This window comes from Scomber japonicus, chromosome 5 (genome assembly GCF_027409825.1).
Source record: "Scomber japonicus isolate fScoJap1 chromosome 5, fScoJap1.pri, whole genome shotgun sequence".
Taxonomy (NCBI): Eukaryota; Metazoa; Chordata; class Actinopteri; order Scombriformes; family Scombridae; genus Scomber; species Scomber japonicus.
Genome location: NC_070582.1, coordinates 18,707,134 through 18,949,606, shown reverse-complemented (window position 1 = coordinate 18,949,606; position 242,473 = coordinate 18,707,134). Strand labels below are relative to the sequence as shown.

At 41.6% G+C, this 242,473-nt stretch overlaps 11 protein-coding genes across 12 annotated transcripts; 7 read left to right on the top strand and 4 right to left on the bottom strand.

Annotated features, from left to right (window-relative positions):
* Positions 1-710: 710 nt before the first annotated feature.
* Positions 711-28,939, top strand: iqsec3b (IQ motif and Sec7 domain ArfGEF 3b). The gene is made up of 15 exons (XM_053319126.1): positions 711-1,222; positions 5,660-5,734; positions 9,472-9,583; positions 10,593-10,994; positions 11,530-12,257; positions 12,947-13,108; positions 15,197-15,319; positions 21,972-22,138; positions 24,279-24,418; positions 24,586-24,717; positions 24,877-24,976; positions 26,278-26,436; positions 26,533-26,625; positions 27,428-27,474; positions 28,520-28,939. The coding sequence occupies exons 1-15, from the start codon at positions 711-713 to the stop codon at positions 28,937-28,939; spliced, it is 3,372 nt and encodes a 1,123-aa protein (XP_053175101.1).
* A 2,982-nt stretch (positions 28,940-31,921) lies between these two features.
* ptprq (protein tyrosine phosphatase receptor type Q) lies at positions 31,922-126,149 on the bottom strand. The gene is made up of 65 exons (XM_053319920.1): positions 126,071-126,149; positions 125,497-125,558; positions 125,229-125,354; positions 124,949-125,093; positions 124,226-124,510; positions 123,851-124,068; positions 123,038-123,212; positions 122,461-122,832; positions 122,039-122,350; positions 121,078-121,368; positions 120,652-120,951; positions 119,700-119,830; positions 119,271-119,400; positions 119,029-119,182; positions 118,791-118,897; positions 118,095-118,192; positions 117,441-117,609; positions 117,024-117,284; positions 116,731-116,891; positions 114,517-114,628; positions 113,901-114,009; positions 113,278-113,392; positions 111,403-111,472; positions 111,065-111,264; positions 110,660-110,888; positions 110,407-110,535; positions 110,162-110,308; positions 109,694-109,857; positions 108,586-109,105; positions 108,276-108,437; positions 107,950-108,129; positions 107,713-107,820; positions 107,056-107,337; positions 106,677-106,958; positions 106,148-106,268; positions 105,947-106,049; positions 105,624-105,773; positions 104,894-105,065; positions 103,150-103,470; positions 102,784-103,059; positions 102,498-102,649; positions 102,077-102,218; positions 43,083-43,358; positions 42,570-42,941; positions 41,578-41,687; positions 41,181-41,367; positions 40,844-41,082; positions 40,568-40,637; positions 40,022-40,180; positions 39,685-39,793; positions 39,505-39,648; positions 39,298-39,371; positions 39,096-39,195; positions 38,731-38,859; positions 37,439-37,483; positions 36,726-36,752; positions 36,450-36,531; positions 36,272-36,362; positions 35,568-35,644; positions 35,141-35,275; positions 34,795-34,920; positions 34,246-34,391; positions 33,861-33,996; positions 32,485-32,608; positions 31,922-32,359 (listed from the first exon to the last, which is right to left on the bottom strand). The coding sequence occupies exons 1-65, from the start codon at positions 126,147-126,149 to the stop codon at positions 32,322-32,324; spliced, it is 10,818 nt and encodes a 3,605-aa protein (XP_053175895.1). The 3' UTR covers positions 31,922-32,321.
* A 1,046-nt stretch (positions 126,150-127,195) lies between these two features.
* otogl (otogelin-like) lies at positions 127,196-152,208 on the bottom strand. The gene is made up of 57 exons (XM_053319118.1): positions 152,136-152,208; positions 151,758-151,800; positions 151,355-151,400; positions 151,018-151,096; positions 150,814-150,906; positions 149,365-149,519; positions 148,770-148,891; positions 148,272-148,477; positions 147,669-147,793; positions 147,272-147,378; positions 147,004-147,110; positions 146,658-146,783; positions 146,460-146,568; positions 146,329-146,375; positions 146,101-146,246; positions 145,880-146,006; positions 145,528-145,705; positions 145,332-145,456; positions 144,811-145,020; positions 144,253-144,421; positions 144,033-144,107; positions 143,749-143,792; positions 143,209-143,374; positions 141,918-142,025; positions 141,628-141,766; positions 140,785-140,919; positions 140,499-140,645; positions 140,273-140,392; positions 139,944-140,060; positions 137,391-137,547; positions 137,138-137,164; positions 136,813-136,992; positions 136,454-136,732; positions 136,248-136,365; positions 136,079-136,158; positions 135,057-135,916; positions 134,468-134,645; positions 134,221-134,363; positions 134,110-134,133; positions 133,878-133,970; positions 133,596-133,785; positions 133,086-133,303; positions 132,740-132,881; positions 132,475-132,660; positions 132,121-132,333; positions 131,746-131,850; positions 131,524-131,631; positions 131,303-131,404; positions 131,111-131,215; positions 130,891-130,931; positions 130,721-130,784; positions 130,365-130,543; positions 130,155-130,259; positions 129,958-130,077; positions 129,222-129,267; positions 127,518-127,597; positions 127,196-127,396 (listed from the first exon to the last, which is right to left on the bottom strand). The coding sequence occupies exons 1-57, from the start codon at positions 152,206-152,208 to the stop codon at positions 127,196-127,198; spliced, it is 7,788 nt and encodes a 2,595-aa protein (XP_053175093.1).
* Positions 152,209-154,551: 2,343 nt separating this feature from the next.
* Positions 154,552-158,387, bottom strand: syt1b (synaptotagmin Ib). Its single transcript, XM_053319135.1, has 8 exons — positions 158,240-158,387; positions 157,060-157,244; positions 156,490-156,603; positions 156,175-156,342; positions 155,920-156,087; positions 155,449-155,566; positions 154,859-154,992; positions 154,552-154,755 (listed from the first exon to the last, which is right to left on the bottom strand). The coding sequence occupies exons 1-8, from the start codon at positions 158,385-158,387 to the stop codon at positions 154,552-154,554; spliced, it is 1,239 nt and encodes a 412-aa protein (XP_053175110.1).
* Positions 158,388-162,863: 4,476 nt separating this feature from the next.
* On the top strand, positions 162,864-165,272 carry bbs10 (Bardet-Biedl syndrome 10). Its single transcript, XM_053319429.1, has 3 exons — positions 162,864-163,175; positions 163,268-164,230; positions 164,435-165,272. Exons 1-3 carry the CDS (start codon positions 162,979-162,981, stop codon positions 165,147-165,149), a joined length of 1,875 nt encoding a protein of 624 aa, XP_053175404.1. The 5' UTR covers positions 162,864-162,978; the 3' UTR covers positions 165,150-165,272.
* Positions 165,273-166,318: 1,046 nt separating this feature from the next.
* On the bottom strand, positions 166,319-173,981 carry cd9a (CD9 molecule a). Of its 2 annotated transcripts, none has more exons than XM_053318881.1 (8): positions 173,760-173,981; positions 169,587-169,689; positions 169,252-169,349; positions 168,703-168,777; positions 168,363-168,464; positions 167,842-167,931; positions 167,393-167,476; positions 166,319-167,259 (listed from the first exon to the last, which is right to left on the bottom strand). In XM_053318881.1, exons 1-8 carry the CDS (start codon positions 173,826-173,828, stop codon positions 167,194-167,196), a joined length of 687 nt encoding a protein of 228 aa, XP_053174856.1. In that variant the 5' UTR covers positions 173,829-173,981; the 3' UTR covers positions 166,319-167,193. The 2 variants fall into 2 exon arrangements, with proteins under 2 accessions (XP_053174856.1, XP_053174857.1); XM_053318882.1 differs by lacking the exon at positions 173,760-173,981 and adding an exon at positions 172,079-172,189.
* Positions 173,982-175,919: 1,938 nt separating this feature from the next.
* On the top strand, positions 175,920-199,051 carry vwf (von Willebrand factor). Its single transcript, XM_053319919.1, has 53 exons — positions 175,920-175,925; positions 176,067-176,118; positions 176,283-176,426; positions 178,240-178,342; positions 178,439-178,647; positions 178,914-179,035; positions 180,383-180,599; positions 180,973-181,095; positions 181,217-181,328; positions 182,365-182,411; positions 182,512-182,648; positions 182,816-182,954; positions 183,195-183,295; positions 183,422-183,617; positions 183,704-183,919; positions 184,256-184,502; positions 184,604-184,698; positions 184,947-185,098; positions 185,203-185,306; positions 185,386-185,524; positions 185,636-185,770; positions 186,091-186,237; positions 186,332-186,472; positions 186,914-187,012; positions 187,113-187,269; positions 187,781-187,948; positions 188,041-188,176; positions 188,272-188,581; positions 188,784-189,948; positions 190,038-190,142; positions 191,001-191,144; positions 191,232-191,375; positions 191,483-191,647; positions 191,802-191,848; positions 191,957-192,134; positions 192,332-192,573; positions 192,679-192,868; positions 192,967-193,308; positions 193,395-193,633; positions 193,793-193,895; positions 194,018-194,089; positions 195,187-195,291; positions 195,415-195,620; positions 195,719-195,868; positions 195,960-196,079; positions 196,442-196,622; positions 197,001-197,041; positions 197,142-197,258; positions 197,580-197,678; positions 198,083-198,211; positions 198,327-198,366; positions 198,462-198,559; positions 198,737-199,051. Exons 1-53 carry the CDS (start codon positions 175,920-175,922, stop codon positions 198,920-198,922), a joined length of 8,562 nt encoding a protein of 2,853 aa, XP_053175894.1. The 3' UTR covers positions 198,923-199,051.
* Positions 199,052-203,273: 4,222 nt separating this feature from the next.
* Positions 203,274-218,831, top strand: LOC128359539 (anoctamin-1). Its single transcript, XM_053320031.1, has 27 exons — positions 203,274-203,429; positions 203,634-203,936; positions 205,313-205,408; positions 205,552-205,724; positions 206,237-206,291; positions 206,397-206,448; positions 206,597-206,652; positions 206,804-206,851; positions 207,365-207,429; positions 207,999-208,133; positions 208,238-208,398; positions 209,164-209,246; positions 210,131-210,142; positions 210,788-210,862; positions 210,959-211,015; positions 211,584-211,655; positions 212,307-212,508; positions 213,829-213,940; positions 214,039-214,096; positions 214,191-214,291; positions 214,392-214,549; positions 214,650-214,802; positions 215,052-215,104; positions 215,844-216,022; positions 216,311-216,416; positions 216,967-217,552; positions 217,663-218,831. The coding sequence occupies exons 1-27, from the start codon at positions 203,283-203,285 to the stop codon at positions 218,346-218,348; spliced, it is 3,984 nt and encodes a 1,327-aa protein (XP_053176006.1). The 5' UTR covers positions 203,274-203,282; the 3' UTR covers positions 218,349-218,831.
* A 771-nt stretch (positions 218,832-219,602) lies between these two features.
* Positions 219,603-224,708, top strand: cers3b (ceramide synthase 3b). Its single transcript, XM_053319917.1, has 14 exons — positions 219,603-219,657; positions 219,792-219,835; positions 220,066-220,129; positions 220,501-220,546; positions 221,311-221,487; positions 221,711-221,828; positions 222,137-222,255; positions 222,341-222,398; positions 222,765-222,815; positions 222,900-222,992; positions 223,203-223,331; positions 223,732-223,838; positions 223,927-224,080; positions 224,231-224,708. The coding sequence occupies exons 1-14, from the start codon at positions 219,603-219,605 to the stop codon at positions 224,348-224,350; spliced, it is 1,335 nt and encodes a 444-aa protein (XP_053175892.1). The 3' UTR covers positions 224,351-224,708.
* Positions 224,709-225,342: 634 nt separating this feature from the next.
* Positions 225,343-229,067, top strand: cfap161 (cilia and flagella associated protein 161). The gene is made up of 8 exons (XM_053319916.1): positions 225,343-225,414; positions 226,105-226,194; positions 226,306-226,523; positions 226,628-226,709; positions 227,851-227,886; positions 228,076-228,198; positions 228,399-228,472; positions 228,881-229,067. Exons 1-8 carry the CDS (start codon positions 225,343-225,345, stop codon positions 229,065-229,067), a joined length of 882 nt encoding a protein of 293 aa, XP_053175891.1.
* Positions 229,068-231,452: 2,385 nt separating this feature from the next.
* Positions 231,453-239,429, top strand: LOC128358659 (high affinity choline transporter 1-like). The gene is made up of 8 exons (XM_053319005.1): positions 231,453-231,644; positions 231,749-231,862; positions 233,788-233,943; positions 234,086-234,234; positions 234,376-234,522; positions 235,510-235,663; positions 238,109-238,326; positions 238,411-239,429. Exons 1-8 carry the CDS (start codon positions 231,461-231,463, stop codon positions 238,912-238,914), a joined length of 1,626 nt encoding a protein of 541 aa, XP_053174980.1. The 5' UTR covers positions 231,453-231,460; the 3' UTR covers positions 238,915-239,429.
* The last annotated feature ends 3,044 nt before the right edge of the window (positions 239,430-242,473 follow it).

Below are 242,473 nucleotides of genomic sequence, written 5' to 3'. Positions count from 1 at the left end.
TATAATGACATTTAGATTAGCACTCCCAGAGGCATAAAAACATTTAGGACAATTAAAAACAATTTAAGACGTAAAAATAATCTATAGTGGCAATAAAGTGTAAAAGACGATATAAAAAGGTGCAAAAACAGCAAACAGCAGCAATAGACTAGTTGTAGGCCATAGATAAACAAATGTAGCCTAATAAATAGATAAATAAATAAACAAATCTATTATCGTAAAGGTAGCTTATATTCTGGCGACCTGTTGAAAATTATATCGGAAAATGGTATAAACGAATGCTAGAAAAATGTATTTTTAGATTTGATGTGCAGTAAACCACACACCAGCTCAGATGTTGAATCTCTTTATACCTATAGAGCGCGTTCTTGCTCTGGAGTTTTCTCGTTCCTGTGCGTAATGACGCATCCGTCCTCCAGCGCCTCTCCTCCCCCCCTCCTCCCTCCTGTCACATCTGGATCTGGCTCCTCTCATCAGCACCACTCAGCGCAGTGAGAGAGAGAGCGCGGGAGGGAGGGAAACGACCGGAGAAGCGGAGGATAGCTCGGTCGGTGCTCATTCACAACCGAGCAAAATCAAGAAGAGGAGAGTGGAAGGACATCTTACCTTCTCATTTGCGCTCAAGGATATTTTTGTGCCACAGTCCTCCATCCGTCATTTCAGCTTCTTTTTTTATTATCCCTCTCATCCCTCTTCTTGTGTTGGATATGATGAGCTCCAGCCTGCTGGAAAACCCGGTGCAGGCGATTCTGTACCTGCGGGAACTCACCACCATCGTCCAGAACCAGCAGAGTCTCATCCAGACTCAGCGCTGCCGGATAGAGGAGCTGGACCGGCGGGTGGACGAGCTCATCGGCGAGAACAGGCACCTGCGGGACGTCAGGGTACAACAGCAGCATCCTTACCATCACCACCACCATCATCATCATCACCCCGACCCCAGCTGTCTTCATCATCACCACCACCCTCAGGACCCTAGTGCGGGGTCCCTGCCAGAACATGCGCCTCCAGCAGCACCGGTTGAGGCGGCTCCGGCGGTCCAGCCATCGCCTCCACAACCTATGGACCCTGGAGACATGCAGCTGGTCCCGGCCGACCCTTCCATGGTTTCCCCGGTTGAAAGTGACCCAGAAAACGGTGGAAGTTGCGCCAGCTGCCGCTCTTTGGTTCCGATGACCTCGACAACCCTTTGTCGATCCTTGGCCCTGACTAAGAAATCCGAGTGAGTATGTTATATGTATGTGTTTGTCGTAATAGAGTCTAATAGTAAGTCTGTTGTGCATGCAAACATAAGGTTTCATGTATTTTTCAAAATGTATTAAAATGGGAAAATTCTTATTGAAATTTCTGCAATATCGACCCACAGCTTAAATGTATTTCTTACCTTGGTTATAGTTGCCTTTTTAAATTCTTCATAGTATTTTTGTCTAAAACTGAATAATTATGGAACGTACACGCGCATGTGCGTGCCCTGCAGATTGAGAAGCGTTTAATTAATGAAGACGGCGCTTGCAGAATTCAAATTGTCTGCTGTGTGTGTCTGCTCAGGACTGAGCCAGAAGAAGAAGAGGTAGATTATTTAAATGAGAAACTGGATCACGATCACTGGATCATTACATAACAAACAGCTGTAGGCCTCTCTCTCTCTCTCTCTCTCTCTCCCCCTCTCTCTCTCTCTCTGTGTGTGTGTGTGTGTGTGTGTGTGTGTGTGTGTGTGCTGAGAACACACACTCAGGCAGCGGTCAATGCTTCACGTGTGATGATGAGACACCGCGGGTCGCTGTCCATGGTGCTGGGTTTCTCTATTAATTACTGCACGGGATCTGGGAATTCTCACAGGACCTCTGAGGCCTCTGATGTTGCTGTGTTAGATGAGACACACGTGCACACAGTCATACACACACACACACACACACACACACTACCACCACCACCACCACCACCACCACCCCCTGCTTGGCACCAGAGCCTCATAGTACATCAGCACATCACCTAATGAGAGAAAACCCATCCTTCTCTCTTTTTCTCCTTCTGCATGTGTATGTGTGTGTTCTGTTCATAAGTTGTATCCCAGCAGGAGTCCTGATTGGTCTCTCTGGGACTCCACCCCCACTGAGCAAAGCAACACAGAACAGAGCAGGAGTTGAGAAGAGCAGAGGAGTGCAAAAAGGGATACAGAGAAAAGGAATAGTTTGAGTAGCAAATGTTTCACCTGTCAGGCCTTACACTTCCAGCATCCACCAGTTGATTAGACAGTTCTTGTGGGGCTCCTGGTTTATATTAGCTTTCCTGTCTCTGTGGCTGCTGATGTGCGTCCTTGAATGCAACACCACACTCTCACTTTCTCATTGATTTTAAGTCTTTCTGGATGAGGCCAGCATGTGCTTAACACATCATTTCTACTGTTGCTCCTGGCAGACCAAGCAGATGAGGGGGAGGCGAGGCTTTCACTTGCATTTTTAGAGGATTCACCTCGCTGTGATTGCCTGCTGCATCCTGTCTGCAGCTGACTGGAGATCAGAGCTGCCCTGTGCTATTCCTGTTTTCAGTGACTTGTGTGTGTTACAGTGTTTCTGAGCTACAAACATGTGTGCTTTGGTGCATACTGTATGTCTGCGTGCATCCTGTTTAGTGTAGGCGCACGTGTTGGCAAGGGGCACACACTTGCTTTCTTTCACACGTTTTACTGCATGCATGAATCTGAATGTTTATCTAACCCTATAGAGCCCAATTTCCTTTACATTACAGTTAAACGGCATATGTTGCGCAGTGTTGCCTCTGTGTGTTTGTGTGCTTTACATTGTTGTATACATTGACAATGCACGTGGATGTGCCTATGGAGGTAGAGAAAAGATCCTCTCCTCTCCTCCACTCATTCTCTGTCTCTCTCTCCAGCTGAGCCTCCGATCTGCCCCACTTAGCCCATGGAGCGAACGGTAATCAGCCATTCTCAGGAGAGAGAAAGGCAGAGAGAGAGACAGAAAAAGAGAAAGATGCATTCTCAGTCGTTGCCTTTGATGGAGCCCTTGGAGGTGTCTAGAGGAAGGAGCTTGAGGCTGACAGTGGAATGGACCAGAAGAAGAAAAAAAAACGGGGGGGAGGTTCAGTGCACAGGTTCATGTCTCCTTGGTTTATCTATCTTGCTGGTGGACAAACAGATAGGTTGAGGGACAACTGAGGGACAGATTGTGGCGTCCTGTGGCACAGTGGAAGGCGCACACAATGTACTGGCATCATTTTTTGAAACCATATTACAAATGTAGCCAGTCTTGTTGCATGTTAAGCGTCCTCCTTTTCCCCCGATTTCTTTTACACTCTCTACTGGATACTAGCCGATGAAAAGCACTGTATTTAAAGTACTCTTACAAAGCAGGAAAAAAGGAGAGGGATAGTGAGAGGGAGGACGGGGCCCAGCAAGAGAGAACACAGGCCGACAGCAGGAGGCATGTACTCTTAAAATATTCACCTGTTCTCTTTGTAACCGTTGTCGGATGTGGATGGCCATTATGTGTGTGTGTCTTGTGCAGACAGATGGATAGAGTGCGTGTGCGTGTGCCTGTGTGCCTGTGTGTGTGTGTGTGTGTGTGTGTGTGTGTGTGTGTGTGTGTGTGTGTGTGTGTGTGTGTGTGTGTGTGTGTGTGGCTGTGTGGCTGTATGTTTGTGCACTAAGGGACCCAAGCAGCCTGGCCTCTTCCTCACTGCATGACCAAACCAAACTGAGCAGAGTCAAGCTGTTTTATATTAGTCTGACAAAATAATTCATCTCTCATATTGATGGTGAACAGGAACAAGTTTTGCTGTTCTACAGATTTCACATTTTGGCCTTAAGCTATGATCTCCTCCCCCCCTATCCCCTGTTTGAACTTCTCTTGTTGCTCTTGTCTCACCTAATCTTTTTAAAAGAAAAGAATCAATTTCCTTTTTTTCTTCATCTTCATTTGTTTTGCACAGATTTTTAACATATATTGTTTGTCTAATTTTGAAGGTGTTGTTTTTATTCAATAATTGATGTCGAATTTGTCTCAGATATTTAAGATTTGCTCCATTTTTGATTGGTTGTTACAGCATGCCACTTTAGTATAAAGATGTCTAAAGACAAATCAGATGCCAAAAAGGCCATAACCAAAACATTATTCTACTGATAAACTCAGTGCTGACAGTTTGCAGTAAATAAACCTTTCATTTGTCCACATGATTTCATTTTCCTGTGCATTACATAACACTTATTTTGCCTTGTTAAGCACCATCATACAGTAATACTGTACATTGATTAGCATGTTTGAAAAGATTCAGTTGCATGCATGAGAGATGAGTCTGACTGACTGGTGTTAATGAACTTGACTAATTACAGGTGCTGGACTTCACTTTATTTTTATCAGGTTTTATGATCCTGTGTGAGACAAAAATAGCAGCACCATAAAAAATATCATTTTGGAAAATGAATATTGAGATGTGACATAATCGTTTATAGAGATTTTTTAAAGCCCCCAGGAGTTGTTAACAGAAAGAAAAGAAATTGCTTTCTTGTCTTCTAAGAGAATTACTGCATAAACATCATTTCTGAAGAAAATGTGAAGGATTTTAAAACTACCGTCCCTCCATTACGGCAGCATGGGTACTGTGCTTAGGATCTCATCTCAGACTCCAAGGGGCTTTCAAAGTTTCAACACCATGGTTGTAAACAACTGCAGAGATGCTGCTAAATGGAAAACGTATTATTCATGTATACAGTATGTTTGCTTGCTGATCTGTGTGTGGGGTGTCAGTGGTTGGGTGAGTGTTACAACAGATGGAGGAGTATTATTAATAGAAACCGAGTGTGAGCAGTGTTGATTGGAGGTATTAATAATAATTTAAAAAACAGTGTCCCTTTAAGTCTGTTGAAGTTGCTGTGAAAAGGAGGCTTTTTATAGCTCGGACTGTCACTCTGAGGCTTGCAATAACTCTGACTGCCTGTCAGTGTGGGTCTGTGTCACTTGCAATATGCTGAACACAGGTCAGAAGACTTACTGTAGCGTAACCAAGAAATTCATTCATCTGAATGCTTTGGACTTATGTAAGAAACCTATGCTGGCCTCCACACCTCTGAAACAATGTATCTCTAAAACGTTATTTAAAGTCATGATCATGCTCATTTTTATGGCTGGTAGTGGAAGTAATCCAGCAACCAGAAAGTCAAAGGGTTGATCTATGCACCAGCTTACACATGACGTGTCTTGGTAACATTAAAATGCAAGAGAAATTAAAAAAGCAAACTTAAAGAGAGAAAGTGTTACCATTTGTCCAGATTTGGGTTTTTGGGAATTCTTCTAAATCACCACTGCTCTGATGGATTGGAGAGGGGCACGCACAAACATAAATACACTCACACATTGTAAGCGTTCTCAGCCTTGGATTGACCTACATAGGGTATGTACCCCGGGATCAGTGCCAAATTGTAAACAGAAACCATGGAAATAATCCAGAAGAGTCTAATGAGAGCCTCTTCAGGATCTTTTGGGATGTTGGGCTAAGAATGAGCTGAAGGAGGCAACAAAGCAAATAGCTAACAACAACCAATAATTACTGAATGTTACGCTGTCCTACCAATTCTGTCGACCTCTCCTATTTCATTTCTCTCCCCTTGCTTACCTCTCCTCCTCTCTTGTCTGTCCTGCAGGAGTGAGACCGTTCTGCATCAGTTTTGTTGCCCCGCCCCTGAGCATCCAGAGGTCGACACCACTGGCTCATCTGGGTAAGAGTGACTTAACCACCAATCACAGACGCTTTCATTTTTTCCTGTTTTTCCTCCTTAGTTCTTACAGTGTGCTCCTTCAACCACTGAAGAGTTTCTGTGTCTGTAAATATATCTATCTAACTATCTGTACACGTGTGTGTCATCCAACTGAGTCATGTCCACACTCAGGCATCAAGGCTTAACAAGCTTTTTGATCATGCTTGTTAGTGTGTGCACAGTAATGTATGTGAGTGCGAATTGGTGTATTTATATACACGTTGAGCCTGCGGTCACTGAAGCTACAGTGCATCCACTGCGTGTGAGAGTTAAATGCTCTGTAACAAACCTCTAGTTTACAGCCTCAAGGGTAACGTAGGTATAGAAAATGACAGAAAGAAGAGGCAGTGGGGGAAGGGGGGAGAGTAGGAGAGGGGAGGGGGTTTGAGCTGATATTGCCACTATAAAAGCGCCCATGGCAACCCAGGAATGACGCAACGGCTACCACTACCATAGTAACCGCAGAATAAAAGTGTTGACTTTGAGAATCTGCTGTAGCCACTTTTGCCGTCTGTTTCTGCATGGGCTGGTTGTCTGTTTTGTTGTATGAATTTGTTCATGTTTTTTTTTTTTTTTTTTTTTTTGCACGTGTGGGTGGAGGCATGTGAATGCATGACGTTTCACTTGGGGATGGTTGAATGAGCTGTTTTCAACTCTGAAAAGCTGATTTGGTCATGTTTCTCAATGATTACAGTTTGCCCTCCCTCCTCCAGAATTGATCCCATCTTTTAATCCTCTGTACTCAGTTTCCAAATCTAGTCTTTCCCAGTCACCTTCACTTTTCCTGTCTCTTCATCTGCTGTGATATTCTACACCCTTGAGTTGTTTATTTCTGTATGCACCTCTACTCATTATTTATACGTCTCCTGGAAGCCCATGTCTTTGTTAATCATCTTACCACTATTATTACTATCTTATCCCTCCCTATCAAGCCCTCTCTCATTCTGTTTTTTATTAATATCACCATCTGTCTAGCTGGAATTGCTCTCTTCTCTCTGATCTGATGACTTAACTCCTACACCCACATACAGTCCTGATTGGATGGGCTAATGACACAGCGGCATTGGACAGCCAGCTGAGATGATGAGATGTAGAGGAGCCATGTAACGCTGTAGCTCATCATTATCATCACATGAAGTTGTGTGTGCCTGGTGGCTGCAAACCCACACCACCTTTACACACTGTCATCCTATGAATCCATCCGAGCACACAAACCTCCCTCGAGACGTTATGAGATCTGCCTGTAGCCTAACATGCCGTGCCTTTTCTCTCCTCTTCTCAGCCTCTCTCTGTGTGTGGTTGTACAGTACTGTAAGCCTCTTTGGGACCTTGAGTGATGTGATTCGACAGATGTTCATTTCTCTTCCACTATGACATCACACAGGCAGGTAGAGACTGTGAGTGTGTGCCCGGTGTGTTCATTGCCGTGTATGTGAGTGTGTGTGTGTCAGATAGAGAGCAGTGTATAGCGCCCATATCATTATGGAGGCTTTTGCTGTCCAGATGCATTAATAGCTCAAGTCTTGCTTTTAAATCCTCTAATGTATTCTAATGTACTCTAATGTATTCTGATGCAGCGCTGGGGCATGGCAGTGTTTTAATAGAGTTTTCGAAAGAGACAGCCTCCAGCATGCACACACCAACACACTCTCTGTATCTTCCTGTTTTCTCTCTCTGTGTTTCCATCTCTGTCATTCCTCTGGCTCCACTCTCTTCCCTTTTTTGCTCCGGCCCACTCTCTCTCTCTCTCTCTGTGTCTCTCTCCCTCTCTCTCTCTCTGTCTCTCTCGCTCAGGCGATTTATCTCATTTAAAAATATGACCAGCTCCTCTGCCCTTTATCTGACTTTTGACTGGGGACACCAAATAGTTGCTTTCAATGCAATCGAAGAAAACAACGAAGAACTTTGGATATTAACTCATTATTTAACCATGAGCAGGATTTTTATTCTCCCCAGACTTGTTTAGTACTGGTCCACCTCATGTGAAAATGATTAGAGTAAGCATTATTGGGTTGGAGGACACAGCATCATGCACATTCTAACATAACTGCACCCGATAATAGAACCTCTTAGGGTTTCATCTCTATGCTACATTAGTCTATCTTAGTCAGACTTTGGCCATAAGATATTCTTCAAAATGAATAAAACTGAAGTTGTCGACAACAGAACTTGGAGAGAAAGAACACTTTTTGCTGTGTCATGGTAGTAATTTGCTCTGGTAAGGCTTGTATAGCTTTCATCAGAATTTTGATAATGCCATCATTTAAAAGAACATTGTTCCATCTGTGGACAGGATCTGGGATTAAAGAAGGAGGATAGGACACTTTATTAGAGGAAGTGAGTGCTGTTAGTCCACACACACACACACGCACACGCACACAAGCACACACACACACACACACACACACACGCACACACACACACACACGCACACAAGCACGCACACACACGAAAACAGGAAAAGAGTCCTGAGACAGATTGATTCTGACTTTAAATATATTTTTGTTTTGTCACTGCTTACCGCTTCTGCAGGTATTAAAGAAGTGTTTGTAAAATATCCGCAGAGTCTGATTTGGTTATTCCTCTAATTTTGTTTCAAGTCATGTTTGATATATAAGATATTGTCTGTTATTGTCTTGCAATACTTCCAGTGTTTTTGAGCTCTTCCTCCTTGTACTGTAATCATACAGCAGCAGAAAAACTGCATAAAATAGTATTTTTTTATTTCTATGCAGCAGACGCAGTGCGCTAGGCCTTTCATTACAGCTGCCACCAACATCCTAATGATGTAATTGCCATGGTAACACATCAGCTTTTATCTAGTGGAACTTTGTTTCAAGTTCTGAGTCCAAAATGACCCTCCAATTAAATTTATTGTCAAAATCCTGGAGTATCAGACAGTGTTATTCTGCTTTGATTGGTCTCGGAGCAGATCAATGTCTAATTATGCAGATAGAAACCTGAGTGATGACTACTTTTGTATGTATATTGCTTGTTGTGTTCTTGTTGTGACAGGGGTTAGCAGGGTCTGACAAAGATCTCGTTGTCATCAAAATATCAATAATATAATAATAATATAGTAAAACATAGTGTCCATTGCATGATCATTATTTTATGCTATAAATTGCCTTTGATAGGCGTGTAAATTACACTGGCTGTGAGCTCCAAAACCTCTGTTTACTGCTCATTGCAGATGTCGGCTGAAACAATTAGTAAAACTGACTGAGTGGCAGAAAATGAATCAACCACATTTACAACTGATCAATTAAACCCACAATGTGAGTTACTGCTGCTTTTCCTCTTTTACCAAATTGATTAATTGTAAAACAGTTTAATGAAAATATTGTTACTTGCAGCCCTGCTACAGCTTAAACCTTTTGGGTTTTACTATATAGGCAATAGTCAAATGATGAAAGGATATGGCAAAAATCTGTAATGTAAACAGTCTTTTTATGCTGGTGACAATTTTAGAGTTTCTCTCCTGCAACCTGCAGTGGAGCCACAAATCTGATGAAACAGAGCTGGACACATAAAGCGTGCCCTGAGCCACCACAGTCACACATCACTCTCCACCTGCTGCTTCCCTCATGAACCTCTTCACACTCCACATAGTTGATGACCTGCCACTGCGATAACGGCAGAGTTTTGGAGGTCAGGAAGGAGGACTGATAGCTTTTCTGCTCTTATTTCCGTGGCAGGGGACAGATGCTGAGCCTAGAGGATGGAACTTCCTCTGGTGGAGAAGTTGAGGGAACCAAGAGGGAGGGACCCAGCGAGTATGAGATCACCCTGGAGAATAAAAACAAACAGGTAAGTCTTTCTCAAAATGTGAGGTGTAACTGCACTTTCAGGTGTGTGTGTGTGTTTCTGTGTTTGTGTGTGTTTGGGACAGAGCGAATGATGACTCCTCCACCTCCTTCAGTGTGAGTTGGTGTGTGCATGTCAAGAGGGTGAAAGGATGATCATTTGACATTATATCTTGTGTGACAAAAAGATTCCCATTTAGATCTATTTCCGTCTCTGTTGACATGAAAAGGAGCACCAGTGTTTCCACTGCCACAGCGAGAGGAACTAGGGAGAATGCTAGGTTGTCATGGCAACAGTAAATAACTGCTTCTGGCGGCTGGAGATGTCTTTATTTCTCATAGCAAACTGCTGAAGGGTCTTCTGTTGCTACTGCTATTGCCTCTGCAATGTGAGCTTGTGTGTCTATACGAGTGTGTGCTTCTGTTGTATGTGTGTGTGTATGTGTGTGTTTGTGTGCAATTTCTGTTGACGTGCTTTCCTGTGTGTGCAGAGTGCAGACACACACCCAGACGCATGTGAGGCTGTCCTCCTTTTTTTCTCCCTCTCTGTCTCTTTTTCCTTGCTTCCCTTTCCTTCATCTCTCCCTCATGCAATGAAAATATACTAGGGACAAATTCTGGAGGAAGCTGAGATTTTGGGCTCTGCCAACAAGCAGCACAAGTATAGGCTTGTGCAGGTTTTTACTTTTCTGTTCATTTTTTGCAGCAGCACCTTTGTCACAGTCGATCCATCCTCCTTCCCATGGCCCTTCAGCCACTATCTGTTGAATGATGATAGATGATGTTTACTTTGGCTGTATTTCATGACCCAGTCATTGCTCAAAGTATTTTGATCTTTTGTAGACATGGGCACAAAATGGCAACATGATATTTGTCTGCTGTTAATAAATATTTTTCAGTGGTGCCTGTGTGCTTTGCAATATCACTCTTGAAGTGTCTTCAGTGAGACTCGGAGCCTTGTAAACATGTTTGATATTTAAACTCACTCCCCCTCACTCTCTTCATATCCCCAGATAGAGGAGCTGGAGCAGAAGTATGGAGGCCATCTAATAGCGAGGCGGGCCGCCCGTCGTATCCAGACAGCTTTCCGTCAGTACCAACTTAGCAAGAACTTCCAAAAGATCCGTAACTCGCTGTCGGAGAGCAAGTTGCCCCGCCGGATCTCACTGCGCCATCCCAGCCCTTCAGGCCAAAACAGGAACGCTACCCAGAGACATAGTTACAGTCTACATCCGGGAGGAGGACAGATACCTTTGCGCTCCAAAACACCACCTCCGCCTCCGTGTCGCTCCACCTCTCTGCCTCCTTCTCCTGCATCTGCCCCAGCAGCTGCTTCTTCCGCTGGCCCAGGCCCAGCTCCAGCTACGACTCCTGGACAGACACTCACACAGCTGGAGGACTGCTTCTCTGAACAAGTTAGTGCTGTACTCATACCTGGTTTTATTCAATGTTACAGTTCCCACGCACTTTATTCTGAGTAGGGATCCAAAATGGTCCAGGAAAAAAATTCTATAAATGTAGTTTTATGTCTATTATTTCAATGTGAAATCTAACGAACGCTGGATACATTTTCCAATCGAAGCCCAGTATTCATAGTAATGTTTTGACAAACCATTAAGATGTAAATATGCCACTGACAAGTGACACCATTTTCCAACTCTAACCTCCCTGCCTTTGAATCCTACCCTCACCTGTGCAAAGAGCAAATAATCAGCTGTAACAAGGCCTTATATCTACATTGTATCTGCTTCAACTAAATTATACGGGGCTGTCTCAACTGGCTTGTTAGGCAGTTTCATTTAATGTCATGGTCCACCATCTGTTTACCTAAATTTATCCTGGTTTATAAATAGCTACTCATTAGCAACTGCTGGTATCACACACTTTACTTTTCTACACACGAATCATGTCCATTGACCTAAAGAAAAGCATTGTTTTTCATATTTGCAGCTGCACTCCTTGGCCCAGTCAATTGATGATGCCCTTCGTGGTTGGAGCTTGTCGGAAGGTGGAGAGGGGAAGGGCCTACTGATGGACCCTGGGGCCCTTCGTGCAGCTGCTGAGAGTGCTTGTCTGCCCCGCAGTGCCAGTTCGCTGCTCATGGCCTTCAGGGATGTCACTGTTCACATTGACAGCAATAGCTCCTACACCATCTCTTCTGCTACCACCACGACAACCACCTCTCTGGGTAACACAGGTGGAGGAGAGCCCGGTAATAGGAAGACCTCTGTTAGTGGGACAGCTGGAGGAGGAGATGGCCAGTTGGCAGAGGGTGCAGAGCCAGATTTTCCCGCACCTCCTCCCAGTGAGGAGCTGGAAAAGATTGATCCAGGATCCAGGAGGGGATCGGCAGTGCCAGGTCCGGGAGGAGGAGGGACAGAGGGGGAGAGCAGCTCAGACAGACTGGAGTCCACCTCCACTTCTACCTCTACGTCTACTTCCATCTCCGCAGCCCAGTCTAACCAGCAGCCTGCCCAGATCTACACCCAGTACCAGCAGTACCACTATACTCATCCTCAACAGATCCCAGGAGGACCGAGCCCTGAGGCCCTGCAGGCCCTGGTCGTTTCTCTGCCTAGAGATCGCTGCCAGGACCCAGCTTCCTGCCGCTCGCCAACCCTGTCCACAGACACACACCGCAAACGCCTGTACCGTATAGGACTCAACCTCTTCAATGTGTGAGTGACCAGACAACACTCACACATGCTTCTGCACATAGAAAAATGTAAATTATTTCTGCAGCTTCTGGCTCTGTGTTCAAAGTACACTTATTACTGTTCATGTCTAACAAATCCCCTATAGCCCGGCAAACTGCTCTAAGGATCTGCTCATTAGTGTTGGTGATTGTTGAGTGGAGCAGCCTGTTCAGTGGCATCTTGAGATGTGATGTCAATGAAAAAAAAGAGGTGAAGATAGAGAGGGGGGTACGAGACAAAGAGAGGAAAAGAGGGAAAATGTGGTTGAAGAGGAGAAGCAGTCAAGGAGGCCATGGACAATGTGAAAGCCTCTCAGTTCCTATAAATAGAGTCCACGGTTGGCCTGCACTTATTATTAGTTAATGCAAATTAAAGTAAATTAACTCATATGCATCAGTGACAGTGGGTCTAATCCAGAGGTCCAGAGCTAACAGCTTTTGCCTTTGAATGCACTTGTCCTTTCCTTCTCTCTCTTTACACTGTTCTTCCTCTTACACACACACACATGTTCTCTCATATACACACATTAAGCATCCTTCCTTTTAAATACAGTGTTTAGAATTTTCTTTCTCACTCTGGCCCACACACCTCTCCGCTTGAACGCACATAAACATCATAAACATGCCGTTAACTCTAACACTATCCTTTCTGCTGTTGGCTACTGCGAGCAGGAACCCAGAAAGAGGCATCCACTTCCTGATCACACGTGGTTTCGTCCCAGACACGGCCATTGGAGTGGCTCACTTCCTGCTGCAGAGGAAGGGCCTGAGCAGACAGATGATTGGAGAGTTCTTGGGAAACAGCAAGCTGCAATTCAACAGAGACGTTCTTGAGTAAGTCCTCCTTTTTTTGAATATGGTGACATTTATACATTACACACACAGTACATAGGCGGCATGGCATTCTTCGTTCAAACTCACTGGCTGGCTGTGGCTCTTCTGTGTGGAGTTTCCATGTTCTGTCCATGTTCTGAGAAGATGGAATTTGCTCAGTTCTCATGGAGATGGCTTTCAGTTTAGATTTTTAAATAACCTTGTATCACTTGCTAATAATACATCATTTATAAAGGTTTCATAAATTTGAACTAGTTTTTTAATTTAAATAATTTTAATTAATATTAATAAATCATTCAGAAATGTTTTATAGACTAGCAATTAAAGGATTATTGCAGCAATTTATTACCTGTATTTCACTCACTTCCATAAAGTTAAGGGACTCACGAAAGTCAAATGTCAAAGGAAAATGGCTAAGGTCAAAGCAGCAACAACCAAGATGTCCTGATTAGTCTACAAAAAATGCTGGAGCCTACACTTCCCATAATGCAACTCGAGTGTTTCTATGGTGAGCCTTTTTACCTAATAAACACTCACAAATCCACAGTTTGAAACACAGGCTTACTTTCATAAAGTAGTCTCCAAGCACAAGCTGACATTACTAATGTCTTCTTAAGACACCACTATGGCATTGTCAACGTGTCTTACTCACTTCTGAAAGCTGCAGAAGACATTTTCACAGGAAGTATAGCATTGCTGCAGTTCCCATTTAATGAAAACAGCTATTGGCTTGCCAGGTTACAAAACATCATGCCACTCTATTTGCATTTTTAGTTTGCTGTTTAGTTAATCAAGATGACCCTCCAATAGACTATTACCCTGTAGATAAAAGCTGGAGAGCATCTGGACTAAAATCCCTTTATTAGGAGTTGCAAAGTGAAAAGTGGTAAAAAACAATTTCTAATTGACTTATGAATATTCACAACAGCAGACTTGATGGGTTACTAGAAAGTGAGAGACTTATGAATCTTTATTTGCTACTTAACTAAATGATGCCTTGGATTTGACAAAATCTCACCTCAAGGTCCATTTAGTAGTCTTCGGAAGATTTTTGTCAGCCACTCTAAAGTCAAGAATGAATCTGAACTTCCTGGATGTTTTGTTGCTACTACAAAAAGGGGAGGAGATTAAATGAGAGATTTTTTTTTAGAACCGAATGAATTCAGGTATTTTTAAAATGCTAAAAGCAGAATTAGCTATAGGAGCCCAGCCCCACATATACAGTACACATGATAACACAGACAAACTTGACATACAGGACTTGCAGAAATGCAACACATCCATGAAAACACACATTTCCTTAATGCTTTCACGCTCACCCTTTTTGCATCCAACCAGTGTAGACAGAGATCCAGGATAGAGGGGCTTTTTACTGAGGTTGTTGCAGAGACTGTAGAAATAGGTCACTGCACTGAACACACACATACACACACAAACACAAGCACACACCCTCACTTACTCTCACACTGACACACAGGCACATGCATGGACACAAATACCAATGTAGATTTACACACATGGTTGCAAAATGTTCATACACAAACTTGTTTATGTACTTTCATTGCCACAGCCTGTCCTCAGCCTTTCAAGGACCTCTCTCTTGCCCTCTTGCTCTTTGCATTTCATTATTTCGCCCTCTCATCCTTCTCATCCTTTTCCTCTTTTATCTCGCACTGTCGTCAGATCCTTTCTTCTCCATTTATGTTTATACAAAGTGCGTGTGTGTGTATGTACGTGTGTGTGTGTGTGTGTGTGTGTGTGTGTGTGTGTGTGTGTGTGTGTGTGTGTGTGTGTGTGTGTGTGTATATGTGTGCAAACATGTTGTCTCTGTGTGCATCTTCCAGGTCAGTGGTTCTGTAATGGAAGTATGACTGTAAGAGGCGAATTTGCCATCAGGATTTGGGTACTCATAGTTTGTTGTACATGCACACGCACGGACACAGCATACTCACTCACTCACTCACTCAGTCACTTAGTCACTCACTCACTTACTCACTCACTCACTCACTCACTCACTCAAGGTTAAAAACCTTTATCTCACTCTCTTTTTCTCATTTGTTTTCTTTCTTTCTGTCTGTCTCTTCACAGTTGTGTTGTGGATGAGATGGATTTTTCAGGCATGGAGCTCGACGAAGCCCTGAGAAAGTTCCAGGCTCATGTTCGTGTTCAGGGAGAAGCACAGAAAGTGGAGAGACTCATCGAAGCCTTTAGGTGAGACTGTCAACTTGCTCACAACTGGCCTCACTGACTAACAGGCTCTGGCTCGGCTCTTTAATATGACTCCCCACAACAATAGTCCATCACATGAGTGAGCAGGGCTTTTAAGGGCACTCAGGCACAGGGAACTTTTTTAAATTAAAGACCTTTTGCCTATGGCTACCTATGCAAAGTGAAACAATGACACGTAACCAAGCTCACATGTTTTGCAATAAATTAAATATATATATAAAAAAAAAAAAACCCTCCTCTGATCTCATCTTGCAGCCTTGGGGTAGCAGACGTATCCAGAATGGCATACTAATGGGCAAACTGTATAAGCAAAGTGTTTAAGTGGTTCTGCTAGCTCACTGCAGCAAGCTCTGATGAGACCAAAGCTCCGTATCATTAACAAATTACACTGATTGCCTCTAACCTTTGACTAAACTCAGCAGTGTTTGATTGTCAGCCAATCATAACAGGGATCTGAGCTGCAGGCAATCAGTCTGTGTCTCATAAGACAAAAATAGATGCTCTATTTCACAACTTTCTTCTCTGGATGACACTTTCTAGTCAAATCTTGAGGGTTTGTTGCAGTTGCAGTTGTGTGATATCCACATGTTTTTCCACTGCTCAACAATTAATCTTTCTCTTAACCTTTGGGGAGTCAATCAGTCTGGTTTTTATTCCCACTTACTCACTGCTTGGGACAGACTATTACCCATTTTCACATGCACATTAAGACATTAGACACACAAATTAATATGTACAAGTGCACATTTAGTCTGAGTTTGCTTTCTGCTAATGTCAGTGCTGACTCCCACCCTCCAGTCACTAAAATGTATGAAAATATCTGCTGGAGAAGGCTCATTTAAATATCAAGAAGACCTTAGGAGACCTACTCTAGTTTGTGCACTCCCTTTGTGCTTTTGACTGGCGGGTTTGGCCTCTAACAAACTCCTTGACAGAAACATGTTTTTGTGATATTTTACCTTCTGAAAACCCATTGATGTTACAGCAGACAGAGGTGACCAGACAAATCGATTTTGTATCCCCTGGCTACCACTGTCCTTGAAATGTTCTGAAATTATCCATAGATTGCCCGTAGGACTAAAACTGCAATAAAAATGTCCTTTGTTGTTTTATATTTCAGCATAATTGTTTGCATTGTCGAGAAACTTTCATCTCCCGTTGTGATGTACTTGTGATTTGCAGCTCTTGCCCTCAGGTTTACCAACAGGATATGACTAGAGCCACTGCCCCCTTGAACTCATTAACCAAGATGTCCTTTTTATTCATTCATTCATTCATTACACAATATTGCTAGTATTAGTTAATATTAGGGGGGTGTAATCACCAAGAAAATGTGCTGCATGCTTATTTTCGACCATCAGCTTTCGTCATCCAAAATAGGTAGCATTGTATTTGTTTGGAGCTGTTTTCTCATTGTCAACAAATCCCAGGAAAAATCCAAAAGCAACAATGTGCTAGCCTGACACTTTGTACTTTCACACTTTACTCCTACATTTGTGGCTGTCACCTCCAGGCTCAGTCATTCTGAAGTCATACTGAAGACGTAAATCTTTAAAAATTGTTAAAATATTCATAGTTTCATTTATTAAAAAGGGTCTGAATCAAGAATCTGAGAATTGTCACCTTACATTGTGGAAGGGCTTGAGTGTGCCCGTGATCGTAGGAGCTGAGTTGTTGGGGCAATAGCCCCTGGCATATTCTCTCAAGGCAAATGTGTCCCAGGTGAGGGTCCAGACTAAGAATGATTCATTTACTTCAATGAAGTGGTATTTCAGGTATGCAGCAACCTCACCCAGAAGAGGGAGACCATGGCACCCTCCTGAAGCTAGGCCTGGGAGGGGATATTGGCATCTGATAGCTTGCCCTTGACCCATGGTGACCAGTTAGGCACAGCCCAAAGAGATTACATCAATCAATCAATCAATCAATCAATCAATCAATCAATAATACTTAATTTACATAGCACTTTTCATACAATAAAATGTAGCACAAAGTGATTCACACAATAACAGCAAACAAAAGAAAGCAGAAGCAAAACCAAAAGCCACACACACACACACACTCCCACACACACACCTACACACACACACACACACACACACACCCTTTCTCTCACACATAACACATGCATAAACACTAGAAAGAAGGCAACTGAAGCACTATCTTACTCACCACCACACCAGAGACTGGATAAAACCAAATAAATAAAAGGAGCTAAAAATAAATACATCAATAAATAAAATACAAAGTTAATTTTAAATAATAATAATAATAATAATTATAATATTAATAATAATAATTAAAAGATGACAGCTTAATAAAAATACATTCAAATGCATTAAAACAAAAATTATACAACAAATAGGCTAAATAAACTAAAAAGACTAAACTAAACTATGAAGACTAAACGATTAAAATAGATAGATAAAAGGATGGAACATAATAAAACCTATAAGTAAAATCTAATCAAAAGCCATGCAAAGATAAAGACTGGGGTTGATTACATGGCCAAATGGGCAGCGAGTGGGAACCAGGACCCGGGTGTGTTGATTGTGGCCATTGTGAACTACTGTAGGTCTAGGGATATAGAACATCACCTCCTTAGTGGGGAAGGAAGTGGAGATTGTGTGGGAGGGAGAGCGGTATCGACTAGACATGGTTTGACTAACATCTACACACTGTTGGCTCTGAACCAAACGTGGGCAACGATGCAGAAACTGGAGGTGACAAACACCATATTTGAGCATAAGCTTGTTCATAAGTGTACCTGGTACCAGAACATTGTAGGCCAATCAGGTAGTGGGGGAGACTGGCGGACAGACCTAGTAGGCCCAAACGAGTAGTGGGGGTGGACTGGGAATATCTGGCGGGTGCCCCCTGTTAGCAGGGTCTTTACCTTACACCTCCAGAAAAATTTCTCTTGCATCTTGGCGGGGGCTGGTGACATGGAATCTGAGCGGGCCATGTTCAGGATCTCAATTGTGGAGGCAGATCAGAGCGGTGACTGGAAGGTCATTGGTGCCTATAGGGGTAACCCATCAATGTGCTGGTGAATGACGGCAGTGAAGGAGGCTGTCATGCTGAAGAAGGAGGCCTTTTATGCTTGGCCAACCCAGGGGTTTCCAGGAGCAGCAGATGAGTACTGAAGGGCCAAAAGGGCATCAACTTTGGGGGTTACTGAAGCAAAATCTCAGTTGTGGGAGTTTGGGGAGGCCATGGAGAAGGACTTTTGGTTGGCCTCAAAGAAGTTCTCGCAAACCAGGAAGGGGAAGCAGGGCTTAACCCAGGTTGTTCAGTCAGGGAGAACTGCTGAACTTGACTGGGGACATTGTTGTGACATACCATCAATGGAGGAGGCAGAGCTGGATGATTCAGGGGACATTGGGCTGACATGGTTGACACACCTCTTCAGTGTCACATGGAGGTCGGGGTTAGTGCTTGTGGACTGGCAGAACAGGGTGGTGTTTCCCATTTTTTTTAAAAAAGGGGACCAGAACGTGTGTTTGAATGATCACAATGTTAAGCCTTCTAAGGAAAGGTTATGTGGCATGGGAATGCCTTGGGTTCTCCCAGGAGGAGCTGGACAGTGTTGCTGGGTTGAAGGATGTCTTGGTTTCCTTGATGCCACCGTGGCCTGGTCCTGCATAAAGGGTGATAAATGGATGGATGGAATGATAGTAAAAGAGGCCAGTAAATTCCTAAGCTGGCTGGGCACTGTCATTTTTAGCAAACATTACACAAACATGAGCAAAATTGTGCATTTATTGGGAACTATTTCAGTTGTGCATGAATACATATTTGGTGATCTAGTATGTACTTATGCTCTATGTGTGGTTGATGTACAAAAACCTGGAAAAATATGTCAAACAGTACTACTGTGCAGTTTACTGATGGATTTTTAAAAACAGTTGTAGACTACAATTGAGGTGTGTGGTACAGGAGAATAAGACATATCAAGATTTTGATACTCAATACCTGTTAGCAGGATCAGTTCATTGTTAGTTTTGGTGTTTTTGTGGGAAGTCTGTTCCTACTCCAAGTAAAAAGTGGTACAGGAGGAGGGGGATAAGGAGCAGTCATGACACTTCCCCCCACTGCTTCTGATTTGAGGGCCAATGAGAACACCCTCCGTGGTCATCAGTTAATCACATCACACTCAATCATACGTGCTGAGCCCCAGGGCGCAGATTACAAATTCATCTGTGATCTGAGACCACACTCTCTGATGCCAGAACTGTGAGTATAGGTCAGAAATGAACAGGCTTTATCGAGACAGCCAGACATCCAATGCCATGTCTGTTACATAATAGTTGTTATGTCATCTGTTTGAAGCGTGTTGTACTCTTGTCGTGAGTAGTTCTTTTATACAAAGTGGTATTTGTGCCAGCTGGCATGCAACTTTCATATGCAGATATAAAGATACATGCTCGGGAGCCAGTGTTTATATGAACTGGTTACATAAGATGGAGATCCATGCTTGAAAGTGTGAATGAAGCACAAACACACACACACACACATACACACACACACACACACACACACACACACACACACACAAACATTTACTCACTCAACTGTTTGTTCACTGAGTGCATAAACATGCACACATATGCACTTGCACGTTCATACACATTTCCATTTGCATACATACTCACACACATACAGTGCAGCAGATCTTGCCTTGCATTCAGTCTTTGATGAATTTGCTGCAGAATTACATCAAGTTGGCAAATCTGGAGGCTCGTGTGTGCCTCTGTGTGTGTCTCTATGTACGTAAATTTTTATTTGTGCCTCTACGATTATTTCTACCGCGCAGGATCTATTCCCCCACAAACAAAGGCATTGAACTGGGCTACAGTCGACTGATGCCCTGTGAGTTCTCTGGCCTTAGATCTTCTGTGGGGTATGGGTCTGGTTGTGCAGGTCTCGGAAGTGGCCTCTTGCTTGCATATGTTCTGACAAATACACAGTCTTTTGGAGCAGAGCAGCCCTCTCCATGTCTGCATCCTGCCTGGCTGCAGAGATAAAAGCCTCCTGCCACTGAAATGGCCCACTGTGTAAGTGTAAGTGACAGTAAGAAAGATAGGGAGGGAGCTATGGGGGAGGGATGGAAGCAAGAGTTTGTGCAGTCTGTGGGCAGCGATGGAGCAGAGCAAGTCCAAATGCACCATCTCCGGTTCCAAAGAAGTCTGGGCAGTGTTACCTTACCTACAGCAGAATCATTTCCCACTGTTAAATGTCTCATTTGTCCTGTCAGTCTTATTTATGGCAGAGTGACTGCTCCTCACAAGAAGAAGAAGTTGCAATCAGTCAGTGTTGGAGTCAATCAGTCAGATAATAAAATAGTGCAGCTTGTTTGATATGTGCCTTAAAACCAGTGAATTTGCCTGCAGTGTGTGACATGAATAAAATGTTCATGTTGCCTTCATATCTTTAACATTTTTTACTCCCTTATTCAAATTTAGTTACTGTGCCCACTTGCTACCTCAAAATCCCAAGATTTCCTCCCAGCTCGCTGAAACTCAACAGTTAGTACTGTGAAGAAATGTGTGAGTGTGATGTAAAAAAAAGCCAGGGAGTGCATCATTTAGGTTTGATACATGGGTTGTATTAGCCTCAGGATATAAGTTGTTGAGAGGTGTTTCTAATATTAATCAATCCTCATGGATATAAAATCAGTGGACAAAATATTAAAAATCAAATTTCAGCATAAATTCAACAGCACCTTAAGCTAGAGCAAAAACTTGAACTAACATGTTTCCAAAACAGTTTTAATAAAAATGTAACATTAAAACCTTTTAAAAGTGAGAATTTACTGACGGGTTGTTGAATTAGACTGCAGTAGTTTAACTATGTGTCCCTAATAATGTGTGTTGCTGAAATGTTGATGCAGACACGGAATAAGGCTGCTGCACCAACAGTGATTAAAGGATAAGACTTGCAATCTTATGTGCAGAGCCGAACAAACAATGAACTTGTGCTACCTTGTAAATTTCAGTACAAAGTAAAGAGCTTGTGTTATCTAACACAACAAACTAGTGAGGCTCTGTAAATGGAACCACGTTCCTGTATATGCACAGACCTCCTGTGACTGAAAATGTGGTCCCTATTATTAGTCATTGGAGCTGTTTCTAAATAATCTACAATAACCATTGCATTTGGGATGATGGAACATGTCACCTAGTGCAGCGGTGTGGCTCACTTACTGGTATAGTTTTTGGACAACAACGAGCTCTACGGCACAGATGAATACAATATCAGGCTTTGGATACACACAGTATACTTGTAAGTGAGATGAATTCATTGTTGGTTTGGCTCTGCACAAGATTTATTGACAATAAGAATACTATCGAAAATCAGCAGCTTTATCCTACATACTCAAGATCTGGATTGATTTTTCTCATGATACTTTGGTAGCGGAATAAAGGTTACATGTAGTGCATTAGGCAAAAGGCATCTGATTTGTGCATAAAGGGTTTCCCCCTTTTTAGTTTATTCAACAAACTGGCTTCTGTATTGTATTCCTTTGTAACCCATGTTTGTTATACTAGGTAAAACATTTCTGTAGCAACTATGTCGTGTTTGTAAAAGTGGTACAAAATCAAAAGAACACTGTCCTGTTTGCCCCTCACAGCCAGCGGTACTGTATGTGTAACCCCGATGTGGTGCAGCAGTTTCACAACCCAGACACCATCTTCATCCTGGCCTTTGCTGTAGTCCTTCTCAACACTGACATGTACTCGCCCAACATCAAACCCCAGCGCAAAATGGGCCTCGATGACTTCATACGCAACCTAAGAGGTTAGTGTTTGCATATAATGTGCATGTACTGTATGAGCAAAAGAGAGAGATAGTGTTTACATAGATGCTCCATGTATGTGTAAAGTGTCCCTGTAGACAGAGCTGGTATAAAGAGCTGCAGACATGTTTCAACATTTATGGTAAGTGGAAAGTTTGAACATTGGTTATTTATGGAAGTCACGTGTGCACACACATGCACATTTCAAACCTTTTACTGCAAATCATGAAGAGATCCACTGGTGAGATTCGACAGAAAGAATAAGATGGATGAAAAGGACAGCAGATGGGAGAATAGTCAAAGTTTTACAACAGGCACTCTTCTTATCAACCTCACTTCAATCTCGCTATCAGTCTTTTGAGTGACAGGCTCTTCAACTCAAGTAAATTACTCAAAGAGGCAGCGGGCACCTGCCTTTGCTCACTGCCATTAAAAAAAAACAAAAAAACAAAAAAACATTAGCAGTGCAAAAGGAGATTCCTGATATCCTTGACTCAGAGATCTGGTCCAGAGACTGTGGCTCACTTAGCGTTAGATTTAACGATATGAGCTCAGGTTTCTGGAAGCATCTCATCACCTGTGATATGCTCCCCGAGGCTCTCAACACTGTCTCCATTCAACAGTTCAACAGATACATACAGTAGCCTACATTTACTGGCTTAAAGCACAGAGCAGTTTGTACTTTCAGTTAACGGTAAGAATCCAAACTAAAATACACTTTAAAAATCTTCTCAACTGAGTTTTAATTACTGAGCCAAACAGGTTTTATCCTGAGGCTGAGCAGCAGTGACAGACTGCAGTCTGATGTCTGTGAGCTGCTCCGTGGTGATAATGGAGCAACTGCCAGGACACAATGGCAGCACACATACTGCGATAAAAGCCCATTTTCTGATTCACCGCTGCAAACCTGACAATAAAATTAATTTAGCTGTAATATTTCAGACAAAATAACTATGTGAGCTAAGACAGTTGATATCAAATTCAATTGTTATTAAATGTATCTGTTCCGTCCGCAGTAGTTTCCATTGTAGCCGGTGCTAATCTTCTTGGGATCTGCGCAGTAAAATAATTTAATTGTTATTCAACATCTTTGAATATTAAACACAGACGTCAGCTGGATTTGTTTGAGATTTTGGCTTGAGTGTCTAAAATCACTGGACCAGCACACTATAGATTCTGTTTGAGGGTAGATTTTTCTTCTCTGTACTGCCCTAGGCCATTTTGATTTTTCTTCTTTGGTGATGTCCTTCTTTGACTGTTAGTTAACTGGCCAGGAACCAACAATACCACTGCAGTGGTGAAACATTTAAGAAACCTCTTATACTGCAAAAGAACTTGTCTTTTTTCCCAAGCTCTACAAGTAACCTCATATCTTGTCACAAAAGGCTCCCTATTAACTATTGTTACTTTATGATTACTTTGTGTATGATGTCTGTCTTACTGTTTGCTAAATCCCTCCCTCAAACTGCAATTGTATGATCATTGCAACAATGACACAACAGAAAGATGAAGAGTTTGGATAGTGCTGTCTTTTTGAAATAAAAAAAACACAAGATTAAAGATAAGATTATATCTAATATAAGATTGTTAGCATGTCCGGCTAACCACTCAGAGGAATAGCTCTACACTGTATTGCAATGTTGCAGTGGTATTAAGCTGCAATGCAAGGTTGCGTTAATCTGTGATGCAAGATTAAGCTGATTTATTTCCATGCCCTCTACATGGATCATCAGCTGATGAACATGCTAATGTATTGCCTGAGCTGTGTAGCTTTAGCCTCAGTCATTTAGAACAATAGATTTAGCCATGATATGCATTTTTAAAACCTTGTCTACAGGATTCTTGTTTTAAAACAAGTCAGCTGGAAACATTAAAGCAGCCGGAGACATTTCCAACCAACACATGGAGCCTGCTTTTGTGTACCTCTGTCTGAAATCAATGAGTCATTATTTAAACAATGACATTATTTTCAGGGGTAATTCTCTGTTATTATTGTAAACTGCATATTTGCTTGAAAGGCATAGCAACCATCCATAGCAACAGTAACAGCTGCACATTTAGTGTTAGAGCTGCCTGTAGAGCTAGCAATAGATTACTTCTCAACCCTGATGGTGACTATTCCTATATTATATGGTCCCTCAGGTGTGGACGATGGAGCAGACATACCCAGAGAGATGGTGGCAGGCATTTATGAAAGAATCCAACAGAGAGAGCTTCGCTCCAATGAAGACCATGTCACCTATGTGAGCCGTGTGGAACAGTCCATCCTGGGTCTGAAAACTGTGAGTATTATGTGTTTGTGTGCAAGTCTTTCCTCTTTCATTTTCATTTGAGGGAGCTGTCTGTACTTGTTTATTCTGTCTCTTTTCTCTTGTGTCATCTATTATTTCGCTGCAGCCTGTCCTCTGTGCTATCTGTCATCTCCATCTCTTTAACCTTGCCTCCACAGATCCTTGCTGTGCCCCACAGACGTCTGGTGTGCTGCTGTCGTCTGTTTGAGGTGCCTGATGCCAACAAGCCTCATAAACAGAAACTGTCCCAGCTCCAGAGAGAGGTCTTCCTCTTCAATGACCTGCTGCTGGTGAGGATTCACCTCTAAAAAACACTATTCACTTACTCACTAGAATACTAAACCACATTTTAAAGCCAATGCACAATTGAGACATCACAGCCATATATTCTTATTCAGTTTATTTAGTGTGTTGGAACTTCACAGTCTTTGTGTTTTGTGCATCTCTAGATCCTGAAGCTGTGTCCCAAGAAGAAAAGCTCAGCTTCTTACACCTTCTGTAAAGCTATGGGTCTTCTAGGAATGCAGTTTCACCTCTTCAGCAATGAATGTAAGATGCTGTTTTACTCTGCAGCACATTATTCTCAGTCCAAGTCAACCCTGCAGTAAAAATGCTGGTGTAACTGTCAGAGACAGCATTGTTGTCTGGCAAGTCTGGGTCAGGGCCCATTCTAAAATGCTAAGGGGTTGAGAGGGAGACAAAAATAATTCACTGTTACAGCAACCATCTCCCAAAAAACTGCAGGAAAATATTACCTGTTAAAGGGAGATTTTGGGAGAACCTGCAAAACACACCACATTATTGTCATAAAATGTAAGCATGAACATAAGGAATGTTATGGGTATTGTATGATGCCAATTACAACCCAAATAACTAAAAATAATAAAAGCTGGTTTCATTCATGTCCTGTTGATGAATTTATTTGCAGCTCTGTTATGATTTTGCCACTTTGAGACATATAATGTTGATTTTGTCCCATTTGAGCTTCTGGTAGTTTCAGGATTTGTGTCAGTTTTCAATTTACAATTTTTCTTTCACAATTACTAACCATTGGTCCTGTGTGTAGGAATCTACCACATATCTCTCTAGAAATTACAGGGATAAAGTACCACTCAACTCAAAAGGACCTTATAGTATTTTGTTTTGACATTTCACATACTGTTTCCCAAGACACAGTTATTGTCTGACTTTTCTATAAGGCAAGTGCTCATTTATTGCTGCCCCATCCACTTTTATGGGTCATAAAAAAGGGTTCGATAGCACTTTTTGGTCTGCAGTGCCAGTTCAGGCAAAACTATTCATCATTTGAGTTCTTAGACAGGTTAGACTGTTGAAACCATTCAAAACTCTATGTTTCAATGAAGTTATATTTTCACCAAGTCCCCATAACATAGATATTGAGGGGCTGAAATTGTTCACAACTGTAGGTGTGATTTATGGATTTATAAATTAATTTAGCCAGATCTGTTGTCTCAGAACTGACCCAACTGAACCCAATGTACTGTTTTGTTTATTTTAGGTTTTGTCAATTAAATTATAATTAAACCTGAATAATCTATAAAGTAATTCTTTAATTTAGCTTGAGTCACCAAAGAGAAAAAAAAGTTCTCTCCACTGATCACGAGTACATATGATTTTCTTACTATTTATTCCTTCACTGTTGCCAGAAACATTTTTGCCCAATAGCCTCAAAGTATAAGTCTGTGCAAGTATTCTTAGCAGCGTCTTGTAAAAGAGAAACTGAAGTAAAACTGGCAACGGTGAAGTATTTTGAAAGATCCACATCCTGCATCCCTTTTTAGAATCAAAGTTGGTGAAAGCTCGTTCTCTTTGTCTGCGTCTCTCATCAGATTATGCCCATGGCATCACCATGCTGAGCCCGTTTACCTCAGAGAAGAAGCAGCTGGTAAGTTTCTGCTCCCCCAGCGGAGAGGAGCTCAGGAAGTTTGCAGAGGAACTCCGAGAGGCCATCACAGAGGTCAACGAGATGGAGCAGATACACATCCAGTGTAAGAAAAACAAAATGCACACCTCAATACATGCAAATGAAACGCACACACACACACACCTACGTCTGGCTGAACCCTCTGTTTCTTGTGTTTTAGGGGAATTGGAGAGGCAGCAAGGTATTCAGCCACATGGCGTACACACCAATGGTGGGCAAGTGGACACACACACAGGACACGGCTCTCCCTCAGGTGCTGGTTTTGCCCAGGTGGCATAAAATTGTTAAAAAACTATATATTTGCCATGACAATGAATATATTACTAAAGGGAATCTAAAAAATGGAACAAGTTCATTGAAGAGGTGCATGAATAAAACCCACCACACTGAACAATTCACAAAGAAGTGGATTTTGGTCAGGCTTTTGTCACTATTTTGGTATGAAAAGAAGACATTGTTCCATTCTATAACTCCCCAAATAATTTTCACATTTCTCTTTTTGTATGAGTTAAACCAACAAAATGATGTGTAATCTCTGGAGTTGCTGATATATATGCATCTCTGGCCCTGTATATTAAAAGAATAATAGTTTGACATTTAGGTAAATATGCTTATTCTCTTCTTTAGATGAGAACATTGATACCACTTTCATATCTTTATGGCAAATATGAAGGTATCGACCAGGCAGTTAGTGTCGCTTATAACACAAAGTGGATATTGGTGGAAACAGCTGGTTCTGTCCCAAGGTGACAGACTCTGCCTACCAACATCTCTAAAGCTCAGTAATTTACAGATTATATCTAATTTGTTTAATCTGTACAAAAACTTGTGCCAAGTTAAGATAACTGGCTGCTAGCTGTAGCTTCATATGTACTGTACAAACATAAGAGTGGTATCAATCCTTCTACCCAACTCTCTAACTCTCAAAATGAAAGAAAGTAAGTATATTTTCCAAAATGACAGTCCAATGTATGTAACAATGTTTTTGATCTTTGTCATTGTGTATAGCTGAAATCTGCCTGTTGACTTACATATCAAGCTTTTTCTCCCCACAGGCCAACAGGATGTGTATGATAAAACCGGCAACAACAATACAGTAGAGGTGAGTGCCAAAATCAATCTTGTCTCCCTCAGGTAAGTGCCTCTGTCTTAATCTCTGTGGGTGTGGTTTTGTGTGTAAGTGTGCGTGTTGTTAGACAGGGACTTTGCCTCATCCTGAAAAGAAAGTCTGCTTTATGCTTTGCTTTAAAAGAGCTCCGCCTGAGGCGCATCTCCACTATGCAGCCAAGGATACAAAGGCCGCTGAGGATTCTGCTGTAGTGGTGCTACAAACAGTCTCTTTCTGTGCCTCATGAGTGGATCAGCAGCCACTCTACTCGCTATACAACACCCCTTCTTTCATCAGCTGCTGCTTGCCAGCCTTATTGTATAAGCCTTTGCAAGCCACCATAAGCCTGGCTGGCTCCTAGAATACCATCTACAAAGCCAGATAAGCTTGATACCGTTAACAGTCTGTTGGGTGTGTGTGGGCGTGTGTGTTTCTGTAAAACCAGCCCTTCCTTTAACTAAGCATAGTGATAGAAATTGTTTCTTCTCTCCAGTTTCTCTCTGTTTAATTCCTCTGCCCATTTCTCTCCTCTCTGTCTTACCTCTCAGTCAGTCCTTTAGAACTGTAAATACTTGTGTTAGGGAGACACCACGCCCTCGGTGTCAACTCTCTCCTCTCCTGACACTCCCCTTATCTTTTAGCTTCTCATTCCGCCACTCATTAACCATGTTCGCGCACACACACACACACGCACACGCATACACACACACACACACACGCACGCACGTACACACACACACACACACACACACACACACACACACACACATTCAATCCCAAACTCTCTCGCCATGATCTAAAATTTCTTCTTACCCTGCAACCCTTTTCTCTTTCTGGGCTGGTGAGTGTAAAGATGGTGTAAATCATGTAAAAACATGATTGAGAGAAAAAGAGAGTGTGTATATTTTGCATGCGCTCGCTCTGCATATTACCTACCTGCATGCCTGCATGCCCATGTGCGTAACACACCAGAGGGCTGCGTAGAGGCTGCGTTCAGGCTGGTAACTCCTCATGCGTTCTCTGACTGTTCCTAAACTAGGTGTCAATTCACAACAGGCTGCAGACCTATCAACTGAGCCAGCCCAGCATTGAGTCCACGCCTCTGGCCCTGGCTGCACCCCCTGCTCTGCTCAGCCCCGTCCAGCCCGGAGAACTCCGCCCAGAAACACTCATCCAGTGCCAGCAGATTGTCAAAGTGATCGTCGTGGACCAGAGCGGACGAGGGCGGATGGAGGCCTTCCTAAGCCAAGGCCCAGCCACCCACCAGCTCATCCAGTCGGCCATGTCAACACCTGTGCGTGTCAGAGAGGGAGACGGCCCTCAGCCCCCGCTGCCGCCTCCCCCTCCCCCTTACAATCATCCCCACCAGTTCTGTCCCCCTGACTCACCCATGCCCCTCCACCACACCATGCCTCTCACCCGCAGGCGCAATTCCAGTGGCTCCCGCAGCATTGTCTGAATCATTGACTACTCTGTGGACCCTGGGGGCCAGAGATGACCCTCACACCCAGACACACACACTTGCTGAAGCACTAGTCGACTCACTTTGAAGGGTAAGATAAAAGAATAGTGAAATAAAATGGGGATATACTGTGTGAAGGGACAAAGAAAAAGGAAACTAACAAGAATCTAGTCATAGTTGTTACTGAGTGATGGTGTTTTTAAACATGAAGTAGTTTTGATGCCATTTCTGAAAGACAACTTTTCTTATTTTGTCTCCAATGGTACGTCACCCGGTAGCTGACTGTGTTGTCTATCTAGATTTCACATTCTTTAAGAGATCTTGTGACTTTGCATTTTTAAATGTCATCTGCTCACAAATGTGTTTTTGTAAGTGAATCCAGCGGGTGATGTCAGAAAAGCAAACTCTGGCAGCCCTGCAAGGACATTGGCTTTAAATATGAAGGACATAACTCTGTTTTGTTTTCTTTCAGGATATTGAGGTTATGTTCACACCTCTTTGTTTGGTCCAGGTTTTTGTAACACACCATGATACCACACTCAGAAAGGAACAACTTCAGCACAGTTAAACAAGCTTCTCCACACTGCCATCATTTTTTCTCATCGCTGCATAAATGTGAAGAAACAAGATTATTAGTTTGTTTCTTTCATTTTTCTGAGAAACAGAAAATCAGTATGATTGAGGAAGGAGGTGCAGAAAAAAGCTCCAACATCTCTACCCTGTCATGTACAGTATAATGTAGTAAGCAAGGATGATGCTTGCTAAACTAACCTGAAACCATTTCCTAACGACAATCATATTTTCTGTGCTTCATTTGCTGTTCTTATATGTTTTGCTGAACTTGTGTGAGTCTCACAGTAGTGTGTGACTGCCCTGATTCTGTGGCATTTTGCTCTCACAGAGCTCAGGAAAGGATCTGCTGCACTGTAACATGTAATATCTGCACATGTGAGTTGTACTGAGAGCAGTGTGCTTGTATACTGTGTGTTCACAAAGGTAGCAGTGGTTAGGGCTAGAGTAATTCATCCAAAACAAGCGAATGAACCCTTTCTCCCCGCTGTACATTAACTCCTAATGGATTATCTAGTGTGAATATTGTTGTTACCTTTGGATTTAGGCAATATATCTGCCCGGAAAAAGTCTAGCTTTAGTTTAAAAATGAATAAAAATGGCTCCACCCAGGGTAGACTTCACCTCACAAAAACATTATTCCTCTCTCACATATATTTTCCCTTGCACACTGAATATATTATATAAGCAGAAATGCGTTCCTTTACTGAATGTTAAATCAGGGGGAAACTGGAAATGTCCATGAAATAATAATTAATTTCATCACCATGTTGTATGTCCCGTGTCGGTGGTTCGAGCTCAAGCCAGTTTGTACAGCAGAACACAAATTCAACTGAGAAGCACCGCACACGTCTTGTACCTTTTGCACCACAGAATATATTGGATATATTGTAAATAGATAATATAGATTTATTCTGAAAAAAAGTAATTGGTTTGCCCAGTGTGTGTATCTACGTATGTATTTGTACAGAGAAGATCTAGTTTAAAAGAGAAAAAAGGATATAGTTATTATAGTTATTATTACTCACATTTAATATCAGGGGGTGTCCTAAATCCTACTGCTACGAGAGACAGGGAAAAGGCAGCTTTTATAGAAGATTCTCAAATTACCATGGTAACACACACTGATATTATTACAGATCTACATTAATCATTAAATTACCATGTCATGTTATTACAGGATTATTAAGAGATGGCTGTGTCACCTGTTAGGGTGTGTAAAGGGCTATGCTGTATTGGTGAATACATACAGTAAATCACAGGTCATGTACGCACATGTACACACACATACACGGACGCATGCAAGCAGGCATGCAAGCACGCACGCACACACAGTATATATACATATATATATGTATATAAGTGAATACATGCTCACGAATACATGCACAACCACACACAGTGATGCACACAAACATGCACATAGCTGCCAAAGTGACAATGAACCCAGTTTAGATTAACCTTAGGAACTGCTCGATTACTCATGTCAGTAACCCCGCTTTGTTTACTGTAAACTCTGACTGACTTGTACTTAAACAGCATGATATTTATTTTTTGCTTTTTTAATTTGCAGTACAAGGGAGGACTTTGATTATATGTTCGTATCATTATTGTCAGGGCATGTTGGGTTGATTGATGTCATTTTCTTCCCCTTTCTACTTCCTCTCTCCTTTCTGCCCATCCCAACCTTTCCCCCGCCTTCCTTTGCCCCTCTTCTCTGTGGTTGTCATGGAGACGCACCAATCTGCATCCTCACTGTGGAGCACTGTCATTAATCTTTGCACCCTCACAATATTTCTATGAGGAGGTTTATAAAGAGCAACATGTTTACTAATGGAATATTTCTAATTTTTTCTGTTTGAAGAGAATGAAAGAATAAAAGTAGTTTTTACTCTCGGACTCTCGTTTTGTCTGTCTGCACTGTCTCCAAACTACCTGCTTCTGTAGCAATGTGCTTTTCTAATGAATGAATTTGCAGCAGGTGTGCAAGTAGCAAGGTGGAATGAAGAAGCTTATGGGAAATCAGTCTACACGGGTGTTCCTGTACCCTCCCAGCACACCAGCTCTGAACTCATTCATTAGAGGTTGAGGTCAGTCTCAAAGCAATATTGAATGTGACGTGTAAAATCTGTGTGTTGCAGTGAGAATGCATGTGTGTGTGTTTATGCATGATTTGGAGTTTTGTGGGGGCAACATCATAATTTATAATTTCATATTGCAATGTCACTGTGCCTATATTTGATATAAGAGATTCCAAGTGTGCTATTGTTAAGTATCAAAGCGAGATAAAAATACAAGTTGATTTAATTTTTTGAAAATCACTCTTGAGAAAGAATAAACAAAACCAAAAAGTCACCTCGACCCAGGCAGGATTACAAAGAGATGGGAAAAAACACCACTTTGGCTGAATAAATTATCTTACAAAAACATAGAGGATATCAATATAATAAAGTAATTACAGTACACAGTGAAATCAGTTTGTGCAGACTGCAGAGTACCTGTAGGCTTACAGATGTGATAGAGCTTTTATCACCGTCATTTCTGAAATGCTGCTTCTGTCTCCTTCCATCTCTTTGAAAACAAGTGGACAAGAGGTTCACTAAAGGGAGGATTGCTCTGTGAAGTGGGTTGAAGTGGAGCAACATAGTCTAGTCGACTGACAAACCATTCAGTTCAGACTGTGCTGGTAACCTCCTGTTTCTCCTCCTTCCTTCTTGAACCTTGGACAGCGGAGGTGCTCATGTCCAGGGTCTGTGTTCAGGCCGCCTCCAAACGACGCCAAAAGGCAAAGTTGTCCCTCAGTCAGTCTTTACATAGTGGTCTCTTCCCATTCGAGTTCAACATCACCTGGAGACAAATGTGTGTAGTGAGCTCTTGTGCTGTGGGAAGTGGTTTTTCTGAGTGTGTGTGTGTGTGTGTGTGTGTGTGTGTGTGTGTGTGTGTGTGTGTGTGTGTGTGTGTGTATGGTTTACCTTCCATGGCGTCCAGGGAGTCCATCTTCTCCAGAGCAGAATAGCTGACAAACCAGATGGACTGACTGTTGCCTTTGTTGTTTAGAAGCTCCAGAGTACTTTGGTGCAGGAAGATGTACTGAGCCTGACACACAAACAGATTGAACCTTTTTGATGATTGTAGAGTTATTTTAAACACTCACATGACCGTCGTAAAACCTTTGGTGTGGTATTATTAAACCTTAAAATATGGGTTTTTTTTGCTTAGGGTGTTTAGGTTGCCAAGTGGTCATAGACACTGACCATGTACTGTCAATATCCCTGGTTCGAGTCCAACCAGAGACCTTTATAGCATGTCATCCCCAATATCTCTCTTTCCCCTCGTTTCCTGTCAGCTTTATACTTTCTGCTAAAAGCAAAATACCTTAAATAGTAATAAGAGTTCACAGTTGTATCCAATATTAATTTGTTTCAAATCAATTATGCATTCTGTTGATTTGGGGATACAAGTTTTTAAGTCCAACAAGGCAATCGACACATGCAGATCCCAGTTTAATGCAGTTATTTAATGCGGTTATTAATACTTTTTTTGGAAGTAATATATAAGTGAACACACCCAAATTACTCTGTATAATTATTCCTCATTGGCATCTTATTGTCAAACTGCATGAGAGCATAACATTAGCACATACAGCGGGAAACTTGAGCTAGCAGCATACCTCTGTGAGATCTGACAATAAATGTAATATTTGCCTTTGTTTTCACTTTCACATGATTGATTTAGATAATATGGTTAACCTATGGGCTTGTTTGCTCCAGTATCTCAGTGATGATGTTTGTGAGTAACATTTTTATAAAACAACTGATCTGATTGATGGCCTTGAAGCTATGTGGCTCACTGAGTGCAGCTGTCTCAAAGAATCAAGTCTTCGTAGGTTGCAAGCAGCTCTTTCATGCTCAAACCCCACAGCCAAAATGTGGAACCTCCAAAAAATGTGCGGAACATCCAGGAATGATTAAACAATAAAACCAGACAGGGAGTCCATGTAGGCACTGAGACACACACCAGTGATCCATAAGTAAATGACTAAAAGGGGTAATTTAAGGATAGGTTTATGCTTTTTCAAGAGGGGGAATCCTGCTCACTCCTTTAATCCTCTGCCAGATCATTCCCTTTGTCAAAATGAGAATTTTCCAAACATTTCCTCATGGGAATGGGATCATAGCAGGGCAAAGTAAAAAGTGGGACAACTACAGTGCCACTGGTGAGTCTTTGATGATTATTAAGTGTACTGGAACAACTTAAGAGGAAGCACTGTAGGATTGTTTATTCTCTCTTGGGTGTGAATTTCAACCACAGAAATAAAAATGTAGCATTATATTTCATGCATACTAACCAGATTCTGTACCATACACATCCTCTCGCTGCGCAGTTCAGCCACCAGGCCGTAAATATCCACAAAGTCGTGATCTCTGACATGCTGAATGAGGTGGTCGAGGGCAATAAACACACCTGTTCTGCCCACACCAGCACTGAGGAAACAATGAGAGAACGACACACTATTATACCATCTGCTCCTCCATTACAACCAACAGAAAAGAACTGACATGTGTATGTCTCACTTGAAGGTTAGACACAGAATTAGCTATTTGTGATGGACCTAGCTGATATGAAACATCTAATGAGCAAAAACAGAATATAGTAGTTTCATTAATAATAACGATATAACATGACTATAATTCATGCAGTGTAAATATGCTAACACAGAGGAGCTCCAGTACCTGCAGTGGACCACTATAGTGGTGTTGTCATGCCTGTGAGCTCGGACAGCTTTGACAAACTTGATGAAAGTGCTACAGGATTCTGGGACTCCATGTTCAGGCCATGATGTGTAGTTGAAGTGGCGAACCAAAATGTAGTGCCCGTGCTGCAGAGAGGAATTCATAGAGCACACAGTTGTGACTGCAATTGTAATTACATACTAATTACATTACATAAAAAAACATTACTGTAAAAGACTGCAGGAATTTTACTCAAATATTGCAATAGATTTCTCTGTGTGCTAGAGGAGGGAAGGATTTTTCTGCACAACAATTCAACAGTTTTTTGCTGAGAGTTAGATGTGAAGATTGATATCACTGTCAGAGAATGGTATCAATCTTGGCATAAAAGCAAAAAAGTATATTTTCCATCTGGGAAATGGGCCACCAACATCTGGTGGCCCATTACCTTGCAAAACAAAGTCACATTTCATTTCTTTATATTAATCAGTGAAAAAAGGGCAAATTAGTGAATAGTAAAGTTACACCCTGAGTTACAAGGTTAGTTACCTTTTCTACTTTGAGGGTTCTGACAGTCCAGTCAGGAAGGATTTCCTCTGACACTTTTGAGATTAAAATGTCACTAAACACTGACATTGGCTTGTTGTCCTCTGGCCAGTACTTGTGACACCGAATCTGAAATGCAACACACACACACACAAACAACCACACACACACACACACACACACACACACACACACACACACACACACACACACACACACACAAGTTTTGAGGTGGATATAATCCTTCTGGTGACACAGTTGTAATGGAGCCCAAAACTGAGCCCAGCCTATCCTCTGAATACCAACACTAATGGTGTTTTATAACAGTGTCAAATCTCTCATGACGCACTCTGCCTTTCTCGTAACACTGGGTGAGCATGGCGATGGTGCGGGTTCCCGTTTCCCAGATCATCCTCCAGAAGTCAGCCACTGTGCCAGGCAGAGGACCCTGGGTGGCTATGAATTCATTGGGACACAGGTAGCCCTTGGGAGACAGAAAGAGAGAAGGAGAGGCTTGCATGTGTTAATGAAATGATATGTCGACAAAATAAACTACTGCAAAAATGAAATAAATTATTACTGAGGCACAACCTTTAACTTCTACAATAAATGTAAGCGCAGAAGAGGATTTTCCCTCAAAATTGGAGGAAAAGCTTGCTTAATCTTAATCTATCTATCTGACAGAATCAGAGAGTAACTGAGAAATATCCAGAATAAACTCCTCTAATGTGCAACAAATGTGTGTCAGCTTTTAGCAGCTGATAGCTGATACTCACTGAGACGAAGCTGGCGTTGATGTAGTCAGAGCCCGCAGTGCCTGGTTCTGACAGCAGCTTCACTCGGTTATTATTATCTAGACACAGTATGGAGAAGAGAAGAGTGAGGTAGAAAACTGTGAAATGCAGCCGTGCAAGCGGTGGCGAAATCCATATGCAGCTTATATTAGAGCTACAACAAAGAGATATTTCTGCTATGTCATCATATATCATAATGGTGGAAGCAATTTTTTCAACATATTTTTGCTGATATTCTATATTTTGTTTTCACTTCTCCACCCTGTCTATGGCTCTCAGCCCCAAGGCTGCTTGTTGCTACTCAAGATGTAAATCTCTAAAAACAGCTCACAAATATAAAAAAAATATATATATATATATTTTTTTAAAGCCTCTGTAACTTCCCAAAACAGATGGGCTCTGTAGTTCTTAGCAAACATGAGCAAATACTGCATTTGTTGGGGAGTATTTGCAGCTTTGGAATAATACAGACTTTATGCTCTGTTGGGCGCAGGACAGTGTACGTGATATTGATTAAACTACAGTGTCTGTGTTCATGGTGGTGAAAAAACATGTCACCCAGTGTAACAATGTGACTCACTGATGTTTTTTTAAGTACTTTTTTTGGAAGGGAGCTCTATGAGAAAGCAGAAAAACTTTATCACACTTTGGCTGACTTAACTGAGTTTATCCCAAGAATTACTTACAAGGTTTTATATTAGGGAAGCGGTTCTTGGATTTGTTCCAGGGCAGGTCAGCATCTGTTGTGGCCAGATCCTGCAGCAGCTTTGGGAGCTCCTGTGGAGATACAGTACGATGCAACACATCTATATTCACATACAGTAAACACACAAATGTGTGTCTCAAGATTTTAGGGCCACTTACAGCAAATTCTTCCTGGAACTTGGAGTTGTCATTGGCACACAGATCCTCTACATGCTGTAGAAAAGACTTCTTGTTGACGGGCCTGACAGAGAGGCCAAGAGAGAAAAAGTCAGAATGTGAGGAACACCCAGAAATGTACAAAAACACTACATCAATTTGCTATTTTCTGTAAATGTATTCTTGGCTACAACACGTCATTCTGAGCAGCACAGAACATGCAGATCTATGTTGCAGCAACTGTGTGCATATTCACATTATTTATGCAGGATGACTTACTTGAGTGATTTCCTGTAGCTGAGCAGCCTGGACAAAAATAGACGCAAAAATCAAACAAAATAAACAAATTAACTCCATAATCACAACTCCCACTGTGGTATTTTTATTCATGAGAGCAGAAATGATGCTCGTTACTGAGAGTACAGTATGTTTAAGCAACAGAGGTTCAGCCATGTTATTTTTTAAAATCAATTCCACTTTGATTTAACTGTGACAGGCTGACTTTGATGTTTCATTCTAAAGGAATACGTGAACAGCTGTAAACTTGAATGAAGCACATGGGGATCCAATTGAACAAATAAGCAAATAAACATGGCGGTCCCTCCTGTGGCTCGGCGTTTCTTTGCATTACTGATCCTAAGCTATCGATAAAGCCTACCATTTCTGCCCTCTAAAACCTCTAAGCCTTCCAAGCAATTTTGAGATAGCGAGTTGGGTAAACAAATTAAGTCTCAAGCAGAAGAGTGTCAGCACAGCTTGCAATAGCTGCCTGCCAGTGATGCAGGGAAAACAGCACACTGAAGGCAAAACACTGCCGTCATTGATTCAATTGACTGTCGACCTCCACCAGATGTTTAATAAACAACACAAATGGATGATTGAAGCTTATGAGATTAATATGATGAGGTTGTCACACACGCAGTGATGCGACCAAATGATACACACAGGAAAACCTGGCACACACACACACACACACCAAAAGCACAACTTACTGGATGACATATATCTCTTTCCGTCTAAAGAAGAAGGAAGAATACCTGGTGGGAGAAAAGTGCTCAGTGAGAGAAAAGCAAAACACATGCAGGCCGGGTGAGTCAATGCGTGTGCCTGCGTGAAAGGAAAGCTATTTGTGCCATTTGGTGACAAGTGACAAACATAAGTGTTATTTTATCTCAGCTCACTGTCCAAGTCGTGAAGAGATCCTGCTCACAACAGAGCAGCATACCTCTGAGAAACTGCGGCAATTTGAACTTAAAAGACAGTGAGAGCTGCTTAATGCTAAGCACGACATTCAACTGTCAAAAACTTCAGATCCTTGCTCTTAAAATAATATGACAGCTGAAATAAGTGGACAGCATTATCCCAGGAACTGTCTCCTTTTTCAGGAACAGGTAGCTGAACTATGGAAAGTCACTGCATATGAAGAAACATATTTAATAAAGCAGGCAAATATTTGCCTCAGCAGAGCTGTGGTGCTACTTTTACACACACAGTAAAGGGTAAGGGACATCTGCTCTTCTCACATGTTCTCCCATTTATGTTTATAAGGTTCTTTTCATTTGCTTCCTATTTTTATGTGTGTATGAAGACAGTCACGGTTTACACCTACATGGAACCCTCTATTTTTGGTTTCTTTTATTATTTCGTTGTTGTGTGGGTGATGGCATTCCTTGATGTTGAGGAGGTGCTTCGAAAGCTTTATGTGCTCATTGGTTGTTATAATGCTGATGTCTATTTATATTGGCAAATAAAAATTGCTGTATTCTACTCACATTCAAAACCTTTACCTGTGGTTTCCGGCTTCATCAGCCATCCGTGATCTCAAAATCACAAAATGTAACTTTATTTCTAACCTAATGCAAATTTGCAGCTTGAGAGGGGAAAACAGCTTGCAGCACTTATTATCTGTGCACTTGTTTATGCCAAAAACAGAGGGGACTAGACCCATGAATTTGTTGCAGAGGATGGTTGTAGAGAAGCAGACGGCACAACTTCTACAGAGAACTGAAGGGAAACTATAAAGCCGCAATGATGCTCTGTTGTTTTGTATTGCTGCTGCTTCTCTTTTCTGAACAAACTTTACAACAGTAGATGATTTTGTGCTGACAGGAGAGCAAATCAAGTTGGCTGCAGCAAATTATTTTTTGTCTTGTTGACTAAAACCTTGTCTGGAGCAACTAAATCAACTATGAAGTCATGAAGTGTGCACTCAGCTTCAGCTGATGAAAACGTATGTGTTGTATTGGGATAAATTGGATTAAAACAAAACATTCTGGAGACTGACCGGTTGAGTTTCTCTTGTTTCAGCTCCAGATCTGCCACAGCAATCAGCTGATCCAGTTTACACTTGGTCTCAATGATCTCTGCCTCTCTGGGTGAGTAAGTCCCGCCCTCCTTTTTGCGTTGATGGATCCTAACATTTGATGACAAAAACGTCAAACACGTCAATCTGATAAATGCAGTTTTATAATGAATAAGCACAGAAAATTAAGAGACTTATTACAAATAATGTAATACATCAATATTTGATGTATTTATAAAATAACTTTCAGATGACATTTTTTTCCCTGCATGAGCACTTGGTCTTCATTGTAAACTAGGATCAATGCAGTGTTTTGGTAAATGAATGAATGCCTGTTGCCGTCTTACTTGACTGATCCACAGATGATAATGATGAGTAACACAGCCAAAAAGAAAGAGAGGAGAACACCCAGAATGATCTGCTCTTCTCTGGTCAACAGACCATCCACTACAGAGAGAAGGAGAGGAGACAAAATGAACAGTATTACACAAGTAGAGATTATGTTTTCAACTTTTTGATGTAAGGTTATACAGTATTGAGTATAAATACCTTTGGTTTTGACATGCTCCGAGTACTCAGAGTCTGTGTATTGGCCTTTGATGTTAGTGGCTCTGAACTTAAACCTGATACAAATAGAACATCACTCCAGTTTCAGTTTTATATTTTTACAACCCATAAACGGTACATTCAATATTTTTGGGGGATATGAATAGTTGTGTGGTTGAAGTGAGTGTGAGTGTGTGAGTGCATACTCACACGTAGACAGTGTTAGGCTTCAGAGGTCCATTGCAGAAAGTGTTAGTGTTGTTCTCCCCCATACAGGCATCACTCTCTCCGATCAAGTATGTTCCTGACGTAGTGTGATTGTGCCTCACCAGGTGCCGGCTGTCTCCAGACACACTGCGACCCTCTCTGACGTGTGTATCCTTGCTTGACGCCCCGTTCCCCAAACATGGCGGGTTGGGGAACCCCTTGTCAGTCAGGTAAGGTGCAGGATGATGAAAAAATGCATTCTTCCAGTTGGTCAGGTTCACGATGTCCTTCGCTGTGACAGGATGCAAGTTAGAGAGGGAAGGAATTTTGGGGGGATTGAGTCAAATTTCTGCTGACATTAAGCCCTTCGCTTTTTGCTTACATTTTGTTTTTTGTGAGCTTAGGACAGAGTGACCTACTGTAAAACTAATTCTACTTGAGATTTAAAGCACAAATAGGACAAACAGCCAAGTGTGTTCAACTAAAAGTGACGTCTATCAGTGTTTTTTAAGAGTCATACCCCCTGACTCGGCCACGATGACCTGAATTCTTCTGATTGGTCCATTGTCGTCACTATAGAAACAGGCAGGCATGCGGATGGTGATACTCCTGTGGGTAACCATGGCAACCCCTCCATGGCCCAGCACTGCCTGGGGTCTTTGGGTTGGCTTGGCTGGGGCTGGAACACATGCACGTATGAACAAAGAGTTACACACACACGTAAACCCCCCCCCCACACACACACACACACTCACACACACACACAGAGGTTGTTGTGTGAATACAGTATGGGTAAAGACTTTTTTTTTTACTGTTGCATTCATAAAACATGACAAACAGGCCGCTGCTCAGTCACAGTCTCAGAAAACTGCATCTCTAAAACATCCACACATCTCACAATATTGCTGAGTTACATTAGTTGTGTCAGAATAACTCAAGCATGTATACTGTTGTACTGAGAAATAATACTGTGCTGTGGCAAATCTCAGTCTTGCATCTATGCTGCACTGCTGAAACATAATAAACACTGCACACACATACACATACAAAAAGAAAACACTTGAACCTTTGATCCCTGTTGTTATCTGGACGTGAGCGCTGGGTGGGCTCCTACCAGCACCGTTCTTGGCTGAAATCTAGAAAAAGATAAATAGAAAGAAGGAAAACAGCAAAGATAAAGAGAGTCAAGATATGAGTTTAAGTAAAGGAAACAACTATATAAACAAGAGCAAGCTCAGATATGTTCTTGAGTGCAGGAATGGTTACTTGGGGAACTGTTCTACTGTTGTGTCACAGATGTGTCACCTGTATGTGAGATATACAGTTTGTTTATGCTCCTCACCTGTATACTATAGCTGTGACCTCCCTTTAGGCCTTCTATGACAGCAGTCAGCATATTATGGTCTCTTTGGGTGATATTAAGGCTGATGTTCTTGACAAGCTGCTCCTTTTCATAGATATACACAAAGTAGGCAGTGATGTTTCCGTTTGGCTCCTCTGGGGGCGTGAAGGTCACCTTTACACGGTTCACCTCCTCTGGGATAACTGATAAGATCACATTCTTGGGTGGATCTTTGGGCTCTAGGGATAGAGTATAGAGAATAATATAGAAAAATAATAACACTTATTTTATGTAGCTTTATTTACAGATAGGCATCAGCTGTTGTAGGTGCTCATACCTTCCTCCAGTGTTTGAAAGTCAATGGACTTGATGGCCTTCCCATCCCTGGCAGCGTGCTCCACTGGACCGGTGAAGGCAGTGACAGTCACAACGTAACGGGTGAAAGCAGTCAGGTTTGTCACCACGACAGTTGTCAACTCTCCTGGAGCCCGGATAGTTGAGTAGTTCAAACCAGGACCATCCACCTGACATAACCAGCACAGTCGATGGAAATATTTAATATTCGTGGGGATATGAGCACAGTTGGAGTCATTTGGTGCATTTAGGTACATCAAATGTTATCCAGCTTTTGAGATATTACTGTTATTCTAAAAGCAACATACTGGTCTGCTCTGAGAATAATTTTAAGTGTGTTTATATTTGTCTGTGTGTCTAATATAACACAATGTGGTGACCTGCACAAGATACGAAGTTGGTCCAGAGAGAACAGCTGGAGCGTCCCACACAATATGGAAGCTGTTGGATGTGGGGGTCACTTTTAGGTTACGGGGAGGGACATCAGGGTCTGAGGGATAAATATAAAATAAGATATTTACACATCTTAACACACTAAGTAACAGCATCTTGTCAAGTAAAAATATTGCCATGTTATTGCACCGATATTGACATGCCATTGGTTGGAACTGACTGGCACAACCCCTGTTGACTCCTGGCTGCTGTGCTGTTGTCCTGTGTGGTTATGCAGCCTCTTACATGGCTCTTGCATCTGCTCAGGGTTCAGTCTACATTGAGGTATATGCCCTAAATTAGTTGTGTCTTTCATGGTTTTGGATATTTTTTAAAATTCTTGTAATTCTTGTAATTATACTAATAACATTCCTACTCCTAGTAGAACAAGAACAGGAAAAAGGGTTTGAAAATGGAAAAGGCTGTATTACAGGAAGTGGAGGGCAGCATTACAGTGCTACTGTAGGAAAATGTGAAGTAGTGCAAGATAAAAAAAAAACAAGACATAGTGATCTGTAGTGATCTTGATGGTGATTGCTGCAATAAGATATTGTGAGTGTAAACATGCTATCAACACCTTAAAACACTATATCACTACCTGTTTAAGCACTACAACCTGCTGTAATACAGGATAAAGACCCTCCATGATAACATGACTGACATACTATGACCTACTATGCCCGTGAAAGCAATGCTGCTCAATCATGCCCGTATTTGTTTAGGTCTTGTAATGGAGTTACCAGTGGCCCAACTTATTAGTGAAACATTGATCTACATGGGTTTAAAAACACTACATTAAATAAACTGCATTTTTTTTTAATGGCATACCTGGAAAAAAATCACTGACTTATTTGTCAAATATAATTAGTGGTATCCTGACTATCTGCCAACCCACCCATGCAAACACATAAATGTCATACAATCTTTGTGATGTTCTTACTCCCAGCAAGGGTGCGTGCATAATTCCAGTGTGTATATTCTCCAACTCCGGCGTTTGTCACAGCAGCCACTTTGAAGCGGTAGTATCTGTATTTAGCCAGGGATTGGAGTGTAATGCTCTGGTTCCCTTCAGAGCCATCTGAAGCAGTCACTGAGACGGTGACATCAGAGTCCACACAATTCGGGTTTGGTTCGTCCTCTAGGGCCGGTTGTGCAGTAGTTAAGATGTCAGGTTCACAAATAGTTGAAAGCAGCTGTGCAATAATGTGGTACTCTTTCAGCAGGCCTGGAACAAAGAGCGGTGAAGCCCACTGAAGTGTCACATTGTTAGGGGTGACCTGAGAGACCGTGAGGAAGCGAGGGGCAGCTGGGACTGTTAAGAGAGACACAGAGGATTGTATTTGTTCTGTGTTACAATGAACAATTCTTCAAAAACACTACAAAAAGCTTCTATTACAGTATATAATAATCTGTGCCTAGTTGCAAAATTACACATTGCAAAAAGACTGAGTACCTGATTCAGAAAGAGTGGAAGCAGTACAGTTAATTCTGTCTCCAGGTCCTGCAGAGTTGACCGCAGCCACAGTGAGTGCATACTCCAGGTCTGGTGAAAGCCCAGTCACTGTGTACTCTGGTGTGTGGGCCTTGTGTGTGAAGGACTGCAAGTCTACCTCCACTAGAATCTCATAAAACAGGATCTGCCCATTAGGGTTGGCTGGAAGTTCCCAAGATAGCAGAATTGAATCCCAGCCCACTCCTGAGCAAGACAGGTTCCCCACAGCATCAGACACTGCAGGCAGAGAGAGAGAGAGAGAGAGAGGAGTGAGACAGTGATGCTGACGCACCAGAATTAGCTTTAGTTAGTATTCTTCACTGTCCATTGTAGGAGAGAACTATGTTAAATTTCAGTTTTTAGCTATGGTTATTTCCTTACACAGGCTGAAAAAAGGTAACTACACATGTGTTTGCACAGGATTCTGACTTACTGAAAATTACTTATTTTCTTTTTTTAAATTTGCAGTCTGCTGACAGACTTTACAGATTTGTGACTAGAAATCCTGGTAGATATTTTATATGAAAACAAAACAAATTAAAACTGCAAGCAGTGATGAACGGGCCCTCGCGCCCCCACGCATGTCGGGCTGCGGCTCGGTCGAAGAATGTAGAATCACCAAGGTCTTATGGTTCAGCTGTGTCAATTTCAGGTGTAAATACTTATGATTATGGGAGTAATTAGTGAAAGAATGAAGCAAGTCACTTCCTGTTGCCAGTAGGTGGCGCTATGACTGTCACTAAATATGAGACTGTACATGTGTTCAGACCAGGACGCTGAATAAGCATATTAAATTTGGTAAAGCTCAGACCATGTGGAGTCAAGTTATGAGGGTTTGAAATTTCATGGCGAGACATCGAAATTCGCCGCATCACCACGGCAAGCAGGAATGACGGGCGAAAAAGCTTTTGATAACTTTTCATCTCCAATGTCTCAAGATGACTCTGTGTGAATTTGAAGTGGATGGGATGAAATCTCTAGGACTAGTTCGTTCAAATATGATGCCACAATCGGCATGAAAATCAATACTTTGATTCAAAATGGCCGACTTCCTGTTGGAGTGACGTCATGGTCACCTGACGTTTTTTGTGCGTCTTGACATGATGAACATGTGTACCAAGTTTCGTTTCTCTATGTCAATCTGTGGCGAGGGGATGGATGTTTTGCATTTCTCAAGGGGGCGCTACAGAGCCATTTTGCCACGCCCATTTATGGAAACCATAAAATATCAAATTTTTCGCCAAGGCTGGCTTGCTTTGGTGAATTTGAAAAAGCTCAGACCATGTGGAGTCAGGTTATGAGGGTTTGAAATTTCATGGCGAGGCATCGAAATTCGCCGCGTCACCACGGCAACCAGAAATGACGGGCGAAAAAGCTTTTGATAACTTTTCATCTCCAATGTCTCAAGATGATTCTGTGTGAATTTGAAGAGGATGGGATGAAATCCCTAGGACTAGTTCATTCAAATATGAGGCCTGAAAATGACCAAAAAACTCAGCAAAATATAGCATTTATCCCAAGATGGCCGACTTCCTGTTGGACTTAGGGTATGGGTCCAAATGGCGTTTTTGTGCGTCTGGAGATGATACATAAACCTACCGAATTTCATTCTTCTATGTCAATCGGGAAGGCTGAGGTTCAATTATGAAATATTCAAGGGGGCGCTATTGAGGCGTTTAGCCACGCCCATCCCATTGAAGTATATAGGATGTTAAATTAACCCACTCCAGACGTGTGTGTTGAGTTTCGTTACCGTGGAGGCATCCTTTGCCCCTGAAAACTGTAATCGTATTTTCATGGCGTTGAATGCGTTGTCATGGCAACGGTATTTGATGATGGGTCATGAGTTGCAGAATGTAGCATCACCAAGGTCTTATGTCTCAGCTGAGTCAATTTCAGGTGGAAATACTTAAGATTATGGGAATAATTCATGAACAAATGACGCAAGTGACTTCCTGTTGCCAGTAGGTGGCGCTATGGCTGTCACTAAATATGAGACTGTACATGTGTTCAGACCAGGAAGCTGAACAAGCATATTAAATTTGGAAAAGCTCAGACCATGTGGAGTCAAGTTATGAGGGTTTGAAATTTCATGGCGAAGCATCGAAATTCGCCGCGTCACCACGGCAACCAGGAATGACGGGCCAAAAAGCTTTTGATAACTTTTCATCTCCAATGTCTCAAGATGACTCTGTGTGAATTTGAAGTGGATGGGATGAAATCTCTACGACTAGTGCGCTCAAATATGAGGCCAAATTTGGCATTAAAATCAATATTTTGATTCAAAATGGCAGACTTCCTGTTGGTGTTAGGGTATGTGTGCAAGAGACTTTTTTGTGCGTCTTCACATGTTGAACATGTGTACCAAGTTTCGTTTCTCTATGTCAATCTGTCACGAGGGGCTCGCTTTTATTGATTTTGTAGGGGGCGCTAGAGAGCCATTTTGCCACGTCCATTTGTGCAAACCATAAAATATCAAAATTTTCGCCAGGTCTGGCTTGCATGCACACTTTGGTGAGTTTCGGGGCACGTTCAGGGGGGCAAAAAGGCCGTCGTCGTGCAAGAAGAAGAAGAAGAATTAAAACTGCAAGCAGTGATGAACGGGCCCTCGCGCCCCCATGCACCGCCTTGTACGCGCATGCCGGTGCGTGCTGCAGTCACACGGCAGACACAGCGGGTACGTAAACATCTTGGCACCCGGGCTTGTAATGAATGTTGTGTGATGGGGCTAAGTCACATTGCATGTGTCCACTAGGTGGCGCTAGAGATCACCCACCAATTAGATGTCATGTTGCAGTGTGTGATGTGGAGAACACATCCTGTAAATTTCATGTAAATCGGATAATGTTTGTCATGTGAGGCTGACTTCCTGTGTCCAGTAGGTGGCGCTGTGTATATGAAGCAGTATTGATGCATAGATGTGTTCAGGGCGGGACCCTCTACATGTGTGATCAATTTGGTGTAGACGGGACAATGTCTGTAGGAGTTATAAGGACTTCCTGCTTCATGGCGAAGCATCGAAATTGTCTGCACAGCCACGCCCAACAGGAAGAAGTCATAAAAAAGCTTTTGATAACTTGTCATCTCCAATGTCTCAAGCTGACTCTGTGTGAATTTGAAGTGGATGGGATTAAATCTCTAGGAGTAGTTCGTTCAAATATGAGGCGTGGAAATGACCAAAACATTCACCAAAATTGAGCATTTTTCCCAAGATGGCCGACTTCCTGTTTGACTTAGGGTATGGGTCCAAATGGCGTTTTTGTGCGCCTGGAGATGATACATAAACCTACCGAATTTCATTCTTCTATGTCAATCGGGAAGTCTGAGGTTCAATTATGAAATATTCAAGGGGGCGCTATTGAGCCATTTAGTCACGGCCATCCCATTGAAGTATATAGGATGTGAAATGAACCCACTCCAGACGTGTGTGTTGAGTTTCGTTACCGTGGAGGCATCCTTTGCCTCTGAAAACTGTAATCGTATTTCATGGCGTTGAATGCGTTGTCATGGCAACAGTATTTGATGATGGGTCACGAGTTGCAGAATGTAGCATCACCAAGGTCTTATGTCTCAGCTGAGTCAATTTCAGGTGTAAATACTTAAGATTATGGGAGTAATTAGTGAAAGAATGAAGCAAGTGACTTCCTGTTGCCAGTAGGGGGCGCTATGACTGTCACTAAATACGAAACTGTACATGTGTTCAGACGGAGACACTGTACAAGCATATTAAATTTGGAAAAGCTCAGACCATGTGGAGTCAAGTTATGAGGGTTTGAATTTTCATGGCGAAGGATCGAAATTCGCCACGTCACCACGGCAACCAGGAAAGACGAGGGAAAAAGCTTTTGATAACTTTTCATCTCCAATGTCTCAAGATGATCCTGTGTGAATTTGAAGTGGATGGGATGAAGATTATGGGAGTAATTAGTGAAAGAATGAAGCAAGTGACTTCCTGTTGCCAGTAGGGGGCGCTATGACTGTCACTAAATACGAGACTGTACATGTGTTCAGACCGGGACACTGAACAAGCATATGAAATTTGGAAAAGCTCAGACAATGTGGAGTCAAGTTATGAGGGTTTGAAATTTCATGGCGAAGCATCGAAATTCGCCGCATCACCACGGCAACCAGGAATGACGGGGGGAAAAACCTTTTGATAACTTTTCATCTCCAATGTCTCAAGATGATTCTGTGTGAATTTGAAGTGGATGGGAAGAAAACTCTAGGAGTAGTGCATTCAAATATGATGCCACAATTTGCATTAAAATCAATATTTTGATTTAAAATGGCCGACTTCCTGTTGGTGTTAGGGTATGTGTCCAAGAGACTTTTTGGTGCGTCTTGACATGTTGAACATGTGTACCAAGTTTCGTTTCTCTATGTCAATCTGTCACGAGGGGCTCGCTTTTTTTGATTTTGTAGGGGGCGCTAGAGAGCCATTTTGTCACGCCCATTTGTGAAAACAATAAAATATCGAAATTTTCGCCGGGTCTGGCTTGCGTGCAAACTTTGGTGAGTATCGGGGCACGTTCAGGGGGGCAAAAAGGCCGTCGTCGTGCAAGAAAAAGAAAAATAATAATAATAATAATCTTGACAGATACAATAGGGCTTCGCGCTGGTCAGCGCTCGGGCCCTAATTAAAACTGCAAGCAGTGATGAACGGGCCCTCGCGCCCCCACGCACCGCCTCGTACGCGCATGGCGGTGCGTGCTGCAGGCACACGGCAAACACAGCGGGCACGTAGACATCTTGGCACCCGGGCTCGTAATGAACGTTGTGTGATGGGGCTAAGTCACATTGCATGTGTCCACTAGGTGGCGCTAGAGATGACCCACCAATGACATGTCATGTTGCAGTGTGTGATGTGGAGAACACATCCTGTAAATGTCATGTAAATCGGATAATGTTTGTCATATGAGGCTGACTTCCTGTGTCCAGTAGGTGGCGCTGTGTATATGAAGCTGTATTGATGCATAGATGTGTTCAGGGCGGGACCCTCTACATGTGTGATCAATTTGGTGTAGGTGGGACAATGTCTGTAGGAGTTATAAGGACTTCCTGCTTTATGGCGAAGCATCGAAATTGTTTGCACAGCCACGCCCAACAGGAAGAAGTCATAAAAAAGCTTTTGATAACTTGTCATCTCCAATGTCTCAAGCTGACTCTGTGTGAATTTGAAGTGGATGGGATGAAATCTCTAGGACTAGTTTGTTCAAATATGAGGCGTGGAAATGACCAAAACACTCACCAAAATATAGCATTTTTCCCAAGATGGCCGACTTCCTGTTGGACTTAGGGTATGGGTCCAAATGGCGTTTTTGTGCGTCTGGAGATGATACATAAACCTAGCGAGTTTCATTCTTCTATGTCAATCGGGAAGTCTGAGGTTCAATTTTGAAATATTCAAGGGGGCGCTATTGAGCCATTTAGTCACGGCCATCCCATTGAAGTATATAGGATGTTAAATGACCACACTCCAGACGTGTGTGTTGAGTTTCGTTACCGTGGAGGCATCCTTTGCCCCTGAAAAGTGTAATCGTATTTCATGGCGTTGAATGCGTTGTCATGGCAACAGTATTTGATGATGGGTCACGAGTTGCAGAATGTAGCATCACCAAGGTCTTATGTCTCAGCTGAGTCGATTTCAGGTGGAAATACTTAAGATTATGGGAGTAATTAGTGAAAGAATGAAGCAAGTGACTTCCTGTTGCCAGTAGGGGGCGCTATGACTGTCACAAAATATGAGACTGCACATGTGTTCAGACTGGGACACTGAACAAGCATCTGAAATTTGGAAAAGCTCAGACCATGTGGAGTCAAGTTATGAGGGTTTGAATTTTCATGGCGAAGGATCGAAATTCGTCGCGTCACCACGGCAACCAGGAATGACGAGGGAAAAAGCTTTTGATAACTTGTCATCTCCAATGTCTCAAGATGATCCTGTGTGAATTTGAAGTGGATGGGATGAAGATTATGGGAGTAATTAGTGAAAGAATGAAGCAAGTGACTTCCTGTTGCCAGTAGGTGGCGCTATGACTGTCACTAAATATGAGACTGTATATGTGTTCAGACCACGACCCTGAATAAGCATGTGAAATTTGGTAAAGCTCAGACCATGTGAAGTCAAGTTATGAGGGTTTGAATTTTCATGGCGAAGGATCGAAATTCGTCGCGTCACCACGGCAACCAGGAATGACGAGGGAAAAAGCTTTTGATAACTTGTCATCTCCAATGTCTCAAGATGATCCTGTGTGAATTTGAAGTGGATGGGATGAAGATTATGGGAGTAATTAGTGAAAGAATGAAGCAAGTGACTTCCTGTTGCCAGTAGGTGGCGCTATGACTGTCACTAAATATGAGACTGTATATGTGTTCAGACCACGACCCTGAATAAGCATGTGAAATTTGGTAAAGCTCAGACCATGTGAAGTCAAGTTATGAGGGTTTGAATTTTCATGGCGAAGGATCGAAATTCGCCGCGTCACCACGGCAACCAGGAATGACGGGGGAAAAAGCTTTTGATAACTTGTCATCTCCAATGTCTCAAGATGACTCTGTGTGAATTTGAAGTGGATGGGAAGAAAACTGTAGGAGTAGTGCGTTCAAATATGATGCCACAATTTGCATTAAAATCAATATTTTGATTCAAAATGGCCGACTTCCTGTTGGTGTTAGGGTATGTGTCCAAGAGACTTTTTGGTGCGTCTTGACATGTTGAACATGTGTACCAAGTTTCGTTTCTCTATGTAAATCTGTCACGAGGGGCTCGCTTTTATTGATTTTGTAGGGGGCGCTAGAGAGCCATTTTGGCACGCCCATTTGTGCAAACCATAAAATATCGAAATTTTCGCCGGGTCTGGCTTGCGTGCAAACTTTGGTGAGTTTCAGGGCACGTTCAGGGGGGCAAAAAGGCCGTCGTCGGGAGAGAAAAAAAATAATAATAATAATAATAATCATGGCAAAAACAATAGGGCTTCGCGCTGGTCAGCGCTCGGGCCCTAATTAAAACTGCAAGCAGTGATGAACGGGCCCTCGCGCCCCCATGCACCGCCTTGTACGCGCATGTCGGTGCATGCTGCAGTCACACGGCAGACACAGCGGGCACGTAGACGTCTTGGCACCGGGGCTTGTAATGAACACTGTGTGATGGGGCTAAGTCACATTGCATGTGTCCACTAGGTGGGGCTAGAGATCACCCACTAATTACATGTCATGTTGCAGTGTGTGATGTGGAGAACACATCCTGTAAATTTCATGTAAATTGGATAATGTTTGTCATGTGAGGCTGACTTCCTGTGTCCAGTAGGTGGCGCTGTGTATTTGACACAGTATTGATGCGTAGATGTGTTCAGGGCGGGACCCTCTACATGCATGATGAATTTGGTGTAGATCAGACAATGCCTGTAGGAGTTATAAGGACTTCCTGCCTAATGGCGAAGCATCGAAATTGTCTGCACAGCCACGCCCAACAGGAAGAAGTCATAAAAAATGTTTTGATAACTTGTCATCTCCAATGTCTCAAGCTGACTCTGTGTGAATGTGAAGTGGATGGGATGAAATCTCTAGGAGTAGTTCGTTCAAATATGAGGCGTGGAAATGACCAAAACACTCACCAAAATTGAGCATTTTTCCCAAGATGGCCGACTTCCTGTTGGACTTAGGGTATGGGTCCAAATGGCGTTTTTGTGCGTCTGGAGATGATACATAAACCTACCGAATTTCATTCTTCTATGTCAATCGGGAAGTCTGAGGTTCAATTTTGAAATATTCAAGGGGGCGCTATTGAGCCATTTAGTCACGGCCATCCCATTGAAGTATATAGGATGTTAAATGACCCCACTCCAGACGTGTGTGTTGAGTTTCGTTACCATGGAGGCATCCTTTGCCCCTGAAAAGTGTAATCGTATTTCATGGCGTTGAATGCGTTGTCATGGCAACAGTATTTGATGATGGGTCACGAGTTGCAGAATATAGCATCACCAAGGTCTTATGTCTCAGCTGAGTCAATTTCAGGTGTAAATACTTAAGATTATGGGAGTAATTAGTGAAAGACTGAAGCAAGTGACTTCCTGTTGCCAGTAGGTGGCGCTATGACTGTCACTAAATATGAGACTGTACATATGTTCAGACGGGGACACTGTACAAGCATATTAAATTTGGAAAAGCTCAGACCATGTGGAGTCAAGTTATGAGGGTTTGAATTTTCATGGCGAAGGATGGAAATTCGCCACGTCAGCACGGCAACCAGGAATGACGAGGGAAAAAGCTTTTGATAACTTTTCATCTCCAATGTCTCAAGATGATCCTGTGTGAATTTGAAGTGGATGGGATGAAGATTATGGGAGTAATTAGTGAAAGAATGAAGCAAGTGACTTCCTGTCGCCAGTAGGTGGCGCTATGACTGTCACTAAATATGAGACTGTACATGTGTTCAGACGGGGACACTGTACAAGCATCTGAAATTTGGAAAAGCTCAGACAATGTGGAGTCAAGTTATGAGGGTTTGAAATTTCATGGCGAAGCATCGAAATTCGCCGCGTCACCACGGCAACCAGGAATGACGTGGGAAAAAGCTTTTGATAACTTTTCATCTCCAATGTCTCAAGATGACTCTGTGTGAATTTGAAGTGGATGGGATGAAATCTCTAGGAGTAGTGCGTTCAAATATGATGCCACAGTTTGCATTAAAATCAATATTTTGATTCAAAATGGCCGACTTCCTGTTGGTGTTAGGGTATGTGTCCAAGAGACTTTTTGGTGCGTCTTGACATGATGAACATGTGTACCAAGTTACGTTTCTCTATGTCAATCTGTCACGAGGGGCTCGCTTTTATTGATTTTGTAGGGGGCGCTAGAGAGCCATTTTGACACGCCCATTTGTGCAGACCATAAAATATCGAAATTTTCGCCGGGTCTGGCTTGCGTGCAAACTTTGGTGACTTTTAAGGCACGTTCAGGGGGGCAAAAAGGCCGTCGTTGTGAGAGAAGAAAAATAATAATAATTAAAACTGCAAGCAGTGATGAACGGGCCCTCGCGCCCCCACGCATGTCGGGCTGCGGCTCGGTCGCAGAATGTAGCATCACCAAGGTCTTATGTGTCAGCTGAGTCAATTTCAGGTGGAAATACTTAAGGTTATGGGAATAATTCATGAGCAAATGACGCAAGTGACTTCCTGTTGCCAGTAGGTGGCGCTATGACTGTCACTAAATATGAGACTGTACATGTGTTCAGACCAGGACACTGAACAAGCATATTAAATTTGGAAAAGCTCAGACCATGTGGAGTCAAGTTATGAGGGTTTGAAATTTCATGGCGAAGCATCGAAATTCGCCATGTCACCACGGCAACCAGGAATGGCGGGGGAAAAAGCTTTTGATAACTTTTCATCTCCAATGTCTCAAGATGATTCTGTGTGAATTTGAAGAGGATGGGATGAAATCTCTAGGACTAGTTCGCTCAAATATGATGCCACAATCGGCATGAAAATCAATACTTTGATTCAAAATGGCCGACTTCCTGTTGGAGTGACGTCATGGGCACCTGACGTTTTTTGTGCGTCTTGACATGATGAACATGTGTACCAAGTTTCGTTTCTCTATGTCAATCTGTGGCGAGGGGATGGATGTTTTTCATTTCTCAAGGGGGCGCTACAGAGCCATTTTGCCACGCCCATTTACAAAAACCATAAAATATCAAATTTTTCGCCAAGGCTGGCTTGCTTTGGTGAATTTGAAAAAGCTCAGACCATGTGGAGTCAAGTTATGAGGGTTTGAAATTTCATGGCGAGGCATCGAAATTCGCCGCGTCACCACGGCAACCAGGAATGACGGGCGAAAAAGCTTTTGATAACTTTTCATCTCCAATGTCTCAAGATGACTCTGTGTGAATTTGAAGAGGATGGGATGAAATCCCTAGGACTAGTTCGTTCAAATATGATACCTGGAAATGACCAAAAAATGCACCAAAATTGAGCATTTTTCCTAAGATGGCCGACTTCCTGTTGGACTTACGGTATGGGTCCAAATGGCGTTTTTGTGCGTCTGGAGATGATACATAAACCTACCGAATTTCATTCTTCTATGTCAATCGGGAAGGCTGAGGTTCAATTTTGAAATATTCAAGGGGGCGCTGTTGAGCCATTTAGCCACGCCCATCCCATTGAAGTATATAGGATGCGAAATGACCCCACTCCAGACGTGTGTGTTGAGTTTTGTTACCGTGGAGGCATCCTTTGCCCCTGAAAACTGTAATCGTATTTTCATGGCGTTGAATGTGTTGTCATGGCAACAGTATTTGATGATGGGTCATGAGTTGCAGAATGTAGCATCACCAAGGTCTTATGTCTCAGCTGAGTCAATTTCAGGTGGAAATACTAAAGATTATGGGAGTAATTAATGAACAAATGACGCAAGTCACTTCCTGTCGCCACTAGGTGGCGCTATGACTGTCACTAAATATGAGACTGTACATGTGTTCAGACCAGGACACTGAACAAGCATATTAAATTTGGTAAAGCTCAGACCATGTGGAGTCAAGTTATGAGGGTTTGAAATTTCATGGCGAAGCATCGAAATTCGCCGCGTCACCATGGCAACCAGGAATGATGGGTGAAAAAGCTTTTGATAACTTTTCATCTCCAATGTGTCAAGATGATCCTGTGTGAATTTGAAGTGGATGGGATGAAATCTGTAGGACTAGTTCGCTCAAATATGATGCCACAATTTGCATTAAAATCAATATTTTGATTCAAAATGGCCGACTTCCTGTTGGTGTTAGGGTATGGGTCCAAGAGACTTTTTGGTGTGTCTTGACATGATGAACATGTGTACCGAATTTCGTTTCTCTATGTCAATCTGTGGCGAGGGGCTCGATTTTCTTGATTTTGCAGGGGGTGCTAGAGAGCCATTTTGCCACGGCCATTTATGCAAACCATAAAATATCAAATTTTTCACCGGGTCTGGCTTGCGTGGAAACTTTGGTGACTTTTAAGGCACGTTCAGGGGGGCAAAAAGGCCGTTACTTTGTCAGAAGAAAAATAAAGGGGAATAATCATGGCAAAAACAATAGGGCTTCGCGCTGGTCAGCGCTCGGGCCCTAATAATTAAAACTGCAAGCAGTGATGAACGGGCCCTCGCGCCCCCACGCACCGCCTCGTACGCGCATGGCGGTGCGTGCTGCAGGCACACGGCAGACACAGCGGGCACGTAGACATCTTGGCACCCGGGCTCGTAATGAACGTTGTGTGATGGGGCTAAGTCACATTGCATGTGTCCACTAGGTGGCGCTAGAGATCACCCACCAATTACATGTCATGTTGCAGTGTGTGATGTGGAGAACACATCCTGTAAATTTCATGTAAATAGGATAATGTTTGTCATGTGAGGCTGACTTCCTGTGTCCAGTAGGTGGCGCTGTGTATATGAAGCTGTATTGATGCATAGATGTGTTCAGGGCGGGACCCTCTACATGTGTGATCAATTTGGTGTAGGTGGGACAATGTCTGTAGGAGTTATAAGGACTTCCTGCTTTATGGCGAAGCATCGAAATTGTTTGCACAGCCACGCCCAACAGGAAGAAGTCATAAAAAAGCTTTTGATAACTTGTCATCTCCAATGTCTCAAGATGACTCTGTGCGAATGTGAAGTGGATGGGATGAAATCTCTAGGACTAGTGCGTTCAAATATGAGGCCTGGAAATGACCAAAACACTCACCAAAATTGAGCATTTTTCCCAAGATGGCCGACTTCCTGTTGGTCTTAGGGTATGGGTCCAAATGGCGTTTTTGTGCGTCTGGAGATGATACATAAACCTACCGAATTTCATTCTTCTATGTCAATCGGGAAGGCTGAGGTTCAATTTTGAAATATTCAAGGGGGCGCTATTGAGCCATTTAGTCACGCCCATCCCAATGAAGTACATAGGATGTTAAATGACCGCACTCCAGACGTGTGTGTTGAGTTTCGTTACCGTGGAGGCATCCTTTGCCTCTGAAAACTGTAATCGTATTTTCATGGCGTTGAATGCGTTGTCATGGCAACAGTATTTGATGATGGGTCATGAGTTGCAGAATGTAGTATCACCAAGGTCTTATGTCTCAGCTGAGTAAATTTCAGGTGGAAATACTTAAGATTATGGGAGTAATTAATGAACAAATGAAGCAAGTCACTTCCTGTCGCCACTAGGTGGCGCTATGTCTGTCACTAAATATGAGACTGTACATGTGTTCAGACCAGGACGCTGAACAAGCATATTAAATTTGTAAAAGCTCAGACCATGTGGAGTCAAGTTATGAGAGTTTGAAATTTCATGGCGAAGCATCGAAATTCGCCGCGTCACCACGGCAACCAGGAATGACGTGGGAAAAAGCTTTTGATAACTTTTCATCTCCAATGTCTCAAGATGACTCTGTGTGAATTTGAAGTGGATGGGATGAAAACTCTAGGACTAGTTTGCTCAAATATGATGCCACAATTAGCATTAAAATCAATATTTTGATTCAAAATGGCCGACTTCCTGTTAGTTTTAGGGTATGTGTCCAAGAGACTTTTTGGTGCGTCTTGGCATGATGAACATGTGTACCAAGTTTCATTTCTCTATGTCAATCTGTGGCGAGGGGCTCGATTTTCTTGATTTTGCAGGGGGCGCTAGAGAGCCATTTTAGCACGCCCGTTTATGCAAACCATAAAATATCAAAATTTTCGCCAGGTCTGGCTTGTGTGGAAACTTTGGTGACTTTTCGAGCACGTTCAGGGGGTCAAAAAGGCCGTTGTTGTGAGAGAAGAAAAAAAAGAATTAAAACTGCAAGCAGTGATGAACGGGCCCTCGCGCCCCCACGCATGTCGGGCTGCGGCTCGGTCGCAGAATGTAGCATCACCAAGGTCTTATGTCTCAGCTGAGTTAATTTCAGGTGTAAATACTTAAGATTATGGGAGTAATTAGTCAACGAATGAAGCAAGTGACTTACTGTTGCCAGTAGGTGGCGCTATGACTGTCACTAAATATGAGACTGTACATGTGTTCAGACCAGGACGCTGAACAAGCATATTAAATTTGGGAAAGCTCAGACCATGTGGAGTCAAGTTATGAGGGTTTGAAATTTCATGGCGAAGCATCGAAATTCGCCGCTTCACCACTGCAACCAGGAATGACGAGGGAAAAAGATTTTGATAAGTTGTCATCTCCAATGTCTCAAGATGATTCTGTGTGAATTTGAAGTGGATGGGATGGAATCTGTAGGACTAGTTCGTTCAAATATGAGGCCTGGAAATGACCAAAAAAATCACCAAAATATAGCATTTTTCCCAAGATGGCCGACTTCCTGTTGGACTTAGGGTATGGGTCCAAATGGCGTTTTTGTGCGTCTGGAGATGATACATAAACCTACCGAGTTTCATTCTTCTATGTCTATCGGGAAGGCTGAGGTGCAATTTTGAAATATTCAAGGGGGCGCTATTGAGCCGTGTAGCCACGCCCATCCCATTGAAGTATATAGGATGTTAAATGAACCCACTCCAGACGTGTGTGTTGAGTTTCGTTACCGTGGAGGCATCCTTTGCCTCTGAAAACTGTAATCGTATTTTCATGGCGTTGAATGTGTTGTCATGGCAACGGTATTTGATGATGCGTCACGAGTTGCAGAATGTAGCATCACCAAGGTCTTATGTCTCAGCTGAGTCAATTTCAGGTGGAAATACTTAAGATTATGGGAGTAATTAATGAACAAATGACGCAAGTGACTTCCTGTTGCCAGTAGGTGGCGCTATGACTGTCACTAAATATGAGACTGTACATGTGTTCAGACCAGGACGCTGAACAAGCATATTAAATTTGGAAAAGCTCAGACCATGTGGAGTCAAGTTATGAGGGTTTGAAATTTCATGGCGAAGCATCGAAATTCGCCGCGTCACCACGGCAACCAGGAATGACGTGGGAAAAAGCTTTTGATAACTTTTCATCTCCAATGTCTCAAGATGACTCTGTGTGAATTTGAAGTGGATGGGATGAAATCTCTAGGAGTAGTGCGTTCAAATATGATGCCACAATTTGCATTAAAATCAATATTTTGATTCAAAATGGCCGACTTCCTGTTGGTGTTAGGGTATGTGTCCAAGAGACTTTTTGGTGCGTCTTGACATGTTGAACATGTGTACCAAGTTTCGTTTCTCTATGTCAATCTGTCACGAGGGGCTCGCTTTTATTGATTTTGTAGGGGGCGCTAGAGAGCCATTTTGGCACGCCCATTTGTGCAAACCATAAAATATCGAAATTTTCGCCGGGTCTGGCTTGCGTGCAGACTTTGGTGAGTTTCGGGGCACGTTCAGGGGGGCAAAAAGGCCGTCGTCGGGAGAGAAAAAAAAAAAAAAAAATAATAATTAAAACTGCAAGCAGTGATGAACGGGCCCTCGCGCCCCCATGCACCGCCCCGTACTCGCATGTCGGTGCATGCTGCAGTCACATGGCAGACACAGCGGGCACGTAGACGTCTTGGCACCGGGGCTTGTAATGAACACTGTGTGATGTGGCTAAGTCACATTGCATGTGTCCACTAGGTGGCGCTAGAGATCACCCACCAATTATATGTCATGTTGCAGTGTGTGATGTGGAGAACACATCCTGTAAATTTCATGTAAATCGGATAATGTTTGTCATATGAGACTGACTTCCTGTGTCCAGTAGGTGGCGCTGTGTATTTGACGCAGTATTGATGCATAGATGTGTTCAGGGCGGGACCCTCTACATGCATGATGAATTTGGTGTAGACAGGACAATGTCTGTAGGAGTTATAAGGACTTCCTGCCTCATGGCGAAGCATCGAAATGGTTTGCACAGCCACGCCCAACAGGAAGAAGTCATAAAAAAGCTTTTGATAACTTTTCATCTCCAATGTCTCAAGCTGACTCTGTGTGAATTTGAAGTGGATGGGATGAAATCTCTAGGAGTAGTTCGTTCAAATATGAGGCCTAGAAATGACCAAAAAACTCAGCAAAATATAGCATTTTTCCCAAGATGGCCGACTTCCTGTTGGACTTAGGGTATGGGTCCAAATGGCGTTTTTGTGCGTCTGGAGATGATACATAAACCTACCGAATTTCATTCTTCTATGTCAATCGGGAAGGCTGAGGTTCAATTTTGAAATATTCAAGGGGGCGCTATTGAGCCGTTTAGTCACACCCATCCCATTGAAGTATATAGGATGTTTAATGACCCCACTCCAGATGTGTGTGTTGAGTTTCGTTACCGTGGAGGCATCTTTTGCCCCTGAAAACTGTAATCGTATTTTCATGGCGTTGAATGTGTTGTCATGGCAACGGTATTTGATGATGGGTCATGAGTTGCAGAATGTAGCATCACCAAGGTCTTATGTCTCAGCTGAGTTAATTTCAGGTATAAATACTTAAGATTATGGGAGTAATTACTGAACGAATGAAGCAAGTCACTTCCTGTCGCCACTAGGTGGCGCTATGACTGTCACTAAATATGAGACTGTACATGTGTTCAGACCGGGACGCTGAACAAGCATATTAAATTTGGAAAAGCTCAGACCATGTGGAGTCAAGTTATGAGGGTTTGAAATTTCATGGCGAAGCATCGAAATTCGCCGCGTCACCACGGCAACCAGGAATGACGTGCCAAAAAGCTTTTGATAACTTTTCATCTCCAATGTCTCAAGATGACTCTGTGTGAATTTGAAGTGGATGGGATGAAATCTCTAGGACTAGTTCGCTCAAATATGATGCCAAATTTGGCATTCAAATCAATAATTTGATTCAAAATGGCCGACTTCCTGTTGGTGTTAGGGTATGTGTCCAAGAGACTTTTTCGTGCGTCTTCGCATGATGAACATGTGTACCGAATTTCGTTTCTCTATGTCAATCTGTCTCGAGGGGCTCGATTTTCTTGATTTTGCAGGGGGCGCTAGAGAGCCATTTTAGCACGCCCGTTTATGCAAACCATAAAATATCAAAATTTTCGCCACGTCTGGCTTGCGTGCAAACTTTGGTGACTTTTCTGGCACGTTCAGGGGGGCAAAAAGGCCGTTGTTGTGAGAGAAGAAAAAAAAGAATAATCATGGCAAAAACAATAGGGCTTCGCGCTGGTCAGCGCTCGGGCCCTAATTAAAACTGCAAGCAGTGATGAACGGGCCCTCGCGCCCCCATGCACCGTGCCGTACGCGCATGTCGGTGCATGCTGCAGTCACACGGCAGACACAGCGGGCACGTAGACGTCTTGGCACCCGGGCTTGTAATGAATGTTGTGTGATGGGGCTAAGTCACATTGCATGTGTCCACTAGGTGGCGCTAGAGATCACCCACCAATTATATGTCATGTTGCAGTGTGTGATGTGGAGAACACATCCTGTAAATTTCATGTAAATCGGATAATGTTTGTCATGTGAGGCTGACTTCCTGTGTCCAGTAGGTGGCGCTGTGTATTTGACACAGTATTGATGCATAGATGTGTTCAGGGCGGGACCCTCTACATTTGTGATCAATTTGGTGTAGACGGGACAATGTCTGTAGGAGTTATAAGGACTTCCTGCTTCATGGAGAAGCAGCGAAATTGTCTGCACAGCCACGCCCAACAGGAAGAAGTCATAAAAAAGCTTTTGATAACTTGTCATCTCCAATGTCTCAAGCTGACTCTGTGTGAATTTGAAGTGGATGGGATGAAATCTCTAGGAGTAGTTCGTTCAAATATGAGGCGTGGAAATGACCAAAACACTCACCAAAATTGAGCATTTTTCCCAAGATGGCCGACTTCCTGTTGGACTTAGGGTATGGGTCCAAATGGCGTTTTTGTGCGTCTGGAGATGATACATAAACCTACCGAATTTCATTCTTCTATGTCAATCGGGAAGTCTGAGGTTCAATTTTGAAATATTCAAGGGGGCGCTATTGAGCCATTTAGTCACGGCCATCCCATTGAAGTATATAGGATGTTAAATGACCCCACTCCAGACGTGTGTGTTGAGTTTCGTTACCATGGAGGCATCCTTTGCCCCTGAAAAGTGTAATCGTATTTCATGGCGTTGAATGCGTTGTCATGGCAACAGTATTTGATGATGGGTCACGAGTTGCAGAATGTAGCATCACCAAGGTCTTATGTCTCAGCTGAGTCAATTTCAGGTGTAAATACTTAAGATTATGGGAGTAATTAGTGAAAGAATGAAGGAAGTGACTTCCTGTTGCCAGTAGGGGGCGCTATGACTGTCACTAAATATGAGACTGTACATTTGTTCAGACTGGGACACTGAACAAGCATATTAAATTTGGAAAAGCTCAGACCATGTGGAGTCAAGTTATGAGGGTTTGAATTTTCATGGCGAAGGATCGAAATTCGCCACGTCACCACGGCAACCAGGAATGACGAGGGAAAAAGCTTTTGATAACTTTCCATCTCCAATGTCTCAAGATGACTCTGTGTGAATTTGAAGTGGATGGGATGAAATCTCTAGGAGTAGTGCGTTCAAATATGATGCCACAATTTGCATTAAAATCAATATTTGATTCAAAATGGCCGACTTCCTGTTGGTGTTAGGGTATGTGTCCAAGAGACTTTTTGGTGCGTCTTGACAAGTTGAACATGTGTACCAAGTTTCGTTTCTCTATGTCAATCTGTCACGAGGGGCTCGCTTTTATTGATTTTGTAGGGGGCGCTAGAGAGCCATTTTGTCACGCCCATTTCTGCAAACCATAAAATATCAAAATTTTCGCCGGGTCTGGCTTGCGTGCAAACTTTGGTGACTTTTCGCGCACGTTCAGGGGGGCAAAAAGGGCGTTGTTTTGGGAGAAGAAGAAGAATAATAATCATGGCAAAAACAATAGGGCTTCGCGCTGGTCAGCGCTCGGGCCCTAATTAAAACTGCAAGCAGTGATGAACGGGCCCTCGCGCCCCCATGCACCGCCCCGTACTCGCATGTCGGTGCATGCTGCAGTCACATGGCAGACACAGCGGGCACGTAGACGTCTTGGCACCGGGGCTTGTAATGAACACTCTGTGATGGGGCTAAGTCACATTGCATGTGTCCACTAGGTGGCGCTAGAGATCACCCACCAATTATATGTCATGTTGCAGTGTGTGATGTGGAGAACACATCCTGTAAATTTCATGTAAATCGAATAATGTTTGTCATATGAGACTGACTTCCTGTGTCCAGTAGGTGGCGCTGTGTATTTGACGCAGTATTGATGCATAGATGTGTTCAGGGCGGGACCCTGTACATGCGTGATGAATTTGGTGTAGACAGGACAATGTCTGTAGGAGTTATAAGGACTTCCTGCCTCATGGCGAAGCATCGAAATGGTTTGCACAGCCACGCCCAACAGGAAGAAGTCATAAAAAAGCTTTTGATAACTTTTCATCTCCAATGTCTCAAGATGACTCTGTGTGAATTTGAAGTGGATGGGATGAAATCTCTAGGAGTAGTTCGTTCAAATATGAGGCCTAGAAATGACCAAAAAACTCAGCAAAATATAGCATTTTTCCCAAGATGGCCGACTTCCTGTTGGACTTAGGGTATGGGTCCAAATGGCGTTTTTGTGCGTCTGGAGATGATACATAAACCTACCGAATTTCATTCTTCTATGTCAATCGGGAAGGCTGAGGTTCAATTTTGAAATATTCAAGGGGGCGCTATTGAGCCGTTTAGTCACACCCATCCCATTGAAGTATATAGGATGTTTAATGACCCCACTCCAGATGTGTGTGTTGAGTTTCGTTACCGTGGAGGCATCTTTTGCCCCTGAAAACTGTAATCGTATTTTCATGGCGTTGAATGTGTTGTCATGGCAACGGTATTTGATGATGGGTCATGAGTTGCAGAATGTAGCATCACCAAGGTCTTATGTCTCAGCTGAGTGAATTTCAGGTATAAATACTTAAGATTATGGGAGTAATCAGTGACAGACTGAAGCAAGTGACTTCCTGTTGCCAGTAGGTGGCGCTATGACTGTCACTAAATATGAGACTGTACATGTGTTCAGACCAGGACACTGAACAAACATATTAAATTTGGAAAAGCTCAGACCATGTGGAGTCAAGTTATGAGGGTTTGAAATTTCATGGCGAAGCATCGAAATTCGCCGCGTCACCACGGCAACCAGGAATGACGGGGCGAAAAGCTTTTGATAACTTTTCGTCTCCAATGTCTCAAGATGACTCTGTGTGAATTTGAAGTGGATGGGATGAAATCCCTAGGACTAGTTAGTTCAAATATGAGACCTGGAAATGACCAAAAAATGCACCAAAATGGAGCATTTTTCCCAAGATGGCCGACTTCCTGTTGGACTTAGGGTATGGGTCCAAATGGCGTTTTTGTGCGTCTGGAGATGATACATAAACCTACTGAATTTCATTCTTCTATGTCAATCGGGAAGGCTGAGGTTCAATTTTGAAATATTCAAGGGGGCGCTATTGAGCCATTTAGTCACGCCCATCCCATTGAAGTATATAGGATGTTAAAGGACCCCACTCCAGACGTGTGTGTTGAGTTTCGATACCGTGGAGGCATCTTTTGCCTCTGAAAACTGTAATCGTATTTTCATGGCGTTGAATGCGTTGTCATGGCAACAGTATTTGATGATGGGTCACGAGTTGCAGAATGTGGCATCACCAAGGTCTTATGTCTCAGCTGAGTCAATTTCAGGTCGAAATACTTAACTTTATGGGAGTAATTAATGTACAAATGACGCAAGTGACTTCCTGTTGCCAGTAGGTGGCGCTATGACTGTCACTAAATATGAGACTGTACATGTGTTCAGACCAGGACACTGAACAAGTATCTGAAATTTGGAAAAGCTGAGACCATGTGGAGTCAAGTTATGAGGGTTTGAAATTTCATGGCGAAGCATCGAAATTCGCCGCGTCACCACGGCAACCAGGAATGACGTGGGAAAAAGCTTTTGATAACTTTTCATCTCCAATGTCTCAAGATGACTCTGTTTGAATTTGAAGTGGATGGGATGAAATCTCTAGGAGTAGTGCGTTCAAATATGATGCCACAATTTGCATTAAAATCAATATTTTGATTCAAAATGGCCGACTTCCTGTTGGTGTTAGGGTATGTGTCCAAGAGACTTTTTGGTGCGTCTTGGCATGATGAACATGTGTACCAAGTTTCGTTTCTCTATGTCAATCTGTCACGAGGGGCTCGCTTTTATTGATTTTGTAGGGGGCGCTAGAGAGCCATTTTGCCTCGCCCATTTATGCAAACCATAAAATATCAAAATTTTCGCCAAGTCTGGCTTGCGTGCAAGCTTTGGTGACTTTTAAGGCACGTTCAGGGGGGCAAAAAGCCCGTTGTTGGGAGAGAAGAAAAAAAAGAATTAAAACTGCAAGCAGTGATGAACGGGCCCTCGCGCCCCCACGCACCGCGCCGTACGCGCATGCCGGTGCGTGCTGCAGTCACACGGTAGACACAGCGGGCACGTAGACGTCTTGGCACCCGGGCTCGTAATGAACGTAGTGTGATGGGGCTAAGTCACATTGCATGTGTCCACTAGGTGGCGCTAGAGATCACCCACCCATTACATGTCATGTTGCAGTGTGTGATGTGGAGAACACATCCTGTAAATTTCATGTAAATCGGATAATGTTTGTCATATGAGGCTGACTTCCTGTGTCCAGTAGGTGGCGCTGTGTATTTGACACAGTATTGATGCATAGATGTGTTCAGGGCGGGACCCTCTACATGCGTGATGAATTTGGTGTAGACAGGACAATGTCTGTAGGAGTTATAAGGACTTCCTGCCTCATGGCGAAGCATCGAAATTGTACGCACAGCCACGCCCAACAGGAAGAAGTCATAAAAAAGATTTTGATAACTGGCGCTATGTCTTAGCTGAGTCAATTTCAGGTGTAAATACTTAAGATTATGAGAGTAATTAGTGAAAGAATGAAGCAAGTGACTTCCTGTTACCAGTAGGTGGCGCTATGACTGTCACTAAATATGAGACTGTACATGTGTTCAGACCAGGACACTGAACAAGCATATTAAATTTGGAAAAGCTCAGAGCATGTGTAGTCAAGTTATGAGGGTTTGAAATTTCATGGCGAAGCATCGAAATTCGCTGCTTCACCACGGCAACCAGGAATGGCGGGGGAAAAAGCTTTTGATAACTTTTCATCTCCAATGTCTCAAGATGATTCTGTGTGAATTTGAAGTGGATGGGATGAAATCCCTAGGACTAGTTCGTTCAAATATGAGGCCTTGAAATCATCAAAAAACTCAACACAATTGAGCATTTTTCCAAGATGGCCGACTTCCTGTTGGACTTATGGTATAGGTCCAAATGGGGTTTTTGTGCGTCTGGAGATGATACATAAACCTACCGAATTTCATTCTTCTATGTCAATCGGGAAGGCTGAGGTTCAATTTTGAAATATTCAAGGGGGCGCTATTGAGCCGTTTAGTCACGCCCATCCCATTGAAGTATATAGGATGTTTAATGACCCCACTCCAGACGTGTGTGTTGAGTTTTGTTACCGTGGAGGCATCCTTTGCCCCTGAAAACTGTAATCGTATTTTCATGGCGTTGAATGCGTTGTCATGGCAACGGTATTTGATGATGGGTCACGAGTTACAGACTGTAGCATCACCAAGGTCTTATGTCTCAGCTGAGACAATTTCAGGTGGAAATACTTAAGATTATGGGAATAATTCATGAACAAATGAAGCAAGTGACTTCCTGTTGCCAGTAGGTGGCGCTATGGCTGTCACTAAATATGAGACTGTACATGTGTTCAGACCAGGACACTGAACAAACATATTAAATTTGGAAAAGCTCAGACCATGTGGAGTCAAGTTATGAGGGTTTGAAATTTCATGGCGAAGCATCGAAATTCGCCGCGTCACCACGGCAACCAGGAATGACGGGGCGAAAAGCTTTTGATAACTTTTCGTCTCCAATGTCTCAAGATGACTCTGTGTGAATTTGAAGTGGATGGGATGAAATCCCTAGGACTAGTTAGTTCAAATATGAGACCTGGAAATGACCAAAAAATGCACCAAAATGGAGCATTTTTCCCAAGATGGCCGACTTCCTGTTGGACTTAGGGTATGGGTCCAAATGGCGTTTTTGTGCGTCTGGAGATGATACATAAACCTACTGAATTTCATTCTTCTATGTCAATCGGGAAGGCTGAGGTTCAATTTTGAAATATTCAAGGGGGCGCTATTGAGCCATTTAGTCACGCCCATCCCATTGAAGTATATAGGATGTTAAAGGACCCCACTCCAGACGTGTGTGTTGAGTTTCGATACCGTGGAGGCATCTTTTGCCTCTGAAAACTGTAATCGTATTTTCATGGCGTTGAATGCGTTGTCATGGCAACAGTATTTGATGATGGGTCACGAGTTGCAGAATGTGGCATCACCAAGGTCTTATGTCTCAGCTGAGTCAATTTCAGGTCGAAATACTTAACTTTATGGGAGTAATTAATGTACAAATGACGCAAGTGACTTCCTGTTGCCAGTAGGTGGCGCTATGACTGTCACTAAATATGAGACTGTACATGTGTTCAGACCAGGACACTGAACAAGTATCTGAAATTTGGAAAAGCTGAGACCATGTGGAGTCAAGTTATGAGGGTTTGAAATTTCATGGCGAAGCATCGAAATTCGCCGCGTCACCACGGCAACCAGGAATGACGTGGGAAAAAGCTTTTGATAACTTTTCATCTCCAATGTCTCAAGATGACTCTGTTTGAATTTGAAGTGGATGGGATGAAATCTCTAGGAGTAGTGCGTTCAAATATGATGCCACAATTTGCATTAAAATCAATATTTTGATTCAAAATGGCCGACTTCCTGTTGGTGTTAGGGTATGTGTCCAAGAGACTTTTTGGTGCGTCTTGGCATGATGAACATGTGTACCAAGTTTCGTTTCTCTATGTCAATCTGTCACGAGGGGCTCGCTTTTATTGATTTTGTAGGGGGCGCTAGAGAGCCATTTTGCCTCGCCCATTTATGCAAACCATAAAATATCAAAATTTTCGCCAAGTCTGGCTTGCGTGCAAGCTTTGGTGACTTTTAAGGCACGTTCAGGGGGGCAAAAAGCCCGTTGTTGGGAGAGAAGAAAAAAAAGAATTAAAACTGCAAGCAGTGATGAACGGGCCCTCGCGCCCCCACGCACCGCGCCGTACGCGCATGCCGGTGCGTGCTGCAGTCACACGGTAGACACAGCGGGCACGTAGACGTCTTGGCACCCGGGCTCGTAATGAACGTAGTGTGATGGGGCTAAGTCACATTGCATGTGTCCACTAGGTGGCGCTAGAGATCACCCACCCATTACATGTCATGTTGCAGTGTGTGATGTGGAGAACACATCCTGTAAATTTCATGTAAATCGGATAATGTTTGTCATATGAGGCTGACTTCCTGTGTCCAGTAGGTGGCGCTGTGTATTTGACACAGTATTGATGCATAGATGTGTTCAGGGCGGGACCCTCTACATGCGTGATGAATTTGGTGTAGACAGGACAATGTCTGTAGGAGTTATAAGGACTTCCTGCCTCATGGCGAAGCATCGAAATTGTACGCACAGCCACGCCCAACAGGAAGAAGTCATAAAAAAGATTTTGATAACTGGCGCTATGTCTTAGCTGAGTCAATTTCAGGTGTAAATACTTAAGATTATGAGAGTAATTAGTGAAAGAATGAAGCAAGTGACTTCCTGTTACCAGTAGGTGGCGCTATGACTGTCACTAAATATGAGACTGTACATGTGTTCAGACCAGGACACTGAACAAGCATATTAAATTTGGAAAAGCTCAGAGCATGTGTAGTCAAGTTATGAGGGTTTGAAATTTCATGGCGAAGCATCGAAATTCGCTGCTTCACCACGGCAACCAGGAATGGCGGGGGAAAAAGCTTTTGATAACTTTTCATCTCCAATGTCTCAAGATGATTCTGTGTGAATTTGAAGTGGATGGGATGAAATCCCTAGGACTAGTTCGTTCAAATATGAGGCCTTGAAATCATCAAAAAACTCAACACAATTGAGCATTTTTCCAAGATGGCCGACTTCCTGTTGGACTTATGGTATAGGTCCAAATGGGGTTTTTGTGCGTCTGGAGATGATACATAAACCTACCGAATTTCATTCTTCTATGTCAATCGGGAAGGCTGAGGTTCAATTTTGAAATATTCAAGGGGGCGCTATTGAGCCGTTTAGTCACGCCCATCCCATTGAAGTATATAGGATGTTTAATGACCCCACTCCAGACGTGTGTGTTGAGTTTTGTTACCGTGGAGGCATCCTTTGCCCCTGAAAACTGTAATCGTATTTTCATGGCGTTGAATGCGTTGTCATGGCAACGGTATTTGATGATGGGTCACGAGTTACAGACTGTAGCATCACCAAGGTCTTATGTCTCAGCTGAGACAATTTCAGGTGGAAATACTTAAGATTATGGGAATAATTCATGAACAAATGAAGCAAGTGACTTCCTGTTGCCAGTAGGTGGCGCTATGGCTGTCACTAAATATGAGACTGTACATGTGTTCAGACCAGGACACTGAACAAGCATATTAAATTTGTAAAAGCTCAGACCATGTGGAGTCAAGTTATGAGGGTTTGAAATTTCATGGCGAAGCATCGAAATTCGCCGCATCACCACGGCAACCAGGAATGACGGACGAAAAAGCTTTTGATAACTTTTCATCTCCAATGTCTCAAGATGAGTCTGTGTGAATTTGAAGTGGATGAGATGAAATCTCTAGGACTAGTTCGTTAAAGTACAAGGAGTGGAAAACGCCAAAATCGCACATATTTTTCAAAATGGCCGACTTCCTGTTGGAGTGACGTCATGGGCCCCACTGACTTTTTTGTGCGTCTGGACATGATACATATATATACCAAATTTCGTTCATGTACGTCAATCTCTCACATTTTTATATTCAATAGGGGGCGCTAGAGAGCCATTTTGGCACGCCCATTTCTGCAAACCATAAAATATCAAAATTTTCGCCGGGTCTGGCTTGCGTGCAAACTTTGGTGACTTTTAAGGCACGTTCAGGGGGTCAAAAAGGGCGTTGTTTTGGGAGAAGAAAAATAATAATCCGGACAGATACAATAGGGCTTCGCGCTGGTCAGCGCTCGGGCCCTAATAATTAAAACTGCAAGCAGTGATGAACGGGCCCTCGCGCCCCCACGCACCGCCTTGTACGCGCATGTCGGTGCGTGCTGCAGTCACATGGCAGACACAGCGGGCACGTAGACGTCTTGGCACCGGGGCTTGTAATGAATGTTGTGTGATGGGGCTAAGTCACATTGCATGTGTCCACTAGGTGGCGCTAGAGATCACCCACCAATTACATGTCATGTTGCAGTGTGTGATGTGGAGAACACATCCTGTAAATTTCATATAAATCGGATAATGTTTGTCATATGAGGCTGACTTCCTGTGGCCAGTAGGTGGCGCTGTGTATATGAAGCAGTATTGATGCATAGATGTGTTCAGGGCGGGACCCTCTACATGCGTGAGCAATTTGGTGTAGGTGGGACAATGTCTGTAGGAGTTATAAGGACTTCCTGCTTCATGGCGAAGCATCGAAATTGTTTGCACAGCCACGCCCAACAGGAAGAAGTCATAAAAAAGCTTTTGATAACTTGTCATCTCCAATGTCTCAAGCTGACTCTCTGTGAATTTGAAGTGGATGGGATGAAATCTCTAGGACTAGTGCGTTCAAATATGAGGCCTGGAAATGACCACAAAACTCACCAAAATTGAGCATTTTTCCCAAGATGGCCGACTTCCTGTTGGATTTAGGGTATGGGTCCAAATGGCGTTTTTGTGCGTCTGGAGATGATACATAAACCTACCGAATTTCATTCTTCTATGTCAATCGGGAAGTCTGAGGTTCAATTATGAAATATTCAAGGGGGCGCTATTGAGCCATTTAGTCACGGCCATCCCATTGAAGTATATAGGATGTGAAATGACCCCACTCCAGACGTGTGTGTTGAGTTTCCTTACCGTGGAGGCATCCTTTGCCTCTGAAAACTGTAATCGTATTTCATGGCGTTGAATGCGTTGTCATGGCAACAGTATGTGATGATGGGTCACGAGTTGCAGAATGTAGCATCACCAAGGTCTTATGTCTCAGCTGAGTCAATTTCAGGTGTAAATACTTAAGATTATGGGAGTAATTAGTGAAAGAATGAAGCAAGTGACTTCCTGTTGCCAGTAGGGGGCGCTATGACTGTCACTAAATATGAGACTGTACATGTGTTCAGACTGGGACACTGTACAAGCATATTAAATTTGGAAAAGCTCAGACCATGTGGAGTCAAGTTATGAGGGTTTGAATTTTCATGGCGAAGGATCGAAATTCGCCACGTCACCACGGCAACCAGGAAAGACGAGGGAAAAAGCTTTTGATAACTTTTCATCTCCAATGTCTCAAGATGATCCTGTGTGAATTTGAAGTGGATGGGATGAAGATTATGGGAGTAATTAGTGAAAGAATGAAGCAAGTGACTTCCTGTTGCCAGTAGGGGGCGCTATGACTGTCACTAAATACGAGACTGTACATGTGTTCAGACTGGGACACTGTACAAGCATATTAAATTTGGAAAAGCTCAGACCATGTGGAGTCAAGTTATGAGGGTTTGAAATTTCATGGCGAAGCATCGAAATTCGCCGCATCACCACGGCAACCAGGAATGACGGGGGGAAAAACCTTTTGATAACTTTTCATCTCCAATGTCTCAAGATGACTCTGTGTGAATTTGAAGTGGATGGGAAGAAAACTCTAGGAGTAGTGCATTCAAATATGATGCCACAATTTGCATTAAAATCAATATTTTGATTCAAAATGGCCGACTTCCTGTTGGTGTTAGGGTATGTGTCCAAGAGACTTTTTGGTGCGTCTTGACATGATGAACATGTGTACCAAGTTTCGTTTCTCTATGTCAATCTGTCACGAGGGGCTCGCTTTTATTGATTTTGTAGGGGGCGCTAGAGAGCCATTTTGTCACGCCCATTTGTGCAAACCATGAAATATCGAAATTTTCGCCGGGTCTGGCTTGCGTGCACACTTTGGTGAGTTTCGGGACACGTTCAGGGGGGCAAAAAGGCCGTCGTCGTGCAAGAAAAAGAAAAATTAAAACTGCAAGCAGTGATGAACGGGCCCTCGCGCCCCCACGCACCGCGTCCCCACGCACCGCGCCGTACGCGCATGCCGGTGCGTGCTGCAGTCACACGGCAGACACAGCGGGAAGGTAGGCGTCTTGGCACCCGGGCTCGTAATGAGCGTAGTGTCATGGGGCTAAGTCACATTGCATGTGTCCACTAGGTGGCGCTAGAGATGACCCACCAATGACATGTCATGTTGCAGTGTGTGATGTGGAGAACACATCCTGTAAATTTCATGTAAATTGGATAATGTTTGTCATATGAGGCTGACTTCCTGTGTCCAGTAGGTGGCGCTGTGTATTTGAAGCAGTATTGATGCATAGATGTGTTCAGGGCGGGACCCTCTACATGCGTGATGAATTTGATGTAGACGGGACAATGTCTGTAGGAGATATAAGGACTTCCTGCTTCATGGCGAAGTATCGAAATTGTTTGCACAGCCACGCCCAACAGGAAGAAGTCATAAAAAAAAGCTTTTGATAACTTTTCATCTCCAATGTCTCAAGATGATTCTGTGTGAATTTGAAGTGGATGGGATGAAATCTCTAGGACTAGTTCGTTCAAATATGAGTCCTGGAAATGACCAAAAACAAATGACGCAAGTGACTTCCTGTTGCCAGTAGGTGGCGCTATGACTGTCACTAAATATGAGACTGTACATATGTTGAGACCAGGACACTGAACAAGCATATTAAATTTGGAAAAGCTAAGACCATGTGGAGTCAAGTTATGAGGGTTTGAAATTTCATGGCGAAGCATCGAAATTCGCCATGTAACCACAGCAACCAGGAATGGCGGGGGAAAAAGCTTTTGATAACTTTTCATCTCCAATGTCTCAAGATGATTGTGTGTGAATTTGAAGAGGATGGGATGAAATCCCTAGGACTAGTTCGTTCAAGTATGATGCGTGGAAATGACCAAAAAACTCAGCAAAATATAGCATTTTTCCCAAGATGGCCGACTTCCTGTTGGACTTAGGGTATGGGTCCAAATGGCGTTTTTGTGCGTCTGGAGATGATACATAAACCTACCAAGTTTCATTCTTCTATGTCAATCGGGAAGGCTGAGGTTCAATTTTGAAATATTCAAGGGGGCGCTATTGAGGCGTTTAGCCACGCCCATCCCATTGAAGTATATAGGATGTTAAATGACCCCACTCCAGACGTGTGTGTTGAGTTTCGTTACCGTGGAGGCATCCTTTGCCCCTGAAAACTGTAATCGTATTTTCATGGCGTTGAATGCGTTGTCATGGCAACGGTATTTGATGATGGGTCATGAGTTGCAGAATGTAGCATCACCAAGGTCTTATGTCTCAGCTGAGTCAATTTCAGGTGGAAATACTTAAGATTATGGGAATAATTCATGAACAAATGACGCAAGTGACTTCCTGTTGCCAGTAGGTGGCGCTATGGCTGTCACTAAATATGAGACTGTACATGTGTTCAGACTGGGACACTGAACAAGCATATTAAATTTGGAAAAGCTCAGACCATGTGGAGTCAAGTTATGAGAGTTTGAAATTTCATGGCGAAGCATCGAAATTCGCCGCGTCACCACGGCAACCAGGAATGACGGGCCAAAAAGCTTTTGATAACTTTTCATCTCCAATGTCTCAAGATGATTGTGTGTGAATTTGAAGTGGATGGGATGAAATCCCTAGGACTAGTTCGTTCAAGTATGATGCGTGGAAATGACCAAAAAACTCAGCAAAATATAGCATTTTTCCCAAGATGGCCGACTTCCTGTTGGACTTAGGGTATGGGTCCAAATGGCGTTTTTGTGCGTCTGGAGATGATACATAAACCTACCAAGTTTCATTCTTCTATGTCAATCGGGAAGGCTGAGGTTCAATTTTGAAATATTCAAGGGGGCGCTATTGAGGCGTTTAGCCACGCCCATCCCATTGAAGTATATAGGATGTTAAATGACCCCACTCCAGACGTGTGTGTTGAGTTTCGTTACCGTGGAGGCATCCTTTGCCCCTGAAAACTGTAATCGTATTTTCATGGCGTTGAATGCGTTGTCATGGCAACGGTATTTGATGATGGGTCATGAGTTGCAGAATGTAGCATCACCAAGGTCTTATGTCTCAGCTGAGTCAATTTCAGGTGGAAATACTTAAGATTATGGGAATAATTCATGAACAAATGACGCAAGTGACTTCCTGTTGCCAGTAGGTGGCGCTATGGCTGTCACTAAATATGAGACTGTACATGTGTTCAGACTGGGACACTGAACAAGCATATTAAATTTGGAAAAGCTCAGACCATGTGGAGTCAAGTTATGAGAGTTTGAAATTTCATGGCGAAGCATCGAAATTCGCCGCGTCACCACGGCAACCAGGAATGACGGGCCAAAAAGCTTTTGATAACTTTTCATCTCCAATGTCTCAAGATGATTGTGTGTGAATTTGAAGTGGATGGGAAGAAAACTCTAGGACAAGTTCGCTCAAATATGATGCCAAATTTGGCATTAAAATCAATAATTTGATTCAAAATGGCCGACTTCCTGTTGGAGTTAGGGTATGTGTCCAAGAGACTTTTTGGTGCGTCTTGGCATGATGAGCATGTGTACCGAATTTCATTTCTCTATGTCAATCTGTCTCGAGGGGCTCGATTTTATAGATTTTGCAGGGGGCGCTAGAGAGCCATTTTGCCACGCCCATTTCTTCAAACCTTAAAATATCAAAATTTTCGCCAAGTCTGGCTTGCGTGCAAACTTTGGTGACTTTTAAGGCACGTTCAGGGGGGCAAAAAGCCCGTTGTAGTGGGAGAAAAAGGAAGAAGAATAATCCGGACAGATACAATAGGGCTTCGCGCTGGTCAGCGCTCGGGCCCTAATAATAATAATAATCTTGACAGATACAATAGGGCTTCGCGCTGGTCAGCGCTCGGGCCCTAATAATCATGGCAAAAACAATAGGGCTTCGCGCTGGTCAGCGCTCGGGCCCTAATTAAAACTGCAAGCAGTGATGAACGGGCCCTCGCGCCCCCATGCACCGCCTTGTACGCGCATGTCGGTGCATGCTGCAGTCACACGGCAGACACAGCGGGCACGTAGACGTCTTGGCACCGGGGCTTGTAATGAACACTGTGTGATGGGGCTAAGTCACATTGCATGTGTCCACTAGGTGGGGCTAGAGATCACCCACTAATTACATGTCATGTTGCAGTGTGTGATGTGGAGAACACATCCTGTAAATTTCATGTAAATAGGATAATGTTTGTCATGTGAGGCTGACTTCCTGTGTCCAGTAGGTGGCGCTGTGTATTTGACACAGTATTGATGCATAGATGTGTTCAGGGCGGGACCCTCTACATGCGTGATCAATTTGGTGTAGACGGGACAATGTCTGTAGGAGTTATAAGGACTTCCTGCCTAATGGCGAAGCATCGAAATTGTCTGCACAGCCACGCCCAACAGAAAGAACTCATAAAAAAGCTTTTGATAACTTGTCATCTCCAATGTCTCAAGCTGACTCTGTGTGAATTTGAAGAGGATGGGATGAAATCTCTAGGAGTAGTTCGTTCAAATATGAGGCGTGGAAATGACCAAAACACTCACCAAAATTGAGCATTTTTCCCAAGATGGCCGACTTCCTGTTGGACTTAGGGTATGGGTCCAAATGGCGTTTTTGTGCGTCTGGAGATGATACATAAACCTACCGAATTTCATTCTTCTATGTCAATCGGGAAGTCTGAGGTTCAATTTTGAAATATTCAAGGGGGCGCTATTGAGCCATTTAGTCACGGCCATCCCATTGAAGTATATAGGATGTTAAATGACCCCACTCCAGACGTGTGTGTTGAGTTTCGTTACCATGGAGGCATCCTTTGCCCCTGAAAAGTGTAATCGTATTTCATGGCGTTGAACGCGTTGTCATGGCAACAGTATTTGATGATGGGTCACGAGTTGCAGAATGTAGCATCACCAAGGTCTTATGTCTCAGCTGAGTCAATTTCAGGTGTAAATACTTAAGATTATGGGAGTAATTAGTGAAAGAATGAAGCAAGTGACTTCCTGTTGCCAGTAGGGGGCGCTATGACTGTAACAAAATATGAGACTGTACATATGTTCAGACGGGGACACTGTACAAGCATATTAAATTTGGAAAAGCTCAGACCATGTGGAGTCAAGTTATGAGGGTTTGAATTTTCATGGCGAAGGATCGAAATTCGCCACGTCACCACGGCAACCAGGAATGACGAGGGAAAAAGCTTTTGATAACTTTTCATCTCCAATGTCTCAAGATGATCCTGTGTGAATTTGAAGTGGATGGGATGAAGATTATGGGAGTAATTAGTGAAAGAATGAAGCAAGTGACTTCCTGTCGCCAGTAGGTGGCGCTATGACTGTCACTAAATATGAGACTGTACATATGTTCAGACGGGGACACTGAACAGGCATCTGAAATTTGGAAAAGCTCAGACAATGTGGAGTCAAGTTATGAGTGTTTGAAATTTCATGGCGAAGCATCGAAATTCGCCGCGTCACCACGGCAACCAGGAATGACGTGGGAAAAAGCTTTTGATAACTTTTCATCTCCAATGTCTCAAGATGATTGTGTGTGAATTTGAAGTGGATGGGATGAAATCTCTAGGAGTAGTGCATTCAAATATGATGCCACAATTTGCATTAAAATCAATATTTGATTCAAAATGGCCGACTTCCTGTTGGTGTTAGGGTATGTGTCCAAGAGACTTTTTGGTGCGTGTTGACATGTTGAACATGTGTACCAAGTTTCGTTTCTCTATGTCAATCTGTCACGAGGGGCTCGCTTTTATTGATTTTGTAGGTGGCGCTAGAGAGCCATTTTGCCACGCCCATTTCTGCAAACCATAAAATATCAAAATTTTCGCCGGGTCTGGCTTGCGTGCAAACTTTGGTGACTTTTAAAGCACGTTCAGGGGGGCAAAAAGGCCGTCATCGGGAGAGAAAAAAAATAATAATAATAATCATGGCAAAAACAATAGGGCTTCGCGCTGGTCAGCGCTCGGGCCCTAATTAAAACTGCAAGCAGTGATGAACGGGCCCTCGCGCCCCCATGCACCGCGCCGTACGCGCATGTCGGTGCATGCTGCAGTTACATGGCAGACACAGCGGGCACGTAGACTTCTTGGCACCTGGGCTTGTAATGAATATTGTGTGATGGGGCTAAGTCACATTGCATGTGTCCACTAGGTGGCGCTAGAGATCACCCACCAATTACATGTCATGTTGCAGTGTGTGATGTGGAGAACACATCCTGTAAATTTCATGTAAATCGGATAATGTTTGTCATATGAGGCTGACTTCCTGTGTCCAGTAGGTGGCGCTGTGTATTTGACACAGTATTGATGCATAGATGTGTTCAGGGCGGGACCCTCTACATGTGTGATCAATTTGGTGTAGACGGGACAATGTCTGTAGGAGTTATAAGGACTTCCTGCTTCATGGCGAAGCATCGAAATTGTTTGCACAGCCACGGCCAACAGGAAGAAGTCATAAAAAAGCTTTTGATAACTTGTCATCTCCAATGTCTCAAGCTGACTCTGTGTGAATTTGAAGTGGATGGGATGAAATCTCTAGGAGTAGTTCGTTCAAATATGAGGCGTGGAAATGACCAAAACACTCACCAAAATTGAGCATTTTTCCCAAGATGGCCGACTTCCTGTTGGTCTTAGGGTATGGGTCCAAATGGCATTTTTGTGCGTCTGGAGATGATACATACACCTACCGAATTGCATTCTTCTATGTCAATCGGGAAGGCTGAGGTTCAATTTTGAAATATTCAAGGGGGCGCTATTGAGCCGTTTAGTCACGCCCATCCCATTGAAGTATATAGGATGTTAAATGACCCCACTCCAGACGTGTGTGTTGACTTTTGTTACCGTGGAGGCATCCTTTGCCCCTGAAAAGTGTAATCGTATTTTCATGGCGTTGAATGCGTTGTCATGGCAACGGTATTTGATGATGGGTCACGAGTTACAGACTGTAGCATCACCAAGGTCTTATGTCTCAGCTGAGACAATTTCAGGTGGAAATACTTAAGATTATGGGAGTAATTAATGAACAAATGACGCAAGTGACTTCCTGTTGCCAGTAGGTGGCGCTATGGCTGTCACTAAATATGAGACTGTACATGTGTTCAGAGCAGGACGCTGAACAAGCATATTAAATTTGGTAAAGCTCATACTATGTGGAGTCAAGTTATGAGGGTTTGAAATTTCATGGCGAAGCATCGAAATTCGCCGCGTCACCACGGCAACCAGGAATGACGGACGAAAAAGCTTTTGATAACTTTTCATCTCCAATGTCTCAAGATGAGTCTGTGTGAATTTGAAGTGGATGAGATGAAATCTCTAGGACTAGTTCGTTAAAGTACGAGGAGTGGAAAACGCCAAAATCGCACATATTTTTCAAAATGGCTGACTTCCTGTTGGAGTGACGTCATGGGCCCCAATGACTTTTTTGTGCGTCTGGACATGATACATATATATACCAAATTTCGTTCATGTACGTCAATCTCTCACATTTTTATATTCAATAGGGGGCGCTAGAGAGCCATTTTGGCACGCCCATTTCTGCAAACCATAAAATATCAAAATTTTCGCCGGGTCTGGCTTGCGTGCAAACTTTGGTGACTTTTAAGGCACGTTCAGGGGGGCAAAAAGGCCATTGTTGTGGGAGAAGAAGAAGAATTAAAACTGCAAGCAGTGATGAACGGGCCCTCGCGCCCCCATGCACCGCCCCGTACTCGCATGTCGGTGCGTGCTGCAGTCACACGGCAGACACAGCGGGCACGTAGACGTCTTGGCACCCGGGCTTGTAATGAATGTTGTATGATGGGGCTACGTCACATTGCATGTGTCCACTAGGTGGCGCTAGAGATCACCCACCAATTATATGTCATGTTGCAGTGTATGATGTGGAGAACACATCCTGTAAATTTCATGTAAATCGGATAATGTTTGTCATATGAGGCTGACTTCCTGTGTCCAGTAGGTGGCGCTGTGTATATGAAGCAGTATTGATGCATAGATGTGTTCAGGGCGGGACCCTCTAAATGCGTGATGAATTTGGTGTAGACGGGACAATGTCTGTAGGAGATATAAGGACTTCCTGCTTCATGGCGAAGTATCGAAATTGTTTGCACAGCCACGCCCAACAGGAAGAAGTCATAAAAAAGCTTTTGATAACTTTTCATCTCCAATGTCTCAAGATGATTCTGTGTGAATTTGAAGAGGATGGGATGAAATCCCTAGGACTAGTTCATTCAAATATGAGGCCTGGAAATGACCAAAAAATGCACCAAAATTGAGCATTTTTCCCAAGATGGCCGACTTCCTGTTGGACTTAGGGTATGGGTCCAAATGGCGTTTTTGTGCACCTGGAGATGATACATAAACCTACCGAATTTCATTCTTCTATGTCAATCGGGAAGGCTGAGGTTCAATTTTGAAATATTCAAGGGGGCGCTATTGAGGCGTTTAGCCACGCCCATCCCATTGAAGTATATAGGATGTTAAATGACCCCACTCCAGACATGTGTGTTGAGTTTCGTTACCGTGGAGGCATCCTTTGCCCCTGAAAAGTGTAATCGTATTTCATGGCGTTGAATGCGTTGTCATGGCAACAGTATTTGATGATGGGTCACAAGTTGCAGAATGTAGCATCACCAAGGTCTTATGTCTCAGCTGAGTCAATTTCAGGTGTAAATACTTAATATTATGGGAGTAATTAGTGAAAGAATGAAGCAAGTGACTTCCTGTTGCCAGTAGGGGGCGCTATGACTGTCACTAAATATGAGACTGTACATGTGTGCAGACGGGGACACTGTACAAGCATATTAAATTTGGAAAAGCTCAGACCATGTGGAGTCAAGTTATGAGGGTTTGAATTTTCATGGCGAAGGATCGAAATTCGCCACTTCACCACGGCAACCAGGAATGACGAGGGAAAAAGCTTTTGATAACTTTTCATCTCCAATGTGTCAAGATGATCCTGTGTGAATTTGAAGTGGATGGGATGAAGATTATGGGAGTAATCTGTGAACGACTGAAGCAAGTGACTTCCTGTTGCCAGTAGGTGGCGCTATGACTGTCAGTAAATATGAGACTGCACATGTGTTCAGACCAGGACGCTGAACAAGCATCTGAACTTTGGAAAAGCTCAGACCATGTGGAGTCAAGTTATGAGGGTTTGAAATTTCATGGCGAAGGATCGAAATTCGCCGTGTCACCACGGCAACCATGAATGACGGGCGAAAAAGCTTTTGATAACTTTTCATCTCCAATGTCTCAAGATGACTCTGTGTGAATTTGAAGTGGATGGGATGAAAACTCTAGGACAAGTTCGCTCAAATATGATGCCACAATCGGCATTAAAATCAATAATTTGATTCAAAATGGCCGACTTCCTGTTGGAGTGACGTCATGGTACCCATAGACTTTTTTGTGCGTCTTGACATGATGAACATGTGTACCAAGTTTCGTTTCTCTATGTCAATCTGTCGCGAGGGGCTCGATGTTCTTGATTTTGTAGGGGGCGCTAGAGAGCCATTTTGGCACGCCCATTTATGCAAACCATAAAATATCAAAATTTTCGCCGGGTCTGGCTTGCGTGCAAACTTTGGTGACTTTTAAGGCACGTTCAGGGGGGCAAAAAGGCCGTCAACGGGAGAGAAAAAAAATAATTAAAACTGCAAGCAGTGATGAACGGGCCCTCGCGCCCCCATGCACCGCCTTGTACGCGCATGCCGGTGCATGCTGCAGTCACATGCAGACACAGCGGGTACGTAGACGTCTTGGCACCCGGGCTTGTAATGAATGTTGTGTGATGGGGCTAAGTCACATTGCATGTGTCCACTAGGTGGCGCTAGAGATCACCCACCAATTACATGTCATGTTGCAGTGTGTGATGTGGAGAACACATCCTGTAAATTTCATGTAAATCGGATAATGTTTGTCATGTGAGGCTGACTTCCTGTGTCCAGTAGGTGGCGCTGTGTATTTGACACAGTATTGATGCATAGATGTGTTTAGGGCGGGACCCTCTACATGTGTGATCAATTTGGTGTAGACGGGACAATGTCTGTAGGAGTTATAAGGACTTCCTGCTTCATGGCGAAGCATCGAAATTGTCTGCACAGCCACGCCCAACAGGAAGAAGTCATAAAAAAGCTTTTGATAACTTGTCATCTCCAATGTCTCAAGCTGACTCTGTGTGAATTTGAAGTGGATGGGATTAAATCTCTAGGAGTAGTTCGTTCAAATATGAGGCCTGGAAATGACCAAAACATTCACCAAAATTGAGCATTTTTCCCAAGATGGCCGACTTCCTGTTGGACTTAGGGTATGGGTCCAAATGGCGTTTTTGTGCGCCTGGAGATGATACATAAACCTACCGAATTTCATTCTTCTATGTCAATCGGGAAGGCTGAGGTTCAATTTTGAAATATTCAAGGGGGCGCTATTGAGCCGTTTAGTCACGCCCATCCCATTGAAGTATATAGGATGTTAAATGACCGCACTCCAGACGTGTGTGTTGAGTTTCGTTACCGTGGAGGCATCCTTTGCCTCTGAAAACTGTAATCGTATTTTCATGGCGTTGAATGCGTTGTCATGGCAACAGTATTTGATGATGGGTCATGAGTTGCAGAATGTAGTATCACCAAGGTCTTATGTCTCAGCTGAGTAAATTTCAGGTGGAAATACTTAAGATTATGGGAGTAATTAATGAACAAATGAAGCAAGTCACTTCCTGTCGCCACTAGGTGGCGCTATGTCTGTCACTAAATATGAGACTGTACATGTGTTCAGACCAGGACGCTGAACAAGCATATTAAATTTGTAAAAGCTCAGACCATGTGGAGTCAAGTTATGAGAGTTTGAAATTTCATGGCGAAGCATCGAAATTCGCCGCGTCACCACGGCAACCAGGAATGACGTGGGAAAAAGCTTTTGATAACTTTTCATCTCCAATGTCTCAAGATGACTCTGTGTGAATTTGAAGTGGATGGGATGAAATCTCTAGGAGTAGTGCGTTCAAATATGATGCCACAATTTGCATTAAAATCAATATTTGATTCAAAATGGCCGACTTCCTGTTGGTGTTAGGGTATGTGTCCAAGAGACTTTTTGGTGCGTCTTGACATGATGAACATGTGTACCAAGTTTCGTTTCTCTATGTCAATCTGTCACGAGGGGCTCGCTTTTATTGATTTTGTAGGGGGCGCTAGAGAGCCATTTTGACACGCCCATTTGTGCAGACCATAAAATATCGAAATTTTCGCCGGGTCTGGCTTGCGTGCAAACTTTGGTGACTTTTACGGCACGTTCAGGGGGGCAAAAAGGCCGTCGTTGTGAGAGAAGAAAAATAATAATAATAATAATAATCTGGACGATTACAATAGGGCTTCGCGCTGGTCAGCGCTCGGGCCCTAATAATTAAAACTGCAAGCAGTGATGAACGGGCCCTCGCGCCCCCACGCACCGCCTCGTACGCGCATGGCGGTGCGTGCTGCAGGCACACGGCAAACACAGCGGGCACGTAGACATCTTGGCACCCGGGCTCGTAATGAACGTTGTGTGATGGGGCTAAGTCACATTGCATGTGTCCACTAGGTGGCGCTAGAGATGACCCACCAATGACATGTCATGTTGCAGTGTGTGATGTGGAGAACACATCCTGTAAATGTCATGTAAATCGGATAATGTTTGTCATATGAGGCTGACTTCCTGTGTCCAGTAGGTGGCGCTGTGTATATGAAGCTGTATTGATGCATAGATGTGTTCAGGGCGGGACCCTCTACATGTGTGATCAATTTGGTGTAGGTGGGACAATGTCTGTAGGAGTTATAAGGACTTCCTGCTTTATGGCGAAGCATCGAAATTGTTTGCACAGCCACGCCCAACAGGAAGAAGTCATAAAAAAGCTTTTGATAACTTGTCATCTCCAATGTCTCAAGCTGACTCTGTGTGAATTTGAAGTGGATGGGATGAAATCTCTAGGACTAGTTTGTTCAAATATGAGGCGTGGAAATGACCAAAACACTCACCAAAATATAGCATTTTTCCCAAGATGGCCGACTTCCTGTTGGACTTAGGGTATGGGTCCAAATGGCGTTTTTGTGCGTCTGGAGATGATACATAAACCTAGCGAGTGTCATTCTTCTATGTCAATCGGGAAGTCTGAGGTTCAATTTTGAAATATTCAAGGGGGCGCTATTGAGCCATTTAGTCACGGCCATCCCATTGAAGTATATAGGATGTTAAATGACCACACTCCAGACGTGTGTGTTGAGTTTCGTTACCGTGGAGGCATCCTTTGCCCCTGAAAAGTGTAATCGTATTTCATGGCGTTGAATGCGTTGTCATGGCAACAGTATTTGATGATGGGTCACGAGTTGCAGAATGTAGCATCACCAAGGTCTTATGTCTCAGCTGAGTCGATTTCAGGTGGAAATACTTAAGATTATGGGAGTAATTAGTGAAAGAATGAAGCAAGTGACTTCCTGTTGCCAGTAGGGGGCGCTATGACTGTCACAAAATATGAGACTGCACATGTGTTCAGACTGGGACACTGAACAAGCATCTGAAATTTGGAAAAGCTCAGACCATGTGGAGTCAAGTTATGAGGGTTTGAATTTTCATGGCGAAGGATCGAAATTCGTCGCGTCACCACGGCAACCAGGAATGACGAGGGAAAAAGCTTTTGATAACTTGTCATCTCCAATGTCTCAAGATGATCCTGTGTGAATTTGAAGTGGATGGGATGAAGATTATGGGAGTAATTAGTGAAAGAATGAAGCAAGTGACTTCCTGTTGCCAGTAGGTGGCGCTATGACTGTCACTAAATATGAGACTGTACATATGTTCAGACCAGGACCCTGAACAAGCATGTGAAATTTGGTAAAGCTCAGACCATGTGAAGTCAAGTTATGAGGGTTTGAATTTTCATGGCGAAGGATCGAAATTCGCCGCGTCACCACGGCAACCAGGAATGACGGGGGAAAAAGCTTTTGATAACTTGTCATCTCCAATGTCTCAAGATGACTCTGTGTGAATTTGAAGTGGATGGGAAGAAAACTGTAGGAGTAGTGCGTTCAAATATGATGCCACAATTTGCATTAAAATCAATATTTTGATTCAAAATGGCCGACTTCCTGTTGGTGTTAGGGTATGTGTCCAAGAGACTTTTTGGTGCGTCTTGACATGTTGAACATGTGTACCAAGTTTCGTTTCTCTATGTAAATCTGTCACGAGGGGCTCGCTTTTATTGATTTTGTAGGGGGCGCTAGAGAGCCATTTTGGCACGCCCATTTGTGCAAACCATAAAATATCGAAATTTTCGCCGGGTCTGGCTTGCGTGCAAACTTTGGTGAGTTTCAGGGCACGTTCAGGGGGGCAAAAAGGCCGTCGTCGGGAGAGAAAAAAAATAATAATAATAATTAAAACTGCAAGCAGTGATGAACGGGCCCTCGCGCCCCATGCACCGTGCCGTACGCGCATGTCGGTGCGTGCTGCAGTCACACGGCAGACACAGTGGGCACGTAGACGTCTTGGCACCGGGGCTTGTAATGAACACTGTGTGATGGGGCTAAGTCACATTGCATGTGTCCACTAGGTGGCGCTAGAGATCACCCACCAATTACATGTCATGTTGCAGTGTGTGCTGTGGAGAACACATCCTGTAAATTTCATGTAAATCGGATAATGTTTGTCATATGAGGCTGACTTCCTGTGTCCAGTAGGTGGCGCTGTGTATTTGACGCAGTATTGATGCATAGATGTGTTCAGGGCGGGACCCTCTACATGCGTGATCAATTTGGTGTAGACAGGACCATGTCTGTAGGAGTTATAAAGAGTTCCTGCTTCATGGCGAAGCATCGAAATTGTTTGCACAGCCACGCCCAACAGGAAGAAGTCATAAAAAAGCTTTTGATAACTTTTCATCTCCAATGTCTCAAGATGATTGTGTGTGAATTTGAAGTGGATGGGATGGAATCCCTAGGACTAGTGCGTTCAAATATGAGGCCTGGAAATGACCAAAAAATGCACCAAAATTGAGCATTTTTCCCAAGATGGCCGACTTCCTGTTGGACTTAGGGTATGGGTCCAAATGGCGTTTTTGTGCGTCTGGAGATGATACATAAACCTACCGAGTTTCATTCTTCTACGTCAATCGGGAAGGCTGAGGTTCAATTTTGAAATATTCAAGGGGGCGCTATTGAGCCATTTAGTCACGGCCATCCCATTGAAGTATATAGGATGTTAAATGACCACACTCCAGACGTGTGTGTTGAGTTTCGTTACCGTGGAGGCATCCTTTGCCCCTGAAAAGTGTAATCGTATTTCATGGCGTTGAATGCGTTGTCATGGCAACAGTATTTGATGATGGGTCACGAGTTGCAGAATGTAGCATCACCAAGGTCTTATGTCTCAGCTGAGTCGATTTCAGGTGGAAATACTTAAGATTATGGGAGTAATTAGTGAAAGAATGAAGCAAGTGACTTCCTGTTGCCAGTAGGGGGCGCTATGACTGTCACAAAATATGAGACTGCACATGTGTTCAGACTGGGACACTGAACAAGCATCTGAAATTCGGAGAAGCTCAGACCATGTGGAGTCAAGTTATGAGGGTTTGAATTTTCATGGCGAAGGATCGAAATTCGTCGCGTCACCACGGCAACCAGGAATGACGAGGGAAAAAGCTTTTGATAACTTTTCATCTCCAATGTCTCAAGATGATCCTGTGTGAATTTGAAGTGGATGGGATGAAGATTATGGGAGTAATTAGTGAAAGAATGAAGCAAGTGACTTCCTGTTGCCAGTAGGTGGCGCTATGACTGTCACTAAATATGAGACTGTACATGTGTTTAGACCAGGACGCTGAACAAGCATGTGAAATTTGGTAAAGCTCAGACCATGTGAAGTCAAGTTATGAGGGTTTGAATTTTCATGGCGAAGGATCGAAATTCGCCGCATCACCACGGCAACCAGGAATGACGGGGGAAAAAGCTTTTGATAACTTGTCATCTCCAATGTCTCAAGATGACTCTGTGTGAATTTGAAGTGGATGGGATGAAATCTCTAGGAGTAGTGCGTTCAAATATGATGCCACAATTTGCATTAAAATCAATATTTTGATTCAAAATGGCCGACTTCCTGTTGGTGTTAGGGTATGTGTCCAAGAGACTTTTTGGTGCGTCTTGACATGTTGAACATGTGTACCAAGTTTCGTTTCTCTATGTCAATCTGTCACGAGGGGCTCGCTTTTATTGATTTTGTAGGGGGCGCTAGAGAGCCATTTTGCCACGCCCATTTGTGCAAACCATAAAATATCGAAATTTTCGCCGGGTCTGGCTTGCGTGCAGACTTTGGTGAGATTCGGGGCACGTTCAGGGGGGCAAAAAGGCCGTCGTCGGGAGAGAAAAAAAATAATAATAATAATAATCATGGCAAAAACAATAGGGCTTCGCGCTGGTCAGCGCTCGGGCCCTAATAATCATGGCAAAAACAATAGGGCTTCGCGCTGGTCAGCGCTCGGGCCCTAATAATCATGGCAAAAACAATAGGGCTTCGCGCTGGTCAGCGCTCGGGCCCTAATAATCATGGCAAAAACAATAGGGCTTCGCGCTGGTCAGCGCTCGGGCCCTAATAATCATGGCAAAAACAATAGGGCTTCGCGCTGGTCAGCGCTCGGGCCCTAATTAAAACTGCAAGCAGTGATGAACGGGCCCTCGCGCCCCCACGCACCGCGCCGTACGCGCATGCCGGTGCGTGCTGCAGTCACACGGCAGACACAGCGGGCACGTAGGAGTCTTGGCACCCGGGCTCGTAATGAACACTGTGTGATGGGGCTAAGTCACATTGCATGTGTCCACTAGGTGGCGCTAGAGATCACCCACCAATTACATGTCATGTTGCAGTGTGTGATGTAGAGAACACATCCTCTAAATTTCATGTAAATCGGATAATGTTTGTTATATGAGGCTGACTTCCTGTGTCCAGTAGGTGGCGCTGTGTATATGAAGCAGTATTGATGCATAGATGTGTTCAGGGCGGGACCCTCTACATGCGTGAGCAATTTGGTGTAGGTGGGACAATGTCTGTAGGAGTTATAAGGACTTCCTGCTTCATGGCGAAGCATCGAAATTGTTTGCACAGCCACGCCCAACAGGAAGAAGTCATAAAAAAGCTTTTGATAACTTGTCATCTCCAATGTCTCAAGATGACTCTGTGTGAATTTGAAGTGGATGGGATGAAATCTCTAGGACTAGTGCGTTCAAATATGAGGCCTGGAAATGACCACAAAACTCACCAAAATTGAGCATTTTTCCCAAGATGGCCGACTTCCTGTTGGACTTAGGGTATGGGTCCAAATGGCGTTTTTGTGCGTCTGGAGATGATACATAAACCTACCGAGTTTCATTCTTCTACGTCAATCGGGAAGGCTGAGGTTCAATTTTGAAATATTCAAGGGGGCGCTATTGAGCCGTTTAGTCACGCCCATCCCATTGAAGTATATAGGATGTTAAATGACCCCACTCCAGACGTGTGTGTTGAGTTTCGTTACCGTGGAGGCATCCTTTGCCCCTGAAAACTGTAATCGTATTTTCATGGCGTTGAATGTGTTGTCATGGCAATGGTATTTGATGATGGGTCATGAGTTGCAGAATGTAGCATCACCAAGGTCTCATGTCTCAGCTGAGTCAATTTCAGGTGGAAATACTTAAGATTATGGGAGTAATTAATGAACAAATGACGCAAGTGACTTCCTGTTGCCAGTAGGGGGCGCTATGACTGGTACTAAATATGAGACTGTACATGTGTTCAGATCAGGACGCTGAACAAGTATATTAAATTTGGAAAAGCTGAGACCATGTGGAGTCAAGTTATGAGGGTTTGAAATTTCATGGCGAAGCATCGAAATTCGCCGCGTCACCACGGCAACCAGGAATGACCGGCGAAAAAGCTTTTGATAACTTTTCATCTCCAATGTCTCAAGATGACTCTGTGTGAATTTGAAGTGGATGAGATGAAATCTCTAGGACTAGTTCGTTAAAGTACGAGGAGTGGAATACGCCAAAATCGCACATATTTTTCAAAATGGCCGACTTCCTGTTGGAGTGACGTCATGGGCCCCAGTGACTTTTTTGTGCGTCTGGACATGATACATATATATACCAAATTTCGTTCATGTACGTCAATCTCTCACATTTTTATATTCAATAGGGGGCGCTAGAGAGCCATTTTGTCACGCCCATTTCTGCAAACCATAAAATATCAAAATTTTCGCCGGGTCTGGCTTGCGTGCAAACTTTGGTGACTTTTCGCGCACGTTCAGGGGGGCAAAAAGGGCGTTGTTTTGGGAGAAGAAGAAGAATAATTAAAACTGCAAGCAGTGATGAACGGGCCCTCGCGCCCCCATGCACCGCCCCGTACGTGCATGTCGGTGCATGCTGCAGTCACATGGCAGACACAGCGGGCACGTAGACTTCTTGGCACCTGGGCTTTTAATGAACATTGTGTGATGGGGCTAAGTCACATTGCATGTGTCTACTAGGTGGCACTAGAGATCACCCACCAATTATATGTCATGTTGCAGTGTGTGATGTGGAGAACACATCCTGTAAATTTCATATAAATCGGATAATGTTTGTCATATGAGGCTGACTTCCTGTGTCCAGTAGGTGGCGCTGTGTATTTAACACAGTATTGATGCATAGATGTGTTCAGGGCGCGACCCTCTACATGCATGGTGAATTTGGTGTAGACAGGACAATGTCTGTAGGAGTTATAAGGACTTCCTGCTTTATGGCGAAGCATCGAAATTGTCCGCACAGCCACGCCCAACAGGAAGAAGTCATAAAAAAGATTTTGATAACTGGTGTTATGTCTTAGCTGAGTCAATTTCAGGTGGAAATACTTAAGATTATGGGAGTAATTAGTGAAAGAATGAAGCAAGTGACTTCCTGTTGCCAGTAGGTGGCGCTATGACTGTCACTAAATATGAGACTGTACATGTGTTCAGACCAGGACGCTGAACAAGCATATTAAATTTGGAAAAGCTGAGACCATGTGGAGTCAAGTTATGAGGGTTTGAAATTTCATGGCGAGACATCGAAATTCGCCACGTCACCATGGCAACCAGGAATGACGGGGGAAAAAGCTTTTGATAACTTTTCATCTCCAATGTCTCAAGATGACTCTGTGTGAATTTGAAGTGGATAGGATGAAATGTCTAGGACTAGTTCGCTCAAATATGAGGCCTGGAAATGACCAAAAAACTCAACAATATTGAGGATTTTTCCCAAGATGGCCGACTTCCTGTTGGACTTAGGGTATGGGTCCAAATGGCATTGTTGTGCGTCTGGAGATGATACATAAAGCTACCGAATTTCATTCTTCTATGTCAATCGGGAAGGCTGAGGTTCAATTTTGAAATATTCAAGGGGGCGCTATTGAGCCATTTAGTCACGCCCATCCCATTGAAGTATATAGGATGTTAAATGACCCCACTCCAGATGTGTGTGTTGAGTTTCATTACCGTGGAGGCATCCTTTGCCCCTGAAAACTGTAATCGTATTTTCATGGCGTTGAATGTGTTGTCATGGCAACAGTATTTGATGATGGGTCATGAGTTGCAGAATGTAGCATCACCAAGGTCTTATGTCTCAGCTGAGTTAATTTCAGGTGTAAATACTTAAGATTATGGGAGTAATTAGTGAAAGAATGAAGCAAGTGACTTCCTGTTGCCAGTAGGGGGCGCTATGACTGTCACTAAATATGAGACTGTACATGTGTGCAGACCGGGACACTGTACAAGCATATTAAATTTGGAAAAGCTCAGACCATGTGGAGTCAAGTTATCAGGGTTTGAATTTTCATGGCGAAGGATCGAAATTCGCCACGTCACCACGGCAACCAGGAATGACGGGGGAAAAACCTTTTGATAACTTTTCATCTCCAATGTCTCAAGATGACTCTGTGTGAATTTGAAGTGGATGGGAAGAAATCTCTAGGACTAGTTCGCTCAAATATGATGCCAGATTCAGCATTAAAATCAATATTTTGATTCAAAATGGCCGACTTCCTGTTGGTGTTAGGGTATGTGTCCAAGAGACTTTTTAGTGCGTCTTGACATGATGAACATGTGTACCAAGTTTCGTTTCTCTATGTCAATCTGTCACGAGGGGCTCGCTTTTATTGATTTTGTAGGGGGCGCTAGAGAGCCATTTTTCCACGCCCATTTCTGCAAACCATAAAATATCAAAATTTTCGCCGGGTCTGGCTTGCGTGCAAACTTTGGTGACTTTTAAGGCACGTTCAGGGGGGCAAAAAGGGCGTCGTTGTGCAAGAAGAAAAAGATGAAGAAGAATAATAATCCGGACAGATACAATAGGGCTTCGCGCTGGTCAGCGCTCGGGCCCTAATTAAAACTGCAAGCAGTGATGAACGGGCCCTCGCGTCCCCACGCATGTCGGGCTGCGGCTCGGTCGCAGAATGTAGCATCACCAAGGTCTTATGTCTCAGCTGAGTTAATTTCAGGTGTAAATACTTAAGATTATGGGAGTAATTAGTCAACGAATGAAGCAAGTGACTTCCTGTTGCCAGTAGGTGGCGCTATGACTGTCAGTAAATATGAGACTGTACATGTGTTCAGACCAGGACGCTGAACGAGCATATTAAATTTGGAAAAGCTCAGAGCATGTGGAGTGAAGTTATAAGGGTTTGAAATTTCATGGCGAGACATCGAAATTCGCCACTTCACCACTGCAACCAGGAATGACGGACGAAAAAGCTTTTGATAACTTTTCATCTCCGATGTCTCAAGATGACTCTGTGTGAATATGAAGTGGATGGGATGAAATCTCTAGGACTAGTTGGTTCAAATATGATGCGTGGAAATGACCAAAAAATGCACCAAAATATAGCATTTTTCCCAAGATGGCCGACTTCCTGTTGGACTTAGGGTATGGGTCCAAATGGCGTTTTTGTGCGTCTGGAGATGATACATAAACCTACCGAATTTCATTCTTCTATGTCAATCGGGAAGGCTGAGGTTCAATTTTGAAATATTCAAGGGGGCGCTATTGAGCCATTTTGTCACGCCCATCCCATTGAAGTATATAGGATGTTAAATTAACCCACTCCAGACGTGTGTGTTGAGTTTCGTTACCGTGGAGGCATCTTTTGTTTCAGAAAACTGTAATCGTATTTTCATGGCGTTGAATGCGTTGTCATGGCAACAGTATTTGATGATGGGTCACGAGTTGCAGAATGTGGCATCACCAAGGTCTTATGTCTCAGCTGAGTCAATTTCAGGTGTAAATACTTAAGATTATGGGAGTAATTAGTGAAAGAATGAAGCAAGTGACTTCCTGTTGCCAGTAGGGGGCGCTATGACTGTCACAAAATATGAGACTGCACATGTGTTCAGACTGGGACACTGAACGAGCAAAGTAAATTTGGAAAAGCTCAGACCATGTGGAGTCAAGTTATGAGGGTTTGAAATTTAATGGCGAAGGATCGAAATTCGCCGCGTCACCACGGCAACCAGGAATGACGGGGGAAAAAGCTTTTGATAACTTTTCATCTCCAATGTCTCAAGATGACTCTGTGTGAATTTGAAGTGGATGGGATGAAAACTCTAGGACTAGTTCGCACAAATATGATGGCACAATCTGCATTAAAATCAATAATTTGATTCAAAATGGCCGACTTCCTGTTGGTGTTAAGTTATGGGTCCAAGAGACTTTTTGGTGCGTCTTGACATGATGAACATGTGTACCGAATTTCGTTTCTCTATGTCAATCTGTGGCGAGGGGCTCGATTTTCTTGATTTTGCAGGGGGCGCTAGAGAGCCATTTTGCCACGCCCATTTATGCAAACCATAAAATATCAAATTTTTCGCCGGGTCTGGCTTGCGTGGAAACTTTGGTGACTTTTCAGGCACGTTCAGGGGGGCAAAAAGGCCGTTACTTTGTCAGAAGAAAAATAAAGGGGAATAATAATCATGGCAAAAACAATAGGGCTTCGCGCTGGTCAGCGCTCGGGCCCTAATTAAAACTGCAAGCAGTGATGAACGGGCCCTCGCGCCCCCATGCACCGCCCCGTACTCGCATGTCGGTGCGTGCTGCAGTCACACGGCAGACACAGTGGGCACGTAGACGTCTTGGCACCTGGGCTTGTAATGAATGTTGTGTGATGGGGCTAAGTCACATTGCATGTGTCCACTAGGTGGCGCTAGAGATCACCCACCAATTATATGTCATATTGCAGTGTATGATGTGGAGAACACATCCTGTAAATTTCATATAAATCGGATAATGTTTGTCATATGAGGCTTACTTCCTGTGTCCAGTAGGTGGCGCTGTGTATTTGACACAGTATTGATGCATAGATGTGTTCAGGGCGGGACCCTCTCCATGCATGATGAATTTGGTGTAGACAGGACAATGTCTGTAGGAGTTATAAGGACTTCCTGCCTAATGGCGAAGCATCGAAATTGTCCGCACAGCCACGCCCAACAGGAAGAAGTCATAAAAAAGCTTTTGATTACTGGCGTTATGTCTTAGCTGAGTCAATTTCAGGTGTAAATACTTAAGATTATGAGAGTAATTAGTGAAAGAATGAAGCAAGTGACTTCCTGTTGCCAGTAGGTGGCACTATGACTGTCACTAAATATGAGACTGTACATGTGTTCAGTCCAGGACGCTGAACAAGCATATTAAATTTGGAAAAGCTCAGACCATGTGGAGTCAAGTTATGAGGGTTTGAAATTTCATGGCGAGACATCGAAATTCGCCATGTCACCATGGCAACCAGGAATGACAGACGAAAAAGCTTTTGATAACTTTTCATCTCCAATGTCTCAAGATGATTTTGTGTGAATTTGAAGTGGATGGGATGAAATCTCTAGGACTAGTTTGTTCAAGTATGATGCGTGGAAATGACCAAAACACTCACCAAAATTGAGCATTTTTCCCAAGATGGCCGACTTCCTGTTGGACTTAGGGTATGGGTCTAAATTGCGTTTTTGTGCGTCTGGAGATGATACATAAACCTGCCGAATTTCATTCTTCTATGTCAATCGGGAAGGCTGAGGTTCAATCTTGAAATATTCAAGGGGGCGCTATTGAGCCGTTTAGTCACGGCCATCCCATTGAAGTATATAGGATGTTAAATGAACCCACTCCAGATGTGTGTGTTGAGTTTCGTTACCGTAAAGGCATCCTTTGCCTCTGAAAACTGTAATCGTATTTTCATGGCGTTGAATGCGTTGTCATGGCAACAGTATTTGATGATGGGTCATGAGTTGCAGAATGTAGCATCACCAAGGTCTTATGTCTCAGCTGAGTCAATTTCAGGTGGAAATACTTAAGATTTAATGATCAAATGACGCAAGTGACTTCCTGTTGCCAGTAGGGGGCGCTATGACTGTCACTAAATATGAGACAGTACATGTGTTCAGACCAGGACACTGAATAAGCATATGAAATTTGGAAAAGCTGAGACCATGTGGAGTCAAGTTATGAGGGTTTGAAATTTCATGGCGAAGCATCGAAATTCGCCGCGTCACCACGGCAACCAGGAATGATGTGGGAAAAAGCTTTTGATAACTTTTCATCTCCAATGTCTCAAGATGACTCTGTGTGAATTTGAAGTGGATGGGAAGAAAACTCTAGGAGTAGTTTGTTCAAATATGATGCCACAATTTGCATTAAAATCAATATTTTCATTCAAAATGGCCGACTTCCTGTTGGTGTTCGGGTATGTGTCCAAGAGACTTTTTGGTGCGTCTTGACATGTTGAACATGTGTACCAAGTTTCGTTGCTCTATGTCAATCTGTGGCGAGGGGCTCGATTTTCTTGATTTTGCAGGTGGCGCTAGAGAGCCATTTAAGCACGCCCGTTTATGCAAACCATAAAATATCAAATTTTTCGCCGGGTCTGGCTTGTGTGGAAACTTTGGTGACTTTTGGGGCACGTTCAGGGGGGCAAAAAGAGCGTTGTTTTGGGAGAAAAATAAAAAACGGAATAATAATAATAATCCGGGCAATTACAATAGGGCTTCGCGCTGGTCAGCGCTCGGGCCCTAATAATCATGGCAAAAACAATAGGGCTTCGCGCTGGTCAGCGCTCGGGCCCTAATAATCTGGACGATTACAATAGGGCTTCGCGCTGGTCAGCGCTCGGGCCCTAATTAAAACTGCAAGCAGTGATGAACGGGCCCTCGCGCCCCCATGCACCGCCCCGTACTCGCATGTCGGTGCGTGCTGCAGTCACATGGCAGACACAGCGGGCACGTAGACGTCTTGGCACCGGGGCTTGTAATGAACACTGTGTGATGGGGCTAAGTCACATTGCATGTGTCCACTAGGTGGCGCTAGAGATCACCCACCAATTACATGTCATGTTGCAGTGTATGATGTAGAGAACACATCCTCTAAATTTCATGTAAATCGGATAATGTTTGTCATATGAGGCTGACTTCCTGTGTCCAGTAGGTGGCGCTGTGTATATGAAGCAGTATTGATGCATAGATGTGTTCAGGGCGGGACCCTCTACATGCGTGAGCAATTTGGTGTAGGTGGGACAATGTCTGTAGGAGTTATAAGGACTTCCTGCTTCATGGCGAAGCATCGAAATTGTTTGCACAGCCACACCCAACAGGAAGAAGTCATAAAAAAGCTTTTGATAACTTTTCATCTCCAATGTCTCAAGATGACTCTGTGTGAATTTGAAGTGGATGGGATGAAATCCCTAGGACTAGTTCGTTCAAGTATGATGCGTGGAAATGACCAAAACACTCACCAAAATTGAGCATTTTTCCCAAGATGGCCGACTTCCTGTTGGACTTAGGGTATGTGTCCAAATGGCGTTTTTGTGTGTCTGGAGATGATACATAAACCTACCGAATTTCATTCTTCTATGTCAATCGGGAAGGCTGAGGTTCAATTTTGAAATATTAAAGGGGGCGCTATTGAGCCGTTTAGTCACGGCCATCCCATTGAAGTACATAGGATGTAAAATGACCCCACTCCAGATGTGTGTGTTGAGTTTCGTTACCGTGGAGGCATCATTTGCCCCTGAAAACTGTAATCGTATTTCATGGCGTTGAATGCGTTGTCATGGCAACAGTATTTGATGATAGGTCACGAGTTGCAGAATGTAGCATCACCAAGGTCTTATGCCTCAGCTGAGTCAATTTCAGGTGTAAATACTTAAGATTATGGGAGTAATTAGTGAACTAATGAAGCAAGTCACTTCCTGTCGCCACTAGGTGGCGCTATGACTGTCAGTAAATATGAGACTGTACATGTGTTCAGACCAGGACACTGAACAAGCATATTAAATTTGGTAAAGCTCAGACTATGTGGAGTCAAGTTATGAGGGTTTGAAATTTCATGGCGAAGCATCGAAATTCGCCGCGTCACCACGGCAACTAGGAATGACGGACGAAAAAGCTTTTGATAACTTTTCATCTCCAATGTCTCAAGATGAGTCTGTGTGAATTTGAAGTGGATGGGATGAAATCTCTAGGACTAGTTCGCTCAAATATGATGCCAAATTTAGCATTAAAATCAATAATTTGATTAAAAATGGCCGACTTCCTGTTGGTGTTAGGGTATGTGTCCAAGAGACTTTTTGGTGCGTCTTGGCATGATGAACATGTGTACCGAATTTCGTTTCTCTATGTCAATCTGTCTCGAGGGGCTCGATTTTCTTGATTTTGCAGGGGGCGCTAGAGAGCCATTTTGCCACGCCCGTTTATGCAAACCATAAAATATCAAAATTTTCGCCAAGTCTGGCTTACGTGCAAACTTTGGTGACTATTCGAGCACGTTCAGGGGGTCAAAAAGGCCGTTGTTGTGAGAGAAGAAAAAAAAGAATTAAAACTGCAAGCAGTGATGAACGGGCCCTCGCGCCCCCACGCACCGCCTTGTACGCGCATGTCGGTGCATGCTGCAGTCACATGGCAGACACAGCGGGCACGTAGACGTCTTGGCACCGGGGCTTGTAATGAACACTGTGTGATGGGGCTAAGTCACATTGCATGTGTCCACTAGGTGGCGCTAGAGATCACCCACCAATTACATGTCATGTTGCAGTGTGTGATGTGGAGAACACATCCTGTAAATTTCATGTAAATCGGATAATGTTTGTCATGTGAGGCTGACTTCCTGTGTCCAGTAGGTGGCGCTGTGTATTTGACACAGTATTGATGCATAGATGTGTTTAGGGCGGGACCCTCTACATGTGTGATCAATTTGGTGTAGACGGGACAATGTCTGTAGGAGTTATAAGGACTTCCTGCTTCATGGCGAAGCATCGAAATTGTCTGCACAGCCACGCCCAACAGGAAGAAGTCATAAAAAAGCTTTTGATAACTTGTCATCTCCAATGTCTCAAGCTGACTCTGTGTGAATTTGAAGTGGATGGGATTAAATCTCTAGGAGTAGTTCGTTCAAATATGAGGCGTGGAAATGACCAAAACACTCACCAAAATTGAGCATTTTTCCCAAGATGGCCGACTTCCTGTTGGACTTAGGGTATGGGTCCAAATGGCGTTTTTGTGCGCCTGGAGATGATACATAAACCTACCGAATTTCATTCTTCTATGTCAATCGGGAAGGCTGAGGTTCAATTTTGAAATATTCAAGGGGGCGCTATTGAGCCGTTTAGTCACGCCCATCCAATAGAAGTATATAGGATGTTAAATGACCGCACTCCAGACGTGTGTGTTGAGTTTCGTTACCGTGGAGGCATCCTTTGCCTCTGAAAACTGTAATCGTATTTTCATGGCGTTGAATGCGTTGTCATGGCAACAGTATTTGATGATGGGTCATGAGTTGCAGAATGTAGTATCACCAAGGTCTTATGTCTCAGCTGAGTAAATTTCAGGTGGAAATACTTAAGATTATGGGAGTAATTAATGAACAAATGAAGCAAGTCACTTCCTGTCGCCACTAGGTGGCGCTATGTCTGTCACTAAATATGAGACTGTACATGTGTTCAGACCAGGACGCTGAACAAGCATATTAAATTTGTAAAAGCTCAGACCATGTGGAGTCAAGTTATGAGAGTTTGAAATTTCATGGCGAAGCATCGAAATTCGCCGCGTCACCACGGCAACCAGGAATGACGTGGGAAAAAGCTTTTGATAACTTGTCATCTCCAATGTCTCAAGATGACTCTGTGTGAATTTGAAGTGGATGGGATGAAATCTCTAGGACTAGTGCGTTCAAATATGATGCCACAATTTGCATTAAAATCAATATTTGATTCAAAATGGCCGACTTCCTGTTGGTGTTAGGGTATGTGTCCAAGAGACTTTTTGGTGCGTCTTGACATGATGAACATGTGTACCAAGTTTCGTTTCTCTATGTCAATCTGTCACGAGGGGCTCGCTTTTATTGATTTTGTAGGGGGCGCTAGAGAGCCATTTTGACACGCCCATTTGTGCAGACCATAAAATATCGAAATTTTCGCCGGGTCTGGCTTGCGTGCAAACTTTGGTGACTTTTACGGCACGTTCAGGGGGGCAAAAAGGCCGTCGTTGTGAGAGAAGAAAAATAATAATAATTAAAACTGCAAGCAGTGATGAACGGGCCCTCGCGCCCCCATGCACCGTGCCGTACGCGCATGTCGGTGCATGCTGCAGTCACACGGCAGACACAGCGGGCACGTAGACGTCTTGGCACCCGGGCTTGTAATGAATGTTGTGTGATGGGGCTAAGTCACATTGCATGTGTCCACTAGGTGGCGCTAGAGATCACCCACCAATTATATGTCATGTTGCAGTGTGTGATGTGGAGAACACATCCTGTAAATTTCATGTAAATCGGATAATGTTTGTCATGTGAGGCTGACTTCCTGTGTCCAGTAGGTGGCGCTGTGTATTTGACACAGTATTGATGCATAGATGTGTTCAGGGCGGGACCCTCTACATTTGTGATCAATTTGGTGTAGACGGGACAATGTCTGTAGGAGTTATAAGGACTTCCTGCTTCATGGAGAAGCATCGAAATTGTCTGCACAGCCACGCCCAACAGGAAGAAGTCATAAAAAAGCTTTTGATAACTTGTCATCTCCAATGTCTCAAGCTGACTCTGTGTGAATTTGAAGTGGATGGGATGAAATCTCTAGGAGTAGTTCGTTCAAATATGAGGCGTGGAAATGACCAAAACACTCACCAAAATTGAGCATTTTTCCCAAGATGGCCGACTTCCTGTTGGACTTAGGGTATGGGTCCAAATGGCGTTTTTGTGCGTCTGGAGATGATACATAAACCTACCGAATTTCATTCTTCTATGTCAATCGGGAAGTCTGAGTTTCAATTTTGAAATATTCAAGGGGGCGCTATTGAGCCATTTAGTCACGGCCATCCCATTGAAGTATATAGGATGTTAAATGACCCCACTCCAGACGTGTGTGTTGAGTTTCGTTACCATGGAGGCATCCTTTGCCCCTGAAAAGTGTAATCGTATTTCATGGCGTTGAATGCGTTGTCATGGCAACAGTATTTGATGATGGGTCACGAGTTGCAGAATGTAGCATCACCAAGGTCTTATGTCTCAGCTGAGTCAATTTCAGGTGTAAATACTTAAGATTATGGGAGTAATTAGTGAAAGAATGAAGGAAGTGACTTCCTGTTGCCAGTAGGGGGCGCTATGACTGTCACTAAATATGAGACTGTACATTTGTTCAGACTGGGACACTGAACAAGCATATTAAATTTGGAAAAGCTCAGACCATGTGGAGTCAAGTTATGAGGGTTTGAATTTTCATGGCGAAGGATCGAAATTCGCCACGTCACCACGGCAACCAGGAATGACGAGGGAAAAAGCTTTTGATAACTTTCCATCTCCAATGTCTCAAGATGACTCTGTGTGAATTTGAAGTGGATGGGATGAAATCTCTAGGAGTAGTGCGTTCAAATATGATGCCACAATTTGCATTAAAATCAATATTTGATTCAAAATGGCCGACTTCCTGTTGGTGTTAGGGTATGTGTCCAAGAGACTTTTTGGTGCGTCTTGACAAGTTGAACATGTGTACCAAGTTTCGTTTCTCTATGTCAATCTGTCACGAGGGGCTCGCTTTTATTGATTTTGTAGGGGGCGCTAGAGAGCCATTTTGTCACGCCCATTTCTGCAAACCATAAAATATCAAAATTTTCGCCGGGTCTGGCTTGCGTGCAAACTTTGGTGACTTTTCGCGCACGTTCAGGGGGGCAAAAAGGGCGTTGTTTTGGGAGAAGAAGAAGAATAATAATCATGGCAAAAACAATAGGGCTTCGCGCTGGTCAGCGCTCGGGCCCTAATAATCTGGACGATTACAATAGGGCTTCGCGCTCGCGCTGGTCAGCGCTCGGGCCCTAATTAAAACTGCAAGCAGTGATGAACGGGCCCTCGCGCCCCCACGCATGTCGGGCTGTGGCTCAGTCAGAGAATGTAGCATCACCAAGGTCTTATGTCTCAGCTGAGTTAATTTCAGGTGTAAATACTTAAGATTATGGGAGTAATTAGTCAACGAATGGAGCAAGTGACTTACTGTTGCCAGTAGGTGGCGCTATGACTGTCACTAAATATGAGACTGTACATGTGTTCAGACCAGGACGCTGAACAAGCATATTAAATTTGGAAAAGCTCAGAGCATGTGGAGTCAACTTATAAGGATTTTAAATTTTATGGCGAGACATCGAAATTCGCCACGTCACCACGGCAACCAGGAATGATGGACGAAAAAGCTTTTGATAACTTTTCATCTCTAATGTCTCAAGATGACTCTGTGTGAATTTGAAGTGGATGGGATGAAATCCCTAGGACTAGTTCATTCAAATATGAGGCCTGGAAATGACCAAAAAATTCACCAAAATTGAGCATTTTTCCAAGATGGCCGACTTCCTGTTGGACTTAGGGTATGGGTCTAAATGGCATTTTTGTGCGTCTGGAGATGATACATAAACCTACCGAATTTCATTCTTCTATGTCAATCGGGAAGGCTGAGGTTCAATTTTGAAATATTCAAGGGGGCGCTATTGAGCCATTTAGTCACGCCCATCCCATTGAAGTATATAGGATGTTAAATGACCACACTCCAGACGTGTGTGTTGAGTTTCGTTACCGTGGAGGCATCTTTTGCCTCTGAAAACTGTAATCGTATTTTCATGGCGTTGAATGCGTTGTCATGGCAACAGTATTTGATGATGGGTCACGAGTTGCAGAATGTAGCATCACCAAGGTCTTATGTCTCAGCTGAGTTAATTTCAGGTGTAAATATTTAAGATTATGGGAGTAATAAGTGAAAGAATGAAGCAAGTGACTTCCTGTTGCCAGTAGGGGGCGCTATGACTGTCACTAAATATGAGACTGTACATGTGTTCAGACCAGGACACTGAACAAGCATATTAAATTTGGAAAAGCTCAGACCATGTGGAGTCAAGTTATGAGGGTTTGAAATTTCATGGCGAAGCATCGAAATTCGCCACGTCACTACGGCAAGCAGGAATCATGGGCGAAAAAGCTTTTGATAACTTTTCATCTCCAATGTCTCAAGATGACTCTGTGTGAATTTGAAGTGGATGGGATGAAAACTCTAGGACTAGTTGGTTAAAGTACGAGCAGTGGAAAACGCCAAAATCGCACATATTTTTCAAAATGGCCGACTTCCTGTTGGAGTGACGTCATGGGCCCCACTGACTTTTTTGTGCGTCTGGACATGATGCATATATATACCAAATTTTGTTCATGTACGTCAATCTCTCACATTTTTATATTCAATAGGGGGCGCTATTGAGCCATTTTGCCACGGCCATTTCTGCAAACCATAAAATATCAAAATTTTCGCCGGGTCTGGCTTGCGTGCAAACTTTGGTGACTTTTCGAGCACGTTTAGGGGGGCAAAAAGGCCGTCGTTGTGCAAGAAAAAGAAAAATTAAAACTGCAAGCAGTGATGAACGGGCCCTCGCGCCCCATGCACCGCCTTGTACGCGCATGTCGGTGCATGCTGCAGTCACATGGCAGATACAGCGGGCACGTAGACGTCTTGGCACCGGGGCTTGTAATGAACACTGTGTGATGAGGCTAAGTCACATTGCATGTGTCCACTAGGTGGCGCTAGAGATCACCCACCAATTACATGTCATGTTGCAGTGTGTGATGTGGAGAACACATCCTGTAAATTTCATGTAAATCGGATAATGTTTGTCATATGAGGCTGACTTCCTGTGTCCAGTAGGTGGCGCTGTGTATATGAAGCAGTATTGATGCATAGATGTGTTCAGGGCGGGACCCTCTACATGTGTGATCAATTTGGTGTAGACGGGACAATGTCTGTAGGAGTTATAAGGACTTCCTGCTTCATGGCGAAGCATCGAAATTGTCTGCACAGCCACGCCCAACAGGAAGAAGTCATAAAAAAGCTTTTGATAACTTGTCATCTCCAATGTCTCAAGCTGACTCTGTGTGAATTTGAAGTGGATGGGATGAAATCTCTAGGAGTATTTCGTTCAAATATGAGGCGTGGAAATGACCAAAACACTCACCAAAATTGAGCATTTTTCCCAAGATGGCCGACTTCCTGTTGGACTTAGGGTATGGGTCCAAATGGCGTTTTTGTGCGTCTGGAGATGATACATAAACCTACCGAATTTCATTCTTCTATGTCAATCGGGAAGTCTGAGGTTCAATTTTGAAATATTCAAGGGGGCGCTATTGAGCCATTTAGTCACGGCCATCCCATTGAAGTATATAGGATGTTAAATGAACCCACTCCAGACGTGTGTGTTGAGTTTCGTTACCATGGAGGCATCCTTTGCCCCTGAAAAGTGTAATCGTATTTCATGGCGTTGAATGCGTTGTCATGGCAACAGTATTTGATGATGGGTCACGATTTGCAGAATGTAGCATCACCAAGGTCTTATGTCTCAGCTGAGTCAATTTCAGGTGTAAATACTTAAGATTATGGGAGTAATTAGTGAAAGAATGAAGCAAGTGACTTCCTGTTGCCAGTAGGGGGCGCTATGACTGTCACTAAATATGAGACTGTACATGTGTGCAGACGGGGACACTGTACAAGCATATTAAATTTGGAAAAGCTCAGACCATGTGGAGTCAAGTTATCAGGGTTTGAATTTTCATGGCGAAGGATCGAAATTCGCCACGTCACCACGGCAACCAGGAATGACGAAGGAAAAAGCTTTTGATAACTTTTCATCTCCAATGTCTCAAGATGATCCTGTGTGAATTTGAAGTGGATGGGATGAAGATTATGGGAGTAATTAGTGAAAGAATGAAGCAAGTGACTTCCTGTTGCCAGTAGGTGGCGCTATGACTGTCACTAAATATGAGACTGTACATGTGTTCAGACCGGGACCCTGAACAAGCATCTGAAATTTGGAAAAGCTCAGACTATGTGGAGTCAAGTTATGAGGGTTTGAAATTTCATGGCGAAGCATCGAAATTCGCCGCGTCACCACGGCAACCAGGAATGACGGGGGAAAAACCTTTTCATAACTTTTCATTTCCAATGTCTCAAGATGATTCTGTGTGAATTTGAAGTGGATGGGAAGAAAACTCTAGGAGTAGTGCATTCAAATATGATGCCACAATTTGCATTAAAATCAATATTTTGATTCAAAATGGCCGACTTCCTGTTGGTGTTAGGATATGTGTCCAAGAGACTTTTTGGTGCGTCTTGACATGTTGAACATGTGTACCAAGTTTCGTTTCTCTATGTCAATCTGTCACGAGGGGCTCGCTTTTATTGATTTTGTAGGGGGCGCTAGAGAGCCATTTTGTCACGCCCATTTGTGCAAACCATAAAATATCGAAATTTTCGCCGGGTCTGGCTTGCGTGCAAACTTTGGTGAGTTTCGGGGCACGTTCAGGGGGGCAAAAAGGCCGTCGTCGTGCAAGAAAAAGAAAAATAATAATAATAATAATCTTGACAGATACAATAGGGCTTCGCGCTGGTCAGCGCTCGGGCCCTAATAATCTTGACAGATACAATAGGGCTTCGCGCTGGTCAGCGCTCGGGCCCTAATAATAATCATGGCAAAAACAATAGGGCTTCGCGCTGGTCAGCGCTCGGGCCCTAATTAGTTTTATCTAGGACCCATGTAATTTTCACAGACAACCATTACCACCTTTAATTTTCTTGGTTGCATAGCCAGCAATTCTGCTGTAAAATTCCACTCCACTGCACCTGTGGGGAAACTGTGTTCTGGCTAGTCTTATTCTTTAATTTAGTATAACTGCTGAGCTTTTTTTCACAAGGACATTTAGATGTTACTATCAAAAAGGCTCAGCTGTGTCTCTGCTGCCCACAAACTCTAACCTTCTAACCTGACCTAACCTGATAGGGGAATACAGACAATTTGTAATTTAATATTAAAAGTATTTTGGATTTTTCATCTATTTGTCAAAAGAGCAACAATCAGTTGCAAGGTGTTTATACTGTTTATAGATGGATGAATGCATTTGAAGTAACTGGCATAATTGGATTGGTCACTACCATTAACACACAAACACCAAGTGTTTCAACCTTTTTGTTTCCTGTCTTTGCCTGTATTTATATAGCACTTTTGTCCAAAATGCTGTCCAAAATCCATTCAAATAAAAAGGACACTTTGACATGTGGTCAGCATGAGCAAAGGATCGAATTGTCAACCCCTATGATTACATTGTCAAAGTATTTTGAATTTAACAGAAATTAATATGAAAATGTCACTCTTAAAAATGGATGAACTGTGAACCCAAAATGGTGAGCAGTTAACTAAAATCAGTGTTCCAGCCCTTGTGTGAAGACAGTGTGTACATTACCTGACTCGTTAGTTGTGAAGGTCACAGGGCTGCTGAACTGATTCCCGTGGCCCACTCTGGTGTAACTGTAAACACTGATCTCATAGGAGCTATGAGGCCTGAAGCCTGTTAGATACTCTGTCGTTGACGGACCGGAGGAATTCTACATTTGTGCGCACACACAAAAACACACACACAAACACATAAAAAAACATGACAGATAGGAGATTAAATAATCTGATCCTGATTACTGGATGTCTTATTGTATTAGCACACATATGTGCATGTGTGTGTCAGTATAATGTTATTGCTGAGTGGTATCTGGAGTGTGAAATTAGAGCCACCGTCAGTGTGACAGTGTGTACTCTCACTGAGCAGTGTGTTTAAGTGTGTGTGTTGTTGTTATTGTGGAGTAGTTTTTGGTGTGTGAAATTGACAGTACCCGGTGTGTGACGGTGTGTGTGATGAGGTCTCGGATCCTAAAGCCGTACTGTATCACCACTCCATTGGGCTCCAGAGGAGGCTCCCAACTCAGCCACACAGAGACGTCTGTGTGGTTGTATATAGTCAAGTTAACCGGAGACGACATGGGACCTGAAACACGTAGTTAGGCAGATAAAGAAGAAGATAGACTGAAACAGACAATAGATACGCATCCACTGTTTCATAATGAATAAATATCACTTCATTTGGATATTAGAAGGATTTTAATCTGCTTTCAAACTAACCTCCTTCATCAGTGTGCAGCAGTAGCAGCAGAAAGGGCCCCGAGCCTTTACGTGTTGCGGCCGTGACAGTGAGATTGTAAGCTGTGTATGGAAATAGGTTAGTGAGGATGAATGAGGTGTTGGGGGTATGTGTTGTGTTGGTGCCCCCTGGGCCGAACAGCGTAAGAGTATACTCTGTTATCTCCCCATTGGCCTCCAGAGGGCGCTGCCAGACCACTGCGATAGAAGATGACGACAGGTTCCTGGTGGACACCAGTAATGGAGCCGTACTGGGAACTAAAGAGAAACACATCCATACACATGACAGTGTCATGACAAATACACAAACCATACTTCATAAGTGAATGCTTGTGTTCATAACCTCACCATCATCATCTGTTCTCAGGTACATTGTGCTGGTATGGTTGTAGGCAGGGCCAGCGCCAGTTGCCGGGGTAACAGTCAGCACATAAGGAAAATACTTCCTGAGTTTGGTGAATAGGAAAACATTGTCGTTGGTGGTATGCTTGATGGTCTTGTTGACAACTGGAGGTGCTTGGTTGGGTAGATTTGGGGGGATGCCAGCTTCCTGAAGGGTGAGCAGGTAGTGGGGACGACCATTTGGCTCCAGAGGAGGGTCCCAGCTCACAATGATGGCGGTAGAGCTGAAGATCTGAGCTGTCAGGTTGTGGACTGAGTCACTTGGCACTGGAAAAGGAGACATGTACAATAGTGTTACTATCATTAACTACTTTGATTTGAAGTCACTTTACTATGAGTCAGTAAATAAAGGAATAAATCAACCATACTCAAATGAGCAGTTGCGCACCAGTTGTCGTCATCATCATCATCATCATCATCATTATCATCATGTATCACAAGCACTGTCATAATCAATGGCAGTATTGTTGTAATGAAAATATTCAACAACAGCACGTGAAGTGGAAAAATATGGCAACACAAACACAGCAAAGTAAAACAGAACAGAACAGCAGACAGTCAAAAAGACAGTATCCCACAAAATGATCAGCCAGACATTCAGGACGGAAAGTCACATATTGGAAGCTTTTGGACTGAAAGAGATTGAGGAGAAAATACTCATCCTGTTCACACCCATATTTAGTGTTCATCATCCAAAAATAGCTTAGGGAACAGAGCAGCATGGTACACAGTGTAGAAAAAGGGGGGAGAAGAAGGGGAAAGGGGAGATAAATTTTGAGAGATCCATAAGATTAATGAGTGGATGTGAGGGGCCAGGTGTGTGTGGGGGTCTGAGCCCAGGGGGGTTGACCCCCAGCTGGGCTTGGCTTGTGCGGGAGAGACAAGGTGCCCTGGAGGTCCGGTACTTGGCTGAGAATGGAGCAGCTAGAGCACGGGCAGAGATACAGAGTCAGTATGAGCAGTAATCATTCAGAAACAGAGAATACCTAACGAGCAAAATATTAACAAGAAAACTAAATCACTACATACATATGTACTTTGTGTGACTATATCTGCTATGGTGGCTTTCTGCACCATTTTTCACAAAATCACATAAAAACAAAGATCAATTTTATATACACTTCACTCTCTCACTGAGCATATATCACAAAGACACATACAACTAAATATTATATGCGCACATGCAGATGTTGGTACCCATGGCAACAATGCAACTGTAGCATGAGCACAAGATGAACTTTCTCAAAGCGCGTCACATCTAGTTTTATTTCTGTCATGAAATCGTACATGATTCTTGCTCTCTTTCTTGGCTCCATATTTTTTTCTCAATATTTCTAATCCCTCACAACTTTCATTGTGCTTAGTGAAAGGAAACACAAACTGGTTTTCTTCAAGGCACAGTGTCACAGGCGGACAAAAATAGAGCCAGTTTGCAAGACTGACATTTATCTCCTTTCACTAACAGGCTGAAAGTTATATCTTCAATCACAGAGTTTTTATGTAATTTTCATTTGAAGTTGAAGAGTTTTGAAAAAAGTGTGCAGACTTGCCATCCAGCGAGACTCTGAATCAGAGTATATAATAATTATTTGGCTTAATGTGTGGCATTTTACATGTATTTATTCACTTCATATCATTTCAGTTGGTGTATGTATGCTAGTGTTTATGTGTGTGTGTGTGTCTGACTGACCGTCCTGAGGTAAGAACACAGTTATTGGATCGCTCTGGACCCCTCCATTCCCCTGTACAGTGCTGGAGGTCATCCACATGGTGTAGTTAGTGCCCCCAATCAGCCCAGTCAGAGTTTTTGAGAGGGCTGAATCGGGAGAGCCAGGGACAGCTAAGTCTGAAATGGGAACCCTCTATGGAGGAAAAAGAGTGACAGAGGTTACATTCACATGTAAGAACCGGCCTTTAAACAAGACCATCAACCTAAAATATGTGCTCTACAGACGGGTGACAAATTAAAAGAGAAACCAAAATAAAGTAATGAGGTATTGGTCCATCATGAGCCAGCAGGAAGTTTCTGCACTCATTTGTGAATTTCTTAAAGCATTTTTATGCTACTTCTGCCAAAATTCACTTTACTAGGTCCTGAGTGGTCTCCACCAGCTCTATAGCAGTTCACTTTTCCCCCCAGTTTTTTAAAAACTGAAAACACCTCCGTGCAGCAGCTGGAAACAAGGTCAATGAAAGCAAAGACACAGAAGCAAAAGAGAAAGGTTGCTATGAAACCAAAATGTGGAACTTAAGGACACTAAAATGCTTCATAGAGCCGAGAGGCTCCGAGAGTTGGTGGTAATTCTCTGTGGGTTCACCATGATGAACAAAACTCTTCACATTACACATTACTCATTTGACCCATTGTTAATATAAAAATGTAATTTGTGACCTGCCTGTATATTCTAAATGCGTCTCACCTGCTCAGTCACAGTGTCATTATCGCTGTAGTAAATGGTGTAGTGTATAATGATTCCATTGGGCTCAGTGGGTGGGTGCCACAGCAAGGTGACAGAGGAGGCGGTCACATTTGCAAAAGTTACATTCTGTGGGGGGTCAGATGGCTCTAAACACCAGACACAAAGGACACACACAGGGATAGTCAAAAAGAGAGACATCATAAATAATCATGGTAAATAAACATTGTGAATGTGAGGAATATACAGTTAACTGTCACAAACTCTCCAGCACCTGCATCTATGGTGGTAAAGCTGATGTATATCAGCACTCCTCCATCTCCCAGTCTGGTCCAGCTGGAGACCGAGGCATTGTAGCGACTCTCTGAATCCACATTAATAACCACTGATGTTGTTGTTACATTCTGCCACAGCTCCGTCGTTTCATTCCTGACAAAGAGAGAAGCTGTTCATGTTGCATTGTGTTGCGTTTTCTTTTTAAACCTTTTTTTTCAAATAAAGACGATTGACTTGATTTAAAAACTCACCAAACTCTGACGCTGTAGTATAGTATGTCTGAATTGGCTTCAAGTGGTGGTTGCCATGACAACTCAACTTCATAGTCTGACAGCTTCCTGGCAAGGAGGAACTGAGGTGGTGTATCTGGAGCTGAGATGCCGGAGAAAAACTTACAAATGGGTAACACCCATCAGTGCAGAAAGTGAAGCAATAAGCAATTATAAAGGAACTCCAACAAATCAGGACCTCTGAAGACCCGCAGGAGCATACCAGAGAGAAACAGAATATTGTCCTAAAATGAATAAACGGTTAATTGTGATGATTCTGTTTGTGCTTCTTAGTCCTGATGGGAGGCATGGGTATCAAATACCTGTGACGTAAAACCATTAGTGTGAGCTGAAACTGAGAGCTGTAATTGAGAAGGAAGAGAGGAGAGGAAAGTAAGATTCTATCAGATGCCCCTTGAAGTCACAGATGTGATACAATCGTGCAGTCTCCTGGAAGTAGGAAAAACAAACCCTCTTTTTTCTTTCCTCTATCCCAACCCTTTCATCTCACCATCGTCCAGTGTGGTGATGTTGAGCAGCTCGCTGCTGTAGTTTCCTGGCCCGACACGTGTGTGTGCTTGCACCATGATTCGATAGTGTGCAAACTTCCTCAGGTGTGTGATGTGGATGTAGTTGGTCGGGGAAGTGAGGTTCAGGTAATGACTGGAATTCCAAAGCTCCAGACTATAGTGGGTAATTATCCCATTAGGCACCAGAGGAGGCTGCCAGGTCACGTTCACCTCACTGGGACTGACCGACTGAAAGGAGAGGTTGTAGGGAGGACTTCCTGGGACTGGGGAGGGAATAAACACAAGAGGATGCAGCTTTACTGATGATGATATTAATTGTTTTTATATTTGTGTATTATTGTAACTGCTGCATTAACACACCATCCTCTCCAGACAACAGGTATAAAGTGTCTGACGTTTGGTTTCCGTTGCCATAGCGCGTGTATGCCATCACAGTTACATTGTAGTAGGTGAATGGCTTCAGATTCATCAGAGTGACTCTGTTAGATGAAGTGTTCTTGAAAGCAGAATATGATTCATTTTCATAGAAGACCATGTAATGTTGGATCACTCCGTTGGCCTTCTCTGGTGTAGACCAGGTCAGTGTGGCAGTGGAGGGGTTGGTGTCGACCACAGTGAGGTTTACAGGGGGGGAGTCCGGTTCTGAGGACAAGAAAAATCCCAGAGGGGTTCACATACACTATGAAAAAGAATCTTTCATTGAATAAACTGTTATTGAATGTCATGAAATGAAATACAGTTACATAATCTAAATGATCTTGCACTAGGCTGCATACCACATTCTGGGCATAAACAGCAATTTAACAAGCCGGTGAAACAGCTGCACAAATACAACACTGGCTGCTTTGCCAGTTTTTCTGTAGCTTGAACATACTACATGAAGTCATGGAACCCAATTTTATTTTTATTGAGCTTTTTAGCAGATTTACTATCACTGCTTTTGACCACACATTTGTTATGTCAACCACTCATATTCACACAACTGTTTTGAGCCTTGAGTTTGTGTTCAGTACACACCGTCTTCTAAGGTTAAAACAAAGATGTCATCTTCCTCAGAGAGAGAGCTCTCTCCCACAGCTGTAGATGCAGCTACACGTAACTTATAGCCAGTATACTTGTCCAAATCTACACATTAGAACAGAAGAAAAATATTTAGTCACACAACTGTTTTATAATAATTGTAATGCTCATTACAGCTGCATGAAACTGTGCAGAAAATGTGAGTTTCTCCGTCCATGAGTGTGTATACCCTACCTGATATCAGTATGCTGGTAGTGCTTGTAACCCACTTCAAGGCCTGATTACTGTGCATTTTGAGGCCATAGACAGTGTAATGTGTGATCCGTCCATTGGGGTTGAGTGGTGGGACCCAGCTCACAAGTATGGAGGTGGAACTGATGTTTTGGTAGGAGACATCAAGCACTGTGCTGGGCACTAAACGACACATATAATACAAGAAACACAAGTTTGAAAGTACAAAGCTTCAGTTCAGCTGACTTCTAAGCAAGACCTTTTATTAAATGTATTTTGTTGCAATTAAAACAGTTTCTCATAGCTTATTGTGGCCTGTTACCACCCACCCTGCTCTCTGGTCTTCTCAGTGATATCCGTGGCTGGGCCCTCTCCCACAGTTGTAGAAGCAGCAACCCTGAATGTGTACTCAGTGAAGGGATTCAGATCTGACACCAGGTAAGACAACTCCTCAGACAAAACATCCACCACCTCCTCTCTTACTGTCACACCTGCAACAAGCATGCAAACATAGATGCATATGGATGCAGACACAGGATTCTTGAGAATTTCAACAGTCTTATAAGAGTCTGTGTATTGGGCAAAGTAAAGACTGCAGGAAGTTAAGATAAGCAGCGTTTACAGATAGTACTCTCCCACCTGTTGTACCAGAAACTGCTCCACTGCGTGTTGAAAAGTGTCCTGTAACTGATGCATCATATGTGGACAGGCGAAGCTGGCCTGGGGTTAGTCCTAAGGGGGACGAGTCAGAGGTCATACCCCCAACCTGTGTTTGCTTAGTCATCCAGGGTGGAAGTGTAGCAGGCGGCACAGAGGTCAGAGAAAAAGCAGACGTCCCAAAGACTGTAGGGTCAGAAGATTGAATATCTGTGCTGTCAGAGTGTGAAGCAGTGTAACTTTTGCTGGGCTCCTCAGTGACCCTGGGGTCAGCAGTAGGATTAAAGTTCATGCTGGATTGACTGCCAGTGTTAGTGCTCTGGTCAGCATTTGTGAGGCTAGAAACAGTCACACTGATTGGCTGTGTGCGGTCAGAAACAGTGGCAGTGAAAGTTGGCGGAGAGGTGATAAGACTGAGCTCAGCAGTTCTCTTACGTCGCTCTGGACTGTTATGTAGCTCAGGAGAAAGTGTCTTTTTGTACACATCAGTTGTATTCACACCCTGAGGGAAGAAAAAATATATACTGAATGTAGTTAAAAGGTTAAATCCATGAGTTCAGTGTAAAACATTTTGGCCTGCAAAACCACATCTACCTGAACATCTCTGTACAAGTATTTGTAGTACAGTAGACACCAGTCAACAATAGACATGACTTACAGGTTGCATATGAAGATGTTTTTAAAATGTGTCACAATGAGTACTGTATGCTCTGCTGTTGTTGAGAGAAAGTGTCAAACTCTGTGTTTTTTTGTTGAATTACATTACATTGCTGAGGGGCGACAACCTGAAAAAAACTGCAGAGTTTAATCAATACCTCTTTGAAATTTTAAGATTCACAAAGATTTTTTGGGAGGGCAATTATATATATATTATAATGGATTGAACAGGTGCTCATATTATTTCCATTCCCTAAAAATCAGCAAACTGGACTTTAGAGAGCACTTTTCTTTAATATGTCCAATAAGTATATGGAAGAGTTTACAGTCCAATTTAATCTAACCTTTTCAACAGAACAGGTTCATTGACAGATGATGGAAGTGATTTTTGAGCAGAATTGAGCTGTGATAAGACAAATATAAGGTGGCTTACCAGTTCTGCTGTGAGGGTAATGTCCTGCAATAGAGTTTCATGAACCAGCACCAGCAGTCTGTACTGGATAATCGGACCATTACGCTCAGCAGGGCTTTTCCAACTAACACGGATTGAAACCGAATCCTCAGCTATTGCTATCAGGTCCTGCACTGCGCTGGGTGCTTCACATGCAAACACAGAAGCAAATACATAGAGTTGGTCACAAACATAGAGGTACATAAAACACAGACACATATAAATATTGTGTATTATGTTAAGGTTTTGTTGGTACTATGTTGCAACCTGGACGCCTGCACCCACAATAAACATGAAACATTTCTGTAGTTGTGTGTGATTTGAAATGTCAAATAAACTAATCTAAAAACTAAAAATATTTTATTGAGTTTTAATTCTACATGGGTTTATGGGGATTTATTCAAAAGCAAAAAGAGAAACATTAATACATTAATATGCAAGTGTTTTTACCTTCAGCAGGTGTAATTACATCATCCTGTGCCGCTGGACCTACTTCTCCTGCAGCCCTGGCACGGACAGCGATTGTGTACCTTGTGTAAGGAGTCAAACCAGTAAAAGCAAACCGCGTGTCTCCTGTGCTGTTCTCATACAAATATCCTGGGCAAAAGAAGAAAAAAAACAATTGTGTGCATTTCTGTCAGTTTGAGTGTGTATCGCAGCTATGCGAGTGTGCTCTTGAGTCAACATTTAATAACCTGTAGGCCCATAAAGGTAGATTGTGTAGGTGAATTTTCCTGTGATAATGTTGGGAGAGTTCCAGGCCACGGAGATTGATCTAGACGTCATATTCAATACGGAGAGGTATTGTGGTGAGTCTTCTGGGGCTGCCATACACAAACACATAGATGTCATTTTTTTCACATGTGCTGTATACACTATATGTGCTAATAATCTTCTAATCCTAAAATTAAACAAAAACTAGAGCCTGGTTTGCTTCTTTTTCCACACCTGATTCTGGCATGCGGACCATAGTGGAAGCTATCTGTCCCTCTCCATCAGAGGTGAAGGCAGACACCTCAAAGAGATAGGCAGTGTAAGGTCGTAGCTGATCAACTCCTACTGATATAGGCACACTCCAGGAGGCTGCAGGGGGCACAGCGGAGAGGGTGATTGGTGGAGAGGATGCTGTCATCTCCAAGGGACTGAGAGTCGCACGAGACAGAATATCAGCTGCATCCTAGACATACAAAACCATAAAGGACATACACAGAAGGTGTAGTACATGAGAAAAAAATATTTATTTAATTTCCTAAATGAAGCTATAACAGATTTTCTTTTAAAGACAGAGTAGAGAAACACACCATTTCATAATAACAGTTCAGTTTGGAAGAGTGTGACAGTATAAAGCAGTACATTGCAGTGAGGCAGCGCTCCAGTCATTATGTCCTCTGCATTGACCTCCAGTATGCGGACTGTCTGCCCTGTGCGAGCATGTTTAGTCTTGACTGCAAACTTTGTGATGAGGCCATTGATGCGGTGCGGCAGGAACCAGGTGACCATGACGAAAGTGTGATTCTGGGCAAATGCAGTGAGGTTTGTCACCAGGCCAGGGGCTGCATGGAGCACACACACATGCACACACACACACACACACACGCAAATGTAAAAACACATCAACATATAATACATGTAGATTTGAAGACAACACATTGAAAAAGAAAGGGTGTGTGTGCTTATACATGGATACATACGGGACTCAGCAGTCTTTATGTACAAAGATTTGCTGAATGCTCCTGTGCCGGCTGAGGATATGGCTGCTACCTACAGAGAGAAATAGACACACAATATATAAGTAATGGCAAGAAAATAGAAGTAAAAATAAAGAAGTAAAACTGCTCAAAGGTAAGTCTAAAACAGTTTGTCAAATGCCGCTTTTTAAAGGTTTCCACAATGTCCACAGATCTTAGAGTTCCAAAGTATAGGAACCACAATTTTAAAGGCACAGTCTACTTCAGTTTTGAGCCTGGAACAATCAACCCATCATCATAATCAGATGACCCTTGCAAAGACCTGCTGGTAACATAAGGACACTGTAGATCTTTTAATGTAGGTAGCAGAGCTCTGAAACTAATCACAAGTATCTTGAATTGGATCATGAATTTGAGGGGCCAGTATAAAGAGATCAGTCTATGGCAACTAGTTCTGGATCTCTGAATTGCTGTTTTGTAATGATGAAAACAGAATAGGTGAAAACTAAATTAATGCTAAAGTAAAAAAGAAATACCAAGCCAGTCTGATTATCAGCTGGGAAGAACACATTTTCAGCAGTCTTATTACACTTTTTTAATAAATGACAACTTTGAACAAAACTGTTTAGTTTTAAGCTTTTTAAAAGACCATTTTTATTTTGTCTAAATTGTTTAAAAATATTTCATAATGCCAGTAATAGCAGAAAAATGTCAGCCTACAGAGTAGCATGTACATAAGCTTGAGGAGAGAACATTTAGGGAACCAAATATCTATACAGTGCAGTCTTATGCAAAATAGTCAGCACAATTTATCACAATGAAATACTATATAACAACCTCTGAGCAGAATAAAATTGACCACAGGGTTGAATTAATGCTGCTCTGGGTTGTACATTTTATGATTCGCATGCAATAAGTAATGGATCACTGTGGGCTAGTATAATGGATTACATTGTGACAGTGTTCATGATATTTTCCCGGAAAATCACCACAACTACAGTTTTGAGATTTTTTTGCCTACAACAATTACACCACAAAAATAAGTTTTCAGATATTAATGTGTCTCAGAGTCAGCTGTTGAGATTTAAAACAACAACAGCATCTGCCATAGAGCTTTATAGTGCAGTTTCTCTTGTTTCAGGAATTTTCGAGAAATACGTTTTGTATCGTGACTCAAGAAGAGGCAGAGGAAATTGCTGCATTTGCATCAAATATAAATTATGCTGACTGATTATCGAGTATTCTTAAAACAGGATGTGTATTCCAAACTGGATAGATACACTCCCTCCCAGGAATAAATAATAGAGAAAAATACCTTTTGAGGTGTTGATGTGTTTCAGTGTGCAAAACAGTACGTGTTATTTTACTGCAAAGGTAATGATAACATGAACAGCCCAGATATACAGATCAAAGAAGGAGAGAAGCTGCTCATGAACTCAGTTCTGTGCACAGTTTAGTGAGTGAACAAACTCACAGGTGAGAGATAGTAATATGATACAAGTAGACACACACACACACAGACACACACACACACAAATACAGTATGTGCGGGTATAATCACTGTGTCAGTCTCTCAGAGTCCATTTGTACGAAGGTCATTGTGGGTTAATGAATTCTGAAAACTAATAAGCACGATCACATTCAAGCTCAGTGACAACGGACAGTGGAAAGAGCCCTCACTGATCCATAGATCTGTTTACCTGATTAATAATGCAATCAGGATCAATTACCAGTATTCAGCCAGATCAAGAGAATGGCCTCGTCCTGTGGGATCTGTTTTAGCTAGGCACATCCACATGATAATACAGGAAGACAATCTCTATGTAGTCATATTATGTAATATCCATGGAGAATAGGCTCTTGCATGTGTATTGCTACCTGAATGTGGTATGTAGAACCTGATGTGAAGTCAGTGAGCAGAGTCTCTGGTATGTCCAAATACTTGGTCACCTGTGTGAAGGAGGGATCAGGGTAGGGACACACCTCCTTGTACCTACAGGAAGAAATACATTTTTAGGATCATTGTTTCCTGAACACATCATATATTTAAGAACAGAATGGAGCTTGATGATGAAATCTAAGAAGTAATAAAGGCATATTATGATTTACATCCTTTTAGATTCAAATGCAAAATTGCACATAAAATAGAGCCATGCAGATACATGGAGAAATGCAAGTCTGAGTGTGATCAATACAATTTTTATACAAAGTGTATATTTTTGCGATATTAATTTATGATATTTAGTATTTATAATTGATGTGAATCTATTGGTTATTATTATAAATAAATGATCCTTTATTTATTGATTTTCCTTCTTAAATTTGATAATAACACAAATTTGGTGGTACTATATTTATTATTTTCATTATCTCATATCTTAGCATCTGATTGGCTGTTGCAACAGCAATTTTGTTGTCAGAGACATACGATCTGGATTGACCCAAATGGATCAAGATAAATGCTGAATCGCAGTTTTCTAAGAAAACAACTGAAGAACTACCTGATGACGTATCCTTCAATATTTTTGGCATCAGATGGCATGATCCAGGAGAGAAGAATACCATTAGAGCCCACGGCCTCTCCTTCTAGTCCTGTAGGTGGACCAGGAACTGGAAAGGAGGAAGTGTATGTGTGAGGTGGAAATTCTTCTTGGAAAGTCTTTCATTTCACAACTTTCAGAAGTTTCAATCATTTGATTAATAATGACTTCTGTATATCAGAAGTCAACAGACTGCATTAGCAGCACCATATGAAGAACAGTGTTGTTGTGGACTGATCCTTGGAGGGTTTGTGTGTGTGAGTGCATTTTAGGCCGAACTGATGAATAAGGCCTCACACAGCAGTGGTATTTCACTGACATTCACTGCAGACCCATTTATCCCGCAGTTAAAAAGCCCAGGCTTAAGTTACCTAAGAAGAATTAAACAGTGAAGGTATACCCCCCCCCCCCCCCCCCCCCCCCCACACACACACACTTATTCCCTTTCCTCAGTTTGTGTACTGTATGTGCTATACAGGGCAAGTTAAACAGCAGAGGGCACAAGAGACTTTAACACCCTAACACATGACCAGAACAAACAACAACAAAACAGTGTGTGTGTGTGTACATGTCTCACCACTCTCGTTAGTATTGATCATGCGGCTGACTCCAGGACTGAAGTTGGAGGAGGACACTGCTGTGACCGTGACAGTGTATTGTGTCCCTGGACTGACACTATTCACATTGGCCTGTGACAACAGACAGACACAAACACACAAGAATATACTGTAGATCAGTGGTTCCCAGCCTGTTTCATTTTTCTTAAGCTCACTGACTCCTTGTATGTTCAAACTGATTAGAAACTGGATATGTTTTAACACTATCAATTACATAAACATGGATACTGTTAAAATGTCTTTTTTACATGACATAGTGATCCTGGAATTGTCAGGCTTGGTCACTTTTGGTGGGTGCTAACAGCATGGCTTTAGAGATGGGAATGTCAGTCAGTCTGGTGATCAATCAGTCCTCCACTTTGATCCAGACTGAAATACAACACTACTATTGGATCGATTGTTATGACATTTGGTAGAGACATACATGTTCCTACCAGGAAGAATTGTAATTTTGATGTCAGTCTTCAGTGCCATCATTAGGTCTAATAACCATAAAAATACCTTCAAAACTAATGATATTCACATCAGCTTCAGCAGTACATTGTGTTTAATTACAAATGTTAGCATGCCAACATTATTTTTTAGCTAACTGTTACAACTTATCTGTTAACTAGTTTTCACACACTCTGGTTATGATGCAGATACTAAAGATGAGCCATAACTATCTTTAAACCTTTTTAAGTGTTTATTTTCTGCCTAAACACAAATATGTAGACCCCCCCCCCCTTGAAACCAAATTTTATCTACTCAACAACCAAGTTTGACAACCCTGTATCCTTGGTTGAGAATCACTGATATAGAACATATTAGCAAATATTATATTAACAAACATCTAATTGCATCCACAGTATTCCTCAGATAATTCTCTGTAAAAAAACCTCTAAACTCTAAAGCTAAGCTGCTATGTGAAAAGAACCCTAAAGGCATGCAAACAGCTGTTATTTTAGTTCATGAAATGCCTGATGAAGTATTACTGCAACTCTGTTTGAAGAGAAGCCTTACACAACCATCTGTGTCAACATAAAGGTGGCTGGTTGTCAAGGTGACAGTTTGTTCCTGCTTGCTTGCTTGCATATTTATGTGTTGTGCTACATATGTTGAGGTTATATATCTGTGAAACAGATGAATAGTGTGCTCGAGTGTGTGTTGCACCTGGTACATCACTCATACTCATACTCAGCACTCGTACATTACCCTCCAGAAATATGACCAAGCACTTTTCTGCATCTGTGTGTTTACATCCTCAATACCGTATATGCTTTACAATTAATTTGGCTGCAAAGTTTACTTTTTTGTATATCTGAGGGAAAAAAAATCAGTGTATATAGTAAGTGTGTTAACATCTACTTGCACAGCAATACCTGATAGTGAGTGCTCAGTTCCTACCTGTGAGTGGACCTGTCCCATGCAGAGAGTGAGCAGCAAGATGAGTGAGAAAAAGGCCATGCTGGGTAGCAGAGTTAGCTTTAGTTTAGTCACAGCAGGCCTCGCCAGTAGAGCTGCATCCAGGGTTAGTGCACAAATGTTAGCAGTGGTCAGCAGGTAATCCACTGAGCTGAACAGGAATGACTAGAAACAGGTTAGTACCATGAGTAAAGGTCACAAGGTTAGTCATCCAGGAATTAGATAATAATGGACTTTGGTCTTGAGGTATTCCAAACTCTTCGTGTTTAGTGGGTCTTTTCTTTTCATTAGCATGAGGCTAACGTTCTCCCTCTGGTCCGTTTTTGCTCTCTGGGGAGAGCTGCTTAAGCAAATGAATGATTCAGGGTTGAGCTCATGAGGCCAACTTAATAAATAATGAGATCTATTACTCAACTCAATGCTCTCTCTCTCTCTCTCTCTCTCTCTCTCTCTCTCTCCCTCTCTCTCTCTCTCAGTGTGTGTATGTGGTGTGTAAGGTTATATTTTGGGGGGCACCTGACACCTGGCAGCTGGGAAGGGCTGGTATGGGGTGGGACTTAATAGGAGGAAAGTGTGTGCGTGTAGTTTGTACATTTAGAATAATAATGCAGCTATTGGTCCAGAGCTCTACCATCTTCCTCTCACCTTGATAAAATTACATAGATGTATATAGGAGAATTTTACTGTGCAAATAATATAAAAACAAAACATTGTCACAATAGTTAAGCAACATGTGTTTGACTGAGAATGGTTTATAAAGATGTATGCACCTGACTGTATCCATCACGTGCAAGGTGCAGTGTGACTTTTCCCTGGTTAGGTTGCAGATTCACTTTGTAATGATCCACACAGCCCACTGCCTGCTCCCAACGTAGTGAGAATGCACGTGCAGACACATTGACGACACGCACTCCTCGTACAGGGGATGGCACTTGTAGAGGACAGGAAAAGGAGAGATAAAGTCAGAGAGGTGTGGAAGGTTTCTGTTATTTAATGAAGAGGCGATCAGGCCAGCTGAAAATAATGGGGTGCTGACCAGTGAGGCCCTTGTAATATTGTCTACCTGTGGTCACAGTCAGAAAGGCCGTGCTCCCTGCTGTCATTCCTCTGACCCTCTCAGCGCTCACATTGTAGCTGCAGCCATCCACTAGCCCTGTAACAACAACAGCCTGCTCCTCCTTGGGTATGGTGAGTGTGTTTGTGACCGAGGCGTTTGCCACTGTGACTCTGTGGAAGTCAAACTCACCAAATGCTCTGTCCCAGCTCACAGAGACAGAGGAAACGTTGACATCACCCAAATGAAGTGCACATACTCCTGCTGGGCCTGGACAAGATTTTACAATTTTACCATAGCAGTTTTAATAATTTGGGTCACAATTTAATTATTTTGTCATGGGGGTATTATGTTCAGATGAAGCTTTTTATATCTGTAAATGTCTCTGTGTGTGTGTGTGTTTCCTGTATGTATAGTGTGTCTTACGTGTGCTGAACTCTCTGCTGACTGCTTGACTGGTGTCTGAGCCCAGCACACTCTGAATGCTGATGCCGTAGTCTGACCCTGGGATCAAATCCCTGATCTCGTAACTTGTGCCCTGGACAAGAACCTCTATCCATAATTTCCTGGCCACAGACAGCAGGCCACAGGCAAGCTGAGAGGGACAATAAGAAATCTTCAGTTTTTTCAGGGATTAAAAAAATAAAACAAAACACAATTCCAGTTTCAGTTATTGTGAGTGAAAACATGAGACCTTTCTGTATTTTGAACGCTACTGTATATCTATCAATATCTCTCATTTATTTATTTCATTTAATATGGGTTTGCATTAGATGTGCATATAATGTGCTTGGTCATTCTTCCTGGCCCTGGCTCTCCAGAGACTCATACATCTTTAAAGGGTTGGAAACTGAATCTCTGGTGTGCCGATGGCAGTTGCTAGGTTACCAACAGGTGAGTGCGGAACCTGACACGTGACCTCCTTAATCCTTGAAAAAAAATCATTTTGAGTGATGTGTGTGTCACAGAAATGTCATGGATACACATCATTATGCATATCTGTCTGGAAGTTACTACAGTCTATATGCTGGTCTGTGCTTCTATGATGGGTGCTGGTATGTTGGGTGTTACTGGTCCTACCTTGTACCCCTCCACCTGTCCTGGTGGTTCTATCCAGGTGACAAACACAGACGTCACTACCTGCTCCGCTAGAGCCACTTCCTGTGGCACCTCTGGAACTGAAGACAGGGTCACATTAGCATGTGACACCATGTACTTACACATAACACTGGCTCTGGGTAATAAGGCATGAATTTGAATGATCTGAACCGGCAGGGGGAGATATTGGAGGGGATAGTACTGTGATCCAAACTAAATTATGTATGTTTATTTTAACGTGGATAATTTCTGCACTTAAGTTTTTGTGAATTTGTGTGTGTGTCAACATTATGATAGTAAAAGCATTGCGCAACAGCAATCTAGGCAAATATTGAAGCCAAATACACACATTCATAATTTCCTTTTTGGCTGGTGGTTTTGATTTTATGTCCATTGTGATATCACCATCCTATACTGACACAATATTGTAATAAAATGTTCAGTCAGATCAGTGAAGTGACATAAGACTGAAAACAAATAAAGACAATAAAAATGATTTCCTTTTTGTCGCTCATGGTTTACCAAAGAACCTGCACTTCTTACTGAAATTATATTTTTCATAATCTCATTTTCTTAATATAATCAGAATACTTACTGAAATTATGCTGCATAATTCTGTTTATTTATTTCCTGCTACATTACTTTTGAGATCCAACTCATTGTCATTCTTGTACTTACTAGTACAGAGGATAATAGTAGCAGGTTTACTCTTCCTTTCCCCATTGGTGCTGATCACCGCCATTGTATATCGACTTCCAGGAGCGAGGCCTTCAAAAGTGTAAAATCTGTGAACACACACATGTCTAGTGCTCAGTGTTTTAGGCATAAGCTTTAAGTAATCCATGTTTTTACTAAAGAAAGTTTTGACTGATTGTAATTCCACTCTCATAAAATTGCTGACAAGAACAAGGCTGACCTGGGCTCTTGATGAAAAATGATTAGCTCTTGATTGGATGTTCTGTTTTTGATTGACAGGATGAGTCCACTAACTACACCCCTGACCGCATTCCAACTAATGCATATGGATGATGTGGTTTTATTGATAAGAGACATCTCCACCGGGCTGGGAGCTGGCGCATTAAAAAAAGAAAAATACATAGTAATTAGAATAGAAAATGGGAGCAGTATTCGCATGTGTGTGTGTTGGGGTCTGTTTACCTGCAGTAATGTTGATGATGACAGGGGAACTGTCTGTGAAGGACTCCTTCTCTGTTCTTAATGCAAAGTGGTAGAGTCTGCCTGGAGTCAGACTAGAAAATACTGTACTCTCACTGAATACCTTCTGCACCTGTAGGACATAAATTAAATAAGTAAGGAAGCTGACTAATGGCCTAATTATAATTCTTACAGTCACAGCATTAGTTCCAGCAGAAGGGGGCTATACTCATGCATACATTAATGTTTGATACATAAAAACATGGTCACTATGGATCTTACCTGAAGCAACCACTGATTAGTGCCATGCTCAACTCGTTTGTCATTCCAGTGGGGAGACTCTGACACTTAATCAAATATGAGTCTCAGTAAACCTGCTTCTTAAACCTAAAAGCAAAGTTGAATACATTTACTTTTTGTTTGTTTGTTTACCGTGAGTGAATAGTCACAGTTGAAGCAGATGACCTCGTAGCTATGACCATGTCCTTGTGCTGGATCCCAAAGCAGTTCTATGGATGAATCAGTCACCACACCCTCCCTCACTCTGCTGGGAGGGGGCAGACCTTCAATCAAACCAAACTGCAATTATTCTCCTAGCATATTCAACATACTAATTAGCCTCAGCTTGGGATATTTTAAACACTTGGGAGTCACATTAAAAGGAGAAGAAATTGCAAGACATTACAGTGCTAATAATTTTACAGTATAGTGTCAATACGAGGGCAGATTCATTTGTACTAGCTGTTATCTAAACAAGAAGAGGACATACAAGAATACTTTTAATTAATGCCAGAATGAGGATAGTTATCATGGTGCAATCATGTGGAAAAACACATTTGGCAGGCTCTCTCAAAAATGAAAAAGTCTTAAACTTTCTTAATTTTGAAAGTGAAAGAAGCCACACTTCTCTACTCTTGTTACTTTTAGAAAATGCTCCAAATGTTCTGTCTGGGTACCTTTATGTATATCAGTTAGATTTAGGGCTACTGGTGAGAGCAGATCATATTACATCTTATTTGTTTTAATTTTCCTGTCTGGCTGCTTATCGCTCACTGAGGCACTCAATGAAAGCAACAACTGCAGGAGTTTCAAATGACCTTAGATTAAATATAAGCAGTGCAGCAATAGGGAAAAATGCTGTGTATGTGAATGATGTAGCCATTACAACCGCTGGTAATGGATCTTCTATTCTATGAGTTAATTAAAGTGGATATGAGGCCTAGCATTCATGCTGTTACACTTAAACTGTTTTGCTGACACCCGCCAAGTCAGAAGCATTTACATGTGTCTGCTAATGCCAGTAAATATATATATATACACACACATATATACATATATGTGTGTGTGTGCGTGCAGAGGCCTCCCATTAGTAGAAGTAGCTCACTTGTTTTAAAAGGGTGGGTGTTGTAAGGTGGTCCTGTCTGCTGTCGACTGGTGCTGTACACACTGAGCTTGTAGTTTGATCCTGGATGGAGGTTGGTGAGCGTTATGAAATTATCTCCAGTAGAGAGGAAGTGCCAGTCACACGTATACCTGCACAATCCCTCACATACACGGTCACATAGGTCTGGACATAGACATACTTTCACCCCGTCAATTAGACCCAACTGTGGATGTTGGATGTACAGCTGTGCAGAGTGTGTGCCTACTGAAAGAGGTATGGCAACCTGAACTGGCATTGGATCTAGAAATACAGACAGACAAAAACAAGTAGTTTCGCAATGGATGAGTATTTACTTTACAGCAGGATGGTTAAAAAGGTAGTTTGACTTCAATACATTGTTAAAGGTTGTATCCTTGTTTATTTTACCTGTGGTGTGCATGAGGCTGGTCCTCTGACTCCTGTCGTTTCCCCTTAGAGCAACAACTCCTATGTCATAAGTCTGACCTGGAGTAAAAGTGCCCAAATCAACACATACTGACTCATTTACACAGGGTGCACCAGGACTGGATTGGTTTATCCACAGCGAAGAAGCACTGGGGTTATCGACAGGGTGGGACGTGATATAATAATCTGGAGGGTTATCAGGAGGACAGGTCCAGCAGACAGTCAGGTTTCCCTTTGTGCTCAACACCAGCAGACCACTGGGAGGCCTCACAGCTGAGAGGTACAACAGCAGAATATTTCTTTAGTTTTAGTTTAGTCAGCACAACAACTCAACATGCTTAATTGTTTTATGCATGATTTCAGTAATGATGACCAATGAAGCTATATAAATTTCAAATCAAATGTCCATTAATGGCAACTGTATTTACACTATATGCAATGCAAAAATGGCCATTACAGCCATTTAAATACATCAGAACAATTCATTAAATCAACATCTACTAAACCAATTCACTGGACTTTAGGTGTGATAATTAAGATGTTAAGCTTCTTCCAAATTCCTAAATGTTCCGAAATATTCTGAAATATTTAACATTTCTTCCCAAAACTAAATATGGTGTTCATTTACAGTGATGGATTAACTTCCCAATGAAGTCAAGGCCAACTGTGACTTGGTATCGTGCGTAAAGTGATCTAAACAGTCAATCAGAGAGAAACAGTGACGCCTGACTTTCATGTACTAGTACAGTTTTCATTTGCACAAACATCTGAATTAATCATACAGACTCTTCAAACTCTTTCTAAATACTTGTCAAGTTGCTAAAATGTCATGGAGTATTTCTCAACACTCAAATATCATACAGTATTTTTAACCAAGTATGCAACACATTTTGGTAAATAAAGCTTGATTTAAAAAAAACAAAACACAAACAAACATGTTTACCTGTCTGGACAGTCAGATGCACCTGTCCACAGCTCTCAATCCCATGCCGAGTGACTGTGTGAACTTCAATCCTGTATTTCCTGTAAGACTCCAGCCCTGCAATCACAGCAGTGTATGACTGCAACCCACCAACCAGAGATGACCTGGAGATGTTGGTCATTCCAACTATCCTTTCTTGTTTTGAAGACATGTCAATATAATGTACAACAAATGTCCATTCAGCCATGTACAGTGCTTCTGTCATCATCCAGTGAACACTAATCTGACAGACTGTTATGGGGCCAGTAGTGATATTTTGTGGAGAAAGAGGTCCTGTAATAAAAAGAAAAGATTTTAAGTCAAAGCTGTTAGCAGAAAAATATGTGCATATTATTGCTCCATTTGTGCAACCTATGAGCATGTCTGGTTGTCAGCAGACTCACTCGTGTATGCAGTTTGTGTTTGTCCCAAGCTCCAGGTGGCACCAGCAGGGTGGGAGGCTTGAAGGCTGAAAGAGTAGATGCTTCCTGGAGATAAACCTGCTACAGTTACTCCTCTAGAGGAAAGGGAGATGGGGACCTTAACAACTTTTTTAACACTCCCCTGAGTCCCTCTGTTGTCCTCTGGCCACTTCCTGCTTCTATCCTTTTCATCTTGACTTGACTCTTCCTTTGTGTCCTCTTGATACTGGAGGAACATCTCAAAAGATGAAGGATTAAGTGAGTTTAGGTGTGAGAGGTCACTCCAGCGAAGCTCTACCTGTTGCTCTGTCACCTGAACTAGTTTGAAGGAGAACGAAGCAGGGACCGGAGGGGCTGTGGCAGAGGGAGAAACAGAATAACATGACAAATTGTGCTCACAAATGCAATCAAGTGCTTTGGACTGAGAGATTAAGTAGGGCTGAGGCAATTACAGGTAAAAAACACATTTTATTAAACTGCTCTGAAAGATTCAACATGAGGTATTTTCACAATAACTTAATGATCGTGGTAATGAAGCAATATTGCACAAGTTATTTACTCTGGTATTGGCAGATGAAGGGTAAGCGGATGTAACAGAAGAAGCGAGTGAAAAAGTATCCTGGTCCTGTGGCATTCCTCTGAAGAGCAAAACAGTCTGTATGATTGGCTGGCAATGATGACACAATAGTGTGTGTCAGGTTGAAGGTTGAGCCGTCTGACCAGAGGATTTGGCCCTGTGGGGGTAACAGAGGAGAGGCGTTACATATGGGAAGACATCATCAGCTTCAGATTTGATAATGTCAAAAATTATGCTCATCAGAACTTCAGTAATGCCTTGTATAATGTTACCTTGGCACTAAAATCTGTGCCTGTGATTCAGCACAAACGTAAAACTACTTTGGATATCTTTTCAAAACATTGTGATTCCATAGAGGGAAAACTTCTTGTGCAGAAAAGTTCACTGTATGTACTGCAGGATATTTCCAAATGACTTAATGTTCTGCATAATGTTGACAGTTATGCAGGACAGAACAACTACTTAACTCCTAAGGAGATCGGATAAAATATGCAGACTTGTAAATATTTAATCAGGTTTTCTTGATAAATCCCTCTTTAAATTACTAAATATTAAGTTATTCATGAGGTTGAAATAGAAGAATTCTTAAATGAAATCCATTGTGAGAAAAGGCTGTTAAATAATATATAAATATGCACATTAGCGAATATGACAGTGTTTTGGAAATATAATCAAAGTCAAAGTCAGAATACAGCATTATTATTTATTATTGCTTTTAGTGATGAAACATGAGGTGAAGATGAAAGGAAAAAAACATAGTCTCCTGTGTACTTTAAGTGTCTATCATAAGGCTACCTGTTGGTCATTGAGTCCAGTCCATAGCAGCAGAAAGTTGTTGCGCCTCAGCAGATGAGAAGATACAAAATGCAGATCTGCCAAGGTTTTTAGGTTGGCCAGGTGACTTCCAGCTGCCTGCACTGAACAGCTGTGTTGGGCATCCCTCCAGGCCAAACCTGCTCTTCTCACAGAGTAGCAGCTTCTCCCATTGGCCAACCAGCCAGTGTGACATTGAGCTAGAGACAGAAGTCATTGTCAACTCACGCTCACAGATCCCAGGTTGCAGCCATAGTTGCAACATTCTTTGGAAATACATCAAGTTGAAATAAACAGAATTTTTCCTTTAAGATCAAGTTATGGTCATGTGTTTGTGGTACAGCAGATGTACAGTACCTGTTTCTAAGCCAATGCTGAGTCTCTGCTTCAAGGTAATATTGAGGTGTTTTATGGATGTAGTGATCACAGCTTGGGCCTTGAAGCGTGTGCCAGGTTGGAGATCTTTCACTGCGTATCGGGACTTTGCCTCTGATGAGTTAATGTTGAAGTTGTGTGTGACAGATTGTGTGTGAGTGTTGTATAGACTCAAGGTAGACAGGCTTTGATGCCTGTGGAGTTCCCATGTCAGGAGGGCAGTAGTGGTTGTGCTGAATATACGAAGAGAGGACAAGAAGACTGGATCTGGACATAAATACAGAAAGGGAAGGGCAGAGATAAAAAAGAGATATGTTAACATCATACAACATTATACCACACTTTAAAAATCAGTTTGAAGCACTCTAATCTGGGGCATCTGTGGCTGAGAAGGTAAAGTGGGTCATCCACCAATTGGAAGATTGGCTATTCGATCCTTGGCTCCTCCAATCTGTGTGCCGAAGTGTCGTTGGGCAAGATACAGACCCACCCCATGGCTTCTGAAGGCTGTGCCATTAGTGGGTGAGTGTGGGTTTTTTTTAAAATTCCTGATGAGCAGTTACCACACATGGCAGCCTCTTCCATCAGCATATGAAAGTGTGTGTGAATGGGCGAATGTGTTCTGAATGGTTGGAAGAGTACAAAGGCTCTATAAAAATGTAGTCCATTTAATGTATTGTGCCAATTTTCAGCACAAGGACTCACTGAAGAGAAAGGTCTTTGCTTCAAGCGTGGTATTATTCCTGCTGGCACTCAATGTGATATTATAGCCTCTCGGGTCCTCAACCAACCACAGTGACATCTTGCAGTCAGGAACACATGTTGAGTGATCAATGGGCTCCACGTACACCTGCAGAGATGTTGTAACAAAGTGTGACAAGAATATATTGAGTTCTCATACTTAATAAACTCAGCTCATATATCAAAACTAATGACGCTGAACCAGACTATCACTATACTTTTACCTCTATTCAAGTGTTCTTACCAGATGGTTACTTGCAGTCCTGCAGGTGACTGTATAGCTGTCTGGATCTTGAGCAAAGGGGAAGGAGTGAAACACAGCTTTAACCTCAACAGGGTTTGAATGCTGTTCACAGGTCAGCAATACCACCTGAAGAGGAAAGAGTGTGAGGAAGGTTTGGCTTAAATATACTGACAATGCACCTGGAAAAATATATAAGGATTTTTTTTTCTTTTTTACACCTATAAACAACTTTACAGAGGAATAAAAATGGTCTTGGTCTTCACCTTACCTGGCATAAACTAGCAAGTAACCAGAGACGCTCTGTTCCACCCATTTGAAGAGTCAATCCATCTCACCAACAACACTTAGCAGCAGTCACTGATCAACCTGGATGTATAAAATCACTTCGGTCACGGCGAAAGACAACGGATCCTTGATGTGCTTTCAGACATCGGCAGGCTCTTACGCAAACTAAAAACAGCTGTGCGTAAACATCGGTTGTGGAAAGTCCCAAACTGAACTATTTGGGTCGCTGCCGCAAAGCTCAGGGTAAAATAGTTAACCGTCTATGCCATACAAATATGTATAGGTATTGTAGACTTTGAAAGTCTGGCACACACGCGTAGTTTTATTAAACCCAGAGGAGATCTCTGATTGTTTTTACTACAATTTTACACACTGCCCGGACTTTGAATTTAGCGCGCACTCAAAGTCCGCGTTTAATGGCTCTTTCCTCGAGAAGCAAACTTTTATGTGAAGGAGCAGAGGGAGTTTCTGTGTTTATGGGAGGAGAGAGAGAGAGACTGCATGTATAAGCTCAACCCAATTTGTTCTGGCTCGTTGTTGGGATAAGAACAGTTCACCATGGCAACCACGGGCACATGGCCACTCCAGAGCTGGCTCCTGATGAGATGAGAGGTGGGGAGGCTGGAGGTGGGCCATACTGAGGGGAAAAGAAGGATAAGGGAAGTGGTCTGGTGGGGCTTTATGAGGAATTGAGATGTGCCCACTAGCTTGACGCCTCTGAAAGAGCAGCAGTCACCCAGTCAAGTCTAGGATTTCCTGATTTCATCTAACTTCTAAAATAAGCATGTGCTCCAAATTGTTTATAAGTGCAGTGGCGAGATTGGTTTGGATGTGGGGTGTGGTGGAAGCAGTGGCCCATGTGGAATGAAAAGAATGTGAAAGGGAGAAATGACTGACACACACAGAGCTGAGTCCACTGAGGGGTTCTGTTATGAAGAGGTGACTCCCACAAAGCAATAACCTCCCAAAGTGAAACACAAACTCATGTCAGCACTATAGATGCTGAATCAGGATGAGTGTGTGTGTGTGTGTGTGTTTAATAAGTGTTAAAGAAAGAGAAAGGATGTGTGAAAAGGATGTATCACGAGGACACTGTCACTCATGCAACAAAGACAAAACAAAGTTAAATCATTTATTCACCTAATCTACTTCAAAATATTGAAGCTACAAAGAGAGCAAATACCACATTTCTAGAAACTGATTAATATTTTCAAAGGAAACAAAACATTGCATAACACTTCCATTTGTACAAAGGCTTCATTGATCTCCTAAGACAAACCAAAATGCATATACATTGTTTTCACCCGACAGCAGATATACAGTGAAAATGCAACAACTGCTGTGTCAACATGATATCAATTATTAATACACAGTTGGATAAGAGGCTAAAGGCATCGTACCATCACAGGAAAGTACTAAAAAGCTGACTGGGTTGGCACAGCAGATCTTGAAGAAAATAAAGATTAAAGTGCAAACTACTTGAAAACAATCTCCCACTTACATCAGTTATTTTCAATATCTTTTTTGTTACAACTACAGTACGACATGGTCAGTGTTGTAATGTGTACTATTAAGACAAACAAAATGAAACATGGCTGGTTTTCATGCTTGTCCATTAGCACTGTAAGTACCCTCATTCATCCCCTAAGCCCTCCTTTGTTTTTTCTGGCTGGACACTTTATTTAATTCCACTGGCAGGAACAGTCCAGAGGTTCTTGGAAGTTATACTCCACGACTGTGGCGTTGCGAGAGCAGTAAAGCGTGACTGAGCGAGTTTGTAGCCCACTCTCGCGGCAGCACTTACAGAATCTGGCGTGACTGTTGATGTTAAAGTTGAATATTGTGGCGGACGGACATTTCCCATCACAAGAATAGACTGTTACCTGTAAGAGGAGGGAGAGAGGATGATGGCGGGAGGCATAATAGTAGGTGTTTTTCTTATAAATGGTATCATTTTTTTTCAGCCTCCTCATTTTGTGCTTGCATGTTTCTTTTCTCTCTCACCGGCGCATTGCTCCTGCAGTCATCTTTTCTAATGGTAGTCCGAATGGCCACCCGCTTGCATGTCTTACCATCCTCTTTACCTACACGTATTCACAAAAAAAGCATGGACGCACAAGGTAACACTCCGAAGTAAATGCATTATTTACACATATTACACTGCAACATCATTGTAACAAATCTTTTAACACCAGAAAACATGAAGGTGCAAGTACAAACACACACACAGACACACACACACACACACAGCACACGCACACAAACCAACAAACATATGATCACACACACAAACAAATCCTTTAATCATTTTTACTGTAAACCCTGAAAGGCCTATTGAGCGGGGCTTTTTGTTGCCCAGCAGTAGCAGCTTGCTTTGATTGACAGATGGTTGACAGGGGGCATAGTTCTCACAGCAGATATCTGGCTCTCCTATTGGCTACTGACCTAAATTTAACCTTACTTTTAAGCCAATCAAAGCTAGTCAAATGGATTCTGTGCAGGGCTGGAATGCATGAAAGGACTAGATGATCTTCTGCTTTGTGTGTTACAGTGGAGTTCATTTGGCTAAGAACAGGTATTAACCTTTAAATTTGCCTTACCTTTTTTATATTCAACATCACACACTGATGGATATGTAGCTGGGATTCATGCAAGGTTAAATGTCATCTTATAATGTGTTTTAAGACTTAGGAGAGAGAGAGAGGAAGAAATGGAAAAGACAGATACACAACTACAAAAACAGAATCACACATACATCTACCTACATGCCAACAGAAAGCCTGGCAGTGAAGGTGAATGAGTCAGTGAGAGTTGGGATGTCAAAACATCATTGTAAGTGGGAATAGTGCAAGGTGGTGGTACCTGTGTCACAGTTAGTACTACCGGTGGGGGTTACGGGATTAACGGTAAATGGTAAAACACCCACTCCAGAACCTGGGAGCATCGTCAGGACCGCAGCCGTCCGGTTCAAAGAACGTCAGGAGAACACACATTAGGTTACGTTTGATGCGGAAAACACAGTTCAACGTCACACACAAATACACAGAGGAGGGAATCAGTGCAGCTGGCATGCGCACATGGATTTTTTTCTGTTTTTCGGGTTACTCCGGGCAGCCAGCCAAGAAACTCAAGTCACTTGATGTACTACAAAGAGCAGCTCAGCAGGGCGAACTCTAGCCCTGGCACCATCTTGCATCCTTATTGGTAAAACGCTCACCATGGAGCACCCCGATTGGTCAAAATGCAAAGTCACTGGTAAAGCAGGCAAGCGGGCGAGGCTGCAATGCTGAATCCACAGAGAGAGATTATTTATGCATTTAAAAAGATTTAATTCAAACAACCTAAAAATTGTCTTATTACTCTGTTTAATTTTGTAAAGTAGACATTAACTACAGTACACAGATTGTCACCATGATAACAGAAGGTTAAATATTGACTTCTAAATGTTAAGTGCAATAATATTTTATCATTTAATTTAATTTATTATTATTTTCTTGAGTTTTTCCACCAAGCTGGGAAAGCCAGGGATTGTGGGAAATATAGTAGTACAGTAGGCCAACAACAGGCTTCATCTCCACCTTCTACAACAGGCCACACCCCCAACCACTCAGCCAATAAGCCCATCCACTGCCAGGCAACAAGGCGCTCACCCTTTTGATTGACAGCTGAAAGCATTACCAGAAGCATCTAATAAATTTGGAGACTCACATGTCCTGCAGCAGCCATCCACATAACTCTGAACCACACCGCCATTCTGCAGGAAGAGAGTAAGAAACCAGACTTAATGGGATAGACTCCAATGAGTATAAAACACATTCAACATATTGTAAGGTTATGTTAGTCAATTTTTCACCTCAATTGATAGGTAAGAGTTTAAATGGTCTTATCTAAAATGTTTGTTGTAAAGAGTATGAGCAGTCAGTACAGTCAGTATAAGTTAATTTGTATCTGATTTTGTATTTTTAATTTTATCATCTATGATCATACGGTAGATAATTTTTGAGAGGTAAGCAGACAAAATTTTATCTATGTATCTGCACTACACAAAAAACAATAAAACAGAACATACAGTTAGGCCTGTCACAATAATTACTTTTGATGGACAATATATTGTCTCAGAAATAATAGCCATAAACGATATTATTGTCATTTGAAGACCATTTTATACCACTGATATAATGATAATATAATAGCATAGTAAAGCAAAAATGATCAAGGTCATGTCCATGTATCATACAATAAGCTGATATATAGACATGATGATAATTAGGTTATTGTACGATTAGCCAATAATGTCATTATTGTGGCAGGCCTACATACATTATATTTATGTACTGTAATTATTGAGGTTATTATTCATGTAGTGAACATGTTTACTGTAGCTATCCCCACGATTCCCATGTACAGTCAGAATAACCCTACAGTACATTTTAGAGATCCTGACCTGAATACACTCTGTGTCATTGAAAGGTGGACAAACCACCCCAGAGGCGAGTATCACGGCTCCCACTGCTGTTTCCATACAGTCGTAACGTGTACAGTTCTCCACCCAGGAACTCCCTGCCTGCACACACAATCAAAATCTGTATTGCTCTGAAAACAGTGTTTAGCACATATGGATGTGGATGTGTTCACTCTTACAGCAAAAAGCTCTGTAGTTCCATTTTCACTGGTGAAAGTGCAAGAGACATTTTTACAGGAGCCGCAGCACACCTGAGGATCTGTGGACTGTACATATACCTGGTGCTAAAAATAGAGAGGACAAGTGACAAGAAGATGAGGTGGTGTAAAAGCTATGTTTAAAGAGATGACATAAGTTCTTCTCACAATTAAAATATCTTGGATACATACTGATGCACATTTCTGGGTGCAGTTGACAGAGGTGATTTCCATGGCATAAAAGCCAGTGTCTGTATCTCTGTGATGCAGGCAGTGGACAGTGTAACATAACTCTCCCTCAAAGTACTGAACCAGAGACTGGCCTGGCCCCAGCACTGTCACCCCCTGGAATAGACACACCTCTGCCTTCTCTACACATAGACGCACATAATATACATACATAAGATTAATCATTACACTGTATGTGACAAATGGTAAATATATAGGTTAAGGGTCAGGTGAATGAAGCAGTGGATGAAACAATGTCTATTGGCACACTTATGTAAGTTGAGTGTATCTGTGTGTTTTCATGCTTGCATTACACATACGGCATGTATGCTGAGGACAGCCACAGTTGGTGCTGCTGTCTGGAACCTCAACCACCACCTCCCCCTGAGGGAAAACAGAGTGCTGACTTAACTGATTTGCTCACTTGTGCTTCCTTCTAGCAAAAAAATGATAAGACAGTGACTTGTGATGCAGCTTTTTGCTGACTTACCACCTGACAGACAGGGGAAGAGCTGTCCTCACATTGGCATTCTGGTAGTGACAGAGAGAGGAAGTTAAAGAGAGAGGTGGCATGAAGTTTATTCAAATACGTGACAGGCATAAAAACGTCTGAGACAGCTTCAATTATCAACTCAATGTGGCAGTAAAATATACTGTAGGTTTTAATTGTGTGCTGGTGTGTGTGTGTGTATGTGTAAGAGTGTGAGTACCGCAGTGTTGCTGTGGGCAGCAATGCCCAGGGACATTAGTTTGAATCAAAGAGAGGCCAGGTGCACAGCTCACAGATGATTCAGGGCACAGGTTGACATCACACACTGCAACACATGGGAAAAAGCATAAATGTGACTTTGATGACACAAAACACACACATAGACATGTACACATACTCACACACAGCTTACCACAGTGGTACTGTGGACAGCAGCTGTTGGTGGTGTTTAGATCCACAGCCAGAATTTCTCCATGTGAGCAAGCTGGAATGGGCTCAATACATGACTCACACACTGCACAGATAGAAAACACACCACAAATTTACATTTTTGCTGCTATAATTGATGCAAGTTTTAAAGAAGGCGCCATAGCAGAAGGTTTCAATTGGCCTTTGAATCACATTAAAACCTACCACACAGATAAGAGTAGCAGCAGGATTTTTCCCCCCTGACTTCCACTAGAAACTGATCTTCCCTGCAGTCGGGGGCCGAGACAGGAGGGCATGCCATGGGGTCACACTCTTAGGAAGACCAGTTACAGCAAAGTGATTAGTGAAAGCAAATATTCAGCCCAAAGTTTACAACATGTCACTTTGCAGAGAATGGAGGAAAATTGAACGGAAGTCTGCACTCACCACATCGATACTCTGGGCAGCAGGACAAAGCACTGTAACCAATCACAAGTCGGTTCCCATTATCGCAAGGTGGAGCCTCGCTGTTACAGATGGTCATGTTGCATTCTGACAGGGAGCAAAAAAGTGAATAAAATGAGGAAAGGAAAGATAATTCATTGGTTTTGTGATTTTCAACCAAGAGGAAAGCAACTTGGACTATTTTAAGCATTTGATGATACTGGTAAACTACAGAATTGGATAACCATCAGCTATGTAATATTTAAACATAATAGTGAAGGGAAAGAATGAAACCATGATCTCTTAACAGCACCTCCTATGGGTTCATATTAGGCCAAAAAGTTTTGCTTGTCAAACAAGTTCAAATTTGAACCTCACCACAGATCTTCTTTGGGCAGCAGGCTCCTTCTTCCAGCACATCCAGTACATACTCTCCCTCTCTCTCACACAGTGGTGTAGGGACAGAGTTACAGTCAGGCTCAATAGCCACCACAGAGCCGTTCTCCATACACTTGTACAGACAGCAGCCACGAGCAGAGCCATTCCAGACCTCGCCGGGGGCCCGGGGGTTACCCTCATTATCTGTGCACACTACATAACCCACAGTCAAGTTAATACACCAAGGATACTGTTAGATTCAAAAAGTAATGTAAAACACAGCCCAAAACTTATGTAGTCTCTTTGACAGTGCAGTGTTCATTACAAAAGGTGTGTAATTACTATTTCACTCACCACAGCGGTCCTCTGTTACACAGTAAGGGGAGTCAGCACGGTGCAGGATGGTTCCACTGCGGCACACACACTCCTCTCTGATGAAGGAGCAGGTGGTCTCCTCATAGTACTCTCTGTTTAGACAGGTGCGGCTGGTGCAGGTGCTCACACATGGCTGATACTCCTTACCAGGGGGACACCGCAATGCTACAGGATGACATGCACTTATGCATGAGCAAATGGGAAACATGAGTGAGTACATCTGCATATGTGAGTGTCTACTTACGGCAGAAGTTGTGTCGTCTCCAGCTGATGCAGACTTGATGAGTGTAGCAGACCGCCACGTATGCCGCCAGAAAGTCACATTGATGATCCTTGTAGTGGAGGTCCCCCGCCCACATGATGTCACAGAATTGTTCTGGAGGCACCTTCAAACACACAACCAGGCTAAAGTCATATAGGGCAACAACTTATGATTGCTTTCATTATTGATTAATCTGTTGCTTTTTCAAAACAGTTTTTTTTAATCAATCAACAAATTAACGATTGTTGCTGCACTGGAATAACAGATAAGTAACCAAACAAAAAAAACCCGGTAAAATACTATACATTTTTGTGAATACTATAGCTACCTTGCTGTGGCATGGTGTGAAGGCTCTCTGGTAGAGCATGGAGAGACAGGTGGAGCAGTCCCCAGTGGTGCAGTTGTCTCCAACCCTCCGTGTGTGTTCAGTATCATCAGTAGTCTGGACTCTCCAAGCCTGAAGGAACAGCATCATGTCTCCCACCTCTCTGACTACTGTGCCATTGGGCAGCTTAAGGTCATCCTCTGGGTTCCCATCGCAACAACCTGGCAGATAGAATTTCAGTGTTTGTTAGTTTTATTGCTGCATAGACAGTGAACAATATCAAAGTGGAATGAGATAATGTGCACATGAAACTCCCTAATTAAACCAAATGGCTCTCAACATTTTAAATTGTCATATCACATAATGACTCAAGTCAAAGTGATGCTGATGTTTAGACATTAAGCCTTTAGGTGCTAAGAGCTGGCACTTAGATAAATGAGGCTTGTGCTGATGGAGTCAAAGCTGGGATGTGTTTGTGTTTGTTTGTGTGTGTGTGTGTGTGTGTGGACTCACCACACAGGCCTCGAGTGGGCACAGATGCATTACTGGGTGTGATGTACTGCAGCACCATGATACCAGTGCTGTGATACCACTGTATGCTGACCCCGCCAGGTGTATGGATCAGGTACATGCTGCCTGTGTCTTCCACATAAAGAGTGTGACGGGAGAATGGGAGCCTAGCAGGCCTGTAATTCACTGACACCTAAAGACAGATGGGCAGGGACACACACACAAATCATATTATTGGGTGGGATAAGTTGAACCTTTGACAGTAAATTAGGTGAAGACAGTAACCTTGCGATCCAGTCGGTTGATAATGATCCTGTAGGAGGAGGTAGTGATGTTCAGTTTCTTAAAACACAGACCAGATGTTCCACCTGTAGGACTCTGCGGGGAAGTGAAATTAGATGATAGATGATATTAGATTAGATGATAATGATACAAGACAATATTTATTGGATGAATATAAGCTTTTGATCCTGATGCAAATACAACTGTATTATAGATGAGAAGAGGCTGTACTCACTGTTCTTCTGATGGAGTTTACACTCTACAAAAAGAAACATAATTCACTGCAGGAAAAGATCAGTTTTTAGAGGTTTGAAGATCATATTTTATCCTTTGCTTGGCTTCTTACCTGGCTGGTTGGACATTTCTCCACAGTGCCAATAATAGTCTCTCTCGGCAGGTTAACCAGAATGTAGGAGCCGTTATCATACAAGGCCACGTTGTTGCCATCAAACGTGATCACACGCAGGTCTGACATCACAGTGCATCGACCTGGCGAAAAGAAATGGTAGCAACAATATACACACACATCATTTGATTGTTGATCATTTGGTTTACCTCATCACTGCTATTTAATGTGAAGCAACCAGACCTACATGGACACTGCCACTGTGGGCAGCAGGCATCTGTGTTGATGAGGATGGGCATGCCCAGCAGACTGCACTGGGGCTGGGTGGTGTTAAAGCGACAATGAAGAGAGGAGTTGTGAAGCAGAAGCTCTCCATTGAAACAGATCAGCTCTGCACACTCATCTATACGGTAGGAGTATGGAGGCTGCGGAGACATAACCATTGCCTTTTACACACTATGGTAAATAGATAATATACATACTATATAGAATACTATTCATAGAGTATATTCTATGTACTGTATAACATATTCAACGAATAGTAAAAACATTTTACAATTTAATATTCATGCTAATATTCCTATAAGTAGCAAATAAATTCAGTATTTTATAATTAGTATTACATTTAAAGAATGGTACACAAACTGAAATAGACACTTATAACACAAATATAAAACCCATTCGTACAGGTATTTAATTACATAACTGTCTCTATCTTTGAAAACATTGCAATTATTTCCAGGACACATTATCCTGACCCACACAAATTTTGTGGGTACAGTCATGAATAGTCTATTTATGTGTGTTTATGCTAAAACAGTAACAGGAACACTTACTGTACAGGGGGTAGTGGGCAAGAGGAACGGAGGAGTGGTCAATTCTTTCTCTACTGTAGGAGAGGTGTCGGGGCTTGTGACTATTTCTGTGGTTAAAGGCTCAGTCGTAGGCTCAGTGGTTGTAGGAAGTGGTGCTGTAGTAGTCACAGCAACTGTTGACGTGTCTGTTGGGGTGGTGGTCTCTACGGTTATGGTTGTATCAGCTGGTGCAGGTTGAGGAGAGGTGGTAGTTTCAGGGACAGAGGTGTGAGTGGTGGAGGCTAATGTGGTTGTGACAACTGTGACGGGTGGTGGCTGTGTGGTGGGTGAGGTTGGAAGAGGTAGGGTGGAGGTTATGGGAGATGTTGGCGCTAGTGTTGACAATGTGGTAACAATGGTGGAGGTAGGAGAGGATGGAGAAGTGGTGGAAGCAAGAGTAGTAGGGGGAGGAGGGGAAGAAGTGGAGGGCACTTTAGTAGCTTCAGTGGGCACAGAAGAGGGTGTTGCTGTGGTGATCGTCGTGGTTGTTGTAGTTTGAGTGGGGGTCATTATGGTCGTACTGAGAGTGGTTGTCTCTGGAGGGGCTGAGGGAGTAGTGGGGGTCGTAGGTGGAGCAGAGGGTGATGGTGAAGGGGTGACACTCTCAGTGACTGATGTAGTGGAAGTGGTAGTGGTTACAGTGGTTGTCGTGGGCCTGACAGTAGTGGAGGAGGTAGTTGTGGCTCTAGTGGTGGTGGTAGTGGTTGTGGTAGTTGTAGGCCTTGTGGTAGTGGTAGTAGTTGGAGTGGTTGTTGTGGTTGTAGTTGTTGGTGGTGCTGTAGTAGTTCTGTTGGACAGCGTCACATATGCAAAGGGAGTAGGAGTTGGGGGAAGAGTCACACCTAAAGGAGACAAGTAGCCCAATATTACAAGCACATACAGCATTTGGTAAAATTATATTCAAGATAACAACAAGACTAACACAACTAGATCTATGTATTGTAATAGAAAGACTGAGCGTTTCATTGCACCTTTAAGGCAAAACACTCATTAGCTATACTCACAGTCCTCTGCATAGACACATCTTCGAGTGACTTCATCGAGGACCATGTTCTTGGGACAACGTGGGAAGCAGCCCTCCACGCTGAAACACAGAAACAATTACAGCACTTGAGCTAAGCATAGATTATGCTGGGTGTATAATGAGTACTTTTAATGAACCAAGGCTCTTACGGAGGCAGGAACTGGCAGCGTGTGGCCTCAGGGTCACTGCATGTGTGGACACAGGGACTCGCACAGGCCTGATAACGCCACTCACACATCATACGGTAAGGAATTACAAAACTGCTCTCTGCCGGAGGAGAGGACCTGATTAGTTAACATCTATCTGTATATGCATTCATGTGAATGTGGGTTATTTACATGCATGTAGTTCTGACCCTCCAGTATGAAGCTACTGCTGGCTTTGAAGCTATCAGAGGTGTCATATCTCTGAGCTCGTGCGGCAGTGCGTGTCAGTGTCAAAAAGATTCCAGGTTGGCTGACAAGCTCAAAAGAGGTGTGACTGGGCAGAAACAGGCCATGATGCTGGATAAAGGTAGCTCTGCGACGGAACCCTTCCCCTCGACTCCAGCGCTCCAACTGAAGACGGGTGCGCCCCGATATGACGAGGAAATAGTTTGGTCTCTCTGCAGACTCCAGTGACACCACAGGAACACCTGGGAAAATAAGCAAATGGGGGTTAACTTACCTAAAAAAAACAGTAGCAGTGTGTAATTGTGTAGATGTGGATGCTTACGTGATGTTCTATTCTTCTGCAAGCCTGCTGTAATCATGAAGTTGAACAGTAGGCCTGGGGCAGGCAGCTGCCCTGGTCTCTCTCTCACCAGAACAAACACTGAGTTACTGGTGCGATTCACCCCAAACATGGTGTCATTATACACTGCACTCACTAAGGAAAATGGGCCTTCACCTAGTTCTGTAGTGGAAGTGAGTGAGAGACAGAGGAAATTAGTTTAGTGAAAAGCTTTCAAGGAATCAGGGAGTGTGTAAAGTTTGAAAATCCTCAAATGACAATCAACAAAATAGCTCTTTGAAAAAGACTAATCAACTTTCATAAATACCTTGATTATAGTATTCACAGTCGTAGGCTGAAAGAGAGCAAGACAGTTCAGATGTTACAAAGGATGTCAATAGCACAGACATAATCACACGACAAGGAAAGAAAGTACATGACAAAGAAGATAACTGAAAGTATATTGGCTGGTGGACAGAGAGAATGGTGGAAGTGGGTCAAAGAGGTAAGCAGGGGTCACAACTCAAAGTAGACTAACGTACTATGGACATGTGTGTTTGTGTCTGAGTGTGTATACTCACGACACACTGAGGGCAATCTCCAGTGTATTGTAACTCCTTGTTGACAGCATTTGTGTGCGTATGCAGCGATGGATGTGCAGAGACACTCACAGTCACCCCCGCGGTTACAATTGCAAGTGTCTGTCAGGCAGTTCCTATAGAACCAGGCCACATCCACCTGGAGGGTACATACACCATGTATACATCAGCACACACAGACATACACACACCATCGTAAAGTGAACCAGGCCAAATCTCACTGGGGGAAACTCGGGGAGGTCTTGTTTAGGGGGTGAGTAGTTTTCAATAATTCAGTCTGTAAAGGAGTGATGAGATATCAAGACAAAGGAATGTGGGTCAACCTCTGGCGCAGAGGGGATCAGATGAGCTCTATGACAGACAGGAAGGCAAAATGCAGCAGCAATGAGTTGGTCTGTCCAAAGGCGAGTTAACTGGGACTGTGTTTTTGGCACTTGCTATTGTACTTGCCCAGTAATTCTTAGATCTCAATTCTAACATTTAAGAGTAAGAAGCACATTGAATTGGCAGTTTGTTTACATTTACATTCTCACTGGAGCAGCAGACCTGCATTTAATTGTTATGGACATGCTTCTAAAAAGGTAATGTTCAATTTAGTTTATCTGTCATCTTGCTCTTTATCAGAGCTTTAATTGCATTGAAGATGGTTTCATTTGTCCGGCTGTTTGTTTGTGTCTTGGGACTTTGGTTTCATTTTTTGGGAATTTGGGCTGGGCAATGGTGTGTGGTCATGAAACATTTTCAGGTTTTCTTCCTCTATTGCCTCTATGTCGTTAACTTCTTCTTCATCACATGCCTCCCTCAGGGCCGTCAGGTTGTAGTCATGGCCCGTTAGCGTTAGGGATTTAGCCGCTCTCCTAGCGTTAGCCATCTCAATCACGTTGAAAAAAAAACAGAAAGTAAATAGTGGTCTGCCTCAAAGAAACCACACTCCGTGGGGCTTGGTGAGTTTTTGTGCAATTTTCTGTGTAGTTGACAGTGTTTTTTGTCTAGGACGGTTTCAAAACTTTAATGATAGAGCCTGCAGAAAACGCTACCGCTCACTCCGCCATCTTAACTCCTCCTGCAGCAACCGTTCGAACTAGCAGCAGTAGATTGTGTGCTAAATAAATTGGAAGGCAAGTTCACTTGCTACGTGACTTTTCCTTCATAAAAAGGATGTGTTCGCGCGTGTTCCCTACAGGCTCTGAATACGTCATTGTCTATCGTTGATATGATTGGCTTTAAGTTTGTCCAGTAGCGTACAGAAGCATTTGACCGATATTCCTTGATTCCGCCTCAAATAATATGCTCAAATCATACAGTCTATGGCTCAAATACGAGAAAATGAACGGCTCCCTGCGACACCCTACCTCACTTGTGGTAGGGTCTAGTGTTAGCCAGACTATAAAACAGGGACATTTGGCTAACTTTGTGTTTTTAAATCTTAGATTCCTGATACTGAAGAGAGATCTGCATGACTAGAATGAATTAATGAATACAGAATCCACTAGAGCAGGGGTAGCAAAGCCTCTTGGAAGTCTTCAGGAAAAACATGTCATGTCATAAGATTTACTTATTTGTGTGATTTTTTCCCCTACAATACAAGCCTCAACAACAACAGCATCTGAGAAAAGAGCTGGTCAAGGCCATGTTTCTCACTACATGTTTCTGGTTATACTAGCAAAGTAAGATACATATGAATCATGTATATTTTGTTTTTGGCCTGAATTCCACACACAAGTAAAAAAAAAGAACAATTTTTCCCAAATTGTACATATCTGGTTTGATTGGATAGCAGTTATCTTATACTTACGCCACTCTCCAAATACAACAGGACAAATCAGCAGGTTGCATGATAAAAACAGAGCCAAAAGGTTAACTTCCTCGTATGTTACAAAGCTGCAGATAAGCATTGTTTTATGTGAAATGTATCTCACTGGAAAGGGATTGAAACTCAAACCAGTGCCATGACAGCACTTAATCTACTAAACAAAAGAAGCTCTTACAATATGAATAATACATATCAATATAAATAATAATAATCAAATAATCAAATTAGATTCAAAAACACCTTTAAAACCATGAATCCATCACACATTAAAGCTTTTTTAGGTCACTATTTGAATAAACATTTAATTATTAGTTCTTAAATGTTCAATTTAAATCAAGTGAGTGATCTGGGTGGCTTCAGTTTTTATGTAGTGGCCAACTGACCACTTCTGTGCACATATACATGGCTCCATCTGCTGGCCACATAGGGCAATACTATACTTACCCAACAATTTAAGTATGTGTCTGTGTGAGTGTGTCTGTTCAAGTGCGTAATCTTGCATCTGGTGTGGTATTTGGTATTTGTGTCTGAGGAACACTGTGCTTTCTGGGATCAATTAAGAGTTGTTCCCATAACCCCTCACCAACTACTACTCTCCCACTGCAAGCAAGATAACCTTTCCACAGCTACAGTACCTTTACTGCATACTGACGTTTTTGTGTGTGTGTGTGTGTGTGTGTGTGTGTGTGTGTGTGTGTGTGTGTCAGTCCAGTGATACTCACCACGTTGTGACAGGGTGCAAAAACATCGCTGTACAGGAGAGCACACTCCCTCTTGGCGTACGGCTGTCTCCCTAAGTCCCCTTCACACGGTCGCTCAATGACATAGTCACTTTCACACTAAAACACACAAAATGTCCACACAGAGAAGATGATTGAGAGTCTGATTACTCTTAAATATCACAGTGGACTCGAGGGAGACAAGCACACATAAATTACAGGGACAACAGAGGGCTCTGGAGGAGTGAAAGAGTGAGTAAATGGAGACAGACAAAGACAGAAAGAGGGTACAAGGAGAATTAATAAAGGAGAGGGGATGAGCTGACTCATACCTGTCCCAGGGCCCAGCTGTCTCCAAAGGTCTGTGCATTATTGACTTCCATGTGGCTGGAGGTGGTCATATCATTCACTGTCACGCTATCAAAATTTCCACACAGTCCACTGAGGAGGCCCTGGAGGAAAAGAGCAGATACTGAGTAATATTTTCTGATTTATTTCATAATAACAGTACACATCTGAGGAAATCTGTCAGAATAAAAATTAACTGCTAGTACGGACCTTCCACTGAGGACCGGCTCTGATGTGTACAGTTGTCTTGCGATCCCAGAGGATGGTGAGGTCCTGATTGGAGAAGTGGACCACAGTGTAGTAGCCTGCTTTCCACAGCTCAAACTCTGACCCTCGACCCACAACAGTGGATGGGCTCTGGGGCAGGACAATACAATTTTTTGGGAAATAAGATAAATGAGAGTGGATATTTTTTTTTCCAAATATAATTTTGAAGGGTAAGAAAAAGACACAGGTACATAGTTTATCTGAGAGTGATTGTGTGTGTAGTTCGTACAGGGTTGCCAGAGTTGTCAGTGAAGTAGATCTTGGTAAGTCCCACGTGAATAACCAGTATTTTCATGCACACAATGCCACTCTCATAACAGTCCTTGTTTTGGGCAACAATGGACACCTCGGTTTCTCCTGCACTCTGGTGAGAGAGAAAAGGTGATTATATTCACAAAATATTCTTCTCATCTCCTTATCTCTGTCCTACAAACACAACACACATTGTTCATTTATTTAAAAAAAATCTGCTTAACTAAAGCTACAATAACCAGAAATGCAATAAATAAACTCCACCTGCCATATTCCAACTTTCATTTTACCTGTTTCGGAAACTTTCTCAACATGGATAAATGAGAGGTGAGAAGAAGAGGAAGGAACTCTAGGCTAAGACACTGCTCTGACCAGTTTCCCCATTCTTTTCAGGTCTGCGTGGTGGCCGGCAGTCTGTTGGGTCTGAATTGGAATGTCTGTTCTGCTAATTCTAATTCTATATCCCTGGGAGCGCAGGAGCCCTGGGGTTTGAAGTGAACACTGGTCTCTTTGTGTTGCTACAGCTTTGCCCAACGTCTGCTAGCATTACCATGGTGCAAACACACCAGCACACACACACACACACACACACACACACACCTTAATCTGCTCTAATTAAAAAACACTCCATAGTCCAAGATCAGAAATAGGCTTGTATCTTTATTCCCAGATCCAAAACAGTCTATGCCAGGAAATGTGAAAGATGCTCCTCCTATGCCTCCAAACACATACCACCTCTTGCACACAATCTATCACAAGGGGCTGGGTCCCAAAATTTGGCCCTGATTTGGAAGACCATAGATAACCACACAACACTCACTTTGAGTAGGTAGACCTGACAGTCAGAGTGGTAATCATACTCAAGGCCATCGAAGGTATGGTAGTGCCTGTCGCTGTAGACAGTACACACAGCTGGACATGGTGAGTAGCTGCAGTTAAAATAGCCACGGTGACACACACTGAGGAAACAGATGCATGGGATGTACATGTAAAAAGTAAATAGAAAGTGCAATTTTATCCATTTTGACATATAGTTTGTTAAAGATGAGTCACAATCTAACTATTTCTTTATTCATGGATACAAATGAAGAGTACAGTAAGGTTTTATACCATTTGTAGCACTGCGTTTCCACTATTTCCCCAGGCAGGTACTCAAGGCCTAGCCAGGCGCACGGACAATTCTCTGGATAGTAACACTCTCCATGATGGAGCACCAACCTTCATACATAAAACACACATTAAATAAGAGGTACAGAACATGCAAACACCTGACTTAAACCCATATTGTGGAGTAATGGCGCTTTTCCACTACACAGTTCCAGCACTACTCGGCTCGACTCGACACGGTTCCAGGAACGACCTTTTCCAAAAGGTAGGCTACCTACTCAACGTGGGCGGGGGCGTCATAGCACGGCTCAGCGATACTGCCGTGACTTTGTTTTATACGTGACACAAACACATAAACAATGGAGGACATGGAGGCAGTGGTGTACTTGCTGCTGTATGTGGCTTTCTGTCACACACAAAGCAAGAAAATTGAGCTGTATGGCTGTTACGCTGTTGTTGGTATTTAAAAATGCCGGGTTTGATTCTTATGTGGGATGGCTCATGACTCTTGCAGCGACAACTCTTCTGACCAATCAGTGGCCGGCAGTCTGTTGACGTCACATTTAGTATTGTCTCAGCTTGCTTGGAACCTCAGCAGAACAGGTACTAAAAAAGTACCAGGTGCAGGTTCTATCCCTAGTGGTAAGGCAAAGAAAACCGAGTCGAGTCGTGCTGGAACTGTGTAGTGGAAAAGCGCTATAAGTGTCCCAGTGGTGTAAGCCTAACCTCTAAGTGAAAATAAATATAAACCCTATGACTGTGTCTGTGTGCTGTCAAGATACCTTTGATAAAGCCTTCTAATTCCCAACTGATGAAAGCAATGCTGTGTCATTGTTCGCTGATTAAACGCACCTTTAAAGACTGTACCTGTGGTTGTGCAAGATTTAGTTCATTCATTACAGATGAGGACTGACTAATGATTTCCTACCTTGCAGGCAGCCTCTGGAGTTCCTTTCACTAGAATTCTAAAATCCACTTAGCAAGACTTGAAATTTGATACTGCAGCTAAGTGAACAATCTACATCTCTAATTTGTTCTTTTTTTTGGTCAAAGTGATAATATCATACCATGGTAAGATAATTGCAAGCAGGAAACACATGCAGGCAACAAAATGTTCTGATGAAGCATATTTTTTTAAGTATCTGCAAGTATTTTTATACCACATTGAAATGAACGGAAACCCGAGGCTCCCTGGAAGGAAGGAGGGAAGAATTACTTTCTAATCGCATGTTTTGACTGGTATTGTTTCTAAAGACACGAAAATATTTTGGAAGGTAATAGGGGCTTATATTACCCAGGAGGGCAGACACAGCCAGGAATGCACGGTGTGTTGGGAGGGCAGGTGAGGTTCAACATCAGGTTACGGCAAGTTCGTGCACAGGCCACGCCTCCTCTCTGCTCAGTGCAGCTGTGATACACTTTACCCTCTGGACACTCCCCGACCTCTACGCTGTCTGGCTCTATAAAGCACGCACACACACACAGACACTTTAGGTGACATTACACAGACTTCATTTCATGGAGACTTACCCTAACCATAACCACTACCCCAACTGGACAAGCCACCCCAAGTCGTTGGTCCTAAGATTGAAATTTGTCTCCAAAAGTGGTCTATAACAGACCGAGTGCACACACACATACACACAAATATATACATGCACTCAAGAAAATCAATGCTTTCATCGTCTTAAACCTCAACTGCAACAGCCAGTCACGGGAAACAACTACAGACATAAGGCTCTTGATTTCAGCAAGAGGGACACAGCCTGAAAAAGCACTTTGTTGTTGGAAGGAATGAGAGGAACTGAATGGAGGGGGAGTGCAAAGGGGTTACCTTCTTCGTCTGGCATACACTCCATCTTCCCATTTCTGCACAAGCTGGTGTAGGACAGGAAGGGAGAGAGAAAAAAGGGTGAGTGTTTGGGAGAGCGAGTGTTATGTTATCAAACACAAGGTTACTTTAAGTGCTCTACGTCTCATTTGACACTCAAGCTTTTATTGTTTTCTCAAATGTAGCAGACAAAGTATCGATGTACGGATGTTACACTGTGTGCAGTGAGGAGAACCGCCAAAGTGAGTCTTCACGCTCAGTGCAGGTCAAGGCCAACTGTGACTCACCAGGGGCCAGAGGCACTGAAGGTCACCTCCCCTGGCTGTGACACACCACCCATGGAATAACAGTGACACTGAGACCTGAGGATAAACTCATGACATTATTTCAGTTACATGAATTAATGATGATGCTTTTTGCATTGGTGTTTTTGTCTGTGTGCACAACTCTGCCAAATGACAATGGATGATGATCATTAGGATGATATATGAGGTGGTGAAGTCTTACAGTTGCACACAGCGCTGGCGAATGTCGTCATAGTAACTGCCGACTGGACAGCCACACCCCTCGGCACAGTCGTCAGGGTTACACGTGTCAGTGCTAGACAGAACCCGACAGGACCGCCCGCAGGATGACACACAAGAGTGGTACAGCATTCCTCCAACACACACCACTCCTGTAAACACATACAGTAACACACATTTTTACACAGCACAAGAGAATGCAATTTCTCAAATTCTAATCCTAACAATAACCTTTGTGCAATTCCACAACTGTCAGTGATGATGCAAACTGATGATCAGTGTCTGAAATCCTAATTTACTGCTCTGTACTGATTGTCTTATTATATAGGCAGTAGTGAGTAAGTGAATGAGGGAGTGATTTTGACACAGCATATGTGTACATTTACATTATATGTGTTGTCATTTGATGAACAATGAAGTCTGCCTGATGCATACACTATAGTATTTTAGTGAATATTTAGTGAATTTTGGGCAATACATCTGAATGTATTCGAAACACAATCACTTATAAATAAAAACAATCCACAAGCTTAACACTCACCACATTCAGAAACATGTGATCTGAAATTAATGTCGACTCCGTGTTTGGAACAGAGGAGAGCATAGTGAGCCAGTGCTGTGCACAGACAACTGCTCCCACACCGACAGGCCTGGTAACGACACTGCTGCTGGTAGATGTTTGGACTGATGTAGCCATGACACCGTGCAAACACACTCCCCAAAAGCACCTCACACTGGGATGCATAGAATACTAGAATAACAAACAAAACACATTTTATACCATACAATACTTTTTATAAATCTGGTCTGAACAAGCTGAGATACCTTGATACCTAAAATCCGCACAGTACAGTGCCACTTGAGGAATCAATAATACTAGGATGTCAGGATGTGTAGTGTAGTCTGTAGAGCTGCTGGCATTTACGCCAATGAAGTTTCTCATCCTCATGTGATGCATGGTTTGATTTCAGGTCACCCTTCACTCTTTCTATTTTTCCAATATATAATTGAGGTAAAAAAAAATACAATCAAAGCATTAAGAAAAAATGAAATCATAATTACCATTATGCTGGTTCATCTCACATGGGTCTATTATGGGCAGGTTAACTGGAGCTACACAAGCAGAGGACACCTTCCAAGCATTGGCATGAAGCTGAGGAGTACCCTCTATCATACCTGCTGGAGACCTACACACACAAACACAATCAGACATAGTTTGTTTTTAACATTAATCTATAAGTGGGAAGTATTCGCTCACAGGAAGTCATCTCGTAGATTTCCATTGAAGGTTCCACAAAGGCCAAGTGTGAGTCCACGCCACTGGTTTTCTAGCTGCAGGTAGACCCGTCCCCCTCGACCATCGTAGTGCAGCCTCAAACCAATCCCTGCCTTCAGTTGTGTGAATACAGAGGTCATCTTCCGCACTTCCAGTGCATCTATATATACCCCGAAACAAACAACACTCATTAACAAAGATATAATTAGTATAAACAACAAAAGATATAATCATTTTTTTTAATTTAAAAAGTGCAAAGAAGAATTGTGTCATTGTAAACTCTGCATCAAGTATAAACTTGCTATGTATCATTCAAAGCTTTTGTGAATTGCACCATCAATATAGGGCAGGACAGGCGCTGGGTTGACACCAATTATCACCTCCCCTTCTCTGGTCAAAGTGATCTGATGACTCACATCTTCATCCAACACCACTGTCACAGACTGAATACACATTTGCTGCTGCACACACACAGACGACACAGGATAGCCGGTTACATCTATAAATGATACTGCAGGGTTGATCACTGTGTGTGCAGGTAATTGTGCCTGTTACCTCAGCACAGGTAGTATACTGCAGTGTGACAGTGAATCTGCTGCTGCTGCGACTCTTTGCCAGGACGTACTGACATGCCCCAGGCTGGAGAAACATCCTCCCGTCAAATGTTGTCACAAACACGTCCCCTATCACTGAACACTCCGCTAAGGAGAAAAAAAGAGGTAAAACACAGAATTTGTTTTCACTGCTTTCTCAGTAACTATTTGTCTGAAAGAGTAAACTCACCTGTGCAGTTGTTCTCTGTGCAGTTCCACAATCCTCCTGTGCAAACACTAAAAAACAGCAGCATAGCAGGTTAACAGCACATTGGAAATGCTACATTTTATGCTCACTATGGAATACAAGTCCACACTCACCAAACACTGCATCCCTGTTGAATCACATGTCCTTGTACATATGAAGTACCATGGTAAACACAAGGACACTGAGAAACAGCAATACATGTTCCATTTTGTAAGATAAGCCCTATGGGAAAGAGGATTGGAGAATAAGAGTAGAGGTAATTTATAGAACCGTTGACAGATGTTAGGAAGACTTAATTTTTTTAAAAATACCATCAGGGCAGTAGCAGCCATCCAGACAATGCAGATTGGTTCCTAGACATTCTTTTTCAAATGTACAAGTGGGGGGACAGCAACTGATGCAGTCTCTGTAGACAAAACTCTCCTCACAGCCATCATCTACATACAAACACAGAAAGGCGAATAAGAGAACATGAGCATGAAATAAATGTTGATGTGAAAGTGGAACATGTGAAATGAAAACATTTAATTAGATTAGATTTTGTTGATGGTATATGGTTTTGTAGATGTAAAGCCTATAATATACAGTATACTGAATATACTGAAGGATACAACATTTCAAACAGCATTAATCTGCCATTTTTCAGTGGTAACTTACAACAGGAAGGGAAGCTGTCTCTCCACTCCCTTACTGGATATCCAACATGAGAGCAGGCTCGGGTGTATTCAACCAAGGCTCGACAAAATGTTTCCTCATCATCAGATCTGAAATTTTTTTTAAATGTACAAAATGTTTTTTAGGAACTTGGTATCTTTATGCTAGTGAGGGAAGGTAGATTTATTTCTGTAACAGGGCTTATACCAACAACAACAAAGAGAAAAGGGTGGAGGAAAAACTTAAATAGCCACTGGGAGTTTTGACTTACACACAAAGGTCAGAGACACAGCTGGCCACAAAGGGATTTGGGTCTATGTTTTCATGACAGGACAGAAATGGGAAGAAGAGAAGTGCACTGCATTTCTCTATGGCATCCTGCATACATGAACCATACACATAATTAGGAAACACAGCATTTAAAATATTAGAAAAGTACTGTAGTGTACAGCAAAACAAATACAACTGTAGTTTATATTTTGCATATAAGGACCATCCTGGTTATTTTGAAGGTTATGAAAAGGAGCTGCTAGCTTTAATTTTCAACAAGCAGTAAAAATGTTTATATGGTGGGCCCAATTTGTTTTTCTTTCATAATGGGCACATTGCACTGTCAGTTTTCAGCCCTAGTATGCACTGAGATGAAAGAGTGTTTCTGTGGTTCTTACATCCATGTCTGACTCAGACTCACAGGCCCCATTGAAGTCGAGGTCTACAGAGGGACAGGCTCTTTCATGAGGAAGGTCCACTGCCCAGCTGTTTGCAAATACTGCAGGCTCATCAGTCCGAATGCCTAAAACACACAGTCAAGGCTTGAAACACATATGCACACAGATAAAAATGCAGGATATACAGTTATTCCATACCATTGAAAAAAGCACATAAAAGAAACATTTTTTTCTGACTCTTCATATTTGTATTAGGCATAATAAGATAAAATCTGCTAATATAGGAACAATGTAAATGAGTCCCAAGCAGCTCAACACACAGAAACGTTTTACTTGTTTACTCTCATCCTCACTCCACCAGACAGCTCAAACAAGGGGGAGCGCAGTTCATATTACTGGTCATCTGAGGAAGGATTCTTGCTCCTTCCAACCATTCAAACCCAAACTATCACTTCTCTCCTGTTATTCCACTCTGGTCTCTCCAGGTCCCACCGCTACTATAATTGGTCAGAAACAGTGTTGAGAGTATAATAATAATAATTGAGGTGAGTGGGTGCTGAGAGAAGGGATAAGAGGATGAGGGGCCGGTCAGGCCGGTCTTACCTCGGGCAGTGGTGAGGTCATCGCCTGCAAGGTGGTTGAAGTTCCCACACAGGCCACAGGGGGCACCCTGGTGGTCCTCGCTCATCTTCAGGTAGACTCCTGAGCCTCCATCCCAGGCCAAAGAGAACCCAAAAACACTTTTCACCAGCAAGTAATCAGCCAGTCGTTCAATAAACACACCACCTATAGTCTGGGGCAGACTTAGTCTGATTGATTACACAAAGACACACACACACACACACACACACACACACACACACACACACACACACACACACACACACACACACACACACACACACACACACACACACACACACGGAGTGATAGAGAAAGTCAGCTATTTGAAAATCATGCTCATAATGCTGTGTTGTGGTTTTACAGTGGATGTGGATGATGTGTTAAGAAACTAAGTTGTTTTACTGAAAACATCTCTAAAGCTTTCTAGATGTATTTTCCCTCTACATAATTGCAGAGGAAATACACACATGGACACACCTGCGTCCTCCCTGGTGAACCTGATATCCAGAGATGTGGATCTCCTCCTCATTTGGGAAGAACAGGCTGAGAGCTCTTGGGCATGAATACACACTCCCATCACACACTCTGCTGTTGTGGACCTATGCAGACAAGAGAGCGGATGAAAAGAATCAAAAAAGTAAAAATGTTACATTTAAAATTTAAAAAAACATTTATTAACAAGGATTAGCCGCAGTCTATAACCGGTCTAGTAATGACACTGCCACCAACAGCCAGAAAAGGCTGTTGTGGTATGTATTCTGAATAACTGCAACACCTCAATTTACAAAGACTATGATTCGCAAAAAGTTCAAAGCACAAGGTAAGGGACAAACAAAATTAGAAACACTTTGAGACTTCAGGACTTCAATCTTTAATTTTTAAGTAACTTACTCACAAGGGGAACATAATCAATGCCAAAGACAGACTATTTAATAACTTACCAGAGGGACATGATGATAAGAGCTTGAAGAGTGTTGACAATAGTAGAATGGTATGTATGCTCAAAAAACACTACCTAATAAGCATAAAGGTTACATACTTCAGTGGGTAATTTCAATATGTATGCTCTTACCCACACCGTGTACTGTGGTGTAGCTGAGTGGCAGTCCTGAGCCAGAATGTAAGAGCAGGTTCCAGGAAAGTAGAAATATATTCCATCAAATGTTTCATAGTGGTGTTGACCCCACGACCTGCAGATCCCGTCTCTATCCTGGCCCTGGTTAGGTACTAACAGGAAAAGGGACAGTTCACTCAGACATGACGGCTGTAATGATGAAGTGGATTAGTTTCATGTGGAGTCACAAATGAATTTCAGCAGAAATTGACACTTCACTAAACTGCAGAGGCAAATCATACATCCTGTCTCTTTTCATCTTTAAATTTCTTCTTTCATCATCTTTTATTTCATTGAACTTATCAGTAGAAAATGAATACCTGAATGTTCTAAAAAAGCCCTTTGTTACAGTAAGTCTCCATAGTTGAGTATGCCAAGATGCTGCCTAATACCCTCGCAAAAACAAAAGTGGGTGAGGATAGGGATAGTGAGTCACATCTTATCATGTATGTATGCATGTCAGTAAATGGCTTGTCATAGTGATTCAAAAAGGCACATTTTATATATACAGTATGATCACCTCTTACAAATCATAGATCAAAGATACACGATTCAATTAAAATTTCCAAATCTAATGAATATTTGGCATCAGCTCTGTTACCCTGAGCTTCAAAACCTATGAAAAATAAATGTTTGTCTCAGTTTGTTTGTAGAGCTGAGGAGCCCATGATAATTTGTCTTGGATTCAGATAGTTTTTTTTGACTTTTTTCTCCCCACGAAACACTGTTGTTATGACCCACTTTCGTGCTATTTTTATTTTATTTTGAAAAAAATATACATTCTTAATTATCTTCTATAATCTAATATAAGATTTCATTTCAAGCCTCAGTTCAGTCACAGGTCTACTAGGAGCTATAATGTTTCCAACATGTATGTCAACACTAAATTAGTTGTTGAAATGAAAATTTTCTTTACAATAATTGTGAGCGCAGATCTACCGATATACTGTAGAAGGAGTCTGGGCAGAATATAGAAACCAGAAACTCCATCACTCAGCACTATTAACTTAGTTCAAGCGTAGTTTTATATCTGCTGCTGTAGAGAGGAAAGTCTGAGTGTGTGTGTATGTGTGGTGTGTGTATATGTGCGTGTGCATGAATGGAGGTAGAGGATAGTGGATTTGTATGAGAGATAGAGAGATCTGGGGGAATCTGATAATTAATGCAGGTATACAGTAATTCATTTTTGTTGAATGATTGGAGAGTCTGATGCGTACACACAAACAACCCCATACACACCCACATATTTTTGAACAACTGAGTATGTAACTCTATACTGTTATCCAAAAGTTGTAAGCATGCTAACCAGCTAGTCACCCAAAAGGTAATCAGTACTACTGTTGTGTGGATGAAACCAAAGGAAGACGTGTAGGTGTGTGTGTATGTTTGAGTGTATGTATTACTCACTGATCTGGCAGCGGTCTCCCAGTGCCTGGAACTGATCACAGTCACACACACCGTCCTCCTGACACCAGCCACCATTAAGGCAACCGCAGTATTCTGGGAAAGATATGAACACACTCAAGTTCCCTTACCCTACTCTATATGGGTAATGATAGTATTAAGCTTCTATGAATGAATTTGGGATAACTTCATATAAAGTGTATTTACCTGAAGAGGAATCTCTGGCTGTGTAGTTGTGTAAAATACTGCGGGATAGAGTACCCTCTGACAGCAGTGGTCTGTATGTCTTGTAAAACAAAGAACAGTACTTAGAGTCCTGAGATCCTGAAATAATTATCAAGCTTAAACAGCATCAGTGACAATGTACTGTACCATTAGTGTACCTGTGTCTGTAAGCTAAAAGTTACATCAGGTGAGTGGGAGAAAGTGTATGAGTAAGTGAGTGTGTCTCATTCTTTACAAAGACAGCTTTGTGCCGGTTAGGGTGTTGTGCGCATGTGGGTGCCCTGACCTCCTCTGGTTCTCTTAGGTGTAGTGTACCAACCTCCTCCCCGAGGAGATCCCGTTTCCTCCGGAGTGCATTAGCCCTTCTGCACACACACAAACATGCACATTAGTGGGAAGAAACAGTCAGAGGGGAGACTTAAGTGCACTTTACACCACTTGAATTCAGGTTCAAAACTCCTCTCTACTGAACTCTCACACACAAAGTGCATGAACACACACACACACACACACACACACACACACACACACACACACACACACACACACAGTTTCTGTTTCTGTCACAAATCCTAGTGACAGAAACAGAAATTGCAAATGCAGTTAATAGTCAGCTTATAATATTATGTGAGAATGACCTGAGAATGTTTTTATATTACTTATATTTTGGTCACACCATTGATAACAGAGAAAAATGTATTCCATTCCTGTTTTGGATTTACCTCTGTAGTCTTCCTTCTGCCACTGAAAGTCGTCTCTGAGCTCCTAAACACAAAGTCAGACAAGTCATTTACTGCTCGTCAGGTAAACCTTAATTATGTAATATACAATCCTGAAGTGCACAATTACAAACTTTTATGGTATTAATGTCTATTTGTAATGATGTAGCAGTTAGATGCCGTGTCAGTAATAATCGGGAGGAGAGCAGCTTTATATTTAACGTGATGATTATAAAATAATTATATTTCTGACAGAAGTCACAAAGATATGTTCCTCCTATAACAGTCTTGTAATTATTGTATGTAACTTGTAATACTTGAAGGGCAGCATATTTTATGAGACAATAACATCATTTTAATAAGTAGAGGTGGTAAACTTACCCTCAAGTACCAGCAAGTGGGAGATTGAAATCGACATAAGAAGAAATCGTTTCACAGTCCACTTTAAGTTCATCTCAGAGTTCGAAAGGAAATCCCGCCGAAACGTTAACGGTGCATCTCAGTGGTCCCAGGAGGAAAGGATTTAGGATATTTGGTAAAACCTGGATGATGCTTGTTCGTCGCTGTAAAAAAAAAACTAATGTTACCTGGTGGCGACAGCCTGCAGCGGATGACGAGTCGCTTACTGTACACCTGTGTGGGCAGGTAAGTTAAACCTCCAACATCCTCAGCCAGCAGACAGGCTCGCAGGTCTGTCCTCCATCACGAAGGTTTACAGTTACATTTCTAATCCACCGCTTGATTTAGATGGGACACTTGCTGTAGACACAAGCAGAGGAGAAGGGCACAGCCACTGAATCAAACACAACAAGGCAGGTAATTTAACTCCAGACTGTCTATTAACGTTACATTTGTGATTATCACGGTAACGTTAACCCGAAATAGTGTAGCCGTAACCCACACCAGGTATGCCAAGTTGCCAGACAAAGGTTTGTTTTAGTAGCTAATTAAAGTTGAGTATTGAATTGTTCATTTATCAGTGTCTGTATTAACGTAGCTAAGTTTACGTTAGCCAGACGTCAACAGGAGTTTAACTAATTAAAATCCTGAAAGGCAATGCTGGTAACTAACCCAACGTTAATGGTAGTAACTAGTTAACGGTTACAATTAAGATAATTAACGCTAATTGCTAAATGTACGAAGATGACGCCTGTAAGGAGCTAAATTAGGGTTTCTCCTGAAGGAGCAGTAGCCATGATTGACTGAAATGCTTCCTCTTCTTTGAATTGGTAACCGAAATGCTCAAGTTTTGGCTTGCAACTTGAACGTGACACACGAGCTGTCAATCATTATGTCCACGCCCCTCCCCCTGACACCACGCACACTACGCAAAATCAGGGTCAAAACTCTGAAACTGAAAGAAATTGACCTGAAACTGAAAAAATGAGTTTTGAAACCGAAAAGAACATTTTGAAATTGTAAAAATGAAAAGATTTGCATAAAAACAAATCATTTATTCAAATTACAATAATAATATTTTTTTTCATTCAATATCAAAACTTGGAATTTCAGTTTCAAATCACTTTTTCGAATGCAAATGACCCTAATTTAGCTCCATATGTAAAGCAGTACTATTGTGAAGCTTATAATGGTCACTGAATTTGAGACAGAGGTAGACAAAATACAAGGGAGGATACACTACGAATTTAACCTGCTTTTTTCCTGTTGGCATCTACACTGACAACTGCAAATATTTGAAAGAATAAAATGAAGAACTTCTGTCAAAAATAGAAAGGATGAGTGATGCTTATTGCATTTCTCATGTATTCATTTACAAATACTTTTGAATTTACCATAATTGTGTATGTCTCAGTGGAAATTACATGAAGATATAATAGTAAAACTAAAATGAATGAGAGGAAAATAAATTAACATAATAACATCTAATAGATCTCCAGGCAGCAGGTGTAAATAATAAAAATGAATGATGATGGCTGAATTCAGTTTCAGGGTCCTGGCTTTGTGTATCCTGGCTCCTTATTGCATTGTCACAGTTCACTGATGCTTGAATGAGAACAAAGTCATCATTAATTGTTTCAGGAACACCTGTGCTTTCCCTAATATGACAAGTCACACTGGTTTATTACGTAATTCTCAAGTAATATCAGAAGTGAGAAAATACATATTTTGATTATATTCTTTTTGATAGTCCAGACTGTCCTGTTCCACTTTGGCTGTGATGCTGCAGAAAAACCTATAAAGCGTGATGCCCACACACTTCTCTTGCCATAACTCTCATTCTAGGCTATATTCCAACACTATAATCAGTGTTATACTCTGGTAGCATTAGAAAGTACCATTTCTTTGGCAAATAACAATTAAAAGAAGTGAAAACAGTTATTTTAACTAGCAAAAGGAAACAGTGAATATTGTGAAAGTGGAGACATAAAATCAATCATATTCAGATCTCATTTAATTATCCTTCAGATTGTCTCCCTCTGCAGGTCAGATGTAGCGTATATGTAGCTCATCGGCACAGAACATATGAAGAAAAACATTCACACAGGTTTAAAAAAAATTGTTTAATAGTTCTGTACATAGTGATACATCATTGTATTTGATTACAACTTTTAAAGCAGTTTAGGTAAAAGCATGAGGAGGGAATTACTGAAGGAAGAAGGCTTAAAGTTAATAATAGACTCTCATAGTGTGTGAATCATGGGGTAGATTTACTCAGTTAAGTAGATTAAATGTTTTTTAAGGGTAGCTAGAGGAAAATAGGAACATAAATTGGAGGTAGTTGAGGTAACTGCTGCAAGGTTTTATGGAACAGCTGCATGAAGCTGCCCACTAAGTTTTACTTCTTGGAAATGAGCACATTGACTTCTTCTTCTGGTTTTAGGCTGTGCCACTGGGCTATTGGCCGCCGGGGGTTGGCTAGCATATCTGCCCAATGACGTTGCTCCGTCCCAGTGCTGTTATTGCCCAGCAACACCTTCCCAATGGCATCATTTTTCCCAATCTTATCATAGTCCAACACAGTCACTGCTACCTGCACCTTCTAGAAATGAAAATACACACACACACACACATACAGGCAAAATTAGCACATTTCTGACAGAATGTATCCATGTGTATGTATGTGTGTATACAAATATGTGTACCTCTATCTGTTCACATGGCACTTCAAAGCTGAATGACTCGTTGTAATAAGGGTTCAAAGTGTTCTTCTTTATCGTTGTTTTCTTTTTCTTGAGTCTTTTCCCATTCTGCATTAAGTGAATCTTCACATAAGGGTCTGATAGAGAGAACAGGGAGGTTTTATGTTAGAGCAAAAGACCAACAGCCTGGCACTGGTGCAGTAACTCCATCAGTGAAACACAACATCTATTGTAGTAGCCCCTGCTGGTTTCCCTTAAATAGAAACTGCTTGAAAGTGGACACACCACTAAAAAAGTAATTATCTGGGGTTATGGCTCGGTAAAAAGTAAGACATCTCGGCTACTTACTGTGTGCTTTGTCATATTAGAAAAGTACTATGATGTGTCTATAAGTTGAATAAGACTGAATAAGACTGAATAAATCTTGTAACCTATAGGTAAATGCCTCCCCCACACCAATTGATGAAATTAAAGGAAGCTATGGAGGCTATGAAGTTGTCTATACTGTTAAGTTCCTCATCTATTGATTCAAAGGAACTTGACACAGTGCTTGAGCTTACTGTGAATTCAGATTTCTTTGCTGCATGACTTGCCTGACAATCCACCCACATCCATTTTCTTCAGGTTTTTGGCCTCCAGAATCACCACAGTCAGCTTCCCTGCAGTAGGCACATACCTCAGGGACAAACATATGTCTCCAAGCCGCTCGCTCTGGTATAGAGAAAGAAGTGTGGATGTTGCTATGGGAATTTTCTATGAACTATAAATATTGCTTCACAATTATGTTTAAATGTCAAAATTACTAGAGGCTGCAGTCATCCTCAGAGAAAGAAGTGTTTTTTAATACATGGCCACACATCTGTGTAGAGCTCCTGACTTTAAAATGAAGTGTAAATATCAGAGAAAATGTTAGATCTTCTCAAACCTAACATCCAGCAACCCTGTTCTCTAAACACACAGAAACACAGAGAAAGGAAAGAAAATACAAAAGATTGTATAAATTTGTATTGTGTAGCACTCATTTCAAGTTCAACTCATCTCCTCCTCTCACACTGTGCTCTCACCTCCTCTTTCTCTGCCCTCTGCAGATCCCTCCACTCCTGCAGAGATTGGCTGAAGTCCAAGCTGCTCATGGGTATCTTCACCGCTCCAATCGCATCGTGTTTTGAGAAACGGTCAAAGTCGTACACAGTCATCACCAGTGTCTTGCCACCCAGCTCAGTGTACGGTACCTACACACACACATCCATCATTTGGGACATGTCATGTACCAACAGTGATCTCAAAAGTCAGGATAAATAACGTATTGAGGAATTTACCTTAAATGTGAAAGTCTCATTGAAGTTTGGTCCAAGAGTCTTCCTGTGAACCTTAGTTTCAAACTTTTTCTTTTTGTCCGGGAACAGATAGAGTTTGACATAAGGGTCAGAACTACCTCCCACATCCATGGCAGGAAGCTCTGCTGCCTGGAGGATACCTACTACCAGCTAGAATGTCAGCGCAGAAGAAATTAATGGGGGAAAAAAGAGAGAGTCTGGTTAACTGACAGAGAGAAGAAAAGTATTCAAATGTGACATTTAGGATTTGGCAGATGGTAGGAAAAAACACATCAGAACTGAGAAGCAGTATCTTACCGTATTATCTGTGAAATTGTAGTCTAACGTGAAATGTAGTCTGCCCAACTTCTCTTCCTCCTTGGGCTCATTATCTGACAGCTCTGTTTCTTTGTTACCTTCATTTTTCGGCGTCTGCACAGGCATACATAATATGCAGGTGAATAATATAGCTTTACAAGTAATCAATGAAGAGCTCGTCACAAATTGTGGAGCAGCTATACGTGCTGAAGTACTACTGTATAACGTATAGAATTACACAGCCAGAGGCAATTAAACAAAGATAAAGTTACCATCTAAGTTTTATTTATTGTTTAAATAGGCCAGGCTAATTTAACACTGTCAGTGTTGCGTCCTTGAAGACAGTGAAAACACTCCAAAATGTCTCATCACAGACAGCAACTTACAACATGGCATGAGCAATGTGCAAAACACCCGTTTGTCTTAACACATTGACAGATTTACTAGTCGTGGGTGACCTGGATGTCAAAGCTGTGATACATTGCAAGGACCATACTGCATACATCTGCAGGGGAGACACACTGTGTGTGTGTGTGTGTGTGTGTGTGTGTGTGTGTGTGTGTAGTGTACCTCATTGTAACCTCCATCCATTTCAGTGTCAAAGTATCCCTTGTTCTCCTCTTTTCCCTTTTTCTTGTCCTTGTCCTTGTCCTTGTCCTTGTCCTTTTTCAACCACTTCTTCCACACACAGGCGGCACAGGACAGCACCACGCACAAGCTCACGATACAAAGGGCAGCAACAGCCCATGATGGCACTGCTAACCCATGTATACACACACACACACACACACACACACACACACACACACACACACACACAGAATATACATTTTAGTTGCATAAAGTCAGACACTTGAACTTAGTGTTCCAACTGTTACCCTTGTATTTTCCCTCGTGTAGGTTCGTCTAAGTAAGAAAAATACCCCTTTTCTTCACACTGTCTGATAACATCACATACACAAAGAGTGAACAAAATAGCAGAAACACTGGGAAATGCAAATGTGATACAATCCAATATTCCACAATAAATACTTAAGTCAGAGATGTGGTGATTCAAAGTTGTGCTAATGTTCTGTGGTGGTGCTATACTGGATTACAATATGGTGTAATACTTTATCATTTGTCCATCTCCTGTGTAGTCTGCTTGTTCTAAGGCATTATAAAAGCAATACTGTATATGACTATATGTATCAAGTGACATATATTTAAGAAGCCATTTCTTATGATTTGCTATTTTAATTTTCTGATATAGATATAGAGTTGTGATACACTCTATCCAACGACTAATCAATTAATTGTTGCAGCTTTAATACGTCATGGAGGGAATGAAAAAGGTTTATCTTCAGAAAGCCTTGAATTTTGGGGCATGCCTACAGTACACTCAGTTGAGTACCTTCAACCTTGTATCAGTGTACTACTGTATATGTGAATAATGTGACTCATTTAAACAATAAATCTCCCCTCAGAAATTTTAGACTTTGAAATTCTCAAATCCTTCACATTGTGGAGTTTCCAAAAATGTTGACTCGTATATTCATGTTCTTAAAACAAGACAGAGCCACAGTTTTATTCCCTCAAACGGCCATGTAGTATGAAATTATACTTAAATGCTTCATCAGAAACCTCCAGGATTATATCTAAATTATCCACTGGCAGTAGTGCTTTGATATGTGACCAAATGGCTGAAACCATTGTATCAGACCCAGCTAGGGTCCATGAGGATGAAGAATAAGTCCTGTTTTTAACTCACTGTGGATGCTGTGCAGTTCACTCATGAACTTGTTGGGACTGTGGCTATCAGATTGGTTCTGGCCTGGGATGGATGTGGCATTTGGCAAATATGTAGATGTAGTTGGGGTGTCCAGTGCTGCCGGGGCAGCTCGACGGTTCCCAGTCATGATTTGACAGTTGACCAGAATGATCCAGATCCGGAATCAAACTGGCAGAGAAACAGAGCAAATAAGATGGCTCAGCTCTAAGAAAAACACAACATATGCAATACATAACATTATACTTCAACAAATCAAGACAATCACACCTGTAAGTGCCATCCAAAAACCTATTTTGAAGAACTACATAAACACAAATACACACAAGAAAAAACTTTCCATAAATGCTATTGATCAGATGTATTTGAAGTGATAATGTGCTTATAGACAGTGTTCGACCATCAGTGTCAAATGACTCCTCCTGTTTCTGCTGGTCTGGCATAACACTTGAACACAGGATATGCAAGCCGCTGTCTCTGCCAAACCTGCTGACGTTCGGGGGAGAGGGAGAGGAAGGGGAGAGGAGTTGAAGCATCATGTGTGGACTTCTGCTGTTCCATAGTGAGCTGCCAGAGGTGAGAATCATGTGCCAAGGTCATGCTCAGTGCAGGCAGATAAACTGCATGAGAGAAAAAGTCCCACTGCCAAGGTTTAAATCTCAGGCGAATAAATGTTTTGATTATGTTGATTTCTATTCTGCAGACATTACAGATATTGAGTATCAGGGGCTGAATCAGCCAATCGTGAGCTCACACATAAGCAAGCACAGACTGCAGTTTCTGCTTTTTTTTTAGACTATTCAGACAAACAGAAGTCACCACTGATATAGCTTTAGTTCAAGTACACGAATCACATATTTGTGGCAGCTTTATACACTCTTATGTACTTTTGTAAAAAAAAAAAAATCACAAATTATATGTTTTCATCTTGTACCAATATGAAATCAAGACATACACAGTATATTCAACTAACTTATACACACAATGCAAACGCACCGTTCCTTTTCCTGTCAATGGATGATTTGGTATTCGCACCATATGGTCCTCCAACTTCTGTGGTGCAGGTTAAACTCTATTGTGTGACGGATTACACCTGATCTAACAAGGCTACAAATACATCTCAATAAATTGTCACTTCACAATCGAAGATCTCTATCTCCAAAGAAAAAACAACCTTGTTGCTTGACATTGGACTTGTTTTTTCAACCTACAGGAGACTGTGTAATCCTTCAGAGGAAGAGAAAGAAAATCACTAAAACTTGAGTTACGAACTAACGAATTACCCTTCGTAGTTTTGGTGTTGCACACCAGTCCGTATTCAGTTAAACACAGAATGACCTGCACAGACCTGGTAATATTTTTGCTATCTTTAATGCATCCACGTGTTTTACATACAATTACTGTTCACCCAGCATAGTTGATTGAATGGAGAAATTAATGAAAGTTGTTTTTATTAATGAAGCAAAGAGGGAAAATAAATGGAACCAGAGACCTACCTGTATTTGGTCGTCCTAGCAGCAGCGTTCAGACTCACAGGTATTCCTTTTCCTTACAGAAAGAGGCAGAAGAGGAGGAGGAGGACAAAAATGACAGGACCAGAGAGGACAGGCTGAAGTAAACGTGTCAGCACGTTGCCCTTTCTGTTTTTGTCTCACCAGTTTTTAGACATCAAGAAGAAAAGCACAGGTGTGTGAAAGCTGGTTCAAGAGAGAGAGAGAGAGAGAGAGAGAGAGAATGAGATAGAGGGCAGGACAAGACAGGGTTGAGGTCGTAATAGGTGGAATTGCAGTCCGGTCATCTTGTGTTGCTTCCTTCTGTGCCTGTGTGTGTGTGTGTGTGTCGGAAGAATATGTTCTTTTTTGTCCATTCAGGTCTCATGGGAGTGCCAGTTCTTATTTTTGACGCCCCACCTCTTATGACCTCTGTCCCATCCCTACAGGTCACCCTCACCAGGCCACTGATGAATATTCATTAGTGAAGTGACATGGCTTTTTAAAGGCTCGTTAGCATACTGAGAGTTCAGCAATAGAGGACATTTACATTCAGAGTGGACAGCTCTGTGTGTGTGTGTGTTGGTGTGAGTGCATCTGTACATCTGGCAGTAGCTGCAGAACTGTCTCATGCTGTCTATGTATAGATGATGTTGCCTGATTTAGAAACTTAGGATGTGGTTTCTGCAGTGACACAGAGATCAAGTTCCGGCCCCACCCAGTTCACCTTGAGGTACCAGAGATTAACATAAATACTGTACAGAAGGAGGGATGAGACGTAGGGAAAAGGGAGGATGGGCAGGATAAGAGGGAGTTTATGTTTTTATTTTGTTTATGATAAATATTTTAGATCAGTTATGACAACAAGCATTATAACAATGTACATAACATCACAACAAGACAGAAAAAGGCAAATTAACTGATAGATAGATAGATAGATAGATAGATAGATAGATAGATAAGACAGATAGACACACATATATGCAGCTAGTGACAAACTGTGCAAATTATATGCAGCTTTCCCAGCAAGCCTGCATGCATAATAGCACAATAATGCTGAAACAGGTGCATTCACCCATCTTTGATTTGATTATGTACACCTGTGGTTGTCCTACCGTGACATGTCAAATGTTTTCACAGCAGACACTTTGACAATCAAGAACAGCACGGGTGCAATGAATAAAAACAATGGTGTTCTCATTTAGGTTTTGCAAATTCATGACCCTCGTACAGTGCATTATGGTTTATCAGTATTGCTTCTGTGGACACTGAAATGGAACTGAGCTATCGTTCAAGTTACCAGTTACACCTGTGCATCTCCTGCTTTGACAAATTAAAATGTCTTCTGTAAAAAATGATTTTGCTGCAAATTTGCGTAAATATGCACCTTGTACTGTTTTCACATGTGCACATAAAATGAGAAAGTATTGGTTTGAACTACAATAAATAAGATCTGTGCAGTTGCTTGTATACAGTGACTAGCCACTTATTAGGTACACCTGTGCAATCTAATTCAATCCAATACAACAGTTCTGCCATACACATAAACTTTTTGTTGATAATTCTACTTTATATGTATTACTGAGGTCATACTAAGTGGTGGTGGTGTACAGAGGTGCATTATATTGACTGTTTTTGTAAGATTTTGCCCCCCTCATGTATGTTAATGGGGTGGACAAAATATTAGGAACACCATTCAATGTAATGCACCCTAGTGCATCACCCACTATGATCTCAATAATAAACATAAAGCAGAATTATCACCTTTCTGACAGTGTCAAAAAATGAAACTGTACAAACTCCATGAATGCAGAATTTAAAGCAGAGCTGTTGTATTGGATTAGATTTCACAAGTGTACCTAATAAAGAGGTCAGTGAGTGTATAAAACTGTGCAGTTGTATGGATAGAAAAACAGCTCATACATCCATCCGCTAGGTGGCAATAGTAATCTATGATCGATACTATGCAACAAGTGCAGAAGAAGCCTCGTCTCTAGGATACCGAGGGAAGCTTTCCTGTTGGATCAACGGTGAGCTCTCAGATGAAAACATGTTGTTCTTGTAAATAAATAAACGGTTTTACACATAGTCAGGAGACTGTGCGTTAACTCATTTCTGTGGTTTATGGTAGAATACTACCGCTGTCGAGGTCTGTGCAATCAATGGCTTATGTAGCTACGTAGTTCGTAGATGCTAACAGTCTCTACGTAACGCTAGCTATTAAGAAAAGTTGAAATCGTAACGCTTGTTTGGTACAATAACATACTGAACTGAAATAGATGATTCAACGCAATGGATGTAATGACGTGTGCCTATAAGAGAACTTCACCGACAAACCCCTTATGTGTGTTAGGATAGGCTTAAAGATATCATCGGACCATTTAACATTGCAGTGTTTTTGCTGCAAAATACTACTTAATAATGCTTACCCAACTACCAGCAGCAAACTAAATGTCTAAAGGGTTCTGAGACAGCTGAAGGAAAATGTTACTCTTTTTTTTTTTTTTTTTTTTACAACTTTTCAGGTAATGTTTCAACTTTCAGACCTGAAGCTAACAAAGAAGTCAATTAAGCAAGCATTCTTCATACAGAAAACACTCACATGGTTTCATAACAAAAATGTAAATCAGTCAGTCAAACCAAAACTGACATTTTATTACATATATGCATCCAATACAATATACTGTACAGCAGTGTGTATAATGTATCTCAGTGTGTGTAGGTAGTATACATTTACATTTTCATGAACAGATTTTAATGTCGAGATTTTTAATTTTTTTGTTTTGTTTTTGTTTAATTCCCTTTTTTGGTAAGTGAAAGTGTCGTGAGACAGAAAGCTGGTAGTGAGAGGAGTACATGCAACATAGTTCAGAGTCTGGAAATAAAACTCCCACTTGCAGCTGTGTGGTATGCGTCTCAACCTGTAGGCTACCAGGGCACCCCAGCAAAGATTTATTATGTTGAGATTAGACAGGCAGTATTAAAAACTGAGGTAATTGGTGCCTATTGTGTCATAAAGTGTTTAAAGTACAGCTCTGCTGCATGTATGTTAGTTTATAATTAACTCCAGCTTCTAGCGCTTTGTGCTAATAACATTTGAATACCTCTGCTGTGAGTTGTGTTGAGCCAAAATATTATATTTGGACACTCCGTGAGGCAACTAAGTGTTAATCATTACTGACACATTAAAAAAAGAACTTTTAAGTCTCAGCTTGTGTGCCTTTCCAGGGTATGGGGATGCCACCAGTGAAGCATCTTCATCTGAAACATGTCCTGCAGACTGTGTGTGCACTGGAAGCAGTTGTCCTCCGCTGTTTTGGCCCTGAAGGAGGACAGGTGCTGTTCACCCGAGACACGGGTCAGGTGATGTTGAGTCGCAGTGGGACGCGCATTCTCACAGCACTACAACTGGAGCAGCCACTGGCCAGGTAACACAGACATTTACTTTTTTACTACTGTATTGGACCATTTGTCAAATGTATATTTCTTTTGTGATATATTTGTGTGATTTTCATTGTAGGATGGTGGTGGAGTGTGTCTGGAAGCACAGCACAAACACAGGGGATGGATCCAAGACCTTTATTATACTGCTGGCATCATTACTACGGATGATTCATTCAATGGCCTGCAAGGAACCTAATGTGTCTCACACCTATAACTCTAGGGAAGCAGCAGAGGCTGCCACTGCCAGGCACTTGGCTGGCAAACTGCTTGCATTTGCATCAGAGGAGCTGGATGATCTAATCGCTGTCAGAGTGGTCCCTCATGGATGCCGTCTTTCATGGGAAGATTTCACTGCAAAAACACAATCACCAGCTCACACAAACACTTCCAATGTTAAAAAGCTGGTGGAATCATTCATTCATACTCGTCTGGGTCGCATCCACTGTGACTTGATTGCAAATCTTATCTGTGAACTGCTCACTGATTGGAAGTTTAAAAATGATCTACCTTCCTTATCACTTCAGTTTGTAAATGACAACTTCCCTGCATTACACACACCTGTATCAGGCTTTCCTATTAGTTGTTCACGTTTGATTGAGGGACAAGTCCTCCATAGGGATTTTGCTACACCCTCCCATCAGACTGACCACCATCCAGTTAAAGCTGTTGTTTTTACTGGGTACCTGCAGCCACAATTGCTTAATGCAGGAGATGTGCTTGAACTGATGAAGCATAACACGAGGAAGGAGAGAAGTATTGTGCAGTTTAGCGCCTGGGCAGAAAGGTCACTGGAGTGTGTTTTTGCAAACCTGCAGAATTTGGGTGTCTCTGTGCTCCTGTCTGCAGTGAAACAGTCAGATGCTGTCCTGACTTTAGCCAAACAGGCAGAGATCTCTGTTGTGGATTGCATCAGTGAGGATGAACTGTCTCTCTTTGTCCACCTTAGTGGGACCACACCTGTTTCAGACTGCTGGATGATTCGGCCAGAGCATGTTGCTACTCTGACCTTTTGCCGACCAATACTGCTTGGAGCCCATAGGTTTGAAAACATGTCTGTCTTTCTCACTCATATATACAGTACACACACACACACACACACACACATATATATGTATACATATATATACAAACACACAATATACTGTCACACATATGCACACAACACATGGTTTACATTATTTGTTTTTACGTCATCTGTTTTGATAAATGGAAATCAAAATTGAACTCTTTTTGTCTTCCACAGATATGTCCATGTGGCTTTCCAGGATTCAGAGGAAGGTGCTGTAGTTAGACCCTGTAGTATTGTCATTTGTGGCCCAGGGGAAGGGCAAACAGACCAGTATGCATGTGCATTTCAAGATGCCATCCGCATGCTACTTAGAACTTGGGAGCCCATACATATGACTGCAACTACAGCATCAGCAAGAACATTTTTGTCACACAAAATCACATCTGACGTTATGGACAATCAGAATGACAAAATTACATCCGCATCCTCCAGTGCATCTCCCTTTCAGAAGTGTATGTTGGAACCAGGCTGTGTCATACATGGCGGTGGGACATTTGAGTTTCTTTTACACCACGCCCTCCTTCAACATGGTCACAACTGCTCAGTTTCTGATCACACCGATGAAAGTGTCCCTGCTGTATCCAAGCTCTTGGCAAATGCTCTATTGAGTGTTCCCCAACAGATTTACTCCCACAGTCCAAGACGTTTCCTCCAGACCCAAACCAGGGTCCTGACATCTATTCAAAATCATTTTCACCCTTTTATTTTGGACGTGGGCCTTGAATCTGTCTCCTGTAAATATCAGCTGGTTCTGGCTGTGCTGCAGTGTGTCACAAGTCTTCTCAGAGTGGACACAATACTACATACAAACACACGTTCACACACAAGGTCAAGTAGACTCACCAAAAACATTTCCTGGGAGGACACGGAGGACGAAACGGAGGATTGAGATTGTTTTGGCCCAGATGAAAGCTATATACACATTTTCTCTTAAGGGTTACTCAGGCGTCACTCAAACATTTAAGAAAATACTTTAAAGCACTTAAAGGAGGATTGCTACAGCAGTTTTTGTATGGCCACATTATTTTTGATGCATTTATTTATAATGCAGGTCTTTTGTACAGAGATAGTAAATCACATCTCAGGGTGGTGCTTTTGTTTGGTTCAGTTTACATGTTTGTAAAATTTTAAGGCAGCTTTGTAGCATAGTTTCCCAAACCAAGGTCAGGTTAGAAAACAAGAAAACCAAATTATTCATAGTTAACCTCTGTATAGTACAGAATGTTCAGCTATCATTAATAAAATTGGTGTTATTTTACTGGGTGTTAATGTGTTAAGTTGTGTGAATATTTATGTTGGCCTGTTTTTTGAGGTCTAATCGTGGTCCCCCCCAACATTTCTCTTCCTTATCTCATTTTTCCTGCCCTCTTCCTTTGGCCAGTACACATTCTGTTACATAAAAGAATCAAGCAGAGAATCAGATAGGTTCATAAATATACACACACTTTACACAAAAAAAAAAAAAAAATCAATGTTATTTCCGATGCGGTGGTGTAGAGTCTGATAGGGCAACACCCAGCTGTCACCAACCAAATCAGAGTGTACTTCCTGGTGCTGTAATTAGAGAAACACTAACTTCATTTTAACTTCTTATTTGGGGGAAGCAGTGAGTCATCAGGTATTAACTGAATTCACTATTGTATAGAAGTGTTTACTGTTTATCATCATCACTGTGTGTTTTGAGAAAAACTTTCCAATAATTAATTCTAATTAATCCTTGGCTGTTGTTCATTGAATCAAACAATATGAGTCACACTTGATGGTCCTAAGTATCAAAGAGGTGAAGATGGAATGTGTTTTTCCACTGCACACATTGAAAGAACATGATTGTTATTTGTAGTAGGCTACCCACACCCATCTGACTCCTTGAACCCGATATCCTTCACAGTAAATCAAACATGGCATTGTTTCTCTAAGCCCACACAAACAGGTAATTTAACTGTGAAGAGGTTGCTATGTAATTAATTCACTTTCATCCGTCCAAATTACAGCTCATTTGACTTACACTGTGTGTATGTGAGAGATTGTGCGCCTTGTCAGAAAATCCTCAGACTCATCTCTGTTAATTCATTTTGGTTTATTTGACTCTTATTAATAATCCTCTTTGTGAAACATAGTGCATATGGTAGAAATCAATCCAATCTCTGTAAAATGAAAAGGACATTATAAAATACATCATCAAACCTTATGTACCATACAACCAGCTAAGTTTATACAGTTTTTACAAAAAAAACACATTTACAAAATATAACCAAAAAAATTAAAGGCGTTTTAGAATGGGCAAATTAGGAGATGGAGAAAGTAAGGAAAGGAAACAAATGAAAGGTCACTACAGTGAAGGAACTGAGATGCTACTCTAATACTAAGCTGGAAAAAAACCACAGTACCACAGTTCACAGCTTAGCATTCAATTGGCTACAAGTCACCATGGTTTGACTTCAGTTTTGTAAGAAAAAGGAATTGTAAATATCATTGGCTACCGCTGTATTGTGCTGAAGTGGTGGTTGGCTATTTTTGTCCCTGGACCATGACTCCTCTTGCCAGTAGGTGACCAAAAGTGATAGCAATAGAAATGTGATCAGTACACAATAGTATGATCTTTTGTTTAGATAATTAGCAGTTCACAAACACTAATTTCAATCAAATGACCACAAAATGACACATTTCTGTAGTACATTTCCACTGAAGCACAGATGACACCCATTCTATAATTGGGCCTATTAATCATAATGCATCTATCTAGTCCAGGAAGGTGGGTTTAAGTGTCGGCAGTAGAGTTATTACTGATATAATAACCAGAAATATCTGTACCCAGCCTAGCATCGGTTATCACCCTTGTACAAGCAGTGTTTCTATTGGCAGTGGAGAGCCATGTGACTCAAGGAATGACATCATGCAACATTAACAAGGACTTCACAATATGATGGTGTGTGTCACACCACCTCCCGAGACTTCCTGATGGCGCAGCACAGGAGCATGCTAAAGATCATCCCAAACATCTGAAAGAGAGAAGAAGACTATGTAATGCAGTAGTTCAGTCTTTTTTTGCTCCATGCCTGCTCTGTTTTCATCCTCTGAGCAGCAGACATATTGACATGAGAGGAATTACAGTTAACCCAATCACATACTTACCATAACTATCCCGATGGTGATGCCCACTCCTCCTATGATGTGTAGCTTGGAGTCAAACACCTCATCAATGGCATCAGGACAGCTCTGCAACACAGAAGCAATGATTCCTTTCAGTTTTCTCTAAACCTATGCTGAACATGACTTGTGGTATGGTACAGCATACAGGCTCTAGTAAACCATTGTTGCCATAGTAACACTGCACGGAGGCTGAGGGAATTAGTCTGCAAAGGGAGGACTGATAAAATCGTGACACATCAGACCATCATTATGTATTTGACGTACAGTAATTGCCTCAGCTTTCACAGAGCTGAAGAATGTCTGACATCTGTTAGATCTCTTGGACAGGCTCTTGTTTGAAGTATCATTTTTCATTCCCCTTTCTTGACTGAAGCATCTGGCTGTGTTTGCATCAAATCTTACACACATACAGTACACGTAGGTAGTTGTACCTTAGTAATGAGCTTCTCAAGTGGCTCTCCCTGGGGACAGGTGTCTTTGGGAGAATCTAATACACTACCAGTTGGACCACAACAATTCAGCTGTAAACACAGAAAATCATATCTTTAGAGAACAAAATCACTTGCAGAAGAACACATCCCCTACCACAACTGTGTAAAGGTAGTTAAACATTTTGGTCACAATGAAGTTGATGGTTAACCAGTAGAGCTGCTGCACAGTAGCAGTGTTCATCAAGATAGTTAGAGCACATAACTGCCATCACAAAGAAAACAAGAATGCTGAACTTTACCTTTAATTTCTAGACATCATTAACATTATAGATTATACTTGTTAGCATGTTTAATCACCTCACAGAAAAAAACAACTTCCCAGTATGGCCTGATAGTCAATAATCCACTTCCCATTGTAGTATTGCATTTGTTTGAAAGTACCCCTTGTGTCAAATTCCTTTAAGAGAACTTTTGAATCAAGTCAGAACTCTCTGAATTACAATGTAGCAGAAGTGGCTCACCCCCATTTGAATCACACGCAGTGTCTCTTTGAGGCGCTCATCTCCTGTTGTCTCGAAGTTTTTGTAAGTCTGCATGTAGAATATTGTGATGTCGTTCACCACCTACAGCACAAGAAGAGAAGATGATTTAATATACAGCATGTCACTGAAGCATTTACAAAACAAATTTAACTTATTCATTTTTATTGCATTATCTGTCATTTTATTGAACTTGATTTAGTTTTTGCCTTGTGTTTTGTCTACTTGATGCTCTATGGTGCTTCTTTTTCTATGTAAAGCACTTGTAACTTTGTTGAAAAGTATTTTACAAATAAAATGATGGTTTTTATTTGTAAGTTACCTTGCTCTGGTTGGAAAATCCCCAGATTCCAGCTGCAACTTCAACGGCAAATATGATAAGCAGGAAGAAGAAAAACTGCAAAGGAAAGATGATACAGATACAATTAGAATCATCTGATATGTATGTCTGTGTGTGCTTGTGCGCATGTCTATTGTGTGCATGCGTGAAGAAGTAAGGTCATTTGAGTGAAGCTGAACCCAATTTACATAGGCTCCTCCTCTTGGGAGATTTAGTGCAAGAAGATTAGGGCCAGACGGGCGGGAGAGAGCAAAGGAGGGAGGGACTGAACAAGTAGGGGAAAATCTAGAGACTGTTCTCTGGCCTTGATACTATTCAGTAAACACTGATGAAGGCAGACATCACATATTTCTTATTGAGCCCAAGGTCAGTATACAATCCACACAAGTCCAAGTGCTGCTGAGTCATATTGCAAAGCCTCAGAGACAAATAAACTGTTGATTTTTAAACTGTTTGAATTTTATGTCAGTAAAAAGATGTTATTGGAATAAGAAGGGAGAGCTAACTAAAGAATGAATAAGTGGTACATACCAATCCAAGCATACAGGGCGACTCCTGGATGGCCCCACAACATCCCAGAAAACCTACGACCATCATCAGTGCTCCAGCTCCTATCAGGATATATACACCTACACACACAAAGTATGTTAGATATGTATACACAGGCATACTTTGTTATTTGCAGAACTCATAATCTACTATTTTGCTTAAATGGACACTGATACTGTAATCTTGACTCCCACTGTGGGTGTGAGATCCATATACAAAATTAAGTTTAAAAGCACCATCATTTTACTAAATGATAAGTAATCATCTTATGAAGTTGTTGAAGTCATGTTCATGTTCACAGACTAAGAGTGTGTTACCTGTGTAGAACACATATGGAGAGTCTTGTCCTTCAAACAAGCCTTTGGTCTTTGGGTCTAATCTTAGCCACAGGCCTATAGCAAAGACAGCAGTGCCTGCAAGCTGAAACACAAACATATTTTATGATAGAGTAGTGAAATTCAGTTACCGCAACACTAGTTAAAATGGATTGTGCACACTGTAAACTATCAGTCTGGATGTACAGCAGCACAAATCATACAAGAGATTTGTGCTGCAACTGTGAGACATGCAGCTTTAAATTTCAGACACAGGGAGACAATCTGCTATCTCCATATTCATACATATTTATTATTTTACTACAACACAATTATGTTGTGTCAGCATCTCTTATTTTACGGTGGCCGAGACCCGCCATAGCTGCAAATAAAAGTAACGCTGCAAACAAAAAGAAACGCTGCTGCATATAAAAGAAACGCTGCAAATAAAAACAAACGCCGCTGCAAATAAAAGAAACACCGCAGCATATAATAAAAAAAACGATGCAAATAAAAAAAGCCACAACGGAAGTGGATTACCGGGGACTGTTTTTGCCGAAACACCGGAAGAAGAAACAACAACAACAACAGGACTACGAATTGGAAAACGAACTTGTTGTATTGTTAGCTTCGGCTAACACGGGGAGACCACTAACGAGAGTGGAAACAACTGACGGCTACATAGTTCCGGCAGTTTATTACTGTCGTTGTTGTTGTTGCTTGTACGTGTAGGTCAGGAAAACACGTAAAAGGGACCGTATATGGTTTGTTATTTGTGTTATTACGTTACGTGTTGGACTAAATACATGGACATATTGAGGAAACGGATTTCATATTTCACAAGAATGGATACTTGGCGAGCTGTACAGCAAGTCCTGAGTCATAAGATGATCGGTGTGGATAAAGGGAAGACTTTGAAGGTATGTAGAGATTATAGCTGTTTTTACTTTAGCTGAGTGGCTAGCTGAGCCAATCGCTAATACTATTACGGCTGTGAGCAACCAATATAATTCGTGAGTGGTCTTGAATGAATCAGGGCAACCTATGCTTTCTAACAATGTACGGCATGAATATATATGTTTAAGGGTTGGTGTTTAAAACATTCAGAAGGACTTGTGGCTACTCCCAACCTCCGACCCGTCCCGTATGCGGAACAGCGTGTTTTAAGTGTCTGCAGTTCCGATCCTCATCCCCATGTTGGCTGAAACAGACAAGTCACCCTCAAACATGCTGAAATTCCAATTCGTAGTCCTGTTGTTGTTGTTTCTTCTTCCGGTGTTTCGGCAAAAACAGTCCCCGGTAATCCACTTCCGCTGTGGCTTTTTTTTATTTGCATCGTTTTTTTTTATTATATGCTGCGGTGTTGTTGTTTTTTTTGTTTGTTTGCTGCGGGGATTTCTTTTATTTGCAGCGGCGTTTGTTTTTATTTGTAGCGTTTCTTTTATATGCAGCAGCGTTTCTTTTTATTTGCAGCAGCGTTTCTTTTTGTTTGCAGCGTTACTTTTATTTGCAGCTATGGCGGGTCTCGGCCACCGTATACTTATTGTATCTTTTTGTCAAAATTCAAAACAAGTTTTCATTTGAAGGTGTCACCTCAGCACAAGGCCTCTACAGCCTTCATGCTATCTCTAGATCTTGACCAACACCAACATCTATATTCACTGGGACACATTCCAAGTCTGACAAACCCATTGAAAATAACACTCAGCTCTTCAACTCTTAATAGGATAAATCTGGTGGGACAATTAACCTGACCACAGAGAGACAACCACAGCAGCAAACAGACATTTATAACATAACATAACATAACATCCTATCTGATGTTACTGCAGTGGTTTAGCAATGTAGTATTACTGTAAAACTGACGGTGAGCATGTGCAATATAATGTAATGTGTGATTGTCTACATGCGAATGTGTCTGTGTGTGGTGATGTAACTTGCAGTCAGAGAAGAGAGGGATGAGATGAAAAAACAAGGTTATTTCGCTTTATTTTAGGATTCTCTTACCCATCAGCATACATATTTAATATTGAAATCAATCCGTTCATCCATCAGAACATAGTTGTATGCATATGATTATGTTCTGTAGCACTTATCTTACTCAGTTTGCTTTTTTCATGTTCACGCTATTAACGTCAGCACATAGTGCCATATTGTGTAATGTGCACAGGCAGGTACTTACAAGCCTTTCCACCACCAACAGGTCTGTTAATTTTTAACTTTGTCTGTCATGATAGATGACAATCTTTTGTGAGTGTGCCTGTGTGTGTATTATGTTCCTTATACTGCTGTTTCACAGTGTATATTTTCTTTTGTATTGTCTCTTACGTTCCATTGTGTGAATGAAAGACTAGAACAAATTACAAAGGTACGAATCTAGTTTAGGACGTTTTCTCATCTCTTTTTGACCATACACACACCCAAACACACACCCAAACACACACACACACACACACACACACCGGAGGACACAATAAAATGTAAAGTACACCTACCCAGAAGAAAAAGTTGAAGACAAACATGACATATTTCACACACTTGATTCCCCCAGCGACGCCCATGCTGATTCAGTTAACAGAATTTACACCGCTTTGAGTGTTTATTAACAAATGTCTCCAAAGGAGGAAGTAAAAGCTAACTAATGGTGTCAGTTAAGAAAATGAAGTGGAAAAGGGAAGCATTTTCAATAGCACGCCTACAGTCACCTGATCATGATCATACAGGGAGTGGCAAGCAGGAGGGTTAGGGTTAGCAGGAGTGTTACTGGACAAACTGGCCTATATTGTGTAGCTGATGAATCCCTGCCTATCTTTCTCCCTCTCTCTCTCGTTCCATGTTCTTGTGTGTACACTTTGTGTTGACATCTGCTGGGTATGTGCAGGTTGTACCTGGCACACAGTATAGTATTTTATTATCTGGGAGCAGCACTGAGGGTTCTGTTGAGGCATGCTGACATACAATGTTGTCTAACATACCTACCCAGCAGCATATTTGGTGTCTGAACTTTGTGTGATTACAGTTAAAAGGCTGATCCCAAACATGACCACTCCATTCCTGCACTGATAAGCCAGTATCATTGAAAGCAGGTTTTGTGAACTCTGCTCTTGATGCACTGACACAAAGCTGCACATGGGCACTCTTGTTTTGTCCATGGAGAGCTGTGATTTGTGGCTTCATGAAAACATTTTTGACCTCTGTCACATTTTTATTGCCTTCTTAATCCACCCTGAATGGGTAACAATGTACTGATATGAGGTTTGAGAAGGCTTTGACCCTAAATGACAGATTTCCAATTGTTGATAGCTCACCTTATTTGTCTCAAATTGACTGTGAATAATCCACATTGGTTGTTTTTCCTGAGTCATTTCTCTCTGAAACATGCGCACACACACTTAAACATTGTGGGAAATCCCTGTTCACCCTGTAATGAATAGTTATCCTTGGCTCTATCTATAGCTGGCCAAGCGTGTGAAGCGTTCATAAAAGGGCAAAACATCTATCTGAAACCACTCACATGCACGCACGCACGCACGCGCGCACCCACACACACACACACACACACACACACACACACACACACACCACAGAGAGAGAGGGGGGGAGAGAGATCACAAATAACAAACCAACACATAGACAACAAGTAGACACAGACACACCCTGCAGGCTTAGGACACAAACAGCCTACATGGGATATCCAGGATTCATTCACACACAAGCTGGCTCTCTGACATGCGCATCACTTCACATCACGTGACAAAGTAGAAGTCTTAATTATTATTATATCAGTCACATTCCCCACCACAATAAAGCGCGCCCCTCCCTCCCCCTTTTCCAGTTATTAAAATGCCGTGCGCGCAAACTCTAGAGTGTAGTCTGCAGGGTGGAACTGGGTCACTTGGCCACTGGGGATTATTATTCCAGCCCGGTCTCTCGGCACACGCGTTGGGACAATTTGTTTTTAGTGGTGGCCAGTGCCAAAAATCATTCGAGGGTCACCACAGAATAGGCTGTATACTGTGATAAGTAACGGGGGCTGTATGTGCGCTCGGCACGGTTCTGCATCTGGGACACCTTATCATTCTGTATAGTAACAAGCGTACACACACGCTCACAGGGAACACAGATAGGATGTTTTTTTTTTTCGTGAGCACAATACATATATCGCTTCAAACTCACCCAGAAAACCAGATTGAAGGCAAACATCAGGTATTTGATGCACATCTCTCCTCCCGACAGCGCAGCCATGGCGGAACTTGAGCTACAGATTACACTTACTAATGGTGTCACCTCTTCAACCCGACGGTAGTATAGAAGAGTAGCCCTTTTAACTAACAGTGGGTTTGCAGAATGAGGTTATTTGCCGACGCGCCGGCACTGATACGCGCGTCGTGCTGTGCGCGCCTGTAGTGGTCCGCCCCCACAGATAGCGGACTGCTAATGCAAAGCCTGCCGTAGCTTTCTTCCCTTTTTTTTTCTTTCGGTCACATTCTCTACTTTTCATTTCTGAATGTGTCTTCCTTTTTGGTGGACTTCTCAGTGATGTAATGACTTTGACATCCTCTGTAGCACTATGCTGTATGTCCTTTATGGCATCATTGTAATTTGCATAATATTTTTACATAAGAATTTGCAATATATTTCCAGGACATGACGTAGTTTTGAACTTATTAAAGTTAAATAAGTTATTAGATGTGTTATAGGAGCATATTATACACTGGGAACCTCGTCGATTGCAGATTACTTACGTCATTCGTTTACCCAAGGAAACCTATATTTTATTCAGGCTGTGTCTTTCCTGCATAAAATGACCAACAATGCCTTGAACAGCGGCCTGCTGTGGGCTTCTTGGTTGCAACTTCCTGCAGCACCCTGGGCAGTGCGGTGACGTAATTCTCCCAGAATAAGAAACGCGCGTTCACGGACTGAATATCTACTGTACATGAATGAACACGGTGCACGAGTATGTCCTCGCGAGCGTCTCTCCCAGACAGTCAGTACACACACACACACACACACACACACACACACATACACACACACACACACACACACACACACACACACACACACACACACACAAACATGCCATGTGCCCTATGTAGTACGCAGTAACACATATGCAGTGTACATAATCTGTTAGATACAGAGTTATATTTAGTCTCTCAGCCTAATAGAAGTTTCTCAGGTTATTTTCATTAGACATTGGCAATATGTTATAGAGCGTAGGCTTCCCATTGATTAAGGTGTAACTATTGGCTTCACTAATAGTTAATTATTAAAGTCTGTCAGAAATTCAAAGATATGGGCAGCTAAAGCTTCATATTAGCTTCAGATTTTTTTCTGAGACCTTTTTCTGTACAGAATGAACAGGAGGAATGATTACAGCAAGAAACACCTATTTCAATGGGCACCAGACTGTTGTTTTAACCTTCAAGATATTGTGAACCTGTCCTTTAATCTACAGAATTGATGTTTATAGGAAATCCATGTCTAACATTTGTAATTGCAGACTTTATGATTCATTAAAAAGCCAGAAATCCATGAGTTTTTATTACTGAACAGCACTTACTACAAACATTCACAACTGCACCATTATCATATAAAAACATACAGACATGCTATTACATCACCCTGCACACTGTAATTTGTGTTTTATATGCATGTATTTGGACACTCTGTTTATGTCTGGAAGATTGTGACACTGTTTGTAAATGTTGTTTGTATATGTCTAAAAATGTGCAAGGACAGGTTTTATTCTCTCCTCCTCTGTCTTTTTCCATATGATAGGCGAAGTTTGCACCTGAGAGTGTCAATCAGAGCAAGTTCCCAGTGTGTGTGTGTGTGTGTACTTTCGGAGCAGCTTAGTCATATGTTTATTCATGTGGCACCGCTAAAGTACTGTTATTGCGTGAGATATCTCCAGTAAGTGTGTTTTTCACAAGACTTGTTTGGGTTGGCACTGGCACTGATCTGTATGTGTAGACAAATCACTCACCCAGGCGATCAGTGGGCACATCCTGGCATTGTCTTACTGAGCCTGTTTGATGGTGTCAGTCTGCAGGCACTGAGTTGTGGACAGAATGATATTCTTGCCTTCTTGACATAACCTGGCAAGGGGAGGCGTCTTTAGCCAAAGACTGCAGGGTGGGCGTACTTTTTTTGCTATAAAATAGAGCTTTCAGTGTGGTGTTTGACCCTCTTCACAGTGTAGCCCATGTTTGACACAGACCACCACAGTGTATCACTATGTGAGGTCTGAAAGTGCAACAAGATTCTACATTTTGGATTGTGTTAGGCTTTGTGTTGCATCTTTGTGGATTAGCTGCACCTGGAGCCATGGAGGTAGGACTAACTAATGTTTGTAGAGCTGGACAAAGGAATTTATGTTCTCACACAGGGCAATATGACACTGAGACACTGAGAAAGATGATGTTAGTAGAGATGATGATGGCAATGGAAAATATGTTTGTGTGTGTTTTTCAGGTGTGTATGAGGAGGTATTTGAGAGAAATTTGTGTTCTCCTGCATCTGACAGGTGAGTGTCACATCAGGGGACATCTAGATTGTTTCTGGTCCTTGCACTCAAAAGTAACAGCGTCCTATAGAGTACTATCATTACATGTCAGGTGTCTATATGAAATCTACTCTATTCCTAATCCTACTGTAGATTGAATTTTGATGTATTTTGTGTGTGTCCAGTTTGCGTGACAGGTATGTCAGGGAGATGCAGTCTGTTTGGACGACACTATGTTCACACGTTCGATGGGGTTTTTTATGAGTTTCCCGGAGACTGCAGCTACCTACTGGCTGGGGACTGCAACCATCGCTCCTTCACATTGCTGGGTGAGTCACACTCAGACTATTCAATAAAGGAATAAACAGATTTGAATTCTAATGACGTCCGATGCTCATGCTGTGCCGTTGAGGCGATTGCACATAGGCACTGCCAAGTTTGACTCTCCCAAAACATGTGTGGAGTAAAATGTATGTTATAAGTAATTACTGATTATGATTGTTGTATTCGCTAAATGATAATCAAATGTGAAGGGATCATCACAAGTGGTTGAAATGTATGTTATTCCACACCAGCTGATCTTATGTGCACTTATAAATTGAATTAACTGTAATGTAAACCCTACTGACCCTACTGAAATGTAGCCAAACACAAGAATGGAATCATGTAACCAAATATACAACACTTTTATTATTTTTTTAGAAAGCAGTAAGGAAACCGAACATAATGGGATATAGCAAGAAAGAAACTTGGTTTAAAAAAAAAAAACTAAGCCCAGAGTTAAAGTGATGGTTCGGTGTAATTTCGACCTAGCGTCATTTGCACCATTTCGTCTATCTAAACACCCCCTTTCCCCTTTTTTTAAATTCGGTCGCAAATTGGTGTTAGAGCCATCAGCAGAATGGCTTAGTACAGGTGCTAATGCAACCGAAAGTGTATCTCGCCTGGATTGTTATCAAACTTCTACAGTAGTACAAATAGGGTCTTTACTCATAAATTGATGCATTGAAAGGTTTGTAAGTACACCAGGAGTTTATTAAAATAAACACTTACCTGATAGCTTTTACTCTGCTGCTACTGCTAAAGCTGTAAACACTGTCGAAATCTTGCTTGATCACTGAAATACTGTGTGGTCGCGTGAGATCCCGCACAGAGCACATCTATTGCCAGAAGAGACTAGTAGTAGTAGTGAAGAAGGAGCAAGAAGCAGAGTACAGCAGAAGACATTAACATGAGTAGAAGGATAGGACAACATGCCATACAGTTGGCTATATATAGATATATATATATATATATATAGATGTGCTCTGTGTGGGATCTCGCGTGACCACACAGTATTTCAGATTTCAGTGATCGCGTAAGATTTCGACGATGTTTACAGCTTTAGCAGTAGCAGCAGAGTAAAAGCCATCAAGTGTTTATTTTAATAAACTCCTGGTGTACTTACAAACTTTTCCAATGCATCAATTTATGAGTAAAGACCTTATTTGTACTACTGTAGAAGTTTACGAGATACACTTTTGGTTCCATTAGCGCCTGTACTAAGCCATTCGGCTGATAGCTCTAACTCCACCAATTTGCGACCAAATTTAAAAAGAAGGGCTGAGGGGATGTTTAGATAGAGGTAATGGTGCATATGATGCTAGGTCAAAATTACGCCAAACCATCGCTTTAATGAAAGCTTATGGTGTATTCTGAGGGGTGGCTGTGGCTCAGGAGGTAGAGCGGTCAACCTCCAATTGGAAGATTGGCGGTTCGACTCCCGGCTCCTCCAGTCCACGTGTTGATGTGTCCTTGGGCAAGACACTTAACCCCAAATTCCTCCCGTTGCTGCGCCAACGCCTCATGAGCAGGTTGGCACCCTGCGTGGTAGCTCCTGCCATCAGTGTATGAATGTGTGTGAATGGGTGAATGAGATGTAATGTAAAGCACTTTGAGTGGCCGTAAAGACTAGAAAGGCGCTATATAAGTACAGTCCATTTACCATTTACCATCTGAGGAGACCTTGTTTAAAAAAAAAAAACAAGAAAAGAGATACTGGTGTCAGGTGCAGCCTTGAGGGTAATACTAAGGAAAAATACCTGTGTCAGATTCAAAGAACAGTTTTGATCAGCAGTGTAAAAAGATGTTTTCACTCTGCAGGGGATTTCGTCAATGGGAAAAGAACTGGAGTCACTCTGTTTGTGGGGGACGCCTTTGAGCTGCATCTGTCTGTCGACGGACGGCTCTCACAAGGAGAAAAAAGGTGGGGGTTTTTCACACAAAAATAATGATCAAATATGTATGTCATAGAATGGTTACAGAGGAGCTTGATGTTTCGATATGTGTTTCTTTTGTGTAGGCTTTCTCTGCCCTATGCATCTCACTCTGTGTTTGTGGGTTCGGAGCTAGGCTTTTATAAACTCTGGAGTGAGGAATTTGGCTTCACTGTTACCATTGATAACGCAGCCAACATCGCCCTGACACTGACCAAACTCCATGCAAACCACACCTGTGGCCTCTGTGGCAACTTCAACACTGTAACAGCTGATGAATATACCGCTCAAGAAGGTAGGTGTATGTTAGGTAATCAACAGACTGTGACTGTGTGCGTGCAGTCTCGGGGATATGTGAATGTTTAAAACGAGGGAGAGTTCATTATTACTGGAATCTAGGAAATGATTTGAGTCACCAGCACTCAGCAACAGGAAGACTAGCAGCTCAGTACAGGAAAAGATAACGAGGTAAAAGAAAGCAACAGAAACAGTAGTGTCAGGATGAGATTAAGGATAAGTCCGTCATCTCCTTTGTGTGTGTGTGTGTTTCTTTGATTTCAGGATTCCTTACAGAGGACAGTTATGACTTTGCAAATTCCTGGGCAGTGAAGGGAGCTGGTCAGGCATGTCGACGTGTCTCAATTCCCAGCCAATCCTGCAACAGCACAAAGGAGACTTCAGAGGTGAGAGGACACTCATAGCACACATACATGTGCACACATACATCATGTGTTTGTGTCATGTGTTTGGATCTTTCATTCAAAGGAGCAGCAAAAATAAACATAGACACACATATGCATGACAACATCTGAGCATCTGATGCAAAAGCATTCAGAGGATATTACTGTGCAGTAAGCCTCTGCAAAGCCTCAACTACAGCTCACTTATTAATTAATAATCTTCATCTCCCTCTGCATACAAGATTGCTGTCTGTCTAGTCCATTGTATCATAATTCTTATTCAACTTTTTAAGTCAAACTTATAATATATAAGCAATGTAGCCAAAATCAGGAGACAGCCAAACTATTTGACATAGTAAGTAAGATTATACATTACTAAGGCAGTGTTATTGAATTAATGATAATCATCTCATCATTTTGACTTATAGTACTTCATTATTTCAAATACTCAAAGATGCAAGTTCTTTTTTGGTTTGACTAAATCACATAGTTGTGTCAAACTTTTAAGGTTTAAGGCCACATCCTGCTTGTGGCCTACTGGTTTGTTTACAGCAGCGGACCTTTACTGAATGTCGTTCCCCACCTCTCTCTCGCCTGCTTGTTTCCTGTTATGTCTGAACTGTTGCTTTCAAATAAAGCCCTCCCAAAAAGTGTTTGATTAAAAGAGCCTGGTGGAATTTGCTGTATGAAATTAAGGGCTTTGTAATTCAGTGGGGATAACAGCCTAATAACTGGTAAACAAACAAAAGTGGCAGGTGTGGGTGAAATTCTGTAATGTGTATGGTCTTTATGGGTGGGCTGGAATGAAATGATGAGCCTGTTTTTGAGAGAACATTTTGAACAACAAAAACACCCACATGTGCATCAACAACTTGAGCAGCTGCAAGTCTGATATATATCCTTATCTTTATCAGAGATGGAAATAGTGTAGGTGTTATGTCAGTGTGTAATAGGGCTTTACAATACCTACTAGGTGTGATTGTATGAGACCGTTGATTTAAAAGTTTCAGAGGAGATCTTTAAAAATATTTTTGGGGGTATTTTGTTTCAAAGCTTCACCTTCAACTATTCTTGCTTACTGCCCTTTATCTCTCCACTACTCACTCCACTGCCTCATTGTGGTTTATGTTTTTTGTCAAACCATCAAAATCATGTTTCCATCATGGTCAAATTTGTGGTATTGTTGTCTGAGGAATATACTTGTTCAAAATTTAAACAATGAAAAGTCATGACATTCTTGACAACATTTCTCTTTAGGTTTCGATGCATTTTGCCTTTTGGTGGAAACTTTATCTAACCACATAGCTCACTTGAACTTGAACTGTGCATGTGTGTGTTTCCGTTTTCTAGATCCTGTCTGGCTGCAGCGTGTTGCAGACGTCTAGCGTGTTTCTGCACTGTGCACATGTAGTTTCCCCTGAGGCGTTTCTGTTGCTGTGTCAGGAGGAGGTGTGCCACTGTGAGCGGGAGGGAGAGGACTGTTACTGTCCACTCCTGCTGGAGTATGCCCGGACATGCCATGCCCATGGGATACTTTTACATGGCTGGCTGAAGGAGAGTCAGTGCAGTAAGTCCAGGGCAGCAACAAATGATTATTGATTATCGATTAATCTGGTCACAATTAGTCTATGAAATGTCAAAAATGTCCATCTCAGCTTCTCAGCAACCAAGATGACGTCTTTAAATGTATTATTTTGTCTGACCAATCATACAAAACCCAATGATATTCAGTTTATTATTACATATGATAAAAAGAAGCTGCAAAACCCGTCATTTATGATGGTGGAAGCAACAATTATCATAATGGTAACCAATTATTTTTGACTTATTGATTAATCGACTTATCATTGCAGCTCTACATAAGTGACTGAGTAAAAAAGTCAGAGAAGGATTAACATTATATTAATAATCTCAATAATTGTGTTTGTCTGTGTGGACAGTTCCCAAGTGTCCAATTGGGATGCAGTACAGTGAATGCACCAAGTCGTGCTCTACAACCTGTCACAGTCTCAACATCCAGGAGGTCTGCAAGGAAGAGTGCTCAGATGGGTGTACATGCCCTGGTAACCTCCCGTTCTTTTTCTTTCTTTCTTTTATTGTAGTTATTAATATTATTAGTTATATTAACTATTATTAGTCAATTATTCTAGTCATTGTAACATGGCGTGTGTGTGTGTGTTTCAGTGGGGAAGGTTTTAGATGGTAACCGCTGTGTGGAGGTATCTGAGTGTTCCTGTGTGCACATGGGACGACATTTCCCACCAGGATCCACTATCTCCCAAGACTGCAACACCTGGTGAGAGGGCCACATGGATGCACACACATAAAAACACACCTGCAGGAGCGCCCTGGTGAACCAGTGATTAGAGGGCATGCCACATAATTGCAGCGTCCCTGGTTCGAATCTAGCCAGGGCCCTATGCTGCAGGTCATTCTTCTCCCCCTCTTCCTGTTTCCTGTCGGCCTCTCTGCTAATTATTATCTGTCTGTCTATAAATGACAGGAACGTCGTTATTAGCACATCTCTCGAACTGTTGATCCGATTGATTTCAAACCTGACAGGTGTCTTACTAAGTGCAGTGCCAAGTTTGACGTTGTTTGGATAAGAAAGGTGAAAGATCTAGATAAATATATCGGTAAAAGAAGCACATTGCTGTTGCTGCTCTAGCCGTTGACCACGCCCCCTCTCACACAGCACACTGAACACAGCGCAGGACCAGAGTTCCCCCGAGATTCCCACCGGTGCACTGTTAATACAGTAATTGCGGCAGCCCAATAAAATCAGAACGAGGTCCTTTAGGCTACCATAATTACTGTAGTAGCAGCACAACTAAAAGGCCCGATTTTGTTAACTTGCTCAAATTTAGTTGATTTGGTATTTTTATTTGATTTTTGTGCTTTTACCATGTGTCAGTAGGCTACGTAGCTAGATGGAGTCTTTATCTGTCTGTTTTATTCGTGTTTGTTACTGAAGGGTTGTTTTATTTTGAAAGACGGAAGTTTTATTATGCTGATTTTGTGTCTGATTTCCTGTGTGGTGCAATCTGCTCTGTTGAGCTGGACGCAATTTAGAAACGGCTCTGTCAAAAATAGAAATGCTGTGGATTGATAGCGCTGTGGCACATTTTGCACCGGCACTGCACTAGTATAAATAAAATGTAAAATAAAAAAATCTTCAAAAGCCGTATGACATATACTTTACAATATACTTTACAATGCTTCTCCCTCACTAAATAGGATGGGTCAAACGCACAGGATAAATGTCTTTTCAATGTATGTGATTGCTGAGAAATTAAAATAAAGATTGTTCTTAATCTTAATCTCTTTTACAGTGTTTGTCGTCATGGTTCCTGGGAATGCACCAATGAAGGCTGCCCTGGTGAGAGAGATGCACAGCATAGATTTACAAATTCTTCTGGTGAATAGAGTCCTGGGGGTTGCCCATCATTTTTGCCAATATATCTTTGTGTGTACTATAGGTGAGTGCCTGGTGGTGGGCCAGTCTCACTTCAAGACCTTTGACAACAAGTTCTTCACCTTCACCGGCCACTGTCAGTATCTGCTGGCAAGAGATTGTGCAGATACAGAGTTTTCTGTTATTATTGAGAATGTACAGGTAATGTTTTGTTTGTTTTTTTACTTTTTGGATTTTGTTTTTTCTGTAGTATTGTATTTAACATGTGAACCAAATTGTATGAAGAATAACCTTGTATTTCTTTGATTCACTCTTATGCCACTGACTGCTTGTCATTTTACAGTATCTGCTGTTTGTTTTGTGTTCAGTGTGCAGATGATCAAGATGCTGTATGCACACGCTCTGTGACACTCAGCCTGCCCTCTCTGGAGGACATGAAAGTGAAGCTGAAGCATGGAGGGGTTGTGTCTGTCAACAACATGGACATCCAAACCCCAATGCATCATGGTATAGTACTATTTTTGGTACAGTAGATGAATGAGTAAGAGCTACAGTTAGTCTCTCTGAGAAAATGATATACAGCACAATTACGCAATAAAAAGGCCTAAAGAATACCAGAGAAAGTAGTATAGATACTGATTATTTTCTGAGGAGAAAACACATTTTCTCAAAGTGATCATTATTATCAGCATCAAAATTATTTGATGTTTAAACCTGAATTTAACTAGTCAATGTGCAATTTTACAGGTCGTCTACATATCCAGAGACCTGTCCAGTCTGCTGTACGTGTGAAGTTTGGGCATGACCTTCGTCTGGACTGGGATGGAAGGGGCCGCGTTCTACTAAAGGTGAAGCAAGTTTAATGGTTAAAGGCTTCATCATCCTCACCTTTAAGAGGTGAGGATGGTGGTGATATTTTTACATTAATGTATATGAAAAGCTTAGCAACTTCTAAATTCTGTCCATCTCCCCAGCTGGGACCACGATGGGCAGGGCACACTTGTGGTCTGTGTGGTAACTACAATGGTAACCAAGGTGATGACTTCTTGTCTGGTTCTGGACTAGTTGAGGCGGGTCCTCAGGCATTCGGCCAGTCCTGGATGATCAATGGAGAATGCGAATCCAGCCAGAAATCTGTGACTGACCCATGTGCTGTTAACCCCAAAAGAGGTAGGCACACCAACGTTAGGCACAGGTAAACACACAACCGTCAAAACACAAATGTTGACCTCTAATTAACCTCCCATGCTTCTCAGTGCGTTTTGCAGAGGAGGCATGTTTGGTGATGATGTCAGAGGTGTTCAGCCCGTGCCACTTTCTGGTGAATCCGGGTCCATTCCAGCGGTTCTGTCGTTATGATGTTTGTGCATGTGCGGATGGTGAGGAGTGCCTCTGTTCTGCTTTGGCTGCCTATGCAGCTGCCTGTGCTGCAAAAGGAGTTCTGGTCAACTGGAGGTCTGCCTCACTCTGCGGTAACTGTCACACTGATTCAAATGCACTTACACTTGTACACACACACACTTTTCCCCATTTTTTACACAAATGAACAAATTAAAAAATTAGTAATAATGTGGGTATACTAAAATTTGGAGTAGGTGATGACCAGCTCATCAGAAACATAAAGATCTATTTAGATGAATGTTTAAATCATCATGAGTACAAGAGTCAGAACAAACAACATTTGCAAAATTTCACAGAAGGTTTTTAATGTTTTTATAGCCGAAAAGGTAGTCACAGTATTTATTTTTAACAGATAAAAAATTTACTTAGAATCAATGGCTAACATTCCGATGATTTTGTTTTTTTAGAACTGGAGTGCACCGGAGGACAGGTTTATGAGGCCTGTGGGAGTGTGTGTGACCGGACGTGCCGTGCTCTCTCAGGAGCTGAGGCTGGCTGTGAGGGGGAGAGGTTGTGTGAGGAAGGCTGCTTTTGCCCTGCTGGAAAGTACCTGAGTGACTCTGGAGAATGTGTGACAGCTGACCTGTGCACCTGCCTACATGATGGGCAAATCTACCAGCCTAGTGACGTCTACGCCGATCAAAAAAGCATCTGGTCAGCATCTGACTGTGCATGCATGCATACAGAAACTTAGCAACTATATGACACTGTCTTACAGATATGGCTATTAATCTTTTTGTATGTCTTGTGTGTAGCTACTGTGAGAATGGTTCCATGCGCTGTAGCTCCCCAGAAGGGAGCAGGTCACTGTCTGACCTCTTTTATGATGATGACCTGGCACCATCCAGAGGTAAGAATTCAGTGTTTTAGAGGAGCACCCACACCTCTCTGTTTTTGTAGTACTGAGTATGATATAATCACTGTCTCTGAGGTGTCTTTTATTTGACAATTTTTACTAAATGTGGGAAATTGATAACTGATCACCTAAAATATGTATTAGCTTAGAAACTGAAATGATTCTGCTTTGTTGTTTTGCATTTGAGGAACTGTTCACCAACTTCATGTGACCCATCTACATATTGATGTTTCTGTCTGTAGACCGCCGGTCAGCCCAGTGCCCTCCTCCATTAGTTCGTGCAGAGTGTGATGCAGAAACAAAAGGCCTGGAGTGTGCCAGAACCTGCCAGAACCTGGATCTTCCTTGTGTCAGTCTTGCCTGCATCCCTGGCTGCCTCTGTCCACCTGGCACAGTAAGTGGTGTATTATGTTTGTGTGTGCGTGCATGTGTGTCTTGTAGATAAATCACCAAACATGCAAAATGGAATATATCAATTGATTAGCTGATTGATTTCAGGTACGCCACCGCAGAGACTGCATTGCACCGGAACAGTGTCCCTGTTTCCATAACAACAAGCCATATGCAGCAGGACAGACCATATCTGTTGACTGCAACACCTGGTAATAAGATTGTTTGCATACATGGTTGCAATGTAGAATACTTGCATTGTGCTTGCTTAACATGCTTTCTCTTTTACAGTGTGTGTAAGAACAGGAAGTGGCACTGCACAGAGAAGGTGTGCGATGGTACGTGTCGCACTGTGGGAGAGGGGCATTACATCACTTTTGATGGCCTCAAGTACTCCTTCCCTGGCCTCTGCCAATATGTCCTGGTCCAGGTAAGACACAGGGATCCAAAACAGTTCCAGAGAATACTTTGTTGTCAAAGCATAAAAATAAAGTGCACATTTCTTTCTCTTTCTCTGTATCTATTTGCTACATTTCCTCAGGATATGTGTAACGGAGAAGAAGGGTCATTCAGAGTGCTGGTGGAAAATGGGGCCTGTGGAGTTGTGGGACATCGCTGTGCAAAAGCTATCATGGTCTTCTACATGGGAGGGCTCATTGTAATGCAACATGGAGAGGTAACACGCATAAATCCATTAATATCCATACTAACTCCCATACATATTATAAACAATATATTATACAATACAATCAATGCATATTAACAACACACCTTTAAATATGTTTATACAGTGTACAGTAGTTGCACAAAATGACAATTTCTCAAGCATAAAAATCAGACAAACTAAAATGTTAATGTCTCTCTGACACATTCATGACTTCCATTCTGCTTTGCTCAGACAAACTGTGAATTGACTTAGAGTTGAATCCAAAGACTTCAGAATTGATCTGTGAGAATCCCGTATACATCCAATGTTTCCCTCATTCTCTCTTAAAGGTGAGGATGAAGAAGCCGGTCCCACAGGGCTCACAGGTGGAGATTATCCGATCTGGTCAGTTCTACACCCTACTGCTGGGGGAACACATTTCTCTCAGTTGGGACAGGGGAACCCGCCTCCTGGTCCACATCTCCGCCACATACAGGGTAATGATGCATTTAAAAACTTATTTTGTACTGACTGAGCTTTGTTTATTTCTTTGACATAATTTTATATTAAACATCCTTCCTTTGTGTGTAGAGTCGGGTGTGTGGTCTGTGTGGTAATTTTGATGGAAATGTCAACAACGACTTGATTAGCAGCAACAACCAGCTAGAAGTGGATTCCGCCCATTTTGGGAACTCATGGAAAGTCCTTCCCAGTTGTGCCGATGTAACACAGGTAAAGTCTGGTCTGAGACTGATGGATGAATACAAACTAATACATCTTTTCTACCATTAGTGGTATTTAGCCATGCAAATAGTTTGGTTTTATTTGCCAGGGTTTTAAGATGTCCATCTCTGATATCATATTACAAGATGATAAAAGCATACTACATGTTTACTGTGATGACCTCAGGCAAGTCTGTGCAAGTTGTGTTTTTTACAGTACTGATATGACTGAATTACGTGGCTAGGTGAAAATATCTACCGACAAATATGTTTTGGAAAATGGTTTACCATCATATAAAGTATGTTTGATTTGCATTTAATGTGCTAAAAACATTGTTTGGTTCTTGAATTTCTAATTATTGCATTATTAATATTGGACGAGATATTCCTTATTATAAGCAAAGAGATAAATGTGGTTGCACTACATTTGTGTGTGTACTTGTGTGTGTAGATCCCAGCTCCCTGCAGCAACAACATTGTCAAGTTGGTAACAGTAGAGCAGTCGTGTCGCTTGCTCACTGGTCCCCTCTTTAAAGAATGCAACAGCCAGGTGAGTGTTATTACATACAGCCCTGATATCCCATGACATCAGACGCATAATTGCAGTTATTCAATCAATGCTCTCTGTCCTTTTTCCCATGTGTGTCTAGGTGGATGCAGAGCCATATGTAGAGATGTGTGTGGAGGCAGCATGCTCTTGTCCATCAGTGGGCGATTGTGCGTGTTTTTGTGATGTTATTGCAGCCTATGCTCAGACTTGTTCAGAGAAGGGTGTTTCTATCAGCTGGAGATCCAATGAACTTTGCCGTGAGTGAAGAATTTCTCCGTCATCCACACATACTTTGTTTTCATGGACAGCTTATGTTGACAGTGTAGTGACAGTGTAAAAAACAAATGGCCTGAAAATTAAATAAATCCCCAATAATAATTTCAAAGATTCCTCTGAAACACAGTTTAAAGTTCTGTCTGTCGGACACTTGTTTATAGAACTCACAGTAGCAGTCACATAACAACATCACAACTTTTCAGTTCTGTTATACTTTCTCCATACGTGTTATTATTTATCAGGGTTAACACTTCTGTAGATCTGCTAAATGAATCAGAAGTTAACCTGACTTTCCATGGTCTCTCTTGAGATATTAGTTTTAACATATTGTTTCGTGAGATATTCTAAAAATCTCATTTTAATAGTATTTATGAGAAAATTAACCAGTTTTCTTGCATTTCAGAATATTTTATAACCAAATGCAGGAGCCATATTTTGTCCCAGCATCAATAAAATCATCTGTAACTTAACTTGAACCATTTGTGTCCGTAGCCATGAGCTGTGAGGAGTTGAACCCTAAAATCCCAGGTGTGGGGGAGGAGTTATGCCAGTGGAGGTATAATACTTGTGGCCCTGCCTGTCTGATCACCTGCCAGCACCCCGATCCCCTCCACTGCCCACTCACATGTGTGGAAGGTTGCCATGCTAACTGCCCCCCAGGTGCCAAAAGCACTCTCTGGACATATTTGCAAAATTGAAACAACAATATAGATTTGATTGTGTGAGTTTAACTGTTATCCTTGTTTTATTAGGCCAGCTATTGGATGAAGTGCTCATGCGTTGTGTAGATCCTTCTCAGTGTCAAGTTTGTATCCATGAGGGTAAGAGAATCTCCCATGGCAACAAAGTCATACTCAACCATGATGACCCCGACCACTGCAAAATATGGTAATACTGGATCAGGGCCATCATTTACTGTTCAGTTTTTCATTTACTGTTTGGTTTGTTGCACTTATGAATGTGCTTTGTTTTGTTTGCTATAGTCATTGTGACAACAACACCCTGAGTTGTGAAGTTTGTACTTCCTTGACCATGGTCACCACTCCCACACCAACTCCTTCCTGGGCCACTTTTACAACCCTGCCCTTTACCACCTTGATGCCTGAGGGCATGTGTGACCGTGCCATGGATCTGGCCTTCCTATTGGATGGTTCAGCAGCCCTGAGCGAAGATGAATTCCAGACAACCAAAGAGTTTATTCTGGGAGTGATCGAACAATTCCGCATGGGTTCAGCTCATACTCGAGCCACAGTGTTGCTTTACCACTCTGGAGTCAAAACCTATGACCTGCAGGTAAACAGGTCATATACATATATATATATATATATATATATATATATATATATATATATATATATATATACTTGATTCATCAAATTTCAAATTTTGCTTGGAAATATGCCGCTTTGCTGACTCATGGAAACTGAATGTCATAGTAAAGGTCTGCACCTGGTTGCTTGATCTCCATATTTCTCTCTATCATTTATGCCTGTAGGTTCAGAAGTGGCTATTTAAGAAGACTGTGCGTGAGCTGCATTACACAGGAGGAGATGCAGCCTTCTTGGATGAGGCTGTCAAATATCTGATTATCAACATTTATGACAAGAACAAGCGTGACAATGCCGGCCGCGTTGCCATCATCTTGACTGCCAGTGACAACCCTCGTCCTGTGCGTTCAATGGTCAAGATGCTTCGCAAGAAATCTGTCACCACCTTGACAGTGGCACTTGGTCCAGGGGTAGACATGGGGCAGATTAATGACATCACCAAGGCCAATCCAGAAAACAGGGCCTATGTGCTCAGCAGCACAGAAGAGCTACCTGATCGTCTGTTAGAGGTAACAGATTACCTCTGCACCTTGGGGATGGAACCTGAGGGGGCGAAACCTCCAAAGCCAAAGTCCACACCAGGTAAAGCTCGCCAGGGCACAACCACCACTACCCCTTCTCCTCGTCTGGAGCCCAACCCCACACAATACCTCCCAAATACTCCTACTTCCACCTCACCCACTGGCCTGTCTCCCATCACCACATCGCCATCATCCATCTCTCCAGCCACAGATGTGACATTCATCCTGGAAGGCTCTGATTCAGTCGGGGAGGCCAACTTTAACAAGTCGCTAATCTTCCTGGAGGAAGTTATCTCACAGCTGACAGAGGAGGAGGAGTTTCTTCGCATCACTGTGATCCAATACTCAGTAACAGTCACTGTGGAGATCACTCGGTGGGAGCTAAGGCGGCAAAGGACCCTGCTCCTGGAACGACTGAGGGAGATTCGTTGGAGGGGTGGAAGTAAGACGAACACAGGAGCAGCTGTCGCTACGACCTTTCAAGAAATGGCTACTGTCAAGCCCTCACGTGGCCCCACACCTCCTCAGCTGGTCTTCCTTGTGACGGAGAACCCGCCTACTGATATAGTGACACGCCCACCATCCACAAGCACCAACACACATGTGTATCCCATTGGGGTTGGATCAAAAGTACGTGAGATTGACTTGCTACCATTCAGCTCCCCCCAGCGCCCGCTGATGGTGGACGATTACAACCACCTGACAAACCTTGTCCACCGTGTAATTGGTATCACACGAAACACTGTCAGGCCCCGCTCCCCTACACTACCACCCCTTGTCTTCCCAACATTCTCCACCCTGCCACCCTCTGGTACAGAAAGACACATTCATTTTAATCATTCAATCTATAATGAGTTTAGTCCTTACCTTGTATTGAATTGTGCACATATCTTTTCACAGTGCCATGTAAGAAGCCTGTGGATGTGTTGTTCCTGCTGAAGGCTGGTGAACAGTTTGAGGACATGAAGACATTTGTTAAAGCTTACATCAGTGATGCCGACATGGGTAAGTGGCACCCAGCCCCTAAGTGCACTACTACATTTTTTAAAAGATTTTTTCTGGCATAGACACCTTTATTAGCAGTAGAGAAACAGGGGAGGGTGTGACATGCAGCAACGGTTCATCAGCTGGGATTCGAACCGGGGTCTGTTGCATATATGGCATGCACTCTTAACCACTCGACTACCTGTACCCGCATTATTGAATTTTTAAAGAGAAACAACACCAGGCTGGAAAGTGTTTCACAGTCATCTCTCATTGAAAGTGTGTGTTATTGAACCTGTAACCACACCGACTATTGATGTCACAGGTCCCATATAGTACACCTGTACATCGCTGCAGCAGTGTGAGAAGTTAAAGCACTAGAGGCACTGGAGGTCATTCACAGTATTTCAAAAACTTCTGCACAAATTTCCATGAAATTTAGTGGACTGATAGGCCTTGGGGAAACGAATGTAATACTTAGATTTTAATATTTAGCTGGGGTTGAGATTTTAAACAATTTAATATTTAGTCAGAGCTATGGAAGTATTAAAATGGAATAATGGTTCCCAAATCATAAGTATATGCCTTAAAGGTCAAAAACTGATTTGATATAATATTTAAGAAGTCTTTCAATTCAACATCAGTTTAGAGAATTTATCAGCATTCTGTGCTCGCTCAATAACCCAATCATCTAGTTATTATTCAGACACCAGTGGGGCACACAGAGTAGAGGAGACATGTGCTTGAACTTAAATGTGGTCTCAAAGGTTTGTCCTACCACTTGTTTAGGGACACCATTAAGGAATGTTAATAACCAGTTTATAGGGTCTTCCATCTCTACATTGCTACAAAGGTTTGTCCCCTTGTTTATGTCCGCAGGTCTTAATGGAACTCAGGTGAGTGTTGTTCAGTATGGAGACACCAACACAGCAGAGTTCACCTGGAAAGATGAGCAGAGCAAATCACACCTCCTAAACCTGGTGGAGAGCATACCAACCAGGGCCACCGCTGCCCCTGCACTAGGTAGTGGATACATAAACTAACTTGCACACACATTCAAACACACACACACACTTAGACATACTTGTTCACTGTTGTGTCTGTCTACAGGCTCTGCGCTGCGATTTGCTGTGCAGACCGCTATCTCACCAGTCAGTGGCGGTAGAGTGGGTGTAGCCAAGGCTGTGGTGATGCTGGTGACTGACAAATCAGCTGATGATGTCCAAGAAGCAGCTGATGAGGCACTGGCCGCAGGTAAGTAAGGCACCACTTACATGATAACCATTAGATATTTCCAACCTCCATTTTTCTCTGCTACAGTTCTGAGATTGTGGGTCACTGGTAAGAGTCTTGTCCCTCAGGTGTGTCAGTGTTCCCCATTGGGGTGGGACAGGGCTATGACAGAAGTGAGGTTGGCATACTCGGTCGCCATGGCAATCAGGACAACACTCTGCACTTGAACAGCATGGATCAGTTACGGATGTTGCTGACTCTGGACAGTGGTTACACAGAGAGAATCTGCAGAGGTGTTTATAAACATATGCACACTTAAACACACCAAAAAATTAAGAAATTAATCTATTCCTTGTTTCTTACAGTTTTAAGAATAGTCTATTTTAATTTCAATAGTAATAGTGGTCATAATTGATATCAAAAAGGGTTATTTGCTTTGGTTCTCAGCTGGTCCACCAGGAGTGTGCGTTGATGATCATGGAAATGAGAGAAAGGTAAGTAATGTTTGCTGAAGTTGAATACAATGGCAGCACAGTAACCTTTTAGAGCAAATACAGCATTAGTTGCGATGAACTGTATATCTTTGTGTTTGTGTATCCCAGCCTGGAGAGTCATGGCAGCTGGAGGGTGGCTGCCACTCTGTCCTGTGCCATCCTAGTGGAGCAGTAACAGTACAGAACCACAAAGTCAGCTGTGACAGACTGGAGCCACCAGCCTGCAGAAATAACATACCACCTGTTAGAGTCCAGGGAACCTGTGACTGCCACTGGGAATGCCCTTGTATGTATTAAAAGGATCAAATAGCTTCTTAGCTAGTTCTTAGCATTACATTTAAACCATCTATATTAAGCGCACATCATTGCCCACTCAGGCTGTTAACAATGAATACCGGAGGCTTCCATTCCAGTCTATTTATACTGACTATTAATGGATCACATGTTCCTGTCTTTCTTCCTTCTGCCTCTGTGTTGTGACAGGCATGTGTATGGGCAGCTCGACCAATCATGTGGTGAGGTTTGATGGCTTGGCACTCAGGCTGGATGGGGAGGGTTTGTGCTCCTACACACTTCTCACTGTCACAAGAGGTGTCAGTGAAGGTTCAGAGGTCAAACTCCACAGTGGACCTTGTCAAGACTCCACTAATTACAACCAAGTCTGCATGAAAGCCATGGAAGTGACCCATGGATCGCACAAACTGCTGCTGAAGGATGATATGACTGTAAGCTGTTACTAGTTGGGATAGATGCATGGACACTGAGATTGCTTGTTATATTGGAGTGTATGGAAGGTTATTTACTCACTGAATGTGTGTTTGTTTGAGCAGGCAACGATTGATCAGGAAGAGCTTGCACTGCCATGGCGGTATGCTGGCCTGGAGGTTGTGCGATACGGGGGAGTAATGCTGCAGCTAAAATCAGACCATGGCTACGTCCTGACTTTCACTCCTCAGAGCAATGAGTTCACCATCACACTGCTCAGTTCCACCACCACAGGCCACACTGCTGGACTCTGCGGTAACATAAATACAGACCCATTATTTCAAAGCTGTAAAAAAAGTCATCATCATGTTGGAGTGGTGCTTTCTTGTCTGATCATCTTGTCTTTTCTCCAGGTGCCTGTGGGGAGGAGAAGGTTAATGTCCTCTCTTTACGTAATGGCAGCCCGACCACCGACCAGGTAGCCTTCATCTCTGACTGGACGGTGGCTGAAGATGGCGGTGTGTGTCTGCCAAAACGGAAGGCAGTCTGTGTGTCTGGAGCAGCGATGGGATGTCAGGCCTTACGCTCTGAGGTGTTTGAACGGTGTCACGAGCACATACCCGTTCAGGTGTTCCTTGCCAAGTGTGAAGAGCAGGTGTGTCAGGAGTCAGATGTGTGTGAGCTCGTATCTGCCTACGCGCGCCTCTGTAGACAGAGAGGTGTGTGCGTGGACTGGAGGAGCCCCCACCTCTGCCGTAAGTCAGCTTCTGATGTGTGGATGTTTGTTGGTTCAGTTCACCTGCTGTTAAGGTTTTAAACTTAAGCCTGTGTTCTGTTACAGCATTACAGTGCCCCAGCTCCACGGAGTATGATGCATGTCGGACAGGGTGTGTGGACGACTGCAGAAGCATACAGACGATGCCAGGCGACTGGTCAGTTGCCAGGGGTAACGAGTCATCCTGTATGGACACACCCACTGAGGGCTGTTTCTGTACTGGAGGAACTGTTTCGCATAATGGACTGTGTGTATCCCCAGAAGCATGCGGGCAATGTGTCGACCATCATGGACACACTTATACGGTGAGATGCATGGACAAAAAAAATGTGACTGAATGTGAGTGGGACTGATTTAAAGAAAAAAGAAATCAACTTCTTATGTATTCCCCATTATAATGTGCTGTGACTGCCCTCTAGTGTTAGTATAACAATACTGCAACCTGGTTTCCTTTATCTGTACAGTATATGCAGAGTTGGGTACCAGATGAAAACCCATGTTTGATTTGTATGTGTTTGGACCAACAACACATCAACTGCACCGCCCGGCCCTGCAATGACGTCAAAGGCAAGCACCCAGACTGTTATAACCTATTTTCTGGCTTTTCTAATCCTTAAAAATATTGCCAGCATTGCATTGTGGGTTTAAACATAACACCTTCATAATTAACTGTTTGTATGTATGTGTAGCTCCAGTGTGTGGGCCCTGTGAGGTCCTGAAGGAGAAGAGAGAGTCCAAGTGCTGCCCTGAGTTTGAGTGTGGTATGTATAATAAACTAAGATATGATAAGATAAGAGGTACATTATTAATCCCTTAAAGGGCAAGTTGAATGTCACCTTTACACAAGACAGCCAACATAGAGCATATGTATCAGCAGTATGATGTTTCTGTTTCCAGATCCAATATAAGCATCAACAAATAAAAATGAAGAACAGATCCGTCTGCGTTCAGTGCAAGTTTTGAATACATGAAACTTGCACTAGGTCTGACACGCAGAGAAACCATTGGTGAAACCTCAGTTTTAATGGAGCATAATTAAACTGTAACTGCAATTAATTATACAAAATATTTATATGAAAGTTATTAGGAAACATATTGAAGAGTTGTTGCAATGTTGGGTATTAATCAGCAGTGTTGGCACATTACTTTGAAAAAGTAATTATTTATAGTTACTCATTACTTCTCCCAAAAAGTAACTGAGTTAGTAACTGAGTTACATCAATGTCAAAGTTACATTACTTTTGAAAAAATTGTTAGATATATATATATATGTCAAATTGAATATGTCAAATTACTTGGCTGCCCCAATCAACAACTGGCCCAAAACACGTTCAAAATTAAATTATGCTTAAGAAATGTACTAAAAAGAAGTAAATAATAAAATTGTACATGTAGCAGATGTGCAGCAATTTAATTTTATTCCTCAAAAAGCAATAACAATAGAAACTTCTCTTCATATAACTATGAAAAATTGTACTGGAAATGAATAAATAGAAGGTACAGTGAGGTGGGCGGGGTGTCTAATAAGCAGCAACACAGAGCTATCAGGATGCTTTGCTCTTGCACGCGCTGCATTGATAGTCACATAAACACACACACGCAGTCACTCTCTAGAGAGAGAGAGGGGCGCCTGTTCAGGTGAAAAGCACTTCAGTGAGGTCTGAGGAAGTAACGCCGCATAACGGTAACAGCATTGTAATGGGGGAAACAGTAATTAATTTGATTACTCGTTACTGAAAAAAGTAACGCTGTTAGTAATGCTGTTTATTTATAATGCCATTATTCCCATCACAGTTAATCAGATATTAACATCTGTTTAAAGTAGATGTTGACCATCTTCAACTGCCTGACTTTTCAGTGTGTGATCTGGTGAATTGTGCCCTGCCTGAAGTGCCCCACTGTGAGGATGGCCAGACTGTAGTATTGAAAAACCCTGGAGAATGTCAGCCTATCCACGAGTGCGGTAGGTCATTTACACATTCTCTATAATGTGCAAGCTGTGCTTTGCTCTGGTGTTCACACACATCATGAAACAGGGTGCTCAACGATGTGATGTCTCTGACACCTCAACTCTTTTCTCTCTCAGTTTGCAAAAAAGAAGAGTGTGCTCGTCAATCTGCCCCAGCTTGTCCTGCACATCGCTTACTAGAAGTCAAAAAGACAACTTGCTGTGATGTCTTTGAATGTGTGTGCAACTGCCAAAACTCCACCCACACCTGCCCTGCTGGGTTCATCACATCCACCTTTACTAGTGACTGTGGCTGCACAGAGACCAGCTGCCTGCCGGACAAGGTCAGTGTGTATTTGCTCACATTTGCTCATTTAAAATACATCACTTTTTGTGCTATTACTGTTGGACACATACCCAGTGTAACTATGTGCGTCTCCAGGTGTGTGTGGTCGGTGGTGTAGTTCACCCCGTGGGGAGTGAATGGGAAGATGGCTGTGACAAGTGCAGTTGCACCCAGCTACAGGACAAAGACACCTCACTGCACACTGCTCAGTGTACTCCGCCTGTCTGTGATCAGACCTGCCCTCAGGTGAGACACACCTTTACTGACAAATACACACCAAATACACACATTTACATTATGCCTCTGTCACCATTAATATTTGTATATTTTTTTACAGGGCTCAATGTACACTCCATCATCAAAAGGAGAATGCTGTGGGAAGTGCATATCATCCAGCTGTGTAGAGTCAGAGGGAGAGATGCGAGGGGACACACTGATTGGGGAAAAGCTCAGACATGTATGGTTGTTCAGGAATTACACATATCTAAATAAAATGTATAATTTATTGTTAATAATGATTAATAATTAATAATTGTGCTTTTCCTGTAATTGTTGGAGGTACTCGTGGTACAAATTGCTGAATTGTATTCAAAACAGGTTTTGGCAAATATAATTACTTTTTTTACCAACTATTACATGCAGTGTGTGTTTTATCCACCTCTTTATATAGTACATTGTGTTTTTCATATGCAACCTCATCATAAAGTCTACAAATAAGAACTGTTCAGACTATAAATTACTGGCTGTAAGTAAAGAAAAATGCTTTTTTTCCCCTCCTCATTTAGTTGATTTTAATCTCATCTCTTTGTTAATTAATAGGTGGGTGAGGTGTGGCAGTCTCCAGATGATAAATGTGTATTACATCAGTGTGTGAGGGTGAAAGACGAGTTGTTCATCTCTGCGTCAAATGTCAGCTGCTCTGTCATGAATACTCCATCTTGCCAACTGGGAACTGAGTTACGCTGCGATACCCAGGACTGCTGCCCCAACTGCCACTGTGGTAAACACATGCACACGGTTTTGCTCTGTCATTTTGCCCTGAAGAGTGTCATTGGCCATTGGTTCTATCTATCTATCTATCTATCTATCTATCTATCTATCTATCTATCTATCTATCTATCTATCTATCTATCTATCTATCTATCTATCTATCTATCTATCTATCTATCTATCTATCTATCTGTCTATCTGTCTATCTATCTATCTGTGTGTATATATATATATATCATATATGCATATATATATACAAACACACGCAGTTGCAGTCTCTGTCCAGCAGAGGACTCTCATACTGGTGTCAGCTCATTGCTTATTGTCTTGACCTGTCCTCACAAAGCTTGTAGTGTGATTTACTGTTTCATTTGTCTTATCTCTACAGCTCCTTTGGACGCCTGTGTCCTCAACAACACTGTGATAGGTGTAAGTCATGCAGAAAATGTTTTTTCTTCTTTTATATGAAAACAGTGCCACCAATACTCCCACTCAATCTCTTTATGTGTATCTTCCTGTGTTTGTACAGGCAGGGGAGAGGCTGATGGTGGATTTATGTACACACTGTGAGTGTATAGTAGAGGATGGCACAGTGAAAAAATACAGGCTGTCCTGCAGGAGAATCAGCTGCCCTACTTGCCCTATGGTAATGGTCAATCCATCATTATTTTTAATACCATCGTCATCATCATCATCATCATCATCATCATCATCATCATCATCATCTAACATCCATCATTCTCTTAGCCTCACCTCCTCACATAATCCTGACCATATTCCCTCCATGTTCGGTATAAAATTGCAGCCACACCATTATCCATGATTCATGCTACTCACAGAGGTAAATAGTGAATTATTTATTTGCACAAAATGTCGAGGCAAATTTCTATCAACATATTGACAATAGATGTTTTTCTAATGCCATCCTATGTAAACTAATGCTTAGTGCTAACCACAATGTTTTCAGGGATACACTCTGCAGAAGGAGGAAGATGCTTGCTGTGGTCACTGCGTTCCCACCGCCTGTGTCATGCAAAGGCCAGACGGACAAGTGCTCAGTCTGAAGGTATGAAAAAATCATCCCTCTTTCATGAAACTCTGTCACGCATGCAGATACGCATAGAATTTCCTGTTGCAAGAAAACCTTATTACTATGTTATTGTATATTTTTAATAGATATGTCATGTAATGATGATAGATAGGTAGATAGATAGATAGATAGATGTTATACTGAACACTACTGTACTAAGTTACACTATACTATGCTTTGTAATGCTATGCAATGCTGTCATACTATATTATACTATACTATACTGTACTATACTTATTCCTTGAGTCAATAGAATACTGTCAGCAAAATAAAAAACAGACATGACCTAATAAGGTTCTTACCTATTAGAAAATGAACATATTTATTACTTGATTTTAGTATATTAAAAATACTGTCTGTGTGTGCCCCTCTCCCTCTAGGTGAACACTACTAGTGAAGATGGTTGCAACCTTTATAACTGTGGTATAAACAATAAGGGGGATCTCGTCCTACAGACCAAAGTGACCACTTGCCCTCCTTTTAACCGCCAAGAATGCCTGGACCAAGGGGTACGAGCACTACTTGCCCTCCGTCCAACACTATTACCAAACCTACACCTTTGTATCTGCAACAGTCTTTTGTTTTTTAAATTAAATTTGTCTCTCCTGTTATGTATGTTTTCAGGGGAAAGTCAGCCAAATTGGAACAACCTGCTGTGAGATGTGTAAGTAAAATTGTGTCTTTGGCACAACTGGTGCACTATGTAAAAAAAATTGGACCATCTGATTTTAATAAGAGTGTGTGCATGTTGGTGTAAAGGTACAGAGCCTGAGTGTCGGAGGACAGTGGGAACGCTTAACTACATCAAAGTGGACGATTGCCAATCCGAGCAGCAGATAGAATTGCACTACTGTGAGGTAAGGGACCGTGCACACACACACACACACACACATTTGAGGATGATAATACTTTTACCCCCCCGGGATTAGTTTAGAAAGTTCAATAGAATTATAACAATGTGTCTCACCATCACCACCGTTTCTGTCTCCCCCTGTGGTGCCGTCTGTCCATCTGTCTGTCTGTCTGTCTTTCAGGGAAAATGTCGCAGTAAGTCTATTTACTCCCTGGAGAGGGCTGGCGTGGAGCAGGAGTGTGTGTGCTGTTCTGCTGTGGAGACGGAGCCTCTCAGTGTTCCTGTACTGTGTGCCAACGGCACTCGCAGCCAGCACACTGTCCTGTCTGTCACAGCATGCGACTGTCTTTCCAAACACTGCACCTAGAAAGAGAAAGAGAGAGAGAACAGAGATTTTATCAATGTACATTATTGCTGAATTATATGTGTGTATCTAAGTAAAATGTATCCATATAAAAAAATACCATAAATAACAATAAATCAAACCTACCAGTTTCTGCAAGCTCTGCTTTTTTGTCATTTGTGTCGTAAAGTGAATATTCCTGTTGAAATGTAAGACTTGGAGAGTTAAGATGTTTGAATAGTTTAAAACTGATAACAGATGTACTGGTTTTCTTTTTTTTTTAAAATCAGGCTTCTGACATCTGTAAAACAATTTGAGATAAAAAAGTTGAATCAAGTCATCACTTAATCAAATAAACTTACAAAAATACCAGCTATATAATGTAACTAAGTATATATCACAATACATTACACAAATAATACAGCTTAGTCTACAAATTTGTGATAGACCGGTTAAGTATTTTCAGTTAATTCTGTTCTACTATAGTCCAGTGGGAAATGTACTTTTCTATCTATTCCAGTACACTTATACTTACACATATAAAACATGATGATCTTATAAATCATCATGTTTAAATCATATACATTTCTTGATTTAAAAAATGCAATAAAGAAAATAACTGGGTTAATATTTGCCACACTATGTGAGACAATAAGTGTTTGCACTGATTTATTTATTTGTTTGTTGTCATCTGAGGTGCGGGCCTGCAGAGGGTAGGAGAGGTCCAGTTTCAAATCTGCTCACTTGTAAATTCCGACTTCCCTCTCTGGCTCTCTCTCTCTCACACACACACACACACACACAAACACACACACTGCGGGTGGTAATATGCACCACACCTTCCGTCCCTTCGGTATGGAACGGTCAGGGAATTAGCCGCTCTGCGCGCGCGTGTTAAGCCAGGGGTTCCGGGAGCGCGCGCGGATTGTCCACCATCTCAGCCCTTCAACCAGGCTGTGCACCTCGCGCGTCTTGTCATCCATCTCCATAGCAAAGAACTGATCCTCCACGAGCACTGGTGAGTCCACTTTTTCACTTTTTTTTCATTTGAAGAGCAAACAAACAAAAAAACAAACAAACCAAATAAAACACTCGACTTTACCTCTAACTTTGAACGTCTTATTTAAATGTGCTCGTGTCGTCGTCGGCTGCGTCTTTTTGCACGTTTGAACAAATTTATTTTAACTGCGGCCGCTTGTGTTTACAGAAGTTAATACTCAAGGCTTGGACCACATCCTCTGCTTTTGTTATTCACTTGGTGGCTGCAGCCAGTGTGTGTGTGAGTGTGTGTGTGTGTGTGTGTGTGTGTGTGTATATATGTGTATATGTGTGCGCGCGCGCGCCAGGGTGCTGAGGCTGTTTTTTCCATCCGTCCATCTGAGTGCATTCAACTGTTGTGCCCACCAGCGTTTAATTAAATATGTTTGCACAGCTCCTGACAACTGCCTGGGGATTAATTAGACAATATGGAAATCAATTAGTGCGATGTAGTCTGTGCTGTTTATTTTTAAATTTTGTCTTCAGTTTGCTTAAAAATGGCAGGATATAGAAACTTTTGTTCAGAATTTCAAACTGAAACATTTGACTTTGTGCTGGTTTGAGTTTGTATGTTTCCTGTTTTGGTATCAGGAAGGAGTGAGCAGCTGTTAAAATTAGCGATGTGTAATCTGCTGTTTGCCAGGAGAGACCGTATTAGATCGCTCCCTTGTTGCCCTCTGCCCCGTTAATGTGAGGGTGTAGTTGACCCTCCTGCCTCTGCTGTTGAGCTGTCAGCAAGCTTACAGACCTTTAAGCCCCGCGCTGAGACGCAGACTTGGAGGTATTTGTGCACTCCTCCTGTGCAGCCTGCATTAAAACGAACAGGCAGGGAGGATATACAAATAGACCAAAAACAATTCAGGTCTTTACATTCATAGAAGGTAATAACACCACAAAAAAATATAGAAAGATAGAAAATACAGTCAAATATAAGATCCATAGTGTATAAAGGAGCAATTTTGGCTTGGTTAAAATAAAACTACATCTGAGTTATGTCATTCAAATGCCATCCCTTTATATAATGAAATTGTCTTTTTTTTGCATATGATTTCAAAATTCTTAGAATCCATGCATTGATTGACAGAATTTTGTGCACTTCAGTTATTCATGTGAGTTTCTCCTTTTTGTATAACTTTTCTACAAAAATCATCAGAAAACACGAATAAAGAGACGGGAATAAGAGAAAATACTATACCATATTTTTTTTCTGCATGGGATGGTGGTCTTTCACTGATATTTTATGCTTAAGTGCTTGCAAAGTGTGCATGCATTTTAATAAACATGGGCATATCCCCATACTGGGAATATCAGTCATTAGGGAAAAGGCATCGTGACTAATGACTAATGAGCTAAAGTGACTAATGCACCACACTTGGGACATGTAGCTTACAGCATATGAAAAAACAACAACCCCAGACATCTTCACGCTTCTCCCAAAATAAGGCAGTCATCTAAATCAGTGGTTCCCAAACTGAGGATTTGGACCTTCCAAGAGGTCCCAAGATAAATTTGAGGGATCACAAGAAGGTTAAAGGGATATGAAACAGAAATATAATATATCACAAAATGTTTGCTCTCGTTTTGCAAGATACTAGCCACTTTAAATTCTTCAGGCCTATAAAAATCATTCATATAAAACAATATCAACTCATCTCATATCCATAATCTGTGATGAGGGATCATAGGTAATTCTGACCTTTTGAACCGAGTCATTTTCTCCATTTCCATTCTGGCTCTCTGTTTGCTAACACATGTTTAACGGGGATTAGCGTGCGTGTGTGCATACCTGTAAGGAGATTGACTCTTGAAGCTCTACAGGTATGTGTTGTGCTCATGCTGTCTGATTGAATGTTTGTTTATTTGCATGTCTCATGGCTTTTCCTGGTGTCTCGGGCAGTGAAAGCATTAAGTTTGAATCTGCTGTGGAACCTTTGTTGCATGTTATTCCATCAGTCTTTCAATCACACAACACACAATGGTGCAGAAATCTGCTCTGCACCTTTACTTACAGGTCAATAACTTTTTTTTAAAAAACATGAGCTGCATAAACTGCTAGGAAAAATAGAGTGAAATATCACGCTCCTCCAAATGAATGTCTTGCAAGCAATAACACACATGTCTAAGTCTTGCTGTGGTCTGCAGAAACATATCAGTAATGCACAGACTGGTCAGGACTCATTGTAATTAAGTCCTAAAATCTACTTTGTTACCAGTATTAGTATGTGTTTTGTTCTTTAAGACATGATTCAGGTGAAGAAATGTACAGAGTGTTCAGTGACTGAAACACAACCAACTGTAAACTGTGCTTCCTCCTCTTAAGATAAAATGTACCATATATTATGTCTGTGTATTTGAGTATGAGGGAAACATATTTTGAGACCTACTTAACCTCTCAGTGGTCTCTTAACACTTTATTCTTTATCTCCATCGAATGAGCCCAGTGACCAAATTACCCCAACAGATTGTAAACTGTGCCGCTTGGATTGCAGTGTGAGCTTAATCTGAGCCTACAGCTTCAATTGGGTAAAAAAGAGACAAGGCAGCTTAACTTTGGCTTAGATTTTATCTGTGGGTCTAAAACAACCATTACTCGCTCACCACAATTTTTTTTACACAATAGTAGTAAATAAAATCCATCTACAATGTATATATCTGATAGGACATATTGACTGCCACAGGACCATCAACGTTTAAAGAAAACCTGTTATTTCAAGGAAAATTATATTTTGTGGTAATGTAAATCTTTTGCTAATACATTTGCTATTTCACTATATAGGCAAAAATGGTGGGTTTTTTTTAACCTGGGGCTCGGGACTCTTGTGAAGGCTCACAAGATAATGTTGAGGGGTCATGAGATGAACAAGTGGAATTCCTTTGCTGCCAAATCTTATGATCTTATGAAGGTTGTTAATTTATTATGTTTCCTTTCAATAATTATGAGATGACATCTAAGGTCATCTAAGGTATCATTCAGGTCTTAAAAGAAAAGTAATAATTATGGGGCAGTATTTTTTAATTAGCAGAGTGCAAAACATTGTTCATTTTTTCAGACTTTACTTCTTTAATGTGAATTGCTTCATAATTTTACATTATCGGGCCACTAACTATTATTCATATCAAACAAAGAAGAAAAAAGCTCTTTGGTCACAACTGCTAGACATTCAACCAGTTTTTGCATTAAGGTGTCACAAACACAAAAGATAGATCCCAGGGGTCTAACATGTATCTAAAGGGAGGAATTCCCCCACCTTTACAGCCAGAGCCATCAGACTTTCCCAACTTGTGGATACTGAGATTCTGTTTTTCTTTTCGTGTACTCACAGAGGGATGAAACGGAAAAGAACGTATGTCCGTCACCACAGCAATGAGTGAGACATCGTCCATTCACGCTACGAAGCTTGTGGCATTGGCCCGATCGCTGTCCGGGATTGGGCTCGATGCAGCCAACGGTGGCCCCACCAACCTGCCCTACACTGACGAGCCTCCTCTTCCGGTATGGTCTCCTCTGAATGTAAAAACTCACATCCTGTGGCTCTGACATCATGCAGCAATATGTCATCTTACTCTCAAGACATTTTTCCCTGCCTTGAGGTGACAGGTCTTATTGTTATGCTCTTACTCCAAAGTATTCCCTTCCTTCCAGTCATCTTCACTTACCAAATCTGTTACATGCGTGTGCTTTTGTGTGTTTGTGCAGGAAACCGGCATAGAACTAGGACCTGGGCTTTATTTCGCTGATGGCAAGAGGAAGGTGGATTACGTCCTTTGTTACAAATACAAAAAAAGGCGGGGATCCAAGCCACGCCTTTCCATTGCATCCAATGGTAGCATACCAATACAGATACCAGGTCAATGGGAAACTGAGGGAGAGTCAGGGCAGGCAGTCACACCTGCAGATCTGGAGGAGTCAAAGCTGTCTGAAGAGGAAAAGGCTGTAATGAGGGAGGAGTTTGAAGCTGGACTGCTTGAAGCTGGACTACTGTTAGAGCGTGATAGAGAGGTGTGTATCTGTTTTTACAGTGCTTTCACTATGATTATTTTTTCATCTGGTGTACACTCCTGTTAACATGTATTGGTCAGAGTCATCCTTAAATGATGTGACCACAAATCCTGTGATTGGACGGCTGCCAAACAGGTTAAGGATAAGACTCAGCCTGTCCCTTGAAGCTGGAGGACATTCCTGCACTCTTAATTAAAGAGAGAACTTAATGTCAGTGGTATATTGCAAAACAATATGATAAAAATAACAATAATAACAAAGAGAATTATGTTTTATTATGCATTGTACAAGTATGTGTCTTTTTTATTGCACCTTATATGGGTGTGTGTGTGCGCGTGCATGTTGTGTCAGTCCCTGTGTGTGCATTTGTGTCCCTGTCTGTTTGGTTGTGAGATGCTTGCGTGTTAAATCAGCTGCTGTTTTGGTTGAAGATTAAGACCGCTGACCGTAAGTGTGTAGCCAAAGGCCAGATTATAGGGCCTTATTAGAGAGTGATCCACTACTCGCAAGTGTGTATGCTGGCACATGAACTCATATGGCGGGCGATGGGTGGGTTTAATTTTGTTTGAGTGGGTGGAACCATGTGCTCAGCGGGTGAGCAAGGCGTCAACATCAAATAATGTAGACTATTTTTTTGTAGCTAAAATGTAGAAAAAAATCATCCTCATACAGGTAGAGGTATTCAACATCTTTTCAGCAAAATTAATCTTCTTGCAATGATTTTATTTTTATTTATATTTTACCTAACATTACCATTATTATGTTTAAAATGTTCCATTTAAGACCAGGTTAGCTTTAGTGTGGAGTTTGGTGCTTTGGAACAGGTTGTTATACATTTTAATGTCATCACTGGAACATTTCTGGTAAAAAACAACATTAGAGGTTCAGCAGTAATTGCTAGCACACGTTTTACAGGTTTTAGCCCAGCAGTCCAGAGGCGCAGTAGTAGCTTGTCACTTTTAACTTCATCAAAAAACGATAATTGATTACATTAAGGCGTCTTTTTTAATCTTATCTGAACAGTTGATCACTATCTGCACTTATTTCTTACACTTTGCAGGATTGGAACGTTCTGAGCTTGAAATAATGGGATTTCCTACAAAACATCCTCATTATAACAAAGACGCATACTTACAGGTTTAGAGAAAGCTCATCAGGCTATGTCAGGACAAGTAGCAGAAGCATTTAAATGCAAAGACGGAAAAGACAGATACCCAGTTAATCTATCTATACAGGCCTGTAATAATAATTTTTCCAGTCGTATTCCAAATTTAATTTAACATGTATGCAGCACTTGATGTGACCTAAAGCTACATATGCAGGGATTTATGTTCACACTCCACATTAATCTGGGTGTTGTGTGTGTTTATGTGCAGAGGGCGAATGGCCAGGGGTTTATTCGGGTGCACATCCCATGGCCAATACTCAGTCGAGAAGCAGAGCTTCAGAAGATCAAAGTTCCTGTGAAAAAGGTCAGCAGTTCTACACCATCATTTACACCCTGATCATTCATATGTTTGTTTCAGTTTGCGTATTTTTGACTAGTAACTGAGTCATGATGTATGAATTGATCAGCTCAAATAATATTCCTTGTTTCCATGTTCTCACTGAGCAGAAGTGTGAATTGCGGAAACGGCTGGGCATTGCTGGAATATGGGATTCCATTGCCAGCAAAATCAGCACGCCGTTTCAACCAGACGTCCCTGAGTTTGACATCCAAAGTGACTCACAGACACAAGTCAACATCAAAACCCTCAAACACCCTTTTATCAGAGACAAGCTCCACCTGTGAGTACTTGTACTGTCACACCTAGCACACAAAAACACACATAGTGGAATGGTATATCCTGTGTCAGCAAACTAACCCACTTTAGGAGTTGCCCTTGGCTGAGGGCACAGATGTGTTTTAGTTCAGTCATGGTTAGTGATTTAGATAACACCTTTTTATCTAAATCACCTACATGCTGTGTGCTTTCATCATCCTCATCATAGCATGGCAGGGCTCTCAAGTAGATTGAAGTTTTACTGTTTACACCATTAAAATGGGGATTCTACAATCTGTGTGCTAGTGTGTCACTGCATGTGATGAGATAGGCCAAACAGAAAGAGAAACTTCCTTTTGAGAGAACAAAGATTTTGATTTAATAAACAAAGAAACAAAACTGGTAATGTTAAAAAGTTGGTAATGGTAAAAGTATGAGCAGTAATTCACATCCTCATGTGGTGATCAGTTCTACAAATGAAAGGGAATGATGAACACTCTCATACAGTGTGTGACTTTTTCATGTCATTCCCTGCAGGTATGACATCACGTCAACAGAAACTGTATTTGACAATGCAACACGCAGCAGAATAGTAAGTTCAGAAACAACAAGAGGAATATTTTGTGTATGTTTTGCATACAGTGTGTCTCTGAGTGCACAAGCAATAACATCTGCACTATGCTATGTTTGTGTCCAGGTCGCTGAGATTATTTCACGCGTAACCTGCAGACACACTTGCCAAACCACTGGTGAGGACTCACTTTTGTTGTGGTTTCATTCTTTTTTATACTGTTCACATGTATGCTGTCAGTCAGATTTCATGCTATCCATATGCTATTGGTCACAAAGCTGACCATATACATGACATTGTGTCCCACTTCCTCTTTGTGTCAAAAGGCATCAATTCATTATTGGCTCGGGGTGTCTACGACTCTGCCTTCCCTCTGCATGATGTGAGTATAACAGCAAAAGTATCTATACTGAACATACTGGATATCATATCTACAAATGGAAATTAATGGGGAAAAGGGAGGCTGAACATTTTTAGGAGGAACATACTGTCTAAACTATGACTAGCTGTAAGTCAAGCCTGGTTTTTTTCAGGGGTCGTTTACAAGGAGAGGAGGGAAGGATCAGCGAAATGATAGACAGGTGAGCTGAGTGGCTTGTAATGAGGTTTTGACTATAATAGATGTTACTGATAAAGTGCCTTGACTGATTCAGAACATAATCAGTGAAGCTGGTGGAGATAATACTACTGCTGCTTCAGGCTGATAATCAGGCTTTTGAAAAGACTACATGCTGAAAAGCCTATTATTAGCCTGATTTGGCCCCTTAAAACTGATTTTCAAGTTCACAGAGACCTTGAACTGCTCCTACAAAATAGGACAGAATACTATCATCTGTCTGTGCTCATCATTTTATTATGTGTGGGGCTTTAGGAGTCAAATCTCTGGCCTCAGTCACAACCTCATCACAAATTCATCAAACATGTCTGTTTTTACAACCAGAATCTGAATGTAGCTTCTGCAGATCAAATATAACCTGCAAAAGTCCAGAATAAATTTTAGCTCATAGATATGGTACAAAAATACTACATAAAAATGTCTCTGCTCTGACATTTTGTATCCTTGTATCCATCCTATGTGCTTGGGTGTCTTTCAGCTCCTCCACGAAGAATGGGCTAACTATGGAGTCATGCATAAATACCAGCCTGTGGACCTGATCAGGTACTAAGCAGTTTGTATTCAAAAATAAATGTTTAGTTATAAAGCTAAAGCTTGAGGCTGGAAAGTTCACTCTAGCTACAAATAAGACAGGTTTAGACATAACAAACGAACTGATGATTTTCCTGAGAGGTCCTCCTATAAGATTAATAATTTAAAAATGGATTGGTGATAAATGGATTTTACGCTTTGGCCTAAGGGTGGTTAAAGATAAAAAACATACAAAATGGAAAGGATCTATACTATATACTATATACTATGTAAATTTCAATTTTGATATTTCTTGTATAGAAGTGGAACATTTGATATTATAGTGATGGAAGAGGAAAGATCAATGAGTCACTGCCACATTGTGATTTACTCTCTGGGAACCCTTGACTCATACATTAACTAGAGACCTTATCACTGACCAAAGTGTTGGTTAAGGGTGAGATTTAACATGGTGGTGGTGCTGCATATCAAGAGGAACAATCTGACCTGTTCTGGACCAGAGTTAGACCAACCAACTGACTGTCCAACATCACAGCAAAGTCAGTTGACAGCTTGTTAATATATTGTTTCTATGTTGACAGGAAGTACTTTGGAGAGCAGATTGGGTTGTATTTTGCCTGGCTGGGTGTTTATACTCAGCTCCTCATCCCTCCCTCTGTACTGGGCATCATTGTCTTCCTGTACGGCATATTTACTGTGGATATCAATGTGCCAAGGTAGGCAGATACAACATCTCATCTTTTTGGATGCTTATAAAATGAATAACAATGTATTATATTTATATCATTCCCTTAATGTGGTGTTTTCACATATATTTTAGCCAGGAGACATGTGATGACAACCTGAATATCACCATGTGTCCACTGTGTGATGGAGTGTGTGACTACTGGCGGTTGAGTTCGGTGTGCTCACTGGCTCGAGCATCATATCTCTTTGACAATGGAGCCACTGTCCTCTTTGCTATTTTCATGTCTCTGTGGGGTAACTATACTTTCTAATTCACTTTCCTGATAATGTTATGACAAAGATATTTTGATATACTATTATTAATATTAAGTATAATATAAGCTATAGTACAATTAGCTCAGAGAAATGTATAGCTGGTTCAGTTAGATCTTGGATCTAAATTCAACCTTTATTTATTTAACAAGAATAGTCACATCAAGACATCTTATTTGTAACCTGGTCAGACAAGACAACATAATAAAAATGTGTCATATAAAGCAATCGGTTTGGTAACAATCACAATCATAAATTTGCTGTAATAAAATCATTACAGCAAATTTATATAAGGAAGTCCCTAAATTGATAGGAGTGTTAGTAATACAAATGACATAACATTGCAAATACCAGCTCCTGAAAACAGGTCTCTCACCTGAGGTGATCTTTTATTACTGTAATGATTTAGAAATTATTGCTGATTTTTCTGAGAGGGATAATGAATTTTCAGTAACATTAAGCTATGCGTGACTGGAGAGAATTTAACATTAAGCTGCTACCTGAGGTGTGAATGTACTGAAAAAATATTTGCTTTGTAGCATATGCCTATATTTTAACATGTTTTAACCATGCATGTGGGCTGCCTTCATAAATCAGTATAATGTTGCTCCACATGTGTTTCCTTTTGCTCTCTTGCTCAACCATTATTGTAAAAGGATGAGACTTGAGTGTCAAACTAAAGGTCAGGATTTTTAAATCTTTTCTAATCTTTTAGATATTTAACATATTTTTTGTGTCTCCTTGTAGCTGCTTGTTTCCTTGAGCACTGGAAGAGACGACAGATGTGTCTGAGGCATACCTGGGACCTGACGAGCTTGGAGGATGAGGAGGTACTAAAATAGATACAACAATACTGTGCTGTTGACACACACACACACATAAAGACACATACATACATTGCCTGAGTGTAGATACAGTCAGAGTCTTTTTTGCTTTGCCAGCATCAATTTCATTATTAGTTTCTTTCTTTTTCTCTTTCATTTTCCACTCCACTGGTTTATTAAAGTTCTAAGTCAGTCAGGGTGAGACCGTTAACCTCATGGCCTGGGTCAATCATGACAGCAGAGATCAGTTGTGGTTTGCCTTGCAGATTATCATTTGTCTCAGGATAGTTCCCCCCTAACACACACACACACACACACACACACACACACACACACACACACACACACACACAGCCACCAATTTAACACAACTCTTTACCCTGTAAAAGGCTGTAATGGGATTGGTCTGTTCTTAAAGCAGTGAACTTGCAGGTCAGGATGACGCAGCAAAAACACTCTCAGCCTAATCTACTGCCTCAACTGTTAATTTAAGTTTAAATGACTGTAAATCACTTACTTCTGCACATCTCCATCAGTACTCCTGTTAATTTCGCTGTTCTTCACATTTTCATTCGGTTGATCTTTACACATTACAGTTGATTTACTGTCAAATTACTGTTTATCTACTTTACGTTTCCAGTTTTGCATTTTGTCCTCCCACATTGCTTTTTGCTCATTTGCACATTTTTATATTCTCTTACTATGTGTTTATAATTATTACTATTTACTTTTATAGTTTTTACCTTTTTACTTATTTCCTAACTGTGAGCTGAGCAATTCTAACAATGCAATTTCCCTGTGATCAATAAAGTTTTTTTCTGATTTTGATCCTAATGCATTCTCTCTCTTTCTGTCTCTCTTTTATTTATTTTTGTCTCCGGTGCCTGAAGGAGCGAGTCCAGGTGGGAAAGTTTCCATGAATCTTAGATGTATCCACATCAAGGTCAAAAGTGAAGAAGAATCTGATTCCAATTTCCAGTTTTGCCATTAATCAATAATGTAAACATTCTGGAAAAGATTATGTCAAAATTATGCAAATACAATGAGCATGCAAACAGTGTGTAGTATTACTTTTTAGAATTATTTTTGTACTGGTATATACAATTTAGTCATCTAATAAGGAAACCAGCAGCAGCAACTTTTGTGTGTGTGTGGAAACAGAAATCTGAAAATGATCACTGTACTCCTTTAGAAAATATTTTTTAAGTAAAAAATAAAAAGCTACATAAACATGTCCTGGTTTAGGCTGGCACCTTCTTAAAACAAACAGGCATGAGGCCATTGAAGTCTGTTATGTAGTGTCAACCTAAAACTTTTGCAAATGTCCAACAGCCAACATAAATGACAGAGATTAAAGTAAAGCAGTGAATTTGTAGCTTTAAGATAATTTGGGGCAGAGATTTCTGTGGCCACAGCTGGTGTCTTAAACCACTATACTGTAAAGCTATGAACAGCTAAAAACAAAAAAAGAAACGTGACATGAGGCTGCTTTGTTTGTTGTGTGATGCAGTCACATGTGTTCTAACATCTGTTTGTGTGTGTTGCAGGAGGAGCTGAGGCCTGAATATGAAGAGGCTTTACAGGAGAAGAAAGATAAGATGAAAGCACTGTCTAAAAAGAAGGTTTTGTATCTAATTATTTACGTTCGTCTCAGATATAATTTAATTAATTCGAAGTGTATATGTGGTTTCTCACTGTGTGTTTTTATTATTTTGTAGTTAACACAAAGTGGGGATGGCGCATATGGAGAAAAAGACCAGATGCTGGCCTCACAGGTATCACTGCAGTGCTTTGTGTGATAGGGCAGTACGTGAACAGAGTTGCTGTGGGGTGAGGGCAGGGCTGTTAACATTAAGGTGATTTAAACTTGACTCGCAGCGAATGCTTACACGGATCTCATTTCTTCAATGACACTGCACCCACTGAGGGTGAAAAAAACATTACTATACAAACAAATATTGCAGCATGTCTTTGTCTTTCATTTACAATTAAATTGTTACAGACAAACTTAATTTGTATGAGTTTATGTCGGTGTTTAAAGAGGAAACCCCCTTCACCTACTGAGAGTGGTTGAGTCCAAAGCTGCTTACCTGCCTGAGATTAGCCCAGATTACTGATGGAGAGAGAAAAGGGAGGAGGGAGAGGAAGAAGGGGAGGGGATTTCTGTCCTTTCTGGTGGCAAACATGCACCTGTCAGACAGAAAACATAATGCGTGTGGGCACAGCATGTGCTCAGCATTACTGCACATCACATACTGTACACAAAAGCATTTATAAATGTGTGTGTACAGATTTATATGTCTGTTTGTAATCCAGTAATATGATTGTTTTTCTTGACAACAGGAACCAGAATCCCTGGATATAGAGGATCACCTGTCAGGTTATCTCATCAATGTGTCCACCTTACTACTGCTGGTACTGTGTTTATACTTTTACATTTAACAGTATTCATTTCACATTTTTGACTCCCCTGTATTGTATGTTATACAGCTAAAGCTCTATACAGCTTATTTCCTCACTGCTGTTATTTTGTCAGTAAACCATTAAAATGACCTAGACATTAAAATCATATGATATATTATACAAAGATAAAAGATTAAATAAGACAACATACAAGAAAGTGATAAAATACAAGAAAAACAATTGATAGAAAGGGGGAAATGACCAGATTATAGCAGAAATTAATAGTTGATCAAGAGAAAATAAATCTGCAACAATTCCGATAATCATTTAATTCTCTCGGTCATTTCTCTTGGGTGATGATTTGCTACTATATTCTATATCCTTATCCTATATATATATATATATATATATATCAAATATATTTTAATTGCTGTTTGGAGAAAACAGTCAAGTTTGAAGAAATGACTTTGGAATTTTTCCACATTTGATAAACTAAAAGATTAATCGTGATTGAAAATATTAATTTATTGCATCCCTAAAATACATTTTGACATGTAACAAACATTAACAATGAACACAAATCACAAATCAACTGTGAACATATAGACTTTGTCAACAAAGTCTTGTCATGTAACTGTTAGTCTTGTGTCTGAATGCTTTCAGATCTTTGTAACCATCTCAGCAGTGGTTGGGGTGGCAGTGTACCGCATCTGCATGTTAAGCGTGTGGTCCATGAACCCCGATCCTGAAGCCAAGGCCAGTGTGAGGATGACAGTCACCACCACAGGCATCATCCTCAACATGCTGGTGGTTCTGGTGCTGGAAGAGGTCTACGGCGCAATCGCTGTGTGGCTGACTGAGCTGGGTAATGCTGCCCTTTAAATAATCTTTAAGAAGCAGTTGACTTCACTGTGCTCTCCTCTGCTTACTGTCCTGTGCCTTTTTTGTCATGTCCATTTTCAAGCATTAAAATAGCAACATAGACACAGAACTTTTTTCTCTCAAACTTTTTTAATCAGTTTTTGCAGACAGTACAGAGTAGTAAATCAACTTTACATTACATAAGAGCGTCTGTATTAAAGGAAAAGAAAGCCCCAGCAAAAATCCCACATCCCATGTCAGTTGTGGCCACAGTAAGCTACTAATTAGTTACATAGCAACATAAATAAAATAAATAAATGGATAATAATAACAATAATTATAACAATAGTAAATAATAATTAAATGAATAATTAAATGCGTAGATAAATAGATTAAATAATCATTCAAGAAAAAGAAGGAGAAGAGAAAAACTTTTCTAAATACAGACATCATAAGATGTCCACGTGGGAGAAACTTGTTTCCATTTGAGAAGAATGGTGCGCCTGGCCAGCAGGGTAGTGAAGGCAATCACATGCTATGTAGTAATGGGCAAATTTTTGGTCAGAGGGAGACCAAATAGAACAGTCAAGGGGTTCAGTTCTAAATATGTATTGAAAGCCTGTTTGAGAGTTTGGAATACATCGGATTAAAAGCCTCGAGCACGTCCAGAACATATGTGACTGGTCAGCTGGAGACTGTTTACAACGGTTACAAGCATCACTGTGATTGGAATATATTTTAGCAAGTTTAGCATTGGTGAAATGGGCTCTATGTAGCACCTTCCATTGCAGTAGACTGCGCCTGGCACATATAGATGAAGAATGGACCAGTTTTAAAATGTCCCTAACCCATTTGATCATTTTTTATTAATATAGAAGCGGCCATAAACCTAAAATGCATTAAGGTTTTTCTTGTTAGATTTCTTCTTTATATCACAGATTTTTTGTTTTGAAGAAAAACTCTTTAGTTAATTGTTCTTGAGACCGATAATTATCATCGATTCATAATAGTGCAGATGCATAATGGTAAGTGTGAGAGAGAGGCTTCTGCTGACTGCTCAATACTGAGCAGATGGTTTACTAGCCACAGGGTCACCTTGTTTTTCAATATATTGCCTGACAAATAAGTAGTGAAAGAAACGGCAGTTTAAACACACACAAATGTACATGGGGAAAAACTTCCTGACATTGTACAACACAGGTTACCATATAACTTATTTAGGAAGCATTAGTTTGGATGCATGTAACTCACTGTGAGTGAAACACATTATAAGCAAGACTGTGTAACATGAGCTGATGGTGTGTTTATAATTGTTGTCCATCAGAACTTCCTAAGACAACGGAAGAGTTTGAAGAGAGGCTGATCTTCAAGTCTTTCTTTCTCAAATCCATGAACGCCTTTGCACCTATTTTCTATGTGGCCTTCTTCAAGGGCAGGTGTGTATCATTCACTTTCATTTTGTCTATCTTCTCTCACTTCTCATCATTGTTTGTCTTTATTCTTTATCATGTACGTTGGTTTTCCCTTCACGTAGGTTTGGTGGACGGCCTGGCGATTATGTTTACGTCTTTGGAGACTATCGCATGGAAGAAGTGAGTGCAGTTACATGCATTATTAGTTAGTGTGTCCGTTTGTGTATATTGCTACAAATGTGTGTTAGCTAAATGAGTGTTTTGTACTCCACAGTGTGCTCCTCCAGGCTGCCTCATTGAGCTGTGCATCCAGCTCAGCATGATCATGCTCGGAAAACAGCTCATCCAAAACAATGTCTTTGAGGTTCTCATACCGTATGTATTTTCTTTTTTACATCTAAAAACATACATTTCAGTCAAAGCTGCATCATTTACTAGGGTCACAGTCTAATGTCTTGTATACTTTTTTTTCTAGTAAGCTAAAAAAGATGTACAGAACAATGCAGGAAGAAAAAGGGAAGAAAAGGGAAGCCGAGGATGAGGACACAGAAGAGAGGAGACCAAAACAACAATTTGACAAAGATTTTGCTCTGGAGCCTTTTGAAGGTGTAACCCCAGAGTACATGGAAATGAGTGAGTCTCTTCTAGTGTCTTTCTCTGCCTTTAATTCACATTTGCCACTCCAGTAACTCAATGTAATTTTTTTTTAAAATGTGTGACTGTGTCTCTGCAGTCATCCAGTATGGGTTTGTGTCTTTGTTCGTGGCTTCCTTCCCACTGGCACCTGCGTTTGCTCTGCTCAACAACGTCATTGAGATTCGCCTCGATGCTGCAAAATTTGTCACTGAGATCCGGCGGCCTGATGCTGTGAGGTGTAAAGACATAGGTACAGATCACACATACAAGCATGTCTACTCTGTCTCAGTCTCTGTGTGAATGTGAAACAATCTATCCAGGAACTTTTAATCACTATCTTTTCCTTTATTCCACTCTGCCCCTCCATTTTTGTCTCTTTGTATCAATGTCTGTCTGTCTGTCTGTCTGTCACTTTCCTTCCCACACACAAAAACACACACATGGATGGACACTTTCCCCTTTCCTCCTTTGTCTCCTTTCATGGACATGCTATCTCTAGGGATTTGGTACAACATTCTCTGTGGAATCAGCAAGTTCTCTGTCATTACCAATGTAAGTGTGTTCGACTGAGTGTGTGTGAGTCTGTCTACTTTGCCCAAAACCTTTGAGCTCTGTTAGACAACGCCTCACTTAAATAATGCACACAATATCCTTCTTTTTATTTCAGTTGCTAATGCTGACAGTAAGTGTGAATTGAATGAAGTGTTCCTTATCTTATGTATCACCAAACATTTTTTTAAAGGAAATCTTTTATTTGTTCTTTTTGGTGCAACACAGCTACTTTTTAAGAAGCTGGTGGATCCTCATTATCTGCCAAGTATATGTCTCTGTTTGTCTCAATGACTCTGCCTCAAACAATGAGTTGTCTCTTGTTGCTTTGTGTAACACAAGTGAAACAGTCAGGACATCGGTTCTTTTATTATTCTTATTATTATTGTTATCAGGGATTATTTTATTAACATGTGGCCTCAGAAATATCAAAAATCACATTCCCTACATTGAAAAAAATGTACTTGCTGAGTGTCAGGATGATAAGACTTTGTGCTAAATCACATCATTACTTTAAGTTAAATGCTGTGACTAAATAAATATCTACGCAGAATAATAATACATTTAAAAAAAGAAAATTCACAAAAACAATTGCTATTATGATAATATTGATATTTTAAATTTTGTGTTAAGTAGGTAATATTATTGTGAAATTATTTTTATGACTGATGTGTGCTTTATTTATGTGATATAGCTGCATTAATTCAATGCTGCTGTTTCTACTCCTTGTTTGTCTCCTCAGGCATTTGTGATCTCCTTCACGTCAGAGTTTGTTCCACGAATGGTTTTTCAGTACATGTACAGTGTAAATGGCACCATGAATGGCTACACAGAGCACTCACTGTCCTACTTTAATGTCAGCAACTTCCCTCCGGGCACCGCACCCACAACCACCCTCATCACCGGAGTATCTATGTGCAGGTCAGAGTGACTCTCTTAACCTTGACCTACCTGGAGCTGCCTTTAAATCCTTGAGCCCAGCAGCTTACCTCTTACTTACTTAAATCCTACAGTTTCCTGGATTTTTTTGGAGTTTCCAGAAACTGTGAAATGTGGCATTTATAGAAAGGATTAAATTATTTACTGGGGCAAACCTTATCAAGAAGAACCATATCTTCCTCTGATTGTTTACATTTAATATTCATTAATGTTGCTCTGTGCGGACATTACTGTTACCTCGCTAACACTCACACTGTCTGTGTTTATCAGGTATAAGGACTACAGGGATCCACCCTGGGAACCAGATGCCTACAGCTTCTCTAAACAGTACTGGTCTGTCCTCGCAGCAAAGCTGGCCTTCGTAATATTCTTCCAGGTATGGATACTAATCCAAAAAGTGGTGTCAGATCTCTAAGTCTTTCTCAAATCCATCACCACCTTTGTACCCATTTCCAACTCTGATGTGTCAACTCAGATTATCCTCCGATACCAATTACCAATTCAATACTAGTGTTATCTTTTTAAAATCTGTATGCCACACTGTTTGGAACTCATTAAAATGGTCAGAGATTGGGTGTGCAGCCCAACATGGCTGACATAGTGTAACTAATAGTGGAAATTGTGAATTTCATAATTACACTGACAAAGTGGATTTGTGATGTTGATGTGGATAAGTCACGTCTGGCTGACACCCAATCAGCTTAATAAGGTCAGTAACACTAACAATACTGACCTACTGAGGTGGCGCATCCTCATTAATCAGAAAACCCATTTACCCTTGCAGCCAATTAAAACTTAACTCTTAAACCAATAGAATATTATTTTTTTATAATAATTTTTAAAAATAATGATGGAGAGTTGAAAGTGACTCAATGCACACTTTATAGTAATAAAAAAAAACATTTCCTTGTCTTTTGCCCTTTTAGAACCTCGCCATGTTTCTCAGCATGCTGGTTGCCTGGATGATCCCAGACGTACCACGGTCTCTGCGGGAACAGCTGAAGAAAGAGAACATGATGCTGATGGAGTTTCTCCTGAATCAGGACCAGGAGCAACGTGCCAAATCTCACTCCCCGAGACGCTCCATCCCCCACTTCCCCGCCTCTATAGATATTGTGGTGGAGGCACCACCAGAAGAAGAGGAGGAGCAACAGCAAGTGCAGGAGGAGGAGGAGGAGGAAGAAGCGGGAGTTGAGATCAACCTGGATGAACCAAGGCCTAACAGTGATGGTGATCCAGAAGATGGAAAGTCACTTGGAGAAGTGGAAGAAAATGGAGACGAAAAGCGAGGATGTGAAGGAGAAGATGAGGCTACAGAGGAAGAACGGGGAGAAAAAGATAAAGAGGTTAATGAAGAGGATGGAAAATGTGATAATGAGCAACAGGAAGGAGAAGAGAAAGAGGAGGAAAGACAAATAAAGGATGAGAAAAATGATGTTGAAGAGAAAGCAGATGAGGAGGAGAAATTTACTGTTGACCTGGACTCCTTCATGAGCGACCTGGGCCTGTTAGGTAGGAGGGGAAAACTATTTTTAACTACTGCTATTGCACTTTTATCATTCTGTCAATTTTAATTAAATTTGTAGTAATGCCTTATGATTCATTTTTCTGTTTATTTCTAGATGATGAACCATCATCAAGCACAGCTAAAGATGCAGTGCTTCCCCGCTCATTCTCCAAGCAGGAATACCAGAAAGACGAGGAGCCTCCGTCGCCTCAAGATCCACCATCTAAAAGCGGCTCGTCCCAGAGTCTGAGGGGCTCCAGAGCAGAAATTACAGTGTCAGATATTGACACTAGGCACTTCTCACTGATTGCTCCTCCTCCAAGAGAGCCAGGCTCAAGGGCGAAGGCCCGCTGCTCCACCCTGCCTTCCCGCCACAGAGAGGCTGAGGCTTGTTACAGCCTGCCGCGACCGAGCCACTCTACCAGCCTCACGAGGTTCCAGCAGGCGGCCACACTTACTCCCCTTGTTCCCCTGGGCTCTTCATTATCCTCTTCATCCAACCCATTCTTGCCCCCAAACACATCAGTGTCACATTTATCTCCACATCACACACAATCCCCATCAATCAAGCTCGAGCCCCCACAGCTCAAAGCCCCCAGTGAACTATTTGCACTGAAAGGCCCCCCGCCCCAACAGCCACGCTCCAGGGGCAAAGCCCGGTGCTCCACCCTGCCTACACGACAAAGAGTCCCTGACCCAGAGGAGCACATCACCAAGCCTAGCCATTCCACCAGCTTCACAAAGCTGGGAGACCGCATCCCTCCTTCCCCCAGTGAACTGAAACGCAACGCACCAGTATGAGGAGGGCTGGAAGGTGAAAGAAAGGGACAGAGGGTGGCAGAGGGAGGGGGAGGGAGGGGGAGGACTATCCAGATTATCTCTCCTGTCTGTGCCTGGAGCCTCACCTCCCCGTCTGTCCTCCATATCTGCGTACATAATACCTGGGGTCTGATGAGAGACCATCCAGATCAACTGAACTTCCTTTTTATTCTCCTAATCTTCACAGAGATGTTTATACTACTCAGTGGTTTAGGGCTGATTCTGACAAGGGGAGTCTTGGACAATTCAGAGAAAAAGCAATCCTCTGAAACTCTCCTTACCATGCCTGAAGAAAGCGCCACTGGAACTTTAATGCTTTCTAAACTTTTTATCTTTTTTGGTTGTTGTTTTTTTTGTTGGTTTGTTTTTGCCCACAGCGACAGCTCAATAGCCACTGCTTCTCTGTTATTTTCAGTCCCACACATGCAGCAGTGCTGCCTTGTAGACCAGAGGAATATGGAAACTATATACATCACAGCTAGAATCAAACAGTTATGCTTGTAGATCTACTGTTTATTTTTAGACGTTTTGATATATAAAATATGTAAAATCATAATAAAAGAAGGACATATTTTTGACAACTGTTTTTTCCTTGTGAAGTTTCCTTTGTAATGTTGCATTTCTGTCTCAGATTACTGTCAGGAAAGCTAAGTCATCTTTATGTAGTATTACAATTATTGCAGTTTAGTTTTAATAAATGATCCATATTATATATTTGAGGTGACAAATAACATCACAAATCCAGTGGCACTTCTATTCAGAAATAGTGGAACAATGTTGTAAACATGAGCAGCAGACACATGCGTAACATGGCACTAGTGAATCCTGAGAGAGAGACGGTATCAGTCTGATAAGCTTATTATGTTGTCTCTGTTGCCCCCTTCTGGTGTGTGGTGAAACACTGACAATTGGCTTAGTATCCAACAGTTTCATATGGATGGTCAGTGAAGTGTTTTAATTACAGTCTGCAAAAGTAATGAAGAATCATCTGACAATTGAAATTAATTGCATGGAATAACAGATACAAACAAATGAATTTTTGCAAAAAGAAACGACAAAGAAACAAGGTCACTTGGTTTGTATTGATGTGTTTGTTATTAACCAAGGCAGTTATGCAGTGATGTTCCGCCCCCCCCCCCCCCCCCCTCTCTCTCTCTTTCTCCCTCTCTGTGAAAGTTCCCTTGTCTCTTCTATCCACAACCTGTACTGACTCCTCCTCCCCTGACCCACCAGTGAATGGGGCCTTTGTGGGGGCTTCCCAGCATTCCGAGGGAATTCTTGCAAGGTGAGGGTACGCAAACAAGTCTGTGCTCAGATGACTGCTGCAGCTTACCATGTACCGCAGTTTAAAAAAATCAAAATGCTTCCAAGGGCAGCGAGGGGCTTTTAGTCCTGAGATAGCCTTACATTAAGGGTAACTACAAGGGTGTGATCACAGAAGCAGGCAGAGTGGGAGGGAAAGATCCCATGCTTTCTAACCAGGTGAGCGACCACACGCATGCTCAAAAGTCAACATGCTCACTGAAGCCTGTTGCCTCACACACATAAAGGTACATGTAGAGATTAGGGGAAGCATTAGCAGAAGAGTAAATATTTGTCTTCTTTTTTTTACTTTTTACTATGTCTTTGAAGAAGATGGCAGAATAGAGGATCTAACCTGTTATCAAATTTATATATAAGTGAATTGTTATAGTAACAGACCGGCTTCACACAGACAGGCCCCTGGAAAACACACTACACAAAACACGCTGGGCATACCAAAGGTGAGTGTGTGTGAATACATTACTTTCTTATATATGTGTCTATATGTTTAGTTGCTATAATGCCCGTTATCTCGTTATCTGGTTTTCATTTGTTATTATTTGTTCTTTTCTTCTTTAGTTTCAGTGTCTTGTAAGCCCATTTGGGCTGGGCACTTCTGGTGCATGACATGTTAATAAGAAATCAATCAATCAATCAATGTATGCATGTAACAGTCATGTAGGAAAGAATGTGATCATTTAGACATCTATAGACAATTATAGCTGTTAAACTGAAGATCAGATAGAGGGCTGTGGCCGTTGGGGTTTCACACAGTATTTCTCCTAGTTTCACTGGACTTTGTCACACACTCTGTATCTACATTCTCCCCCAGCTACCATCTCTTCTGTTGGAACTTGTCAAGACAACACTGCCTGTAGGTATGTATGCTTGTTTTCCCATGCTGATTTATTAACTAACAGTGTGGTTCAGGCGCAGACTGTATGAGTTATGTTGTATCTCAGTGAGGAAAACATGGCATGGCAACGTTTTGAAATTCATTTCTAACAGTTTATGTTACATGTCTTTATCTACACTATTATGGGCAGAGTCCACAACGGGAAGGACTTTACTTCTTTGTAATCTTTACCTCCTTGAATTGCTCCTCTCCCTTTTTTTTTTTTTTTTAATCTTTCATGCCCTTTGATATCTACTGTAGCTGTAGCATCTTTAGATTGTTCACTTCCTGTAATGGTTAAATGGTTGGTATAGTTTCACTGTCAGAGAACAGTAGGAGGTAGAGGAGAAGTATATTGTTAACAGAAAAATTACATTCAGTAGATTCAAGAAAAACAAGGTACTGAATTTTGAATGTGAATTAATGTGAACCAGTACCTGGCTGCTTCAGAGAGCCAGCCTGGTTTGACTGCTACACAGTCATAGCAAATGTGGACCGCTTTGGCCAGTTGACATAGTTTCATGGCAATAAAAACAAAAAATCATCAATTTTAACTAATCTATATCATATTGCATGCCTTAAAATCAGACCTTCTTAGAGGAAAATGGATAAAAATCACCCTGCTGTATAACTTCTGTCATGGAGCCAAGCAGACTTTATCAGAATTTTACATTAAAAAATGTTTTTTATTAAAACCTGAATATAAAATGCTTCATCTCAAATCAGTTTTTCATGGTTGTATTTCAGCAGCATGTTGCAGACAGTCAGTGAGTGGCTGTGGTGGGAGCGCCTGTGGCTGCCAGGAAATGTCTCCTGGTCTGATCTGGAGGACAGTGAAGGTCGTGTCTATGCTAAAGCCTCTCAACTTTACGCTATTCTGCCCTGCGCCCTCTGCCTGCTCGTTGTCAGATACCTGTTTGAGAGGTGAGAAAAGGATGTGAGTAAATGTGTGTCAGAGAATTTGGTTTCAGAATACTTAGATCATGTTGCACAAACTGTTTACAGCAGTCTTATGGTGATATCTGGAAAATGGTGCTCTGCAATATAATTTCTTCTACAGTATGTTGTACTGACAGATATTTAATAACTAAATGTTCATAGGTGATGTAGTCCTTTCAGTTTCCCTGCTTCTTGTTTGCTTTTGCAGATACGTGGCCACACCGCTGGCTGATGCGTGGGGAGTCAGAGACAGGGTACGTCGCAAAGTCGAACCAAACCCTGTCCTAGAACAGTACTTCTGCAGCCAAACACGGCTTCCATCGCAGGTATGTTAAAGGCCCATTTCACTAAAAAACAAAGCTGCAGTAAATCACATACTATAGCATTTTGTGTGGCACTAACAAAGACAAAAGTGTTATCCAGACAAGAGAACCTATTTCATAAAGTAATGAAATGAATGAAAAAATACTGTATATATTACTAAATTCAAGACATTAGGCCTTTCATGAACAACAAAGTACTTGAGGAGTTGAGTTGAGATAATCAGAGAGTTAAAACAAGTGAAATAAGGCTTGAGAGTGTGCATCCCCAGGGTGGAAAGCCTTATGAGATTTCACTTTCCCTTGTGTCACAGGCTAATGTGAGGTCTCTGTGTAAGAAAACCAGTTGGCCAGAAAGGAGAGTTCAAGTCTGGTTCAGAAGGAGGAGGAACCAGGACCGTCCAGCACTTCGGAAGAGATTCTGTGAAGCCAGGTGTGTGTGTGGTAACTGGTACACTAATGTGTGCAAAGATACTAATTTATTCACGTGTGTCATTATTGTTCTTGTCTGTCCACAGTTGGAGATGTGTGTTCTATTTTTTTGCATTTCTTGGTGGAGTCCTTGCTCTGTATGATGTAAGTTTTTTTCTTAGCTTTTTCCTATTTTTTTTTTTTTTTTACAGGAATTGCCAGGATGTATAGGATTTTTCCTTTTTGTTGATTTTTCCATTGCATGAATTGTGTGCTCTGTGCTGTTTCTCTCCCTCTTTCTCTCTATCTGGATGTACCACTCTGATTTCACTGTAATGCATGTGAAACTTGTGGTCTATCTTCATATTTCATGTCTCTCTGTGCTTCAGGGTTTTTCTCACACTCTGGCAGTTGACATAGCAGACAAGCATGCATGAGCTGGTTGGCCGACAGTTATCCTCGATGCTGTTTTCAAAGCTGTTCTCCAAACTCGCTCACACTCATCTCCTCCTTTGTTTTTGTTGTCTTTAGAAACCTTGGCTTTATAATCTGAAGGAAGTTTGGGCAGGCTTCCCTAAGCAGGTAAGTGTTTTTACCATTGCTATCTGGACAGCTAGTAGAAAATAACAGAAAGCAGTGTAATATGTGCATTATGTGTCCATGCAGTCCATGCTGCCATCTCAGTACTGGTATTACCTCTTGGAAATGGGTTTCTACCTTTCTCTGCTCCTCAGCCTCTCAACTGATGTGAAACGGAAGGTGAGATGTGAATGCATCTATTAAAAGAAAAATAGTTTAATTTATGTTTACATCATATTCATTATTAATGGAGTGTCTACTAAGAATGACACATTTTCAAATAAAAATAAAATAAAGTAGAAGGAAAAACGTTGGATATACAAATCTTTTGCTTTTTGTGCATTCTTTCTCATATGTACATGCTCTCATGTCATGTGTATGTGTGTGTAGGACTTCAAAGAGCAGGTGGTTCATCACATAGCCACACTGACTCTTCTTAGCTTCTCCTGGTTTTCAAACTACATCCGTATTGGAACCCTTGTGATGGCGGTTCATGACTCTGCTGACATCCTGCTTGAGGTTAGTGCAGCGGTTACATCAGTGCATGTGCATGTTTATCTATTTGATATCTATTGTCATCCCCTCGGCTGGTGCTGGACTTGCAGATAACAGTGAGAGATTACATTGCATAAACAGACTCATTTAAGAAACATTTATTACATGTAATAAAAATGGCAATTCCAGATAGCAAAGCTGTGTTCCTTTAAAACATCATCATACATTTCTTAATATGATCTTTTTGTTCATGCTATAGCTGCACACAAACACAAGAAATTCAGTTCAATGAACAGACAGCATTGCCAATGCCTCTATAAACGTTCACAAAATTCACAAAAAATATGAATAGAAACTTTGTCTGACTCTGTAAAACTGAACTCTAAGAACTGAACTTGATATTTTTCTCTGTTTAATCTCACAGTGTGCAAAAGTATTAAACTACGCCAAGTGGCATCAGACTGCTAATGCCATGTTTGCAGTGTTTACACTTCTCTTTATGTTGACAAGACTTGTGATTTTCCCCCTCTGGTAAGTGTGTAAAATGAAAGGATGTGTGCATGATGCATGATGATCTTGGTGTAAGATGAAAAATGTCACATGTGCATATCTTCCACAGGCTGATCCACTGTACATGGGTGTATCCACTTGAGACATTTGCTCCCTTCTTTGGCTACTATTTCTTCAACGTCATGTTGGTAGTTCTACAGATACTCCACCTCTACTGGGCTGTTCTCATATCACGAATGTTTTACAAGTGTGTCTTCACCAAGGTGTGTTTATAAGTGTATCCATGTATGTATGCATTTCTGCAGAAGAAGGAAATCTATTGCAAACTATGTACATGCAAGTTACATCTCTTTATGTTGCTTCTCTTTGGTTTATTTTCTACCTCTCTTCTGTGGCTCATCTTCATTCTGCAGCTGGAAGGCGATGACAGAAGTGATGAAGAAGAGGATGACAGTGACTCATCAAATGAAAGAAAGCACAAACCGACTCACTTTAATGGCTCTGGAACCAGAGGCCGGGCCAACGGCCACTAATACACGAAGACAGAGACAGAGAAAAGGGAAAATGGACAGCAGACACATGGATAGATTCAGTCTGGATTGCAGTGGCTGAAATACATTTTGCATATAAGAAGAAGTAAATACACTTGAGCAGAGAATTTTATTCTTAAAGGAACTGTGAAGGATAATACAGGTGCATGGTTGGAACTCACTAAAACCAGAACTTTTAATAACATCATGGTGGCTCTGTGGTTAGCACTGTTGCCTCAAAGCAAGAAGGTGTATGTTTGAACCCTGGCTGTCCCAGGTCCTTTCTGTGTAGAGTTTGCATGTTTGCATGGGTTTTCACCAGGTGCTCCAATTTACTTCCATCATCACTCCTTTCTCCTGTCAGTGCCCCTGACCAAGACACTGGCAAAAGAACTGGAGTCCCCAGGCTGCTGCAGCTGCCCACTGCTCCTAGTGTGTGTGTGTGTGTGTGTGTGTGTGTGTGTGTGTGTATGGGATTGATTAAATACAGAAGATCAATTTTCTCACAGATATCAATAAAAGTACTTCTTAACTTTATCTTATCTTACTCTTTAATAAAAAAGAAGACCCTTTGATGTGTATTTTTTGTCTGTTGAAGCGCTTATAATGACAATTGCAATATTAACGTTTGAGGCCTACATGAATGTGTAGGTCTATGTCTGTGTGCGCATGTAGTAGTATGGGGTGTTAATGCAAAACCAAATTACAGGGATTTATTTATTTTGACGTGTGTATTTTCGTGTTTATCTCTAGGTCAGTATGAGTTCATGAACTCCTCATGCTCGTATAAGAAGCAGAAAGCAGAGAAATAACACCAGCTCTGCTGATGCTCAGCAGCTGCGCCAGCGCGCCCTCTCGCGACACTCTGCGGGACCAACAGTTACCATAGAAACCACATACAAACATTGCCTAAAAGCGACGTTTGACGGATCAAACACCAAAAACAGGGTCATTTATCGTACTATTAGTACACAAGAGTCAATATTACAGCCGGTATGGCTAATGTGAGAACATATCGCACAAACGTGAGAATTGGTAACTGGAATGAGGACCTGCGCTTACAGGAGGTTTGTTACTATTAAATCTCTTAGTTAACTTTTGTTGTTGCCGTTAACCAAAACAAATTGTAACCAAATATATGCTAAAATCTGAACAATGAAGTCAATATTGGAATGGCAATTCTCCATATCTTATCATCAAGCTAATTACCCATATTTAGGAAGTGGCTAGTTGAAGACATTAACTGACTGTGTCAGATATTAAGAAAGCATTGAATTATTAAACCTCTCTCAAAAGGTTGTGAACGATTAAGCTTATTATAGAAAATAAATTAACACATTTGTTCTTAGATGGTGGCTGGCAAGAACAAACTATATTTAAATAACAATGTTGGATAATAATTAAAAGGAGGCACGTTTTACTTTGGCACGCATGGACAATTATGAAGATATCTTCTAATGGTCTTTATGAACAGGAGCAATGATTATGGCAAGAAAAACCTGTTTCATTGTTCATTTGGACACACCTAATTTAGGTCCATGTAGGACTTGAAAAATGGGAACCCATCCTTTAAGTGTCAAAAACATCTTAATGAAACAGTTTATTTTATTCTGGGCCCAAATGTAGTCGTCCTCTCCAATGTGTCTGTTTAAGCATTAAATAGATACACAGGAAAAGACAAATGCTTAAATTGACTCAGTTGTGATGCAATTATACATTATAATAATTATACATTTTGTATATTGATGTGTCTACAGGATGCAATGAAAGAATACCTGGAGAGAAAACAGAGGGGCGAGCTTTCTACCCAGAAAGTAGACTTCCTCAAACAGAACATTTTGAGACCAGTAAAATTAGTTCAAGCTCATTAACAACATCATCAACAACACATACAATAATAGCACACTGATGATTAGGGTGCTAATGATAATGATGATGATGTTTGTCCATGTGTGTAGGTGAATCTCGCTGTGACGAAGGATGGAGGATTGCACTTTGGGGATGTTGTGATGTTGGTGAACATGGGAGGAGAAAACAGGGAGTGTAGCGCATTAAGCATTAACGCAGACATTAATGGTTTGACAAAGAGTCCTTCGCCTAGCATTCAAGATCCATGTGGAATAAGTGCTGGGAGAGGTATTCAGCCCTGCACACGCACTGCTTTCATCATTACCAGGTACACACTCAAATCTACATCATCAACATCAACATACTGTACGCCTCAGCACACATGGTAACACTACCAGATGTAAACCTGCAACCCTGCTTGTGTTACTACAGTGTAGATGGATGTCCTGAAGGATCGACTCTGCATTTTGAGCAAAGTTTTGCCCTGAAAACAACAAGTGGCTTTGCCAGGGGTGTAAGTAAACCAGGTCTACTGACAGATTCAACTGAGTTGCATTATGAGAGGATTGGGTGTTTTTTGGAGCTTGACTTATATAGGGACTAACAGTTTGTCTTCACAGAAAGCCTTTTAGCTGCATTTTTCAGTCATCAATCAGCTAAAGTGCATCTGGCAGAGCAGATATGCTTCTAATTTTAATTGATACAGCTGTGGTACACAGGCCACGAATCTACTTCTTCACTATACACGCAAAACCCTGTCCCAAAGCATGTTTTTACACCTCAAGTCTATTTTCTGCCAAAATCCAGGTGACCTACACTCAGTATTCTGCCCAAATACATCCTCTGTAGACACAGAAAGATGACTGAAACTGCTGCTGCTTTTGCTGCACAATCTGTGTAGACAGAGTCTGAATATCATGACCTCTGCTGCTTTAATTTTGACCATTGTTTTTAAAATTTCTACCTCCAAGCCCACCTGTTTTACAGAAGAGCAATATCAATAAACCTTTAACCTTAGGTTATATGAATATCATGTAATTATCAGTGTTTTAACTATTTAATTATGTGTTCTCTTTTTTTGTTATGTAATAGAATTTTTTGTAATAGCAGTTTCTCTGAAGAAAAGCACATACGATGGAGTGATGAATCTTTCTCTTTTACTCAGTACATGCCAGCATGGAGAAGGACACACAGTCATTCTGCCAAGCAACAACTAGTTTCAGCTAGTACCTCCCAGTGGAATTTGAATAAGACAGGGTGACAAAGTAATAAAGTAGAACAAATGAGTCGTAAAGTAACAAAAGACAAAAACCCTTCAAAGACTACTGATATCATGTGCTGACCCCCTACTAGGTCAAAAGATGGTCAGTTTGCTGTTGATGTTTTATCTAGTATAACAAAAGGCCTGTGGCTTAGGGGTTAACAGTCTTTACAGCCCACCTGACACAATGAGTCCCTCATGACACAAAAATTCCCTCACAGTTACGATATTTTAATTTTAGTTGAACACAAACGCTACTAAGATTCTGTAAAATAGTGATATAAATGTGGTTCCCTTTGCATTGTATACATCAATGGTACTGAAACAACATAAATCATATCTTTAGTGTGTCACTTTGTATGATTTCATATTTTCTCTTCCCCTCGTTCCTCAGCTTTACTTGACGAGCGACTTGAAGAATTTTCAAAAGGTAAATCAAGTTATTTATTTGTGATTGTGGGGGAGACTACAACTAATTGAAAAAGCAATCACCATGTGTGAATGCATGCAAACAAAGAGGGAAATGCCAACACCTAACATGCACGCTTAAAGTCAATAATAGAATGCAGCGTTTATGTTACTCCCTATCACAAGATTTTATGTGTGATTTAATACATAGTGTGCAAAAAAGTCCCGCCTCCAGGAAGTAAACCTGACTGACGATGACTCCTTTCTGTCGTGCTGGAAAGCAGTGCACTTTGATCCTCAGGAGAGACTTGAATATGAGGGTCACCGTGTCCCTGTAAGTATGTGCTCTTGGTTCATGGTTAACCAGTTAACCTGTTGCAACATCAGCATTTTCTGCTGTTCAAGACTGTAATTGATGATAGCATACAGAATGCCTTAGACCAAATGTGTTTCTTTTTGCTTTGTCTCACCTCCATTGAATTGAAGATTTTCATGCAAGGCTTTGTTTTTGGTTTTTTTTTTTTTTTTTTACAGGCAAATGTGAAAGTGCTGATCGTACACTGCAAGACCAACCAGGCTCTTGCTGTTCTGGGGGATCATGTCCTTTGGTATTTTAAATTTTTCTTTTAAAAATAACCTTGGAGACCTGTTAAAAAATATATTGGATAGAAAACTTCTGTGTGGATGTAGGTCAGCTTACTATGAGTAAGGATTTGTTTCCAAATTTAGTTTACAGTGACATGAAAACTAGCAGCTTGTAGCAAACTCCAAGGCTGAGCTGTAGGTTGAGAAGAATGAGCACTTACCTTACCTAAACACACAATCCTAATTAAAATAATTTTGAATTTTGAATAAACTATATAGATTAACTTTTGTCAGTATGGTCAGGATGTACATTTAGGTCTTCACAGCAGCTGTTGTCAAAAGATAAGGGCCTCCAATATGGCAGCTATAAGTCGTGTTACAATGCCTACATGCATGCTGCCGTTCTTTAAGTAACAGTTGTATCCCTGCAGGACCACATATGGCAAAGAGTATGAGGTGACAGCTCACACGTTCCTGGACTCCCACAAAGCTGAACAAGACAACAACCACTGGATACTGTGTACCTCAGACCCTGAAGGAGAGGGGCTCTTACTTCTCAACCACCCACAGTCAGAAGCTCAGGACGCAGGGCTCACACAGGCAAACACAGACATCTGAATCCATTCTCATGATGTTCATGTACAATTAAGATAAACAAATAATAAACAAAAACTACATGTTTGTGTTTGGCCACAGATTTTCTGTATTCCTTGTGAAAAAAAATCCAGTTTGGACTCCAACATCTGATATGATACTGACAATCACCAACCAAACCACCTGGAAGCTCTGTAGAAAGAAGCATTTGATAGGTTTCATCTAACACAGGGGGGCTAACTATTCTTTTAGGTTTGTGATAGAATAATAATAAGAATGTTGGGCTAAATGTTATTACCCATTTCCCATGCATTTGGATTTTCCACTGAAATAAATTATGAGATACAGATGGGATGAAGTATGGACTGTGTGATATAGAAAAAAATCTCAACAGTCACCAACATCTGATTTAATACAATCCTCTCACTCCTTTAGTGTGTTTAAAATATCTACAAAAAAAGTGGCAAACGTTTAAAAAAGTCAGGTTGTTGTCTATTTTTTCTCTCAATATGGGAGAGATGTGGTCTTCATTTCGTTAATTGATTATGACTGGGATGAGGTTTTTCCAGGTGGACAATGAGTGCAAGTAGATGATGAGTAAATGTGTTTGTCCTGTAGTTGTCCTTGTTACCTCAGTGATCAGTGTTTACATAGCATTGTATTTAATATCTACTGTGTGTTAAGTATAATGGAATTGCATGTGCATGCACGAGTGTATTGTTTTTGCACGTGACAAACGTCACATTTGCGTGTATGATTTCACAACACATGCAGACTGCAGGTGGAGTCACCTTGCATCCTGGCACACAAACACTGAATAGTATCTGTGTCTTAGTTTGTGATTGGACACCATGCTGTATTTCCATTAGGTAATGAGTAGCCAAACACGTGGTCTGTCAATAGATAAACTGTTATTAAGAAAGTAGGGATCCTCAAATAAAGATGTAGACTATCTGCAGTTTATCATGACGTAATCTCGTCCAGGGTGCTTTCAAGAAAAAGTTTCCATTGCACCGGTTTGCAACCATTTCGATCCGACCGTTTCCGGCTAGGGGGGGGGGGGACAATTAGTAGAAGGAGGCGGACCAGCGGGAACTACAATACCCGAAGCAGCAGGTATACGGAAGAAAGGTGTTCAACGGTGCAGAAAGGTAGGTTACACTGAGATCAAGATCAAATTGCGACCAAATTATAGCCGATTTACTCTTGTTATGATGGACATATTTATATATCGCTTTTTTCTTTTTCTTTTCTTTCTTTTTTTTTATTAGCAAGGGTGTTCAAGTAAGTGGTGCTGAAATAAACTTTTATGACTGAAGTAACTCTTGGCATTCAAGTTCTAGTCTACTTAATTTTTATGTAGCCTATAGCCTAAGGGTCGTCAGCATATAGGTATTTTAAAGAATGTTTGATATATGTTTTAATTATGTCTTTCAGTTATTATCGTTACATTACTGATAAGAGCAGATGCGGCTGAGAGGGTTCACTTACTATCGATATGCGATATGCGCGTCATCATGGAGTATTGGTTTTATCTTGGGGAAGCAGGCTCAGATATTTGTCCTCACAGTCTGAAGGAAATTAATGTTTTATTTTGTTTGGATGATTTTAGCTAATTGGTTTATCTGAAGAGTTCACATTAAACATTTAAGCCTACAATAATTCATAAATAATTTAACAGATAATTGTTGGCACACACAAGCCATAGTATAGGCTATATACATAAAATACATACACACACATAATCTACATCCATTGACACACATACGGTATCTATCTATACAAACATGTTCACATACACCAATACTCTGCAACCCTAAATATGAATAAAATATTAACATCATAGCAGTAAAAGCAATTATCATAAACTAAAACTTCATACATCAATTAATATGCAACCAAATTAGCTGGATGATCCCATGTACATAAAAGTTTATATTGGAATAGTGAATTTGCTCCACCTCTCTGATTTAAACAAAAACATACATAAATAATAATTAAATACAAAGCACAGAATTGCTAAATAAACTACATTGTCGATATATTGATCAGTTGGGGATTTAATGTGAGTGACCCGAGTACACTCAAGCCTTGCTGTCCTGTGTTCGGCATTTTAGGTAAAGTTATACAATGAATCATAGAGCTGGCAGAGTTGGGGAGCCTTTAATAGCTTATCAAGGTCAAGTTAAGACTTCAGCTGTAAAGAGCATATTGTTTATTCAGTGGTGCTCCCTGGAGATGGTAAAACACAATATTATGAAGTCATGGGGTTGTAGCACAGCCACAATTAAATGCTGTTTTGACTGCAGCTGACGACTGCAGCAGCTGTTCTTTTGTGTATATTTTTGTGTACTTCCTGTGTTTCATATTTTCTGTCAGTTTAATTGATGTACTCTGGGTTGTGTAACCAGACAAGCATGGCAGTGGACGTCCCTGGACTGGTGGCCGTGATGGGCTTTTATATAGTAATCCTGGTCATAGGGATCTGGGCATCTCGAAAATCCAAGAAAGAGGAGAAGGCATGTACTGGCAACAAGAGTGAAGTTACTATTGTTGGTGGCCGCAACATCAATGTCCTGGTTGGAGTTTTCACCATGACGGGTAAAACCTTTTTTTTTTTTCTTCATGTCTACTGCTACTACTTTCTTTGTGTTTTATTGCACCATTCTTCCAATTCTTCTAAACTATTTGTTATTGTCTTTCAGCTACATGGGTTGGTGGAGGTTATATTATGGGAACTGCTGAGGTTGTTTATTCCCCTACTCAAGGTCTTATTTGGGCTTTCGGGCCTCCTGCATATTTTGCCAATTATGTTTTAGGTAAGTGGATGACACAAATGAAACTTTTGTGAAAAAAACAAAAAACTGCTTAAATAAGAAAATGTGGCTCCACATACTTCCACATACCAAAAATATGTGAAAGCTTTTCTGTTTTTCTGTTTTGGGCATGGAACACCACTCTGGTGCTATATTTTCACCTTCACAGGATGTGATGCTTAATACATCTACACACTTAACATATGTTTTAAACACATTTTTATTTTCAAATTGAGGATCACACTTGAAGCAAACAAATGTACACTGTCACTTTAAACACACCCTCCCCAACTAGAGAAGCACAGACACTGATACTGATATCGGTGTAATACTGACTCAAATAGCTGGATCTGGTATCCATGACAATGAGGCGATCTGGTATCAGATACTGTTATCTTAATAAATAACAATTCAGTAAAGTCATATCTATGTCTTCATTACATTTTGTTTTTTCAAAGTCAGGAAAGCAATATATAAGTCTGTTTATTGGATACATATCCAGTATTGGCCGATACCCAAAGGCCAGGTATTAGCATTGTGACTGAAAAAGTCAGCTCTCTATACCTAACCCTCCCACATCTTCCCTCTACTCACCACCACATATACAGCTCACATATCCTACTTGCATTTCATGCTTGCAGAAAGTAAAAGTCAGACTAATAATTGTGGCAATAAAAAAAAGGAACAATATCAGTAAAAGCATGGGGGGGGGATTACAAAGTAGGGTATGAGTAGATAATGCTATACAAAAAAAGAACAGTTCAATAATCATCTAGGATCAGGCATAATTATACTTTTAACAGGTCTCCATCATTTATCAAATGAACTTATACTGTATGGACTTGTAATCTTTCCAACTCAGATCATAGAATCATTCCCCTCTTTCAGCAGGTTCTTCTCATCTCCTCATGATTGGCAATTACACAGCTTTTCATCTGAATTGATTCTTATGAGCCTTTTCAAGTCTGGCATCTGACGGTGTATTTTCCCACTGCGTTCGTTCTCATGTGGATTTTCAATTGAAGTCTAAATCTGAACTCCAAGTTCCTACAAGTTTTACAATTATATGACTTCTCACCTGTATGGATTCTCATATGCTTTTTAATGCGTCTCACTGGTATTACATGGGTATAAATTATCACCCCTGTCGATTCTTTGGTGTCTATTCAATAGGGAAACTACACTAAAGCTTTGCTACTCATGTCATACCTTAGAAGCTCTTTACCTGTGTGAGCATGTGACAACGTGGGTGAGAACACTTTAACAATTTAATAGTTTGTTTTGGCCATTGACCCATCATTAATCTGTAACTTGCAGACACATATTGTTCTGTGTTTGTCTGTGATTTGCATTTGTTGGGTTGAGGTTTACATACCAGCAATATCTTTGGCTAAAGTAAACTTAGTTCTGTCTTCCATAAGTTAATTATTTTCTTTCTTTGCTACTTACCATACCCACCATGTGTCTCAGAGGACCCGGCCATTTTCCTGTATATAAATACTTGGTGACAGCATCAGTAATGTTACTGGGTTAGACCAAGTACGGAGAATTTATTTAATGCAGTTAAATGTTTGTTTAAGTTAAATTATATTTATTTTGGATTGCCATGAGCATTATGTTGTGGATGTGTTTTGTGTGAACAATGTTGACTGATACAAGTAGCACTGTTATATGCCAGTTGGTATAAGAATAAGGACATCCCAGCAAGAAATGTGGTCCTGTCTAGTAGATTGGATGGCCTATTTAAGAGAAGAGAGATTGGTTTAGGGGGAGCAGAAATTAGAGGATGATCGTGCTTTAGTTTGCCTAAAATTAAGCCAGTTATATCTGTAACTGGCTTAACTTCATGCCTGAATATTTTCATATTATATTTCTCATCAATACTTCTTCTTACTCTTCTTACAATACTTCTTTTGTTTTCTCTTAAGGAGGATTATTCTTCGCAAAACCTATGAGGTCAAAGCGCTATGTGACCATGTTGGACCCATTTCAGCATCGCTATGGCAACATGTTCACCACAGTACTATTGCTTCCTGCTTTGATTGGTGATATTTTATGGGTTGCCTGCATCCTTGCTGCTCTGGGTTAGTAACTCTTATGTAACTGAGTTTTAATGTCATTATGCACTAACTTAAACATTAAATCTTTACGATGCTATGCTACTGCCATAATCATCACAGCATTTTTGTATACCATCTTTGATCTGATCTTCTGTGTGATTTCCAGGGGGAACAATGAGTGTAATTCTTGGGCTGTCGTCTACAATCTCCATCATTATCTCGGCTGCTGTCTCCATCGTCTACACCTTTTTAGGGGGTCTCTACGCTGTGGCATATACTGATATCATCCAGCTTACCTTCATCTTTTTCAGCCTGGTGAGAAATCGAGGAAGCGCAGAGTTGGAGAAATTTGTAGGAATGTAATTAAGCAGTGATCAGCTAAATATTCACAGTGAGTATTTCAATACTTGAATTGTCCTCAGTTTTACTATAACTGCTGTTTTTTTTCTGTTTCAGTGGCTCTGTATTCCCTTTTTGATACTCTCTCCTGCTGTTACTGACATCTCACAAACAGCCCTTGTCAACCAATCAAGTGGCAACTCATGGCTAGGAGAGCTGGAGCTGGCTGATGCAGGAAAATGGGCAGATGAGCTGCTGTTATTGGTCAGATTTCAAAGTTGATTTTTTTGTCACATTCTAAATTGTATCACTGAACACATGCAACCACATAATAACTGCAGGCTTCCCATACATCCTGCAAAATGTGTAATTCAGTCCTGGAGATGTAAAATGTATCAAAAAGTATTTTCAGAAAAACAGCGTCCTTTCCTGTTAGCATTTTTATGTGCAACAAAATTTTCATCAGTTTACTGTTTGACCTGACATGACCCATCCAGCTTTGTCTGATGTCTTCGTACCTGCTGGCAGGTGATAGATTACAGATATGGCTAGGTACAAGGTAACCTTAAAATTGCATAGCATCGTATTAACTTGTAGTAATAGTGGTAAACTTCATTGGCAAAATTAAACTCAGCTGTATAAACTGAAAATCTGAAATCTGCCTCTTCTAGTTGATAGGCTTGTCATAGTAGAAAAATCACTTTAACAATGGCTCTGTTGTATTTAAATGTTGCCGTGACAGTGAGACAATACCAGGACCCTGAAACTGGAGCGGCTAAATTAAATTTAGCCATCATTCATTTTATTATTTACACCATGTGCTTGTCATATTGTGGCATGTCAGAATGTCCTAGGTGAAAATGGTCTATTGAAATTGTACTTCAGTTTTTTAATTTCATAATATGTGAAGCATTTTAGCTAGACAGCTCCCCTGCTCTCAATGATTAACCCAAATGTGACTCCATGAGAAAATAACTTCTTGGAAAGTGTTAGAACTCTGAACCCTGTTGTTAAAAAAAACTTGCTTTGTGGACACCTCCATTGTCCTGTCTGTCACTGGAAAGTGGTTCTGCTCCATTTAAGTGTGCCATACTAGTGAGCTAACATGCATGATATCAAGGCCCTGGAACTAGCATACCTAAATGTAGTATAAGTATTATTAATGTTATAGTTAAATCAAACTGTCTGATGTGAGAAAGGTATATTGTGAACATTTTCTTGTGTTCTTCTACATACACATGTATGTTTTAGGCTTTAGGGGGACTGGCCTACCAAGCTCTACACCAGAGGATCCTCTCTGCAGCCTCCTCTGCTCAGGCTCAAGTCACCTGTTTTGCTGCTGCTGGGACAATTTTTGTAATGGGAATTCCTTCAGTTATCATTGGAGCTGTGGCTGCTTCTGCAGGTACACATGAATGTGAACACTCAGCTGTGCATAGACAGTACACACCCAAGAGGCATGCAGGTCTACATTCATATATAAACAAAAGAATTGGCATGCTCAAGTCAGTCTTTTCAGAGCGCAACCCAAAAGAAGTAAACAAATACAGACGTCAGCACTCACACATCACTGTGCAAGTGTCTCAGCCCTAGGCTGATATTCTTAACATCACTAAGTCTTTAATTCAGTAATTTTATTTAACACGTCTGGTCCTACAGTATACACATCCTAGGACATACTCTGGACTTTGTTTTTACACATGGTTTAATTATTGACTCCATTGGTTGTGCCTACTACTGACCATATTATGTTTTGTTCAACCTGACTTTAAAGTTCTCTGCCAAGTAAAAGTTTCAAGTGCTTTCATAATCATCTCATATCTGTGACTTCAGGGGCTTCTCATTACGCCAACCATGTTTCCACCAGTAAACGCAACCCCAAAGACAACATTGTCATTACTGCACCTCTGTATGTGCCTGTTGGACTGCAATAATTTTCCCTCCTTCTTTGAAGATTAGATTAGAGATGTTAGGACTGGTATTATTAACTCCTATAGCCCCCTCTGAATTTATGGAATTTGGCTGTCAATTTGCTGCTTTTCTACCATTTCCCTGCAAGACTGGCTAATCTAGAGGGCAGTATGAAAACCCTTGAGTCCTTTTGATATTTCACCAACATCTGTGCTAAAAAATGCACTTGAGTCTATTGGCCCATGCCTTGTCTCTATTATAAACAGCTCCCTGTTGTTCTGACTGTGTCCCAGCTTACATAACATGCAGTTATTCAGTCTTACCTGAAAAAACAAACCTAGATCCATACGTTCCCGATAACTACAGGCTTTTATCCAAGCTGCCTTCGGTTTCAACAATTTTAGAAAAAAAGTTGTTGCCAAACAGCTTTCTGCTGTCTTGAATCTACACATCATTTTAGATAAGTTCCGATCAGGTTTCCGTCATAAGCAGCCCACTGAAACTGCTCTTTTCAGAGTCTCAAATAACTTAATGATGTCTTCAGATGTGAGGGAATGTTCTGTTTTGGTGCTGCTAGATCTTACTGAAGCTTTTCATGTTGTAGATCACAGCATCCTTATTGAAAGGCTCAAGTAGTAGGTGGGTATCTCTGGGAGCACCCAGCACTGGTTTGTAACTATGTTGCTTGGTCCTTACATTTCTAAAACTGCTGCTCTTTCCTGTGGTATAAAAATGTTGATTTGTGAGTGCTGATGACTCCAAATTTTTTTGCATTTTTTTTGGGTCAGCACCTGTGAGACTGTGAGTTGAGCACGCCTGTTCTTTCATTTAAATATTTTCCAGTGGTGTGCCTCAGGGTTCTGTCTTGGATCCTAATTAATTTACTTTATATATGCCTCCCTTAGGTCATATTAGTAGTAAATTTAGAGATCTATACTATTACTGTTACACTGCTGATTTATACTTCTGTCTCTTTTAAGCATGGTAATGCCGGCAAACTGTCTGTGTTGCACAATTGTCTGATAATACAGACAAGACATAGGTTGTTATCATAGCTTCAAACAATATAGTTCCCACGGTTGCTCAGAGTTTTGGTTCCTTTTCCTCAGCTATACAGTCAAATTTAAGAAATCCTGGTGTTATATTTCGTCAGGTTGTGCATTTTGCATATTCTTGACTCATGCAAATTTTCTAACTAAGAAATATCACAAAACTCAGGTCTGTTGTATCACAACCTGACCTAGAGATTCACACTAATCCTGCCTGGACTATTGTAATTCACTTTTCATCTGTCTCAGCAAGTTATCTCTGAACTGTCTTCAAATTGCCCAGGTGGACAACTCATATCACACCCATTTAAAGTTCTTTACATTGGCTTCTCATCAGATTTAGTATTCATTTCAAGGTTCTTGTGTTCACGTATAGAGCCCTGCATGGACAGGCACCTGAGTACATCTGTGACCTTCTCCATTCCTATATCACCAGTAGGTCACTTAGGTCTTCTGACCATTGCCTACTGGCTGTCCCTCGATGTCAACTGAAAACAAAAAGGTAAACATGCCTTTGAAGTAGTGGCTCCAACACTATGGATGTCTTTCTTTTAGACATATAGTCTGCAGTCTCTAGATTTTAAAAAGCAATTGAAAATTGGCCTTCGTCTCACCTTAAATTGTCTAGTGTTTGTTCTTTTGCGAGTTTCTTTTAGGGTACACTGTCGACTGTTTGTACGTAACTTCATCTTGTGGCTTGTGTTTCTATTGTTTGTATGCTTTATGGTCTTATTTTTATGCATGTGAAGCACTGTGAATTATATTCCTGTGAAAGGTGCTATATTAAATAAACTTATTATTCTTCCCCTCTCCTTTGTTTTCCGCTCACCCCTGTCTATTTCTTTCTCTATCTGTATCTTCTGCTTTCTCTTTCTTTTCTGTTCTCTAAGACTGGAACCAGACAGAGTATGGGCTACCCCCTCCCTATGAACGTGGGGAGGCAGGGAAGATCCTGCCATTGGCCCTGCAATACCTCACACCCACCTGGGTGTCAGTGTTGGGCATTGGTTCTGTGGCTGCAGCAGTTATGTCCTCCATGGACTCTGCGCTGCTGTCATCAGCATCTATGTTTACACAAAACATATACAAGACGTCTTTGAGGAAGCAGGTGTGTGTGTGTGTGTGTGTGTGTGTGTGTGTGTGTGTGTGTGTGACTCCATCTTTATGCTCCTTTTCCTCTGTCTTCCTGTAGGCCTCAGAGCGGGAACTGCAGTGGGTGATCCGTATTAGCGTGCTGGTGGTGGGCCTAGCTGGAACAGGCCTAGCCTTTGGTGATGGCAGTGTGTTCAGTCTCTGGCTGGTAAGCGGGGATCTACTCTACTGCACAATCCTCCCGCAGCTCATCTCCGTGCTGCACTTCCACTCTGCTAATACCTACGGGGCTATCAGTGGCTTCGTAGTAGGGGTGCTGCTGCGTGTGCTGAGCGGCGAGCCATTACTTGGGATCCCTCCTGTACTCCTTTTTCCTGGCTGGAGAGAGAAGGATGGTGTTATCACACAGTACTTTCCCTACAGGACTCTGATCATGCTTTCCTCTCAGATGTGTATTATTATAGTTTCCTGGCTGATAGAGCTAGGCTTTCGTCATCAATTAATTCCTCAGTCTTGGGATGTACTGGGGGTGTTTGAAGAGAAAAAAGAGGATATACCTGATACTCAAGAGACGAAGAACTGTATTCTTAATACAAAACTCTAGGCTTACCTTGAGTTCAACATCAGCCAAAGTATACACAAACCTGTCTTTATGCTTATTCCTATCAGCCACTTTCTCTGCACAGACTATTTATACATACACTTATATTGACTGTATTTTACACATGATTAAAAATAAATCAAATATGATTTAAATACACCAAACTCTGACCAGCAGTATGTTTGGAGTGATTCAAGGAGATAATGGGACATGATGGGTGTCTCCTTTTTTGCATAATATGAGTAACTAAATGTTTTATATACAAAGTGGACTCAGGTGGCTTTACAATCTGTACAGCATACAACATCTTCTATTCTTAGACTATTGATTTATGTATATACAAACAACCAAACCTTAAACAGGGATCCCTCTTCCTGGACGGACAGAGCTGAATATGATCAGGTGGAAGGTGGTATGAACAGAGTATGTTACCCTAGAAAAAAAAAAATGTAATCGCTAATGGAAATGCACTGAAAAATTAGTTGAATTTAAAGTTTGGAAGTTAAATTGAAAATATGTTAAGGCAGCACCTTGTTTAGTAGCCCTAACAACATGGATATTAATAGGGCCACGTATGAAGACCTTGGGATTCTGATCTTAATGTTAATTTATATATTATGTAAAATGAGTTGCTTTCCTGAGTTGCTAATCACAGAGCACAAATGTTGCCATTCATACTTTTTCATTAAGATAAAGTCAGCCCAAGTGGGGTTATTTATATGTGATCATTAGACTCTCTTAAAGGGGAGGGGGCAATGCTTGTCCACTATTGGTAATGTAAAACCGGATATTTTGAGGGAGAATGTTCTTAAGAAACTAGTTGTCTAGTAGACAAGTGTAAGTGTTTACCATGATGTTATGTTGTAAGGGATCACAATTGAAAGACCATCAAGGTAAAAAATAATTATGTCTTAATCACAATATAAGATTTAAAAGAAAAAAAGTGTTGTGACTGCAAATGTTAATAAAAAAATGTAATATAACCTTTATCTTTGCATTTGATGGAATCAGTGTTTGTGTGTGTGAAAAGAAAAACATGTATGCAAACCTAAAAACAAGCTACATGCTCTTTTAGCCAAACTATTCTCTGTACTTACACAAGTTTTTGTTTTCATCTTTTGAATCAGGGTAACGGTTTCTGTGCTGTAATTACACCAACAAAAGGTATTTGCTGGTGTTGTCACTGAGTCACAGATTAGACTTCATGTCCTCATAGTATTTGACGTTAAAGCGATAATGTAACTGCAATGTCGCTTTTGAAGCAGTAGATGGCGACACTTCAACAATGAAAGGACCAAAAGTAGTCTGAACCGGACTGAATCTCAACTGCAGTAATAAGCACAAAACAGTAAGCAGCACTCATTCATTACATTTATTTATTATTTATTTTCATTTTTTTAACCTTGGTTGGAGATGCTTTATTTACCCTTTACTTCACCTCAGCTCATATCAGAAGACTCCAGTAAGGCAAATGTGAGTATTATAAAACCCAACCTGAGGTCTGTCTTTTTATTTGAACATTATCACTCTCATCCCCCCTGTTGACAAACGATGATTACCTCTGTCGTATCAGATTTTGATATAAACAAGCTTCAAAACATAATTTTCTGTTAATAAAAGTTACATATAAATTATAGTATAGTGTTATGAGAAACATTGTATATTACTGTAGATTACTAAAAGAAACCCCATAGTCAGCGGTATTCACGAACTACTCATTTGTTTTTTTTATTTATCTATTCCAATTATGTAATTACCATGCTTTCATTTTCTTGTTTGTTGTTTATATAGATATAGATATATAAAAGCAAGGGGAAACTCCACGTTATAATTCATGTGAGTTCAAAAATAGTGTATGACATATAAATAGTACCAATAAACTGAAATGACATGGATGTTGCTCATTATCTCAGTAAAAAGGGCTCACAGAAGGCCTACTGTACCTCATGGTGAGATGCACCTGGGTGTCTTGTGATTTTTGACAGTGACATTATAAAACTGCATCCAGGATCCGAATGAACAGCGACGCCCATTGCACAGCGCGATATCTCTGCTGCAAGCACGCAATGAATGAATGTTGCAGGCAGTGTTGGCAGTCCCCTCCTGATAGAGCTCCATGTCATGTTTTACTTCGGGCCTGTGACGATGGTATGCAGTGTAACCTATGGTACAGCTCCAGTACACTAAATGGACTTCATGGTACTGAAAGTTTGAAAGTAGCCCTGATCATTTAATTCCTATAATATAAAAACTTTCAGACTGACTTAATTAGATCAAATTCCTCTTTTAAACAATACAATGAGAAAACTCATCATTTAACATGATCAAACTACAGTAAATGGTTCATATACATCTTAGAAAGTGATTTGTAATTTAAGACAATTTTAATTTATGGGTGCAATTATTTTCATGTAAATGGTGCAGTCCCTTAATAATTATTTCATAGTTAGAATATGAAATACATCAATTTTTTATTAGCAAACCATCGGTGAAACTTTAGATATACATATAAATTATTTTTCACTGTGTGCTGACACAGTTGACTAAAAAAGTCTAAATTTAAGATGAAGTCAAAACTAATTTCATGATCATCTATAATAAGACATATGTACAAATTAAAAAAGTAATTAAATAAAGCTATTTTCTACAAATCTATTGTCAAGAATCCCAGAAAACTGTAGGTGTCCCATACATATGCATACATCTCATACATGTACAGTTCTAAATAAATAGTAATCTACCTACATGCTAAAAATAAGTAGTTTACACAGAGTTCGATTGTAGCTTAATCACATCATCATTTCAGTCTCTGCTACCTAAAAGAAATCCTTTTAATAAAACAAATATCACTGCAAAAGATTGACTATTACTGCATCTTCACCTTTTATAATCTGCATAAAGTCTCACATGAACACAAACACAGTAAACTGTTCAAACTTAACTTCATTTGCTTATGACAACAAATCAGTCCAAATTCTTTTCACACATTTGTTGTAAAAACTAACACAAACACAAAGTTACTCAGTGAACAGTCAACAGTGTCTGGATAGAGTTTGTGCATTCCCCAACACTGTTATATTTTACTTCAGCTAATGGTTAAATGTGCTGACAAGCTGAAACCAGTTTTGACACATGTTCCTTTAACAGAGAGGCCCACTTTTCCTTTGCTGTAACTCACTGCCACAGGTGTGTTGTGTCAAGTTTGATGATTAGACTAATACTGATTTGTTGAAGACAGAACAGAAATATGAATGGTATTAAAACTAGATTTTGACACAGGGCTCAGACTTCAATATTGGATCAAAAACTTACAGGGGCCACCTTAGGGCCCTTCAAGTTTCAGTTATTACCACAAAAACAACTTGTTGCCTTAAGCAGCAACCTTTTTTTGCTTGTTACCACTTAAAAGAAACCACTTGAGACCCCTTGTTACATTTGAGAAGTTCAATTTAGGAGCAATTCTCCATTCTCAGACTGATGCATTTAAATATTTAATATTAAATATTTAAAGGTACAAAGAGGTAAAATGATCCAGTCTTTCATAGAATAAAATTACTTTTTG

What these genes read in the sequence shown, in the direction of transcription:
- LOC128358659 (XM_053319005.1), top strand. Translation starts at nt 231,461, where the DNA reads ATGGCAGTGGACGTCCCTGGACTGGTGGCCGTGATGGGCTTTTATATA. An exon ending in TGGAGTTTTCACCATGACGG is followed by an intron (nt 231,645 to 231,748) that starts GTAAAACCTTTT and finishes ATTGTCTTTCAG; the next exon opens with CTACATGGGTTGGTGGAGGT. An exon ending in AGACGTCTTTGAGGAAGCAG is followed by an intron (nt 238,327 to 238,410) that starts GTGTGTGTGTGT and finishes GTCTTCCTGTAG; the next exon opens with GCCTCAGAGCGGGAACTGCA.
- syt1b (XM_053319135.1), bottom strand. Translation starts at nt 158,387, where the DNA reads ATGACTGGGAACCGTCGAGCTGCCCCGGCAGCACTGGACACCCCAACT. An exon ending in TGGATGGAGGTTACAATGAG is followed by an intron (nt 156,604 to 157,059) that starts GTACACTACACA and finishes ATGCCTGTGCAG; the next exon opens with ACGCCGAAAAATGAAGGTAA. An exon ending in ACAATTTCACAGATAATACG is followed by an intron (nt 156,343 to 156,489) that starts GTAAGATACTGC and finishes CTGACATTCTAG; the next exon opens with CTGGTAGTAGGTATCCTCCA.
- vwf (XM_053319919.1), top strand. An exon ending in GCCTCTGTCCACCTGGCACA is followed by an intron (nt 185,099 to 185,202) that starts GTAAGTGGTGTA and finishes GATTGATTTCAG; the next exon opens with GTACGCCACCGCAGAGACTG. An exon ending in TCAAAACCTATGACCTGCAG is followed by an intron (nt 188,582 to 188,783) that starts GTAAACAGGTCA and finishes TTATGCCTGTAG; the next exon opens with GTTCAGAAGTGGCTATTTAA.
- bbs10 (XM_053319429.1), top strand. Translation starts at nt 162,979, where the DNA reads ATGGGGATGCCACCAGTGAAGCATCTTCATCTGAAACATGTCCTGCAG. An exon ending in CTGGAGCAGCCACTGGCCAG is followed by an intron (nt 163,176 to 163,267) that starts GTAACACAGACA and finishes TTTTCATTGTAG; the next exon opens with GATGGTGGTGGAGTGTGTCT. An exon ending in ATACTGCTTGGAGCCCATAG is followed by an intron (nt 164,231 to 164,434) that starts GTTTGAAAACAT and finishes TGTCTTCCACAG; the next exon opens with ATATGTCCATGTGGCTTTCC.
- cers3b (XM_053319917.1), top strand. Translation starts at nt 219,603, where the DNA reads ATGGGGCCTTTGTGGGGGCTTCCCAGCATTCCGAGGGAATTCTTGCAA. An exon ending in AAGAGATTCTGTGAAGCCAG is followed by an intron (nt 222,256 to 222,340) that starts GTGTGTGTGTGG and finishes GTCTGTCCACAG; the next exon opens with TTGGAGATGTGTGTTCTATT. An exon ending in GAGTCCTTGCTCTGTATGAT is followed by an intron (nt 222,399 to 222,764) that starts GTAAGTTTTTTT and finishes TGTTGTCTTTAG; the next exon opens with AAACCTTGGCTTTATAATCT.
- LOC128359539 (XM_053320031.1), top strand. Translation starts at nt 203,283, where the DNA reads ATGTCCGTCACCACAGCAATGAGTGAGACATCGTCCATTCACGCTACG. An exon ending in TATTTTCATGTCTCTGTGGG is followed by an intron (nt 208,399 to 209,163) that starts GTAACTATACTT and finishes GTCTCCTTGTAG; the next exon opens with CTGCTTGTTTCCTTGAGCAC. An exon ending in TGTGTGGCTGACTGAGCTGG is followed by an intron (nt 212,509 to 213,828) that starts GTAATGCTGCCC and finishes GTTGTCCATCAG; the next exon opens with AACTTCCTAAGACAACGGAA.
- ptprq (XM_053319920.1), bottom strand. Translation starts at nt 126,149, where the DNA reads ATGGCCCACCTCCAGCCTCCCCACCTCTCATCTCATCAGGAGCCAGCT. An exon ending in GTTCTACATACCACATTCAG is followed by an intron (nt 111,473 to 113,277) that starts GTAGCAATACAC and finishes TTCTCTCTGTAG; the next exon opens with GTAGCAGCCATATCCTCAGC. An exon ending in CATCGTGGCCGAGTCAGGGG is followed by an intron (nt 39,794 to 40,021) that starts GTATGACTCTTA and finishes ATCCTGTCACAG; the next exon opens with CGAAGGACATCGTGAACCTG.
- otogl (XM_053319118.1), bottom strand. Translation starts at nt 152,208, where the DNA reads ATGAACTTAAAGTGGACTGTGAAACGATTTCTTCTTATGTCGATTTCA. An exon ending in TGCCCACTACCCCCTGTACA is followed by an intron (nt 134,646 to 135,056) that starts GTAAGTGTTCCT and finishes ATGTCTCCGCAG; the next exon opens with CCTCCATACTCCTACCGTAT. An exon ending in CTGTCCTCAGCATACATGCC is followed by an intron (nt 130,544 to 130,720) that starts GTATGTGTAATG and finishes GTCTATGTGTAG; the next exon opens with AGAAGGCAGAGGTGTGTCTA.
- cd9a (XM_053318881.1), bottom strand. Translation starts at nt 173,828, where the DNA reads ATGGCTGCGCTGTCGGGAGGAGAGATGTGCATCAAATACCTGATGTTT. An exon ending in CCTTCAATCTGGTTTTCTGG is followed by an intron (nt 169,690 to 173,759) that starts GTGAGTTTGAAG and finishes TTTGTGTTTCAG; the next exon opens with CTTGCAGGCACTGCTGTCTT. An exon ending in CGCCCTGTATGCTTGGATTG is followed by an intron (nt 168,778 to 169,251) that starts GTATGTACCACT and finishes TTTCCTTTGCAG; the next exon opens with TTTTTCTTCTTCCTGCTTAT.
- cfap161 (XM_053319916.1), top strand. Translation starts at nt 225,343, where the DNA reads ATGGCTAATGTGAGAACATATCGCACAAACGTGAGAATTGGTAACTGG. An exon ending in AGGACCTGCGCTTACAGGAG is followed by an intron (nt 225,415 to 226,104) that starts GTTTGTTACTAT and finishes ATGTGTCTACAG; the next exon opens with GATGCAATGAAAGAATACCT. An exon ending in ACTGCTTTCATCATTACCAG is followed by an intron (nt 226,524 to 226,627) that starts GTACACACTCAA and finishes GTGTTACTACAG; the next exon opens with TGTAGATGGATGTCCTGAAG.
- iqsec3b (XM_053319126.1), top strand. Translation starts at nt 711, where the DNA reads ATGAGCTCCAGCCTGCTGGAAAACCCGGTGCAGGCGATTCTGTACCTG. An exon ending in GACACCACTGGCTCATCTGG is followed by an intron (nt 5,735 to 9,471) that starts GTAAGAGTGACT and finishes TTTCCGTGGCAG; the next exon opens with GGGACAGATGCTGAGCCTAG. An exon ending in GGAGCAGATACACATCCAGT is followed by an intron (nt 26,437 to 26,532) that starts GTAAGAAAAACA and finishes CTTGTGTTTTAG; the next exon opens with GGGAATTGGAGAGGCAGCAA.